Here is a 237,860-nt window from a genome sequence, read left to right as displayed (position 1 = left end):
TAAAAACTAAAAACCGAGGAGCAAAAAGAATTCTCTTTTCTTACCGGCGCGCAACGCCCCGCCCTGTGGCATACGAATAAACAGCAATAACCATGGGCACGAGGAGATATTCAACTGCGGGTCGCATGCGATCGGGTCCCCCGGAGCTGTTTCAAAGAGCGATCGCGGCCCCGGCGTCCCCGTATCTCATCCCCGGCAGCGTTTTCTTAACGAGCCGCTTCGTTCATCTCTCACGTACGAGTCGCTCGGGTATTCGCGAGGGCCGCAATCGGCTCGCCGCGAGTGCAAGCGCGTAGTACATCAATATGAGGATCGCGAGAGACGACGCGTTTGGGCGCGACCGCGTGCCGCGACCGAGCGTCCGCGCATGCGTCGCATTCCCGTTCCGTCCGTCCCGCTCTGTTGTGTCGCGTGCGCGCGCCCCTCTCCCTCTAGCCACGGGCCGCTCGCCGCTCGGCCGCCGCAGTAGTGGGGATAGACGCGACGGGTGAACATCTCAGTGAGACGCGGAGTGCGGTGCGCGTATCTGCCGCGGTGGGATCGAAAAGGGTCGAAGGGACGGTAGGGGAGACACGTTGGAACGCGTGGAAGGGGACGGCGAAGGGACGAGGGTCGGACGGCCGAAGGAGGGAGACGGGCGGCCGGTGTCGGGCAATGCCACTCAACTGAATCCCCGCTCTGTCCTCGCGGCAGTCTGACGCCGGTCGCGCAGTCAGCATGGCTGGATTTTCTCGCAGTTTTTCACCGGTTCTGACGTGATACGGGAACGGAGTCGGTCGCGGTTTTAGTGCGTGCTCCGAGCCTGTCAGTGTTGAACAGTCGGTACGTGGCTCGAAGCACGACGAGTTACGCGCGCTGATCGGGGCATGGGAACGATGCGAACGAAAGAGACGCCAGATCTACGAACCTAACCTCCAAAAGACAAAGATGAGCAGCCGTGGCATCGTTCCGGTTCAATCGCGGCCCCGGTGACGCTCGTCCGGCTCGTTCTCGGTACCGTTCGCGTCCCGCCGAATATAAACCGTCTCTCCGCACACACGCACCGTGCACCTTTCGCGAAATGTACCGTGGCTAGCCGCGTGTAAAGTGTACGTTTTCGTCGCGTGACAGCCGCAACTCGTGTGCATCCTCGCTGCGCCGAGAGACAAGGACGGGGAACGCGGAAAGAACAAAAGGGGGAACGGTGGAACACTACTGTGCGTCCCCCCGTGGTGAGACAGAGAACCAGCGACTGGCTCGTGTACCAGCTGGACGGAGACGCACTGGCGGAGGGAGAAAAGGGAAAAGGGAGGTTACAAAAGGGACTCGACAACAAATCTTGACCCGGGAACGAGGGAAAGATTTCTCGGAAGCTCACCGTGCAACGGGAGACCGACTGCTCCGGTGTTTTTGACCTGGACCAGCACTCTCGAGTTTCCCGGAATTGTTGCTCGGTCTTCAGCGTCTGGTGAGTCTTGCCTGCTATAACCTCGCGAACAGCCTGCGTCTGTACGGCGCACGGGAAATCCGTACGCGAGATTTTCGCGTTTCTCGCGCGCCGGATCTCGAACACTGTTATGTCTCTCTGCGCGCGGCGACGTCTGCTCGTCTGTGTAGTCCTCTCCCGGCTGGCAAAAAGAAAGAGCCATGTGTACGTCGGCCGGGGCAGAGTGTAAACAAGCGCGGTCCTTTTAAATGGCCCGCGTTCCGTTATCTGGCTGACGCAATTTCGCTCCGTATTCCTTCGCACGTCCCTACACTCACCCCCGCGTTGTTTTCAAATTCGTCGGAGGAAACGTCGAGTAGGTTAACACTAGGTTTGACCTAGAATGCGTCAGATTGACCTATTCCTAAATTCTTCTCTTCCAGTGATTAACGCTAGGACTACCAATTGAGTCGAAATGGCCCGTTCCTACATTCTGCAATTATTGTAAAGGAGCAGTTGCTTTTTAGGGAAGTAATGAGATTGATATGCAAACTAAATTATAAATCGATTGAAATCTCAACAGTCACAGTGTTGGAGTTTCTATAGAGAAATTAGGTAATCTACTTGAATTACTCGGTAGTATTCTTCTCTGCGAAATTACTAAAGAGATTGATTTAGTGATACGCTAATTGGATCGTAAGTCGATTGAAATCTCAACAGCTGCATCCTTGGAGACTCTATAGAAGAATCTGAAAATGCCAGTTTGGGTGGTCGGTAGTTCCAATGTTGATTAACGTTCGATGGTTCACTAGCGAATGTTCAAGGCAGCCTTGCAATTTTATCGACAATTTGTTTTCGAACGGTTTCCCTACTCTTATCGTAGTCCCATTGAAGCCGTTGTTATCGGCTGGCTACAACGTGAATGAAAAGAAAACGACTGGGGATTTACTGGGTCGAGCGGGGTTCAGATAATTTTGGTCCATACTGGACGAGGAGTATCGTCATTATTTATAATTAGATTCCTTATCGGTGTGGCAGGAATGCTTTCGTTCTTAGTCACTGGCGGAGGCTGCTCGATTGTGGTCGAGCGGTTACCTGCGAGATGATTTCACCTGATCGTACATAACTGATGAATAAAAATCAAAGGCGAATCGGAACCGTTTACGTTTCGTTACGTTTATTCAGTTTTGCAATGTTGTTTATCGGTCGTCCGCTTTCTTTGACAAAAAACGGTCTAGTCGGAGGGGCCAGGGATGAAGATTTAATTACGCCTTGAACGCGTTTGTGTCTTTTGAACTGAAAAACTGTTTGCGAGAGCTGCATTTGAATCGCGGCCTCGCCAGTCGTGGCTGCGGAACAGATAATTCCAGCTGATTTTTTATTCATACGCGGGAAGGAAAGAACACAAGGAAACAGCATCCATAACAGGACATTCGTATGCGGCAACGTTGCATCGGCGATGCGACGCGCTGGTTTCGCGTTAGCTGATGTCACGCTGTGACGAGGCAAACGGAAAGATTAATTGCACCGCGACGATCGGTCGTATCGAGGAAAAGACGCGCGCTCGAGGACAGACGGTTTTCAAATGAGGAATCCGAATCAGCGCAAAAACTGGCAACGTTATTCCTCCGTTTGCCGCGTGATTATCGTCGTGCCTCGGGTTACGCGGAGCTTATCGGTCGCATTACGACGTAACTCGCGGATCTTTTTCCTGCCCGCCGGAAAGTCGCTTAGCCGAGGTACCGCGAAGGAGCTCGGGCACCCATTGTTTGCATACAAATTTCCGATATTGTATTATTTTACCGTCGATTGCGGAACACGACCTCGGGTCGTGTTACTTCGGAACTCGCATTTGTGCAGTATAAAGTCCACTAGAAGGTAGACGGACCACGTTTGCGCGAGAAAAATTAAGTCGGAAATAAAATGAACTTGAAATTCCATACTTTCGTACGTAAGCTGCTCCGTTACAGAATCGTTGGGACGGCGAGGGAGGAATAAAAATGGAGAAGCTTTAATATCCTACAACTAAAGAAACTTCTCCCGGGGTAGCGTTGTTAATGAGCGAAGATTACAAAGGAGAAAATTGTTACAAATTGGTCAGTAATCTTCTTAAGGCCCTTTAAATATCTCTCCTGCTACGAAGCGAGCTACTTGTATTCAGCGAATACCTATTTACGTCGGAATGAAGCCTCCCTTTTCAATTTCGTCTTATTATTCCGCGATATTAAGCCCTCCGCTGGATGCACAACTTTCGTCTTCCGAACTGTGCCAACTCCAAAAAGATAGAACCTCAAGTCCAAACATTTTCCTCCTGATTCTACGGAAAATATTCTCCCAGGAATTTCACCTGCGAGCAAGCAACATATTTTCATATTTCCCAAACGCAACACGCTCGCAAGGGAAAACCACCTTCAACCCCCCGGTATTTCCGAGGTTAAACGTCCGGGTACTTACCCGAACAATCTCCGTCGCAGTTCCAAAGCTGAAGCACCCTCGTCCCGCGGAAAAAGCTCGGGGTGTCCATCGATAAGACGAACACGGCAAGTTGGAACGGCTTCTTAGTTCAGTTAGCGAAGAAGGCGCGCCGCGTTTTTCATCCCCTTCGCGGCGGGCAAGCTGCGTAACCTCGTTGCCTCGTTCCGGCGTTACGAGCGAGATAAATTATACATTGTAACAGACCCGGCCGATCGATCCGGGACTTATTAAATCCGGAAACGATCTTGCGCCGGGTCAGGCCGCCGGGCTATCGACCGCGAGCGAGTATAATGCAGCGTTTTTTCCCGCCGTTCGTTTGAACGTAATAATGTGATACTCGACGCATTAACCGTAGAACACGGATATTAATTTTGTTATTAGACGCCCCGCGGCACCCTTCGGCGGGGTCGCTGGATTGTCGGCCGAGTGTTTTAGGGTTGGTTTTTACTGGCCGGCTCGCTCTCTCTCTCGCTCGTCGAGGCGAACGGTTCCCGGCGCTGGACGTTTTCTGTTTTGCATAGAAGGGGTTCCCCGTGACCCGAGATTAAAGAGCTTCCGCTGCATCGCGGCCACCTCCCCCGTCGACGTCGCTGGCGCCGCAACCTTCTTTTTACGAGCGCAGCGAGACGCCGTTGTAACGCGAAAATGACAATCTGAATGCGGAATTAGGTACGCGACGCTTTAACGCCGGGCACACCGCGACCCGGTTCGACTATGAAAGATGCATCAGCGGGAGAGGCTTCGATTTTCCACAGGAAAAATCGTTGATACGGGGCGAACCTCTTCGGAGCGCCGGGAACCGAGTCCTCCCGGGCTTCTGCGGCTCGAGTGCCTCTCAGGAATAGACAATGTCAGGAATCGTCGACGAAGTTCGGCCTAGTGCCGACTATAGATCCCCGACGTCTCCGAGGTATTGGAGTTTCGGCGATCCATCGACAGACACCACCCCTTCCATGTATAAAATATTACCGTCTGACACAGTTATTTTCGAGATTATGCTAGGATTTCGCGGTACATGTTATCGGAAATCCTCCGGGCTCTTTCGGTTGCAGTGGGATTCAGTTGGTAACTGTATTTTAGGACAAAAACTTGTGTAAATGACAATTTATCAATCTTGGTTCATTACGAATGGGTAGCTGATCTCTGGAAATACGGATCTGCTGGGTGCACGTTATGTAAAAATATTATGTAAACTGTTTTCCTCGCAACTGGCGACACACCTTGTGTCGCCGGTCTTTTTCAGGATGAATATTTCTATTTCATTCTTCCAATAATCCTCGCGTATCAACGAGAAATAAATGAATCTAGAATTGACAAGATTCACCGCACGAATATATCGAGTTCTGCTGACCAGATCCGATATTGTATCAATAATTTCATTCACAGAGTGCTTCAGCTTCCATAGTTCTCGATTCGAATACAAAACGCCGGTGTAGGCAGCCAATATTCTAGTTATTCGATCGATAGCATGACAATGTTCCCCGGCTAGCCACCTAAAATAAACAAGCTCATTAGCGTATAGTGCTCTCGTTTAATATAAATGAAGTATCTCGTATAATATAAATGAGAACACACACGAAACTAGAAAGATAACAGGCAAGATAGAAATATCTATTCTTAAATGATCACCTTCTCCATCGTTTGATAATTAAATGGTTTAATTTACATACAGTTTTCTTAAAAACGAATGTAAGGAACGGAATAAGAAGGGTTAGAAATTCGTCCGATCGAAATAGGAAATCGGCGAAGTAAGATTTACGAAAGATATTTGAAAGCCCTGCGGCTCGTGGTTTGGCTGGTCGAACATCCCCGGCGAGGTCGGCTTTAAACATCGCTCGGCTTTAATACAGCCCCGCACGAACCCTCGTCAGGGATCTACACTGCGGAGATGTAGTAAAAATTCCACATCTGCGGGGTACTCCGTGGAGAGGGAGCAACAGAGAGACGAGCTCTGTCAGGAAAGAGAGAATGCTAATAGCGAAGGCGCGGGCGGAAACTTTAAGACACCGTTTGTAGTTCGGGGGAGACGGTATTAAATCTATTTCCCCTTGGTTTCTGGGTAACAGCGTACCACGGCTGCATGAAACATTCAGTGCGCCTTCCCCGCGAGGGGTAGATTGGAACGCACGCGAAAAATTAGACGCGGAATACTCGTGGAAAGCGAATTCCGCTGAAAACAGCGACTTTTATTAACGAGAACGATCATCGGCCCTGTTAAGCGCACGCATTTGTACCGTCTCCAAAAAGTGTTGGAGATCAATTTCGTTGCACGTGCTGTGTAATGCGTCAGTAATTACATGCTTTGTAAAATTAGCTGCGGAAAGGAATTTCGATTCAAACATCCTCCGAATAATGTATTGTACATCGATCTCTTTGAACCGTTCGCACGCGAGAGATGACTTTCTGTCGTCGCTTAATTTAATACTACAAAATTATGAAATTTAATATTTCGTATCAAACTTTGTATAATGCGTCACTGCGAGATATTCAAATATAATAGTTTGGTTCGTTAATTTATGTACGAATTAAAGTTAAATTTTCGATTCAAAACGCTTCGTATACATCTCATCAGAGATCGTTGAATATTACTAATAAAAAAACTTTCGATTGCGGAGGTCCAATATGCAAATTGTAAGCTCGACGCACAGACGCGGATTCACGGGTGGAAATATTCATGTATAATAACATAAATCAGTGAGAGATCGATTTCCTGGTGAAAAAGCCGCATAATGATAATAAGAACGTTTAAATCATTTAATTATCGCGCTACTGAAGTTCCGATTGCGTTCTGCGAGAGAAACGCGCATAAATAATTGCAGCGTTCGGTAATAACAAGCTTGCGGATTTTCTGTGATCGAACGCTGTGCGCGGTGCGATTTATTTTTATCTCGTCGGTCGGTCTAATAGAGATCACGCTGTTTTTTTGTGATTCCCGCTTCGGTGACCTAATCCCTGTTGCAAATGATAGAAAGAAGTGTTTGATAGGAAGTGGCGACAGCTTATTATCCAACGAGTTTTTTCTGAGGCCGCTTAACGCTCTTTGGTACACGCTCGGCCGTGATATCCGGACGATTTTACACTTCTCCGCGAACGTTTCGCGTCTCGCTTATTTACCGTACACGTTAATGAACCAACAAGCCCGCCTGCCTCGAAGATTTCCGCGCGACTGCGGGAATTACCGCTCGATTCACTGCGACCCGACCGTTTTCTCCGCGTATCGCCCGCATACACGCGACAAAATCGCGGAAAATTTCGCGCGGCACGCGTATCACGTTACACAGCCGGTAAAATTCAATTTTGATGGGAGCAACATTTCGCATGGAACGCGCGGGATTGCTTCATAAAATATCCCGAAAAAACGAACACAAAGGAAACAGTGAAAAACTCGGCATTATTCCAGTCGCGTGATACCGAATATTGCTATTAAAAATAATTACCGCTAGAAACGAGTACATTATTACGCAGGCATTTAGACCCGGAAATGTTGCGCAAACAAAAATTCAAGCGAAGAACGTTCCACGTATCGATTGCAGGTTTCACGCGATTGTTGCATTAATAAGAGCGAATTACCATACCGATTTGTAAAGCACCTTGCGTGTCTCGACGACGCTCCTGTATCAATTAAGAAGGAATATTCCCGACATGTTTGCTCGTCTACGTCCGCGTGGAGTACAGAATGTTACAGACGTTGTGACGGAATTATTAAGCTCGATCAGGCTGCTCCACTTTCCCCGGTAATAAATTTCGAACGCGATCTAATAATTAACCAAGTCAATAACTTGTTCGAACGGTGCTTTAGGCAATGGAAGTTCCGCGCGGCCAATTCCGATAAGTACGTTAGTTGCTTATTTCCATTTGTATCGGGAAATTGTTGGTGACCTATGACTCGAGGAAGTTTCCGTCGTCGCGATACCCGTAAGGATCGTTGCGAGCGATTTCTGGAACATATATTCGCCGGGCTAGAGCCACATTTCATTATCGAATACAGGAATCGCCGAGGAGGACGCCCCTCTGCGATGTCAAGTATCAAAATGGAGGCAGTTCACCCCGCAAGGGGCCGATCGTGGACAGAATGCAAATAACTTGGCCCGATACACGGCCGAGTTCCGCTTTCCAGAAAGCGAGGAACGTCGCGCAGCGGTTATTTCGTTGGCCTAGTGGCCAACAACTGCGTCTCAGATGGCGTCCCTAATTAATCATTCGGCTTGCGCATTTCTTTCGTAACAGTCTCGGTCAAAGCTGCTTTATCTTTAATAATTAGCGGCTGCGAGCAAAAGGAGTTTCCTGTGTCCCCTGCAAATCCTCGCCTGCTACGAACGTTAAATATTGACGACGGAAAAATAGTGTTTCTCTGTGATTTACCTTAGCCGGGAATGAAATGCTGTCTGTTTTAAACTTCCGGTCAATTGACTTCAAAGCTTCTCGAGTAATCCATTTTACTTAAACGCAGCTGCTTTCGTGTTTGGTGTTTTATTCGCGTTCGCGTTGGATTTATCCGATTAAATTGAAAAGATAGGGTTCGTAGGGATTAGTGGCACGTCGAATTCCAGGCTCCGTTGGATGAAAGGACACGCGAGAACGATCTCTTCCGATCGCGTGCATGATCACGCGAAGTTCGTCGGCCGGAAGCGGCGGGTCCTTCGAGGCGTACTCGTAATCGATTCCTAGTACTTCCCGCCCGGGGATCTTAATAATTGCATTCCCCGATCGCTAAGTGTCCCCGTGTTCGCCAATTCTCAGCCGTTATCGGGAAACTTGGTCGAATCCTGTTATCGATGCGTCGCACAAAAGACGCGAGCCTTTACGGCGGATTATCCCCATTACGGTGGACTTCGAGGCTCGTGTGCCATTTGCCTTCTCGCCGTTTCAAGTTCCTTGTTATTCGAGAAACACTGCGCTGCAGCTGCATCGCTGCATCTTGGAGAGTCTGTCTTTGAGGAACAAATCCGATTTTCAGAAGTATTTACTTTAATAGACATCTTCCGTTTTTTAAACGAATTGAACTTGAAATCTTTAGTAGGAGCTTAATGATGTTTAGTGGAATCTAGTGTTTGATTCGTGTTCTGCGTAGGTTTGATCTTGAAAGGAATTGTTCGGTCAGGTGTCTAGGCAACGTACATCTTGATGATTCGGCTGAATTATCTTCCTGCTGACGTGTTTAGCTAAGAGAACCATTGATGGACTGCGTCACTATAGTAATTGGCCATGCTAAAATGTTCACAATGCTCCCTGTCTCCTGCATTAGCGTACCGACGATTCCGCGAACGCTATTTCCGACCGTTCCGTGAGTCATTTCAGTTCTCTTGATAAGAGCACCACGTGTCCAAGTTTCGCGTTCGAGACAGCGGAACGGATTTATCGCAGGTACGTGACTTCTCCGCCGTTCTTGAAGTTACCAATCGATTTAAACAGTAACCCGCCCACGGCCCCGGTTGTTTAGAAAACTATGGAACCGATTGTTTACCAAATAGCTGTCGGAATCGCTGAATTTGCCAGAGACACCTGGGGCTATGAAATGAAACTTCGGAATTATAATCCTTTCGAGTGTCATAATTATTAATAGGCACTTCACTAGCTGTAACTTTATTATTAGGATCGTATTCATATCGCAAAGTTTTTATTTTAACTGATACCCTCTCGAACGAAAATCTCAACGATTTCTTCTCGCTTATAATAGAAGAGGGATGTCTGAAAAATCCCGTTCGCATTTTCAATTGCCACCGACGAATAACCCGTACATCCTTGTCCAAGAATAACTAGGTGCTCCAGAACTCACAGGGGCGATCTTCTTCAGATTTCCTCCGCGAGCAAAATTCGTTTCTCCCCCAGATTCCCTTGTTCCTCCATTTTTCGAGGGGCACGTGCTAGGCACCTACCTTTCACGGTCATCTTCGAACTCGAAACTTTCACGGCGGCGTGATGCGAAAAGTTTGAATGCTTCCCTTCTTCACCGGGTCTAGTTGACGACGTTTTATCCTCTACATGCAAATACCTTGCTTGCTCGCTTGCGAGCGAGCGTGCGCGCGGGCCTCCGCTTCCCTGGCTACTTTGACCCTCGGGCGCGTGATTTCGTCAGGGGTAATCGAGTCCCGTTCTATCTTGTTCAGCGATTCTCTGCTCTCTCTCGAGCTCTGGCCTGTTCCAAGGCGAATATTCTACTCTGTTTTCTAAACTAATTCCCATTAGCGAGTCGGCTTCACGATGATGGAGGAGACGGCAGGGAGTATTAACAATCCAGACGTGGTTTTGTTCTAAAGACGAACGTTTCTTACTCTTTCAGTAAATATTCAAAATAATAATATCGTATCTCTAGAATATAGATCCTCGTATCGCGGAAAATTTCAAGAAATCGATCCCGAGTTTCGAAACTTCCGAGATGTAAGGAAACGTCGAGAAATCGATATAGTTCAACTGGTATAGAGTCAAACATTTACATCACATATGTCCAGTCACAGAAGGTTAATCCCCCGTTCACCAGTTACACCAGACCATAAATCACGGTACAATGGAACGCCCAGCGTATAAAGAGGTTCGATCCCCCGAACGGAAGGTTAATCGCAAGAAAAAACCCGGGATTCGGTACAAAGATGGCGTGGAAACCGTGGAAAATATCGTGTGATAGGTAGTCGGATGGTTCTTCTGTGGAGGCTTAGTCAGCGGATTCTTCGATTCGGCGGTACGCAAAGAGGCAACGACCGAGGGCGACGAACACAACAGGGAACCACTCGGTTCTTCGTGGCAGCGGAGTTAACCCAGGGCAGGTAGTCGATGCACGCCAGGTATGCGTGTTGCCTTCGTGTTCCTCTCGCAGCTTCTTTCGTCGATCTCGCGCGTATACCTTCTCTCCCTTCCCCTTTGTCTCCTTCTGCCCCCCTCCACCCTTACCGATCGTCTTTCTCTTTCTCTGTCGAGGCATTCTCCCGTTCCTTGGCCTCCTTTCCCAGCCTTTTTTCCGTTTTACCGGACCGGGAACTCGTCCGCTTCCCGATCGAGGCTATCGGGAAGGCTAGACCCGCTCCCGATGGCTATTTCAAAGGGTCAAATCGAGCTGACGGGATACAAGCTCGATATTTCATCGGACGCCCTCGAATTAAGTGTCTTTTTCGTTTCTCGCGCGAACGAGCCCTTTGTCCGCAGGAAGAAAGACCGGCCGACGAACCGAAGATTATACAACCTGCCCGCGATACGGAATCCGCTGGTCATTCTTCGGGAAAAATGTCCGATCGTTTCGGTGGATCGGAGAGAGCTCTGTATGTAGGAAGCCTCTCTGATCGAATGAGGACGACGAGATGCGTGTGTCAAGGTTCATGCAATTAATGATTATCCAGTTAACTCTGCGAGGCCTTCTTGCGATTAGACAGTGGACGTTGGAGCAAAGCTTCTTACAGATTATGAGGAGGAAAACAAGAATCAGGTTGATGTTTGTTATCACTGGGATTTGTTTAATCTTGTATTTCAGTGAGATTTCATTAACAGGATTTATCGTAACTTTGAAAAGTAGAATATATCGAAATATGAATTGAGTACGTTAGATTTCGAAGGTGATTAAGTATTGAAAGAAAATTCGGTATCACTGCGATAACAATTGTCGCAACCGAACAATTACTCCGAACGATACTACCGGGGGTTTCACTTGGCTGACAAAGAAAGGCTCGCTACAAATCTATTCGTCGCGTCTCATTACGCCTTATTGGCCGCGATTAACACGTTGCGCGACTACCTAATTGGCGGCGTGCCGCGTCCGGGTTTCCCGCGTTTTGCATACAGCGTCGCGCTCAATCGCTCAATCATTGATTATAGCGACGAATGAATGGATCGCATTTGCCGTCGTACAACACAGTTTCATCGCGGAAAATCTCCGTTCGATTAACCGAGCCGAGAAGAAATGAATTTCTCCTGAATGAGAAATTCATTTTATGCGAACCTCATCGATTCAATTATCATACGAAGATTCACAACATCAAAAGGTACCTTATAATGCTTTTATGTATCTCATTTCACGAGAGCCCAGGGGATCATTGTTCGAAAACGCTCGGATACTCCCGTGCCGCTTTTCCGTTTCTCGAAAATCGCTCGGGGGTAAAGGAATTCTTTGCTCGGCTCGCGCAGTTGCAGTCTACGCTCGGTTGCGATTGCACCGCGGTTATTTATAGGTCCCGTCGAAGCCGGGAATCGGCGGGACGTTGATTTTCTTGAATTAAATAATCATAGATTCCGCCGGCCAAGCACGGTGTTCGGATTGTTGGCCGGCCGTGGATTCCACGCCGAAATTGCACGTTCCTCGCGTATTTTTAGACCCATCCTGTCTGCCGTGGAGCATTTCCCGCGAGCCTGGCCAAAGACGAAGGAATTTCCCGATCGTTTTCGCTGTGTTTTTTCCTTTTCCCCACTCCGACCGAACGGAAATCACGATTCATTTCCCCCGAATCCACCCGGAACACGGATCGCGAGCCGAAAACGCTCGATGCGCATTGCACTCCGTCCGATGCTGGAACACGCGCGTGCATCATCGGAGATGATCACAGTGCCGTCGTCGACGGAACGATTCAACTGTAGACACGGGAACAACGATCCGACACAGTCCATCGGACGAATTGGACCGTGGCGATCGCGCCGCGAGTCGCATTAATGGGCGCGTTAATGCGAACTTTATCAAATACGGCAATGCGGTCGGCAAACGGGGGCATTATATGCCTTACGCGCGGACCGCAACAGGCGATTAGGTTTGTAAATTACATTGCTCGCGGCGGGCAATCGATTCCAGCTGCCGATTACCGAAAACGTAATTTAATTTTACAATGGATGCGATTCGCTGCGCGGGACGCGCGTTGCCTCCTCGGATCCCCTCGCGCGACGCGTGCTTGATATGGTAATTGAAAGGAACACACGAACCGAAATATGATCTTCGCCGTGCAATTCGCTGTTTTATTAGCGCTGTTATTTGTCCTCAAAGAGAAGGGAGATCTGAAGCTTTCCTTTTTCGTTTGAAGTTAATATTTCATCCGGAAGACCGACGTCGAGAAAAAAGACAGGAAAATTTTGAAACGTTTAAACGTTCGTCGCGTCTATGCGCCGGATTAAAGTCGTCGCGGCAATTGCTATTCGTTCCGCGGACAAAGTGGACGGCACGGGGACGCGGCTTAATAAACTCACGAAACGACGAACTGATGGGTCCGAGTGTGCTCGCCGCGCCGGAAAACCTGCCCGGAATACCCGAGTCTCCCTAGTAATCGTTGTCCTTTTAATCGTGAGTCGATACAGCGTGCCGAAATTACCAATCCGCCAGTTCGGGGATCGATAACCGATCTCGTTGGAGAACAGCCAAAATCTATTAAACCGCTGCCGGTCCTAGGTAAATCGTTCTGACCGATCGGGCGTGGGTAATAGGGAACCGATGTAATCGTCTTAACTTCGATTTTCCAATTGGCTCTTTTCCCGTGGACAACAGAAGAAGGGACAGTCTCTAAACGAAATCATTACGCGTCTGTCGATCGACCGAAGAATACACTTCAGCTGCGCTTTTCGTGCGATTAGGAGATCTTGGAACAGTGTTTCACAGGAGACACTTCGAAAGAATAAAACACGAGTTAAGCGTCGATTAAATGTAGAGAGATCGGTAATTAACCCAATTGCACGATAAGGAGATATGAAAAAGGTGACAGTGACCTGGAAAATTCAGCGTATACATACGCTAACGATGCAAATGGGTTAATAAATGAAACTACGAGGAGCGTTCTATCAATTATGAATGAATTAGTCGAAGCCTTTTGTTCAAAGTACCATCCAGTTCTTATCCCATGGTAGCAAAGTTCGTCTGGCGCGTTATCAATCGTATCGTGCAGACACAAGTGACATTTAAACTCTAATTTACATAATCAATGTCGGGCTTATCTGCGACATAAGCCTGTCTGGAAAGTATTATTGAAAACGTCCGTCATTTTAATCTGGAACGAAGTGAATCACGAAGAAAACAGGAGCGTCGCGCTGCGCGAAGCGTCAACAGTCAATGAAAACGCTCTCGACGAGCGAATCACCGAACCAATTATCCACCTGATGGACCGAAATGGACGGACGGGGGACAAGTACGTTCGGGCCATAGATCAAGCAATCACTCAGGTGGTCGTGCGGCGACGGTTCCTCCATTTGGGTGGCCCAACACGATACAACCGCGCGCGGGAGTACGTCAGATGACCGGATAGTAATGTTTCTAGGTTTGCTGCGATCCTCGATCAGACGGTTCCGCTGGCGACCGCCGGTACAATATCCCCGGGTCACGTGTACACGTTGCGGTGGCGCAGCGCCGTGTACCCGCAGGATGACACTTGCAATTAAGACCACTCTCGCGGCGGCCACGAATGCATCACGCCCTCCGAGGTAGAGGAAGTAATAGAGTAAAATGTCTGGGCAGTTGGCACCGTGTCAATAACCGGTTGCCTTTTGAACTTGGCCAAACGCACGGTCAAGAATTCCTCTCTGGCTTTCGTATTGTTATTAATTCAATCGATCCACACTTCCGTCCGTGCTCTAACGTCGTTAGGCAAATGAACGCGATAATGAAGTTCCCGCGGGTAAATCTTTCTAAGTGCTCGCTGTGAATATTGGATGCGATTAGTTAGTGTTTCGCTGCAAGAACATGATTTACTGGTTCAATAAAATATCTTGCATCAATGGCGCATTATTATTGCAAGGTGAGGCGTAGCCAAAGGCTGTGTTAGATCTTGGAATGACGCCATTTGTGCGTAAACTGGTTTATCTTTTTACTTCCGTTTCGCAACGCTCGGAGCCAATAAAAAGACCTAACGAAGACAGATGTTACAGTTCAGTGAATTGCAGTTTACAGTAACTCCATGTTTACTTCGAATTTCTGTCCGCCGAGTGTTTCCATAGAACCGATCCGAACCCGAGATCAATAGAGATCCAAGCTCAGCTTAACAAACCAGTACGCATCAATCTTCTCCTTCTTGTGCACGGTGAAAGTGCCATCGTTCGAGAAGCTATTGCTAATCCCGATCCAATTGAACCGGACAGCTCTATCCCACGTCCGATCGCGAGGGAACGACCGCCCGTTCATGGTTCCTTGCGCAATCGTCGCGCAGGATACGTCGCGACAGAGTATGTAAACCTAGCGAGGAAAGTCGGCTAGACGTGCGTGCGCGTACACTTTCGCTCGCCGGTCAGCCGGGACCGGTAGAAGAGAAAAAAGCCGTCTCCCGTTTCAAGAAATCGAGAACCGCGGGGGCGTGCTGAGCCGGATACGCGGCTTCGAAGTATCCCCGTGAGTCAGCGCCGCAATGAACACGGTAGAGGGGAAAGTAGATACTTCCCGGCTGCGCGAGAGCTCGGGAAAAGGAACGCATCGCCGGTGTTCGAATACGGGACACAATGAGTAAAAGCACGATTCGGAGCGGACATGTGCAACACGCGATAAGCACCATTGCTTCGCAAAATTATATCAATCCCTCGCACTCGAGAGGCGACTGTCAGTTACCATTTAGTTCGATGCAACGAAACTATTATATTTAACGTTGAACTTCGTGTAATGTATATGAAATATGAAACAAAATACTTTCGTTCCCTAATTCACATGTGAATTATCGTTAAATTTCGAAAACTGTCGTCTATCGGAAAATGTCAAATGTTTCTAGCAGAGAACTTTATTAGTCATAGATTCGTTTGACAAAAGAAACTTTTGCGAACACGTATACCGAGACAATTTTATCTCCTCCCAGTGTGGCATAGCGAAGCTAAAAGGTTAGCCATCTACGATCCAGAGTAAAACTTCTCAACCATGATCTAGTGCACAGCCTCTAAGGAAAAAGGATTTCCGACCTAGCCCAGGTCTACCCGAAAGCGTCGCGTCGTCGCAACGGCGAGGTTCGGGCCAGCATTGTCGTCGCATGTCTACGGTTAAGTAACCGGTGATGTAACGTTGCAATTCAACTCCCTTTCCCCGTCCTCTTTGTTCCCGGGGTCGAGGAGAAAGACCGCGACCGTTCGCGGTGGCAGCGGGGGGAAGGCGGCGGCGGAGCCCATTGGACGAAACTACCGGGGGAGCTATTCCTAACGCATCGGTGACAGCGCGGAGGTGTAGCGGAGCACAGCTGCGACGACGACACGCGGCAATCCGCGCTTGCGATGTGAACCGTACGAAGACGGCCTCCCCCTCTCTCTCTCTCTCTCTCTCTTTGTGTGTGTTCGCCTCCTTTGTCCTATTCCGTCTCCCTTTATCTAGTTTTACGGATTCGATTTGCACGACCCACCTCATCGAAGTATACACGAGCCTCGATGTTAACCGACGCTCGACAACCGGACACTTAAGCGGCCGACAATGTCGCGAGCGATGCAAACGAAACTATCGATTTTCCACGGCGGTGCTCAGTTCCACGGAAATCCTGTCCACCTCTTCGCGGTTGATCCCTCGAAGCCGGGGGGCTTCCGAGCGGGTTTGTTGATGGATGTAATGGGAATTCGTGATTCGAGTCGGGGATGCTTGGAAGAAGGACTTAACAGAGTTAGGGGATAAGTAGATGAAAAAGGCTGAGCCTGATGAAGAAGTTTGCGTTGATAAAGTCGAATGTTGAGACGTTGGATAGTGGATTCTTAGTTCCCTCGCAAATCCTATGACTCGGGAAGAACTCTAAAAGCTAAATAAACAGCGCGCCGGGATCGAGCGCATTAAGATGTCTGCAGCAATGTGAAAGGTTCTAATGATCGCAGAGAATTTCATTCGCGGAGGGAGAGGATTCCTGAAGAGGCTCCCCACGGAAGCCCGGGGTTAGACGTCGTTAGATCGGCGTTCGGGATCGATCGAACGCACCCGGAAGGACTAATCGAATCACCGTGGCATCGGATTGGTTTCAATTACGGCCGGTGATCGCGGACGCGATCCGAAATTTTATCGGGAGCCGGCGGTCGGCGTCGATCCGGCGCACTTCGGGATCTGTTTTTCGTAACCTGTGGAAGATGGGGAATTCGGGCTTGGCCGGGTAACTTCAATCTACGCCGGGGAATCGTCGCAGAGAGGCAGACCGGTTTCAATTACCCACACTCGCGCCCACGTTTCGCCGTTTCGCGCGCGTCGGACGGGTCGGCGGGCCGCGTGATTAGGCGAGAATGCCGCGGCGGTTGTAAATATAGTCGTTAAAACGTTCGCGGCGCATTTAATTCGATCCGGACGAACGGCGACGCGACGAGACTGGGGGAAACCGATCGCGGGCACGGTTAAAACCATCGATCTTTCGTTATGCCTTCGCGGTTGATTGATTAACGGGACCTATTCACGCCGTTTTATGCTTCTATTTCTCGGCGCGCGTGGCCTGGCCTCCGCTATATGTGTGCGTGTGTGCGCCACGGACCAAGAACATCCATCAAAGCGGTTCATTTCAACTGGGATGCGCGGAGAGGAGCATTCATGAACTCCTTCCGCCACCGCTCGTCTTTGTGCGCCGTAAACGGGTATTATCTTTCGGTTATTGATTCCCCAGGGGAAAATTGAATTCTTTTTTTGATCGACTGCTGTGGGTCCCCCGTTAATTTAACGGACCTTCAAAGGATGGGACTGATTAAATGATTTATGTGTCTTCGGATCTTTTAAGTGTCTCACGAATCCGTTACACCTTGGTGTCCCCAGACTTTGTGTCTTTCTACGTTTACGTGATTTGTTAGTGATAAATCAGTAAGAGCTCACGTTTAGGAGTCTCTGGACCAACGCGAGGGTACTCTAAACTACCTTTTACCACCCTTTTTGCTCATTCCTACCTTCGCAGCCCTCGTGGTTCTTCAAAAACCTTTGGAGAACCTTTAGACCCCTCTGGTAGTCTCTTAAGGACTATTTACAGATCTCAGAGTCCTGGTAGTCCCTTAAGGACTACAAGAGGTCCTCTAGACCTTTTTGATAGTTCCTTGAGGACTACTGAAAGGTCTCCAAGTCCCGTTGAATCTTGGTAAGCTACCGGAGACTTTCCAGCTACTGGCATTCTCTTAAAAACAGCCAAGGGACGCCGTAGATCCTGTTAATCCCCTAAGATTCATTAAAAGGCTTCCACAAATATGATGGAAACATCCCTGAAAATTACGAAACTACTGCCATGAAGCCTGGCAATCCTCTCCGCCAAAAATTTCCGGCGGAATTAAAAAGATCCATACCCCTAATGGACAACGAAATATTACGTCGGCCCGGTATTCGCAGATTAGCCCCATAAATCCGGCGGGTCACTTCTGGGTCGTGCGTGCGTCGCCCGGAAAAATGTCCCTTAAGCGTTGCCCGTTTATTTATCGCCGACCCGCGCACGCCGAGCTAGTTATCCTAATACCGTCGTAAATTCCATCGCTGCGCGGCGCGTCTACGCTCCGCGAAACTTTTCGGTTGCGTAAATAACCCGTGAAGTATACCGCGGAAGAGATCGTTCCGCGTATAACAGAAATTACCGGGTCGATGACGGTAACGCGGGCCCTGCAACACTCGCGAGAGCAAGGAAACTCCGGCGCGGTGAAGCGCGGCGGAGGAGGAAGACGCAAACGAGGTTTGTCGTCGGGTATGTCGAAGCGGGTCGTCCCTCTCCCGAGGAAGTTCCGCCGTAGGAACACCGGCGGACAATAATTCCGCGGCACGAAATGCAAATAACCTGGCTGGTTTCGAGGCGGTTGTCGGCCGTGTCAGCTTCATAATTCGCCGGAACTTCGACTCGTCGAGGCGCCCTTTGACCGAGAATCTTGCCGCGGTTCCACGGCGACAGTCACGTAGCAAGGCTCCAGGGCAGCCCGTGTTCGCGGAGACAACACCTCCGCCGTCGGACAAATCTAATCCCGTCCGACCCGGGGAAGTTTTAATTACACCGCGTGCGAACGTTTGAATTCTTAGCCTGATCGCGATGGAAATTACCGCGGCGTTTCTCGAATATTCGTCTTCGGGATCCGGGAATCGATCGTCGAAGACGTCTCCTCGTTCTTTCGTTTTATCGATGTTACCTGTGCGACGAAGTAACTGGGTTATTAAATTCTTTGCCCGCGGACGTTGGGAACGAAGGGGAACGCGAGGTCTGGATATCGGATTACGCGACGTTCCATTTGTTCGAGCGCGAACTCTTCGCAGCGCGATTCTACGCGAGCAACGCGCAGCTAATATTGATCAACTGAAATCAAAATACATGGAGATACGCGTCCGACGTAATCAAACCCCGCGTATTATACGCTCCCTATACCAGTTTCAATCCCGATTGTCCTCATTGCGGGCCTCGCGTTACAAGTATCGATCCCCCTTCCTTTTACATGAAATTCTAGAAACTGGGAGGGGCTGTGTTACACGTAAGCCTTGCGAAACGGTCGACGTGGATATCGGTGAAGTAGCTTAGCAATGGATTATCTCCCTGTAAATACGAATTCCCATTTTTTCCCGTTCATTTCGTTAAAACGTCGGAACTTGTTTACGATTCCGCGCATCGATCCGGACCTTCGAACGAGGTTTCCCTTTTTCCACGACCAATTCCCTCAACCTTCGCTCATAAAAGAACCATACGCTGCCCCAGTTTCTAGAAACCACCCCGTGCGAGATCAATTTCTTCTCGAATGGGGTGTTTTAGAACAAGGGAGCTTCTATATTTAGCGTGGCATATTTAAACGCGGCAACCCTTGGACGATCGAGCTTGCGAACGGCTGCTCAGTCATTTCGTCGAGTGTTAAAATATTCAACGGGCAGTATTCTACACCACTCAAGGGTAGCGCTTTATTAAAGTATTATGGATTCAAAGCGACAACAAGTCGTGCACCGAATTATCCACTTCGTTTGCTTCCGCACTTAAACCTGCTAAATTTAAACTCACTCTATTCCAGGGAAGATCGCATTGAATACGAAACATTGAAACTTCAAGAAATTACCTTCGGTGTTTCAAATCTTCAAATTTCCAGACATTCCAATTCTCAAATATTCAAACATTCAGATATTCAACTGTTCGAACATTCGAAGATCCATACATTCAATACATCAAATTATCAAATCCCAATTGATGCAATCACGATCGATCCCATCGCCAAAGGGTGATCACTGTAAATCAAGTACCTGTTCAGGTACTCTCCTCCCTGGGGCGGCGAGGTTTGCGACGCACGAGGGTAGCGATCGGTGACTTACGCGTTAATCAAGCTGGACGCTCGCCAGGGAGTATCGCGAGCGATGACGCGTACGTTCCGGCCGGCGGGAAAAGGGGTCACGTGCCCGCCTCCGCCTCGCCGCGGGGATGAAGCGTGCAAGCAACACGGAAAACTGACCCAGTGACACGGTCCAGAAAGCGGCCGGCCGTAACGCGGAGAGCAGACGTGCTCCCGACTCCGTTTTCGACGTTTCTATCCCCGTCCCGGCGAAAGAAGCCGGGATAAGAATGCCTCGATGCGTCTGTCGCGAGGGAACGCCGCGATGCACACGGTTGCACGCTGCTTCTCGCCGTCGAGAAGTAGGTATCGCGCCTTTGCCGCACTCGAGGGTGGCCCGCTCTCTCGCCGAGCCCCTCGCGCTCTACAAAGGGCCGGATTCCGGTCGGATTTTCGTGCGACAAGGAAGCTATTCGATGCATTAATCCTCGCCAGTCTTTGAGCTTTACAGCGCCCGGAGATCTTGTAGAATAGTTCGGTCGCTGTGTGCAAATTCGATCTTCGCTAAGGGTTGATTCGTGCGAAGTCGCTTTAAGTGGTGTTTCCTGTAAACTAGTCCCGTGCGAGTTCCGCGGCGAAAGGATGCACGTAATTCGGTGCATTGTCTTCTCGTTCCTCGTGCCACTTATCCCAGTGTCTCTCGTCGTTCACCGTTTTAATCGAACAATAGTTTCAGCGACGCTTTGTATTCTATTCATAGCGACCGGGGAGTTTTATTTCGATACATCGATGGTAATGCGACTCCAGTGTACACAGTTTCGAATGAAATCGCGGGGTGCATCGAGACGCAGTCGTATCTTAGCTACACGCGGTGCTGCTATGATATTTATTGGTTCGCGCAGGGGTCATCCATTAAGTAGCGCGAAGATGACGAGATATTAGGTGCAGTCCCAGGCTTACGGGAGCATTTACGATGCATGGGGCGCGTGCAGCCGTGAGCCAAGACAGTGTTAGTTAATCGAGGCGTTGTCCGTGAGGTATATCGATGGTTAGATCAGCGTTGATTATTGATTCCGACGTCGGTGGAGCGGCGGAGATATTTATAGGCGCTGCGTGATGATTTAGGTGAACGTACGTGAACACGTATAGGCGGCGCGACAGATTCGATCGGAGGTTTGTAAGGATTTATATCCTTCCAGTGTGATCCTGCACGAAACTTATATTCTACTCTAAAAAATCGCCTGTCTGAATCTCTGTATAAAATCTGCAATTTCTTCTTTGAGTCTAATCACAAAACAGTACACAGTAGTAGAATCATTGTTTAAAACCCAAATAAATCAAACATTCTAATTATATCACTTCACAGCGCAACAGACACGCAATAAACACTTCCCACAGATCCAAAAGCCATCAACAATCGCCACCGAAAGCCACGTTCGACCGAATACCGCAGCGACTCGTTTATAAAAGCACGCAACAATTTTTAGAGACAATAGAAGTCGAGCCTCCATCTATCGCCTGAACGCAGCGTCCGTTTCCGTCCGCTATCTGCCCGAAAAATCTTGTTCCGCGTGTTCGATCCCTTTAATACCGGTCGGCCGACAACACTGGCTATTCACAGGCGCCGCTATTAGAGGATTCAAAACACGAGTGGCAATCAGCGCGCGATACGATCGCGTGTCCCGGTACGTAATAACGCGGCGATCGATCAGATTCGATACATAAGTCACCGAATTGGCCGGGACCGCCGTGTTGTAATCCTACGAGGATGGACCGGAATCGTGGGACGTGATTCACGCGGCGGGACGTGATCGGATTAAACCTAACGGCGCTTCCGGCGCGCCGTTGGTGCGGAACCGTTGGCCCGGAGCAGAAGTTACATATCCCGACGGCGCTCAAAGTGTTATCAGAGATGCTTTAGACGCGGCCGAATGTCTTCGGCCGAATGTCTTTGGCCGGCGCACACCGCAGCCACGCCGAGGGATTGGCCGCGTACCACCGCTAATCAGACCGAATCTCTCCCCAGTCGACGGAACAGAGCCGCGGATATCCCCGATTTCACGATTCGCTTAATGGCCATCGTGATCCGATCAATCATGATTCGCTGACGTCCTTAGTGGAACCGGATAGTCAATCGCTCGGGTCTTTGCTTGTTCGTAATGCGATTGAGCGCGCGTCGCTCACCGGGGAACTGAAAATCCTGGGTGCTTTTAAAAATATTGTCGTTTAACGCGCCAACTGCCGCGAGAATGTCAAGGTGCTGAGTTTTAGAATTCAAGACGTCTAAATTTGTGAATATGTACATTTGGACATTTTCGAATTTCCTAATTTGAATAGTTGAATAACTGAATATTTGAATATTTGAATATTTGAATATTTGTATGCTTGTGTATTTGTATATGTGAGTATTTGAATATTTTAATATTTTGAAATTTGAAATTTGAAATTTAAAATATGAACATTTGAATATTTGATCATTCTATAACTTGAAAATTTAAGAACTAGTTTTGAACTATTTTCTTCCATGAGTCTTATCGTACGTTACAATATTATCTAGTTACTTACGTTACTGAATATTTTTACTGAAAATTGAAGCAGTTCAAGAACTGCAGTTATCAGTGACTACCGCGATTGACAACGCAGTCAGCGTGTTACGTGGACGCGAAGTGTTTGACAACGTAGGTCGCGTCGCATCATGATAAAGCATACTGTACGCGCGCCGGAGACTAATGTACTTCATCGTACTCTTTCAGAAAGAGCGATGTTAATTAATTGACGAAGAGCATCCGCGTTCCCCGGGAACAATGTCCTGATTTTCAAAGCAAGGGATGATTGCAATTTCGAACTTTCATTAGCCTCCTTTAAGCGAACGACGCTGCGACGAATAGATCGCGGAATTTTATGCAAATTGATATTCTTATGGCCGAGTTCGGGGAAGCTGAAATTTAATGAAATTTCACCCCTTTCGCGGATATTTTCAGTGAAGAATGGAGACAATGAAACCGTATCACTGTAATTCCACCGCGGAACGATGGAACAGGATTTAAAGGCTTCGCGCGTCGAATCTAGTCATACATTGAAGATAACAACCAGTATACACATAATTAATTCTACGTCGCTTTGCCTTTCAAATGTATTTTTCTTATTACCCATAAAGTAACTCGTTATTCTTCCGTAACCTCAAGCTTACTAGTCCAAAAGGTGCATACATGAATAATCATAGTTACATAAACCGACCTCGTAATCCGCGATAGCCGTGCATTCCTAGGATTCCGTGTGAAATTAAGTAACCCAGATCCGCCTCTCGTTTAGGTACAATGAAAAGCTGCGCCGGTCGAATGTACAAACGAACGTCAAATTCCTGTTACGAGCACTCCGTTCCGCGGCGGTACGAATCAACGAACCATTCGAAAATTTTGATTGATCGCATTAGCCCGTCAAAACGCGGGCAAGAGTCGAGAGCGTCGGAGCAAATGTACCTAACGATCTACACGACCGCGTAGCCGATTAATCCGCGCGTCACGTGTCGCCGGCAAAACCATCGCGTTTCACGCGGGGGAATCAGATTAAATCCGTGGATTCGCGGCGAAGCGACGCACCGAGTCTCATCGCGAGGTGAAACGATCGATAACGTTATCCGCTCTCGTACCGAGTCGCGTCTAGATACCGTTTATAAATCGCGGAGATCCCCGAGATAAACGGCGACACGCGAATTCATGGATCTTAGAGGCGCGCGAAGAAATCGAATCCCATCGATCACCGGTCTCGCCCGTCGAGCGAGGACGCGGTAATTATTTGAAAACGTTCGCGGCAGCCGCACGTTCGCCGACGAGATTCATTACGCCTTCTATTCGCGTCGTCGTAATCAGGACTGCTTTCACTTGGGTCATTTTCCTTTCGTAATTAGTCGCCGCTGTTGACTAATCGATCGCGCCGCGCTCGATCCTCCTGTCGCTTGATTAAACTCTGTTCTCTTCGGCGAACTGTCGTAGACATCGCGATGATGAGCACACCACCGATCACCGTTACTTTCTCCTTTGCGATCTAAACATTTCTCGATACCGTCAATTATCGATTCTTATTCATTTTTATAGCGAAAATCTAATACTGGGAAAAGGAGAAATTTAATTCGTGCGTTAATGTGTCTTCGTTTCCTTTGTCAATTCACTTTGTTCTAGAGACGAGTATCACAATTTGAAATTAAATGGTATTAAATTGTGCCCCTATATCAAAGCCACAGAAGCGCAGAGGATTAAACACTTATATCTTCCACGGAAAAAGAGAAAAATAAAAAAATGATATATTCCGGTATCGCAATCAATCTCTCCCAACAAAACAGTGGCCATTGTTTTTTTGCTAGATTCCATCGCGTGTCCAAACGTTTGGGACCGACGGTGTACGCGAAATTCCGGGATTTTGTAACAGAAAACCAGCGGAAATCGATGCCCGTTGCGTGCAATCGAACCAGCGGCGGCGCGTCGGTGACGATACACACCGCGGAACGTTCGACGCGCGCCTCAGGCGGTGAACGGCGTCGCGTTAACGAGCGACCGATACGAAACGGCGAGCCGACAACCGTTAACGCGCAATTAAAACGACACCGGGACATCAACAGCTAAAATCCCAGACGTCGCGCCGATTCGGGGGTGGGGCGGGCGTGTATTGGCCCGATCGAAGCCTGCCCCGATCATCGCATCCTTGATGTCTCGCATGCGAGACACGCCGGATAATTACGATCGATTAAAGCGTCTGATTAGCGATACACGTGACACGTTCGTTCAAGGATGACGATCGGGCCTATTCGATGTTAATCGGCCTGCCCTAATCTTTCGCCATTCACGATGCCGGCTCGGCCACGACTCTCTCCGACTCAATGATCGCGATCGAGTTCAATAGATCTCAATTGTATCTTCAGGAATCATTTTGCGAATTAATTAAACCTTTGATAGTCCGCTGTAATTTCTATTTCCATCTGGTTTCGTGAATCTTGCCGTTACGTCGTTGTTCATTATGACAATTAAATCCACGAAACGAGAAGTAATTTCTTAACGAAGTTTTCTAAGCGAACGGGAATTGTATAAAAAGGTGATGTTGCGTGACAGAACCCGAAATTTTAAATGCCGAGACGCAACGCGCGTACAAACATTTTAATTCACGGGTCGCGACCGCAATTCCCGCTTGCCCGAAAATAGTTTTCAACTCGGCAGAAATTTCCCAGGTGTCGGAACGCACGTTTCCGCGTATTTCCTTTTTCGCCGATGTCGCGGAAAGAGGCGCGAATGCGGCGGCGTCGTTTTTTCGGGTTTGAAGCACGGACACTAGCCTTTCCCCGGTGTTTCCGATGAAAAACTCGCCCCTTCCGCCAGCCGACCGTACCCGAAGGAAATTTTTACCGGTGCCAATGTTGATAACGGCCATTCGCGCGGATGCCCGGCTAATTTGCATATGGTGCTCGGTGTAATCATTCAATTCTCCGATGCGTCGTCCTTGAAACAATCGGTCGCGTACGTGTCCGTTGTTCGCCGTAGCTGCAGACGCTTCTTCCCGATGCGACGTCGGATGATCCTCGGCTGCATCGCGATTGCTCGCGAACTTTGCTGCAAGCCGGGGTAGGGGTTGAAACGCTGTATAACCGGGACTTACGCTTCATTCCATTGTGTCTTGGTCAACAAAGAGTTACATAGGATATTCCGATACTTCAGCTATCAAATGTACGATAAGATTCTCTTTAATCGATGCTTGAAAAATAAGCTCTGTCTTTTTCCTTCACTCGCGTTGTCCTCTTCTACGTCCGTCCACTTAAAATCTCGGTTTCTTAGAGCAAATTCGATTCGGCATCATAATTAATCGTCCGATCCTCTAGAGCGTTGCGATCATCGAGTCTTCACTGTATTAACTTATCACCGAATTTACAAAAACAAAGATGATCCGTACACAGTATATCACTCCGATCGCCGAGCAATCACCAAGAATTCACGCGACCGCGTTCCCAACATTTCAAGCGACACATTTTCTCACTTTCCTCCCGGTCCGCCGTATCGGCGGGATAGCGGGATCGATACGACAGCCGACCTTGATAGGATCGATTCGCACGCGACCAGGGGGGCGAGGGAGCGACCGAGCCAGCCCACTCACCGGTTCTTCCAGCAGCTTTTCACCGTCATCGCCGGCAGTCATCCTGTCTGGCGCACCATCGGCGCTGATTTGAATGGCAATTGATGCGGGCAAAACCGCGAGCGCGGCCGGCTGACGTATCACCATAATGCGCCGCGGCGATAAAGTGCGCCTCACACGTCCCGGCTCGTGATAAAGTGCCGGCTGATCGATGCCGACCGGACCGCCGGGGAATATATATCGGCGAGGTCACGGTGGAACAAGGGCTGCGAGTACGCTCGACGGGAACGAGGGAAAAAAGGGGGTGGAAATGGGAAAGGGGTGAGCGCAGACGGAGAAAGCCCCGAGGAGAGAGATTGCGCGGCGGTACGGAGCCGGAGATCTCCGACCGATCGCGCGGAGGATCGACGATCGATCCCGAGCCAGCCCCGAGAGAAAATGACCGTCGGAAGCCGGCCGAATAGGTCGGGAACGATATCGTAATGATTTCGATGAGGCGGTAAACGCGGAACGAAGAAGTCGAGCGGTTCGATCAATCCTTCGGGCCACTTGCCGATGGAGACTCGTTGCTTCTTTGGAAATTCAGGCTGCGAGAGAACCGGTCAAAGGGCTCTTCTCGCTGTCTGGGGGATGATGAAACGGGACTGCCTTCTTTTTCCCGAGATTCTTTAATGGTGCTTGTTTTGTATGAAGGTAATCCATTAGAAATTGCACTTTCTAACGGACGCTTTGAGGCGGACTGTTTCGATGCGAGGATTAGACGCGGGCTCTTTGACGATCGATTCGATTCATCGACTTCTTAGGGGATTTCTGAGCGTAGTTGTCGACGGGTTGACGTCTATTCGAGTTCAACAGGAACAATTGCCGACGAAATTAGTCGGCATAAACTGAGAAACAGGACGAAGTTCCCCGAAACTCGAGTCAAAATAGATTCAGCCACCCCTATCTGAGGGTTAATACATTCGCTTCCGGCTGAAACTTTAGAATCATCCTGTAAATTGATGGAAATGGAGATATGCTTGTCGAGTCAACAGACTGAACTGCGAATAGTTGCGTCAATTCGGAGGGACAAGAACCGCAAAGTTCGCCAGTTATTCCTGAAACCGCAAGTTTCGCCGGGTATAATCGTAATTGCGTAAGAATTCGTTTAACGCCATGAATATGTATCCCCATTTCGGTGGGCTTGCGCGCGCGCGCGCGCGAAAATACCAGGTTCCCCAATTAAAACATCCATTAATTCGAGCCGAAAATCGAACGGAATCGTCGAAAGTTTTCATTTCGCCCCAATTAATTCAGTGCCAATTAATAAACCGCAAGTGTATCGAATTACACATTATCGCCGGGGTGGCGGGTAGGGGGGGGGGGGGGGCACAACGTCGAGCGTTCCCAGCGGCGATAAATTAAGCGACGCGCTCGCCGGCAAGAGGTGACACCCATCCAATAAACTCCGTTAATGTTAATGCGGGGCGTCGGTTGGCCGAAAAAATTCGTCGTATCATTAGCGCGCGCGCGGATAAAATACATTCCCTAGGTCGAGCTCCGGCGCGGCGCGGCGGTCGTGTTATTTTAACGCGATCGGCCGCGATAAAAAAGGCGCGAGGGGCCGTGACCGGGTGTTTCCAGTGTTCTATCGGCTCGGAACTAATTATCTTAATCGGAATTCGCCAGGCCGGATGATTCTCCACGCCGCGGGCGTGTTTAAAGTTTTATTTCGTATAAACGCGTTTATCGAACGGCTACATTGTCCGGGCCGCGGTCCCGGGGCTGGTTCGATTGTAATTACTGTCCGCCGAATGAATTCGCGCGATCCGCTCCCTAATAGGATTTTATTGAATCGAAATGTCCTGCCGCGTTCATTTCAATTTTTTCCCTCCCCTCAATGTCCATCGCTTTTTCGCTCTGTTTTTTTTTTAAGTCCCACCCACGATTTTCGTTATTCCCCGCTCATGCCCGTCGCACTCTTTTTTTTCGTCTGGGCTTCGGCTGGGAAACTCCTGTAAATATTTGCACGCGCCGGTGCATCGATGCGCTCGGACTGAGGTGACCGAAGTTTAATAATGCCGTGTGATACGCGTCGCCCTGAGGGGACGAGTACTCGGCTCGTCATCCCTGGCAGTAATTACATTTCGTATCTTGCTGCGGTGGCGCTTTGAATCGTTATTACTGGCCGGTGGACCTTCGAGAATGAACAGAGAACGAATGATATTTGGAGATCTCGGTTTTAAACGAATTTTCTTTTAACATTCTCCCCGCGTCGCGGGACGGTAATAACGTGTCCTTTAATGGCTCATTATTTCTGCCTGCGGTACGTAATGAATCGTTGATGTGTTTCGGTACTCGATTCTCGTTTTCGTTTGTACCGTTTCTAGCTTCCCAACAGGGGAATGTCCCTGTAATGGATCCTGTAAAAGGATTAGACAGCTGCGATTACACGTGGAAGCCTTTTAAAGTCAGTCGGCGAGTACAGTCCGCGATCTACTATTAACTCCGAGATATCGTTCGAACGTATAATTGGATCGTTAATGCCATGTTTGATCAACACGCTGTATTAATGTCTTAATCGGAACTCTCAACTCGGAGTTCCACCGGACATTAGCAGTCGTTACCCCACATCTTACGTTCCTCCTTCGATAACATTCCTATTAATTGAAAGCACGAGCTGCTCTTCGAGCCGCCTCGACGACCGTGTTTCCGATGCAAATTCGGTCGTAACGAAACGATCGGAAATAAAATCGCCGACGAACAAGGTGTTCCAGTGACGGATTCTGAAGCGGCCGGTCGGCGGTGGCCGCGGCCTCTAATCCCGTTACGCTTCCGCGGCGACTTGAAAGCGAAATTATTCAGGCCACGGCCCGATAATTGGGAATTTCTTCTGCGCCGCAAATTGTCCCGCGGCACTCCGGTCAAATAGAATTCCCGAATGGCGTCGGCCCCCTGTTTCGCTAAACCCCTTAATCGGCGCAAATCACACTGGTAATTACCACGCCCGGCCGCGCAGCCCCGATCAAAAATTAAAAGTACTCATTGGATCTTCGTCATTAGCCGGGTCGCGCGCGTCGATCGTTCGGCACACAGCGATCGCGATTATCGGGCGTGCAACGGAAACCAACGGTAACTATTTTTGCTCACGGCGATACACAGCGGACCCGCGTGGAATTGCCTCGTAAATCGTGATTAAATATTCATCGCGAAAATGGCGCCGGCCTCGTAATTATTTCGCCATATGGCCGTTGAATCACGATCCTCCTGAAAATAAGTGTACCACCGGTATTATTAATGGTCCGGGATTCAAGTTTATTACGGCCGGCACCGTCGCTATGTAAAAACAATAACGATCGCGGCCGACTTTGTAACGCGGTTTTTGCGTGTCATTAAAAAGCGTATTTTGCGCGGGACTTTTTTCTCCATCTCCCGCGCAACAGTTGCTGGAATCCGTGATGGGGATCTCGGTGGATCAAAGTGTATCGTTTTACATATCTCTGTATCGATGTATCCGCATCACGATCGATAGTCACCGTTGAAACCGTCACACACCGTTACACGCGACACTGTCTTTCCATCGTTTTCATCGCCGAAGGAGAAGCTTGTTTGGAATTTAATCGGCTGTCGCATCGAACGTCCGTGTACAGATCGCGCGCCGATGAATTTTATATCCATCCATTACTCGTTTCATTTCCTTCAACACGAATCGTCCATTGTTGCGACAACGCCGCGAGTCCCGCGCAATAAAATAGTATTTTACAAACAATAGAACGGTCGAATCGATTTAAGCCCGTAAATAGCGAGAGTCCGTTAATCGTTTCCATTCGCAGAGGAGCGGCGAGCGCGAGCGTCGCCGATCGGTTTACGCGCGCGCGCCCGTTTTAATAAGTACTACATTTACCTCCTCGATCGGCGAGAGCCGGTCAAGGAAAAGTTCGCGGCTGCGACCACGGCAGAAACTTGAATGGACTCGGATATATCGCCGGCTCGGCTCCCCAGATTTCTCCCGTGTCGGCGTTACTCTATATTTATTGCCTTTCGCTCTATATTTAGCCGGGGCGGCGTTACACACGTGACACGCCCGTCGTCGTATCGCCCGGCGAGTTATGAAAGCGTGTTTGCAGCGCGCTCGCGAAACTGCGAGACCGGGAATCCAAAAAATCCGACGCGTTCCGAATGAGAGAGAGAGGAAAAAAAATCACGGGGAAAAAGGCGACCGCGAGACGGATACGACGCGGCACGGAATTCCGACGTCGGCTCGGAATGAATTTTTAATTAATGCTTAACAATCGTCTATGATCAAACGATCGCTAATTAAATTTCGAAGTGTCGCGGGAACGTTCTAAAACGATGTTCAATGGAATTTTCCACGGGGAACAAACGTCACCGGGCGATTTTTAATTAAATTTCATAGGTCGTTGCGGGAGCTCGCGACGATGTATCGAAGCGATTTTTCATCCGTTTCCCGGCGACGGATCGCACAATGGTGGGGTTGATTAAACTTCGCCGGACGGTTAATTCAAGATTATCTTGTCGCGACGGACTTTCGATAACCGGCGAGCACCGGTGACAGTCAGCAAATTGCGCCCCTCCGTTCGACGGGTCGCTGTTCGCTTTCTCTGTACGCCGGAGAGGCTCTAATCTTTTCAATTAATCGACCATCAATCAGGCTTTCGCGGCCATCGTTCATTCAACGGAAGTGGGCACTTTCCGATTTTTGGTCATCGAAGTCGTCGGACTTTCGAAACGTTTTCACGTGTCTTTTCACTCGATTCTAGACCGTAACCTGTATTCAATCTCGTTATCACGGTGCCTCCGAATAGATAAACCAGCGAATAAGTCAAAGAAGAGCAGAGTTCCTGATTAATATTTCAATTCCAGTAACATTCATTCCGATAATTCATCCGGCAATCAGCTAACGCGTCTGACCATGACTAACAGTTTCCACTCTGGAATCAATTCGGACTCGAATTCGTGCAACTTCTAATCTGAATAGATAGTCGCCGGATGTTTACTCAATTTCCTGCGTTCAGTCGCGGACTGGCCGACTAATCGATACCGCGTAGGAACGCATTCTAGAAAAGAAACAGCAGAAATTACTGGAAATGTATAAACGCCCCGCAGTCCTTCGATGTAGGTATGTATAAATCATAATTTATCGGATGCCGGTCTCGAGCAATCAGTCTAATGATAACGGTACCGGTTATCGATCCTTGAATGAGATCTACGCGGAGGAACGGTCACGTATCGGGCATGATTATCCACGGACGTATACGTGTCCGGGATACTCTGACGTCTGCAGAACGAGAGGATACCCTTCGGTGCAGCCGGTCGTACGGCCAACCACTATAATAAACGAGCTTTACGATCGGCGTCCCGGTCGGTTCTCCACGGCGATCGAGTTCCGCGTTTTTCGCCGTCACAGATCGTGACTCGCCCCGAATGCGTATCGTTTCTAGATTAAAAATGTAATGGCTTCCCGCTTCGCAGCCAGAGGGCTCTCGAAAACTTGGGGCAGCGGCGCGACGCGACGCGACGCGACGCTTCCTCGCTCGTGACTCGGGGAAATTGCGGTCTCCCGATCGAATTTAATGGACGAGTAGAATGCTCGAACTATCTACGCTTTTTAATCTTATTCCTGTCCGCGGATCTTCCGCGTTACCGTAGCTGTCGTTACTTTGCACGCCTCGATCGATGGAGCGCCGTTCGTCCCGTTCCGCATGGTTCCCGTGAATGGTGCGCGTTTCGATGGGGAACGTAAAAGTTTCGTTTCCCTCGTGTTTGATTAATGTAACGAGAAGAGATTAATTTGGAATTAAGAGGAATTCGTACAGGTTTTTATAATTAATCGATCGATGAGGGATTCGAGGTTGGAACATCGCAACAGGGACGAGGATTTTGTAGCTCATTTTATTGCGATAGTTCTGGCAGTTATTGAAGAGATGTTAGCAACATTTACGTCCGGATTTAGCCTGTTAATAGCATTCACTCACTGTTAACTTACGGTCAGTGGTTTCCAAACCGATAAAGGATTTCCCTGGCAAATCCGGCTAAAACCGAATCAATTCCATTAGTATCAACGGGTGATAATGGACCCGCGAGAGCAAGCGAGACTTATTTCCTGCCATTCGAGCTCATTACTTGCGCGACAAGGCGTCGTCTCTTGTCCTCCGTGTTTCCGGGATAATTAATTTAATTAATTACTTAATCGCGCTTTGTGGTGCTTAATCAATTAATCTTCGCTTTCCCGGTCCCCGTGATTCGCCTCCTCCGTAGTGGCCGGATGAACAAAAAACCGGACGCCGCGTCAAACGAAACTTAATTCGTCACTGCAGGAAAACAACCTCCCGCTTGTCCCCCTTTGTCCGTGAATGAATTCAAAGTCCTGAAATTTTAACACTACGAGGAAGCCTGACGGCGCGCGGACAGGTCACGCGATCCTCGCGCGTAAAAAGAATCGATTTTCTTCCAGGCGGCCGCTACACGTGTCCGGGGTAATTAATTTCCTGCTCAAGAAGAGAACCCACGACCCTAGCAATTACCAGCCTGTCGATCCGAATTCTAACTCACGCGCTTTCGTTTATCCCCGGCTTTTGTTCGACCGCCGCCGCCTACGGTTAATCGACGACGATCGAATTAGTGTACGCTGGCAACTATGAATCGTTAGAAACACCGTTGAAGAACGTTGAACCTTTGTTCTTAGCTACTTTTTCGTTCGCGGTACCGTTAGCTCCATAATAATATCAATAACATTTATTAATTTCTACTGCAAATGTCACTAATATCAAGCGTTTAGATATTAAAATAATTAGGTCGATGGATAAACCGATATTTCGATATCGAGATGGTATATCATTGATATTTCTAAATTTCTACATTCCAACGTTCCTAAGTTTCCAAGTTTCCGAGCTTCTAAGCTGGCAAGCTTCTAAATTCTATATTGATAAAACCCAGGATTAGATATTAGATCGTTGCGCCAAGATGAAATGAAATTTTTCCAAGCTTCCGAAATTCGGTTTCCGTGCCAAGGAAGTTATCCGGCGAACCCCAAGGAACCGTAGCGTTCAGCCGCAATTGCGGCAATTCGCGCCAGACTATTCGTTTCGGCGGATCGGCGAGTTCATTGGTAATGCACCGAGTCGCTTAATCCGACGAAAGTGGAAAGCGCCGCGAACGAGAACGACACCGCGGACGAGGAGCGGTAAATCCACGTCGCGAAACTTCGGGAACGTGTGTCGTGCAACGACAAGTGCCTGAAACTACCGCCACCGATACGGCTGAACAGTGGGCGGGGAGACTGCGGAATAGAGGGGGTTGTTCCATCCGACGGTGCACCATGGCGGAAGGAACGCGGCGGGGGTTGAAAGGGGTTTGCCAAGTAAAGGGAGCTGGGGGATGGCAAACAGGGGAACTGTCCATCATCCGAGAATCGAACTTTGCTCTACGAGCTCGAATGGCTTCCAGGATCCCTTACAAGCCCGATCCTTTTTTACGAGCTGGATTTGGATCGTATTGCACGCTGTTCCGGAGGGATAGATGGCTATCGTCTTCGGGCTGGTCTTGATAGGACAAAGGACGATGGCGTCGTTCGCCATTTCCCCTTTTTCTCAAACGGTAGTTGTGTTCGTTGCTTAGACATTCGCGAGAAATCTATCTGCAGTTGCAATATTGACATCTGCAGCTGTAAATTTTGTGATTGCAATATTTGTGGTTGTGATGTCTAGAATTGCAGTATTCTCAGTATTTGCAATTGTGTTTCAGTTGCAATCCCTTGAGTTTCAATGTGTGTAATATTTACAGCTGTTATATTTGCAATTGTAATATCTGCAATTTAATAATCGTAAAATATATTACAAGAAATATTAAACGTAATCATACAGATAAGAAAAAGAACACTTGATTAATGCGCCTGAGTAATACTTTGAAATTCAGTTCATTTAGTAATCATCCGTTATTCATCGACTTCCAGTGCACTCGTTACGTCGAGTTGAAATACGGAATCGTGTTGATTCGCGAACCGCAATAATCGCCGAATGAGAATTTCCGCTTGCATTAATCGCAGGAGAAATTACGCGGACGAAAGTTTTTACGAACCGGGCGGACGAGCGTTCCGCGAGTAACGGACAGCAGACGAACGACAGAACGTCGGGCAACAGGACTCCTGCTAGTTTTGCGTTCGATGGATCGTTGTTCGCCGCGGCCCGGCATCCATCGCGAGTAATGGTCGGTAAAGTACGTTTTAGTGGAGACCAGTCAAGTGTGCCGGTGCACGGTGCGCGTTAATTATGGTTGTAAGCTGAAATTGCGATCATATCGACGCCCAGGCTACGTTGTTAACTCGCCTCGGCACTCCGAGCCGGCGCGTCGTACGTGTTAATTCAGTGTTAACATCTGTCGCGCTCGGAACTCGTACGAATTAACGCTTGTGACTGGTCGTTCGTAACGAGAACGACGTGCTTCTTCGCTCTCGAAACTGTCGTCGAACTCGTCGCCTTTCCATTCGACGAAACTTTCCAGTGTTCGAAAGATTCTCCCGTATCTTGATGTTAGCGTACAATAATCTGGAGCTCGTCTTCCTTCAAATTCAAATTCAATGTTCGCTGTTTAATACAATAACTCCCTATTTTGAATTTTTGTACCGATCGATTCAAAGTACAATAGATCTTTTACAAGAGTTTCCCAGAACTGTTGACCCAAGTTGACCCGAATAACATTTCGGCAACCCGCAGCCTCGATATTTGTATGATTTTATTTGAAGATATTCCTGTGAACTTGATCTGACACGGCCAGATTAGCCGCGATTCTGGATCGAGCATCGAGTGCTCGATTTCGAGTTTCCAGTGAGCACGTGGAAACGCTCCCCGATGTTGCAGCAACAAAAAACTGGGAAACCAAACGTTTACGCGATAGACACAGCGGAAAACGGTGGCGATTTTCCGAGCGCGTTCACGCGCAATCGAGCGATTAACGCCGGTCGGGAGGTGGGGGAGGTTGGAGCACGCGAGCCGGTAGTTAGGGCAGGCCGAGCACTCGACTTAATGATGACGTCAACCACGTGTTTGGAGATCCTCTCGCGCCGCGTAACCGCTTGTGAAAATTGCGGATTGCACTCGTGGAAAAACTGTCGAGGACCGTTTAAGGGAGCGCCGGTGTCCCGAGCTCCGCTTCGTTCCGACCGTCCTCGAGTGTTCTCCCGCAGTCGTCGAAGATCTCGGTCTTCCGGAAATTCGAGACACTCCGCTTTCCCTTTTCCAAACCTCGACGTTCAATTCTATTCAAATGAAACGCCGGATTAGGAACGAGTTTACCGGCGAGCGGAACCGAATGCTGAAAAGAGTATCGAATCGAACCGGAGCTTCGGAAGTTTTAATTAAAAATCGTCCTAGATTCCAATTCAAATCCTCGCGGCCGTATTCACAATATAACGAATTCTGCTAATACAAGTTAAACCGAGCAGCTTCGTCCGGAAGAAACAAGTACCGCTCGAGACTTACGAAATTCCACGGAACCGCGGCGAGATCTTCTATATTAAAACGTTCAAACATGAAAACCCTTTATCCTTTTATCCGAAAAAGTCAAGCGGATCTCGCGAGAAGCCAGGTTCGCCGTATCCGGATCGTGTGCAGTGTCGGACAGGATCGAAGGGCGGTTCGTTCCGGTGGCACCGAGGAAACCATTCGTTTCCGCGACAAGCTTATTCGTCCCGAATGTCTGTCTCCGTTTCGTTCGCGCACCGCGGTACGGTTATCACGGATGGATTTTCATATTATTACTTCCCCGGAGGGGTCTGGCAGCGGCTCCGGAGCCCGAGTTTATTTGCACGGGCGGCCGCGAAGATTTCGCTCGCCTCTCCGCCTGTTTTTTCCCTCGTTTTTCCGGCTTCCTCCCGGGAGCCAATTGAAACGCGAAGTATAGAAGCTAGGTGGGCCGCGACGATTCCTCCTTTCGGCAGGATTTCTCCTCGCCCTCTCGGAGAACCTTGGCTACCGTCTCCCTCCCCTGGCCCTCGCCGCTCGACTCCCATAAATCCAGTTCTTAAATCTGGACGACGCTTCGATGGAGAGGGAATCCTCCCGCCGAGGATATTTCGCGAGTTAATTCGATAAACCGGGGCTCGGGACGCTGTCTGCTATCGACTTCGCCTGCAGGTTTCGACCGAACCCCGTCCGCCTCGCTCGGCTTAATCAGAATGGACAAATAGGTCCGCCGGCAGATATTTTCATTAGCTGGATTAAGCCCGCGCACGCGTTACAAGCAGCACGCGACAGTCGGATTATCCGGGATAACTGCGGACATTATGAAATTTTGTATCGCACGCGCAATCGCAGGTTATTGCGCGGCGGGCTGAAGACGCGTTTAATCCGCGGGCTAGGGCGGCCGTTCGGGTTGTCGGAGGAACGCTCCTTGAATCATCGGGGTTGCAGTTCCTCGTGGTGGTTTAGCGGAGCTTTGGCTGCGGAAATACACATGGGCAGGATTGGGAATGTATTTAATTGTGCCTGGTTTCGTAAGCAGTCGAGATTTAGTGGTATATGAAGTTTTTCAGGAGGATTATTAGTTGACGAGAGTTTCCGGTCATTGATGATCGCTACTTACGTTTATACTTATCTTATTAGTGACACTTGAGTGAAGGACTCTCTCGGGTTTATCTAGAACACTGAGATTAGCGATCTAGAGCCAACCATCTTCAAGCTTATGAATGCACAGAAATGTCTATTACTTAATAATAGAGAGTAGGAAATGTGAGATGTAGCTTAACTCTCGGCCAAGTAGAATCAGCCAACAATACACAGGCGCATTTATCACTGAGTTTCCTTATAACTACAGTTCTCGTAAAACCGAAGCTTCCTCCGCATTTTCTCGAGGAATCAACCCCCATCGCGATGCACAGGTGCCCGAGGCTATAACTCTTCTCGGAGTCGCGCAATCGACTCGGTAACAAACGCTCTCGCCCCGAAGTCAAATAAAACTCTGTCCATTACCATTCTGACCCAGAATCCGGCGGGCACAGGTGTTATTAAAAATACCACGACTCGTTAACGGCGGCCGCATCGAGCAACCGGAAAAACCGTCGGCGAATTTTTCGCGCTGTTTTTTTTTTCATTTCCCTCCAGTCCCCCTTTTTTTTCAATATACTCGACGAACACGGATAGGGTAGAACGAGGGCGCGATGCTTTCATTATCTGCCGTTTGTCGCGCGGCGCGCGCCCTCCGATACGCCACGGTTTACAACACAATTTCGGGGGCGGCGTGTTTGCGGCCGGCTCGGAATTTCACCGCCATATTTTTGCCGGCCGCAACTGGACCTGATCTGTCAGCGAGGCCCGCCGCTGTCATTTCGACACCGTCGCGCGCCGATAGACGCCCACCGATGGACACGCCGCCGACAGACAGACGGGCGGACAGGCAGACGCTCGTTTTATTGGCGAGACGCCTCTTCGCGCCGCGATTTCCGGATTCGACGCGCTCCCGCTCGTCGAAACCGCTTTCGCCGCGCGGAGCTTTATGAGCCGGACAGTTAACATTTCACCTGCTGGAGACTCGCTGATTGATCCTTTAAACGTTTGAATCTGAAAGAAGCTTAATAGGTTCTCCTTTAGCGCGCTCCGCGCTGAGCCGTTTTTGAAAGTGCCATTTCCCGGTCTTTGAGCGGTAAGTTTATTCATTAGTAGAATATTAAAAATATGAAGCGCATCGTACGACAGAATAACTTCCTCCAGATTTGAATTATTCAGGAATAAAGATAAAGTGAGAGTAATGCAGAAGTATTCGTGTAAATATCACTTGGCCGGGAAATGAGGTCTAATTTGTTTCACGATTGCAATTGAAGAATTGCGAATGAAAGATTCAAACTAGGTTGCAAGTTGAAATGATTATTGTCAGTTTTTAACCCTTGACCCTTATTGGGCAATCATGGATGAGTTGACAGTTAACAGGTTTTCGAAAATTAGGATCAAATGGAAGTTCAGTTCCTCTAAATGATTGGTTTAAAAGAAGACGAAGAAAGAATAATGAAACTGTGGGTTGCTTCTGATAAGAATTGATAGTAAGATACCTTGCTCTTTATCTTCACGGTCCGAGAAACACGTAACCGCCCCGCGGAAGTCAGGATTTCAGTTCGGAAAATGTTCGGGTGGCACGAAACGCGGAGGATCCGTTCGATTTAACCGTGCACGGCTATCGTTACGCTCTTGAGTCCCTTGAAACGCAATATTTTTCGAATTTGTTTCGCGGCACGCAGCGGAATTCTCGCGGTCGGTTTAGCACAATCGAGCCCGCGCTTTAAAATCTAGCGTTTCATCTCGCGATTAAACCGCGGCGCCGCGTAACGCGACACCAATTTTCCTACGGATCGCGGATACTTTCAGACTCCTTTAGACCGCTTATCGACGAGTATCTATTACCACTTGATAAACAAACGGCAGTTTCATTCAATAACACAATTTTTATTTTATGTAAAATAACTAAAAAATTCTGAATCACATTTTATATAGATTATTAAGTGGACGTGTTACATAACGTACACGATCACATAAATAAGTCACTAAATAGACAAGTGTTTAAATACAACAACGGTTCACGTTGGCTGGAAATAAACCGATACTCGTAATCCGCGGGATAAACAAAGAATTTTAGTTTTTTCAGTAGCTTTAGAAGTTTTGTTAAAAGCTTTTTTTAACTTGTTTTTTGTTCGAAGAGGCGTCCATAGTTCACGCGGGAGTGTGCGTACACGGATAGAGCAACAAAAACCGATAGTTGACCAGGGGGAAAAAACATGCCGGCCCGTTTCGCCGAGCGCCGACTCGTCAGCCAGTTAATTGCTTTTTAAGTCGCGCTAATGCGCGAGAATCGCGGTTCATCCGTAGCTTTTAAACGGCGAGTGGGTTCTCGACACCTCCGCGAATCCGGGCAAACATCCGGTCTCGAACGTTAACGCGTCGTTCGCACGGTCTGTCCTCGGTCTAAACAGCTAGCGTTTCGCGTTCAACGATTCGAATTTTTTCCTTTCCTCTGTTCCCTTTTTCATTGGCCTCTGGACATTAATTGTCAATTTTTGTCGCGCGGCAGTTCGTTATAACGCTGAATCGCACGCTGCGGGATATTCGCGTTGCCGGGGCAGTTGTTAAAATCGGAAATAATTAAAACAAAAGAGTGCACGGTCGAACGGGTCGCGATACACGGTGATTTCGACGGATATCGAAATAAATATTATTTTATTGTTATTTTCAATAATTGCGATTGTTATGTCGCCACGGTTTCCTAGCTCGCAGCCCCCCCGTTTCAAACGTGCGCCGCGATATTTTATTTAAACGCGGAATCGCCAATATTTTATTTTTCAATTTACTCGTTCCTTCATCCGTTGCGATAATAAATAATCGGCGAAATGTACCGTCGCGCTCGTTTCGCCGGCGTGTAACGGCGTTAAGCAAGTATTATTCATTGCCCGCTCGGAGCGGCGCGTTCGATCGTCTCCCATTATCCGAAAATTTCTTTAATTCATGCGAGACGTGACGTTCATAAAATTCCCGGGCTCGTGTTCCCCGCGCGGCTTATCCAATTTCAAATTAATTTTTCTCGTTCGCGAGCCCGGCGGAACGATCAACGGGCCCGTACCAATTACGCGGGCTTTTACTATGAAAATTTCCTTTGAAAATTCGCGTCCGAAGCGGTTCGCGAGCGCTGTCCGGACAATTATCGCGATGGGCTTCCGCTATCCGTGCCGGTACAGGTTCCCTCCCGCCGCTTCTCGGACACTTGGCGCGCCGAATTATCGTAACGTATCGATCGCGCGTGTCTCGCCCGTAGTCGCATTTACTCCCGGAATAAAAATATTTCTCGATCGGCCGCTCTCGAGAGCGGCAAAGCGATCCCGGAGATCTTTGTCTCGCGGCGAGACAACCGGAAAACCCCGTCCTCGCGGCGAGAAATACCGGTGACAGCGGGAAATCGTTCGGAAATACTCTTTCATGGGACCCCTGTATCTTTGGGATCGGATGGGAAAAAGTTGTCACGGGCTTCAGACCGAAACAGAGATTTATTGCGGCGGGTGGAAACGTCCCGGCCGAATTGGGAGCTACGTAAATCGATAAAAATACTCCGGTGACTGGTGAAAGGGACAAATTTGTCGATTGGATTGTCCGACGGTCGTGATAAATGCAGTAAATATTCATCGGCACGTATAATCCTACGAACATTCTCTTTACTTTCCTTTCAGTCACGCGTTACGACTCGAATAATCAATTCCACGGTTCATAATTAAAACGCGACGTTCCTTGAATTGGAACGTCCAAAGAAACAATATAAATGCTACATTTTACAACGGTACACCAAACATTTATTTCTCCGTATTTCCCCTACGTACACGCACACTCGCGCACGTTAAAATATTCGCAAAAATCCCCGGTCTAGACAACTGGCGAGAAAAAGGTTAACACGAAGCAGTCGGTTGTCGCGAAAATAAGCAACCCCCGTCCCGCCCGCGGTCCTTTCAAGCTTAAAAAATTCCCGTTTCATCCCCCGGAACTCTGCCGAAAAAAATCCTATACATTCCGACGGTGTATCAGCACCGGCGGGAGAAAGTTTCGCCGTCGAAAGGGCGAGCGGGCGCGCGGCGGAACGCATTTGCCAGATTAAAACGCTATTCGGCCGCATCGAGGTGCCCGTAAATATGGCCGCGGAAGGACGAACAGCCCCGGGAAGAATGGCGGAGCTCCCCGGATGAAATTGGATACGCGCGCCAAGATTCCGCGCGGCTAGGCGGAACGCGGAAGAAGGATGGCTCCATTCGGGGGAATAATCAGGGCCGGCTGCTCGCGCGCGATCATTTCGCGGCGATCGAGTGCTACGGTCTCTCTCGCGACCCAACCCCGGCGCTCACCTACGTGGCCCCCGCCCTTTAAATCCGCGCACGTGATGCGTCCGACTAACGACCCACTCGGGGAGCCGAAACGTGTCTCTTGAATTAAGCACCGCCGCTCGCCCCGTACATTTCGAGGGGATCCGGAATTGCCCGGGCGCGATGAATAATTCAGATAACGAAATATATTTGTCCCTGGAATTTTTGCCGGGGACCGTTGGCTGCTGGATATGTCCATTCGACGAGCCGCGGACCGGTCGCTTCGCGCGATTTTCGATTATTTTGACTTCTTGGAACTGATGTTCCTTGATTTGAATCTTTCGCGGTGGGACGTCGCTGTGATTTGAACTTCGATATGCTAAAATTGAAGGTGGAGAACGAGTAATTTAATTATTCGGATGGTGATATGAGATTTTCTGATTTTCTAGGAGTAGTATCGGGCACTTTAGAATTTTCATAATTCGCGAGAGGTTAATTGTATGGTCGAACGTTTGAAACTTTTCCTCTTGTGGCTCACTGAATTCCTGTTCGATTTATTCACCATTGATCCGCGATGAATCCCGAGTAGATCTACGCCGCAACAATCGAAGTGTAAAGTTGACACAGCCAGAGTCGCTGAATAATGGAATATTTCGACGAGCGCGGTAAATAGATTAAGAAAATTCAAGAACACCCGTGAGTGATATTCCGCCCGTATCTCGTCGAGAATCGCGAGGCACAACGGATCATTATTCCGTCGGTTGTATCGGCATGCTAAGTCGATTGCGTAACTACATCGCCAACAGCGCATCGTTGTGACGCGTCGCATAATGCCTCGCTTCAGACGGTTTATCATACCACAGGAGTAGAAGTATATACACGGGTTCCTGTCTCCAGCTGCTCGGAATTCAAGTGTGCAACGCTTACCGTTCGCGATCCTTGCGCAATCGACGCGTGTTCGCGCAATTAGATCGCGGAATTCGATTTTCGGGTCGTCGGAATTTCAAACGGTTACCGAGCGAGCCAACGTTTTCTTCGTGCCGTCCGCTTGATTGAGAACTACCGTGTCCCGGCTCCTCGCGAGCGGTCGGAGGAACGGATTGAAACAGATTCGTCGAACCGTCCACGGTGAAACGCGCTCCGTATCAGCGGCGTTCATCGACAGGCTCCTCCGCGACGGGTCCGTAATTAAATTCCGCGATCTCCCGTCGCGAACGACTCTCTTCCAGCGATCGTTCGTTCCGTTCCTCCATTCCCCGTGATTGACTCGCGGAAAATATCGGTGTCCCCGTGAAGAAACTGTTGGGTCAGCTCCCCGGAGGCGCGAATAATCGAACGAGTTCTAGCACTCCTCCTCGGAGAGTCTCCTCGGCGTCGATTCTTCTTATCCGTCTCTTCCCCACGATCCCCTAAATCATTTTCAATTTATTTTCTCAATTTTCCCGCGACATCTTCTTCAACCGGAGGACTCTTTTCGGAAGCTGTACCGATAGAATACGGACAGAGTGAAAGGGACAAGGGTTCACGAAGCTGCGGGTTGATTAATGAACTCCTTGCTGCGAACGCTGTACTGTCGACATTGTGTAACAAAAAAAAAAAATGAGAAAGAAAAGGAAAATTCGAGATCGATGGAATTTCCCTATCCGCCCGGTGGAGGTAGCGATCGATTAATTGGAGTTGTCGAGGCCGGTGATCAGCCGCTTGTCGTTTCACCGTTGTTTAATCGTTTTTTGATGGCGGTCTCGCGATACTTCGCGTGCCCGGTCGATTCGTCAATTATGTCGAATCGCGGCTGAATTTGAATCCCTCTTCCACGATGGTTTATTAGAGTTTATGGAGAGGCGATTCCGCGTGGGACGCGTCGACGCAAACAGGTAGCTGTTCCGATGTGTCAAGAGATAGATACATTTTCTTCCCCTTTTGTACCTTATCTCTTGCGTTTCTCCTGGAACTCTTGGATGCTGTATCTCCTGTCGCTTCGATTTGTATCTCCGATTTTAAGATGTCTCTTCTCTTTCTCGTTTTGCTTCTCTTAGACCCTCGAATTTCCGTTCGATTCCGCTCTGATTTTCGAGTCGGCACTTGTCACTCTCGACCCTCGTATCTTCGTTGCTCGGCTCCGCTCGCTTTTCATTTCCCCGCCGTTCCCCGCTCTTTAACGGATCGCTCCCAGGTGGTTTCAAGGCTGACTGACGCATCGATATCCCTGTGTTCTTCGCTCATCGAACTTGAATAGCGAATCGAACAGTGAGTCCGACGAGCTGAGAAGCCGAGCTTGAAACGGTGTACGCCGATCGGATAGTTGTAATCGAATAAAGTATATATCGGGCACGGAGTCGCCGTCTCGTCGCGACGAGACAATAATCCATTGGGACCAGGTTCCTGCGGTCTGCGGTTCTGCGATCCGCGAATACGTCTGTCACAATCGTTAACAATCGCTTAGGAGCGATCGAGAGAAAGAAATCAGTGAAATCGAGGAACACAGCGATCAAATATTCAACGCGTTGCGGCTCGCAAGAAGTCTCGATTTAATGTCTCACTGGCTACATCGGTATTTACACGCCGACGGTTTGCCAAAGTTAAGATATCAGTGCACCGAGCTGATAATAAAAAAGGTAGACTCTCTCGGGAAGTAGAAATGAGCTGGGCTCGAGTCCAAAGTTCGCGATTGCATTGGAATAAGGGCGGAGAGCACTCCACTCGAACCTGCAAAACATTCTGTCCCGTGCACACCACGGTTATTTTAATCAGTCCGTGTGACAACTAAAAGCTAGGCGTCTACAAGCGAGAACCACTCGATACAACGATAATTCGCGCGGTAGAGGTTGAAATTCGTATTATCCCCGCAACACGATCCCCGAAATCCCCGACCGATCGAAACGGAACAAGCCGCGAAAAGAACACGATAGATCCCTCGACGGACGATCAGAAGGAGGCGATTAAGCCAAATATTGTGTCAGGAGCTTAGCCCCGGTGTGCGGTAGACACAGGGATCGGCGAGGGGGGCGTTTAATTCTGTGGAGGAGGCCAATCGATCACAGCAATCTCCACCCACAAACGACGATTGTCGCGTTCGGGCCTTGCACCCTTCGCTCAATTCGCATTCCCCGTTGACTGTTGCAGGCCCGTGAACCCGAGCACCCAGCCACGCAGCGGGGACACGAGATCGATACAGCCCGATACAGGGGATAACCGTTCGCGAAATCGTTCTGGAAGACAGGAAGCATCGTAGCTTTACATCGTCCCTAATTGACAGGTGGGAAAGGAGGGTTGGCGGCGGGACCGCGTGGCGCACGGCGAAAGGAGGGCCGACACGCGTATATCAACTGGAGCAGGATAGAGGATAGTGTCGCGACTGCGAAGAACGAAGAAGGAACGAGAAGGGAGAAAGCAGAAGAAAACGGGACAGAGAGGAACAGAAGAGGAATAGAGAAAAGAAGAAGAAGAAGAAGACAAGCCTCGAAAATTTACGAGTGTAGCAGGTTCGCTTCGCGCGTCCGGTAACTTGGGCCAGTCCGGAGCGTTACAAATGGTCCACCCGTAAAGCCAGCTTACCGTAGAAGACACCGGAAGTAGCCGCCGGATTTCCGTGGCGCTAGACCCGCGGACGTTCCCGGCCAGAATAGAAAATTCCAGTTTATCGACGCCCATTGCGAAAGGTTCCCCGGATCCTCTAGGTCCTGCGATTTTTGGATCCGAGCGATGATCCCGGTGTTCGAAGGAGGATCAATCGCGCCTGGCCGTCGCTGAGAGAATGTCGAGCACCCGAGCGGCCAGCTGCTGAGCGACCGGCGCCGGTGCAGTTCATCGATCAACAAAACTCGCTCAAATGGGTTAAAAACGATCGCGATGGACGGCGCGACCCCGTGCTGCTCGCAAAATGGTGATCGTGCTGCCCTCCTGGAAACGCAACAAGTGGCGAACCGCTCCTTATTCCTGAGCCGTCATCGTTGCTACCCGAGAGACGGGACAGGGGATTCGATCCAGGACCCGTCACCTTTGATCTGAGGATCCCGTAGTCACTTCAGAAGGATCGGGCGTCGTTTTTAGCTCCTGGTAAACTGTATCAAACGAGAGCTCGCGTTGTATATACCTGTATATGTATGTATATGTATCCTCTTCGGGCACGAGAGTTTCCGTGGACGAGGATTAAAGGACTGAACCAGTTGTCCGGCTGGGGAATAAGCTTCTTCCGGTAGATCGATCGATCCGAGGGACGGTTCTTTTAAGTTTCGCCGGAGTTTGAAGCTGAAGAGGACTGATTCTTCCCGAGGATCGAGGGATTCTTGACGATGAGAGGAGCCGATGCCCGGCGAAGGACGTCTTCTAGGGGAAAAGGAGGATCCTCGGCGTCGCTGCGACTGTGAACGCGGCCGCGCCGGCCCAGAGGAGTTTGGTGGATAATCTGCGAGGCATCGGTCGCCATCGGATGAGACGATGGTGATCAAGATCTCCGCGGTCGAGGCTGGCGTTCCTTTGTTAAGCGCCGTCGGTCCGCGCTGCGTCGTCAAGCAGGCCACGGTTAAGCGATGCGTCGCGGCCCTGCTGCTCGTCTCCGTCGCGAGTATATTCTACTACACGCATTACATCATCAGCAGCCCCTTGGCTAGGTGAGTGTTCATTTATTTTTCATAACTGTTTCTAATCATCTATTGGTATTCATTTCATTCGTTACCGTATAGGAATAATTCGATATTATTTCCACCAGATTTTCACTGTGCCTATTAGAAGCTTGTCAGCCTTCTCGATTACTGCACACAAAAGTAGCTTAATATTCCTCTTTCCACTCGGCTGTTATTGATTTTCCGGACTATTAAATAATCCGCTCGTTTATCACGATAAAATTCATTTCAAAATGCAAACAGTGGAAATTTACGATTAACAAATGTTTAAAAATCGAGTCGAGCCATTGAAGCCACCCGTGAATAAATATCACGAAAGTAAATTTGACCAACCTTTAACTTTCGTACAGCCGAGAAAATATTAAACTACCGTGTGGGCAATGGTATTAGTCACAGACAGAAATGTTATCTGATAAATTCATTCGTTGCCCCTGACCGACGCAATTTCTCGGCATATCCCGGAGCTGAATCTCCTTATTGGTCCAGACGCTCGATCACGCTAATAAATTCTCTCGGTGCAATTAACGAAAGTCTTTGTCCGGTACGTGTCCCGGCATCGATTACGCGTAACAGATCGCTCCGTGCGTGGCAAAGGTAATTTTATTACCCGCGGGCATGAAATTCCGCGGTCAGATTAACGAGCCCCGATATTCGTGACATTTTTTACCGAGCGGTGAAACTGCTCCCTTGAAGTTTCTCCCCCGTATATTTTCCTTTGCGCGCTCGGAAATACTGAAAAATTCGACGGCGGCTCCGGGGGAAGCAATTTTCCATTTTCCCCGTCCGATATCTCTACCCGATCTCTCTCCCTTGGTCGGTCCTTTCGCGCCGGTACGCGTGAAATCGTCTTTGATGCGTTCCGCGTCAGCGCGGAACCCAATTTCCGCGTTTCCACGGCCGGATTATCGAATATTGTTAATCCGAAACGATATGTACCGATAATGCCGGGAATTTTTTATCTGGATCGCCAGGAACCTGTAGCGATAACCGTGAATCTCTAGCGATTGATCCCGGAGAACGCTTTGAAAGGACGAAGTGCGACGAGGCGGAACCTAGAAGTGGCAATCGTTTCGCGAATCGGTAAAAGCGGTTTACAGATTCGCCGTTTGACCCCTCGATCCCGGTTGCCGAAGCTTTTTTCAGCTCGATTCTTCCCTGGGAATGAGTAGTTGTATTCCAGCCCTACGCCATATTACTCGCGCGGGCAAATTAATATCGACCCGAGCCCTTTCGACCGCGAAACTACACAATCAATCTCACCGTGCTATTACTCTGTACTCTTGCTTCGCGGATAGTTTACCTTTGTTGCCTTCATTCTCCTTTTTTTCGCCGTAACGTCGAAGTTTCAAGTTACCTAGACATTAGGTGTTACCTGTATTACCTCAAATTACCTGTATAATAGCTATTAGCTGTTCCAACTGCGAATTACCTACTTCACCGCTATTATACATATATTGTGCAACAGAACTTCAGTCGAGCGAGTTAAATCGCGTTCCCCGCGACGCGGTGTCTCGAATTCGTGTCCCTAAGGTATAACACTTTCAACGTGAAATAACACGTTGGCTGCTTACTGGCCTCGCGAAGTTAATAAATCTCCAATCTATATACATACCTTTTCATTCCCCGTCCTATTTCTCTAAAAAAACAAACTTCATACCGAACGTGAATAAACGAAACCTTCGAACCCATAAAACTCGTAACGCGCATTCTCGACGAGACATGATTCAATCTCTTCAATCATAGATCGTCATCAAAACGTCTGCAAACATAACATTGAAGTACATCTCTTTGTCACGTTTCTAATTTTCTGACATTAGTTGTTACCGAGAAGATAAACAATTTCATAAAGAATTCCCTTATTAACGTCGATTCATTTAAACGTCATAAATCACCTATGGTACATGCCGGTGTGAAACAAATTTATAAAATTTTCAATTCAATATCAAACCTCGTGCAATGTATCAACACATAAAACATCGAAGTAAAATAGTTGTCTCTTAATTTGTAGAAGATAATCAATTGTGTTGCGAAAAATATCGTTAATATTCAGTCAGAAAGGGTTAAAACCCTCGAAAATAAGCCCACACAGCCCGTAATTCCGAATTCTCGCACAGCGAACAAATCCCAACAGCAATTCCAAGTCACAGCTCGATATAAATCAGCGCAGTTCGCGTCGAAACGAGACCAACGTCTTATTAAGTCCCGCCGCTGACCGTCTCGTGAGATGCGCGAAACGTCTAGGAACACGGGGTGCAAACGGATGTAATATTTCGAGGGATGCAAACGGTCGGTCCAATTCCAATCTTCCCCGATCTTCGCCGGTGTTCGGTATCGCGCCGCTGTGCCCGGGCTGCGCTAGGTCTGTAGTTAATTAGAGAAGACGAATAACCCCACGGGCCGAACGGAGGCGTTCGTCTCGGCTCGATATGGACCCAATCTCGCCTGGTCTGGATAACCGGCGCTGGAGGGAGCGAGTCCGCGGGAAACGGCTTCCTCCCTGGTCGCCGATTGCGACTAACCCGTAGAGAGAGGCCGAAAGAGAAAGAGAAAGGGAGAGAGTCTGCGGACCGGCCTCGAAATCCGGCGTTATTTCGTGGCCGGAGTAATTACGTTGCGCCAAATTGTTGCTGGCAGTTGTTTGACTCGCGCGGCGGTTTCCTCGGGGACCTATATCTTAATTGCGCGATAATACTGCGATGCAGAATGCCTCGGCCAGATTTGAAGTTAATTACACGGCCGGACGTGTTCGTTAACGATCGAGGCGCGCGCCTTGTAGCTTCGATTAAGAATTCGAAGGGAAATCGGGAGACACTAGGATTCTAATCAGGAATTCGTGAAACTTTAATTCGATGCTGATAATTTGAAGTTCTACGATTCTTAGACGTTTGATTTATTCAAGTGCTAAAGGTTTCCTTTAGTCGAAATTCTAGTGTGAATGTGAGTTTCCTGTTTCCAATTGAGTCAGACCCCCAGTTGACCGAGTTGCACGCGATATCTAGTTAAAGGGAAAAGGTTTATCGATAACTGAACGTAACCAGCGACTCGGTTAAAAAACAGCGACCAGGATGTCCAGCTCGAAGCTCCTCGAGTTGAGAACAGCGAAAGGTCTATCTCGAAGCTACCTACCCCGCGGTCAATCGAGCCCTAGCAATTGATCACCGCCCTATAGCCGCGGCCACCTTTCTGTTAATTGATATAGCGGTTCGGTCCGGCTGATGGATCAATCTTAATAGATAACCTATGACCGTTCCGCGAGCAATTGTAGGTTCGGCGCAAACCGTCGTCAATCACGAAACCTAATACTCTCTGGCGCTAGAGGACATTGACATGTAATTTCACATCGACGTGGCCCGGCTGCGCGTATTGCCTCCGAGACCGCCACGATACTCTGAATCACACGCCGTGTGTCACCTACGAAATGGAACCGGCCATCCACAGTCCGGTGACTCAGGCTTCTTAATTGTCCCGCGCTGCGGTGTGTATTTATTAGCCCGGGTCGATAACAGATACCGATTGTCCGGACCGAGTCACTGCCTCCTGGGGGCCCGGGTAATTTATAGCCCCTTATCGCCGCCGGAGTACGTTCAACCGTGCAGGTCCCATTTTTCCCAGGTAATCCGAATGATATTCTTCGGACATTAGCTAGATACTCGGAGGAATCGTCGGATCCAGCTTAATGCGATCGATGGAAACGTCCGCCGGAATTAAAGTGTCCTAATCTCCGAAGAGCCTCGAAGCTCCGCTTTTAAGATGCTCACCTATGAACGAAACGAACCGCGAAATTGCCCGCAGTTTCCGAGGAATAAGCAGAAGCGGGGATTACGCGAAGGAATATTAAGGCAATTCGAAAAATTGATTTAAAACAGTATAACGGAGGATATATCAATGCACTCCGTAGGTCCCTTGGAAATTAGATCCCCTAGTTATAGCTTTATTAACCGATCGCCTATAAAGATCTCCAGAAACACCGAACGCTCGCTATTCGCGGCACGAGAACGTTAATCCGGCGAGATTGTGTTTTCATCGCAGTTAATCGCTCAACTTGACACGCCTTCGGCGGAGGTAGGGGTAGGATAATCTGACAAGAGGGATAATCTCTTACTCGTTAGCCGGCACGTGTTCCGCGCGTCGTTGTTCCCCGCCGTGGTCATCGGCGCGGTTCAGCGGCCGCGAAAGTGGATTTCCAGCTTTGCCCGTTAAACCGTCAACACCGCCGGCAGCGGCGGCGCGGGGAGGTGCAGGGGCAGGAAAGGGTGAATAATAATTCGCTCGGAGGTGAGAAGTTTGCGAACGGTCGGTTTTCTCCGCGCGCCGGACCAACGGGAAGCTTGAATTGGCGCTGATTGGGCGTGCGATTAACATCCGGCCGCGTTTCGCGTCCCACGATCGAGAATGCGCCTCCTCTCCGCACGGGCCGGAGGATCTCTTAGCGGCCGGCCCTATTCAGAGACTTTGCTCCCCTTTCGCGCCGGGACCCGGACGCGAAACTCGCATTCCGCCGGCGAGACATTTGCATTCCGCGGCGGGCACACCTCTCGCTCCCGTAATTGGGAGAATTTATTCGCCGCCGGTGACCGAGACCACGGTCACCCGTGTCCCGGACACGCCGTTTCAGGATCGGTGAATCATAAATTAGGATCGCGCGCGAGCACGCCGCTCGGGAGAAATTCGACTCACGCGGTATGACTTAACCTCCTCGCCGTTGGATCTCTGTTTAGAACGGGCCGAGCTGGTTTTAGCTCCTCTTTGATTGTGATTTATATCGCGCGAGTCGCATCAGGTTGAATAATACGAAGAGAGATGCTGGAGATTAAGTGGATTCTCTGTGCGGATCGAACGATCGGTTTGAATCTCGGTGCAGCCGAATTTTGTCGGATCTATGAAATACTGGAAGGTTAGGGGAATAATTACCGTGAGAAACCTTGAGATTTTAATTTCCGTTTGGTTAGAAAAGTTGTTGGAATGTTAGTAATGTGATGAGTAGATTTGGCAGTCTGGGAGGCTTAACGAAATTATAATAACGTCGGAATTAAGGGTATAATAACATTAAATTCGGTTTGAAATTCTTGCGGGTTTAATCGGATTCCGTAAGGGAAACTGATTAATTCGTTAGCCGGAATCGATAGCGGTTCTTAAATAGTATCATCTCGCCGGAAATTAGCGATCGTACAAAATATCAGCTCCAATAATTTCGTTAACTCGAACGATATTCGACTTCGCGGAAAGTTGGCCGCATTAGCTTCCGCCGTTCGAACACGGACTTTCGAGAACTGAACTTTCCGCGCTTGTCCGGGAACTATTTGCAATACCGGGACTCGTTCAACTTCGCGCCAGCCGGAGTACTCGCGGTTGCACGTGAACGTCGAAATGATTCTGCCGGTGGGGTCGTTACATTTTTCGCTTAAAGTGACCCTAGCAACTCTAATAAACCGATCCTAGTGATTCTATCCACCACGATTCGTACTTCGGGAACAGTGTAAAATCTGCTTCTTCATTTCTAAATTCGAATTCGACCGAATCACGCTTCGGTTTAATTCTGTTCTCACATTTCTCGCGTGCAGAAATGAATGATGCGCGAATTCAGCTTGTCTTTCGGTGTCCAGAAAAGGAATCGCATTCGTTCCGATTGATTCATCGGCCGAATCGAACGGTACCTGGTCGCTCGCCGTGATTCTCCGAATCTGACGCGAACTGGGAATTAATCCTGTAACCGGGATATAAATATCCCGCACGATATCGAAGACGTATTAGAAATATCGCGCGGCCGCGCGCACCGCGCCGCGATACATTATTCATCGCGCTCGTTCCCGGGACGCAAGTTTGATTATTCCGAACATCCGTCTTGTCGGGGTAATATCGAGTTGTGTAAACTTGGGGCATAAATGTCTGCGGGGGACCCGAAAATTTTCAACTTTCCGAAGTTTCGCACGGCACGCCGCGCCGCCGGGGCTCCCCGCACACGTACGCGACGTAAAGCGATCCCGCTGCCGCGGCGGCTGGTGTTGCTGTCGTGTCGACAGAAATTGAAACTCGTTTTCCTTCTACAAATTCCCGAGGAAAATTCGTTCTACGGAATACAGAGATACACGGAAGGAACAAAACAGTACATTCGTTTTCCCTTATTTCAGTCATATTCCACAGTATATTCCACATTATTAATCTCCATTCCTGTCGTTCCTTTCTTATCTAACCTCGATCGTCGAAAACACATCAAACGCAACGGTACAATTACATTCGACGAACAACGGCGATCTAAAAGACAACAGTTTCGATTGTTCTTGATTTATCATTTCCCTATACAACGGTCGCATTACTAATCTCTTTCGTTCCGTCCCTTATCGAAACGCTGCTATCGACAGAAGTATCTCGACGAACGCAAAACTGCATTTACGTATCAACGTTTCTATCATTCGCGAACCGCGAGGGATTCAAGATGCACGCTCGGCGGCCCTCGCGTCGCGATAATCCACCTTTGATAATCCCGGCGGCGGATTCTAGTCTGTTTCTCCGTTAAATGACAGCGAACCGGTCACGTAACCATAACAGCGGCGACGCGTCCCGGTTCGCCCCGTGAAACAATGTGGCGTGCGCCTCGTGGCCATTAACATTGTCCTGTTGCTTTGGGAGAGTGCGCACGGCGGAGGGTGGCGAGAGAGTGCGTGAGAAGCGACCCTAATTCTGTCAATCCTGAGCGGCGTCCTCGGCCCGGGTCGGCCCGGGTCGGGCTTCGACGGGCCTGGAGGAGGAACCGGGCGATGTTAACTCGTAACTCTCATCGATTCCGGTGTAAATATACCCGGGGCATGTATACGACCGTGCAGGATTTCCGTTACGCTAGATATACCGCGCGTAACACGAATCGCCGAGAAACGGCCGTACAAAGGGTTGGAGGCGGCGCGTATAGGCCGGCCGCGCGGCCCTCGAAACACGAAATGCAGTTTCACGGGAAGCAGATAACCCTCTCGAAGAATTAATAGCCCCCGTTATGAAAGCGGCCGGCGCCGATACAACCGGGGACGTTAATGCACGCCCTTCGCCCCTCTCTCCTCCCCTCGCTCCGCGCTGCGTGCCTCCTCCCTTCGCGAATAAAAATATTACTTACGCGATATTAAGTACGTCGCATGTGAGCTTTATCGCTGGGGCTCGACGGTCCTACGTCGGACGACTGCAAATAAAATCGCTGGGAATGAATGGAGCAGGTGGAATACTATTGGGAGATACTCGGTTTGCTTGGTGGATCTGGGAATGCAAGGGTTGTTAAGGGTTTTCAGTGCAGTCGAAAGTTGGAGACTCTGATGATCTTTATATAGAATATTAACTGGCATATTGATAACTTTCTATTTTAAAGCTTGAACACTGACTCGTTCAGAGGCGACTAGGTTCTAGTATCAATAGATACTTGATCCTTCTTGCCCACAGTATTGCACTTGACTCAAAGATCCCTCTATACCCGGCGCTTCTTGCCCCGGTCTCAGTCCCGTCTCCGCTTCTTCGACAGCCCCCCGCGCGAGCCAGCAACGCCGTCAATGCACTCTCGCTTATCGGGAGCCAGCCGAAGAATCTATCGGCACGTTGCAGTTCCCGTCGAGCGGCAGTTCACGAGCGGAGGAACTTAAACGGCGGTTACACCCGGGATTCCCCATCGCGCCGAGAATTAGAGAGGCACCGGGTACTCGCGCGGACGCCGGCATCTGCCGATGCATCGGCGCGTGGTGAATGTTTGTAGCCGGGACCCCGGGGGCCGGTATTCACCGGGAAATTTCCACCGTTCGGCCGGACGGTCTCCTAATTCCGCGATGATTTAGCGGGGCGCCGCTTTGACTCGGCCGCCGGCTAATTCATCAAAGTCCACGGGGGCGAAAGCGTTATCCGGCTCGGATACAAACGGGGCGCAAGACGGCGCTGTTTGAGATGCGACGCGCGTGTCGGCGAGCTTTTCAATGGGAGCTTTGACGATACGCGGGCGACGGCTGGGCGGAGGGAAGGGGGGGCGCGTTACAAGCCAGCGGCTGATTCATCGGACTTCGTCGCTGCTGGCGCCCCTGCTCCGTGCCGGATCGTATCGCGGCTCGACGAAGCTGCACCGAAAACCGAGGATTAGCTACCGGCAACTCGCCCGGCAATCGGAGCTCACTGTCCGCTCGATAATCTCGCGGCGATCGGCCGTGCTCGACGGATTTGCGAACTGCGGCTGTGGTCTCGCTAATCGATCCGACTTTTGCCGCGACTCGTTTCACAGCTGTGTTCCTTCGGCGTTTCTAGCCGCGGTTGTTTAGCTGTTTGCCAGCTGATCCGGATTTCTGCGTTTCGTTCAACATCTCGGTGATGTAATAGAGCTTGGTTAACTACCTTTTCAGTATTTACAGAACGTGTAGATTGAAGTCGAGATTTATATTTTGTTTGTAGCTCTAGCGCTCGGAGGTAGCTAAAGAATGATTCTTAGAGGTTTGAGGACGAAGAAGTTGTTCGTCGAGTTACGTGAGGAGATGTTTTTATAGGGATTTTGCATAGAACGGCTCGAGGTGAAGGAGGTTTAACGCAGCGTTACGCTGTCACCGATGAATATTAATAACCGAAAGGAAAATGCGATGCAGAGTTGTCTCCTCGTGGTGCACGCACGCGTGGAGCCACTCGAGCGACGGATACACCATCCAGTATCCACCCGCGCGTATCAGAATCGCTCGCTCGCATATATTACTGATTACCAGGGACGCGGAGCGTCGAAGATCCGGCGGATACGGCCGCTGCAGTTTCGGTATCAAGCCACGCATTAGTTTCATCGCGTCAGATAGCGCGCGGCCGCGTTAAATCTGCTCGGCGCGGGTTACAGTCTCAAGGATTCGAACCGGGTAACGAGCGACCGTGCGCGGCGCGACTATAAATCCGTGTCTGCGGCGAAGCTGGGAAACCCTGCGGATACTGAAGCTAGATGGATCTATTCGCGAAAGCTGCTTAGCCTTTCGCGGTGTGATCGATGGTGAGATATTGTCGCAATTGGGGAATTTTATTGGAAATATTACTCGCGGAAGTTTCGGTAGAAGAGAATCCTTATCGGACCGGAAGACTGCCCCATGCTCGACGGATCGTTTACGTCTTTCGACCTTCGATCGCGATTTTATACGCATCAACGTCATATACTCATCAAACTTCAATCTCACGTAGAAGTCGAAGATAGTTCATTCAAGAATCGACTTGAACCAGATCGTTTCACCTCTCCCACTCCCTCGATCTCGATTATTCAATCGCCGAGCCCGAGCAAACAAACCTTGTCACCTGTCGTTCCTCGTGCAAACAGGGGACTATTACTCATTCAACAAACTACCATTGCACATGTGATTCCAGGTAAACACCGCGTCTAAGTAATTAACGTAACATTTGCTCGGATAAGATCGCGACAGCAGTTTACTGTACGCTATCTGCGATCTTTCAAAAGTTCCGGTGTACACGCCTTATCGAATCGCACAAATAGTCCGGAAAGATGTTAGCTACTTATCTTCCACGCTCCGCGGCGAACACGTGCGCGAGTGCGCGGAAGGTGTCGGCCGTTCCAATAAGTGTAACGCGTCCGCCCTACTCCGCAATGACACACGTGAATTAGTGCACGCCCAGCGTTCTCCCGTGTGGCCGTTATCAGATAGCGGCGAGCGGCGGAAACTCTGCGGCGCGGTTCCGAAGATACACACCGCTGCGCCGGTCGTGGATGGCGAGGGGTTGTCGGTTTTCGTACGCGAGGGCGGACCGTCTAATCGCGTGTTTGATTATATCACGTCAAAGGGAGATAAAGCGGAACGAGGGAACGAAAACGCAGCGTAGACCGAAACCAGCCTCCAACGGATGCTGCGACGCGAAGATCGCGCCGCGAGATTGTCGTTGAATAATTCCGGCTTCCGACCGCTCGGGAAACGGGCGACGAAATTACCGCGAGTACTCCGAACCAGCCACCGCATAAAGAGTTCGGGGGACGTTCCGCCGAAGTCCTGCGAGGGGACGTAGATTTACAAGTAATTCGTTCCGCGGAATGTATTTAACATTGCGTGAATTCCTGCAAATTCCCGGCTTTGGAACCGGTCGTTGAAGTATTCATGAGAATTTGATTCAATCTTGTCCCGTGGAACTTAGAATGAAAAGCTTGGAGTTATTAGGTAACGCGAATGCGTCACGGCACGTTGAGCATCCTTCCACATTATTAGTTTCGTTCGGTGAAGTAAGAATGCGAATTGAAATTCACCGAGAATCTGATTAGAACTGCGACTGCGCTTGCAGAACGCAGTTACGTCGCTATGCGCAGTATGCTTTAAATTCGCTACGATGGGCAATTATAAGCCCTCGCCCTTTTACGTACTTTCTATGTCTCTCTGGACTTACGGTTTCGATATTCTACTTCCTCCCCATATCTCCTTAATCTTTAACTACGCGCTGGGGAAGCAGCGAATGAAGTGGATAATAATGTAAAATTCAATTTCGTCGGTTTCTCTTAGCTTATTGTCAATTATTATATCCATTTATGGTTGGATTCCTAATAAATAGCATAATTCATCAAGACGATGTATTTTCTTGTCCCAATACAATAATATATGTAATATTATATTACTATACATACAAGAATTCAGATATATTCTCATGTAATATATTTCCAATAGATAATCAATTTGAATGAAATTTAATATTTTTTTTAACACTATAGTAATTAGCGAAGTTAGCTAAGTGTCTTTATATAAAAACGAGATTTCTCGAAGAAGCATTCGTATGCTCCCAATAACTGAAAGAAGAAATCAGTCATTCCTCATTTCGACCCATCCGGTAGTTCCAGTGTCAAAGGTTAAAGATCAGAATAAAGCGACTTTGGTTATCGAGCGTAAACCCGGCGACTGTCCCAGCGCGCTGCGTGCACTTCCGGCGCGGCAAGAGGATCGTAGGGAAAGGGTTAAGAGCGAAGCAACAGAACAAGAGAGGAAAGTAAGAGAACGGCGAAGCTCACGGCCGTTTAAGAAAATTCGCAGCGAGGGCGGCCGTTGGAGCTGCCGGGCCGTTATCTCGTTAATTTATTTCTCTATTTGGTAATCCGTTGCGGGAGGGCGGGGGCTCGAAGATTACACGCGGGCGTCGCGGGGCCGCGCTTAAAAACCCGTGGCCGGCGTGCCAAGGCGTATAGAGATCGTCTGGCAGCGGTGCTGCGAGGTTTCACGGAGATCAGCCGGGTAATTCTTTCCGACGGTAATCCGGTCGCAGCGTCGCGGAAAAGAGGCTTACGGCAACATCTCGCGCATTGAGAACGGGGCCGGCCTTTAAACGCCGGATTAAGGGAGTCATCGCGATCCGAACAACTCGGCTTTGTCATTTCGATTACGATCATTACCGAGCCACGTGCGCACGTGCGGGAAACTCTATGACAAATTGCGCCCGGGTGATGCCGCCGACCTGGCGCCCGCCATTATTGCGCCTCGCGTGGATCAAGAAAAGGATGAAGAAGAATCGCGCGATATTGCGACACCGCCGCGCTGTTGTGCGAGCGTTTTAGTGCGACTTTTAATAGACGCTCGGTGCCAGCTTTGACAATAGGACAGTGAACTTTGTTGTCTCCTTTGTTCGCTCTGGGTGGTCTTTTCGTGCTTCGGTCGATAGTTTGATTATTTGTGTGCCGCTTGAAGTTGAAGTTTGGGAGGTCCGTTACGTGTTATTCAGATGGAGGTTCGAGATAGCATGTTAGAAGAATCTAGATTAGATTATTGAACTCTCCGAAGGTCGAAGTATAATCTATGAAGGTTTCGTTACAGATTAGATCTGTGCGTTAACGCGTCCACTGCCGTAGCATCGACGACCGTTCGAAGAGTCTTTGAGAACGGTTATAAGGAAATTGATGTCGAATGAATGTATTTGGTAATCTAAGTAGCTGGACGATGATATAATATAAATATAGTGATACCATTTGCCCTTGTTACGAAAGACGTATTACTCAGACCGCTCGAAATTCCCGTGACAGCGACGTGTTACTAAATAAATGCTGGCAGGAAATGGCGCGTAGACCGCAAGATAGCGAAACCAGATCGATCCGCGGCGCGCAAACGTCGCGTCAACGAGGCGAAAAACCGTTGAGCGACGCGGCCCAGTCCGGCGGATGTGAAATTACTGCATCGTGGCATAAGCGGCTGCTTGATAAGCGGGATTCCGCGAGGCAGTGGGGCGATAATGCAAAGTTGCGCTCGAAACGCGAAAGAGAACGGCTTATCGTTGGAAAGAGGCTCCTCGACGGCGCCGCATATCGGTCGCGTTTACATCGATAAGTGGTCGATCGCGGCGCGGTATTTGAATACCTGAAGCACGGAGCCATCGAGCGGGGGCCCGCGTCGCTCGCGTGTGCACTCGCTCGTCCTATCCGCCGCGCCGCGCTCGAAAGAAACTTCCTTTTCAATCGTGCTTCTTGCGCGGAAACCGGGAGCCTCGTGAAAGCGCGCGGAAAAAATCTCTCCGTATGAATACTGGCCGATCGTTCAACGTTCCGTGACATTTAATGACAGCTCCGACCGCCGAGAAGGCCGTCGCGCGGAAGGAGCATAAAAGGAACGCCGAGGAAATGTGTTCCAGAGGGATTTATTTTTTTAATTAAAGTACACGCGATTGTGGTTTATTGTACCAGCTTGAACAATGTATTATTCCCTTTGCGAGCGGAGCACTCTTCTCTATGGGATTGGAAGATTTTCTCTGGTATAACGTCGACCATCGTTTTTTCATGTCGTGTGTTACGGGACGATTGGAGGAAGATATTGAATTAGTTATTCTTCCAGTTAATGTTTCTCGTTGCGACGCTTGCTCAGTTTCTTCAACGCACCTATTCGCCGTAGAATATCGTCGAAAATTCGAATCCACCGAGTTGTCGATAAATGAAAAGCAAAAAGGTCTCGTTCTTTTTTCTAGGAAGGTAAAAAGGCCTCGATGGCTATCGAATTAAAAGGCCTCACGTTCGCAAGGGGTGGCGCAAATAAAAGCTCGCGGAGTCTCGTGGACCGAGGGTGGACGGAAATAAAAATAGCCCGGACAGAGCCAATAATTGGACTTCTAATCAATAGAACGTGATCGGTCAACCATGATGGACTGTTCAAAGGAAACGATGCAATTTATATAGATGCGCCCGCTATCTCGGGTCGCGCACGCTTATCCCGCTGGTTCATTCGCGCGACACACGCGCGTAGCCTCGGTCCACTTGGGCACAAAGAATTATTGGACTCCATTCCGCGTGCTGGTCACCGGCGGCATCTGTCCGTCTGTTTACTTCCATCCCCGCGCGTGACGCAACCCTTTACGCCGCTCGCCGTGTATCAATTCGACGATTCGCGTTGTTCGTGACATATCAAGATCATGGTCATTAGATGGAACCGCTTGCTCGTTTATCTGGGAATCGCTTGCGCTACACTGGTTGCGGTGAAAAATAGAAAATTGTGCTTCTACAATAGAAAATAGCGATAAAGATTAAAATCTAACTTTTATTTCCGTTTCATCTTCGAATTATTTATGGATCCGTTAGGCAGTAGTCATTACTATATTACAGATTACAATTACAAAAAGAAACTCTGCAATTACAAAAAGAGAGTTTCACGAGTACTCTATAATCGTCAGTGTCGAATTACTTAGCGTTCAATTATCAATTGTCGAATTATCAAGCGTCAGATTACCGAGGGTCGAATTACCAAACGTTAAATTATCATCCCGGAATTACCAGACGTTCAATTATCAAACGTCGTGTAATGAAGCGTTAAATTACCAAGCATCGAATTACCTTACGTTCAATTATCGAGCGCCAAATTACGTAGAACTATTCAAGGCTCTCCCTTACAACGCGAATCCGCGCGAAAGCACGAAAACCAACATTTTATCTCATGAACGTCCACGAGCTCCCATTAATTCCGAATCGAAGCGCGCCGATGGATGCCTTAAAATCTATATCGAAGTTCATCACTCCCTCGTCATAGATCGCCATAGATCGTTGCCAACCAGCGCAGCGAAAACTCCGGCCGATTCATCATCGGCGCTCCGGACGAAAAGCCAGTCGATCTGGGATTTTGAAAAGGGGCCCGGTCTCGGAAAATCCTCGCCATGGCGCCGCGCGCGGTATACATCGTTACCATTGTACGAAATATTTATGGCCGGCAGATACGCCGGCCCGTGGATTACGGCGTCGCGGATTTTCCGAGGCAAGAAGTCCGGCCGACCGCCTCCATTGTCGGGGATACGGCCGTGTTCCTCGTAAACGTCGCGCAATGGAAACGCGATGCATCCTTGATACCAAAGGGCCACTGACGCGGCAAGAATGCCGGGATACGACTCGCATTCAAGGGGGGATTTATGCAAAGGCATTACCCGGGCCCCGGAGACTTTTAATCTTGTCGCGATGAACGTTCCGCCGGGTCTGATTTATTTGTTGCCTCGCGCGCTTTAATGGCGACGGCGAATTCGCCCGATAACGAGGCATCGGTGAATGGTAAAATGGGAAACATTGATAGCATTAGGGATTCATTGGTAACTGCGTCATTGTTCTTCTGTAATTCAGCGTTGTTGTCTGTTGATCTTTGAGACGTTCGAATAAGGGGAACATTGTAGCATTGACTAGAGTTTAACGATTGTATCATTATTTTTTTGAAACTTAATATTGACAGTTAATACTAGGACTACCAAGCGTTTAAAAAATTGTAACAATAGATTATTTTCGGTTTCTTCAGGCATTCGTTATAGTACTCGAGTGAAACTATGTATTTTCAAGATCATTTCGAATGTTCAATGCTTAGAAGATATCAATAATAGCGAAACGAGAAAACCGAAACCAGCCATTTCGACTGTTACGTAGTTCTAGCGTTAGATTTGATGTATTTGACAACAGAAATTTTCACCTCTCATAACAGTCGAATTTCAGTATAAATAATTCTCGCTACACCTGACGAGACTCCCGACATAGAAAGCAACGTGATTCCTCATTACAATACCCAATCATTTCATTCTCCTTCCTCGCCGAACCGTGAATCCTGCAACAAACGATCGAAAACTGTGCCACGAGAGTAGAATTTCTTCGCCATTGCGCAATCGCCTTGATCCTCACCCGTATCAGTGTCTTAACAGACAGGCTCTACGAGCAACTGAATTAAAGAACAATTGAAATGCCATTCCTGTCAATACTCGCAACAACGAACAATTGGAACCGTCCGCGCTAGCCGTCCGCGTAGCGCGCTCTTATCGGAACGAACGCGTGGAAGCGCGTCGTCGCTTATTGCTAAAAGGGGCTCGAAGGTTACCAAGTTCTCAAATTGTCCTCATGAATATCCAGGTCGAAGCCCGCCGACAGTCCGCCGCGGTGCGGCGTGTTAGACACGGGTGAAGATTAAGGGGTAACACGCCGTGGAATTTTGCTAGCCGAATTTGAGCAGCTGCTACGTCATTAGAGGCGTTTCTGCCTAATTGTTTCAACGCCGTAACACTCGTACCCCCCCGCCACCTCCGGCCGTTTGACGCGGGTGCGCGCGGCGCACACATCCGCGCGTCCCCGTTTGAACAACGGTGGCACGTAAGGATCCCGCGTCTTGGTGGCCTCAGAAATTGCTGGCGTTCCGGGCCACCTCCGTCTCCCCTTTGATGACGTATTAATTGCTTCGACTTTGATACATCTCGCTCAACCGCGCCGTAATCACGTTTCTCTCATTGAATTTCGCCTCCGCGGAACCTGCCAAAGCCAGATTGAGCCGCGCGCACGGGTTTTGACGGGCTCCGATTGCGTTCCGACTCGCGCGCAATTTGACCCGAAAATTCCGACGGCTACCCCCCGGCTCACCTGTCTCCTCCCCCTCCCGCCGCGTTTTCGACAACGATTAATTTCCCCTCGTTCTTCTGGCGTCTTATTTTCACGATTGATGAACGATCGTTCGTACCGCTCCCGGAAGTTTTAGCGAACTGCTCCTGGCGATGCAGTTCCGTGTTTCTTCCGGTGTGTCTGGCATTCGAACACTTTCCCGGGCGATGGTAATCCTTTTCTCGTAGGATATCGTGTCAGACTTCTGAGAGTTTGGATGGAATCTGAGTAATATGGATGTTACTTATTCGAAATTGGAATTGTATGTTACTTTTCTGGGATTAATCATGCTTAAGAGATAACATGGGTATAGAATGAAATGTCGTTCTTTTTATGAATCACAGCGATTGATGTATTTTTATTTGTGGATATCAGAGTTCCACAGCAAAATTACTGTCGAGTATTATATAGTGTCTGGTATGTCCGAACGAGTCCGCGTGATTCGTCTTAATTGCCACGGTGTAATGTTAGATAGTCAGATGAAATGCGACGCTCTGCGTCATCGTAAACGTGGAAAGTATGAGTAAGCGTTTGACGGAATAATGTAATCAAATTAATAATCGCGCGTCAGTGCGTGGGAAAGAGTTTTCCTAGTTTCCAGCGTTTTCGAACTGCGTTATCTGAAAATCTTCGTCGTTATAGGATGCGCTGGATTCTTTTCGAAAGAATCACAGATCAACGGAAACTTCGCAAACTGTCTTTTCCGCTGACCAGTTTCCTTGTTTTTCCCGATCCGATCTTGATGCTCTGAACTTTACAAGACCCATAATCTGAAATCCGATGTGTTCACGCTCGAGCGGGCTTCCGAGTTCAACGATACACCTTATTCCGCCTCGATTGCGCAAGCAATTTCACGTTTCGGTCGTAGGCTCGATCGCCGGCGAGGGGACTCGAAGACTGACGCCAACCTCGCGGACCGTGACAGTATGAATAAACAGGAGGCGTGACGTAATGACACGGCCGTTCTGGGAGCATTACGCGCGACTTGTGCAATATCGTGGCCGCGCAACTCGCACTCCGCTGCGTTCTTATTACGCCTTCAAATTTAATGGCTGGGAAGAATGTTTCGGCGAGTGGGTAGGAATGACGCGAACCACCAAGAATCCTCCGGTTCGCCTATGGCTGCGTTTATCGCCGGGATTATCGAAAGGAAAATGAAGAATGCCGTCGTAAAACCTGACGCCCTTATATCGAATATTAAACCGCGAAATTTGCATTTATGAAATTCGACGTTCTCCGTTTCGCAAAGATTATTCCAAAGAAAATGAAGAACATCCTCGTGGAACCTTACACTTTTGTATCGAGTATTAACCCTTTGACTGTCACTCGAATTTCGGTGACACCATTATTTTACGTAAACTTCAACATTAATTTTCTTTGCACTCGGGAGGTGACTCTCAGTCACCACTTGATTTGACGCAGTAAAACTAGAAAATGTGATATTTAATGTTAAACTTTCTATAACGCCTCAATACGTGAAATATTGGAATAAAATAGCTTTGTTCCTTAATATACTTGTGTCTTCCCTTCGACTTAATTTCAAAGAATATCGTCTTCGCCTTGTCAAAAAATGTTAAATATTTCCAGTGAGAAATTTCCGAGTTATTAAGAAATCTGTTTCGACTACATAGGAGTTTCGATGAATACTTGCCAGTCAAATTGTCAAACTAACAAATTTACATTTACAGAATTTCACGTTTTATATTTAATATATTCTATGTAAATTAGATCAGAATAAACAATAAGGTCGAGCAAGAATGAATTCCATACATAAGAATAAGTATATTAACCGTTGAAGCGTCTGTTCACGACTCGCCGCATCCACTGCTCGTTCCCAATCGATGTCCACGCGCGACTCCTGATTCCTCGACATATCCCATAGATCAATAACCGCATAAACGGTCCGCCACAGCCGAAGCCTCAACTCATCCGTGTTAATAAAAATCCTCCAAGGTCCATTCGCTTTTCCACGTTCTCCCAGGCACAAAAGTTCATCAGTAACCGCGGAAAGTGCTTTCACCGAGGAAGAGGTCTCCGCCGGAGGCTTCGAATTTCGCGAGATGCAATTTTTGTCGCGGCCGCCGCACGCCGGCGAAGATTTACGAGCAAGAAACGCTTGAATAGCGTCGCGCGGACGGCGGACAGAAGAAGCTAGAAGCCATTGTTCCGAGTTTTCTAATAGATGACAGTCACCGCGGCGAAACACCTGGCCGCCGCTGAGAAGCGCAGCGGCGCCGGTAATCCGTTTCGCGGCGGCCACGCGATTGTCCGCGATAATTCGGCGAGTCTCGCGCGATTAAAGCGAGCCCGATGGGCGATCGATGCGCTCGCTCCTCCCCCCGCCGGTGGCTAGAAAAATTGGTATAAAACGGTCGGCGAAGAGGGTGAGAAACGCGGTGCAACGGTCGAACGGTGTAACGAAGCGAAAGCATTTTGCTGCAACGTTTATTTCGTCCAATTACATTTGGCAGCTGTACCGAAACTCAGCGGCGCGACCCGGCCGGATTCCGTCGGCTTGTTTATGGACTTCCATATATCAGCCTTACGAGCACTTAACAGAAAGAAATGGCCGCAATCTTTCGTCTCTAATTCAGTCACTTAACCGCCGGTTATATCCGCCCTGGCCGGCGACCGCGCGCGGCCCGTTTCCGCGTGGAGATTTCGCGCGGCGCGAGGCGGCGCGGCTGATAAAAGCGCCGGCCGATGGCCAAATTCATTTTCTGCAACGACCGCCTACACCGCCCGAATTCGCGCGAATTATTTTTAATCCCGTTGTCCCGCGGATTTTCGTTATTTCGGCCGGATTTCCCGTTCCTTTGGGAATTAATCATCTACGGCCGTTTTTCCGCCGGTGGCGTCGCGCGGAATTGGTTATCGGAGCGTTGCTCGATTTAATCTGTGACGCCTCCGATATCTACTGGCTTTTGTAACTAGTTCTTTGTTCTTCGTATCGCGCGTTTTCCACTTGCGTCTTTATTGTCGGCGCTGAATTAATCGAACGTTCGTATTGTTACGTGCTCCGTGAATTATTCATACGTGTAAATCCTGTTCTCAAAATATATCTAGTCACTTGTCAGCAATGGCAACGACACGTTTACGTAACTATTCTATTGTATAATGTAAATTATACAGTGGAACAATCGCTGATAATCGGACTGATCTAATTATAGTCAATCTGAATTTAAAGGACATGCGCGAGATAGCGTTTTATAATATTCATAGAAAGGAGCGGAAAGGTGAAATGAACAATAAAAGCGAAATGAAGGTACGCGACAGGCGACGGAGCCTTTCACAGTCGCTTCACGCCCGCGCGAAATCGATTCCGCGATCGTTCCGATCTCGCGCGCCCGCTCTCTTTTGTCCGGGGGTATTAACGCGGCTCCCCGACAAATTCTACAGGGTCATTACCGATTAAGCGTGCGCAAATAGTCAAGTAATTCGGCCGGCCGATCAAATGCCCTAATCCAATAACTCGAGCCAGTCGTGTATACGAAAATGCATCGGCCGTTGCGCGGACTTGTCAACCGAATTACCACCGAACGTTGCGCGTCCCGGAATTGCCGGCCCGGGAACGGGAGTGTTCGGCCGGCCCGACAAAAGATCGAATTAACGGGCGTGCCCGGCGCGAATTACCGTGTCGAGGGGATACGGCGCGAGGGTCGAATCATTTTCGGCCTGACCGACGTTATCACCGCAAGTCAAACTCTCCTCCGGCCGCCGATCGGCCGGCTTTCCGGTCCCCTGAGTCGAAAACAACCGGCAAGTGTCCTGCGATTGGGGAATTTCGCTGGGGACTGTTTAGCGCGTTGCTCGTGGCGCACGATCAGAGCGGGGGATGCTTTGTCGGGGCTGGAAGATGGGGTGAGACTCTTTTTGCTAGGTATTGTTCTGGGAAAGGTGGTCTGGGCATTGAAATCTGTTGCATTGTGCGTGAGCCAGACGTTGACGGGTTTGTGATTGAGCAGTGGGAGTGATAGTGAATGTTAACTAGTACTATCAGTAGTTTTAAGAAATTGTTAGTCGGGTTGAAATTAAAATTATGAATTGTAGAGATGCTGTAAGTAGTTCAGATTTAAGAGATTAAAGTTACGAATAGTTGAAGTTTTGAATTGTAGAGAGTAAAATCAAATGTTTGAAATTAGAAATGGTAAACGTTAAAGTTATAAATGCTAGTTTTAAAGCGCTGCTGTTAAAGAAGGATTCATTTACGATTAATTTTATGAAGACTCTAGTACAATACAGTTCTCGTTAAATTCTCTTCTCCTTACAAAGCGCGCCTATTCATATCGAAGACAACGGTTCCCCTCGGACTTTTCATTACTCCCGCGATCACTCGAGCCGCCCTTCGGCGAGAAGAACCAATTCCCCGTTCGCACCCTCTGTTTTCACGCACCAGTCACCGTTGACCAGGTTCAAAGGCGTCGAACGCCCCGCCGCTGTCGGCGCCGAGAACGCAATCCCCGAAAGCGAATTTAATATACTCCGAATCGAAACACGCAGCGTTTCCCTTTCTCGGTGGGGGATTGGAATATTCCATGAAAATCGGGAATATTTCAAGCGGCTGCAACTCTGAAAGGCTCTCAGCTCTGCCCCGGCAGCCAATAGCACGGGGCGGCTAGGCGAACACAGGAAACTTCGATTTCGGCGTCACCAAGATTCTCGCGGGTTCGTCGCCACGATATATCGAACTCGTAAATTAAACTTTTAAAGTGGAACCTAAACTTTTCAAAACCAGCGGCAATCAATATTGCTGAGCTGCAGACAGTAGCGGAGACGTCAATCGCAGCCCCTAGTCCTAAAGGCCGTCAATTCCCTTATCCTGCCACTTGAAACCTACTTCGACCTTAGAAGTACCGAACGAATCAAACTCAGCTACCTCTAAATTCATCTGCAATTATTCAAAACCCTCCAGACGCTCCTCCACTGAATTACAAAAGAAACCGACGCACTACTACACAAACTGAATGACAAATCAATTGAAATATCAATAAACACCGCGGAGTCTCCGCAGAAAAAGAAGAGAACCCGATGCGACTGTTCGTTGGTTCTAATAATATTAACACTCCATCGACCCCGCTACATCTTACCAACCCCTTAAAGAGGCGATTCGCAGGGAGCGTCGAAATAGGGGCGAGAGATCGAGAGAAATCGGCGGGGGCGAGAAAGCCGAACGGCGGCCGCGACTTCCTGAAGAAGTAATTTCTGTCGCCTCGAAAATCAGTTTCGCCGGACGTCCGTAAATTGCCGGATGCCGGCCGCCATCTCTGATGGGATTCCACCCTCGCCCCCGTCCTCCGCCCCCAACCCCCGCCTTGAACCCGCTGCCAAGGGCTTGATCTTTCCTAGACGCTTCTTCTGCTAGCTGTCCCTTCTACCCTCGAGCGGCTCGATTCTCACCCTCTCGATCCGCCCCTAAACGACGTGGCCTCGGGAGAAGAGGGTCGCCGCCGTGGAAAAACCCGTCCGAGCAATTTGAGCGTCCCCGGTCACGTTCCGGCGATCGGGAAACGACGCGGCGGCTCCACGCGGATCTCCGTCCGCGATTCCGCGGAACTGCGACCGGCGGCGACGGAGAAAAATGAAACGCGACGCGACTCCCGCCATCGATAACGCTGGATCACGTTAATCCGACGAACCCAAGCGAGAGAATCTATCAATTTGCTACGGCGACCGGTCGTCCGACGTGATTGATCGCGCAGCTGGCTTAGAGACGGCGCGACATTATTACCGGGGAAGTATTGACGGTCGCCGCGAAATTTTCGGAGGCTTCTGGGATCTATGGATATTTTTTTTGAGCTGATTTCTTTGGTTGCTGTTGCTGAGATATCTGGGGAAGTATTATATTGTGTGTTAGGTACCCTTTGCACTCGAAAGTGTTTTACTGGAAATATTCAGCACTCTTTGGTAAAATATAGACGATGCTTGTTGCGACTAATTTTACTTTGATATTTCACATAGCGACGCGTTATGCGAAGTTTATTAAACATTAAACTTTGTAATTTTAACGAAAATAAATATGCGAAAGGGAATATATAGGATAGTTAAACAGGCTGAGCAATATTTAGTGTATCATTGAGAAGAATTGAAGATACGGATGTCTGACAATTTAAATGAGATAGATCGGAATCGTCCTATGCTTTGGTTTCCATGTTTGTTAATACGTTGCGTTATCGTGTCGAATTGGTAATGAGGATTTTGGACAAGGTTTAGTAAACATGGATATTCAGTCCTTAATGAGTGTTAACCCTTTGCGGTCCGAAGTGCTCTTGGTTCACTTTGAGGTTCACGTCGATGTTCGTTCGTTCAATTACGGCTTAATACGACGCTCTATTTATTTATTCGAGAATAGTTGGGAGTCATTGAAATGTTACCTTTAAATGGTACAGTTGTGATACAAATAAATATAGAAAAAATTGTTAAAAGTTAAAGTTTAAAGAAAACCGTCGAGGAAGGTTGAATTTGTTTTTCCTTTGATCGGTTGTTATGCTTCAAGGTAAACGTATACGTAAATAAGAAGTATAGAAATCGTTTTATTTCTGTGTGTTTCTAGTGAATCATTATTAACAAAGTTTCGTTCTACCGAAACTCTAAAACAGTTTTCGTGCTCCGACGCGATGCCGAAACGTTTGCTTACAGCTCACGAACGCTTGTTAACACTATTTCTATAAAATCGGCAACAAACAGTTTCCGGATAAAACGTTGAATAATAGCGAGAGGAATTCGCGTGAATTTTAATAGCTCGGGAATTGACCGTTAGGCTTCATTGTAAATTTGCAACAACGTACCGCGCCGGGATTATCGATCGTTTGCGCGCGGCTCTGAATAAACTATGAACCTGTATATGCAAATTCATATTTTAACAGGTTAATTTAAACGGAGCAGACGCAGAGCAGAATTTCATTCCGAATGGTTTTATTAGATACGCAATGATTGATACGTAGTTTAATTACCGCGTACCATGCAAATATCATATCAACGTAAATCAAATCCGTCATTTTAGATTTTTTGATTATCCAATATACCGAATGGTCACCTGAATATTTCCGAGAAAGAATTTAGTTCGAACCGAGATACTCATTCTCCCAATTTCACTAATTCCCATAATAAATTTTCCATTCCTGTCGAGGTTTCCAAAAATTACTATCGTATTCTCCAAAAATTGCATTCTTCTATTAATTAACACGTTGAATGCCATGGGGTCACCGGTGACCCCAAGCAAATCGAATTACTATAATTCACTCAATTAAACGTTGATTATTCGCAAACATTTCTATATTATGTATAACGCTGCCCATTGTGACATTCAGTTTGATGAACGTGCAGTCCAATTTAGTCAAATGATTTAATATTGTATTTTTCCATTCTGTGTACTTCGCTCTATGAAATCGTGCAGCGTTCAACATGTTAAAACATATATTCTATCACCCACCGTTACGATCACACATATTTCTAATAGTATAAATAAATCACAAAGTAGGTAGCAATGCAACAACAGCAATGATTACTGAATCAAGATCACTCGAAATTCGTAGTTAAAAGGTGAAACGTACGGAAGTGGAAAAGTCCTGTCCTCTTTTTGCCACTCCGACAAAAGACTCGCGTGCGCCGAGTGGATTTTCCAGATTCTCGGGCGAAAAGCCCGCCAGTCGGCGTACGTTTCCCGGCGACTATCGACGAGAGATAAAAAGGCAAGAAGTAAAGGCGCGGTCGCACGAGCGACTCTAACGAGGAAAGGGCAGCTCCGCGCTGCTCCCGGGGATCGAAACGGGAACGGTGTTCGCGGTTCCTCCGGTAATTTGCCGGTCGGAACTTTTTTGCATCCGTCGGATTGGTTAAAGTTTCGCCGTTCGAACGGTTCCGGTGCCTGGCCGAGGTAGATGTAACGACACTTGGTAAACGTCGTTCGGGAAGCTGTCCGGACTCTCTGACCGAGCCCGCTTGTTCGTTAGATCGACTCGCAACCGTGTACTTTTCGAAACTCGTAATTTCTGCTTTGATATCTCTCGGAGCGTCATCGGATGGCTAAGTTCCCGGGAATTTGTAATTTCAGTCATTAATTCGCCGGCCAAATATTATTCCCCGGAAGTTTATTTCGCGGAGTGAATGTTTTATCGAGGTTATAATAACCTGTACGCAACATTGTACTTCATTAGCCCGTCTACCGAGCGTCGCATGCGTGCGACGCGTCGATTCTGTTCCCCGAGCCCGTTCGCGCACATGCGAAACTCGCTGGAAAATGTACTCTCGGCTCCCGTATCCTGTATTTCGCTTATAAAATGAAATTCTACGGTGAAAATTGAAAAATCAAACCATCATTCAAATATTTCCGCAGCGTTGTATCCGGCGTTTCAAAAGATTCTTTTTGTCCTATTTTCGTTCGGTTTCATTGTCTACGTGCACGGGTATCTGTATCAAGCGGAACGGTTCGTTTATTAAAACCGTTGAGAGTATAATATTCCAAAATGCTGCTGCCGTTGCTGCTCCTACTGCTGATGATGATGATGATGATGATAACGATGGCAATCTTTCGAGACTCGAAGAAAGGAGGAAGAAATTCCGCCAGGCTTTCCCAGTTACGAGCGAAGCGTCCACGGCCGGCTGGCTGGTTAGAGGCTGACGACATCTACTCACGTTACACAGGGCAAAACGTTCCGCGCGGAAAGTACCGATTAGGATCCATTAGCATCGCCGTCCCGGCCGAGAAATTCCCGCGGCTCTAGCGAGAAAGCATGCGCGCGGAAAATACGAGCGAGCCGCATGCGTCCAGATGACTCCGATGATTAATCGCCGCGTTCGATGCACTTTCTCTTGCCGACGATGAATTCGATCAATCGAGAACCCCGCGCTGAACACTTTGTTACTCTTATGGTTGTCGGAACTGTCTTCGGTTTAAACGAACATTCTCTCCATTTAATTTACAACTAGAATCATTATTGTGGTATTAATGGTAAATATGTTTTATTTAAAAAGTAACATAGGAATAGATTGAATAGAATACAAATAAATGGAAACGATATAGCTCGCAGTGTACGGGTCTTTTCTCTTCTCAGGTCAACGCAACTCTCTCCAAAATCTCTCGCCATTTCAGTGAAACTATAGAACTTAATATTTAATATTGAACTGTATATAATGCATCGGTGTGTGAAATATTGGGGTAAAATAGCTTTGCTTCACAATTTACTTGTGATTTCTCGTTGAGTTAGTTTCAAAAAATATCTTCTTTGTCTAGTTGGAAAATATTAAGTATTGCTGACGAAATACTTCCGATTGCAAAGAGTTAAAAACCATTCTCTCCATCACAAGCATTCTTCTTACTCGCACTTCCAACAAATTCTCAAACACACCCACTCTACCACCACGCACTCATCCTCGCTTACGCATCCTTCGGAAAAACTCACCAACCCTTGCGCCTGGTCTCCACGAGTCCCTTTCTCTTGTGGCCCTTAGAACACTCGCTGTCCCACTGTCTTAAAACTACGATACTACAATACTAACAACTAAAACAACCTAATCATTCCATCGAAATATCAAGCTCCCAGAATCCTCGTCCTAAATTCACTCAACCACCTTAATTCATTCAAATATAAAAATTCATCGAATAACGTCGATAAATAACATTGAAAAAAACAATTTTGTACGTATTTAAATCATAAATTTAATCAAATTTAGGAGGGTTTATTTTATTAAATAGAAATTTAAGTTGTACTATGCTTTAATTTCATTTAAATACATTAATAAATATAAAATTATATATAAATAAGCTAAATATAATAAGCTAATAGGTTCATACCCTAAAATAGAATTATTCTTTTATTAATTATTCTATATATTCTCTTATCCCAAGGATTCCTCGAAGATTCAAAAACTCGAGCCAGCTTTGTCCATATCATAAACTCGCTCGCGCCTAATATCCGGGACAGAGGAAGCCTCGTCGGTTTCCCCTCGCTTTACTACATTATTACTGTAATTATCATCGTAACTAGTATTTTTTAATATAAAACACAAGCAACGTCGATCTCCTAGTTCAACAGAATCAAACTCACACGTACAACTCTCCACATCCTACGCAGAGCGAAATATTCCACTCGCAAAGAGTCAACCCCATACACTTTCCCTCCACTCAATTTTTCCAGAAAGTTGCCCTCCATTGAAACTCCTCCAAACAGAAAACCCCGTGCACACGAAGAACCGGCAATAAACGAGTACCCTACAATCAAAAGCGACCGTACCGAAAGCTACAAAGCGCGAACATAAAATCCCCTCTCGAACAGCCACCCCTCGTCGCCTTATCATGCCTCGACTTCAAATTACACTGGAGGCAAGAACTCCGCGCGAAGCCAGTTCAACGAATAAAAATTGTTCCCGCGGGAACTTCCGCATTCCCGTGTGTCTATCAGCTGGGATATTCGCCTTTCGAGTTCCGCGAGGAATCTCGGCCTCTCACGAGCCGCAAACTCGACGAGACAGTAGTTTCGGGAACTCTCAGCCTCTTCATCGCGTTTTCCGCGCGTTTGGAGGCCGCGTCGAATCGACGGATCGCCGTTTCACGCGTCGGGGAGGGCTCCGTCGAGCCGGCAGCCGCGTTTCGTCGAAGGAACGAGGGAAAAGGCGAGGAAAGAGGGAACGCCTCGGGCGTAATTCGATTATCCGCACGAAAAGTACGAGGCCCTGTTATATGAGGCGGTAATTCGAGGCGATTCCCTTCGCCCTCTCTCTCGCTCTCCGGTTCTACGGCTGTCTTCCGTTCCGCCACGTTCGAGGCAATTCTCGGTGTAATTTAATCGGCTGTTGATAGGCGACAATGGCGGCCGTAATCTAAAATTGCTCCTCGAGGGGCTCGCGTCACCCTTCGCGGGCCTTTATTAGCGCCCCGCCGTTCCGGGGCTCCCTTTCGCGTGTCTTCCTCGCGTTCGCTCTCTGGATTAGAATATTCGATAAAAGATGGACGACTGCGGGTGACTCGCGTAGACTCGAAATCGGATTCGAGGGAGCCTTCTTCGGGAAATTGTGTTAGGTGTCTGGTTGCCTCGCCTTTGTGTCGTGAATCATAGGATTTTGTATCGCAGATTTTGTAGTCTGGAATATTCATGGCAGCTGTGATCGTAATAAAAGAATAATTCTAACTAATAATTACTGAATGATATTGTAATTTTCATTCTATTCGTAATAATCCTAGACCATCCGATAGTAGTTTGAAAGAAAGTAAGCATTGAAGTGTTCGAAGAAGTTCGCAAGTTTCCCCATTCTGTCGCTGGAGGCTCCGAAGACAGGAAGTGGGTTTCCATATCGCTCCGCCTGAATTTTAATCGGGCCGGGGCCCGACACAATCGGGAATACCTTCCCGCCGAGGAACACGTATCCTCGGCCGTGCGTTATTCACGAGATGCAGCGAAGTTAACGAGCGAGCTCGACGTAACCCGGCTGTAGAGGATCTCTTAGCAGGGATTTACAAGGATGTTGATGTAACCTGGGCGCAGGTACGGCTCGGGTATACCTTGCCTTAAATAATCATACGATCGAGGTCGACGCCGTTAGCCAAAGCGTCGAATCCCGCGAACTGCGCTCTGAATAATTCCATTCATCCATTAGACCTGCATAGACTCCTTAAGGTGACGCTCGAGCTTCGTCAAAACGCTTTAACGCTGCAGCTATCGCCGATTAAACCTCGTCCAATCGAGTTCCGGGTAGTTTCTGTTTGGTTTTGCGCTCTTCGGAGTTCGGTCGCAGTAGAATTCCGCTATTTTCCTGTCCTCTAACTTTCGTTTTACAATATTATTAGTCCTTTACTCGGCTGTACTCGTCTTCGAGCTTCCCGGGCTTCAAACGTCAATTACAACTCGCTACTTTGCTAGTCCTCGAACTTTTCCATCTTTTATTGTTAATCCTCCGTAAATTGCTCGTGCTTCCAAGATAAAACAGTATCATATCCATTCCCAAGGCTCACATATCAATCATAACTCTCGTAAAAATAGCTGTTCCCGATCCCCTAACCCTTGACTCCCAATTAACTCATCAAATCCGATCAGGAGCGTCAGTCCACTCTCGTTGAAGCAATTCTCCTCGGTTTCTTGGCTGTCGTCGGTAGTAAAGTTTCAGATGGAAGCGGTCGCGATGATGACGAAGTGTCGTCGGGTTCGTTGAGCGTTGCGGTGCGGTTCGGCCAGGTGAACGTGGCGCGTCTTGAACTCGATTAAAGGAACTGTCGCCGGGCTCGTAAAAGCTGCGCCCGCGTCGCCCGGAAAGATCCATGGCGCGTGTTCTCACATATAAGCTTTCGAGTACGCTGGTAATCTGGTCCGAGAGATACGGAACGTCATCCTATCGTGCATCACGGCATGGCTGCATGCCCGAAGTAAGCCTATTAGCGCGCGGGCTTATTAGAGGATGCCATCTGACCTAAATTCCGCGTTCCTATTGGCCAGAGGCGCAGCGACGCGCGGATAGACTTAATACGAATTTATGATAACGCTTCGGGGCTCGCAGCGCTCTGCTATGCCCGATAATCTTCCGCGGTAATGGCGAACGCGCTGCCTGAATGATTCTTGCCGCGAGCCCTTGTCTGCCTTGCGGCCTGATGGCCTGAAATCTGTCCCAGTCTTGCAACGTGGCCACGGAACGCTCGCTGGATGCTCGGCGAATTACCTGTGGTAGATATTTTCTGATACTGTATTTATTATAAATTTAAATACCAATGAATCTGCAGTGGCAAACGGAAGCTACTAATAAATGTATAGTAATACATCCGTAGCAACATATCCGTAACACTGATAAATCTGTAATCATAAATCTAAATAATGATTAGAGTCTAGTTCCCAAACTGAACGAATCCTAATTATTCATCAAAATTCAACTGTTTTCCCAATGCAACGCTGTAGTTTCCAATACTGTTATTCCCATGCACTTTTCAAAGTGACATTCACCCTTGAATTCTTCCCATCAGTCCCAAACATATCAATCGATCGATTCCTCCCTGATCCAACCACCAATCACAGCACTTAACCGTTTGGCTGCTGACGGACTTTTTCGGTCATATGCCAAAACTGCGGCACTAATTGCGTGTATGGGAAAAAATGGAAAACACTTTTCATACGACAAACTCACATTGCATTGCAACGACAAAAATTTTTAAAAATATCACATATTTACTTAAATTCGTTTTAATTCATTTTCTTGGCATAACGAAAGAGCGCTATCGCGCTCTTCGCAATTTCAGCAGGAATTTTGTCAGCAGTCAAACGGTTAAACACTTGCGTCTCAAATTAAACTCAACGCTTAAATCCAAAGAACAATCTCCCAGAAAATAAGCGTTTGCTACTATCCGCACGTCTACCCTCTTCATCCCGTGATTATCAGAAATGATTCTACATCGGAATTCCGCTCGTCCAGGAACGATTCCACGAGGAATTATCTTTCCTGGAAGTCGCACTTATTTTTACTTTAACCGTTTCCGCCGACTATTTACTCTGGCGCACGATATCAGACATGGAGTCCCAAGCCAACAATCTCCGCGCCGCGTATGTACGCGCCGACCTATCCTTTCCTAGCCGCCTGGATGTTTCGACACCGAGAGATATTTGAATCCCGTGCGCCGGCGATGCGATACGATACGATACGATACGATACGATACGATACGATACGATACGATACGATACGGCACGATACGAAGCGAACCGAGGAGAGCTCTGATCCCGTTAAATGGGACACGCGCGTGCACGCGGAGCGTTTCACCCCGGCGGAAGCTCTTTATTACCGTCGATGATCGATCGCTCGCTGCTTTCTACCTTAATTGATGTTACCTCGAGCCGCGTTCCGTTTGCTTTCTCCCTTTCGCCGTTTTCGGCATCAAAGTGACCCTTCGATCCGTCCGGCGCGGCGTTTAATGGACCGCCGTCTCTTGGCCCGTGATTCCGACCATTTCGGGGACTTCATCGTCGCGATCGGCCCTCCGATGACGTAATCTTCACCGTGACGGCCCCCTTCCCTCGTCGCGTAACTGTTACCGACGTTCGGAATTCGGTCAATGTGAACGCTATCATTGATGATTATGCGTTCGAGGAATCGGGGAAACTGGTGACGAAAGTATCGCGGCGAAGTGGGGTGTACGGTGGAAGGGATAGAATTGGTTAACCGTTTGCGCTCGAATAATGGCGACTCCGAGCTTTTATATTTGAATTCGAAAGATGCAAATGAATAATTTAATTGTTCAAATAACGAGAGGTAGATACGTGGTTTTCGTTTTTTCTTGTGTTTAAGACTTCGATACGTAATTCAATGTTTTCGTGGACAAGTTCTCATAAGTTTCGAAAAGTCCCGACCGCAAAGAGTTAAATGAGAAACATTGTAGAGAGGTATGGTAGTGGAAAGTAGCAAATGTAACAAAAGTGGAAGAAGGTTAATGTAGGAAAGTGTAGAGAAGTAGAGTAGTCGAGAAAAGTAAATCTAAACAAATATAACGAAGTAGAGGACGTCAAACGTATTAAATCCAAAGAAGTCTAACGAAGTGCAGTAGAATGCAACAGAAATTGCATTAACATAAGATACTTTCAGTTTCAACTTCGACGATCGATCTACAGAACAATCAAATTTAAATGATAGTAAATGAAAATTTATATTTAACCCTTTGCAGGCGGATGTCGGCATTTCTATAAGATGAAATATTCATATCTGGAAGACTAACTCGCGAACAAACGATTTAATTAAACAGGAAGAGGTCAGACCGTAGTTTCCTCTTCTATCAATTAATCAATTGATCTGTAATTTAGCTTTATATGTTGAAGGTTTTGCATGTTTCGAAGAATTTTCGTCCGCAAAGGGTTAAATCAGTTTCTCGCAGAAATAAGATTTGACGCAGAAAAATTTTGAGTATAATATTTAATGTTAAACTTCGAGTGATGCATTAATATGTGAAATATTTAAAAAAACAGCCTCTTTCTTCAATTTATGTACGATTTCTGAAGCCAGTTTCAAGAAGTGTTAACTACATTTCATCGGAAAGTGTTAGGTACTTTTGGCAGAAAACACTCGGAGTGCAAAGGGTTAATTGCCCCGCAAGTGAGTTTCCCTCGATAACATTAACGCAGACGGTCGTCGCGTTTCCTCGTTATTCCGCGATCGCGGGACCGTGGAATATTCGTCGCGGCATCGATCCGCTAGGTCAGTTTCCTCGGGACTCAGACGTGTTCCCAGCGTCAGCGCTGGGTCTGCAGGTACGGACGTTTTTTCGTATAATGAGGATCAACTCCTTGTAGACGACGAGATAGCGTCCCTTTCTCTCGGGTCGCACAAAGCGACGGATTGCTCCACTCGGCATAAATCTGACGGCATTTTTACGATTACCGATAATCCCGAGTGTCCCAAAGAACCGGGTAAAAGGGATCCGCTTTAAAAACGATGAAAAAGAATCCTGTTCCCGTGTCGCTGGGAGCTTCGCAGGAATGCGCCCTTTCAGCCGTCCTCCAAAGCGCTCCTTTCATCCTTAATCCCGTTGCGTAGGTGGAATTAACGTCTCTGATATACCTTCGAGATCACAGGCTTCAGCGGCAACTCCCGGAGGCCCTGGCCCGCGGATCGCACGGCTATCCGACGCTGCTCGGGCCCCTTGCAAAATCTAAATCACCTGCGCACGATTAATTACATGTTTCTTAATCGACTCTTTCAAGCTTTCAACTGTTACCTTCCACTCCGCTCTCCAAATGAAACGCAATTTAACTCTTTTCAAGGGTACACCGTTGCTTTCGCGAACTTAACACTTGGTCAAATTGGAAGTGTCCGAGACAGCTGCGGCTAAAGCGACTCGGGATCTCGTATCGATACGAACGAACCTTAAGCATACTCGAATTTACGGCTGTTTATCGTTGCAGATACTCCAGCGTTCGAAGTAAGATCAATCGAGCACCGAAGTAGATTCATTGCGTCAACAGTTTAAAATGTTGTAATGATTTGTATCGTGGAACTTCTTTTTGTACTTGATTCCCTAGCGAAACGTCAGTTAATTGGAAATACCGTGCACGGTTTATCGATTGGCCCACCGGAACTTCCGGAGGGTCGTTGGTCAATGGTTTACAGTGTAAAATCTCGTCGACGACGACGCGTTAATTGCTCGCGCATAATGCATCGACGTTGTTACACCTGCGCGAACGCACCTAGGAAACTGTAATCCCGTTCGTTAAGGTGGATCCGCAGTTGTTAGTGAACGTCGATCTTAAAACTTGTTACCGTGCTGTCCGGCGTAAGCCGATGGAGTTTCCGAACTTTCAGCGCCGCGCCTCCCTTAAGCCCCGCCGCCCTATTTACGGAATTCATGGTAATTCACACCTTTAGCGCGATAATGCTCGCTATCAGCCACTAATCGAAGATAAACGTTTCCATTAATTACCGACGCGACGAATAGCGGTATAATCATCCCTCTGCCATCTTGTACATTAGTAACCATATTCCCGTAATTATCTCCGACAAACTAACGATAATTAGAGACAAACCAAAAACGCGTCGATCACAAATTAACCCTCTGTAGGCTTATGTAACTTCGAAGTCACATATTAGTATATTGGCATCTCGTTGATTTATTTCGTTGTGCAGTCAAAGTGGTGAAATTGAGTAATCAGTTAACTTAGGCTTTTAAGTTTAATGTCGTTGTAATTTGAAAGTTAGAAGATATATTCGTTTGATGAAAGTATCGAAGCTATCGAATAATTAATAATAATTTTGTACTGCATAGGTTTTGTTATAAGTATGTACAAAAATTGTGCCCACAGAGGGTTAAATCATCTCCACTCTATAGTCGCATTTTCAAGTCAATATCAACCATACAGAAGCAATCAATACTCCATTTCACAATTCCACCCGAAACCTCCGTCGCTGTATCTTCATCAAAGTATCTTCAAGAATCCGAACACCGAAATTTCCCGTCCATCGCGATGAAAACCTGAAAATCTCCGCCGATCGAATCTCCTCGGAATCGCCAGAGATTCGATCTTCCAGCCGACATTCACGGCCGACTTCGCGTGCGCGTAGGTCGTTCGCGGCTCCGCCGAAACGTCGGCGGCGTTCCCGAGCCCGGAAACCGCGGGAGCCTCGAGCGGTTCCGGGCGGACGATCGGGAGTCGCCGTTCGAAATCTACATCCATAATCGCCGGTATGAAATTCAAATTGGACCTTTTGTGCCGGGTCTGGCGCGAACTTGCCGCGAACTTTTCCCCTGAAAGGGAACGCCGCGGAAAGTATGCGGCCGGCGGTACACTTCGCGGGCCGCATTCACCGCCGCGAACTCCGAATACTTGGGATACTTGAGCCACTTCTTGCGCATCCCCCCCGGGGGGATTATATAACGTCGGGCCGAACCGGGCCAGCGCGACGCGACGTCGATTTACAGTGCTTTTAGTCACGCTGCCAGCCGAACTCGGACAAAGGGATCAGTCCCGGCCGAAGATCGGGATGCGATCTTAATTGCATTAGTTGGAACGATTTTCGGCGCCGGGCTCTCTCCGCGGGATTTTCGCTTTTCGGCGTCTTCGTCCGACGAGTGGGTCGAAAACGCGGGGGATGGGTTATTGATCCCAGATCCGCGAGATTAACTTTGATTTAATCCTTTGTGAAAAGTTGGTTAGCGAGCAAGTGGATTCGCTCGGAGGAGGATCACGCTGGGTCCGGAATTTCTATTATTCTCCTCTAATGGCATTATCTTTCGCCGATTAGAGATAATGTTGTTGGAGTCACTGATAATGTGACATTCGCGAAGTTTCGTTTTATAGAATCGCGGAATTGTTATGGGTTTTTGCTGTTTCCTGGGGGAAATTGAGAGTTGGAGCTAACGTTTGAGTTTTTGAGAAGGAATTGTCGTTTAAATGTAATGTAAACGTTGAGAGATTACTAGATTGAAATGTTGATTTCTTCTAATGGCATTATTTACCGATTAGAAATAATACTGTTGGATTTATTGATAATATGAAATTAACGAAGTTTCGTTTTATGGAATATTGGAATTGTTGTAGATTTTTGTTGTTTACTGGGAGAAATTGAGAATTGGAGCTAACGTTTGAGTTTTTGAAAAGGAATTGTCAGTTAGATACAAGGCGATCGTTGAGAGGTTACTAGATCGAAATGTCAATTTCTTCTAATGGCATTATTTTTACTGATTAGAGATACTATTGTTGGATTCATTCATGATACGAAATTAACGAAGTTTCGTTTCATGGAATTTTGGAATTGTTACAGATTTTTGTTTACTGTAAGAAATTGAGAATTGTAGCTGACGTTTGAGTTCTTGAAAATGAATTGTCATTTAGATATAAGGCAAACGTTGATCACTAAAGTTGAAGTGTTTACCCTTTGCACTCCATAGGCTCGATTTCGCACAGAAAAATTTAGTATAATATTTAATGTTAAGTTTCGTGTGATGTTCATTAATATGTGAAGTATTAAAATAAAACAGCCTCTTCAATTTATATACGATTCGTGAAGCCAGTTTCAAGAAATGTTAATTACATCCCATCGGAAAGTGTCGGGTATTTCCGGTAGAAAACTCTCGGAGTGCAAAGGGTTAACTCCGACACAGTTGAATTCCTTCAATTCTTTGCTTCGCGCGACAGTTTATCAACGATCTTAATTTGATTACAGCCTGATTCACCGGGACACTAGGCCGGAGCCACTGATAAGGTGTTCGACGTTAAGGGAAGCAACGAGGCTGCCGTCCGCTCCGGACCACCGGAGCGAGGCGCGTCTGAGAACCGACCCGAAGGTGTTGGTGTTCGTGGAAACGCTGTACTCGATGCTCGGCAAAAACATCGCGGAACTGCTCGTCTCTAATCGAATCAAGTGAGTACAGACAAGCCGCAGATACCGTGCATTCAGGCTGCGGGCATTTCCGCGGCCGCGATAAGAGTTATCGTTTGTGGCACGCCTTCGCGCGGAAATTCGTAGATCACAGGAATTTCGTAATGATAAATATTTTGCTGTAACGTAAACAAGTTCAACTGCGCTCTGTATATTTCGCTATTAGTTTCTTGAAACAGAGAAAAAGGATTTCAACTGAAGAACCTTTGAAGTCGAATCTACCTAGAATCGACAGTTATAATCGAGACATTTAATTATGTGAACAGTAATGATGCATAGTTACTATTTAAAACGTTGACAATTAATGTAACATCCTATTGAAAAGAATTATTTTTAATAGCTAGGATTTCTATAAGTTCTTCAGAAAAGGTTAATCGATTACAATTGAATTTTCTGAATCACAGTGTATTTATTTAGAGAAGCTTGCTTACGTTACGACCTAATAATTTTACACATCGACGGTACGATTGCTGCGGGAACTCTTTGTTTTCCAATCGGCGACGCGATCGTCGACGTTCCCCGGCGCAGGAAAAAAGATACATTCATTTTTTCAGCGTTCCGCGGAAACACCGAGACCGGCGCGCTTCCTTTTTGCTCCTGTTTTTCGTATATTCCGCGGCGTTACCGCGATTACTCGTATCGCGGCGCGCGTTCCGACGCGAGACGCGAATTATTCCGTTGGGTTTTTTCTACCGCGATAGCTAGTCTGTTTTCCGATAGCTTGTTCCCGTGCTCGCGCGATACGCTGCTCCGGATCGAAGTTATTTTTTCGGGGATGATATTGTTGCACTTCAATCTTCTCTTATCGGAAACGATAAAATATATTATGATCAGAAAATAATGCTAGGAGAGACGATGAGAAAATAATACTGCCAATGCAAGAGATTAGATATTAGTCGCTTGTTTGATTTTAATACGAGAAATGGAACTGTCTGATTATTGGAGTGTTTCAAGTTTCTCTGGTAGATTATAATTAAGAAATAGAGTTAGAAATGACGTTAATACGAGAGATTAAGTCTACCTCTGTTCAACTTTAGCTCTTTTATACAGTAAAATTATAAACTTTTGTGTTTACCATTAACCTTTGTATACTGCGTGAATACGTGAAATATTGAAAGAAAGTAGCTTTGTTCCCTAATTTACGTGATTTCTTGATAAATTAATTTCGAAGGATCTTGTCTACGTCTACTTGGAAAGTATTGAATATTTCAAGTGAGAAACTTTCGAGTGCAAATGGTTAATACGCGAAATTCTGGAGCCTATTGAAATCTTTCAAAATCAATTATGAAATTGGTTCTATACTGTAACCATAAAACAAAGTTAAGAAAGATGATACGAACGCAGGAGGTTCGGTCTAGCCGCGTTTCTCTTTGATTTCCATGGAAGTGGAGCTGCCGGGAAATTGAAACATAAGAGGATATGTGGGACGCGAAAAGAGGCGACCGGTTTCCATCTCTAAAGATAGAAAATCAGACGGGCCGCTGATTACCTGGGAAAATCAAAGGCGGAAAGGAACCTTCAAAGTTCCTTCTAGAAATAGACACGTCTGTTTTATGATGGCGTCGCTAAACTAGGCCGCCGGGAGCAAAGTAGTCGGCGATTAACGGCAAAAGGGGCGGGCAATAAATCATAATCGTCTCTGCGCGATTATTATCGCGACGCGTTCTCAAAGGAGCCGGCCGATCGATCGTTAATAGAACGCAAACAGCCCGAGCCGATCGTCGCGGAGAAGAACGAGAAGACGTCCGCCATTATTCTAGTAATTCAAACGACCGGCCCGTTCTCCGTCACTTCCGCAAACTTTGCGCCTTCGTTTCGCCGAAAAAAAAGGAACTAAAAGAAAGAAAGAAAGAGAGAAAGAGAAGAAAAGGAAAGTGGAAGGAAGAATTATTCCTTCGAACGAAACGGCCGGGCCGGTGGCAACGGTTTCACGAAAACTGGGTCATTCGCGTTTAACTGGCAACGAGTCTACTTGAAGTCGTTTCACTTAATTGCGGCGAAATTGACGCGTGAATAGCTGCGCGTCTGGGTACGCTTGATTTTAATTCTGCTTGATTCTGATGATTATTGTGCAGATTCTGCTTTGCCTCGGATACGAGAGGTTTCTTCAGAAATCTGTCTCCGGTTCGCGTGCCGAGAATATCGTTACTTGTTGATCGTGTTTGATATCGTACGGATAAAAACAGATTAACCCTTTGAACTCTGTAGCCTCCAATATTGCATCAGTTATAATACTAAACATTTTAATGAATCTTAACACTAGAACTACCGTACCAGTCACAATGACTGGTTTCAGATTTCCTGTTTCATAGTCATTGATATCTTCAAAGCACTGAACATTCGAAATGATTTTGAAAGTAAATAGTTTCGCTTGAATACTATAATGAATGTCTTAAACCGAAAATAATCTATTACTATAATATTCATAGCGATTACATTTCAATCGTATCAAATGCTCGTAAAATTATTAGATCTTCCACATATCCAAATTTTGTACTAAGAAGGAAAATAAATGATCGAAGGAATATAGCATTCCTCATTTTCGCTAGGAATACTATAAGAATTAGTTGCAGTTGCTGATAGATTACGAAACAGTCTGGAGTGCTAAGGGTTAATGGTGATCGACGAAGGGATCGAAGATGGAAGTACGAGGCTCGGTTGACGTTTCGAAGTGGAATGTCTTCGGTTTTCGAAAGTCGCCAACGATAGATAATTAACGGAGGAAACGAAGGCGTGAATGAAGAGATTATACGGCTCCGGCCGGCTCGAAAGCGGCGGGAACGAAATTAATAACGCAAAAGTGACGGCAATAACAGTAACGCGAACGCTCGAGCGGGTTTCATTAAAATTACCCCCGCGGCGAGCCGGGAATTTCTTTTCTCGTTACGGCACACTTCGTTCTCATCTCGGAGCGCCGTGTCGAACAAACATTTTTATACTCCGCGGATGGAATACTAAAAGGAACCTCCTGCCCTTACGTTAATTAGAACGAAGGAGGGCGTATTCAGCTCTCCTGCGGCGTCTCAGGTACCTCGTTCCTGCGCGATTTCCGACATTTTTTCGTTGGAATAGCGATTCACCGGCGCGAACGCGGAGCAAAGCCGTTTCTCCTTGTTGTAACCATATAACCGAACCCATTGTTGACCCGTCAGGATCAATTTAAATAATTAATAAAATACAAGACCGTGGAAACTGATCACGCGTCGCATAACGTTCCTTGATTTATCTGCATCAACTCGACTTCACCTGCGATTTAGTCATTAAAATTTGAACATCGCATAACGTAATGATAGAATTAACCAGTAACAAGATTATTTAGCTAGTGAATGATCTGTCGATCATCCAGCGATCACTTATTCACCGGTAGATCGATCCATTCGCGACGTCCGCATTCGTTAGAAAGGTGAAAAATCAACGGAAAATGCTAATCGCGCGTAATATAACGGTTCAGTGGACACCAGATCGCACGCGGTATTTCCCGGGGAACCAGATTCTTGGATAATCACGCAATAATGACCGACTAATACGATACGATGGCCAAACTGCAGGGAATTAGTCGGATCAACGTCGGAGAACACGCAGTAGAACGGATAGAGACGGATAGGGGATACGATAACCAGCCCCCGTGAACCGGATGAGGCTTCATAGGTAGATAAAGTGACAGTCGGAGTATGACGCGGTGTCATGGAAAATGCACCTGTGTGCGTGTAACCGGAGAGGGTAAGCGAGCGTCGATTTGCGGAGCGGCTGCAACGCCGGACACGTTAACAACGATCCCCGTTAGAGGCTGCGCTGTATGTTTATGTAAATTCACAGTTTATTAACTGGGTCCCGCGGAAATGAGAATTAAATAGGTGTTTATAGGCACACCCCGTACAGCACGGCAGGTTAGGTTTCAATGGAGTCGCGTTTACGCGGCCGGCGCGATAAAGAACAATGGCGAGTGCGCCCCGTGCCAATTGTTTCTGAAGGGCACGCGATCCCGGCGTTCGAATCATTGTCGCGCGCTCAGTTTTCATTCGGAGTTATGATATTTTGTTACCGTTAATTAAACGACGCGGCAAAATTCCCCGTGAAATAGAATTATCCCCGATGTCTGACCATACGCGGGATCGTTCCACTTGCTCGTGCCCTTCGCGCGTTCACAGCGGTCCCGATTGTCCCGCCGGTACCCGTTGGTGATATTTTTGCGTTCAGCGTTTCCGTCTGATCGAATACAGGCTGATTCCACTTGCGTTCCAGCGAGGCGGAATTCACTGTACGTTCCATTTTGTTGTTACGATATTAGCTCGTGTTTCTGCCGCCGTTCTTGAATTTTAATCACCCCCCCGCGACACGAACGCGCACCAACTTCACACTGTAATTTAATATTTATCACCCACTGAACGTGTTCAGTATTTCGAGTTTAGTACCGCCGTCGTGAAACATTGGATTTATGAAACCGTATCGCTTCTCCATCCGAATAGAAAAAGGACGCCGAAATGTGTCGTTATACGAGTGTTACTCCACCTAATTCCGCAATATAGATCTCATATTCAAATGCTCCCAGTACTCTAGCAACAAGTCCCGCACTAAAGCCGCTAACCAGTGCGAATACAATTATTCGAAACGTGCACAGCGACACATTAAAACCTGCGATACTACCACTCTTAGACTCCTCGAAATTATTCTCTAAAAAACATTTATCACGATATTCTAACGTCATAGAGCATCGCAGCGCGATACAGAACATTTGTATATTTAAGCCCCGGAACTGGAAAGAACAACAAGTCGCAATTGCCGCGAAAACAGCTTCCATCTATTCCGATCCATGGATAGCGCGTCCATTGTGTTTTCCCCAAACTTCCCCGGCGCGGTGCTAGAGCCTCGCAGCCTATCGACAACACAACGCTCGTCGGAAAAAAAAACCGTTTCGTCGCCACGGGAGCGACAGAAACCGGCGGTCCGCGTGTTCGACGCTCGCGAGCGCGCCCCTGTGTCTGTCATCCGATAATCGGAAAGCCAACCGGCGCACCTGTCCGCCGGCGCGAGCGTGAAACCCGGGGTTCGCGACGGGAGCCGCCGTTGCCTCTCGTTTGCTTTATCCGGTGCAATTTCATAATCGATAATCGAGGCCACCGGAGGGAGGAGGCGTCGCTGGCCACTCGCCGGACCATCGTCCAGCTGTGTGTCGCGGCCAGCGCCGGGGGAATTTTGTTTTCGACGATCCCGAGCCGCGTTTCCGCGTGGAACGGGCGTGTTTGATTAAGTGACACTCGGCCTGGAAGATCTGGCCCGCTTTCGCGCGAATCTGTTTGCTAATGTCGATGACCGAGGCTGTTTGTCGAAGGGTTGCTTTTTGTTCCCTGTTTTCGCCGCTTTTCGAACGGTTTCCCCAGGACGGTGGGATACCTTTTGTCTGAATTTCGGCTGAAGCCTGGAAATCTCGAGTTTGCTTCTTCCGTTGTGGATTGATCGTTGACAGAGCGATCTAACGTAGATCTGTACATTGTATTGGAGACTAAGTGATGCGACTCTGAATATAGGCAGACGTACCTCGAAACTTAGTGTTTACTATAATAAATACTGTAATAAATAAAATTATATTATATATAACTTAGTATATTCCTTAGTATCGAACACTTATATCTATCATCGAATTAACCCTTTGCACTCGGGGGCGCCTTACAGTCACCTGATTCAACATAGCAAGCTTATGTGGGATTGGAACGATCTAAAAACAAGGCTTAAAATAATTTTGATTTAACTTTAACTTATAATTAATACTCGCAATACTCTCTCGATAACTTTCCAACTCGCAATTCTCAAAAAAGACTCCTTTCCTCGTGCATCCTTCCTAACTATAATCACTCACTCTCTCGGTCATTCACCTGTCGCTTATTCTTTGGATGACCGACAGCTGGTCGGCAGCCCTAACAACAGCTAGTGTTTCTTTATTCGTTCCTAACTGCCGACCTTAACTTCCTACATTTATAAAATTTTCAATTCAATAAACCTTGTGTAACGTATCAACACATGAAACGTCGAAGTAAAATAGCTCTCTCTTAATTTATAGATCAAATGTGTTGCGAAAGATATCGTTAACATTCAGTCAGAAAGTAACGAATATTTTCAGTGAAAAATATCGTCGAGCGCGAGGGGTTAATTACATACATTTATAGTTTCACATAACGAGATCCAACGGATTAAATGCATAAACGGCCCGGGCGTTGAGAATCTATCTCCGGAAAATCTGCGGGAACAGTTTTATCGGGAATAAAATTACCGCGGCGGCGAGCACCGCGTGCTCCATCGGATCCGCTCGGGTACCAGCTCCTTAATCCTCGCTCAGGTGGTAGCTAGTTTCAGTTGGTAAATATTATCCGAGGAAGCACAGTGGCGGCATTATTCCGGGATCCGTTGGCCGGATTCCAGAGCGCGGCGATATTTCTCCGCGGCCCGCGGGATCGTTCATAATTTCCCCCGTTCCCGGCGGAGTAACGTTATCCCCGCGACACGTGAATGGAATATAAATAAAAAAAAAAAAAAGAAAAAAACGCCCACCCGTCGGCCCGGTGGAAAATAAAAACGCGTGACGTATGCGTGTTCGGGCGTGGATCCCTCGTCGCGTCGGAAGCCGCGCCGGCGGATACATATTTATTTCGAACGGAAATCCGCGAAGTCCGGCCGCTGTCGGTCGTACGTCATGTCGCGCGGCGCGCAACGAACAACCGTCACCGACGGCAGACAGTTCGCGTGAAACGCGGACCCTCCCCGCTCCTGTATTTATGAAGCTACGCTCGGCGTCGCCGTCGGGCGATGGGAAGGGGTTGACGCGTGCCCGACACCCTTAATGACTTTCCGCCCTCCCGCAGGGACGCGGCTCGCCGTCGAAATCGCTGATCGGACGCGGAACCGGTTCCGACGGACGACGCTCTCGGTTCCGCGACGCCGCCCGCGCTGCGATCCTTTTACAGCCCTCCCTGAACTCTGTTGGGCAGTGACGCGGACGCATTTGAATGTTCATTGCTTGCGCTGGGGGATGGATTGAGATATAAGGAAATGGGGATAGATCTTTGTAGTTCGCAGTTTTGGTAACTTTGGACGATTAACCGGCAAGGCTGAAACAACGGATTCTAAAGCGACTCCTCCAGTAAAATTGATTACACGATATCTGTTGAGCCGTCGCGGCTCAATTCGTTCATATTTGCAAAACTAAGTCGCGGGCAGATGATTTAGTTACTCGGGCAGCAAGAGATTAATATATATTTTCTGTTATCGCTATTATTTAGGCAGTTAATATATTATTCACTTCATCTGTTGAAGATCTTGTACATTTCAAAGAATCTTCGTCCGCAAAGGGTTAAAACAGCGCTCCCTTCAATGAATTGAATATATAGCATAACGCCGAGTAATCTCTAAGCCTATCAAGCTTCCTCTTCATCGCTCGATCCCGCATAATGCAATAATACAGTAATTACAGTATTGTCAAATAGCAAATTACTGATCAAACATATCAAGAATCAGAAAATGAAACGATCATAAAACGGAAGAAACGAAAACTGAAAATAAATACGTTCCGATTCCTAGGATTAAAATATCACTCGCAAATCTACCCACGCGAATCACCTAAATGAAACTAAATACTCCCAGAACAAATTCACCGCAAAAATTCCAGCAGCCCTGGTCCCAAGAAATTAATGCTCCCCGCAATCAGTTGGACGGCGGGAAGTAAGTCCATCGCGCCGCGGGCGTCGCCAGACAGGTTGGATCACGATGATCGTTGTTCATTTGTTTCCCCCGGAGGCCGTGGGGCACGCGAGAATATCGCGAGCCGGAGGGTGGCGACGGCGAGGGATGGAAAAGGCGGAAAGGAGCGCGAAACACGGAGAGAGCTCGGATGAAACTTGTGCGTGCGTGGGTGCGCGGGTGCGTGCGGCGAGAGAAAAAGGAATAAAAGCGCGCGGAAAGGAGGGTCGATCGACGTTTCCACCCCCGGCGAGGCGGCGCGGAACGTTTACCCTCTGCCCGAGCCGCCCCGCGCCGTGTCGATGTCACCGGTAACGAGTGTCGTGGTGCGGCTGGCAGCATTAGTACCGGGGGATGCTAAAAAATAACGACGAAACGCTCGGCTGGGGGAGGCAGCGGACCGGAGGGGTGGTTTTCGCGCTCTCCGATCGATACCAGCTGATACATTGTTTCCGGATAAGAAGCCGGCGCGCGGTCCTCGCCTCCCCCGCGCCGATGCAACGCTGCGCTCCGCCCTGTCCGCGACACTTTTGATGCATCGCTGGGCGAACGTTTTGAAAAAAAGGGGTGCGCGCTTGATCGATGGCCCGTTGATGGAACGAATTATGCGCACGGTTTTCGGGGTTTTTAAGCGAACGGATTTCGAAGCCCTCGTTTTTGCTTGAGTTGTTGTTTGTCGTTTGGTTCTTGAGATTTGGGTTTATAGTGTAAGATCGGTAATTATCGAGTTGCATTAGTGATCTTAGGTATTGGAGTGTTTTATTGTTTTAGTGTTGTTTCAAGGGTTGGAATTGGTATTTTACAGGATTCGTTTAAATATCGAGGGTTCTGTTTGATCGGAAAGTTGTAGGGTTCGACGTAAATATACGATGCTTCTTTAATTGGCGGCGTTTGATCTTCCTAATCCATTAGCCGACGCCGGAATCACGCATTCATCCCACCACCGCGGTCGATTAAATCGTCGGGCAGCAACGAATCCGCTAATAGGTCAATCAGGATCGAAACAAATTACCGGCGAATGTCGAACAGATTAGGGCCCGCCCTCGCCAATTAGAGATCGTATTTTAAACTAATTCGGGGAAGGGTAACACGTGTCGGCTGGTGTACCGTCTGGTTTTCGCTTAATTATCCAGATAATCTATCCATCAGAAGTTCTGTTAATCGTACTTCCTATGTTCTCTCTCGAAATCTTCGAAATTTTACGATCAACGTATAAGTTGTCCATCGTTGAAGCATGTAAAATAAAGAAATAAATAATATCAACGACAAGCATTTAAATTCAAGCTGTCCAGACACAAAGTTTCGCTCGGATAAATTTCGCCGATGGTACCATGCAGCTGGAAGTTGTTAATTTGTTTCTGAAGCGGAACAATCCGTACGATACTGCCAGCAACGGACCATCCCGTAGACAAGAGACGCGGCGAACTATTAATAACCCGTAGAAAGGATGGAAGTCGTCTCGAACGCGGGAAACAATTACGACGCGAGAAACAGCCGGGAAATTCATCTCCTTCCGACGCTTGGAACCGAAATTGATGGAATCTGCTCGGCCAGTCCGAGCGCCGTAATAATTATCAGCATGCTCAATTACGCCGTTGCCGGGCCGCTCGCTCGTGAAATCTTTCGCTGGCTGACTCCCGCGATCGGCCTGTACTCCAGTTTTCCGCCGACGATCTTCCGCAACGAGATATATAATCTAATAACCGTTTTCCTCCCGAGAAACGCTGACACGATTAACCGGCAAGGCTGAAACAACGGATTCGCTTCATTCGATCGAGGTTGATCGTGCTCGTTTCGACGATCTCGGCTAAAGCGAGTCCTCGGTACCCAGTGAAATTTATTACACGATATCCTATTATATTTCATACCAGAGTATCAATAATTTCCTTACTGGAAGCCTCGTATTACTAAAAATCAATGGATAATCTAAATAGAATCGTAGATCGAATCTTTGAAAATTACTTTAAGCTTCGAAACTACTTCGAAAGTCATTTTGAATTATCACTTGTTGATGTTTCGACCTACTATAATTATTAGTGTAACAAAATATCAAATTATACAATATCCTATTATATTTCATACCAGTGTATCAATAATTTCCTTACTGGAAGCCTCGTATTACTAAAAATCAATGGATAATCTAAATAAAATCGTAGATCGAATCTTTGAAAATTATTTTAAGCTTCGAAACTACTTCGAAACATTTTGAATTGCTACTTGTTGATGTTTTGACCTCCTATAATTATTAGTGTAACAAAGTATCAAATTTAAATTACAGTAATATCGAGTATCATCTAAATTAATCCTCTGTCCTACAAATATCTAAATTTCAATTGGTTCGCGCAGTCTCCGAAAGATAACGATAGTTTCGATTGACTCTCGCGTCGAACCCGTCTTCCGTTTTCCCTTTCGGCGGCGGAGCATCCATCCTCCGCGATATTTCGCGACGCGAGGGTCCTCGTTGTGTCTCGCTGCGCGAGACGGCTTAATTGTGTGCGTGTTTCCGCGAAATTCACTCGCGGTTACGCGCTCCTCGCGCGACGGCGACGATCCCGCGCGGGGAAATCGCGTAATTAATACGCCTCCGAATCCCCGCTTCGCGAGGATCCTCGAGGAATGCGGTAGACAGATAATTCCGAAGTTCCATTGTCTCGTCGCCTTACAAAGAGGTCCGCTAATGGCGTCCACTTAATGGAGACGCCGCGAGATTTCTCCGGGAAAACAATAACTTTCCCGATACCGCTGGAGAAGAATTTCGGAAGACGTGCCGCTCGGATGAACTTCTTTTTTCACGAGGAAAGAACGCGCTTCTTCGGACAACTCGTTTTATTTTACGACGTACGTCACTTCGTGGAATGTACGAAGTGACTTATGTGGTTCGAATATATTAACGTTCGCAGATTTTACGTATGATCTTACGAATACGTGATTTTAACGAGAAGAAAGCGCACTTGTCGAGATAATTTATTTCACTCTAAGGTGAACGTTACTCTCGGAACGAGAAAGCTGGGATATCCGGTTTTAACCGAGGAAAATTATTCCTTGCGACGAATTTATTTTACTCGCGGTATATTCCGATTTTGAAGGTTCCGCGTATAAAAGTTGGGGAATATGCATGCGACGACGGAGGAATTCACGGAAGTTCGCGAAAAATCCAGCGGATTTCCTGCGCAAAAGGATCCTCCAATTTATACAGGATTCCCCGGAATCATAGGAATACAATTCAGCATAATCGGATCCCGGGGCGGTTAACAAGCGCGCGTAAAATCGATCCGGAAGCATCCTCCGATGGAAAAGTTCGTAACAATAAAAAAGGGTAAGATGTAGAGGGAACACGGTTATTCCGGACTGTAAAGCGGACAGTAAAAACGGGATGCAAATAAAACGTCGGGCAGTAAAAGCCGAACAAGCGGTGCGGAATTTTGAAGCGTCTCACGCGTGCGCGGGCGCTGACATGCTCGAGAATAATTGTCGAAGCACGAGGCGGGCCGTTTTGACGGATTTCTCGCTCGTAAACCGGCGTGAACGCCGGCCGATATCGTTAAACCCGAGACCGGCGCGAAAGTAGCTGGGGAATCACACTTTCCCGCGTCTCGGTCGGTGTATCAGTGTCCATTTTCATCGCGAGCGCGGTTGAGAGGAACACGAGATCGTCGGAAATCACGATAACCGGGCGAACGATCGGTGTCTTCGCTTAGCGAGAGGTCGAAGAGCAATGTGCCGAGTGTCTTCCAAAAACTACGGTATGGTTCGCGATGATTCTACAGAAAACACAGCTCGAAAGCGTAGAACGAAATTCTCTCGTCGGAATCTTCCTTTCGGCGATAACCAACTTGGAAAGTTGCGCGCGGAATGGCGTCTACCAGAAACGGCGAGCCACGAACGGACAAGTTAGCCAGTTTCTATCTGGCGGCGGGTGCAATCTTCAATCGCGATTATCTCGGAAACGAATTGTCGTAGGGGAAAACTTTCCGACTTGTTTTAACGCGCACGGCCGTTTCCTTTCCAGTAGAAGCACTTTGTATACACTCTCCGCTCGTTGCTGCTCCTTGTTCGACACGTTGCTCGAACAAATCGCTTGACTATAAGATTAACCCTTCGCCGCGCCGTTTCTTCTACACTCCTGCTCTCCGCAACTATTTTACTCGAATAATTCAATGGAAGAGACTTCTACGTGTACATCAAACAATAACAAAAGTGGCGCACTGTGCGACTCGTTACAGTGAATCGAAGGTACACTTTGTGTTCCTTGAGATCCGGCTCGAAGGATCTCTTGTTGTGGTGCACGAGGAATGTTAAATAAATAATCCGCGTGCACTATACGATGTATCAATATAATTGAAAGTATAACAAACTTAATAGCTGTACAAGGATAACAATGATTCGACGTATCGAAAGTTTCTCGTCCAGAATGCAAGAATGCAAGTGACCACGTAATATACAAGATTCTCGTCAATATTACAACGGTCACCGTGAGAAATCTCTGTCGTTCGTTCGTACGACGTTCGAGTGATCGAATCACGAATCGAGTGATCGTTTCTAATCGGTCGATTCTGATTTTTCGTCATCGGCAAGGTCGTTAGATGAAACGCCTCCAACGTAAAGGTCATCTTCAGTCGTGGCGTGGCGTATTCGGGAATTCCAAAAAATCCTGGTTTTGGAGCTGTTTTAAAAAGCAGGGCAATAAACTAGACTCTATTGTCCTATACCCGTTTGCATGTTCAGGCTTACAGTTTGAGCGGTTGTATCTATTACAGCGATTTACCTGTCACACTCCGACAGTAGACCCCTAAATAAAGTCTAAACACAAAAGTAACATTCACCTTAAACTCGAAAGAATAGAACTTAACTATTGATCTCCCAATTATAGTGATCCCGGACGAGCCCTCAAGTTTATAGTGGGGATATTATTATAGATATTGAAAAGGTGGATCTTCAGTAATCGAGAACTAGGAATAAATATATTGTTGCGCTGGGCGGGTCCTGGGGTGCTCGCCAGCAACATATTTATTTACAATGTTCTTTATACACTTATATTTACAATTTCATAGAAATATCACACAGTGTAGTCTATAGTTCGACACGTCTTTTCTCGTCAACGTTCGCTCGAAGACTACTTGTCTTCGTTTACTCTGACCAACTCCTTAGCGACCAGTTTATTTCATCCCCCTTCAGATCCTAAGGGTTGGTTCAGCCGTGCGTGCTGGAGGGACGAGTTCGATGTATCGCAACAATATGTATTTAATGAAATAAGGAAACAATACGGACAACACGTGAAAAGTACAACTCAATGCCACGAAGGCCAACACACAACTTCCCTCACAATCGTTTTTCTCACTCGCACTCATCGCAAGCACTCAGACGCACCCCTGAAAAGCTGGCCCCGCAGTCTTGGGTCCGTGACGTTGTGCAGGCCGCTTTTCCTCGTTTTACAGCCTTCACTCACACTCATTCTCACATTCACTCTTAAAAATACTTCAACCTACGCTAAAAATTCTAGATACCACACAATTGCATCCTCATTCCCCCAACGTTCCGATCCCATTATCGCCAACAGGTACTACCGATAAGCCTCGCGCGAAACAGTCAGCGAACTACCGCGTCGAAGTGTTAAAATCCGCGATCAGCCCGCGCCCCCCGCCGCGCAGCCCCGCCGATCGACCTCAAAGCCCCATTTGCAACGAAGAGGAAATCGAGAAGGCTCGGGGGCGCGCGAATCGAAAGACGGCCGCGTAAAGGGGATCAAGGCGATGGGGAAGCACGAGAAATTCATAAAGCCGTTCTTAAGCCGGCGCGGAACGTCAGTCAGTGACCTTTTCGCGTTTCAACGATCCGCCTTGGCCTCAAGAGGATTCCGGCCGGGAGTTCGTTCGTCGTGGCGGACGATGCCGCGGCCGAGAGTTCAAAGCTCCCACCCGGCAACCCCCTGGCCGCCCACGCTCCCCTCGAGCTCGAACCCTATCCACGCTCATCCACGTCGAATATTATACTCTTTTTGCCCGGCCACCCGGCCCTGGGACCTCCCACGACCCCTCCGCTTCCGAGTAGCCCTCTTATCGACCTCCATTCGACGCCCCGTCCCTTCGGTTCGACCTGGCGCGCCTATGGTGGACGAGCAACCGCGGACCTTTTTGTCTTTGACGGAAGATCCGGCTCCCCGGAGACTGGCTAACGGGATTTGTCAGTAACAACGATCGGGAATATAAACGGGAGCGTGGATCGAGCGACTTTGCTCGGGGAGAGACAACACCCGCAGCTGTTTGGACAGGGCTGCCGGTTGGCAGCCTTTTTTAGCAGCGCCATTTTCTTGTGGAATCGTTTGCGAGGCTCTGTGCAGAGCTGCGAGGGTGAACATTTGAATGTGAATTGTCGAATTGCAATTGTTTAAGGCTAACCTCGAGTATTTTGGAAGTTGGGATAGTTGGTGAAATGGACGGGGGAAATGATTTTCTAAGTTCTGGGTAGTTACATGTGTAATCTAGGTATTAGTTCGAATACATGGGGGAGTTGAGTAGTTACGTTGAATGCCGTGGGGTCACGAGTGACCCCCAACTAAATCGAATTATGATTCACTCGATTAAACGGTGACTGTTTGAATCAGTTCTATATTATTAGTAATGTTACCTCGTGCAGCGACGTTCAGCGACGTAAGCGTGCAATAACGATAGCACGATTCAATTCAATAATTCAATATCTTTCAACATTTCGCGTACTTTGATCAGTGAAATCGCGCGGCGTTCAACGTGTCAACACGTTGTGTTAATCAACCGAATTGAATTACTATAATTCATTCCATTAACGATGATTATTTGAAAACTTTTCTATGTTATAAGCAGTACAACTTAATGCGCTGACATTCAACGATTCAAACCTGTAATAATAACAACGTAATTCATAAGTTGATGTTACATTATCTTCATCTTCCATATTTGTCTCGACAAAATCGTGTCAACGTGTTAATGGTTTCGTCTATCTCGAATGTTTCATACTTAATATCATTTCCCCGAACGAGAAAGACGAAAACTTCGATAGTATCGACGAAGGAGAAATCTTTGAATATCGCAGGCGAAAGTGAAATTCTCGCAAATGGTATCGAACCATTCACGGTCCTCTTTGTCTTCGGCTAAAGATCATCTCCCCAGAATCCGGATAACGGGATTTGTCCCCGCCGTCGATCGAGAATATAAATTGAACCGCGACGCTCATTGGTTTACTTTGGCGGAGCTGTTTGACTTGGTCCGAGCTACTTTGGGTCCACGGATAGGGGATGGTCGAAATGTTATGCGGTGTGTAAGTTAATCCTCCGGGATAGCGTCGAGTCTTCCGGATGTTGTACTTCTCCCAGAGTCCGGAACACGATCGGACCATGATCAATATTTTCTTTCAATCGAATATTTCCGGGATTCGAAACTCTTCGACAGAACTCAAAGGAAACTTTATCCCGCAAATTACAACGTATCGCCGGGAATCGAATAAAATTCCGATCAGCGGTTTCGTGGTTCCTTCGAGCCGGGAAAGTGCTCGGCGAAAGTGTCTCTTCCCGAAAACGTAGCCCAAAGCGGAACCGTTCCAGCGCACCGCATTCCGCGAAGCACCGAGACCTCTCAAAGTATTAATACGCGACTACGAGTACACACGGAGAGTAGGACTCCGGCACTCCGCGTCCCGGCATTCAATGCTAATTCCCTCCATCCAGCAAGTTTCCCCGGAAATTTATTCCAACTGTATCAGCTTCAAGCTCCATTTGCAAGGTCAATTGGTACCCATTAAGACGTCAAGCAGCCCTTCCTCCGAGCGTTTACGATCGAAGTTCGCGAGGCTGCCTGGAAGCTACCATCGAGATTTTTGGGCTCGTACGTTCGCCGTACCGTTCCAACAAAAGACTTCGAAGTCGCAATATTAATCTTTTTCTCATAAGGATTCTTAAAAGCGCCGAAAACCATTTCCATAGAAAACCTAATCATCGACCTAAGTTCCAGGTAATAAGGAAACTGTTACATAATTGAATACTCCGCACAGCAACTTTCAATTCCAAAGTTGCCCAACTTTCTGCGTGTTCCATTTGTACTCGGCAAGACATGAATTTACCATATTTCAAAGCGAAGCCGTATCAACAAAGTTTCCCCGCCGTACGAAGTACGTATATTCCCAGTTGGCCCAAAAAGCGGCGAATAATTCACGGTCGAAGTAGCGGAATTATGCAACAAACATCCACCAACTCGTCTACGTCCGCGCAAAAATGTCCAGCGGCGAGTGTTTACAATCTAGAATCCGAAACTCCGGCCAATCGCGGCGAGTCCCGGCGGCGCGGCGGCGAGGCTCGCGTAGGGAAACGCGGAGATTTCCTCGGGAATGGGAACATAAAATTCCCGGTGTCCCGGTTCCATATTTTCCCGGGAGCTCGTATACCAGGCGCGGCGGGCAGAAATTTTTCCCGGGCACGTGGCGTCGCGGTTTCCTTCGTTTACGAGGCGCGCGAACCGTCGGAACTTCCCCGGGCCGAATTATTCGAGCCGGGAAACCGGGAAAAACGAGCGGGTCGCGGGGGTAAACACTGATTTAAGGATGGCACTTCGGAATTACTGGGTCGCCGTGCCGCTTAAGTGGGGGCTAACTTTTCCGATTTCGACCGGCTTAGGGAACTCGCTTCGGAAGAAGCTCGCCGGGTGTCGCGAGATTTTGTTTAATCGTGCTCCCCCGACGAGCAGTCCCGTCCGGGGCCGGTAATAAGTTGAACAGTTATGGCGGTCCGGGGGGAAAATTGTTAAGCTTTAGCGTTTATGGCTCTTTGAAGGATTTAGCGGCCATCTTGACGCCGTTAAGGCGGACTTCGCGACGGAGAGAAAGACGCGCCGGAGATACGGGAATAATTGAAACTAAAGGGACGAGCGCAGTGAACGTTACGGAGGAAGTTTTTAGAAGCGTTGCTAAACGAAATGAGGAATTTGATTCGATTGCTTGGAGATGGCTTTTGTATGATTCGATTATGTTCTTGATTGTGTAGGGTTAAAATTGAGGATGTAAAAATCTAGTTTTAACACTGTTCCTACCGCGAGCAAATCGCATCAGTAACAATGTTCAGATAGCATCTTGGTAACAAACGTCATATTTCCAACACTCATTTCGCATCTAACATACAGAAAATTAAATCTTTACGTTTACCATTCAAAATCGTAATGCATGTTTAATATAGGTGAAGCTGGCGAGATTCTTTTCTTGAATGCTATTTGTATCTTTCAGAGACAAATCGTATCATTTAACCAAGACCTAACCAAGACCTACTAACACTCCACGTATATTTATTCCTACCGCGACCAGTCAAATGACTGGTCTTTAGAGCAACTTATATTTTTTAATATAGAATGAAGATAACAGCTATTTTGACAGTATACTAATATAGTTTCTTTTATTTAGAAGTATATAATTTACATTTTATTCGTTTTCACCGCATTTTTTACAAATAGGTTTGTCGATGGTACGTTTCCCGCACACGTACTTTTTACATTTTAGACAGATTTTGTCTTATTGTTTCTGCAATATCTTATTTGGCATGGTTTCCGTTCGCGTGAACCTGTACTTGTATTTGTGACGGGTGTTGCATTTATCCCGGCTAAATCTAGGATATGGACAAATACCTGTAAAGGCCATCTCCGACATTTAGATTTTACCGATTTTACCGAGGCCGATAGGCGAGCGAGAACTGTAAACACCCTGAAAGGCACTTTTTGGCTAAAATCATTCCACAACTGCATTACCTTTCGTTTGTAACGACTTTATAGTTTCGGAATTGAATCTTTGACAGAATACTATTACAAAAAGATATAAATCGTTCTACAAATTGTTCTCAGAAGATAAACAATAAAAAAAGGAGTGAATATTGAAAAATGTTTTATATATTTTAGGAAAAGTCGTGAAGTATAAAGGCGATTCAATTACGTTGTCCATAGGAAATTCTAATCGAAATTTTAAAAACTCATTTGACTGGTCGCGGTAGTAATAGTGTTAATAACTATGGGAAAAGCGAGGAGCGATGATTTCTTTGATGACTTGCATGAAGATTTCTAGGATTCCTCTTTCGGTCGGCGAGTCGCTAATTAGAGAATGAAGTTCCGGGGATCGCGAAGTCTGGCCCGCGAAGCGCGACGTCAACCATAATTCGGGCTAACACTAATTTAAGCGCGATATTTCAATTCTAAGGTGACACGGAGAAATTACCTCGCCGGAGAAGCTGGTTAGATGGAAATTAAGTTCCACGCGAGTAGAACGTAGACCGCCGCGTCGTAAACGCGAATGAATTCGCCCGTGCTCGTGGTTCCACTTTTTTCTGCTTAAACCCCACCTACCGCCACTTCTTCATCGCCATCTTGATTTTCTTCCTCTCCGCCTTATACCCCGTATATATAAGAAACGGGCAACGTTTACGCAAAATCAACGCTGGCATTATTGCTACCTCCCTCAGCACTTTTTGAACGGTCTCCGGGAGAGAGAGAACTGGATATTAACTAATATCCTCGTTCCAGAGCCATCCTCGGAATTTTATTCTTCCGAGCGCAACGTTCTCAAATGACCTCGTTCCTCTGTCGAATATACTTCTAGAATTATTTCGAACTCTCTGATCATCAACTTTCGAAGATAATCTTATCGCGTATGAATTCTGAATGAGTGATCTAATATAAAACTCGGAAATTGGTAATACAATTTCCTAATTCTTAACGTGATCCTCTTAACAAACTTCTAAAGTAGAATTATTCAAATCTGAAAAGTATTAAATACAGTTACGTATCTGTACGATACAAAGATACGGAAGTATCTCAAATGATTTTGAAAATAGTTTCACTGAGATAATGACTGAGAAACCGGAGAATCTGTTACAATTTTCATAAGAATTACGTATTAATCGTATCGAACTCTTGGCAGATCCATCGTCGAAGGTTCGAAATAGAAGGAAATATTTAGAGGCCGCGAGATACTTAAAAATCGATGCTCCACGGGTGCCGCGGCGAAGATTTAGTAATGGTATCGACGTAAAACAAAATATTGCCGAAGAAACGTGGGGTCGGAACGAGCTCGGACGACAGTGAGTTACGATATTATGGGGCTCGCGTCTGCCATTTTGAGAAATGGGCCAATTTTTTAGCCCCGGGGACAATTTCCGAAAGTCGCCGATCCCCTTTCTATCGCCACCTTTTCGAAGATTTTCGCTCGGCCCTCTGCCGTCGACATTTATTCAGTCACGAATGAGCGACCCAGCCCGCTAACCCCGGAGAGCCAGTGCTCTTCAAAGGGTCGGACGGGAAGGGAAACGGGATAATAAGGTCCCGCCACGATCACATTCCGGAACAAGAGGATAGTTTCAACCCTGACCATTCACCGGCGCCGTTCGCCACCTCCGAAAGTAATTATCTTCCGTATCCGAGCACGCGTGGAACACTCGTCCCCGGTCGCTCCGCTCTCTCCTCCATTTCCGGGCCGAATGGGAAAAGAGAGCGCGGAGAAATAAAAGCAGGGGAACACGAAAAATGTTATTCAGCGCGTTCGAAGACTCGTCGCTGGCTCCCTGAAACCAGCGCGGCACTCGAAGTTGTTCATCGCGGCTCCGCAAATAAATACATCGAAAAGCAGAATGTAGTATTCATGCAATCTTGCCTGCAGCCTCCGAGTTTATGGACATGTGAAATTCATTCGCCGCGGTGAAATGTAATTTTACAAGTTCCCTGCTAAATTATACAACATCTTACTACTATATTTCCTTAACAACGACAGAATAATACATAAACCGGATCACTAAACGGCAAAACCTAATCCGATCAAATTAACACGTCGCGCGACTTCGTAGTGCAAAATCTACAAAATGGAGGAAATATTAAATCATCTGATTGAACTGCATTGTTATAACTGCACGTTCATCTAGCCGAATATCACCGCATTAGGCATTATTGATAATATAGAAATCTTCAAATAATCGTAGTATAACTGAGTGAACTATAGTAATTCGATTTGGGGGTCACCGGTGAAATTTCAACGTTAACTATTATCCAAACAATCCTATTATCAAGAACACTCAAAATCTAGCATACAACTAAAACAACCTACTCGTTCCATCCAGATACCAAGCTCCCAGAATCCTCGTCCCAAATTCAATCAATCGCCGTCCATTCTCTCATCCCAAGGATTCCTCGAGGATTCAAAAACTCGAGCCGGCTCTGTCCATATCATAAACTCGCCCGCGCCGAATGTCCGGGACAGAGGAAGCCTCGGCGAAGTTTCCCCTCGCCGAACTTTAACCGGAAGAAGTACGAGGGGCGGCCGGGGCTGACGGGAACTGTCGGAACCCCGCGGCCTGGCTGGCCCGCCGCTCCTCCAGGACTCTTCTTTTAGCCCGGAATCCCGGCTGTCCGATCCCGCGAGCTTTCCCCTCGCGATTGCCGCGCTCTCTTCCCTCCAAACTTTCCTCCCGCGATCGCGTTAGCCCGACGTTCGGCCGATAAGCATGCCGGGAGAGCGCGGAACTCTCGCCGGCCGGCCGGCCGACATGATTTATTCAGAAGCGCCGGCGACCGCGACGCGAGCATCGGAGCTATCGACAATAACGCTTCGCCGGGGACGAGTCCCGGCCTAGATTCCGCGCGGCCGGCCATTCTACGCGCGCGTTTTTTATGCATTGCCGGGGAATCCTTGAAAGTTAGCCGGCCCGCAACGGGGATTACCAAGAACAGATTAGTTTCCCGGCGACTCGCCGGTGAATCGTTGTTCGAGATTACTTTTTTCCCTGTTTTATTCGGAAGCTGGATGGCGGAGCTGTTTACCGAGGATCCGCGGGACGTCCTATTTAACGTTGGTCCCCGGGAACTTCCCGGGATTTCTGCTTCCGCGGGGAGGACGGACGATTCAGTGGAATAATGGTGTTTTCTATCGGACGCCGGTGAATCCGAGGATTATTCCCCGCTGGGACGGATGTGTGAGAGTTCGAGGCATTCGCGGTCGGGGAATCGACTGTCGGTCACTTGATTCGATGCAGGAATGTTATGAAGGGTTGTGTATAATATTAAGCTGTATATAATGCATCATGGAACATTCAGTTTCATCGTCAGTTTTAAAGAGTACCGTGGGTTTCATCGAAAAATGTTGAATATTTCTACTGGAGAACTTTCGAATACAAAGATTTAGTACGTTCACGGGTAGCTAAGGATCATCTTCTGGAAGCCTGAGTACTGATAGTTGTATTCTATATTTTTAAACATCCAGCAGTACGGAAGTTTCTGATTTATCAAGTAACAGCGATATAGTAGAGAAATCCTGGAATAATGCGAGACGTTCCATGCGAGACGCCCGGCGAGCGTCTGAATTCGTGAAAACATTCGAGAACAACTTGCAGGGATACCCGACACGGTGCACGCATCCCTGTAAATAAAATAGCAACGGTATCGTGGAATATTCAGCGACACCGTTGGAGGGACCAGACCCTTCTCGCAAATTTGCTCATCGAGAAAATGGGAGTCCCTAAATATTGCAGGTACACAAATGTCTCTGGTGGATAGGCTGTGTAGGCGCTCGCGAATAGGAGAAGGGCTGTCTAAGGGGCGAGTGTCTGTCCCATGGGGGCCCGGAATTTTCCTTCATGAATAATTCCCGGTGTCCCTTCGCGCGTTCGTTCTCATGAACGGCCGGAATGCGTTTCAGAAATCCAGAAGCCGACGTCTGGGTGTAAGAATAGCCCTAGCGTTCGATGTGTTTTCCTGGCTCGATTTCGTAAGGCTCTAGAGCTCCATTTTCTTCTCGGCAGGAATGAAATCGATAGAATATTCATTAATAGAAATCGTGAAATAAAAGACAAGTTCCTTTTTCAAAATATTTTTATCTAAATATTAAATTTTCGTTATATCTGAAGGTTATCTAATTTGGTGATTAATAAAAATGTTCCAGCTATCTTAGCTACTACAAAGGAGCACTGAAATCAATAGAATATCCATTAATAGAAATATTGTAGTAAAAGACAAGTTCCTTTTTCATAATATTTTTACCTAAATATTAAATTTTCATTATATCTGAAGATTTATCCAATTTGATTGATAAATAAAAGTCTTGAAAGTTCTAGTTATCTTAGCTACTACAAAGGAGCACTGAAATCAATAGAATATCCATTAATAGAAATATTGAAGTAAAAGACAAGTTCCTTTTTCAAAATATTTTTCCCTAAACATTAAATTTTCATTATATCTGAAGGTTTATCCAATTTGATTGATTAATAAAAATGTTGAAAGTTCCAGTTATCTTAGCTACTACAAAGGAATACTGAACTCGTCGACGCCTTCATTCATTTTACTTTTTCTGCATTTCCAACGTTCACCACTGTCAGCCACTTCACCGCTTCTTTCAACTATTCCTCAAAGCAATTAGGAACAAATTATGCATTCCCTTTGCCTCCAGACACTTCGCTGATCATCCTACTACAGATTATTCTACATGACTTCTTCACTCAGCTGTAAGTTGAGAAAAGACCTTCGTAATTAGTCTTGAATTTCCCGGGCAGAAAGTCAATCTAGCTTGTACCACGAAATCCCATAAAGTGCTTCGTCTATTCTTATATTTCCCCAGTAGTACTCTACATCATTCGGCCAGGTAGACTGTAGCGAAGCGTCGATCATGCTGCGTCGTTCCTGCGCGCAGTCTCATCGAAATTCGCTCGACGTACCGGTCCCCCCGGGGCCACGGGGGTGCAAATGGGCTTTAAGAGGGTTTATACACCTCCTCGCGCTAAAACATTGACGCGTTCCCGGTTCTTCTAGCTCGGCGGGCCATAGAGCCGCACAAATTTGTTTTTCGTTCTTTTCCACTGAACTTTCATACCCGGATACCCTTTTCTCGCCCGTGCTCTCCCTGCAACCAATCACACCTAAGAGCAAGCGTTCGCAAACTATAGATCACGAGTTCATTTTTGATGAGTGACGAAACAGTTCAGGATAAAAAAATCAAGAAGGTAAATTCAATCAATTCTACTTCGAGCCATATTTGCATCGATTTTAAAAATCAGTAGACCGAAGGATCCTTTTACTTTGTTAGATATCTAACCAGTTAACTGTGGAATTTAGTTAGAAAACCCTCTCGTTCAGCGCGCAATAAAATCGAAAAATGGAGCGTGTACTCGTCGAAGGACGAATGCACGTAGAGTATATTTTAATGAAAGATCAAAGTGAAACAAAGAATTACATGTTCATGTGAAGAAATAAAGAATTCATCGCTGAAAGAATTATCGTGTGAAGCTTTACAATGGCGTGTATACTCGTCAAACACAGAGCACAAAAACTAACGCAGTGAAACTATAAAATCTGATATCTAATGTTGAACTTTGCATAGCGACTCGATACGCGAGTTAATCGAATAAAATAGCTTCCTCGATGTTCAAAGAATATCGTCTCGAAAAATTTCTAGTGAGGAACTTCCGAGGGCAAACGGTTAATCACAGCGAATCTTATAAGCTCGCAAAGTATTATTAAGTTCATATGAAAGTAGATTTCAAAGGTATTCTACAAAAAAGTTCAGCAACGATTGCTATAGAATATATCTTACTTCCATTTCCGACGGATTTCTTTCTGCACGAGATATTCCGAGCATCCATTCGACCGTACACAAGGTGTTGTTCGTTAGCATCGCGCGTCACGCGTCGACTCGAATTTCCATGTTCGCCGAGAGCTGAATCTTCGCTAACAAGGACCACTGTGTTCGTTAACGAGTCGCCCACCGGGATCCACGGTTATTATTAATCCATCAAGACACACCGCCAGCTATCGATCAATCGCGTTGCCTGATCAACGGCCGATGCAAATCGTGCGTAGACGCGGAAACAGGAGTCGGAGCGGCCCAAAGCGTTCGCTAATCGATTCGACGTACCCGGGCGTAACGAAGGAAAGCTCGTCGACGTCGGTGTCGACGACGGTGCCGCGGGTACCAACGGGATAACGGGGTCGTCGTTTCGGGGGACGATTCTGAATCGATTCGGCGCCACGCCGCGCGACAATACCATTAATTCCACGTTCGTCCAAGACCCTTTCATCCGCGCCCGAATTTCATTAACTCCGCGCCGCGGCTGCGGACAACGCTGCGGGTGCTAATTCGTTGCCTCGCCGGCGGGGAATTTCGGAAGGGTTTTATCTTCGCACCTTTGTCGTTCGATTCACCGTCTCGTCGGGGAAGGAAATTCGAAAGAATTCGGGCTTGTTGACTGTGTAACACTGTTTCAACGGCAAACTGCTTGCAATTCGAGACGAACGTTTGAAATTTGAGTTTCGCTCGATGCGAGCTGAATATTTGTAATTTGGATTTTATTCGGTGTCAGCGGAATATTTGGAATTTGGATTTTATTCGATATCGGCTGAATATTTGACAGTTGGATTTTATTCGATATAAGCTGAATATTCGGAATTTCTGTTTCACTCGATATAGACTAAATGTTTGAAATTTGGATTTTCTTTCGGTACGAGTCAAGTGTTTGAAATTTGAAGTTTGTTTGATGCAATTTAAGGGTTGTTTGGATAATGCACGAAGATAGCAACTGGTTCATATTTCAATCGATATAGACTAAATATTTGAAATTTTGATTTTCCTTCGATACGAGCCAAGTATTTGAAATTTGAAGTTTATTTGGTTTTAATTTAAGGGTTCTTTGGATAATGCACGAAGATAGCAACTGGTTCATAGTGTTTCACTCGATATAAACTAAATGTTTGAAATTTGGATTTTCTTTCGATACGAGTCAAGTATTTGAAATTTGAATTTTATTCGATGGCAATTTAAGGGTTGCTTGGATAATGCACGAAGATAGCAACTGGTTCATAGTGTTTCACTCGATATAAACTAAATGTTTGAAATTTTGATTTTCTTTCGATACGAGTCAAATATTTGAAATTTGAATTTTATTCGATGCAATTTAAAGGTTGCTTGGATAATGCACGAAGACAGCAACCTACAAGAAAAAAGAAGGGAATCGACTTCTCATTAAAAGGGTTTTCCCTTATTACAAGCCGGGGGATCCTCCGACAACAGAGGGAACAAAATGGATCGCATTATTGGCGCAATTACCGTGACAATGCACCGCGCATTGCCGATGCAACGTTGCATAACGAAGCCCGTTCTATTTAGCATTCAATGAAGAGTATTACATCAAGGAGCCGCGACTCGAAAAGGTTTCGGTCGACGTACGTTTCCCGCTACCGTGGAACAATGGGCTTATTAGAATTATGTTGTTACACTGGTTCAGACTAGGCCAATCGGTCGTTCCCGTTTCTACACCTGAGAACCGCGGAGCTAATTCCGCGAACAATGAATCAAAATGTCGAGCGATCGCTGTTACGCAAAATATACTCGTACACGATCAATCTTCGCGGACTACGAGAAAACCATGGAAGGATTTAATTTCCTTGAAATTTCACAACCGGTGTACCATATACTAAAGTAAAAAAATGATTTCAGTAGATAACAAAATAATCAGAATGAAATAATAGGAACCTGAACCTATGTCGTCATAGAAGCTTCTAACGAATATAATTTAAAGTAATTTAATTCAAATTACAAGATATCTCTAAATACATTTTGCTATTAGAGATTTAATGGAAATTATTGGAACCTTGAAATATCTGGAAAATACCGATAGAAAACCATGGAAGGCTTTAATTTCCTTGAAATTTCATAACTAGTGTACCATATACTAAAGTAAAAAAATGATTTCAGTAGATAATACAAAATAATCAGAATGAAATAATAGAAACCTGAACCTATGTCGTCATAGAATCTTTTAACGAATATAATTTAAAGTAATTTAATTGAAATTACAAGATATCTCTAAATACATTGCCAGTGACAGAGATTTAATGGAAATTATTGGAACCTCGAAATATCTGGAAAACACCGATAGAAAATTTCGAATAAATTTTTCATCAAGCACCGTGAAGAATTTATTCGAAAGCGTACAGTTCGTTCCTCAGGAATCTCGCAGTGTTCCTCGCTGAACAGAGTTCGAGTCGGGCATTTGTCAACGTTGCAAAGCCCGCGCCCCTGCGTGGGCGAGCGCGCGATAAATTTGAAAAGCGCGCTCGCAATAAAGCATAAAGCGAACGGCCGCGCTGCCTTAATAAATAACGGACACACAATCGGACGACAAATCGAATGTTCATCCTTATGCACAACAAATTCATATGTCACGGCCGATGTATCCGAGCAATTAGTTTATCGCGTAAATAAAACAATGTGCCCGGCCGCGGACGAGAAATTACAGGCGCGCCGCGGCGCGCCGCGAACATTACAATATATGAATTTTACATAATTATAATATATTCGCATGAATTTCACCGGCCGCCGGGGAATATTCGTCGCAGGCTGCGCTTCCGCCCCCGGCGCGGCCGGGAAATGGAAAAATAAAGGAACCTATAGAAATTGGACGTAAATCAGCGCATCCGATGGGAAGATTAAAAAGCGGCGGTTGCAAAGAAGCAACTTTTAGCGTACCGCGTCCACGCTACTGAAGCAAAAATTCGAAAAAAAGCCCCGACGCACGGACGCGAACAGAAATTACGTCCAGCGGATTTTTTCGAAAATACTCGGACATTTAATATGGAAAATGGAAATAAGTTCCGTATAAAAATTTACATAATTCCAGCCTCTTGTGCACAACGCGGATCATTCAAAGTTGATGCATCGAAACATTTCCAAAGAAATAACCGAAAATCACGAATGGGATAATTCCAAATGAAGAGTCACGGCTGCGTGTAATTTTAGTTTTTAATTTCTCTTTATAATTAATGTCGCGTGTAATTATAGATGCCGCCGTCACGGGGTGACGTTCGATGCATCTCCATCGTCGAGGAAATATTGCCTTCATTTGCCGGTCCGGCGCGAAACGGGACGCGGGCACAAAATTTCGCCGGCACGAAAAATTAAAAAAAAAAAGAGAGGGAGGGGGGAAAAAATACACGAGAGCCGCTCGTAAATCTGCTTTTCCTCCCGGTTACGCTTCGGAATACGGGTATCGATTAGCTGTCCCCGGTCATCGGTACGAGCTATTCCTCATAACGGCCCTCGCGGCGGCGTTACGTGATTTGCATCATCGCCGATAAACGGGCGCCGGTGTGCGCGTCGATGGGGCCGATAACGTTTCAACGTGGCCCGAGACATCGCCGGACCCTTGGCCGATAATGGCTCGACAAACCGTAGATTTGGCAAACTTCGACGACAATGAATATCCGCGCGTTCCGATGTTTATCGCTCCGATCGGCCGGAACTGCGATGCAATTCTCGAAAAAAGGAGTTTCGAGTGAACGTCCGTGCACGTTGAAGGCTCAGTAAACTACAAGCGCAACGAAGATTTGAGGAAAGAGATGTCCAGATGATTTATCAATGTTTCTCGCTTCGGTGAACCGCGGATATAGAATTTTAGAAAATCGGTTCACGAAATGAGATTCGATAAAAAGCTCGGAGATTTCGCGACTCTTTTATTTCCCGGAGTTTTTCGTGCGTTCCTCTATCTTCGATTCGAGGCAGAAGTTAGATAATATTCTTTCATGAGTAGCAGCAGCGGACGCAGTTCTCACAGAGAGAGAGAAAAGGAATTTGGATAATAGATACCCGAGGTAGCGGAGAAATTCCAGGGAAAAACGAGATAAAGGAAGATTGGGAGATGTTTGTTGAACCACACGTGATTTATGGATCTGTTTGAGTTGCATTTAAGACGTTGGATGCCCACCCCGGTTTTTAAGATGGAATTCGACCAGAGACTCGGATAGTGGATTCCTGGGGGCATTGCGGAACTCAAACTCGGCCGGGGAAGTGGAAAGAAAAAGAAAGTGCTCGGATAGAACCTACGGTCGGAAGATGTTTGCCAGGCCACACGTGATTCATGGTTCTGTTTAAGTTGCGTTTAACGCGTTTGATATCCTCCTCCGTTCCTGAAAGGAAGATCGCCGCGGAATCGGTGTAGTTTGATTCGAACACGTTCCTCGAACCGCACGAAATTCTCACATCCCGTTTAACTTCGAACTCGTCCGCCACGACAGAAGAATACCCGAATCACGGCGAACGCAGAAATCATCTCCGGCCGCTCGTATTTATTACAGAAGCCCCTAAATTAGCGGTCGTTGATCACGGTCGCTTCCGGTATTTACGAGCGCCACAAATATCACCGCGAAGGAACAAGCAGAAAAATAGGGAAGAGGAATTCCCCCGAAATTCGGAATCCTCGCCGCGAACTTCTCTTCTTTGTGCCTCGTTGTTTTATGATCCCGATCCCCTTTTAATCTTCCGTAACCCACCCCTCCGGCGCGTCGCGTGGAACTCGCCATTTTTGTGTCTCGGGGAGGAGCGGGGAAACATCTTGGAGAACGGGGGTTGGAAGGAAAAGAAAAATAAGGGGAGAAAAGGGAACGGAGGAAAATCCGAGAGCATAAGGGAGTGGGTTTTATCGGCTCGCAGCTTTTTCCGCGGCGAGGAAAAACACACGCGAGGATTTTTACCGGCCGAGTCCGGCGCGACGGGGAACGGACGTTCCCCGGACAGCTTTTTCGTCGCGGGTGCTCCGGAAAATTACGGTCCCGCCGGAATAATTAAAGATTATTATCTGCTCGGGATTCTTTCAGCGTGCCCGGAAAGTATTCCCGGGAAGTTCCCCGTTCTTCACGCCAATTAATTTCCGCGGGATTGAACTGCACAGTTTTGTTATACCTTGCTGCGGAATTCGCCGGCGCACGGAGCGGAATTCTGTAACCCGGGTCGAATATTAAAACAGATAATCGCGATGGGCCGAGGCAATTGCAGCTTTCATTTCGCGAGTGGGATTTCTTTATTGTTTAGACTTTGATTTGGGAATGTCTGATGTGAAATTATCTGAATTATATTTTTTCGTCTTTGGCTCTTTGAAGATTCTTTGGAATGTACAGAACCTTCGATAGATCGAGCTAAATTATATATCAATTGCTCAATCAATAGAAAAAGAGGAAACTACGTGCTGATCTCTTGCTGTTCGATTAATTGAATCGTTTGCTCGCGACTTAGTGTTCCAAATAAACGTTTTATCTTGCCAAAATGGCAAGAAAAATAAATTTCTATTATCCTTTTTCGTCTTTAACTCTTTGAAGATTTTTTTAAATATACAAAACCTTCGATAGATCGAGCTAAATTATATATCAATTGCTTAATTAATAGAAAAAGAGGAAACTACGTGCTGATCTCTTGTTGTTTCACTAATTGAATCGTTTGTTCGTGACTCAGTGTTCCAAATAAACGTTCCATCTCTCCAAAATCGCAAGAAAAATTAATTTCTATTACTGAAAATCGAGAAGTAATCAAAGAGATGATTTAAACGATTTATCCGATTGAATCTTAAGATTGAAGGTTTTCATGTTTAGAAACAGATCATGAACAATCTCGTTCGCTTTCATGACTCTCAGATCACTGCGAATACTTTCATTTCCAACTAGTTCATCCTTTCTCCCGCAACAATGGAATAAATACGAATCGCGCGACAATGGACATACACGAATGGTCCTTCTGTGATCACAAAGGGCCGACTGCTACGGATCTTTTCGAATTAGATCCCGGTATCCCTTCCGACGATGTGCGGGACGTTTCGCATATAATTCGCGGCGGTCTCTCGGTCTTATCGGTGACCAACAGACGCTGCGCGACTCAATTCTCACGCAAATCTCCCGATTCTACGGGCAGGTCGGTTTCCAGTTGAAACATGGAGGTCAAACCTTCTGCAAACCTAAGATTATGGCTACTGTCTACAAGATACGCTGGTAACGATAACACGAGCGCTTCATTGATAAAATATTCAACATTCTACGCTAACCCTAAACCTGTTCTACTACAAACGATCTTCTGTCGTTGTCCCAAATCATTTTTCCAACATATATCCCCCTATCTTTCCAAAATTTCCAAACTTCCTCACGTTACGTAATCCTTTTACCCTTAGCAGTCGAGTCAGGCTCGACATTCTATTTTATTGCAACCTCTACCTGTTTCAACAATTTTTTCTATATTTGTATCACAATTGTACCATTTAAAGGTAATATTTCAATGACTCCCAAATATTCTTGAATAAATAAATAGAGCGTCATATTTGTAGTGATCCCGGACGAGCCCCCAAGTTTATAGGGCTACTATTATTATAGATACTGAAAATGTGGATCTTCAGTAAAAAGAGAATTAGGAATAAATATATATGTATTTAATGAGATAAAGAAACAATATGGACAACACGTAAAAATACAACTTAATACCACGAAGGCCAACACAGGACTCTATCACGCACAAAAATGTTCTCCGCTGTCTCTCACCAAAATGTCCTTCTCGCACGCATTCCCACTCGCTTTTAACACACACCCCCATTCGCTCTCTTTCTCACCCTTGCACCCTTCTCACTCGCATCTTTCGTCCACAGTCAAAATTCACGCAGTCGCGTACACGCTTTTCTCGCGGTCCAGTCGCTCGGTTCCAGACACTCTTCCTCGCATTCTTTCAGCCACTCGAGATTTTCTAAACGCAGTCACACTATTTTCCAATCATCCCGGCGCCGGTCCGTGGCAATACGACCTGGTCGCCCTTACGCACAACAAACCATTCATCCTACAATACTTCAACCTACGCTAAATAATTCTAGATACTACATACTAATCTGTAATTGAATGAACTAACGACGTGAACCTCAAAGTGAGAAACCCAGAGCACTCCGGACCGCAAAGTAACACAGCAAGATTCCACACAGCAGAACACATCTGTAAACAATCTAATATTAAATCATTCGATCGAATCGCTATTATTATCGCGCAATCATTCAGCTGAATATCCCCAATATTAGATAGCATTACGCGCAGTACAGAAATGTGCGCGAATGGTCGTTTAATTGAGTGAACTGCAATTCGATTTCGGGCAACCCCAAAACTTCACCGATACACACCGCACTCGCTCACACCTTGCCACCCCGTTACCAGTCTATATAATTGCCGCAAAGCGTCCAGACGCGTCATTAAAAACGAACAAAAGCCGAAGTTCAATGTCGACGGGTCCGCAGAGCGGAATATCGGCCGCGGATCCGTCAAAGGCGAATCGACCGGCGTCATTTGCCTCCGGACAAAGTGAATCCCCGGGTGGCGGCCGGATAGAGTCAGGGGAAAGAGGCCAGACTTCCAGGCGGCGTTAAATGACATTGACGAAATGATCTGGCCGAGGAGTGGCAGATCAATTCCCCTCGATGGCTCGGTTTCAGACGGAATTTCCCGGGCAACGGCTCGCGGCCGGCCGACTCGGCCCGCTCGCTCGCTCGCTCGCTCGCCCCGGATTTTATACGTCGGAGTTTTAAAAGGGTCGGGGGCTTTTTAGTCTCGCAAGCTTGCCGGCCGAGTCCGACCGTATTTTCTTATTCCCCTGCTCATCCCGCGCCATCCTTCTTCATTCCGGCGGGATACCTACTCCTGGAAATCCTCTTGACGAAGACTTTGCTCGTTTGCCCCGTCTAGCTCGGAGGCGAGCGAGCCGGCGAGCCTCCGCCGCCGCTCGAAGGACACTGCCAGCTAGGATGATAAGTCCTTTTCCGAGTGTTGGGAGTAAATCGTGTTTGCCCAGCTCGTCTACAACACTCCGCTGCCCGGAGGCCAGTCTTCCTCTTCGGTTCTTCTTATTTCTTGGTTCTTCTCCGCCTCGGGAACCGCTGGTTTTCTTAGATCTTTCTTCTTTGTTCCTTACCCATTTTCCTGGCATATTTGATCCATCTTCACTTTAGTTCCCGAATGATTCAGTGCTCTGTTGTAGGAGTTTCGGTGTTGTTCTTTGGCAAATTTTTCGAAGATGGGAGGGGATCGCTGTTTCCACTGCGGTGCTGGTTCAAGCTGTGTTTAAGTCTAGTCTGGAAATAATTCTTAAAGAATCTAGAATTTAACCATTTAGATGCTAAACAACTTTTGTGGATACCAGAAATGCGGAAGCGATTATGTGTATGCAAAAAGATTAATAAGAGTAATTATCTAATGAGATCACAAATATTGTATTACAAGAAAATATAAAAAAATAACATTTATTCAAATAAATTTACTTGCATAGTAAGAAAATTGTAATTGATAGTGATGAACAGAAGCACCTCCGCGTTCTCCGCAATTTTGGCGCAACGCAAGAAGAGCGCTACAGCGCTCCTCAGCGCTCAAACGGTTAAGCTAGTTAACAGTTACTAGATAGTACATCCGTTTACAATTAACCTGTAAATTAATAGTTACTAGATGCATCGGTTTACCATTAACCTGCTCTTACAAGATTCAGTTATTCAAGATCGAACTGTTTTCACGGAAAGCGTCTGAAATTCTGAGTTGATGCGATAACGCCTAAATTTCGAGAAGACGGCTCGGCAAAGTGGCAGGGAAGGAATCGGCTTGTTCCCGGATAATCCGATTCGCGAGGCGATTCACGCTGAACGATTCACGCACGCCGCTTGAATTTAAACGGGTCCGCCGAGTCGCGGGATCCGGCGCCTTCCTCCACGGAATTTTTGAACGTCGCGTTGCGCCGGCCGGGCTTCACGTGTTGTTTCTGTCGGGTATTATGACGGGACGCTGTTGTTCCTTTCAGCCTTTTTCGGGGAAAAGTTTCCCTTGAAAACAGAGCCTCGGACCGTGGGCCGGCCTTAAGCCCGTCCACGCGTTCCCCGAGTTTTCGTTGAAGATTCGAACGGACCCCGTTTCGCATCGAATACTGAATTAGCTTAAGAGTCGTTGAATCTTTCAGTGGACGTTGACTATTTGTTCCCGTTCTTATGGAAACGAACTTCGAAAACAATTTCTAAAGCTGTTGGTGCTTCATTCGCTGGGCGTCTGTTAACCCTTTGCGGACGAATGTCGACATTTCGGCGAGAAACTTTATATTCGTAACGCTAAGTCGCGAGAAAATTGAACTAGTCGAACAGCAGATCAGCACGTAGTTTCCTTTGTTCTATTAATTAAGCAATTGATATATAATTTAGCTCGATCTGTTGAAGGTTTTGTATATTCCAAAGAATCTTCAAAGAGTTAAAGACGAAAAAGGATAATAGAAATTTATTTTTCTTGCCATTTTGGTGAGATGAAGAGTTTGTTTGGAACACTAAGTCACGAGCAAACGATTCAATTAATCGAACAGCAAGAGATCAGCACGTAGTGTCCTTTTTTCTATTAATTAAGCAATTGATTTATAATTTAGCTCGATCTGCCGAAGGTTTTATATTTCAAAGAATCTTCGTCCGCAAAGGGTTAACTTGCCTCGTGTACTAATATTAAATGAATCGAATCAATCCATTGAATCAATTCAATTCACTTCCATTGATTCTATAATTCAGTTTGTATTACTGGAAAAGCGATGTAATAGATTTCTCTGAATAATAAACCTCAAGTAAGAATCAGGTTACAGTCAATACGATTCGCTGATCCAAGATTGCAGTTGATACTGCTGTTGACAGTTTGATTAAGCTCTTAGCTGTCGATTATTATACGATAGACGTCGCGATAGCTGGTAGATAACGCGTTATCGTTGGAAACGGGGCTTTACATTTAATTAGAGTGAAGATTCAAAGGTAAACTTCGGGCTTCAAATTTCCGGGAGTGCGTCTGTTTGGGGTGGGTCTAAATAATACGGAAGGAAATCGTAGAACCCGCTGTGGAACGAAGAAACAACGGTGAAACAGAGACACTCCGGGTAGAATGAAATTATTATTACGGTTCGGAACTGTTCCCGTTAGCGGCGCATATTTACCATGCTTTGGCATTAATAACTAGCTGCAGGTGAAAGTAGAGAAGTTCGAGGGAACTCCGGCGTGGCGTCGGCTAACGAAGTTCCGTGCTTCCCGATCTCCACGTCGCGTCGCGTCGTCTGCCGAAAGTTGCCGGAAAAGGAAAGGGAAACAAGTCCCGCCCGCCAGGAGGTACTAATTTCACTCGGATGTTTTTAATGAGTCGCTTTCGTGGATTTTCCGACGAATCGATTGTCCTCCAACCGGTAATACGAGTCGAATCGGAAACGAGAAGTATATATTCCACGATCGAACTTTTTAATTACTTCCATGTCATCGCGATAATTGAACTTTAAACGAAATCAAAAATTAAAGAATATAGATTTTTCAATTGAAGATCGGAAAATCAGAAATTAATCTTGATTTCTAACACCTAGTCGATAACGATTTAATTATATAGTATATCAATCTTTCATGCTACACGATTATAGCAGAAAATTCTACATTTCACAAGAATAATAACATACGAATCTCCACCCTCTTCCAATCGTGAATCGAAGCGATATCGCCCACCCCGAAATAACAAGAAACAAAGTGACAGAAATTGCGCCGTATTTCCCGCGGTATTATAAAAACATCGGTGCTCCGGTAATTTCAGTCGAATCCTCGGCCTCCTTTTAGACCGTCGAAGAGGGTGGGACACCATAAACGAGGAAAATCTGACCGCACGTAACTCGAGGATGCCAAATCAAGGGGAGCCCCGAAAATTATGAACTTGTTTTCTCGTCGCGGACCAATGGAGCTGGGGCTAGGGCGGCACACGTCGCGGACGAATTTACGATGCGAGTGCGATTCCTTTGGAACACGCCCCGCCGTTAAATTATTCCTCGTCCTGCTCGCCATCGTCTGATCGCAGGGACCCGAGTGTCTTGCCCGGAATGTTCCCCATGTTGTTTTCCAACGGCGGATCGATGTCGCTCGATCGTTTCGACCCGATTAAAAGAGGAACGACGGAGGAATTAAAAAGAGCTCGAGCCCGGCGGAAGATTAATCCGACGAGGACGTCGGCGCGTTAATTGTTCCGTAATGTCGCGCAGCCTCGAAGTGCGCCCGGGAACAATGGGACCTCTCCTTTGTGTTTTGCGTACGATCGGTCCGAAGATTTATTTGTCGCCGGCCGAGGGAGCGTCGAGAGGGATCCGCGACAGTTGTTTCTTTTTAGAGGCCGCGCGTGCTTCGAACACCTGGGGGGCGATTATTTCTCGCGTGTTTGCAGATGACGCGTCTGCAGTTGTTCCCGCTTTCCTTTTTCGTCCCTCCTTTCCGTCGCGTGCTTGACTGTTGTTACAGCGCGGAGCTTGATACAGTTGAATCGATCACCGAGACATCGGAAACTGAGACACCGAGGGAGCTGAGAGTTTTCGAAAATTCTAAGGGGACTCGATCGGACGATAAGAGTTTGAGATTGGTTAGCGAAGGAAAGGAAACCGGGATGAGATATAAAGGTAAAAAGATATTGAGATATTGAGACGTGGAGATATAGGAATACAGAAGCGTAGAAATAAAGAAACGGAGGATAGAGATACAGGGGTGGAAAACTAATAGAACAATTCCAATTCTCCGTGTTAGATCGCTTCCCTTCCCTTCCTTCCTTCGATTATACCTCGCGCTTTACTACCCGCGAACAGCGCAAGGATTCGGATGCAATTTAAAACAGCCCGCGTGTTTGTTTTCACCTACTAGACGCGTACGCGAGGCAGCGGGGAGGAAGGTGAATATAAAACGGCGAACGGAACTTTCCAATATCGCCGGCGAAACTGCGGAGGCCCCTAACACAGGAGAAGAATCGAGTTCCGAGGCGAAACGCGGAACTCCCGGGCGCTTTTCTAATATTAAGAGCCCCGGGAGCCGGCGACCCGCGAAACTCGGAATCGAAAAATCATTTTCCGGGCTTCCGTTACACAGTCCCGGGGCGTAAAGTTGTTCTACAATGCTAACAACGCGATGAAATATAAACGACCGCGCCGTACGCTGATCGCGCCGCCACTTCCGGCGTATATTATTCATCATCGCGCCGCCCGGTAATTGAATAAATTATCAATTAAACCCGGCGAAATTGGGAACGAGACTTCGGCCGGGCGGAGCAATTAAAAAGGCAAGCCCCCGAGACGATTTCAATTAAAAAGTACAGGTCAATCGGAACGATACGCGCCGCGACCCGGCGCGAAATTCCTCGGGCCGCGTCGGCACGGCGGCCGCCGTGTCCGTTGCCTGAGGAAATTGCGCCCGTTATTGTATGTAAATGTTTAATCGGCCGAATTAACGCGGTCGGCACTAATTAAAAGTCCGCTTTCCCGGCACGGCCATTAATATTTTCCGTTTCCCGGCCGGGACACGCTAACGCGTTCCACCGGCCGCCGGTGACTTGCGTGGAATCGATTACGCCGGCGCCCCGTTAAAATTACACGGCCCTTCCTCGTTAACGGCCTCTCTTTCACTCTCGGTTAATTGTTACTTGATCAACACCTCTCGCTTTCGGTGGCCCTCGGTTTACGATCGATCGCAGCTGAAATTCTCGATAACACGGCGAGCTTCTGAACCTTGCGTCTTTATTCGACGTTCCTTAAGTAAAAGTGAACATTAGAGACATCGAACTCTTCGTCGAAACGTTCATTAGCTCAACTACTTTCTTAGCGACTCACTGAGCGCAACAACATTATAAAATGAAAATACAATATAAAATGTTGAATAAGGTACTAACACATGAAACAGAAATAAAACAACTCTGTCCCATAATCGATGCAAGATGTTTCTTTATGTAAGTTGCAAATATCGTTAACATTTCGTCAGAAAATGAATTTTTGCAATAAAAAATATTGTCGAGCGCAAAGCGTTAAATTCTCTTCCATCTTCCTCGAACTCGAAGCAAAAACTCTGGACCCCTCATCGGAGCAGCCATCGCGTCTAGATCCGCGAAAAAACACGTCAACCGTGATTCAATTCTACAAATCACTCGAATCACTGAAACATCCGTTCCTAAAATTCTCAGGACAGACTCGCGATCGATTTTCCCGCGTTCACCCCATCGCGATCCCTACTTCCCTCGGAAATATTTCATCCACACCCGGCAACGCGTAGACCGGCGGCGCTAGTTAAAATCTTCCAGCAGCCCGCGCCGAGGTCGAGCGGCCGTTGCGCGCCACCCTTTCCGCGGCCGTCAATCGAAGCGTGAAGGGATGGAAGTGGCCACTCCAATCGAAGGATATAATCCGCGGGAAGGACGCTCGACCGGCGAACGCTGAATGCTAAACAGTCCTAATTGCGGTCAGGAGGTTTTCAATGGCTGCCGGCCGGGGGGCGGCGAAGAGGGGGGGATCCCGGCGCCTTTGAATCTCGCCGTGAAGGGGGCCAGGGGAGGGTGGATCCTCCGCGAGGATCGGAGCACACGCGGCCAATTGGCTCGCTGGGTCCGATCGCCGGCCAAGAACAAAAGAGCCATGCCCGGAGTTCGTTATGACAGTTCGTTAGCTCCGTAAATTGCCGGGCGGCCGTTAATGGGCGGTTGCCAATTATCGGACCGATTACTCCGCTGAATTAACCGGGCATTTCGTTCATTAGTTAACTACAATTTTCTGCCGTGACACGCGGCCGTCGCTGTACGGTGAACTGTTGATGGACTCGGGTCCTCGAGGAGGATTGAAAGAGCTTACAGGTGAACCGTTGATTTTAGAGGACGTCGCTTGCAGGTGTCCTCTGGTTTGCGTTCCCTAAGTCTCCGATTGGTTCCTATGATTTAGTGGAGTTGAGTTCCATGGGAGAGTTTGCTTTTGACAGGGTGGTCGAATGGAGTGGAGTTTTAGTCGATGTTTTGGGGTGTGTGTGGATATTGTCTGAAGTAGTTTTCATTATAATGTGGATCGTAGGTAGCAGAATCTAAGAGTAGCAGATGGAACGGTTAACCAACTGTGTTTGATGAGTATACACATCTTAAAATTCTTAACGGTACTTTTTCAACGATGGATTATTTATTTTTTGAGACGAACATGTAATTCTTCTTTGTCGCTTTTCGTTAGGATATATTTTAAGTGCATTTTCCCTGCATTTAAGGAGTATACGCTTCTTTAATTCTAAATTCTTCTAAATTCTTTATTTTTTCATATAAAGAAGAATTACATGTTTCGCTCTGATCTTTCATTAAAATATACTCTACGTGCATTCTTCCTTCGACGAGTGCACGCTGCATTTTTTTATTTTATTGCGCGCGGAGCGAGAGATTTTTCGAACTAAATTCCACAGTTAACAGGTGAAGGGCAGTTAACCCCTTGCCCTATGATTTATTTCTCAACTATGATGGATGCAACTACTTTATTATTAATTATTCATTAAGAAAAAGAACAAATTTAGGCATATTCTATATCAATGTTCGCTCCAAAGTATAATAATTGGTAATAGAATAATATTAACCAGTTAACTGTGTTTGACGAGTATACACGTCATCGTAAAGCTTGACATGGTACTAATTCTTTCAGCGATGAATTCTTTTTTTCACATAAACATTCTTTGTTTCGCTTTGATCTTTCATTAAAATACGTGCATTCGTCCTTCGACGAGTACACGCTCCATTTTTCATTTCATTGCGCGCGGAGCGAGAGGGTTTTCCAACTAAATTCCACAGTTAACCGGTTAAATATCTGACAAAGTAAAAGGATCCTTCAGTCTACTGATTTTTAAAATCGATGCAAATATGGCTCGAAGTAGAATTGATTGTAACACGAACGCTAGAGCACGGAGCCTAGAAGAGGAACGGCTGGACCGGGATTAAAGAGTTGACAAAGGCCGGCCTCATCAGCAAGACAACTGGTCGCCGGAGAAGATTACATCCCCGTTCGATAAAGACATCCAATTAGAAAATAAAATCACCTCCTTTTCCGAGCGAATAAACGCACCGTCGAGTCCGGTTTCCGTCGATACAGTGATTTCATCAGGCAGGGCGCCGAGTGAAAAGCGCGACGGAATAAAAGAGCCGTTGCACCGTTGCGGGGGGAACGGTCGCGGAGGTCCGAGCTGTTATTAAAACGAAAGTACTCGGCCAAGGGACGAAGCCCGCCGCGCGAAACGCGAGAGGTGCATTATACGTGTAATTGCTTTATTATTCTCGAAACAGTTTCAGATGCGGCACAAATGGGATTTCGATACGAAAGTGTCCTTGTTTTATCGTTCGAACAATAACGAACCCTCCCTCCTCCTCGCTCCGCTGTCGCTTCTCTTATCGATATTCCGTTTTTCCGCCTCCCCTTGTATTTATTACCGTTCCCGTTTTAAATATCGGATCGGGCGGGGTCGGAGGGGGCGCATTGAAATTGTCGCGACGTCCGTCGACGCCGCCGTCCGCGAGCTCGTCGAAATATTCGCGGGAACGCTGCGCGAGGGACGAACAGAGGCAAAGCGACGGAAGGGAACGCTGGTTCCAGTGATGCATAACCTTTTAAGTACAAAGGGTCGAGCGCGAGTCCGATTTCGGCTGCGGGTCGTACGAAAAAATTCTGCGGTAATCCTTTTACCATGGGAATTTGTTAAAGGTATTTATTTCAATGGAAAGGGACGAGGCAGTACGTTGGAAATAGTTTGCACAATTTGCGGAAGCTTTGCGAGGAAGTAGTAAAAAGTAACGTTTATTATTGGTAATAATTAGTTTATTTATTCTGTTCGTCTAACCTGCCTACGTCTGGTTTAAGTTTGTTAAAGGTGTTTGTTTTAATGAAAAATGTAATACGTGAGAAATAATTCGTAGAATTTGCGGAAATGTATTTTTGATAGAGGAGCAACTAAAACAATGTAGAATGCACGAGGAAGTATTAAAAAGTAACGTTTATTATTGGTAATAATTAGTTTATTTATTCTGTTCGTCTAACCTGCCTACGTCTGGTTTAAGTTTGTTAAAGGTGTTTGTTTTAATGAAAAATGTAATACGTGAGAAATTCGTAGAATTTGCGGAAGTGTATTTTTGATGGAAGAGCGTAAAGCAATGTGGAGTGCGCAAGGAAGTATTAAAAAGTAACGTTTATTACTGCTAATAATTAGTTGTTTTATTCTGTTCTAACCTTCTTACGTCTCGTTTAAATTTCGTTTAATTCACTCGCGAGACGGCATCAGGAGTTTCATTCGAGAGACAGTCTCTACAAACTGAACCGTTTACTTTCGTCGAAGAAGAAAGAGGCAAACTTTATATATTTATTACACAGTATTCGCAGCGACTAGCTCGCAGGTTGCCACTGGTTTATTCCGTTCCATCGGAACGCGTTCGCTGCGAGCGATGCTTGCTTTATTGCATAATCTCGCGAGCTGGGTAAAAACCGTCCGGAGGGGCAAGTTCGAGGAAAGTTTGTTGTCTCCTCTCGCGCCCTGTAATCCGCCTGCGACGTAACCCGGTTCGGGGGGCGGTAGCTCGTTGACACAGTGATACTGCTCGTAAATGTTTGAAGAATTCCTCCCCGTTGTGCCCGATTCCGGCCGAAGATTCCCGGATTACGAAATTTCATCCGTTTTATTGCGGATATTCGCGGAAACTATGTTCCCGCTCGATGGCGGAGACTATACGAACGGTCGATTAAACGGGTCTTAGAACATGGAAACTTGGCATTATAGACAATGGGATTGCTCTATGATTTAGACGATCGTTTCGACGTCTGCCGGGCTCGATTTCATCGGAACGATTGCGGATTGTAATTAACACGAGAGGATATAATGCATTTCGGAATATCGGGGAAATTGGAATTGAGCACGGATGTCGCGTTTGATTGATAAGACTGTTCCGCGCGCGAAACTTTCGGTCGTATCGAGTTTCGGGCGGAAGGTTATGGGACGTTAGGGTCGGGAGTTTTATCTAGCAAGTAAAATTAGGGAACTTATGGTACTTGCCGAGCGAGGAGCGCTCCTCCCATGGGAACACGTAGTTTTAGATCGTATCGTGACTAATAGCCCCCCGATCCCATCACACGAGACGCCTTAACGCGTTTTACGAGATACCTGAGTACACCAGATAACTTCGCAACTTTACAAGGAATTATGAAACATCGGGGATCGATACTTCGCCGTCGGTTTTTAAGGATCGCGGCTTAATGTTTCGTAGGGTGGCTGCGAAACATTCTTTAACGCGATTACCGGTTTCCCTTTCGAGGCTGGTGCACCAGCGAAGTGGCCCGGTGTAAAATGAATTTGAAACGTCGCTCGCGGTAATTCTAATCGAATCCGTCGAATTTCTTTCAGATACAAGCTGGAGGTCGCCGGCAAGTCGCTGCCGGTGCTGACGAACCTGGACAAAGGTCGGTACGGCGTGCTGATCTTCGAGAACCTAAACAAGTATCTGCAGATGGACAAATGGAACCGCGAGCTGCTGGATAAATACTGCAGGGAGTACTCCGTCGGCATCGTGGGCTTCGCGCCGTCCGGCGAGGAGAGTCTTGTCGGCGCGCAGCTGAAGGGCTTTCCTCTGTTCGTGCACACTAATCTTAGATTAAAGGTCAGTTCAGCAGGCATTGTCTAGACCCGAGATACCTCGTATATCTGCGAAACCATTTACACGGAGACCGCAACGCATTCCTCCATCTTTCCCACATAAATTAACAACTTTCCTATCGAGGATTCAGATCGACGAGCCTGTTCGGTATTAACTTCTAGCACTTGATCCCTGTCAGTTCTAATTATATATTATTCTTCATGTAATAATTGCTCCCTTCTTTCAGTTAATTACGAACGATACATCGCTTCTTTCGAGTGCAGTCACGAAAGAGATAGAGCAAAGTATACTGTTACTATAATTCTACATTTTTAACCGGTTAACTGCGTTTGACGAGTATACGCGTCGTCTTAAAGCTCGAAACGATACTAATTCTTTAAGCTATGAATTATTTATTTCTAATAAACGTGTAATTCTTTGTTTTAATTTTTCGTTAGTATATTACAGATTTGACCTACGTTTGACAAGTATATATTTGATTGATTTTATTGCGCGCAATGTAAAACTTCTGAAACTAAGTTCCACAGTTAGCAGGTTAATTGTAACAACTATAATCAGTTTAGTCCTAGAATATACTAGAAATACAACTAAACTGATTATAGTCGCTACAATTAACCTGTTAACTGTGGAATTTAGTTTCAGAAGTTTTACATTGCGCGCAATAAAATCAATCAAATATATACTTGTCAAACGTAGGTCAAATGCATCTGTAATATACTAACGAAAAATTAGAACAATTAGAATATACTAGAAATGCAAGCGACGCATTCGTCGCGTCCGCCGGTCCCTTTGTTCTCCCAAGACAACAGTCACCGAGCGTTAGAACCTCCGTCAGTTGTCGGAAAATAAATTTCGATAACGTCGGAATTTATACGACACCGGTAGACCCGCGCATTGGCAATCTCCGTTTCCGTGACGAAGCCGCCGGGCAGCCTTTATTTCACGAACGGATCGCTCGCGAAACCAACGACCCCGCGGCATTTTCGCCGCACCGCAATACGACAAATGCCTCTTAGGCGGGAAAGGCCGGCACGCCGAATCAATTTGCATATCGCGTGAGATCGCGCGTGCCCCCGCGCTCTGTGATTACCGCGGCATTACGCCCGGGATCTTTGTTCCGTTCGTTTCCTTTCGGGCGATCGTGCAAACGGTTTTTTCCCCCCGTTCCGAACGATTCACGTGAATCCCGCGACCCGCTCCGCCGCGGGGATGAAATATTTGTTTAACGACCGGCCCGCTGATAAACAGATCGCACGGATTTCATGCATTCTCCGGCGGACGCCGCGTGTATGGAACACGATGAAAGGAACGGCTTAACGAAGATTAATTGCTCGCCCCTGGCGTGTTTTTATTCTAACAACCCCTTCGGACCGGGGAAATAAATTTCTGTTTGGCCGGCGCCTTTCCGCGCGTACGGAGCATTTAAAGCTCCGTTTTCACGGCCGCTGATAGCGTTCGTTTAGCGGAGTTCTTAGAAGAATCCGTTTGGACCACTGAGAATTAACTCGACCCGGAACTACCGAGTAGCTTCATTAACCCCTTGGCGTATTCACTTTCGTTACTGAGTAATATTTTACTATCGACAATTTGTAAGAGATACAATGAAATTTTCCATTCTACTCGAGGTGGAAATTTCATTTGAAGATACATTGATAATAGCAAAATAGCTGTTTTTTTTAATGAATTTAATTTTTTAAATGAACAACAGTGATTCTTGTTAAATTAGTATAGAAATCTTCGTCGCGAGTCTCACTCGTCATTGCACGGCAAGGGGTTAACTTTCTCTGCGGGAACTCTGGGAACGTATGCGTTCAAATTCCGATAGATTTATATATTGAGCTTCCATATTGAATTAACTTCATTAGTAATTTGTCAAGCTATCTACACCTTTTGAATGATGAAATCCAGTAGTATGACGTTATCATTAGCAAAATATCATGAATATTTTAACTCAAAGAATTTTCGGCTCCAATATAAATATTTCCGTCGGCTCTGTTCTTTGTCTTTCCAAAAACAAACTGTGGAGGTTCGCGGTTTGTTTATTAAATATCGAATATTAAAATCCCATCCGACGCTCGGGCGTGCGACGCGGAAACGCTGCGCCGTTCACCGGTTCCCGGCTCTTTCCGACAACAGGCGTAATAGAATCGGAACAAGGGAACTAATTTCCGACTTTTGTCGGCTCGTTTCACTCGTCGCGTGTAAACCGACGGCCAGCGGAAAAAAATAGAGGGGCGGCGGGATCGAATAAACGGCGGGCATAGGAGAGCGGAGTCGACAATGTCCGAGAAAGTTCTCCAACGGCCGGCTAAATGAGATCGCGTCTTTCTCTGCCGCAGGATGCTCAGCTGAACGCGGCCTCCCCTATTCTCCGATTAACCAGATCCGGGGAAACAGCCTGGGGACCGCTTCCTGGCGGTGACTGGACCATTTTTCAGGCCAATCACAGCACCTACGAGCCGCTCGCGTGGGCGCACCGGGACAGCCTCGACTATCCGGCCAACAAGAGTCCTCTGGCGACCGTCATTCAGGTGAGAGTGGACTTACCGAGCTTTATGCCTTTAACCAACGGGTAACTAGAAAAATTCCATGGAATACAATCGAGGTGCCATAAGAGAGAAGAGAATGTTTTATTATGAATTAGAAGTGATATTCTCAATGGGTAATTAGACAAATTCCATGGAATATAATCAGAGTGCCATAACAGTAGTTTGGTAAAATATTTGAAATAGACATTGTATGAAAGAAATTAATCTCCAAAGAGGAGGAAATGCTTTATTATGAATTATAACTGATATTCTCAATGGGTAATTAGACAAATTGCGTGGAATATAATCAGGGTGCCATAAGAGAAGTTTGTAAAATATTTGAAATAGAGACATCATAATGAAAGAAATTAATCTCCAAAGAGGAGGAAATGTTTTATTATGAATTATAACTGATATTCTCAACGGGTAATTAGACAAATTCCATGGAATATAATCAGGGTGCCATAAGAGAAGTTGGGTGAAATATTTGAAATAGACATTGTATAAAAGAAATTAATCTCCAATGAGGAGGAGATGTTTTATTATGAATTATAACTGATACTCTCAAACTGTCAGTAGTAGAATGAAAATATAAGATAAATTTAGAAAGGTTTGAAGCATCAAGGTACAGTATGACGGAATATATTAGATTCCGGTGGTTGGAAGATAGGTACTTCGTTGTGAATAGAAAACGATCGTCCAAGTGTCACGCAGCGTGTCTAATAACTAAACGCCCCGACGATACTCATATTTCACTGATGCATCGGACATCAGTATTGTAACCTTATACAGTTTCGTTGCTTCGTTGCAGCAGGGAGACAAAGTTCTTTGACGATACCTGTCGATATAGGAATATTAATTACACGCTAGACGAGGGACGCGAGTATCGTTTCGCAAAGAAGAGCCACGCGTCAAGACTTCGCCGGCAGGTTTTCGACGCGACGACGCTTTGTTCGGAGCGACTGCGTAGTCGTTTCCCCCTGTTACTCGGATTATTAATTAATACCCTCGTTGTTAACGGACAAAGTGGCGGCGCGCGGTTCGTTTGATTAAACGCGCGATGCGTTCGTCGGGCGCGTTACGCTCGCGAAAATTTCGTTAACGAGCGACCCTTTTCGAACTTTCGCTCGCCAAAGGGCTTCGATCCCGGGGACTTGGACCCGTTAATTAACGGCCTTTTGTCTTCCAGCGGCGTGACAGTCAGCCGATTTTCCAGGCCTCGTTTGACACTGAATCGGCGGCGGCGGCGGAGCGGAATGGTATCCGCAACCGCGCGGCCGCGGTACGGCCTGCGGAGACGCGGACACGATGCCAAAACGCATCGCCGCTGTCGCCCCGTCGGTCGATTCGTTGACCGCCGTGCGGTGCTGCGTAGTGTCCGTGTATCCGGTTAATGGCAGTCTTGATTCCTAAATCGCGATGCGCTTAACGGGACAGCGGCGACCGGGGTTTACCGACTGGATTTTGTTTTTAATGTTTCGTTGCTTGGAATTTGAATATTTAAGAGTTTGCATATTCGGCAATTCTGAATATTTGAATAATTGAAATTTGAATAGCGAAACGTTTGCAATTTAGAGAATTTTGAACGTTTGAATAATTGAACGATTGAGTGATTGAATATTTGAATATTTGCAGTTTGACGATTGGAAATTCGAAATGTTCATTTATAAATGTTTACTCTTTGAAATCTTTCGTTTGCGAAAATTAATCAAACGATTGAATGATTGAATATTTGAATATTTGGAGTTTGACGATTGGAAATTCGAAATGTTAATTTAAAAATGTTTACTCTTTCAAATCTTTCTTTCGCAAAAATCAGTCAAACGATTGAATGATTGAATACTTGAATATTTGGAGTTTGACGATTCGAAATTCGAAATGTTAATTTAAAAATGTTTACTCTTCGAAATCTTTCTTTCGCGAAAATTAGCCAAACAAGTTCAGAAACAAAGAAAATTATCTTGCAGCAGTCGTCGACTGATTTTCAAAGCTTTTAAATCCGTGGATCGCAGAGGAACGCACAAGTATTGTAATCAATTCGGTGCAGCGGCAATAATTTCATATAATCGAAACTTCAGGGGATGGTGGTATCTCCTCGAGGCAGCTCGACTCGCGTGTTTCTTATTTTATCCTGCGAACTCCGGGGTTCCGGGAAACGAAAACAAATGTGAAGTTTCCGCGCGCGTACTCGGTTCTATCCTCATCCTGCGCGGCTAGAGTGCGTCTTGAATCTCCTGCGAAGAAATGAAGATGGAGGAGGGGAGATACGAGTACGTAGAAACTGCAGGCTGGTAACATATAGAGTAAACAAAGAGTACGAGAGGCTGAGGAATGGAACTAATGTAGAACAAATACTTAAGGATTCTTTGTATCTTCTCCGTGCGTCGGAGAGAACGAAAATAAACGCCGGCAGCGCGGAGGAATGAAGTTCCATCTCGAATTTCAAGTGGAAAACAGCGCGAGGTGATGGTAACAATAATATTGTAAATTTGCTGAAACACACGAAGCGGCATCATTCAATTTCTTCGAGAGGGAACGGATATGAAAATTCATGCTCTTATATTCTTCGCGTTCTTTCCTGCTCTATATTCTTCCCGGGGAATTCTACTCGAAGAAAAATGCAAAGAAGTTGATATTACATTTCGTGAATTTCCCTGCTAGATTGCTGGGAAAATATTGACTGTTCATGAGGCGCGTTAAACTCCGATATCTATTCTACTCGAATATATTCCTGGACACAAACAACGAGGGAATTTCTCGGAGATATTCCCGGTAATTTCTGTATATTCCCCGTTCTCCTTCAAATAATCATCACTTCCACATCCCCTGTTCGCTCAATCATAAATTCCTGAACCAATACCCTAACCTCCACCGGCGAACCCGGCGTACACAGTTATTCCCTTGGAATCGCGAGTCCTCGTAGAGTCAAGTGCCGCGAGGAATCGCATAATAAAGTCCCCGGTCGAATATGAAATCCGAATAAACGCGGGGGAGTACGTATCAGCGAGCAAGAATACCATTAAGAAGAAAAATGGTGGCGCTGCTGGCCGACTGCACGGTGGCGTCGGACTTAAAGCAACCGTATAAACAACACCGGCGGAGGGACAGGCGCGAACTAATGCAAATTAGGCAAGGGCGAGGGCGCAATAAAAAGGGGAAAGAATGGAGACAGCGAGAGATTGCGCGGGGAATATTAAGAAGAAGAAAAATGGACGGCGTAAACAGAGGTGGCTCGCGGCGGGGGGGATGAAGGGGAGGGCTGCGGAGTCTCGGGCCTGCTGCCGCGTCGGACTGGCCCGGAAAACTGAGGAGCCGACTGAAACAATCCGTAAAGCTGTTCCGCCCGGGCGTTTACATTCACGGAGGAATTCGCGATTGCGAGATTCCACGGCACTAAAGGCCCGGCCGGAAGCGAGCGCTCGCCGGATGGAGGAGCACGGACCGTGATCTATAGAACGCGAGAATGCGAACGCCTAGGCAGACAGCAGACAACCCGGGGCGGACACATCCGAATCCTTCGCGACGAAGGAGCGTCAGGCGGAGCGAACAGGAAATACACCCTTAATATAACAAACAGCTCAGACGTGATATCATCTGCCTGCGTTACCCGCGAGCGTTACCCGCGATGGATCCTCCATCTTTGCGACTGCCGGCACGCCGCAGCGAAATTTTTTATTAGATCCTCCCTCTGTTCGCTTCGAACGGTGGTTCGCGGCAATTTGACGGTGGCTTTTCGTGATTTGTTTCCAGGATTGTTACAGTTTATTTGGACTTCGTTGTACTTTGTATTTAAAATACGTAGAAATATCGAGACGAACGCTATATTAATTACATCATTGGAATTCATCGATATTCCAATCGAATTTCTACTAAGAGAATCTAAGTTCAGTACCACCAAACCATGTCAAAAGCGAGATATTAACCGTTTGGATGATGAACAACTTTTGTGGACATTTACCAAAAATGCGGAAGTGAATAAGTGTAGTTATCTAATGAGATCACATATATTGTGTTATTAAAAAAAAATATCAAAAAATACCATTTACTCGAATAAATTTAGTTTGATTTAATTCTTGAAAAACATAGTAATTACTCCGCAATTTTGGCTCAGCACTCAAACGGTTAATGTTGGTTTTGAAATCGTTTTTGTGATATGATCGCATTCGTTAGAGTTCGGTGATAGGACGTGGAGAGGATCTGTTGGCGTTTTGAAACTGAGTTTAAGGTTGTTGTTTTCTTTTAAGACAAAGTTTGTTGAACGTTGCGAACTTCTATTTTATTTAGAGTCTTCGATGTTCTGTTTAACGATTAGTAATAACGTAGGTTTAAGGAGCAGAAACCTTGTTCGAGACAATAAAAGATTTCCCCCGAAAAGAAGGTTCGCTCGAGACCGAGAACGAAGGGCGCCGAAAATTCCCATAACTCTCCCCTCCTCGGCGATCCAACGGTTTTCCCCGTTATTACACGGCCGACAAAGACGTAACGCGCGGAGCATGCGCATACTTCCGGCGAACAATCCAGACACGGTACTAGCGAAACGTACGGTTTAAACTCCCGCCACCGTCGGCCTTGATGAAATATTTTCAAACTACCGCGAGGGTAGGTCACCCGCTCTGTAACCGGCCCGGCCGCGTGACAAATTCTGGAAACTTGGGGCGCGGCGAATATTGCTACTTGGGAGACACTTGGGTACTTAAATTTAGGGTTCCCGGGTCCCCGGCAGCGGTCTGGCGGAAATAAATTCCGAAACTGTACAATCAGGATGGCGGTCAGGTAGGGGTTGCTTCAGCAGCTTCTGGCGGTGTCACGTAGGAAGCGAGACCGACCCGAAGTTCCGACAGTATCAAACTATAAGTTTCATCTGTAATCTCCCTACGCTCTCCGCGGAACGCTCGCGTGTCCGTGATATTCGTATCCCCTAAAAAACTAGTCCTTCGGCTAACTTTAGATCCCCCGTGCACGGATGAACGCGACAGAGCGGCGGCGAAGACGGTACAGCGAACGCGCGTACGTTTTTTCCCCCTGTAACTCGACTATTACTCAGCCATCAGATCGGTGAACCTCATCAGAACATGTCCGCCCACGGGCAGAGTCCCGCTTGATCCGCTCCACCGTTCCTTAGCCGAGCCGCCGTTCATCAAGGATGCGTTTCGCAGGCGCGAGGCGTGTCCTGGAAACAAAATAAATTGCCGGCTAGAATGGCGGCAAATGAAGCAGCTCGCACCGATGCCCATTAATCGAATGAACGAACGGCTGATTGGCTCCTGATTTAATTAACCGACTACCTGCGCGATCCGTGGATCCTCCGCGCGTGAGCTAGTCGGACGCCGCTCCGCGTAATGGGGTTATCAGCGAGATTATTATTGTTGTTTACTGCTAACAAGCTCCGTTCGTACCGGCCGGTTCAAAAGCTCGCCCCGATAGCCCCCGCCAATGACAATACAATTAACAAATTCACCGGAGTAACCGGGAGCCGCACGGGGTCGGGTCGATGCGTTCGATGCATTCGATGCGAGCGATAAGCTCCCGATAGTCGGTCAGCGTTCATTCGGCCCGCGACTTCGATCCAATCGAAGTTTTTCCGTCGGGCTCTCAAAGGACCACGGGAAACGACTCTTCCAGTTCCGATTTCGAACGACTTTCGGAGATTGCCACGCTGCTACCAGATCCCGTAGATACCAACTTTTAGATTGACTTTGCCCATTAACTTCGCTCCGCGGGCAACCTCTTTTTTTTCAGTTCACGTCTTTATTGCGGATCCGTGTATGTGTAATACAGGGTAAGTGCACAGAGAAGCAGGTAAGCTGGCATATATATATAGAGACCCTGTTTGCTGATTCCGAATTGTCCCCGCTGTTTCGAGAATTTTCAGAAGCAACTGGAAAAAGTAACTCCAGTTTGGAAGGCGCTCTTTGAGGCACTGGGTCAAGAGTCACTTTGTTATTATTCTTCTCGTTGATAAACTGCGGGTTTCGAGCCACTTTTTATAATGCTTTGCTCGGCATTGTTGCCTCTGAGGAAAGAGTACTGCAACGTTCAGAGTGGCTGCCGGTATCCGCGATATCTAAAAGATTGAAATTAACGAGTATCTCGCAATTCAGAGCTTCCTTCCGTTTCTCGGTGAATTCTCCGATGTTCTCTATTTACTTAATAACGACCGACGTACTCCTGTATCGCAACAGAATGAAATTACGCCAACGCTGGAACTACCGAACGAAGCAGATTGACCTATTCCTAAATCCTTTCTCAATTATCAACACGTTGAACGCCGCACGATTTCACGGAGCAAAATACACAAAATGGGAAAAGTATAATATCAAACCATTTCATTGAATTGCATTATTACATGTTCATCCAGCCGAATATCACTGCATTACGTAGTATTATTTATAATATAGAAATGTTTTCAAATAATCAACGTTTAATTGAATGAATTATAGCAGTTCGATTTGGTTTTTAACGTGTTAAAAAGATAACAGTCTTCGAGAAATTACAGTAATACCTAAAAGAATCATAATCCGACTGGAACATCAATCGCTGCGCTTTTAGACTTCCCATAGAGTCATTCGAAGCTGTCAATTCGTTAATATCGTCCTCTACGAAAGAGGAAAATAGGAACAAGAAGAATCGTCGATGGAAATTGTCGATGAAACCTTTTCCTCCGTATCGAGCAGCGTTGTCCCCGTTCGAGGGGGGACGTGTACGATTCCCGGTCGCGCTCTCGAATCGCAACGAGTTCAAGAGCGCCGCCGATCGCGCGAAAATTGAAGCCGACGTTCGAGCACCCTCGCCGAAGAAAATAGAGCTATTAGACGGCGCTATCGCGTATCGTCGGCCGCGTTAATGTAAAACGTCTTTGAAATTAACGCCGCGCTTACACACGGTGATCGATAAGCATCGGCGCGACGAGCCCGCGCTAGCCCATTAACGTTCGCGTGAGCCCGTTCGACGCGCCAGACGGGTGGAAAAGTAAAACGGGCTCGTCGCAATTCCACCTCGGCCAATAAACAATTCCCGTTTCACGTGACGACCGATCGACCCGTGATCGATGGTCTATTTACGTTTTACCCGCTCGTTTCTTTTTTCTTTTATTTTTGCCCGTGTTCCATAAAAATGACGTTAACGAGCTACGCGGGGAAGAAACATGCTCGCGCGCGCGGCAACGAACCGGTTGCTCGGCCGGCAGCCTTCTATAAAATTGTTTTTCGCGGGCGGTTTTGCGGCGGCTTGACGCGATATCGAATCTAAAATGAATTGCAATAATGCCGGCGAGGGAAAAGGTTTCATCTGCGGGGAAACTTGATTGAGAGCTTAACGAACCTAGTTCGAACCGCGACCGATCGTGAAATTACTATTTTTGCGATGTACCATTGAGAAGGAGGATTTGATTTCGACGGAAATTGACATTTCGGATCTTGTTTGATACGTGAGCTTTTATAAAATTGTTTTTGTTGATCGGGTTTGGAATAGCTTGAAGTGACGCTGAATCGATGGTGGATTGAATTAATATTCAGAATAAAGGAGGCTTAATTGGAGGTGAAATTAATTGAGACATTGACGGACGCAGATTGAACTGTGTCCTTTTATAAAATTGTTTTCGCCGGTCGTTCTTGCGGTGGCTCGCCGACATCGATTTTCGAATGTATTCCAATTATGTTGATAGAAGAAGGTTTGACTAGAGGTATAAATTGCTTGACACCGACGACGAGCATCGAAATGTGTCCGTTTAATACGGCGGTCGGTTTCCTCTGCCTCGACGGAAAATATCTGCTGAATCGCGTACAATCGGTTTCGGTTCGGTTCAGAATACCAATTAAACCACGGTTCCAGTGTTGGTACGATCAAACATAACTGTTCTCTGATCAGAGAGAAGCAGATTAGTGCACGCATTCCGGCAGCAACGCTTCAAACAATGGAATCCACCGCTAGAGTCGGTCCTCGACTTCTTTCGCAAATAAAGGGTGTTCCCGGGCTGTGCGATCCGGCTCGACGAGGAAATTCCGTGCACGATGAAAAAGGAATAGTTGAGCCACTCGGCGTTATAAAGAATTAGAACGAACGCATTGCCGAGTGGCCGTATTAAAATGTACGACTATTAACGGGAACAGCGGTATGTATAATTTATCCATTGTTTGCGTGTAGCCTTCTAATAAATCACTCCTCGGTCCTAATAACGGCTACGCAAAGTTCGTAATTCAATGAGACGAACGCCGCAATGTTCCTGCGCCGCTTTACAACCGGTGGATAATACTTTATCGAGAACAACTTTGGAAAATTGCAATCATAAATATTCCCCGGTAGAAAAAATCTTTAAGAAACCTGAAGTGTACTTCAAACTTTCGAAATTATCGCCTCGCTGCATATCTCTGCGTTCGCATTATTCAACCGCTCGCATGATATTTTATATCGAAACTTGCATCGACGCTTGACTCCATTATAGTTCGATAAATCATTCGAACGACCCGTTTAAGGATATTTGCGAATCATTAAAATTCTAATTACGCGTGATATAACGGTGATTCCGCGAAAAATCCCCCGGATACGAATATGTTGGGATAAAATTGAATCTTTTGACGCAGGGCAAAGGGTTAAAGCCCAATCATCCCCGATAATATTCGCCGGGATTATCCGCGAAATTTGCCCGGGTGTATTAAAACGGCGTTGCGTTATCGGTTCCTGATGGCCGGAACGGTCCGATCGGCGGTCGCTTTAATCCCGGAATCGAAAAAAAAGAGGGAAATAACGCCGGGGGAAGGCGGCGGCGGCGGCAATTCGAGCCAGATAAACCTAACGTCCTATCGGATTTGCATTACGCAGGATCACGGCAGATACGACGGGATCCAGAGGGTGTTCTTCGGCGGGGGGCTGCGTTTCTGGCTGCACAACCTGCTGCTGCTCGACTCCCTGTCCTACCTATCGCACGGCCAATTGAGCCTCAGCCTGAATCGCATGATCCTGGTGGACGTGGACGATATATTCGTCGGCGAGAAGGGCACCAGGCTGAGGAAGGACGACGTGATGGCGCTGCTGGCCACCCAGCAGAGGATCCAGGCGCTGGTGCCCGGCTTCAAGTTCAATCTGGGGTTTTCCGGGAAGTACTTCCATCATGGGACGGCGGAGGAGAATTTGGGGGACGACATGCTGCTGGAGAACGTCGACAGGTGCGTGTCATACAGATGTTACAGATTCAGGCAAAACGTCATTTGATGGTTCACCGTTAGCAACCTGGATACAGTTTTGTATCCAGAGCAGGGAGAATTTAGATCGGGAATTTCGAGGGATTGATCGAGAATTCAGTAACTTGGGGAATGCGATCGATGACTTCGCAAATGTGATTTTAAACTTTGGAATTTGGGGAATGCATAACTCAGTAAATCTGACCCGTTGCACTCGGGAGGTGACTCTCACCACTTGATTCGACGCAGGAAGATTATAAAATATGACATTTAACACTAGGTTTATGGAACGCGTCAAATTGACGCATACTGGATTTTAGAAATATTATTTTGTAAATGTTTACGCTGATTGATTGATGCGATCACATTGACATGTACCAGAATTACCTACTATCAAATCTCTAGTTTCCACAATCTAAATAAACGAGCATCAATTCTTTTAGGTATAATAGAATGAAGTGTACAATGAATGCCCGTGAACCTAGTGTTAATGTTGAACTTTGTGTAATGCCTCGATACGTGAAACATTGGAATGAATAGCTTTGTCCCTCAATACACTTCTAATTTCCCTTCGAGTTAATTTCAAAGAATATCGTCTTCGTCTCGTCAGAAAGTGTTAAATATTTCTAGTGAGAAACTTCCGAGTACAAAGGGTTAAACTTCTGTACTAGTTTGTGTTCTCGCGAGGATTCCATAAAACTGGGTTGGATCTTAACACATATACATAGAAAAACTCAGGTCTCATATTGTTATGTAATATATTTTAAATAAATAATCGATTCGAATTAAATTTTATACTTCTTTCAATGCTGCGGTAATTAGCGAAGTTGCATAGTGTCTTTATATAAAAACGAGATTCCTCATTACCGGTGCGCAATGTGTTAATTGTAATTGCTGTCGATCTGTAGGTTGATAACGAAGAGAAGGTTAAGTGAAAGGTAGTCTTAGAGAAATATTTATGAATATTGATATGTTGAAATAGTACGATTGTGAAATTTCAACATGTTCGTTTATTGTGTACTCTGTTATACGCGAATAATATTTGCATTGTTCGAATACGATGGAGATTACTGATGATCGTTCAGACGTGATAATTGGTTCAACGGTTGTTACTAATCTACAATTGAGATTCAGCTGATTATTATGAATTCTGATTAATAATTATAGAGATTAATTTGCTATCGTAGCAACGGTTGCGGTTTAGTCGTTAGTCTTAATGCGTAATCAGATTACGTTTCGCCGAATTCCGGCCCGTTCACGTGGAGCCGATAAAAGGTAACCGTGAAGTTCGGTTTCGAGGAGCTACGAGCCGCTCTCTCGACGATAAATAATCCTCTCGGCAGCCTCGCGAGCGGAGTAACCTGTTACGCGACTTTATCTTTCAATTAATTCACGTATTTCGCGTTGAACCGTGCCGCGGTATCCGAGTCCATATAAACTGTATTACCCGCGCGTTCATCGTGTAAGGGGCCCCTCATTGGTCGATCTCGTTCATTCAATCGTGATTATATGCGCCACAGCTCGAAAAAGGCTTCATAATATTCACGATCCCGAGGAGGACGGGAAATAAAAAACACCGCGATCTCTTCTCCTGTAATTGCTACTTCAGCTGTAATTAATACGAAAGCCGGAGCATCCGTTCCTATTTGTTTCAGCGGATCGGGAAAGCTTAACCCCTTGCGCTCCGAACTTCCTTCGCGTTTTTTCCTCGTTAACTCTGTATCACTGTGATGTTCGATTTGAAATGTATTTTAGAAAATAGTCGGTTCGCAGGAAGCTGTGTGAACAATCCTTTTCACTAATAATATTGAAAGTAACGTAGTAATATAATGTGTTTCAACGCTATTCCTACCGCGACCAGTCAAATGACTGGTCTTTAGCACAACTTATATTTTTTAATATAGAATGAAGATAATAAAGAATAAAAAAGGTGTGAATATTGAAAAATGTTTTATACGCATATTTTAGGAAAAGTCGTGAAGTGTAAAGACGATTCAATTGCGTTGTCTATGGGAAATTCCAATCGAAATTTTAAAAAGTCATTCGACTGGTCGCGATAGGAATAGTGTTAAAAATATCTCGACAAAGAAGCACGCCTGTGAATAAAACTGGTGTCGAGTCGCATTCGATATAGGTGCGCGAAGGGTGAATACTCGATCGTATCTTGAATTCCGAATGTCACAGATTGATTCGCGAGAAACGAAGTTGAAAACGAGGCTGCGCCGTTTTATCGGAATTTTGTAATACAAGTTTCGCGTAGCGTCGGGAATTAGCAGTTTTAGATGAACGCGCGTTCGAATGGGGGCGAACAATCGAGAAGTTCGAGGGGATTTTAAATATGCAACGAGGCCTCGCCTCTGAATTGCAGATTTACGTGGTTTTCGCACATGTGGAACCATCAGCAGCCCCACCTCTACGAGAATGTAACGCATCTGCAGCTGGACATGGCGTTGAACAAACAATTCGCGAAGGATCACGGGATCCCGACGGGAAGCGGGTACAGCGTAAGTCCACATCACTCCGGCGTTTATCCGGTCCACGAGGGGCTGTACGAGGCCTGGAAAAGAGTATGGAACATCAAAGTCACCAGCACAGAGGAGTATCCCCATCTGAGGCCCGCTCGTTTAAGACGCGGCTTCATTCATCGTAACATAATGGTAAGTGTGTCTATTAACGACCTACAGTCGTTCGTAATTTATCATTTCTTTCTGGAATATTTTAAATGGTTAATGTTACAGTTTTTAAAATTACTAACGCTGCAATATTTGGAGTTACCAATATCTAGGATGTCTAAAAATATCAATATTATAATATTTAGAGTTATCAATATCTACGATATCTAAAAATATCGTTATTACAATATTTAGAGTTAGCAATATCTACGATATCTAAAAATATCAATATTACAATATTTAAAATTACTAATGCTGCAGTATTTAAAGTTACCGATATTTACAATATCTAAAAATATCAATGTTACAATACTTAGAGTTACCAATATCTACGATATCTAAAAATATCAATATTAGAATATTTAAAGTTACCAATACTTGTAATATTTTAAATTACTAATGCTGCAATATTTAAAGTTACCAATACTTGCAGTATTTAACATTACCAATATCTACGACATCTAAGAATACCAATATTACAATATTTAAAATTACGAATGCTACAATATTCAAAATTACCAATATCTACGATATCTAAAAATATAAATATTAGAATATTTAAAGTTACCAATACTTGCAATATTTAAAATGACTAATGCTGCAATATTCAAAGTTACCAATACTCGCAGTATTGAACATTACCAATATCTACATCTAAGAATACCAACATCACAATATTTAAAATTACCAATGCTACAATATTCAAAATTACCAATACTCGTACTATTTAAAATTTCCAATATCTACGACATCTTACTCTAGAACACATAGTCGTAACAATCTTCAAATTACATTCCACGAAGACTTCCGAATTCATTCCGTCCAACGCTCTCCGATTAATCATCGATCGCCAACAGCTCTCCCATTTCCCCCGCAAAAAGAATCGCTCACTCCAGTTTCCCCTTTCATTCGAAAATTACCCCGTAACTAATAAAAGTCTGGATCTAATATTAATCCACGAAAAACCGATGAAACTTCGGAAAAATCCCGCTGCAGACGCGTCCGCGTCGCACCGGGAATACCGTGTTTCTTCCATCGAGTTTCGAGGACGGAAATCAATGTCCGACTGGAAAGAAGGGACGCTTAAACACTCGTCGAGCCGATAAGAACCATAAAACATTGATTTCCCCGGGGTGCGACAGAGCCCGCTTTCTTGTTTACCCGGGAAAATTAAATGATGAAACGGATACGTGACAATTTCCTTTCGTTCTCTGCGCGAAGGTACTACCGAGGCAGACCTGCGGCCTTTTCACACACACGATCTTCATCGATAAATACCCGGGCGGCCGGGACAAGCTGGACAAATTGATACAGGGCGGCGAGCTGTTCCAGACCATCGTTCACAATCCTGTAAGTAGACCGATCCCTTTGAACCGTTCCCATTCGTTTCGCTCGCCGGACATTCGGTACCTTGTCACGATCCTCCTTTACAGATCAATATTTTTATGACGCACATGTCGAATTACGGGAACGATCGTCTGGCGTTGTACACCTTCGAGTCGGTGATCAAGTTCATTCAATGCTGGACGAACTTGAGGCTGTCCAGCGCGCCGCCCCTCCAACTGGCTGAACGTTACTTTCAACTTTACCCGGAGGAGTCTGATCCTGTGTGGGGCGTAAGTTCTTCGATCGTTTTTTACTATTTCTGTATCACCTGCTGGAAGTATTTCAGAAAAGAGATGGACGAATTTGGGACTCGTTTCTGGGATAGTTTAGATTGCTAAGTATATCGCTGTTTGTTAATGCTAGTGGAATTGTAACGAAGCGAATATTAATGAATTTTAATTCATCAGATTGTCTAGATCAAGTGTAGAAAATAGTGTATTATCTATAGAGATATGATTTAGAAAATAATCTATGTAATCTAGAGAAATATCGTTTAAAATTGATAAACGATGCAACTCGTAGAAAGATTCAATCTCATAGGGAGAAGGCTTAGCCTCCATTCTCAAAGTTCCGCTTCGTTTTCCACGTCAGAATCCCTGTGACGATCAAAGGCACCAGAAGATCTGGTCGAGGAACAAAACCTGCGATCAGCTGCCGAGGTTCCTGGTAATCGGCCCCCAAAAAACCGGCACCACCGCTCTCTACACTTTCCTGTCCATTCACCCAGCAATAAGCAGCAACTTGCCGAGTCCGGACACGTTCGAAGAGATCCAGTTCTTTAATGGGAAAAATTATTACAAGGGCCTAGACTGGTAAGCGCGCCAACTGGAATCTTGAGCCATGTGCATCGAGTTGGTCGATTAATTTACTTGTCGCATGAAATATTAATATCGTTAAGTATATCTGATCGTACTCTCCGAAGATGAAACACTCTCATACTGTAATTTAACCCTTTGCACACGGATGGCGACTCAGTCGCCATTTTGAAACTATAAAATCTGATATTTAATGTTGAACTTGAAATATTCTAATAAAATAGCTTTCCTCAATGCACTTGTGATTTCCCTTCGAGTTAATTTCAAGGAATATCGTCTTCGCCCGGTGAGAAAATTTTAAAAATTAAACACTAGAGACTTCCGAGTGCAAAGGGTTGAAACTGTTAGCAACTTCGCGTGGGATCTCTGTATCGAATCGTTGCATCATTTTGTCCAGGTACATGAGCTTCTTTCCAGCGTCGAAGAACGAGAGTTCGCGGTACCTTTTCGAGAAGTCCGCTACGTATTTCGACGGAGAACTGGTGCCGCGGAGGGCTCACGCGCTGTTGCCCAAAGCGAAATTAATTACTATACTCCTATCGCCGGCGAGGCGAGCTTATTCTTGGTACCAGCATACGAGGGTCCACGGCGACGCGGTGGCCAACAATTACTCCTTTCACTCGGTGATCACCGCGAGCGATACTGCTCCGAAGCCTTTGCGTGACCTCAGGAATAGGTGAGTTCATTAAATGTCTACATTTCCTCTTCAATGAAGCTACCGCGTCCCATAAATGTTTCATCCGATGAATTCGTTTCCAAAAGAGGTTTGGATCAGACACCTATAGGACTGATTTCAATTCTTCGAACTTCTCGTTTCGTTGAACATTATTGTCATTCCCTTTCTTAAATTCGTAACATTCTAACGATTAAGAATTACGCAGCATCAGCTTTAATACTCGAAACAGCTGCACTCGACGAGTATCCTCGATACTTAACGCATTAAAGCCCAGCCGGAGTTACGAGCCACCGGCAGCTAATAAGTTAACGCGAGCAATGATATTGCCCAGCCGCGAAACGACCACAAAGGATAGAACTGAAATCTGAATTGCTAATGTAGATCGTAGACGCGATTTCGTAAGAGAGCGGGGTAGCGTAGATTACACCCTCTAAAATGTTAATTCGCCGGTACGGACGGATGTTAATGATCGCTCTTCTTGAATTGCAGATGTTTAAATCCTGGAAAATACGCTCAGCATCTAGAGCGATGGCTCTCCTATTACCCGCCTCAGCAGTTGCACATCATAGACGGCGAGCAACTGCGACAGAATCCCGTGGAGACGCTGCACGAGCTGCAAAGGTTCCTAAAGATCACGCCGGCGTTTAATTATTCGTCCCATCTGAGGTACGACCCGAAGAAGGGATTCTTTTGCCAGGTGACCAACGAGGATCGAACGAAATGCCTCGGGAAGAGCAAAGGCCGCCAGTACCCGCCGATGGAGGATAAGTCGTATAAATTGTTGCAGGCAAGTTGAGCCATTAACGGTGATACGTTCATTGTCCCGACCTGTTTCAATGAATCCATTCACTCCGGAAAGGTAAGTCCTTCGACCTGTCCTTGATACATGATTCATCCTCTGGATTCCTTGATCGTCCGGTACAATGTTTGCTTTCTCGTTTTATTATCTGTGTTTTCTGAAACTGGTGTTGATTAATCGATATTCAACGACGGTCTCTTTGGAAAATATAATTATAATCGTGTCACTAATAAAAGATAATTTCTTGAAATCTTCAATTTGGATCGTAACGATAAGAGTGGTTCAAAAGATTCAGTTCTGGGTAGCTAACTTCAATATCTCGATTGAAGCTAAAGAAAGATGGCTATCGTGACCTAAGGACGGTTGAGAAGAAATTCTAGATTTGAGTCGCTCAGAAGCCAATGCGTCTAGAAAATTGAGAAAATTAATGTTTTTCTGAAATTATTATACATATTCAGAATCTACAAAAAAGGGCCTCCTGACCTAGAAAACACGAAAAAACGATTGAATCCTTTAATAACTGAAAAGAGTACTATTTACTCCATTAAAATTTACAAAAATTAGAAAATATTAAAAGATGAATATAACCGCATTCACTTCTGAGCGTCTCATTTAATAAAGCGGACTATTCATGGTATAGCCATTTTAAGAAGACATTATCCAAGAAGAACTTCCATCAAACTCCAAGATACCCAAGTCTACCTATCCCAGCCTCCCTAAGAACCGTGAACGTATCGAAGTGATGACAAAGAAAAAAGAGTGTTTCTTTACGAGCTGCTCTATTTGCAGAGGTATTATCTGTCCCACAACACGGCCCTAGTTAAATTATTGAAGAGACTCGGACTTCGGACGATCCCGCAATGGCTGAAGGAGGACCTGACCGACACGGTGATGACCTAGCAAACGTCGATCATGTGAAACGACACCGTTTCGGCACTCCTCATCTCGACGGTGAACGAGATCCATCGTTTGCTAGCGGAAGATCTGTAAAATACATTTTGTAAAGTATATTGATCGCTCCACTGGACTCGAGATCCTCGACGGAAGGACCATTACAGGCCTAGATCCCAGTGGGCGGTTGGCCTAAAACCGATGGGGGAGCCTGCGAAACTAGTCACTAACAGAGAACGGTATCACGGTGACACGGCCGTGGCTGTCGATCGTTGTTAATAGCGCTATTATTAACGTTATATATTATTATCGTCATCGTTGCTCCCTCGGAGCAAATGATCGTTGAAAAGGAACAGGGACCGTCGACGGCCATCCTCGTCTTAGAAACTCAACTCGATCGCTCTAATCTTTACTACCACGGCGAAGAACAAAGGATTCCTAACTTCCGCCCGGAAATTGAATCCTCTATGGTGGCGCGTTTTATTTGATAAAATCAATATTTTGGTAACAAACGCAAACGAATAGAATTCAAGGGCTCGGAGACTTCGCTTATTCTGCGGCTCGAGTAGTAAAGAATAGACGACGGTGGACGAACTTCTGGACGATATTAAGGGGGCGAAGGTCCTGTGGGAAGTAACGATGACACACTGCGAGACGAGATCTGTCCAAATCGTGTTACAATGTTTGAAGAGATTTATTTCCTCACGAAAGTGATCCGCGAGATAGACGGAGCGTCGATGTTTGTTGGATCGACGCGATCCGCCAGTCCTTCACTCCTGGCACTAATCGCAGGATCGTTTCGCCGCGAGTAAGAGACCTCCGGGATTTCTTCGAGCTTCACTCCCGCCCACTTACCTCTCGGAGACACCGATGTACATTAATTCTAGCCGCGTAAGCGTATTTAAGGAAACGATAATGATGATTCTATGTATATTTTGACAATACTATTCTTGGTACCGGCGATGGGGGAGGACCGATGGAGAACTGTATGCAAATGGCCGAGTGAATGAGTGAGAGAAAGAATAGAGAGACACGTTTGTACATTCATGTATCGTACCATTTCGATGTGATCGTAGGTGTACCATAATGAAAAATTGACTTAACACGATGAAATTCGATGGGGCGATCTTACCGTTGGATCGTCAACCGCTGATCTTCACCATGCCGAGGTGGTAACTGCCTATTCGCAATTGTCGCCGTTGTCGCGTGCGAGGCGCGCGGACTACGGTTTCTAACGATACACCCTTGAGTTCCGTGGTAGGTGAATATATTCGTTGTTGATGGGGATCGATCGATTTTTCGAAACTTTAATACCTGATGTATTATATAGGGAGTCCCGTAGAGTCGCGAGTTTGCGAGGTAAATATCGTTGTACACGAGATAGTTTAATCGTGACGATCGTTTGTTGAATGCATATCAGTTACTATTGTCTTTGTTGAACCTTGTATACGATATATTAGCTACTTACGTATCTTTCCAGTCGATCGATGCCGGCCCGTCGAATTCGATCGATCAGTCCGCGCCGGTGTGTCGTCCTCGACGACCGATTTCCTTCGTGTCCTTCAAATCGAACGCGTCTCGGCTCGTTCGCGGGGCTAAGTTCAAAACCTGTCATATCAGAGAGTCGTTTCGAGCAAAGGAATCGCTGCACAAATCGTCTAGAACGGGAGCAGTAACGAACTTTCGAGAATCCGTCAATTTTGGGCCAAAGCTAGAGGCGAGTCGCTGAAGTTCTTCTCGATCGTTGTCTCGCCGACGATCGGAACCGTTTTTACACTTTTAAACGTCGTCGCGCGAACCGTTTCTCCTTCTCTTTTTTTTCCCCCTTTTTTTCTCGTTTTTCTCCTTCGTTACCCCTTTGTATATTTTATTTTCATTTTTATACTGCCGTTAAACTGTGTCACGTGACGGTTAACGAAATCATGTACAAAGTTCATTGTTAATATAATAAATAGTTAACGAGTAACAACGGATATCCACGTAAACTGAAGCGATTGATCTGTTTCGTCGAATCGTGCCATTTTACCAGTGTTGTATATACAGTTGTACTATTGTAATCGCGACGTCGGATCTCTAGAGTCAATATTCACGATTTTCGTTCGGTATGGCGGCGGCAACGACTGTCCGGTTTGCCGCCAGCTGACAATAATAATATTTGACAAAACGGAATCAGAAACGTCGGCCGAAGATTCTTCGTGGTCGCTGATCGATTGTATCGGCGATACTTTATCGTTGGCTCGTCGACACGATTCTCTTCGGACCCTATCCATTTTAATTCTGAACGGAAACTGCCTTGGAACATATGGAAATTGCAATTGATTTTCTATTCGATAAGATCAATTCGAACTTCTCGATTCTAACCGAGCTTATCGCGTGTGCTCGCAATCGTATGCGTTTCGTAAATGGAAATCTCTCTCGAAATCGTGACTCAATTCATCGATCGCACTCGTTATCAGTTGAAACGCGAGCCAACGATAAGGTGCTGCCAATACTCTGCGCGCGTATTAACGATTTTCAGTTTGACCGAGAATCGCGCAGAGTAGGAACTTTTTTTGGCTGTCCCCGGAGGCTGTCGTACAGGCAGAGAAATGAAAAGGGGACGGAGAAAGCTATCATTGTGCAAATAAGCGGGGGACACGTGTAAAATATGTGTACGACACTTTAATAGGACTTTTGATTATTTAACTTAAAAATTATTCTATTGTAAAATACTGTAATAACTGTATGAATAGTCGGTAAGTTCTAATAAAAGAAATGTTTAAAATCTTGAACCCATTACCATCCTTTCTCTATTCTTTCGTTGCGCCATCGTTTACAGTGGAACGTTACAACGAGGATATCAAAATTCCATTCAATTTTTCGCACTCGCTACGATTATCATCATCTCCATATTTATCATTTGAATATTTCAAAATACGAGCTACGCGGGCTGTTTCGTTTCCACCACTCTGCCCTTCTCGACGGCAGCGTCCTCGCCTTGGTACTTCATCGCGTGGATACCAACGCTCGGTCGCCTGGCAGAGTCCGACGTCGATCCCGGCTGGATATAAACGGGATCCTCGTCGGCGCGAAAAAGCCTCCGAAAGAAATTCCTCCGAGGAACCTCGAGAGTCTCCATCGCTCTGTTCGCCCTCGAATGATTCAAGTGTTCCGACCGGTTTCTAAGCAGACCCAAGCTTTCCAGCGAAATGAAGAAAGCATACATGACAATCGCGACAGTCGAGGCTACAGTGAGAAGGCAGATCGTCTGCCAGAAGAATTGCATCAAATTCGCCGTAACCTCTGCATTCCGGTCGATATCGAACAGAGGAGCCAAGAAGCTGCCCAAAAACGCGCAGGCGACGTGGGTAGCGGCGACGTTGCAATAATCCTCCAACGCGCTCTGGAACACCATTTTCGAGACCAAGAAGAAGACGATGCTCCCTATCGCGCCCAACGCTAGCGCTATCTCGGGCGAGTAGAAATCCGTTCCGGCCGATACCATCGCCAGACCAGCTACCGTGGCTTGGACGCATCTCATTACCGTCCAATGATTGAACTCCTCCCCGGTGAACACGAAATGGAAAGCTACGACCAGCACGCTGCACGAAGACGCGGCTAGCAAGTTGTTCAGATAGATGTGGCCGTCGGTTTTGCTTCCGAACCGGAGTTTCTCGTTCGACATGCTCAGACTCTAAACATTAGAACATCATTGGTTTCATTTAATCCCGTTACCATTATCATAAACAGATATAGGATCCATTCAGATTTTTAGAGAGCACGCTATTAACACGTTCGGATAATAAAAATTGTAATGAGCTGCAGAAATAAACTAGAATGCAGTGCTCCGAGCGTTAAAGTGCATAATAATTTCAAAAGATTAAAGCTGCATAGAATTAACCCTTAGCACTCCAGATGGTTTTGTAATTTATCAGCAACTGCAACTAATTTTTATGGTAAAATGCTATAACATTTCTTAAATCTTTCATTTTCCTTCTCAGCAAAATTTCGATGCGTGGAAAATCGAATTATTGTAGGGTAGTTTCTTTGATTCATTAAAATATTTGATATAACTGGTGCAGTATTGAAGCTTACAGAGTGCAAAGGGTTAAATGCATGATAATGTGACTTATTCTGAATGTTGCATTCGTGTCACTTCGCATCACAACGAAAATGAATGCTATAGCATTCACGTCCGCGAATGAATCATATTTTCTCCTTTCGCTAAGATATTTGGATTCACGCGGATTCACCTGGAGTCCAACGAATACCATCAGCTCACCAGCGAACACAGTGCCGGAGGTACCAGTGGCGATGCTAGCGTCATCTATAGCGCTCAACCGGAGGATCCTTCTTCCCAGCGCGACGCAGCCCATGAGCCCCGACAGCCCGCCGACCAGGTGAACGACTGTAGCTCCAGCGTAGTCCCTGAACCTGACCGCACTTCCGTTCAACAGGTTCTTCTTTATCCACCCTCCGGGCGTCCAGATCCAGTGGATCAAGAAGGGCTGCACCAAGCCAGCCAGCAGGAATCCCATCAGAAGATAACCGACGGTGTGCATCCTCCCGACGACGCCGGAGGTGCAAATGGCTGCCGCGATAACAACGAGCGACCAGCCAATTAAAGCTTCGTCCTTATCGACAGCCGCGTCGCCTATCCAATATCCTTCCCCTATCAATCCATTCCCGTCGCCATTGTAGGCGATCAGGTAACCGACCATGGCGTACGCCATCGTCGCCCAGCAAACGTCCACCACGTTCTGCAGCAGTATCAGGTTGACATTGTTCACCGGCACGCTACCGACGTGTATCAGCACGAAACCGACGCGCAGCAGGATCACCAGGACGACGCGGACGGAAGTCGCCGACGGTACGTGGAAAGTTAGACTGCCATTATGGTGCTCCGCTCGATCGTCGTCGTAGTAGGTATACTCGAACTCGTCTGGATGAGAGTTAACCATCCCCTTATCGGGCTATGAATCCACCCTGTTCAGGTTACTGTAGGTTAGAACAGATATCAAGGTTCCAGCATCGTAGCTGAACTTGGCTTTGAAGATAATTATCGACGATCGTCATCTTAACTGAATCCCATAGAAGAAACTTCATTCACACCTTCAGTTTACATACCAGTTACAAACAAATTTAACCCTACAGACGAATGCCGACATTACGAGACGAGATCATATTTATACCAAGTCGCAGACATGATTCAATTACTAGCGGCAGTAGTTCCCATTTTTCCTATTAATTAACCAACTGACAATTCAGCTTCCTCTGAATGTCTACATTTCAGTCTTCGCGAATGGTCGAAGCGACAAATTCTGAACATCCACTCTAAGTGTCATTCACCTCTGCCTCGAGTCCGGCTAAACCTCGACCGTCCACGGTGACAGCAACATCCGTTATCTCGGGTCGATCTACGAAACCGTGGACATCCGCAGTGTAACGATCGGCGAAATGCTGGTGCGTGATGCGCGCAGCGGCGATTCAAATATTGAATATGTGCGCGGGACTCGCCGGTCAGCGAGCCGATTGGCCGCGGCGCGGCGAACCAATGGCGGCGAACGAACCGCGGTTCGCGCATGTCACGCCATTGGTCGTCGCAAGGTCTGGGTCTCGAGCCGCAGGGACGAGCCGGCAAGTGATGCCGCCCGTCGTCGACGTAGGTAGTCGCTCGAAGACGGCCGTTGGTCCCCCAGTGTCAGGTGTCAGTGACTGGTGAGAGAGGCGAAACGTTTTCGCTGAGTGTCCGTTCGTTCTGTGCTTCCCGTGCCTGACAGAGGAGACGTGCCCGAAGAGGATGGCCGCGGTATCCTGCCGAGCGCTGTGCATCGTCCGATGGTACGAGGTGTCCCGCGTGCTGAGCGTTTCCTCCACCCTAGCCACAACAAAGAACTACCGAAACGTGAGTACTCCATCACCCATACAGCCTTACGTACAATTCGAAATTGCACCAACGGCGTTCCTCGCCTGTCAGAGTCGCCGCTTCCACGCTCCGTTTCACGGTACTGCTTGATACTGTGATACCGTTGCCTTTTTGATCGGATAATTTTCGCAACATACAGCGGATGATCTCTCGAATATCATCCGTACGAACAGGGGAATGGGTTCTCGTTTGGAGTACGTGAAAACAGGCACATCTCGACGCGTTCAGTCGTTATTGTGCTCGTGCCCCCTGGCTAGTCCCCCACTGTTCAGCATCTTCGACTGGGTTCCCCTCCTTTGTATCGCATTATCCCTTTCCCCCTATCATCTACATCTGGCTTCCAGTGGGGACCTTTTCGTAGGAGCACACAAGCAACAGGCACCCAAAAATACATCGGCGATCAGACGGAATTCTGCCCGCGGCTTTATCATTACCGCTGACTCGAATTCCATCGCTGCCCACGGTGCATGCGTAAACATGTATCTCCGACTGCAAACACGGTTACGCACCGTGGAACGAAACACCTCCATGTCCTCTAATTACACCCAGCTCCGTCTTCGTGCGAACTCGCGAGGCGTTTTCGTTTCGAATACGATCAACACTCGAAGGAAACACATTTTGCTAATTCAATTTGTACGGAATCGTTCCTTCGATTTCTTCGTTCTCGCCGATCTTTTCACCGTTCATCTTTCGCGATGAGTCGCCAATCGAATAACAGAACTGGGTGTGTTTCCCGACGTCGCCTCAGGCACGCGCTCCGGTTTTTCGGCCACGAACCGCGTGTGTCATAGTCGCGGTGCCGTTGCGAGAACTGTGAAGCGGCTCACGTGTAAATGTGCCTTGTCGCTGATTAAGTATCCGATTACCGGGAAGCCGTGCCCCGACCTTGGGAACGGGACTTAAATCGAAAGTGAGATTTATCGTATCGCTCTCCGAAATGAATTCGGCCTCAGCTAGACTGCGGCGAACAAATTATCGCTGCCGCGTGATAAGAGTTTATTATTTACCCAGCCCCTGTCCACGCGCCACGCTCTCGCGCATACCGCGTCCGCAGTACGCCCGTAATAATTACCATGACGAATTCTAATTGCGGAGCGTATGACGGGCGTATTTACATTGGGCCAGACGTCCGCCGGATGCGGCTAATACCTGGCCAACAGGTGAATTCCGATGCTTTTGGGTTATTGACTTCGGTTACGTGTGATTCAGGCATTTTTATTTCGGCGTACACTACAGTAAATATAGTGAATATAGTTACTTTAGTCGAAAGGCGAGTTAATCAGTATGAAAGGTCGAATTAAAAAACGCCTTCGAGTAGGAACATCGAATTTCACGCGGCAACTTTAAATGAACAACAAACTTTCGGAGCGGAATTATACGCTCTCAAGGGAATTTCAATGCCGGAAATTGTTATTTGACTGACGTCTGGCGGATTGTATCCCGGAACTCGGCGTTCCGAAGTTTCCGCGGCGCCTTAGAATTCCGCTAAATAGTTCGTTAGAGCTAAACGCGGATCGTGACTCGATTACTCGTTGCTATCGCCGTCAAAACGGAAAATGAACTTCCTTCCGACGTCGGCGGTGCGCGGTGGAATTATAGACCGAGGTTTATCGACGGGTCGCGTCGAAATCAGCAGCGAAACGGGCAATAGTTGCCCGACGACGGCTGTAACGTGAAGTCTGAGGAGGTCGACTTGATATCGCGTATCAAAGATACGCCGCCGAAATAATTGGGCGAGTCTTTCGCGGAAAATTGCGGTATCTCTCGATGGAGCCGAAACGTCGAAGTAATAAATGAGTCGCTTTCGCGTTCGGCGAACCGTAGATGATCCTTCGATCGAATCCCAGCGAGGAAGGCTCGCGAGCGAAGCTGCCGGAGATACTGGAAGAATTCATGGAATATTTTTGACGCCACGCGGCACAGATCGCGAAGGGAAATTGTATTTGAATATTGGATGAACAGTAAAATACGCGGAGAGGTTTACTCGAGCGAGGCATCGACGCGAATTACATTTTCATTTTCGAACGGTAAACAGCGGTATTGACCGAGGCCGAGCAAATAGAGGAGTTCCATTATTAAGTTGCCGCTCCTCTTCTAAAGGCGCGTCCAGATTTTCCTGCGGAGCCGGAATCACCGAACTTATCAGCTACGTACCGTCGAGGGGTTCCGCCGAATGGGCGACGACAGTTCGGGAGAAACTTTAGACCGACATCCGACACGAAATGGGCTCGCGTCCTTTTGGCCGCCTACCAAATCACACGAACAGCCAACGGTAATATCACATTCGTGGATCTCTTCACTTGCTAATAGAAATTGATTCCTCGTTTCACGGCTAGCAGGGAACACTGCGTTCTAACGTTACTTACTTGTAACTGGATTTACGACGGCATAGGATTCTCTGTGTTAACGCGACGTTATTAGATGACGATAATCCCGCGTTAATCGTCCGTGAAAGAGAAACTAATGGAGACTAATGTTCTTCCTTGGAAATTCAATTTAATTGGAATTAATGAGTTTAGCTCGTTCTGCATGTTCGATTGTGTAATAAAGGAGAATTCTTTGTGCAGTTCTTAAGGTGCCATTCAATAGGGACGTCGTTATAAGGATGAGGTTACTCTTCTTGTTTTATTCTGCGGTTGAACCCTTCTGTTACCTGAGCCCAGCAGGTAAAAAGTACTTCAGCAGAATTTTTAGCTTTGCAGTCGATATGAACGCAGCTCCGTGATATTGACCAGTCAATAGTAGTCGATGAAATTTATTATACCACACTTAGCGAAATTATTCTTTTACTTCTTGAAATTGCTAATGAGAATGCAAGGAATATGAAAATTACGAAAAAGAGAAAATTCAGCTTCATATTTGTTGGGCCTCTGGTGTTCTAGATACAGCACTATCCCATCGCGAGTGAAAAGATTGATAAATCCATCCTCTAGAGCCTCGGAGCATAGTCATAATGGCCGTCCGTCGACCATCTTGTTTCTCCGGGTCGACGTACAAATTAGGGTATCTGGCATGGAACGGATTAGATAGGATATTCGATAATCGTCCATCCGAGGGCCGGGAGTTCGAAGGCTGATACGAAAATTGGTCCACGGAGTGACCAATAAAGTAATACGTCCCGCTTCATGGGCGAGGATAAAAATATTATGGCACCATTTATCACGAGCGCCGTAATAGAAAAACGTCCCCGCTGCGTGTCTTCGCGGGTCCCTGGCGGCTCGTTCTTTTTACGAGGAATTACGCCATTTTTCTAAGGGCCGGTAGTTACATTGGTTTGCTTAATATTAAGTTGACGGTAGAAAAACGTACGCGAGGGCGCTGCGTTGAATATCTCCGAGCAGCTTCGAAGCGGACGAAATTTTTCAATTAAACTCGAACAAATCCGTGCACACACAACTTACTTTTCCCCCGAGTTTATCATACGAACCGTGCTCGATTGGATTAATTCTCGCGATCCTCGAGCTGTGAAGGAACTTTATTTCAAAGGAGTTAAACTTCCTCGGGTATTCATCGGAATCTAGGCCAGCGGTGCATTCTATCCGCGACGCTTGTTCAAAAATATCGACAGCATATTAACCAGCATCACACTGAAGGCTTCAATACCAAAGTTTCCTCTCGTTTCGGTAATTTCGTGTACAATTCGAGTGAATTAGCTGTTACACGGAGTAACAGGGTATTCGATATTATGCATTCACCGACTCGCGTTCAATCGTGTGATTAGTCATCCCTGTCCAATGATTAATCGCGTGCATGGCAAACAGTCTCAAGAGGTTCCCGATTAATGCAATTCGCCGGTGATAACAGAACACGTTCCGAATAATCGCGGCTCGATAATAGAAAACACATTCGATGTTAAATAACATCCTCCGACGCCGTCGACTAAACAGATTTATCATGTTTCCTTCTTCTCGCGATCTTATCGAAACCGCCATTCGTTGAACCGTCGCGACAGTTAATCGAACAGTATTTCCGATCGATCCGAGCCTCGTAGACGCAGCGAAACTAATGACACGTAATGCACTTCGGCGCTCTCCAGTTCCTCGCGTCGTTGCGTAATGGAACGATACGTCACGACCACGTGAATCGCATTCGTCATACCGATTGACTGCTGTAAGCGGCCGGGACATGTAAGTGTCTCGTACGTCGAGATCCCGGAATTCGCGCGGAATGATGCATGAGACGTCGCGCGTCGTATGATCGACGACAGACGTTACATCGCGAGCATCTAATACCGTCGTGCATCGCGTCCATCGCTGGGAATCGACGGAGCTTCGTCGGATCTTCAACCTACAGCGCGTTTCCACCTTCGTACCCTTCCGAACTGATTTGAATTACCACTGGCCCACTTTCCGCCGACTTCGATATCGAATTTGAATTGTAAAACACACTTTTAGAATTTACCCCGCCTCCCGGGCGGAAGTTGTACAACCACCGCGAAGAATGTTCATTAAATTCTGAGTTCCATTCGGATTCTCCGCGGCGCGCTAAGAGTCGCCGGGAAATGTATGTATGCAACGTCCGCACTGCAAAGTGCATCGCGCGTACACGTGACGAGGCGCTCGTACATTCGCGCCCGTATCCCCGTCACAAATCTACGGGTCGCGACACGGGGCAACCTATTCTGATCCGTCCGCGTTGGAACTTATTTCCCCGAGCCGCGACGCTGCGATTCATCGGTATCTAGGGCTCCGTCGCGTCCGTACCATTCGAGATGATTCATTCCGATCGAGCGAGTATCCTCTCGGCGATCCCCGGATATTACTCTCCCTCGCGCGGCTTTGTCTTCCGATCGAACGATACTGCATCGATCGCCGCTGGGTATAAATTATCCGACGCTGCACAGAAGCCTGCAGGTTCTGCGGGATGAACAGACTCGTCGGAATAGCGTCGTTAAACCTTGACTCGATTTCCGTTGAATTCTTCGAGTGATATCGGTCGCTATTTCAGTCGAGCGCCTGTATCATCGAGGAGCTAATTAATCTTGCGAGGCGAACGATGTTTTAAGCTAGACAGGTGAACCTTGATCTTTATTAAATTGTTATTGAAGCTTCGAGTTATTGATCTCTCTTGCGTTATTATTGAGTCGATTAATAATTTGTGGAATTTTCTGTATTACCGACGCGGGAGTAGGGATACTGCAGGAGGAATTAATTATTGCGCTGTTTAAAGATTCAGTGGCGAGTTTGAAATGGAATTGGATTCAGTCCAGATGAAGAGCAAGCTTGGTCCAGAACTTTTTATTCTTTCTTAAGTCTCGTTATAGTCTGCCTTGCTTCTCCGCTTCATTGAATTCACAATGATTCTCTATCGGTTCAGTTGCGCAGCGTTAGTCACAGTTAAGAATAGCGGTTTTTTCTTCAATTGAGATTAAATCTGTGGGGATTAATTGCTGAAGATTCTGTATCTACCGCTGGAATGGTTCTTCCACTGTGTCATCACTTCAGATTTTTGTTGAATCTATCGAGATGTATTACTTCTGTATCGGCGAAGTGAATTTTTCATGGTCCCCGAATGTCGTCGCTTTCCTTCGGTTCCTGGATTCATTACTCTCATGGTAAACTCGTTGGAACGTAATCGCATCGAAGTTCAAGCATTTCGTTCCAGCGGGATACCTTTCCATTTGTTAACCGGAACTTTTGGCGACTGTACAATCCAATAAATCGACTCCACTTCGTTCGGATTGCTGTTTCATAAGCCAGAAACCAGACGCGTCGAGCTATTCGTAGATATTCCATTTACTTGGAGAGCTCTCATTTCCTCGAGCACAGTAATGCTTCTTTACCGGTCGTTCCACTAAATCTAGTCTCAGTCCACTGATCTTTAAAAATCAAACATTCCCAAGAGACCTTAGAACAATTTGAAAAATCACCTTTTAGCACTACAGGTCTTGAATCATTAACTCGAAGATCATTGTTACTTCGAGACCACGAGAACCCAATGAATTCCATCTTATCCCACTTTCATGGACAGTTAAATGCGCATTAAACACGATTTATATTAGAGGCGAGAAGTTTTACGAGCCTAAGTTAAGGAGCTGATTAAACCCCAGTGAAACAAGAACAAAATAAACAAGACCGTCCTATCAGTGATCCGACGAGCCGGTACAACTGTTGCTATCATCGGTATGTCGAAATGTTGACAGTGTTAATTGCCGCGATAATCGAGGACCCGAGTGTACGAAATTCCCGGACCGATCGAGGCCAAGCACACGAGAAGCGACTCCGTCCGCATCGACCCCTGAAATTCGGTTAGTTAGCTCTGGTCTTTCAGGTGTGATAATGCCGCTCGTAGAACGAGGAACGACGTCGAGTGCGCGTTTTGTGACCCGGGAGTAGAATTAAAGGCGAGTGGCCCTCGGAGCTCCTCCGAACCCGCTTGAAAGATCTAGCACAAAACGTGCCTCGGCCGAGGGCAATTCTAACTCGTCTACCCCTGCGTCAACAAAGCGTTCCTTCGAAAAACACCATTTCGCTCCCTTATTTCTTTCCACTCGCACACGCCTTTTCCGGCAAATTTCGCAGCATCTACGATTCACTGAGTTTTAATGAGATTTCCTTGTTTCCCTGTTTTAACTCAATCCCAAGACTCTTCATCCTTTCAATTCGAATTTACTCAATTAAACTTTTTCCTTATAATACAGTATCAGATTCAAGATAAGATATCCCAAGAAGGATTAATTAAAGTGTCATTAAACAGAGTATTATCTCTGTCAACACTCCGGTTAATATACTTGGAATGACAGGATTCTTCGTAGAAACTTAAGAATCTCTATGATATATTCTCTAAAGGAAAACTTCTTACGCGCAAGACGAGACATTACGAATCCTGATTTTCCAGTTTCCATTTCATCAAGCTAATTTGTCCCCGCTGTGTGTAACGTCGACGAGTGGCGCTTCAGCGTGAAGTATGTTAATTCCAGACGTACAGCATGAAATTCTTCCTTCTTCCGCTAAATTTCCAACGATGAAGTGGTCCCGACGAGTGCGCCGGCGAAAGAAATCGCGCGTCAAGAGGTCAGAAATGCACTTTTCATTCGGACGAGCCGTCCGTTTACATACTCGCGTGCAATTACGCGGCCTAGTTCCGACTTTTCTACCGAGTTTGCGGACGCAAAGTGCGCCACCGGCGGCTGCGTCGCGGCGAAATCGGCTCGCCGTTCATCGGGCATTTTCACGAGTCCGCTCCCTCGACAGCGAAGCCTCCCCCTTCTCGGTCCCAGCCGTGTAATTAGGAAATTGAGCGGTGATTCAGCGGCTTAAGGGCTTCCGTGGAACGCGGCCGTCCAAGAAAAAGCGAACGTCGCCGATAAAGCGGGCGGGACCTTATCAAAGTTACTTCGTCATTCGAAAGAATGTTCCTCGGGGTTGAATATTATCCTCGTAAAGAAGCCGGCCGTAACGAGTGGCGGAATAAATTTCTTTCCAAAGTAGAGGGCTGTGTTATTTCCGTCATTTTATCGTGAACTTCTCCAGCGTACCCAGCGATAGCATAATTCCACGTCGATCGATGAAATGACCCAAATAATTACCGTGATAAGGACGGTTTACGATATCGCCGGGATCCGGCGACTGCGACGCGAACCGCGATCGACGGAACGGAAGACGATCCTGATCTGTTTGGCAATAGTTTCATTGAAAAAGTTTGCCAACTGGGTCTGCGCTGTTCGATGTTGATTTACGGGGATTTGCTCGGTGACCGCGTCTTCGGCTTCCAAGTGTTTCGTGGATCTTGGATACCGATACCTGGTATTATTATAGTACGTGTACTAACATTCGCTAGATATTACCATTAATAACTCGCAATCTATGGCGGAGCCATCGCTGGTGCCAAAATTCAGATTATCTCGCGACGGTTTGCCAAAAATATTCATTCGTTTAATAATCGTGAAGTTTTGCGTCGACTTTTTATCGATTCCGGATATAAATCGTGCGAGTCCGTCCAACGGAAGTGGATGTTGAAGGCGGACTGGAAACTGGGTCACGATAATTCAGCGGGATAATCGCGAGCGTCTGTTTTCTTTTCATTCCGGGGTAATCATAAGCAAACGCTCACCGCTTGTTAATATTTGGAATTATGTGAAATAACCGGATACGTCGGGGCTGAACGCGTTGATCGATCGTTCCATTTCTATGGGATTGATTAGCCCGTTCTCGGCAAACACATTCATTAATCTAGACCGGGATCGTAGTGCGTCCAACTCAATCATTCCAGCAAACACCGCCCATCCTTCTTCAAACATTCGCTCGCGGGCCAAGCACTAATCCGGGAACAGAGTTTTTCTTGTTGCCGTGTTGGCGCAGCCTGCGAAAAGATGTTCTTTCCTATTAAACCTCTCTCGGGCCAGCAAAGAACGAACGTAACGCGATTATTGCTCGAGTTTCTTCGTAACGAAACAAGCGTTTTTAGTGTTGCATTGTAATCTATTCAACATACTCTTCTACAACGACTTGACTCTTGTAATGTTGGAAACATAATGATAAATTCTCATCTGAATGAAGTATTTCAGTCGATATTCTAACAGAATGCAGAGAAGTGTTAAAGCTCTAGGTAAACATATAAATCATACAACTATTATCATCGCTATTAGCCCTGTAGACGAATTTTTTCAACTTTTAAACACTCCTGTAAAACTAAACTCTTAGGTACTAGGAAAACAAGGAAAATATATATTAACCCTTTGCACTCGAGAGGTGACTCTCAGTCACCACTTGATTTGATACAGCAAAACTACAAAATTGAATATTTAGTATTTTAAATGAAACTCTGTATTGCTATAGGAAATATTCAAATAAAATTACTTTGTAAAAAACTAATAAATTAGTAAACATAGCAGAACTATAAAATTGAATATTTAGTATTTTAAATGAAACTCTGTATTGCTTTAGGAAATATTTAAATAAAATTTCTTTGTAAAAAACTAATAAATTAGTAAACATAGCAGAACTATAAAATTGAATATTTAGTATTTTAAATGAAACTCTGTATTGCTATAGGAAATATTTAAATAAAATTTCTTTGTAAAAAACTAATAAATTAGTAAACATAGCAGAACTATAAAATTGAATATTTAGTATTTTAAATGAAACTCTGTATTGCTATAGGAAATATTCAAATAAAATTACTTTGTCGCTTAATTTATCTCTGAATTATCGTTAAATTAGTTTCAGTGTCGTCTCTATTTCATCAAAAAATGTTAAATATTTCCAGTGAAAAGCTTTCGCGTGCAAAGGGTTAATCCCTTGAATCGAGTAATCCAATTATTCGTTCGCATCTTCCGATCGCAACCGCCGAAGTCGCCATTGCGGTGTCCCGCGAAGCGCTAATAATAACAAGCTTCCGTATTATTATTACAGCTAGCCGACGAAAAAAGAGAACCGATTCTATATTTAACTCGGAGCTTAAAGTTGAAGGATCCTCCTACAGCTTCCTGGTACAATGTTCTGGTGACTTTCCCTCGGCTTCCAGGCGCCATTAGTCAGCGATACGCGACGAACGTTGCCAGCCAACGTTCCCCCGACAAATTAATTGCTCAGAAGAATCGGATGTCTGCTGTAGCAGCCTCTCGCAGCCGTCTGTTATCCGAGAATTAGTGCACACGCATGTCTGGCCCGCGCGTTGTTAGTGTTGTTACGGGGGTTGTCGGAGGGATACAGACTGCGGAGGCTGCGGTGGCGCCATGGGCATCGATCTGCTCCGCTGCGCGTCCCCTCGACCCCGAGACGCTCGCCCTGGAAGCACGGATAATTCTTATCTCGATGGAACTCGGGGCGGAACGATTTTTATTCTTATTCCAAACCCGCCTACGGCTAGCTTTTACACGCGAACGATTCGCCTCCCGCCGTGGTTTCGTCGCGTTTCCCTCTGAAGACGAAAACACGCGCGACAAATATTTGCCTCGCGACTCCACTGTATCGAACCGTTGTGCGCTTTGAAAAAATTTACGGTTCAAATGGATTTCGCGTGACGGCGAATTTGGGAGATAGTTGCGCTGCTGTGTTTTTAGACCTCTTTTATCGTTATTGTTCGCGATGCATTTCGTGGTAGATTTTATTCTTATTATGTTCGCTCCGTAAAAAATTTGGAAATTTCACGTTGATTTTCCAGCTTTTCTTTATTCGCTTCATAGATAATTCGAGACATGTTTCACGTTTTCTATGCTCCGTTCGCTCCGTATGAATGTTCATTTTAATGATAAATTTCTGTACGGTTGGATCATTTCGAAATATCGGTTGCTTTAATTATACTCGTTTGCTTATCGTTACCTCGCCATTAATACTAAGCAAATATTCTCCCAGGACTCCTGACCGCAGAGTTGGCGTCTGTTGTATCCACGTTACGCTCCTAATTAGGACAAGCAGGTGAAGCGTGTCCGATCGATATTCTTAAAATTATAGCCCATTTAAACCGACCGTTCCATTATCCACACCCCGCAACTCTGTCAGTGACGCGATCATGAATCCTCGGCTTGTCTCTACCCGATAATAACGACACGAGGCCGCAGCGCGCGCATTAAACTTCTCGCATGTCTTTGCGCGAAGTTTACCGCACGTGCTGCTCCAGATGATGGCGGATAACGAGTCCCGAAGTATACGTGCGGTTTTAACAATGCCGTGGCAGCGGCATACGCGATTCCTGATACTCCACACACGACCCGGTAAAATTTCAAAGAATCACCGGGGAAATCTGAAAATAAGGGTAGTGCAGCCGTTCGGAAGTCTTTTCGAATATTTTAAGACGCCCCGAAATGTTCCTCAATTTTCCTCAATTTTCCCTCGCTCTCATGCATCCGTATTTTCTCGTTTCGCTTTGATACCGTAATTTATAAAACACAATATCCGATAAATGATGCGGTTTCGTAAAAGGCTTTATTCGATGAAATCGCTTTAGCGGAGTATTGATTCCAATTTATAAACCCTGCGCCAGTAATTCATGCGCCGTGTATTATGTATTTTTCATAAGCATAACGAGTTCGCGTATCAATTCACCAAGGAAATAAAAATTTACTTTTATCGGCGGGCTTCGAGTAGCACTTTCCCGGCAACAGTGTTCCATTAAGCAACTTTTTTAATGCGAAACCGACGGCCTCGATCGGAGCGGACCGTAAAAGTTCAATTATATTACCGTTCTGTTGAATTAGCATGAAGAGGACCCGTCGCTAACGCGGAACCACCAAGTCGGTTTAACAGTTATTTTATTGCGTGGCTTGTCGGCGTGTAAAGGGATCCGGGTTTCAAAGGAACGTCGTGAATTGACTGAATCCACAAACGTTCCGCTCTGCAAATGTTGTTTCGAGGCTCAAACGTAATTTTCGCGAAAGTATGTAATTATTTTCGATCTCTACTCCCTGGAGATCCCGTTTGAAATTACAGTTATTGTAATTAAATTGAGCGAACTCCCTTTCGGTGTACAGAGAATAATCGCGGAATTGTAACGTTCGTTAGTGAAATTGAATATAATTTCCAATGTATCGTTTTCGCAAATTCACGTTGGAAATGCGATCTTATATTTCTATGAATACTCTGTATTCAGTATCTCGATGGCACTTCAGCTCGAAACATATTTAGCGAAGTTATTTTAAACTTCTGAAAAGAAATATCTACCGGGGTCTTTTCAGTCTACCTCGGGTTACATTTTAAACAAACATTCATCCTGCTCGGCGGAACTGCTCGATACAGAACGAGAGGTAAGGTATCGAACAATTTTTCCTCGCAAGAGTTTCCCCGTCTTTAAAACGTAATGCCTGAACACACTGAATCTCCGGTAGCTCGTTGGCCGGGATAGAGTTACGATTTACTTAAAAGTAGATTTCCTCGGGTAAATCTTCTGCTCGAAAGGTAATTTCCTTTTTACTCAGCCGGCGTATTGTTCACACTGTCGGAAGATCGGAAAACGATCACTCCGTAGGGATCGACGGATCCATCGTTACTAAGCTTGTCCACTTCTTTTTATGGTCGACCATTCTGTTCGATTCTGGTGAAACTTATGTCAGACATAGTTTTCAGGAAAATGTTTCACACGTGTTTTTTCTTATGGGCCAACATCCGGTTTCAACGAGTGAAAACACACCTCGAAGTAGAGGGTTGAAAGAATATTTTTAAATTATCTCTGAAGCTAGAGGACGTAGAAAAGAAATTTTCTTTAATTGTTCGCCTTAAAATGAACAATCTAGATTTCTTTTCTATGACCCATGGTTTCAGAGGAATTGTAGAAAATATACTTTCTACCCTCGATGTAAGGGAATGTTTTCACTCGTTCAAAATGGCTGTTGGCCGATAAGAAATATGCGTGACATGTTTTTCTGAGCACTATGTCTCGCATAAGTTTCATAAAATCGGCATGTGGCGGTTGAAAAGGTTCCCCGGTAGGATCGATGCTTCCCCACCCATTTAATCGATGACTCGAGGAAAGAATTCGCTAGGAAATTGAACAGTGATTCGAGGGAGGGGCCAATCATTTCCAGGCGTCGACGGAGTTCCCGAACTTCCGTGGAACACTTTGACCGGAGTTTTGAAAGCGTTTTAATATAGTTATTATCGCAGTGCTTTCCATCAGGTCTTCGGGGAACATCTCATTATTTTGTATTTGTTAAAGGGGAAAGATGTCTGAGCGAAGTTTCGGGGAACAATGAGAGTTAATGAGTATCTAAATAATTTCTGCAACGACGGCATTAACGAGTTGATCATTTCCCGTGCGAGAGTTGCATTTCGCGGAAGCGCATCGAGGAAAAAGGAGGTTGTTTATGAAAAGAAGATCATCGCGGGCATTTGATGTGCTCGTTAATGAGGGCGCCTCCCCAGGAGATCTATCGAGAGATTTGCGGAGGCGGAGGCGTCGAGAGCTGACTCAATAATTCATGGAGGACACTCGGTGCCGTGTCCAAACTGGGATCTCAATCATCTTCATAATGGAATTTGCTTCACACCTGAACGGGGCACTGGTAATTCCCTCGAAATTGCTAAAAATATCGATACTCGATATCTTCGATGCAATCAGTGCACACTGTCGTTCGCTTCTTCGCTCCGGATATTGCAGAATCTGATAGCTAGCATCCGAATGTTCTCTTACTTTTTAATCTGCGCCAGCTTGATACTTTAATACCTTCTCTGCGTTAAATAGCGGCAGAATTTCATTTAATTAACATGACGGACTGCAGCGTCGGACAACTTGTTTCAAATGTGCTTGCAACCGAACACGAGTATTTTACCGCCGTCATTGCTAATTGGGTATGATAAGTTTAACGAACCGAATGAAGTGAGAATTGAATGAATTTAAACTGGAACTGAACTAACAAGCAACCGCGAGTAGCGGGCGAAGCTAGACAACTCCGCGAAATGCACGACCGAACGACAGGTTGGCCGGCGATCTAATGAAATTACGATTGAAACGTGGACAGGGATGAAGTCTCGCAGGATGGGGGAAATTTATTCAGTCGCTGGTAAATGAAAGAAACCAATGGAACCATTTATTCGAGAAGGGAAAGAGAAAAATAAGGATTTTTATGGTGTCGAGGAAATTATTTCACAAGGCAATTTACCGTTTAATATCGCGGCCCGCGGAGCTGTTCTCGCTGGCTTCCGGTGCAGATATAATAAACCGTGAACGCGAAATTGCAAATAGGTTCTCGTTTTTGTTCGCCGCCTCCCCCCCCCCCCCGTTCCATTTTCATATTCTCCGTGAATGTTTCAAACGAATTCCGCGTGTTTAACGTCTGTCGCCTCTCCTGCCCGCTTTTACGTTGAATTAACGGCAGCTCGAAAGCCCGTTATCGACATTAAAAATGCAGCGACAGTGCGTGCTCGGTAATAAGAATTTGCAATGCTAGTTGACAATGCATTTATTAACACTTTATCCCGAGAATCCTTTGAATCGAGTATTTCCACTCTTCTTCTTGTCCCGAATCGTAATATCCCCATAAAAAGTCCAATCTACGGTAAAAAGATGCAAAGAAAGGCGACGATGATTGAAATTCAATGGAAATTCGTATCATTTACATGTATTATTGATTCCTAAATTAGTCTGTCGTAATTTACATCGATAAACAGAAGGAAACTCAAATTCACGTCAAAACTCGTACGTACGCGGTTCGACGCGGCAGAGGACACGCCATCATGTCGCTAGCGCTCGCCCGACAAAATGGCCGCGTCCCGCCCGAAGTTAGCGCGCGAGAAGCCTCCGGAAAATTATCAGCGACACGTCGGATCTTCTCGCGTATCTTCGCTCGATATTCCGAACCCACTAAAGAAACTACCGAGGCGGGTTTCAATTTAATCGCGTCACGATCTCCCGCGAGTGTCCTCCTTCTCGAGAAACGTGGTTGGGGGACTGCTGAAAAACCCCGGATACTTGGTAATGGTCTTGACAAGGGGAAGACGAGAGAAACTCTGGAGTCGCTGAATATCGAAGCCGATCCTACGGGGTGATTTTCGCGGGGAACTTTTATCGCCGGCTCCTTTTATAAACGGAAATAGTGATTCGTCTTCGGCGACGTGTTTCCGATAAAAGAGGGATCCGCGAACGATCACCGCGCGCAGCCGTGGGGCAACTTTGAGTCGTGTTACGAACAGAGTTAGGCAACATTCCTTTGTCCCGGGTTCAAACATCGGCCAGAAGACCTAATTTCCATAACAGCGTCCTCCGGGGCTGAGTGTTCCCTGAAATACGCTGAATACCCGGCGTTCCCGGCGAGTTTTACTACGGGCAGCTGACTCCTTTAATGTCCTCCGTTAGTTCGTTATTCCACACTGCCATTGCTATAATTCAGTGTCATTTGTTCGGTAATTGAATTTCATGAGGGGGAATTCATCGCTGACAGGGGATATTTTTGGAATACATTATTACCGTACTTCTTTAACAGAGAATTTTACAGTTTCATATGGATTTGTATATTTTATGTGTCGCGCTGTGCAGTTTCATTATTTCAGCGTCCAATGTCTCGAGTAATTTCGACGTGATTGCATGAAATTTCCACTATCTCTGGGGGATGCTGGTTTCGTTAATGTTGCTCGCTATAATTATGTCAGCGTCATTTATGCAGTGATCCAATTTCCCGAGGAAGAATTCACGGCAGAGGCATTGTATTCGAGATTTTTACCACTTAACGTATCACTTTATATAATTTAATGTGTCTTCCAGGGCATCCAATATCTCGAGTAATATTGCAAATGATTCCTGGAAATTTCCCCTAGCTCCGGGGGAAGAGTATTCCTCGATGGAAAAAATTGTCTACTTAGACTCATTTCCCGACCCTTCCGTATTGCATTACGTTCCTCGTTTGAATCCCAGATCCTCGCGGCAGATTGCAGTCGGCATTTAATCAGACCACTACGCCGCCGTGACTTCGCGACTGAAAATCACTCGCGTAACAACCCGTAGTGGTAGAGACACCGTGAAAATAGATGCAATTATTTCTACGGTTTAACGAGTCTCGCCGATGTCTAGACCCATCTAAATTCTCGCTGACTAAACTATATAAATATTTCTACGAAATACCTCGATCTCATTAAATTCAATATAATCGACTATTACCTAAAACATGAAAAGATGAGAAGTTAAGCACGATCTTCGAAAATCTGAATTAAATCCGCAACCGAAATGTTTCATCAAATTCCAGTGTCACGGTATTCCCGCATAAATTCTACACTTTCAAAGCACAAATTCCCCCGCGAGTGTTCGAGAAATATGGATCCGCTGCGATTGTATCAAATATCCGTGAGAGCACAGCAAAGCGCGGAGTTAAAAATATAATAACTGGTAGCCGCGTATCCGGTAGCTAGCGCAAGGGTCAAAGAGCGTCATAAGTTTCGCCGGCGCTTTGTGAGGCGGCCAAAAATCACGAGATAGAGCTCGCCTCGTCGAGAACTCTGCCCCGAAATTCTTCGGAGCGCCGGGAGCCGAGTCGTAAATCGCGCTTTACGATTCCGACGAATAATTCGCAGGCCGCGCGCGTTGTTATGATCGACGGACGACGGTGACCCACTTCGGTTTCGAAAACTTGGTCAACTTGGGACAAAAAAGGTACAGAGTTTTCCGCGTTGTATTCTATCGATCGACCCCGATCGCTGGGAAATCCATTGGAACCGGGCACAGTTTATAGCAGTTCGCCCGGCGCATTTGAAATTTCCCCGTATCTCTCGAAGCTCGGCCGTTCGACGGCGATAAGGAACACCGGACGCCCCGTCGAATCATTAAACGATGCAAGTTCGCCGTTTTGTAAAACCGCGGGCGAGGGAAAGTTACGATAACCAACGTACTTTTTCGCAACTTTTCGTTCTTTCGACATCGTCGCCAGCGACCGGATGTCCCAGTTGATTTTCCGAGTGTTCCGCTTTATGATTTCATTCGCAACCGGTCTCTCCAGTGTTCTTTTCCACAATATACCTATCTCCAAATTTACACCATAGGTTTTAAAACAACAGTTTGAAAAGAAAACGTTAAAAATAACCATTTTTGTCGCGCGCATTTAATTTGGAATCAGGTCGAATGATTTTACGGACCTCGCTTCGATTTCGAGCGTGCTGTCCGGTGAATTATTTAGTAAGGTTAATGCATACGGTTTTCCGTCGTGCACTGCGAAAAGCGGCTGCAGCGTATTAAATAGAGATTAACGTTGACGGGCGATAGACTGCGCGCATAACTCATGAAATTTCTGGTGTAAAGTTCTGTTGGTACAGCATTGGTCACCTCGTTTTGCTTGAAATATTATCTATTTGTTTGCTGTAAATGTCATATTAACGTGTTCAATTTAATAACGCTTTCTGTCTTATAAATTACTCGTTTTTAATTTAATAAAATGTGAAATACTATACAAGAAGTTACATCTTTCACCAATTTCTAATACAGGAAGTCTTCATTTTCTCGTTCACTCGTCTAAGCTTCCATCAAACCCTACTACACAAAATTATCTCCGTTTCTCGTGTCCATCTGTCTAAATCAAAGCGCGACAGAAATTCTTAATGCGACGAGCAAACAACGAGACGTGTTTGTCACTCCATAGAAGGTAGGAAAATCTGTTTATTCATGCTTGAATCGGGTCATTGTCAGTGATCAACGATCCACCACCGGACAGCTGTTAATCCGGCCTGTTGTTCCCCGGTGAAATTGGAAAAAGCTTTTACCGCAGCTCACTGAAACACGCGTTCCCTTACCGATGTTTACGCCAGACAGAATCGATTTCCTATCTGTAGCGCGGTAAACGAACCACTGAACGCGGTTCTGTTTCTTTTTACATTGTCACTGATCCACAAAGATCTTATTCGCTGGAAAAAATAGCAACGGTCCGCCCGTCGGGACGAGCGGGCCGGATATCTGTATTCGAACGACCGAGTACTGCGGAAATATTTTTGCTCGTCGGGGAAACTCCTTTGCGACCGGTCAAATACCGTTTCCGAGCGAATACGTTCACGGTAAGGAGAGCGCAAACGCTATTGACTTCGTCGGAAATTCGAGCAAACATCGCGCGGGCCTCGTGAAAGGGTGGAAATGAAGATTCATGAATCCTTTAATAAAACATTGGACTGAAAGTCACCGCTGGTTAATGAATATGTATGCTCTTGAGAGTATTAGGTCTCAGCCTCGTGGTAAGTACGCCTGCTAATTAAAGGACAAAAGTTTCGAGGTTTCTATGCATCCGAGATAAATATATTATGTATACGCAGTTCTATTTGCAGACGAGTTTTCCCTTCGCTCAATCGGAGTTCCAATGAAACCTTGATATGCTTTATCGATTTAACCTGTTAACCGTGGAATTTAATTTCAAAAATTTCCGACAATGCAGTGAAATCAGATAATAAAGTGTACACCCTTTCTAACGAGAAACTAATGCGAAACGAAGAATAATTGTATGTTTATCTGAAAAAATAAATAATTTAGCATTGAAAGAAGCAGTATTATTTTGATTTTACGTGTATACTCGTCGAGCACAGTTAACTGGTTGAAAAGTGGAAAATTCGTTGATCTCAGAGAACACGTTCCTGCGTTCGCGATATACCTATGATGACAGGAATAAATTGTTTAGATTAGAAAACGTGAAATTAGTTTTTCGTTTAGTTTATTAGTTAACTTCCACTGAAACTTTAATAAATGTTGAGCATTTAAAATGCGGGAGATTGATTAATCTCCGGAGATTAAGAACATTCCCACTCGAGTGGTACATTTAATTACTTGATTTCCACGAGATACGGTAAATCGTCTGATAACGCATTTTAATTATCCCGACAGCCCGCTCGCTGTCCTTGGAACCCTCCATTTTTCGGCGATAGCGTGGTCGCGAGCCTCACGACAGATCGTTGAACCGCGACGAGACCATTAGCCTCAGAATTATTTATTCCGCGACAGTTGCTCACGTGAGCGCCATTTCGGAGGGCCGAGAACCGTCTTGGCCGTCGACCAAGCGTCGAGTCATTCCTAACACGTGGACGACCGTCGTAAAATATGATACAAGATTTCCAATTGTGGTCACCGGCGACATCCTTCGGAATTTTCGTCGCGAGTCTATTCTTACCAGAGTCGGGAACAATGAATTATAAGAAAACCGCCCCACAGTCGAGCGAGTTTTGCTTCTGAAACGAGAAACGCCTTTGAAACCGCGTTCCTCGGTTTCCTCTGTTTTCCTCCATTTCCAACGCAGCTCGCGCACAATACTGTCAAACGAGGGACATTATCGTTGCGCGAGATTTCTTTTGACTAATTCTCGTTAGCCCCGGCATTTTAATTGCGAAACGTCGTTCCGCGTTGAGGGCGTTCATTTTACGCGATTTCGAACGAAGAATCGCTGACATTATTCAACGTCTGTTGTCGTATTCGTCTGACAATTGGGAACCGTCAACGGGACTGAAACAGATAAATGCAGCAGATTCGCGAATTTCTCGAAATCCTCTAACCGCTCATTTCAACGATCCCCCAGATATTTTCCCTGTAATTACCCGAGGGGATCTGTTTGCGGAGCGCACACCTACGCGCCGGTAAATATATATTTTATACGTATCGCGCGATAAATCGAGCGTGCAGCGTATTTCTGGCGGTGTTTAATTCTTCGAGGAAACTTCATTTCAAACGTCGCCCGAATTATTCCCCGAATGATACAATCGTCGCGTTGATATTGTTATTTACGTTCAACGCCGTGGCGAACAGTTTAATTGGATTCGGTAAATCACACTCGGATTCTGTGCCGACCGCGTCGAATTCCTCGTAAACCAATTTAGACGAGAAAACAGGGAGCGGCATGGAATCCCGTCGATAATCCGCTGTAACTGTTTTCTGGTCGACGGAATAATCCCAATTTCTGCGTGCAAACTTCGCGTAATCGAGTTCGAGAATGGATTCCCGGAGTTGACGCAACGTACGGAGGCTGCAGCTTGCAGTTCCCTATGCATTCTTGAGCGGTGTTTTAAAAAAAACAACGGCAAAAAAATCCTCGGGAAATTCGAACGCAAGCAGAGGAGCGCTGTGTAAAAATAACTTTGGTAAACGGAAAAAACGCCGAACGGAAATCGATTGAGCGGCGAGGGAAAGCCAAAGCAAGGAACCTGTCAAAGGCGAACGGCGGGAAAACTGAGGGAAATCATCGAGAGAACAGAAACTGCATTTTTCGATAACGGCTTTCACGGTGAACACACGTTGGCGTTGGTGTTGGACCTTTTGGTCGTTTACGAAGCTGTTCACTTACTTTGTGATTTAGTTGACGGTCCTTGAAAGATGCTCGCGTTATCAGTTAGAAATTGACTGGAACTGTAGAAATAATATTTTCCCAAGTGACAAAAAGTGATACATTTCTGATCAGAAATATTATTAGAAAATTACTTTTTGTCACTCGGGTATTGACACGTTTCTGGTAAGAAATATTATTGGAAAATGACCTTGTCACTTGGGTATCGATACGTTTCTGATCAGAAATATTATTGGAAAATGACTTCTTGTCACTTGGGTATTGATACGTTTCTGATCAGAAATATTATTAGAAAATTAATCTATCTATCTTTCGTAACTAGAGACTTCAAAGTACTGTCTCCTGAATTATTCTGAAGATAATCTCATGAATACGCTTTTAGTGATGATCTCTATTCAATCACTTGAAACAAGATCCTCAGTAATCGACACTGAATCCGAGCCTCTTGTCGCCTCCTCCATTATCCGTTCACTAAAACTTGAACATGGATCGCCTCCGAAGAATCTAAAATTCGAAATGAAGGCGCTCAATCAAGCTAATGGACCTCGTCCGCAATTTGATTCCTGCCATTACACCGAGGCGGAGCTCGAAATTACAACGCGGGCCGCAAAGTGAGTCAACGTCGAGGACGCTGAAACCAAGAACAATTAAATTTTCACGCCGGCTTCGCTATCCGTCCCGAGATTGTGATCCTGAATCCTTTAATCGCGTTACAGAGCCGCGGCGAAGTCGATAAGTTAAAAATGACACCGTTCAGCGAAACACTCCGCAAAGGATCCAGCAATCTTGTCTGAAGGGAAGCTGATCCTCTCGGAGACGATCCTCGGGGACATGTTCACTGAACTTCTCGGCTAAGACAGGAGTGCGCACTCTTGTTTAACCCAATTCTGGAGGCTCTTTCGCCGTTGCTGCGATAAGAGGACGTAATTCAAACACTTGTTACGCGTTTCCGAGGCCGCAAACGTCACCAGGCGACGCGGACAAAGGCTTGCATTAACTGTTCAAGCGCGAGGACCATCTCTGCGCTTGCGTAGGCGGACGAATGTCTGATTGTCAGCGGCTCTTGGTATCGCAGCCGACGTCGAACCACTTGAAACGTCATGATTTCGTTTAAATCGCACTCAGGAGTAAATCTCTGACTGAGAAGGCTGGGTTTGATTTATGATCCCAGTTGAAACATGGATTCCTACTTTTACGCGAATTCTGCTTCCCGATGGGGAGATTGGAAGTTTCTCGCGGCATACGGCAGTGGAAAAGCAGAAATCCATTAAGAATTTCATTTCGATATCTTTCTCCTGCAGATATTATCTATTAAATATTATTGTTATACTACATACTTCTAAGCTTTACTAAAATTCTATCGAAATTCTATGAAAATTAATATTGCATCCTTTGTCGAAGACCTTTGATAGTTACGAATATATAAATATTCATGGCTCTCCGGGAGGTCTTCGTTTGCCCGTCGTTCGATTCCTCGCTAGGACACGAATAACGCTGCAAGAGCTTTATGGCGTTCACGTACGGATTGATTTGCATATTTCTATAAACCCGATGTTTCTGGGACACGCTTCTCCATTCGATTCAGGCGTCGGTTTACGATGTCCGCCGAAACGCCCGACATCAAAACGGATACGCAGTGCGGTATCATTTCCGAGGGGCGGTTTCCAGTAAATAACGACACCTCGCGGCTTACATTTCGTGTAAAATTTTCACGCGACTCGATTCACGGTGTCGTTCGACTCGTCGGCCACCCCGATTCCCGGGCAATTAAGGGGTGTTAAAGATTGAGAAGAGAGAACTGGGCCGCCGACAGCGACACAAAGGCGGAATTCGGAGTATCCTGTGATTAATGAATCGCCTTTGAGTCGGGGATCTTTATTCCTGTAAACGTGAACGCACAATGGTGTCGCGACCCTGGCCGAACTCCAGTTTCAACGTGACCCTACGGTGACCCCGTATCCTGGATCCTCGCCAGACTCCCGACGTCTACATACGTTGCCTGTGAAGAGTTTATCCGCCCGAAAGTAATACTTTTCTTTCGCGATGCATTCCGAGGAACTGGTCTCGCCATTCCGTTGGTAAATTCACATTGTGCCGTTGAGGGGAAATTCGTATCGTCGTGTACGATCCTTGCTCGCAGTCGGAAAAAGAACAGTGAAAGCTATTGTCTGGAAGGATGTTGGAATTTATGAGGTAAATTAGAGGGTGATCGAAGAATTTAAGGATGAAATTAATTGTTGGTTGATTTAAGAATTTGAAAGTTAGGAATAATTTAAGAATGAATTCGTAGCAAAGGGTAATTTAAGAATGAACAAATTTATAACGAAGGAGAGATCAATAGTTCGAAGATTTTTCGGAGACAATTGGAATACACCGGCGGAATTCTCAATTTCGAGGGCGAATCTCCATCCCGTGGTTCGATTCTAAGTAAATTGAACATCGTGATTACATCTTCCGCTTTGACGTGAAACTTCGAAACCGAACGCGGGTGAATGTAATTGCGTCGTCTAAAATTTCGTTGCAGAAATTGCGATTCCCTTCGTGGTTTGTGTCGCGGCGGAATGCCGTAGCCGATGTTTGCTGTCCGCAGCGGTTCGCGTTAATTGAACGTAAATAGCAGGCGGAACGAGTAGCCAAGAAAAACAGCGAAGACTTTGGTATACTAGTATACTCGTGTCGTTTCGTTGTACCCCGTTTATGTAACTGTGTAAATATCGTGTAACCGTGTTTCGAATAATCCTCGCGCCCGTACACACACATATTTCAAGCGGGCACTGCCATGGAGGAATCTAGTAGACATTCGGCAAACAAAGGAGCAGATTGAAGATAACCTTTCGCGATACTCTGACACTTATTAATTCGTCTGCATTAGTATTATTCTTCTCCTGGAAAAAGATAGAACTTTCCGCTACTGCGCATTTTCCCCAACACTAACAAACTCCTTTTTACCTCGAATTAATGCCCGAAAAATCAACCGTAGAATGAAATAAATAAAGGAATGACATAAAAAAGGAAGCTGTGACAATCGAGAGACAATAAGTTACATTTCTAAATAAATTTCATTAAAATCCGTCCACTAGTTTCCGAGACTACCTTAAAACAGACGAGCAAACTCTCTTTCACAAAATTTTAGCGTAGACTATAAAAGGAAAATCCATCGACCTTACAGAATGAAAAGGCATGCTCCGTTGGATCAACAATACGTTCAATGCCTCGCTTTCCCATGTTTCAGGAAACATGGTGCAAAAGATGGTGGCACATCTCCCAGAGGAGTATTTCTGTTTCGACGAGCTCCTTCGCTCCGAGCTTAAGCCCGATTTTAGCGAAGGGGATGCAGGCTTCAGGAAGCTCGTCAAAGGAAACGAAGACATCGAGGCTATCGAAGGATAAGACGAACGAGAAGAGCCTGGTTCCTCAGGATCCTGGTGAGTAACACGGTAGAATAAGAAGATCCACGAGGCGACGTAGCGGCTGCGCAAACATCGTAAAGAATTCCCGTGGAATCGAATTTTCTTCGTTTAACGCGACGCCCGCGAATAGCTGGGGCCCTTTCGCATCTCAAAGAATGATAACGTATTCCGATAAATCGAGAAAACACCGGAATCATTTTAATTCTAATAGCACAGGTGCTGATTTGGTGTTTGCTCTATGAACAGCGTCGACTCGATTTGTTGCATGTTATATCGCTGTTATAGGCCGACTCTACAAGACCCATGAATAAATCAGCGAACGTGTTTCACGCTTTAACTCGAGTCGGTCGCAACTGTCTATAGATAGATCGTTATATTTAGGTTTACGTTACTCCGGTGTTATTGAAAAGTTCGCCGTGAGACGTGGACCAGCGCGCGCGTTAAAGTTTGCTGAGTTTTTAAGTAGCGTGAAACGTAGCTACGCGGAGCGTATTAATGGCGGCTCGTTTGCCGTTACAGCGGAAACTTGCGTCGTACAGTTTTCGTCGACCCGCTATCGTTCGGACGAAACGAAGTAGCTCAGGATTCTAATCACACCAAGTTTTCTTAATGAATATTTATTTTGTAGCCAGATAAGGACGACTTAAGTAACAACATGAGAACATACAATTGTCGAATGATCTTTCCTATTTTATGTACACTCCCCCCTCACACCTGCAAGATAGACCATCGTAAATTTTAATGTTTAAACTGCGGACGTTCGTGCGAACGCAACGATTCTTTTCAAATGAAATCGATAATCGAGGAAACAGATGCTACAGTCAAAGACTTGTTCAAATGGAAGATGCTTCGTGTTCATCGAGCTCTAAAACTTTCAAATTTCAAGCGATCGCGTCCACAGCGCACACATCGAATCCGCAGTCTATTAATCGACGAATCTACGATTAAAATATCCAAGTCGTTGCTGGGAAACCTCGATTGATAACTGTACAACTCTCCATCGGAACAACGACGGAACGGCATTCCCGAGTGGATCTCCCGGAAACAGAAAAGAAAACACCGGGGACCCTCGCTCGAGGATACGGAAAGCACTAGAAACTACCGACTCTCCTTTGGCAATCTCTCCCGATATCGTAACCGACTATATATTACAAGTTAGCCCGCTCAGGATGTCTCGGAACGCTGATTCTCCGCGGCGTTCAGGCTGTCCTCGAGCACCTCGAACTCCTCGAACTCCATTTTGCCGAAGTCGTCCGGCGTCCTCCAGTTGTTCTCGTTCACCTGCCACCTGGTCAGCGCGCTGCCTATGAATCTGCTCGGATAGGTGGACTTGGCGTCGTCTAATGGGCCAAGTTTGAAGTCCGCCTTGAACGCTGTCTTCCCGTCCTTGCTGTCCTCCTTTTTCGGCTCCAATCCGATCACGACGGGCGGCTCCCTCTTCGCTTCAACCTGGCCGGTCCTTTTTTCTTCTTGGGCCTCGTTCTCCTTCTCCTGCTTCTCGATCGTGGTGATCTCGATACTCGGCGTCTCCGCGATAGTGTACCTGCTCAGGTCGAGCGCTTTCTCTCTGTTCCGACATCTGAGATGATTCTCGACCAGTCTTCCGGTGAGCTCGAGCCTGCTGTCGCAAGAGTTGCTCTTCACCAGCCGGAACTTGACGTAGTCGTTCGATCTGTCGATGCACTTGAACCTGTTCTCGACGACCGGCGAGATTAGGGGTCCGTTGCTGGAGTTGACCACCTTGCCTCCGTAGTAGGTCACCGAGGTGCCGCATTCTCGGATCTTCTTGAGGACATCTTGCGAGACGTAATGGCTAGAACTGTGAGCCTCGTTGCTTTCATCCTCGTGGCAATCCACCTCTTCGTCCTCCGATGAGATGCACTGCACACCGCTGCCAGGATCAGTGTCAGGATAATCACTGGACACCCCGGAGCTCACGCTGCCGGAGTCCCAATTATGATGATGATGGTGATGGTGGTACCGATTCACTTTGTTCTTGGAGGACGATGAATCGCTTGGAGACGTGTGGCCGCTTCTAGCTTCGAAAGACTGAGCTAGGATCCTCGTCTTCGACTCGGAACGAGGACTATCTAGCTCGTCTTTGCCGCCTACTACCGAAGCGTTGGAGGATGTCGACTTCTCTAGGTTCTCGAAGAGTCTGGTGAGGTCCTTCGCTCTGCTGGAACATCTGAACCTAAAAGAAAGTTGCAGATCAATGTCTATCATTAGGATTCGCCAGGTGCTAGGTTATACCGATAGCTTCTCACCTGGATCCTTCGTGAATCTTTTCAGACATCTCGTCAAACCGATCGTCGATGCTGGTTAAGTCTTTCATACTGACGCTTTTCCTGTTCTTGCACTCCCTCGACAGCTCCGAATTATTCTTCATCTTCAATGTGTTCTCGAACATCCTTCTGACGTTCCGCACGGTATCCGGGTCAGGCAGTTCTTCGTCGATGAGCTCGCGGTTCACTCTGATCGGATGATAGAAGAAGTGCTTCTTGATAGTGGACTGTTTGGGGCTCTTCGGGTTGCCATCGGCGCTTTCGCAGTTCCTCTCGCGTCCCTCTGCGTCCGATTTCTTCTGGATCGCGCCCGCTATCTTGCACGTAGGCTCGGACCTTGCCTTCCCCATTGCGGTCGGCTTGCGCTCGATAGTCTCGGCACGTACGGGTTCAATGATAACAACGTTATTGTCCAGCAACAGCTCCTGAAACGAATATTCTCGCAGGTACTGCATCAGACCCTCGTACGTGACGTCTCCGCGACCGGCGTTATATATGTTCTTGCTGAACATGTTGGACTTCACGATCTTGTAGCGCACGTGGTCGAATTCTTGGCCGTCGTCCTGGTGGCACTCGATCGAGTCCACGCAGCTCCTCGATCTGGTCAGACTGCTGTGCCCCTTCTTAGAGTCGTTGCTTTCATTGGCCGAGGATTTGCCCGAGCACGTTTGATCCTCGTCGATGCCGTCGTCCACTGATCTCCTCCTCGTGTCGCTGCCCGATTCAGAGCCCAATCCTAAATCCGAGCTCTCGGATCTAGCCTCGAATCCCAGGCTGCCTTTCACAACACTGCAAGCCTTCCCCAGAATGCTGGAAGTCCCCTTGACGATCCTCTCGAACCTCCCCTCGTTCGGTTTGCTTTTGGAGCTCTCCTTGGACGTGGTCTTCTGCTCGAAGAAGTTCTTCGCGTTCTCCATGGCAGCGTTCGCGCCGTCCTTCTCCCGATTAATCGCCTGAAATCAATAATCCTCTGTAAGAACGAGCACGAGCCACCCGCATCTACGCGAATACCCCATTAAAACACGAAAGTCCAATTCCTCGTAGGAGCAACCGATCAACAACCCCCTACTTCGGTTTCACTAATCCTCGCACGAAGCAACTGAAGCGATCACGAGACTCACCTCCTCGTTCCCAGGATCATCAGCCCCGTCAGCCTTGCCATCCAATTTCACGTCCAAGCGATCCACGTCTCCTGCATCCTTCCGTTTCGCCTCCTCCATATCAATCTCCGTCGTTGATCGTCGGTGCCGCCGCTTCGTCACGTCGCTGTCGACGACTTTGAGCACCTGCGGCCTCCTCGACATGTCCTCTTGCTCTTCGGTGTCCGAGATCCAAATCGACTTGTAATCCTCTGCCTCCTCCACCTTGCGATCGTGTTGTCCCCCAGAGACGATCAGCGCGTTGGTTCCGCGGTTGTCCTCATCAGTCTCCGGCGATGTGGATCGTCGATCAGCGGCCGCGTCCCGGAAGCGATTTATCGGGCTGCCCTCGTCCTCCGAGCGTTGCTGCTGCTCCTGGTCCCGACCTGCTTCCGTTCTCGCGCGTTCCGCGTGCTCCTCTTCGTATTCCGACCGCTGCTCCGCGTCCTTGTCGTCTCTCCGGCGCCACTGTTCAAGCTCCGCCGCGTCTTCTTTACTCTCTCTGCTCCCTGTACATTTCTCCTCGTCGGTCGCGTTGCTCCTGGCCCGCTGCTCCTCGATTCCTCGCGCGCCGAGGTACTCGAGGGCTTTCAGCTTCTGGCTGCCGCTTCCCGGGCTGTCGCTCCCCTCGGCGAAATTGTTATTCCGCGCGTCCTCCTCGTCGAACTCGAGGCGCACGTTCGACAGGGGTAACAGATTCAGCACGTCGAAGTACTCTAGCTCGCCGTCGTCCTCGAACAGTATGCTGTCCAGGCTCCTGTGCTCCTTCCGCTTCCGTTTGACCTGGGGCAACGGTTTCCGGGTCAATGTGGCGGTCGCTGGTGGTTTAATTGGGGCTGTAGCCAGGGGATGAATCGGTGTTTAACGCAGCCGACCGTTTACTGCGGGGCGGGGTAATTTCACCCGGAACGAGGCAGTCGGGAGGAATGTGGACTTCGTTTAGCCTAATGGGTGGTTGCGGAGCGTGCCGGATGGGGTTGAACGAGAGTGACTCTTAGGGAAATGTCGTTTAACTTTCGCGTGTTTCGGGTTTCTTATGTGCACAGGCTGAGCACCGTGGAATCTGCGTCGCGTCTTTCATTTCGGAGAGTGGTTTAGATCGTGAATCGAAATATCGAAATAATCAGAAGGAACCGGGGCTGTAGAATTATGCTTCAATTCAATGGCTTTTCGAGCGGTAGAATTGTACCATTAGTTCACTGGGTCGATCTAATTCTGCAGATTCCAGGTAAATAGACACGGACATAGAGACTCTGATCAGTTACCATGGGGACTTCAGTCCACCATTATCCGCCAAATTTATAGCTATGAATAGCACTCGGTCAACGACGGTCGGCCCAATTACATTCCGAACGGGCGCTGTTTACCTGGGTATAGATGCAATCGATGCTCCGATTTCCCTCGATCGGCCAATTATCCTCGACGATGTCTACCAAGCCGCTGACCGTGTCCAGATCGTGGACGCTGTGATAACGCCTCGGCGACTCGGGCCAGTCGAGGATGTTCAAACGGTCGGGATCGCCTCGGCTGGGCCTCCCGTACGGCAACGGATCCGGGAAAGTCGCGAGTCCCGACGGGATCGAGTGCAGGCCGCAAGCGGATCGCGAGTATTGCGATTTCGCTTCGTTGAATCTCTCGTAGGAGTCCGAGAGGTGTTGCTGACTCTTCGAGAGCCTGGAAGAAGAGTCTGATCGATCAGAACGAGAAGAGTGCGTCGGTTTCGATCGATCTTCTAGTGATCAGTGGACAGCAGATTTTACGCGTTTATGAGTGTAGCATTCAGAATAGAGAAAGGCTTGTAGAAATGGAAAAATTGGGATCTCGAGGAACTCGGAGATTGTGAGATAGAAACGTTGGAAACTGGGAAAATTGTGATACTGAAGCATTGAGCAATCGGAAAAATGGAGAACTAAAATATTGGGTAATCGGGAAATTGGAAAACCGAAGCACTGAAAAATTCGAAAACCAGGGAACTGAAATATTGAAAGACCGGGCAACTGGAAAATTAAAGCCCGATACTTCGTTCTGGATTATTAAAATCAGAAGAAAAGAGAATTAGTTTCCGTCTACCTTGCGTTTCGTTAAACATTGAACATTTCATGACGCACAGCAAACGAAGTATTGTGAATACAGATTTTCGCGGCCATTTTCACGAGGAAGCAGCCTCTGAAATTTTTATTCGCTAAATATCCCCGGGCTCCGGGCGGAATTCGAATTCGCCGTCGCGGGAGGCGCGGCTGCATTATTAAAGCGGGTTTAACGTATCGAACTAGCTGCAACGAGCCGTGCAAAGAGCAACATGGATGCAAGAAACTTCCGCGGGCAACGGAAAATCTCTGACGGAGCCCGGGGTAACGAGTTTCCGCGAGTTTTCGAGAATTGCTCGATCAAGTTCGCGAGGATCCCCGTGACTTCCGTTCCGTCGGGACCGATTAAACCGAGCACAACGGCGTTTTAATGCATAGACAAATGGAGACCGTGCGGATCAAATTTCCCAAACAACGATCAAGCTAATTGCCGTTAGGCGGTATCGGATGGCGATATTTGTTCGCGCGGTAATTAAATTGCCAGCTTGTAACCCGGCCGATTGGGCTCGTAATTGTCGAACTTTACATCGGCGATCGCGTATAAAAATCCCCTCGTTACTCGGGAACCGCGTGGATCAAGCTATCGCGCGGGAATTGAGAAGCTTCGAGGGTCCTCATTACAATTTGCGGTTTCCGCGGGTGGTTCCGTGTCCCTGGAGGAACATTTCTTCCATTGAACGCGTACCTTTCGATAAACCATTCGATTTGATTCGATGTTTTAGCCATTCACCGGGCAAAGTGATTTAATCGACAAAATGGAAAATAAAATTTGAATTGGAAATCCGATGAAGTGTATTGGTAATGTTCGGAGATATTCGAAGAGTGGGGTTAATCGCATCGATTAACGAATGATTTATCCGCCGCGTTTATTCGCGGCACGTGTAACGTAATATTCTCCGATTTCGGTTACACGGCTCGAATAGAAATTATAAGGACAGGATTTTCGATTGACATTATTCGAACAGAGGGTTCCGGCTAATGGAAATGCGCGGAATGTATCGGAAATGAAATTGGTTTCACGTGGAAAAGTGGATCGAGGATATGGAACGTTGCTTGTTTTAATTCAATGCTCCGTCCCCCGCGCACGGATTCTACTAATTCGAATATGGCTAACGTCTGCCCGTTGTTTCGCGTTCCTATTTAAACCGCGGATATTACAGGGCTGTGTGTTTTTGAAAAATTGCTCGGTTCCAATCAATTTGCGTCGCGCCGTGAAAAATAAATAAATATGGAACCGCGGTGTCGCTTATATTTTGTAGCCAGCGGAAACAGTGAGTAATGGACAGACCGTGAGATAGCAGGTCCAACGAACGTGTGTAATTAATTGCGCCAAAAACAAAGCTTCGTGTATAAAATTCTATTGTTCATTGATGAATTTCGGTATAAAAATGATTATCCTCGTTTCTCGTGTCGCTGTTACGAATTATACTTTAACGACTAACATTCATTTTTATCGAATCAACAGACTATTTACGCAAGATATTTAAATTGCCTTTCCATGATGTCACGGTGTTTGTCCTTTTTCTATCTGTTTGATCGAAGACTAACGCAATCCTATGAGCTCATGGCAGCTCCTCGAGCTTCGTCGGAACTCACCTGTCCTTCAGCGAGTTTCTATCGATCAGCTTGGCCCTTGGTATCAACTGATGCCTCCTGGGCAAATCGAACGTCGATTGCCCGAGTCGGAAGTGGTGGGACTCTCGATCTTGTCGAGATTCGTCCTCGGATATCACCGCAAGGCTCCTCGTTCGCTTTAAGAGCTTCCTGCGGTCCTGCGTGGACTGCGCCGAATGGGCCTCGTGTCGTCCCCCTTCTCTGTAATTTCAGGAATTAACGGTTACAATCCTCGGATCCTCCAATTGAAATTGTTTCTATTGTAACTGACACAAATTTTAGACTCTTATCTGATACGACTATAAATAAATTAGAGAAATAAATTAAATAAATGTTCCATTTAATGGTACGTGGATATCTATTCGTTTATAACCGATTTCAATTTTTTGTATGTTTAAGTCGTTGTGGAGATTTTAGAATAGGAATGTTCATGAGACTTGCACTTGTATCAATAGTAGCTCGACAGTTAATGGTGTCGAGTTAGTTTTTATTGATAACAGCATCATAAACGTATGTTATTCCCAGGAATAACCTGAAAGTCAGCTGTCACTCTTGCGTCAATGAACTCGCTGGTCGCCCCAATTTGTCTAACAAGCAACAGGATTCCGAGGTCTAGTTAGCTGTCGCAGTCGGAAGAACAAATTCCTCGCGAAACCATTGAACTATTTCGTTGACCGTCATGCGCAAATGGAAACAGTTGATCGAACGACTAATCTGCGCACGGTAATTCACAGGAGAAAATAGAACCCCGCTGCACAATCACAGTTTCGGTCGCAGGAACGAAGGATCCAATAGCATCCAAAAAACACCGATGCAGTTTGTTACCTAGAAAAATAACTACTCCAATTCCCCACCCTCTAATTAATCTAGAGGGAATTCTGCGTGGAGTTCGTATTCGTTATCGAGAAACTCGATACATAGCTGTCGGTTCGTCAATGAAAAATTTTCGAACGCGAGATTTGAAAAGTTTGATATCTCTCGATTATAAAATTCCACAAATTCGACGTTTCTCAACGAGTAACTTCTGAAATTCGAATGTTCCCAACAAGAAATGTCTAAAATACGAATCTTCCTAATGAGAAACTTTTAATATTACACATTTCCAAGTTTCAACGTTCCCTAATAAGAAATCTGTAAAATGAATTATTTGAAATGACTTCTTCTGAGTTTCCTATTTATTTTAAACGCCGTGTTCTTTCATCTCCTCGGCGAAAGCTGGAAGTTTAACAAAAAACCTTATCTGACGTCGACGCCGGCAATCTCCTCGATCCGCCGACAAATTGAAACCGCTCCCGTGTAATCCTGCACGAGCGTTGAATTCGATTTGCTTTCGCCGCATCCACGACAACAGATTTACACGGGCGACCTTGCGCATTCCCCTTCGTGCATCGTATTCCTGCATGCGCCGTGATTTCCGCGACAGGATTATGAAATCCCCGCGCGGATTCACGGATCAGGCCTTCGTGCCGACGTCTCGTGCACGTCGGCGACACGGTAGCATTCATTATTGAAACACGATACTTCGAACAGTGCACCGTGGCAGCAGCGAGGTCCTTGGAATGCAACGCTAATGGCGCTCGGTGCTTCCGGCAATAACGAAACAATCGGAGATCTGTTTTATGCAGAGGAATTTTAAATATTACTCATCGATTTCGATCTACTTCTCGTTTCAAAGTCTCTTAACGAGGCTCTAAAATTAAATATCGTGTATCTCTTTTAACTACGGCCGAGTTTCCTGATTCTCTTGTCGACGAGAATCCTTTGCTCGATGTTGCTTGATTCTAGACTTCCTTTAAGATTGATCTTAACACATTGCGTACCGGTAACGAGAAATCTCGTTTTTATATAGACACTTAGCAACTTCGCTAATTACCACAGCATTGAAATAATATAAAATTTAATTCGAAATGATTGTCTATTTAAAATATATTACATAACAATGTGGTGTCTGAAAATTGCCATCCACACAATTCAGTTTTCTGAAAATTAGCCGGTACGCAGTGTTAAGGATAATGAATAACGATGGTCAACATGGAAAGGAATTTTCCTTTGGCATTTCGAGTAAAGTGTGTCTTTGAGTTTTGACATTGAAGAATTGTTAAGCATCAAATTTTGTAGTTATATATTATTTAATACAAGGAAGTATTATTAATGATATAGAAAGAATTTCGAACGACAAGACGTCTAAATTCTAAGTCTTTAAAAATTTGTTACAAAATTTTAGAAGACTGTTCCTTAAAAAGCTAGTAATTTGAAATGTTTTTTCATTGATTCTCGACGTCCCTTTCTTCCGTTCGAAGGCACCCATTACACGGTTGATGCTCTTAAATCCGCGCGAGGATCGCTCGTTCTTCCGTGGCTTTTATTCCGCGCACGATTCGCGTCGCGGCCGCGATCTGCATGAAAAATCGGCTCGCAGCACCGGTCCCGCATTTTCGCTGCGCGTAATTCGTCGACGAAGCAGTCAGACTTTTACAATATCTAATGGAGGGGAATATATATTCGCGCGGAATCCGCGAATAAATCGGGAATCGTTTGTCACGCGTTACGCGGATCATTTAACGGACGTGTACACCGACGATGACTACAGCGCGCCTCTCGTATTAACATCGGCACCGAACAAACGAGATCATTAGCTATTTTTTATACATCGAACGGTATTAATTCCTTTTTCCGTTCGACGAGATAGGAAATCGATCTCCTGGAACTGTGGCAAGCTTTATTTTAACCTCTGCTTTGGAAACGTTGGGCCGATTTATCGTGCCTCACGATTTTAAAAAAGTATTTTCAAATTATTGAGTTAGTTTCTGAGTTTCTAAGTTTCTAAATTTCTAAACGATAAATTTTAAAATTTTAAAATTAAATTTAATTTTAAATTAAATTTTAAAATTAAAATTAAACTACTAGGTTTAAAATTAGCTTTGCACTCAGAAGTTTCTCACTAGAAATATTTAACATTTTTTGCCGAGGCGAAGACGATATTCTTTGAAATTAACTCGAAGGGAAATCACAAGTATATTGAGGGACGCTGTTTTATTCCAATATTTCACGTACTGAGGCACTATACAAAGTTCAACATTAAATATCAGATTTTATAGTTTCACTGCGTCAAATCAAGTGGTGACTTAGAGTCACCTCTCGAGTGCAGAGGGTTAGATTCACTAAGTTATGAATTACATTTCCCAAATCCCAAAGTTTAAAATCACATTTGCCAAGGCATCGATCGCATTCCCCAAGTTAGTGAATTCTCGATCGATCCCTCGATGTTCTCGATCTAAATTCTCCCTAATTACATTCTTAATCGAGGGAAAAAGGTTTTCCGGCGAGGAGAAATCGAATATTCCGCGGAGCGGCAATCAATTCCGCATAATATCAGATTAACTGAATCTCATGTCGTGCATCCTCGTTTAATGCATCCTGTTTCCGCGGCGGCCGGCTCGTTTATGCTTTGGTGGCGTGCATCTAACAAGCCGGCTGTCTAATGACGACAGTTCGTAACCGTTTCTTGCGGGCATCGATAATTGATACATTATCGTACTTTTGCGGTAATAATGACGCGGCGAACCGCCGTCCGTACCGTGGTACCGGTCCTTAATCAACGAAGTGGTCACGCAACCGTCGCGCATTCGAGAAACCACGCCTTCGCGGATCTACTTCTACGCATGAACAAGTCGATTAGAATTAACGGGCATTCCTGTAATTTACACGACGAAAATAGACCGCGGAACGCTCGCGCAGGATGCGTTCTGTTAATTGTTTCCGTCGCCGTGGACGGCGAGGAGGAATAACCGATTGATACGTCAGATAGGCCGCGACACCTTTGCAAGCGACTTAAGTACCGTTTAATGCGGATTCTTAGGAGAACACCCGCTCCTCCGCTTTCTTCGTCGTTTTGTTAAATATTCATGATACAGAAATGAACCGCGTATCGCGTACGCGGTAGTTACACTCCGAAGATAAGCACCGCGAAGCATGCTAACGGCAATAAAATAAAAGCTTCACTGACATTTAATGAAACTCTTGTTTCGTCGGATCGCCGATTAACATCTTTATGCATAGATCGAATGTCCGATTAATTCTGTTTTACGCGGATGCATAATTAGGCGCTGGGCTTGACACGAACGTACTTACGCGACTAAGTGCAACGAATGGGAAAAAAGACATGGAGATTAGGGCAGAAATCGTAATAGATACGCGGAGAGTGCACGATTACACGAACTTCAGGTTTGGATGTGGTTTCTGTTTAGGAGACCAAATCGATGAATCAGAGATACGATTGAGTGGATGGAAAGAGGAGCGATTGCGATGATTCTTCGGTAATAAACTTCGATAATAATAAATAAACGGTGAAAACTTGATCCACTTTCCAGGTTAATTAGGCGAATAAGCTGCGTGACACCGGGACGGCTATCACATAATTCGTGTCGAGCCTGTTCCGTGACGAAATACGCAAACACAGGCGCTTGCCATTCGCATGCTAATGAGAATGGGTATTGGCTGCCGCAGGAAATATAAATGCTTATACCCGAAAGAAAAATATATTACATTTTTCCTTTTAATAACATTACTCGTAACTTCGCGACAGTTGAAGGTTTCATAGGTCAATATGACTTTCAGTTTCTCAAATTTTTCCACCGGCGAGCTTCCGAACTTCACAAAAGCATTCGATCACTCTGCTCCGCCTGCAACTCTAACTTTGCATCGCCCTCTGTGCATTTAATCTCCTTGACATACAAATAGCTTAATTATGCTTCTCAGTTTCTCGAATTTTTCAACTATCAAGCTTCCAAACTTCGCAAAAGTATTCCATCACTCCGCTTCACCTGCGATTCCAACTTTACATTTCCTTCTGTGCATTTGATCCCCTTGACATACAAATAGCCTAATTACCGAGGCGAAATCAACAACAGACTAATTCATTTGTTCCGTTTGAACGGGAGTTTACAGTAATGTATTCTGAAAGAAAACGAAATCGACTTCGCGTCCAGTTTTTCAGGTAATTAAGACAATTATTCGACGATGTCGATCTCTCGGCACGATTTTCCTTCGAATCGATAAGTATCCTTGACGGGGCGGGGCCGCAAAAAGAAATCAACCTCTCGGGCACGGCGGAACCGCGAATTTTTCCGCTCGAACGGCGCGCGACCGCACGTAAACGCGTCCTTTCGACCGGCTACGCGGATCCTCGAGGCCGGGATGCAAATCCTCGTCTCATTGTGTTCAGCTGAGCACGGCGAGTCGTTACGTAAGATTTTCGTCGAGCTATCCCGGCCACTTTAACGAGCCTTTTTCCGTGCCACGTGAACCGACCTCCGGTGTCGCTTTATTTTTTACTCGTCCCGCGGAAAACTTTTCCACTTTTGCCCGGCGTGCTGCTTCTCCGAGACGCAGGCCTTCGCAACTACCGAATACTCCGATCTCTCATTTCCTATTAAAACTTCGGGGTCCAAACAGCTGCCGACGCCATTTTGGAGGCAAGAGCTGGGAACGATGAATTCAGGGGAAATCCATATTTCTACCTTATTTTCCATTCCCCCTGGAACATTATTTTCCCTTTCATCTCGAGCTACCTCCAGGTATTGCAAGACTCCTGGCCTTTCGTTTTCTAATGAAACTTCTAGATTCTAGCAGCCGCTGACGCCATATTGGCAGCAAGAACCGATAATGAATTTTGGATGAACCTTACCTCATTTTCACCTCTGCAAAACCTTTTCGCTTTCGTCTCAAGCTAGTTTTTGGCACTCGAAAGAGAAGATTCTTCTTTTTCATAAAACTTTGAGACTCGAATGGTTGCCGCCATATTGGAAGCATGAAAATAGTGAACTCAGGATGAATCCTGATTTTGCATCATTGGTACTAGGGAATTATTTCTGCCCTCATATCGAGAAGAACGACAAGAAGACATCCTCTAATGCGGATTTCCCGGGGAATTAAATTTTCACGTGATAAACTTCGCACTGGAACTTTGGGAGCTGAAAGTTCGCGTCGTATTGGAGACTCGGCAGCTTCAGCGTTAATAAATTCATGATAAATCGTTGTCACCGTTCTTCGCATACAGAAGAGTGAATTAGAAGTTACCTCGTAGGCCTGAACTTGGCTGGCGCGATAAAAAGTTGTTTTCCTGGGCGGCGAATTACCCAAGAGAACCGATTTCTCCTTCCTTATCTTCCATCGATTATGCGGCTCGGTTCTGCATTAATAAATGATTTCCCAGATTTTCGTGATTACGATTACACGTGAAATTTCAGGAGTTTCCATTCCCTTCGTTCGCGAGGTGTTTCCGTTGCCGTCGAGCGAGGAGAAACGAAAAGTGAAACAGCCTGGGCAAATGGCGGCGTTCGGCGAAGGATGCAAATAGACATTTATTCGCCTTGTCTCTTCGAGGAAAAATGATTCACCGCGAGTTTGCCGGCGGTGACATTTCATTCGGACGGTGCTCGATCGTTGGTGACCGCTGCGAATCGATCAGCCGTGCAACCTCAAGTGGGAAAATTACAGCTGACGGTCTTATCCTATTTTTCGCGGTGCAGCGTTTAAAATCGACCGTGCTCGTACCACGTGGACCGTGAAAAACGCAGGGAACGTCTCGCCCCGTAATTCGAATCGCCTAATCGTTCACGCGCGATCAACGCGACCCAATTCCTCTCGGAAACATTGGCGCGCGAATCGATCTTATCGAGTGCATCGCTCGTGCGAGCGAGTTCCACTCACCTGATGGCCTTTTAATATTAAAAAACTTCTGTTACATATTACTAACGTAGAATCATTATCGCGATACTTCCTTCGATTCTTCGTTTCGTCGATAGAATTAATATTTCTCTACCAGACATTCGATTACTCCGTTAACTCCTGTCCAGTCGCGATTATCAATGATATTAACAATACCTTCCATCGGATGTTATATCAAATTAGATTAGGTCTCGCAGTATTAGACCTTATAATAGATTCCCAGTACCTGCAGCCAAGAGAAACGCAAATAGACCAATGTTTTCCAACTATCGAGCATGACTCGTTAAAGATGATCTCCACGGTCCATTCGTTCCATGGTCACTGATAAAATAACTGAGAAGTCTTTAATACCCAGGATCAAGCATGAAGACTTCCCTTCTCCCTCGCCTTTGTCCAGCTAATCCATGCGGAACTTCGGCCCGAAGTTTAAGCGATCCCCATAGGACCGAAACGAAGGAAAACGCAGCTGGTAAATGATGCATCGGCCCGATGAAATCTCGCGAGAGAAATTGAATACTCGAGTACCGCGTGTTCCGGCGCATGCAAATTATATGCACTAGGGCCTGCACTGCTTCGAACGAGTGTTTAACAGGTTCAACATCTGTCGCTCGACATTATAGGATTCCACTGATCTATAAATTATTCATCGATTGACTGCACAAAACGAAAATTAGGAAAACTTCATAAGCGAGAATTCCAATAAAATTAGACACTCGAGAAGTCAGTAACTTCGGCTTGTAAATATCTCGTATCACAGAACCTCCATCATCCGACATAATAGACAAATCCGTTTCGATGATCGATTCTTCAAATTACCGAGCAAGGAGAATCAAACGTACGATAATCGTCCCTTAAGATGACTGATATTCGCATAATCAACGTGCGTTCTAATCGCGCGATTTCACAACGCGAAATACACAAAATGAAGAGATTATAATATCCGACTATTCGATTGAATTGCGTTATCGTTACCTTGTCGAATGTCAGTCCGTTCGGTAACAGTACTTACAATTCAGAAGCGTATTCACGTGATCGCTCGATCGAGTGAATTGTAGTAATTCATCGGTGACCCCCGCGGCATTCTGCCCGTTAATAATCTCATGTACATGCAATCGAACGCGTCGCCGTTCTTCCTGCGACCGGCGGGCCCGTTAAAGCGTAGATACGAGCTTCCGGTCGATCGGTCGTCGATCATTGCACTCTCCCGTGTGCAGCCACAAAGGGGAAGGCCTGACCACCGTGCGCGGAGAAACGCGACGGGAATATCCTATGACACGAGCCGGAAGAAGTTCCGCGGTCTAAACAGTCTCTGTGCTCTCGTCGCTGGAAACTCGCCTCGTTCACGGGTCGAGGGAGTTCGAGCACGATGGTAGGTGTTCGACGACGCCTACTATTGCTTCGGAGGATGTAGGACTGGTTTCGACACTGCGGACGATAATTAGGGGGCCGCGGCGGGGAAGAAGCACTTTGTTCCCGGTGTTTGAGGACGACGGGAGGATCGCGCTGATGAAATCCCCTTGATACGTTTGATGAGCTATTGGAACCACTGAACAGTTCAATTAACTGAGTAGTTTGTGCCTTTTCGTATAAGTTAGAACGGTGATTGAAATTCTGATTGATCTATGCTTTGGTCCTTTGCGCTCGACAGGTGATTTGATCACTGGATTCGATGTAGCAAAATTCTAGTCTGAATTCTAGTCTTCAAATAAAGTAGCTTTGTTTCTTAACCTGTTAACTGTGGAATTTAGTTTGAAAAACCTCTCATTCTCCGTGCAATAAAATAAAAAAAGGAGCCGGTACTAGAGTATATTTTAACCCTTTGCACTCGAGAGGTGACTCAGTCACCATTTGATTTGATACAACAAAATTACAAAGTGTTATATATAATATTAGGTTTTGTACAATGCATCAATATGTGAAGTATTTATAAAATAGCTTCGCTTCTTAATTTACGTATGTTTTCTCACTAGTTCGTTTCAAATAATGTTTCATCGGAAAGTGTCGAATGTTTCTAGCGAAAAGCAAAACAAAGAATTACATGTGTATCTGAAAGAGTAAAGAATTCATCGTTGAAAGAATCAGTATCATTCCAAGCTTTAAGATGACGCGTGTACTCGTCAAACACAGTTGACTGGTTAATTTACTAGTTTCAAAGAATGTAGTTTACGTGTCATTGAGGATGAATATTTCTAGTGGAAAACTATCGGTTGCAAAAGGTTAGAGTATTCATTGGAAGACGAACCTGTTCAGCGATTTCTTAAGGAAGTATATCTCTTAGATAATACACTGGAAGGGGATATTCTTTTAACTGTGGCAATTTCGGTGTCAAAGTACGTTATGAATATTGTTTCTTTATATTCTTTTTGTGTGGTTACGAAATCCTTCGTGACATTATTATGTGGCAGAAATGGTACATGCAACCTGGATGTTACATCACATATCGCTAATCGCAGAGTGCGACTCGTTTACCTGTCGCGACACTTTCTATTCGGTCGATTGCCCTACGTAATTCCGTTCTGTAAGTGTGGGAAATTATCCAAAAGCGAGGTAACAAGCGAAATACCGAGAGCGATCGGTTTCCACCGGTTCCCTTCGTTTCCGCGTTAAAACACTTTTACCTCGCCGCACACCTTCCCTTTAATAGTCATTTATGCTGCCGGCGGTATGAATCGTAAAACATCCAATTATTCCGAACGGCGTGGCTCTCAAACGGCCGTCCGCGCGAGGAACAATTTCAATCTCGCAGTAATTAAGTTCCCATTCAATTATCCTCGGAACAAAATTTACCTGTTACCTGGCAGTTCAAAACAAATTTCAATACCGTGGCGCGTCGGTAGTTGATCGAATCCTGCAGCTGCCGGTAGCCGTGTCTAATTGAACCGATTCGTAATGTTCGCCGGATAAATGCCCCTTTAACAGAACCAGCTGACACACGAGAATCCTACGGGGCAATCAAGAGATTCCTCGAACCCTAAAAAGTAGTTAGGACATTGCTAGAATCCTAGAAAGTAGCCGAGAAATTATCAGAATCCTAGAAAGCAGTCAAGAAACTATTAGAATCCTAGAAAGTGGACAAGAAATCACTAGAAAATCCTACGAAGAAATCGGGGAATTACCAGAGTCCACGAAAGAAGCCAAGGAACTATTAGAATCCTATGAAAAAAAGGTGAAGAACTTAGAATCCTAAAAAGTAATTACTAGAATCCTGCAAAGTAATCGAGGAATTACCTCTAGAAAGTAGTCAAAAACTTATTAGAGTCCTAGTAATTATGAAATAACTGTAATTCCACGAAGAAACCAAGAAATTACCAGAGTCCCGCAGAGAAATCAAAGAAACAAGTCTCATGGTAAACCCAAAAGCTTTTCAGAGGAAACCAAGAAATTCGAAACTGTCCCAGGCTCCAAAGACCTTAATGAAAAAAGTGTTTCAAAAGGATGCTCCCTCGGTGGCTAAACTGAAAGCGAGTCCGAGTAATTTCTCGTCCTTGAATGAGCCGGTATACGGCGGACTGACGTCCGAGCGGCTTAATGGCGGTCGTTAACGCGAGTTACCAAGAAAGTGTGAATCAATGGTAATTGATTGTCGACTGGGAGATTTCAACAGGATAGATCTGCGCTGGTAGACGCCGTTGACGTCAATTCACCCGATTCTTTTCGCTCGGAGTCTCGGCCGACCTTCGCGCGGCCAGATTCGGATCGCTTACACTTTCAGCGGCAAAAACGGTGATTATATAATATTAAGAAAAAAAGAGAGGAAACGGTGACTAACGATAAGCGCAATCGAGTAGGAACAGCGTCGATTCATTCCGCGATATTAATAAACGCGGTGGAACAGCTTTTTGCATATAAGTTATATAATTCGCCCGATGAAGAGATCTCGAAGTGCGTGCAGCAACGTATTACTTTCCACTTTTGACGGAGATTTAGGGTAATTGGGGATCCGCAGATTAGCCGAACGCGTTGCAACAGGCCGTTTCGAACGGCCGTCGCCGTAGATCATCGGATAACGGGGCAATCTACCTCGAAAGAATCACAAACGCCGCACGGTTCGAATAAGCGAGCAACACCGCGAATTTTAAAACGTTCCCCGGGACAATCAAAACGTCACAGTGCGCATTATCGACGCTCGGATCAGCTGACAGCTAGAAATAACGCAGTGGGAAACGTTTAACCCAGTTTTCCTGTTCGAGATTATTATTCCTCGGTATGAAGAACTATCGGAAGGATTGAATCTTAAACGAACCGAATGCAAATTGAATCTTTTAGCTAATCCTGGTATATTATCAAGTTGATCCAAATATTCTCCCTCGGGTAATTCCAGAAATGAGACTTTCTTTAAACCCACCGTTTCTTCCTCAAGTTATAATGACCTAAAAAATTAATGAACCGTCTCTTACCCAAGTTCTCGTTGGACCTCCCCAGGGAGTAAAAGCTGCGGGATGGATGATCCGGGAGAAAAATCGTTCCGGCGATTTCTACGGAAACACTCGTGGTATCGGGCACTCACGTGAGCGCAAAAAGTACGATCGATCACTCTTCGAGCGGTCGACAAGTCCGGCCGAGATGAAGATTATCGGGAACCCCGTGGACCGTTCTTAATCCAGAAACGGCGCCGCGCCGGCTTTTCACTTTCTCGTTCGCGCATCGACTGGCGGATATCGCTTGTACCTGGCCGGCCGATCGCCACTGTGCACCTGTTCCCTCGACAGGACAACGTGTACCGTGTCTCCGCTCGATTGTCCATCTAGTAGTGGGAGTAGTACACCTTAGCCAGTCAGTGACGTCACCGATCTCCGGACTCGGAAGCACGGGAAGTTAAGGTTGCGGCTGTAGCGAACGCGTATTTGCTTTCTTGGCGAACTTCACGCAGGGATTAAAGTATCCCAAAGTGAATTCTCATTTTTCATTAATTGTTGGTTTCATTGCGATTGCTAAGGAATTGCTGTTTCCAGAGTATTAACCCTTTGCACTCGAGGAGCGCCTTACAGTCACCTAATTCGTCGCAGCAAATATAAAATTTTCAATTCGATGTTAAACCTTGTGTAATCAACACATGAAACATAAAAGTAAAATAGTTCTGTCTCTTAATTTATAGAAGATAGTCAATTGTGTTAGTTGCGAAAAATGTCGTTGATATTTAGTCAGAAAGTAATGAATACTTTTAATGAGAAATATCGTCGAATGCAAAGGGTTAATGTTGTTGCTAAGATGTCAGTGTAGTCTGCAAAGTAATACTGTAGGTACCAAGAAGATACCCTAGTTTCGAAAGCAATAGTGCAGTTTCCGAAGCAATCCCGCAGTTACCAAAACAATATTCCAGGTACCGAGGCAATACTGTAGCTCAAAGGGACCGAACCTATTAATCAGTCACAGTGATCAAACACGATTTGTTCCAAGCTTTCATCACAGTGAACTTCGACTTACACTATCCTTGTAGCATCAACTTTCTTTCAACAGTGGCAACCCCTCGATTTCTGAAATTTCTCCTGGGAATCGCGAATTAACGGGCGCGCAGCGCGCGCTGCGCCACGTTTCACCGGTTCCGAAATCCAATTTGCCGCGGATGGAAGTTCGTAATGAAGTTTCCGTGGGAATTCGCGGGGCTGCGATATCTGACGCTTATGTTTTATGGCAGCTCGGAGTTTCAGGACATTTCATGCGAAACATTTTTTCCATGATACGATAAACGTTTTGGGAATACCGATGCACGTTTAGAGTCTTCACTTTGGAAACGGTGAATTTTGTTAACGATACGCTAAGCAATTTACTAATCCGCTAATAGAGCTTCTTTAAATATTCTTAACCCCTTGACCTATGATTTCTTTCGCAACTATGATAAGACTACTTTGTCGTTAATAATTTAGTGGAAAAATGAGAAAAATTCTCGGTGTATCGTATGTATTTACTTGCTCTAAACTATAATAATTAATAAAAGAAAAGTAATATTTAATTCAAAAGAATTGAGTTATATTTATGTTTGTTATATTATCTCTGAAATCTTCAAGTCTGATACAATATTATAAGGCAAGAGGTTAATTTAACTCTCTATTACCTGGAATCGCTTTAAACCCACCAATTTTATAGTAATTCAAAAGTCTCCAGCATTCTATCGTCAAACTGGACATACGACTCTAGGATCCTCTGTGCTAGACCCATCTATTCAGCTCGTCAGCGTTAAATCTTGATTCGGAGTCCTCTTTTTCTTCCTCCTGCGAGCGTCACGATTTCCTTCCGTAATTGCTGAAAAATAAACGCGCTCCCCCGCGGAACAATGGCGTCGGGGGGACGTTATTATTCCGAGCAGCGAGGATGACGTGTCAGGGGCGTCCGGACAATGCTCAATGTCGAAGACCAGCGATGAGACTCGAAGGACTTAGATGAGTATCGGCCGGCGCGCGCTGGTGAAAAGCCGAGGGTCAAGTGGCAACGACCGTGTGCCATATTCGCCAGGATTTAACAAGGACCGGCTGACTTGGGGACAGTGACGAGCGATGAATGATCAAACGGACGATACAATGGACCCGTCCCCGACGGGAAATCCTATCGGACGCCTGCCGTTTTGCAGATATTAATCGACGGATTGTCTGGACGAAGGCCAATCATCGGCGATTACCAGTATCGACAGCGATGTTTATTCGTTGCGCAACTTTTACCGATGAGCAAAGATGTTTGATCGTTTCGACGCTTCAGGCCTTCGCGAAGATCATAGTTTCAGCTGGAAAGGCAGTCAGCGTAGTCTTCTCTGATTATAGAAATGTATACTGTAATTGTATAATATGAATTGAGAAATGCGAAGCAATACGATCGTTGCTTCTGTATGTCTAAACTGGGAATCAATGAAAATGAATGAAATTGGTTCTACAATAGAGAATTGGCCTTTTTGGTAATTACGAACAGTATCAAGCAATTGATTCGATTTTATTTCTCTATAACCGTGGAAGCAAATTTATTGAGATTTTAATTGATCTATGTTTTATTTTGCGTGTCGCAGCTCTATCTTTCGATAATCATGAAAGAGATCAGTTCTAGTGTCAAATATGAGAGGTGCCGTTCTACTCGCAAACCACTAGTTTCCCGGTAATCGGAAATATTGTTGAAGTATAAGTTGGTAATTGTATTTGACGACTGAGATCTCGGAAGAACGAAGAAAATAGACGCTGTTTGTTGATTCAGCGGACTCCGACGTCGATAACTGATTGGACAAATGAGCGATTAGAACGTACTCTGAAAGATGAGGAAATGTATGCGACCGGCTGAAGTTCATTTATGCTAATAACGGTCGCGGACGAGTGTTAATAAGTGTCGCATGGAAATCCCGCGCATGTCCGTGATCTTCTTAGAAAGCGCGGAAAATAATCTCCGAGATGTCACAGTCATCGACCATAAAAGTCACGCTTCGGTTTTATGCAAATTCAGACCTTCCGAGTGTTTTTATAACGATCGTCGATAATCGCTGATTTATTATATGTTTGTTATTTGCGAACCTCGATCTGAATTACGATGAATAAACGTCAACAACATCGCGATCCGATGCGCGCGAGATCTCGGCTGAAAGTCACAGAGCCATCCAATTTCCCAGTATTCGATGAGAAAGGAATTACCATTGTTCCCGGCTGCATTGTCCGTCGGCGACAGAACTACTTTTCATCCCCATTCGTTATTCATCAATCGAATCCTCTCGACGTCGCGAATTGTCGCTGCGGGAAACGTAACTTCTGCGCCGCGCACAGCTCGGAAACGATCTAATTCAGTGTCTCTCAACCTTTTTTGGATCAAGCACCACCTCGACGTATAAAAAACCTCAATATCCTTCCTCCAGCATCATAATAAATTCAAATCAAAAGGAGTTTAACATTAATACATGCAGCTATATCGCTGGTATCTTCTCGGTACATAGAAGTTGTCAATAATTTATTCCCACTAAATATAAATATTTTCTCCATTGCTCAGTAAAATATTCGAATTCCACTTTGGGAAACAGAATAATACGGTAGAACCTTGATTGTTTAAATTCTCGATTATTTAAATCGATTAGTGATGCTTTTGTTCGTCTGTCTAATTATCCAACGAATACAATGGTTATTGGAACCATTCCATTGGTACCATTAATTTGGATAGCTGAAGATCTACCATACTGTATTCCCAACAGCTGAGTGAGTATAGAAAATGAAAGAGACGTTGAGAGTAATAAACGAATATTAATATTAATATTGTTATGTACATTCTTAGAGGCACGCGACCACTTTTCCTTTCTCGCGAGGAACTGTTTGTCCCGGCGGCAACAGAATTAGCGGCGCGACGTGTTCGTGTCAAGGACGGCGCACACGGACCAGAACCAGTCCGCTTCTATATCCGTCACGTGCAGATTAATTCTTTCCCCGAACGGGTTGCCATTCCTGAAAAATCCATCGTTCGTTTTATCCGAGCACGCCGACCGTGACACGGTCCAGCCTGTCTAAAACCAACGGTCCGCTTAATTATTCAACCTTTTCCGGCTGCGCCTTGCGACACACGGCAGAAAAACTACGGAACACGGATAAATGAGACGCATTCAGTGATCGAACGGAATGCGTTGGATCAATTGGAAAGTTTTTTTCTCCCTCTTCCCTTTTATACGAGTCAGCGGAATGAAATTCTCTCGAATCAATTGTTTTCCATTCAGTTTTAAACGCTCCGGATCGGAGCAGCTTCTTTCCCGACATGGAAAATCACTGACGAATAATTTAACGATAATAACAATCTCATTAATGAAGACGTCAAATGGAAGCTGACAAACATGAGCATCAATTCTTTCGACTTCGAATTACGTACTCTCTCTTTATTGTCAATGATTCTGACTTAAAGTAAACATGGATATAGATGAAACGTACAATTCTCCTTTATTCCTATTAAATTACTAACAACAAACAGAATCGCTAATTCTATGGAGTACAGTTATAAAGTAAATCGCAGTACAGAGGTTCAGTAACGTCAGTCCAAGTGCATTTGCAAACGAAAACGGTCCATTTAAGCCAGAAATTCGACGCTGTTCACCAGCGCAAACGGGAAAATTCCATTTCCGTTGTGAAATCCACTTACGGGAGATTGCCGTAGCACCCTTAACCGAGCGAAAGAGCTCTAGGAGACTTCTCGCGGCGTCAAAGGTAGCCCCGTTCAATAATCAGAAGAACAAGAAGCCAGGCTAGCCCGACACCAGGAATTTCATTTTTCGTTTCACTCGCGCAGAAGGCGGCTGTCACGTGAGACCGCGAAGAAGAAAGTGACCGTGCTACCTTGGCCTAGGTACCACTTACACCGGAGTCACCTGGACACACGACGGCGCCGATACTTTCCTATCGAATCGGCCAGCCTTTTGTTTCGCTTGTTTCCCTTTGGGTCTCGCATTTCCTTTTCGCTTCGACGAGCATTTTTCCAGGGGGATCGGCGACGGAAAGGGAAACCGCGCCGATCCCGGTCTCCATGGCAATTTTTATTGAAAGAGAATCCCCCTACAAACGCGACGTATCCCCGGCATTTGTATTCGACGCGAGCCGGCCAGCCATTTTGTCGGCGCCCGGCGACGCGGCGGTAAAACCTTCTCCGGCCGATAACTGTTTTCGCATTGACGCGGTCGTAATGGCAGCCCCGGAACGACGTACGAGTAGAAACCGTCACTTTCATATCACGTGGAAGACCGTCGATTTTTATCTAGAAATTCAGTTCAATAGAAACAGAAATTTCGCTGAAAACGATCTGTTCGCTTCGAAAAGCGAATTTTATCAAGCTTCTATCCTGAAGGTGTTTAGTTTCAAGCTATGGATCTCGAAGAATGCTTTTCTCCAAATATTCAATAAACTGGTTAAAGGAACTGTTCGATTTCGCAGCCGTGGATTTTCCAGATGAGAATGGCCACTTTTCCAGAGAAACTCGATCGAAAGAGACAAGAAAACGGCGTTCACGTGTCTCGGAACGATTCACCCGGCGTTCCAGCTTGTATCGCACGCTTTCTCCGACGACTTAATGCGCGGCCCGACTTTTTTTCAATTTTCTCGGTCAAAGACGAGTCGGAAGGGAAACGGTAATCAAGCTTGTGACGTCGCTTTGACGTCCCTCGCGCGGAAAAACTCTTCCGGAGGACGACCGCCTCCCGCGGCGTCTAACTTCTTGCGCTGAACGGGAAACGGCGTCCGCAGCGAATTACCTTTTTCGTCGAGCTTCTTGCAAATCGTGAAGACGCCAGCGGGGATTACGTATAAAAATGAGCGACGCGACGAGAAAATGAAAACAGCGGTTGATAGGAAGACACTGATTAATTCTGTGCACGAGTCACGGTTGCAAATGTCTGTCGCGCGACTGAGGAACGAACGAAAAAAAGATCCCCGAACAACTTTATCCCCTCTTCGGTCCGCTTCCGATGAATCACGTTGCTGAGGGAACCGCCCCGTCCCCCGTTGGACAAACACGCGTGCGATTGAAACAACGAGCAACCCTCGTTCGCCGGGAAACTTGCTCGATTCACCTGGAATCCAGGTGAAATGATTCACAACTCCGGCCGGCACGGTTCCGCGCGGTGCAATTATACCGAACGCCGCGTTCCTGGTTAAACAATGCCCCCCCTGGCATGAAGTAGCGCCAATTATCTCTACTCCAGTGTTTCAATCATCCTGGAACACCGGTTAACGCGCTGTACGTCAGATTTCGCGGAGCGAAGCGGGCGTGACGCGGAAGATAACGATACCGGAAGGTCTCGCCGTTTTTTTATTGGGAAACTTCGCATCGGGACGGCAACAGAAGGCGAGCATGTTCGAAAGTTCGGCGCGCGCGATAACGAAATGTTGTTAAGTAACTCGGAATCCGACTTAATTCGAGATTAAGACAGAACTGGCACCGTAACAACGGAAATCGAAGGGTTTACGCCGCGGAAGAAGTTTGCAGCTTCTTTAATAGAACATCGGACTGTGCAATGGAACTGCGTTCGACATTCTTCGCGCGTTTGGCTCGCTGGATCTTAAGCGGGTCGTGTTACGTTCTTCATCGTGCAGACAAGTTTTCGCATAATTATCCTTTAATTGAATGAATCGCGGCAATTCGATTTGATGGAACAAAGGGAAGAGTTCGTCGCCGGGAAGTTCGGCGGAAAAACTTTTACGCATCCGCCAGGCGGACGGTATTAATTTAATGATTTTGTTATTCAGGTACAGGTAATTTTATCGATCTATCCGTAAACGGGTTTTCGTTTGGAACCTCCCAGGTTCGATCGCCGGAAGGAGCTTCCTCGTGTGCGTGCGTGCGTACGGCCGACGATCTATTCGAGCTTTATCATCGGAGAAATTAATTTCGTGAAAGTGATAAGTAACCCGAGCAGCACGTGTAACGTGACCCTGGGTCGTTGACGCCCGCTGCGCGTCGAGACCGATTGAAATCACTTTCGATTGGAGACCTCGAGCACCGGAAGAGATCGAGGAAGCTGCGGTGAGCAGACCGCGGACTGGAAAATTTTACCCGCGGATTGCCGATCGTTCGTCGCTACACGCGAATCGTCCGCAGTTTCGTCACTCGGACTGCGTTTTATTTATTTCTCGTTTACTTTCTTTTTTATCTGTGTTCTCTCTCCCTTCATCTTTTCTATTCGTATTATTCCTTCTTTAGTTTCTTTTTTATTTAATCGTGTATCGAGTTATCCGAAGAAACAGAGAAATTAGTCTTTTAATTTAATAAATTCTTAATTATTAATTGAAATATGCATCAGTTGCTTGTATGCATTTTTGCGTAGAATACAATGCAACATATAACTAATCACTCGAACGATTGATGTGCGATTGATAATAGATCCACTTCGTATTGAACTACCTAATAACTTTCACACTTTTCTATTACCTTCAAAGTCTGTCTACTTTCCTCTGAATTATTCATACGGCAGAAGGATTGTATTTATACAAATAAATCAAGCTCCTCGTCTGCAAGTTTCCTTTATAAATTCGGCCATTCGTACAGAAAATATTCGCCGGATTCCCCGCGCACGAACGTATTCCCCCGAAGCTTCGCGTCTGATCCCGCGAACGCGACAGGAAACAAAGAAATATTCGAGGAAACTTCGCGTGAGATTTATGTAACGAAACGAGCGCGGAAGGAAACTTCGTGCGCCGCTTCAAAATTGTGTTATCCTTTCCACAAAGGAAAAGAAAGACGAGATACGAAGGTAATCGTAACGTATGAACGACGGGACCGTTCTCGAGACGTCCCCGGGAATAGTGAAACGTCTACAATCGGACGACGGAGAATGATAAAAGGAACACACGGTAAAAATGAGGCGCGATCTCGATCTTCCAGAAAGCAGGATAATGAAACTGTTTTTCGATCGCACGCTCGAGCGGCGTCGCATCAAGGTAAAAGTAGAAAATGGAGACACGCGGGCACGAGCGAGCGCGATTCGTCGCGGATTGCCTGGGTCCCGGATTCCCGTATTCGATCGAGAAACTCGGACTCTTACCCAATGTGGTCATCAATTCTAATATTTCCACGCTTCGCGGATCCTCCTTTACGTAACGCGGCGGCCGCGGAACACGGGGAAAACGAGGGAAACACGGGGGGCACGAGCAAATACGCGAAAATGCGTTAGACGGCCGTAACGAGGGCTCATTATTACGTAAATGGAAATCTTCGGCCGACCGCAAATTGGTTCCGAAGGTAGTAAACGTTCCGCGGACGATCGATCCCGGCGGTTTTGTTTCGCCGCGGTCTCGTTCGAACGTCCATCCTTCGCGGGCCGAGGGTGAACACAATGGCGGCCGGTGGAAAGTTGTCTCGAGGAAACGAAAAATCGCGTGACGTCGGTTTTTTGCGAGTTTCCTGGGCAAAAAACGTGGAAAGCGGACGCCGGTTTGTTCCGCGCTTGGTTCGGGAAGGTCAGGAAAGAGGGACACGGGATGTTGCACAATGGCGCCGCGGTTCCTGTTCTCACAGGAGGCATTCCATGTAAACGGATGACGAGTCGAGCATCTGGGCTTTGCTCGGATTTTCCGAAGTTTCCCGTCGTTGATGGAGTAGTCGTGTTGGGTTTAAAGGTGGAATTGAAATAGCAACCCTTGCGCACTGTTCGATCCCTTACATCGCGATTTCTTTGACTATCCTGCTTGAAGCTTTGGTACGCTGAATAATTAACCGGAATGTAATAACTGATAATTAACTGAATATTCAAAAGAGAAAAATAGTATTTAATCTCGATTCAAATGGAGAAAACATATTTTGTTAATTTCCATTTCTAACCAAGAAAGTGAAATATACTAGTAATGCTGAGATTTATGTAATTATTATGCGCAATTATTATCTCTAACCAATTACGAAATTGGCCTAATCGAAGGCACAGAACTTCGCGTTCTATCGAAATTACAAATCGCATTACAAGCAGTAAAAGCAGAAAAATTGAGTAGAAAGTCTCGCGGATACTTTCAGCGCGCAAGAGAGACACCGGTGAAAAACGGCGCGCGGGCAGTTTCGTTTAACAATAATAATAACAACAACAATAATCATAACTTGTAAGAAACATACATGCGCGCGATGTGCCTCCGTAATTTGCCCGCGCTGATTATTTTCATTGTCAGTGGAACGATCTAAAGTTTCTTCATCCCGAATAACTCTTCTCCGGATTATGATAGCCGTCATGTTTCTTTTTCCATCTGTTTCGTTCTATCCTCCGTGTTTCTCTCTTTTGTTCTTTAACGGGCACGAAGAATTTAACGAGCGTGCAGAGATGCCTCGGAATTCGAATTTAAATTGATTCAATGAATATTTTATGAACGGTTGCGCGCCGAAGGAAAGAAATTCCTGGATTTAGACGCGGCGAAATCCAGATTCGTCTTTCGATCAGAAAAATCCGCCTCGTTTCCTGCTGGGAATAATCGTTTAACGGCCAACATGTCCGCCGATATCCGGCGCGAGGTTCCATCGATGGAAAAACTTCTGCCCTAAAAACCAATATACAATTTCCCCCCTACTTTCCCCGGCGAATCGGACCGTTCGATTGTTCGAAATTGTTCGCCAACTTTCGTTCGGCGCGGCTTTCGACGGTTCGAGGATCGTTTAAAAATAAGTATTACGGCGGTGTCGACTCGGGAACAGAATCATTCGAACGGAAAGCGATCGTAGTTTGCGAACGAAATCAGATAAGGAAACTGTTTCGTTTTCATTAGCTTTTTTCGTGCGATGAATTATCGCTCGAAGAAAAACTAATGTATTCCCCGTGTTGCTTAATCATATTGAAATGCATGCAAAATGATTCGAGCGAGGTGCTATTAGCGTGTCTTTTTTACAGACTCAATGACACCACTTTGTGTGCTCGCTGTTTTATTGTTTCCTTCGGGAACACGGTGTTTTAAGGTGCAAGCGTAAACACTGGAAAATTGAATGTCGAGTGCTCAGCCTTAAGTGTCCTCCAACTTAACGTGTTTCTGGAGCAAGGATGCTGATAACGCGACGAGCGAGAGTTTGGAGTTCTACTTGAGCACGTAATTTAGCGACAAGAAGCTTACGATGGTCGCAGAATTGCTGATGGATCGTTTGCCTAATATATCATCGCGTTATCCTAACGCGTCTCTATGGTTGCCGATGTCGCCGCGCCTGTTCGATAATTCCAGCGCCAATTGATCAAAGTGGATTTGTCGTTAATAAAATTATTAATCGAAATTCACAGGCTTAACGCGACAGGAATAACCTGTCAATAATTCAGTACATCATCTCTAATCAAATGCATCAATTACCCTAGTCCCCCATGCAAACTATAAAACCGCAATTAATGGATTCATATCTTAGTTCACTAATCAATGTATCATCCCCCAGTAAACCATCATTGTTCGTGAAAGAAGAAGCTCTCAGTGGTTCTAGCGTGAAAAAATATCCCTAAGGCCAGTCGAGAAATTCTCGAGAAAGTATTTCGACGATTAAATCCGTGTAATTAAAAAATACCTGGCGTTCTCGGCGAACTCCATTGTCACCTGGCAATAAACGATCTTCACCGCGAACATCTCGCACTGGCATCGTAACACGCGAACTTTCCGCGCTGCTTCAAACGCGGCTCGCACCAGAACAGAAACCGACTGTCCGACCCGAGCGAATTTCGATGCGACGCGACGCGACGCGACGTAGTGTCGTGGCCCTTTGTCCTGCACGCAGCTGCGTGTGTGCACATCAGGTAAAACGAACGGAGAGACGAGTTCCCGTCGAAACGGATATCCGGTGTTCCGCTGTGCCGGCCTCCGCCCCCTGCCCGTTCGTCCCTTCCGATTGTTACCGCGCAGCTCGCCGCGAATTCGCTTCGTTAATAACCATAGGCGTTCATTAATTCAGTCATTCATTGGATCTTTGTTCACCGATCTACGGGAAAGTGAACGTCGATGTCGCGTTCTGTGACATCATGGATTCGTTCGGTTGAGAATCGTTTCACGCGTACGTTCGATGGAAATGTTTTACTGTTCGGAATTTACCAGAAAAAGAAAGAAATTCTGTAGTATTGTGCACTAATTCAGATAAGGATCATTTTAACCCTTTCCTCGTCATTTTTTTCACGTGTACATTGGATAGAAATGTCTTACTGTTCGGAATTTACTAGAAAAAAAAAAGAAATTCTGTGATGTTATGGATTAATTCGGATGAGAACCGTTTCAACCCCTTGCCTCGCCGTTTCTTTCACGCGTACATTGGATGAAATGTTTTACTGCTCGGAATATACTAGAAAAAGAAGGAAATTCTTTGGTATTGTGCACTAATTCTGATAAGAATCATTTTAACCCTTTCCTCGTCGTTTCTTTCACGCGTACATTGGATAGAAATGTCTTACTGTTCGGAATTTACTAGAAAAAGAAAGAAATTCTGTGATATTATGGATTAATTCGGATGATAACCGTTTCGACTCCTTGCCTCGAGGTTTCTTTCACACCTACACTCGATAGAATTCATTTATTATTTATAATTCACTACAAAAAGCACAGTCCCCTATGGAATGACGAATTAATTCACCTAATCATTTTACGCTTTCCCTTATGACTTCTCTCGAATCTGTTCTCAACAAAATTATCTTATCCATAATTCACTAACCAAAGAAAAGTACTCCGCATGTACCCTAACACTCAACAATTAATAACAAAAAAATAATACTCAATTCGCACTGAAAAGAATGAAATGTATTCGTTTTATTCCGTTCGCAATCACTGCCGGTTTGATGCAATATCGCGAACCGACGGGTTAGTATCGTTATCCGCGCTCGACACGCGCGATCGAACAACACTAAATAACAGTCCGAAATTCAGTTCCATCGGGAATATGAAAACTAGGGGAATCGCGGCAAAGGCGCGACGCGCATCATTAATACGCGCGCAAGCAACTAGGCGAATTAAGCCTTCGAAAAATCAATTGCCCGCACGGCATCGAGACTGCACGGGAATTGTTCCGGCGGGGTTCGACGGGAAGTTAATGAACGTTTATCCGGCACACGCGCGACGTGGCGTAAAGTAGTTCGAGAGCTTTTTGTTTGCCGGCAATTAAAACGATAAATAAACGAAAAACCGTTCGCGCTTTTGCGCCGCGAGTTTTTATCCCAGCGAACGCGAACTATTCGACGCCGAAGGAAGTTGTTGCACCCGCTGTCCGGAACGACGGTCTGCTTTTCATTAAGCCGTGATTGCCTTAATTAATGCTCTCCCCATTACAGATACCTCATTCCGCAAATGACTTGTCACTCGACTACGGGTAGGCATACGATAAATCCGACGAAAAATACCGACGAACGCGTCTCGCCGGGAAGATCGTATTTCGAATCCGACGGGATGGTCGGCGAGATAGCCATCGGCAGCCGAGAACGAACAGTAGGATTTTAGTAAACACTTGGCGAACTCGTTAGCGGTATCGCGAATATGGAGATAGAAAATTTCTCGAGTTTCTAGGAGCGCCTAATTAGCGGAACTACGACACGCGCGCAATTTATGGAGATATCACGCCGACGGCTCGCGCGAACGATATCGAAAATCCTCGCGCGGAATCTGCCACGTTAGCGGGTTTACAATTCAAAATTCAAATCGACCCCCGTTCAGCGGGCTTTATCAATTAAGAAGAAAGTATTATTATCGTCTCCTTTAAACGGTGGCCGCGATTGGAATTTCGATTAGCCGGATTAACGTTTCTTTTTAAAACAGGATTCGTGATCTTTTTCATTTCGATTCGCCGCGGTTTCGGCCACCTTCGAATTTCGCGTCGGACTGAGCCGCATCGTTGACGCGCATGCGCTGGAAAATTATTTCAAATCGTATAGAACTTTCTTGGCAATTGTTCTTTTCCTGATGAAAGTTTCCTACCGATTTTCTCCTGAATGGAGGAAGAAAATTGGAAGAAACCCGTGTGTTCCGTACCAGCTTTAATTTCGTAACTCGATTCGACGTCGAGCATCGCAACTGCGCACGCGTTGTGGGTCGCCGACGCGCAAGTGTATAATCGCTTCCTTGATAAGTTAGTGTTCGAATGATTCTTGCCGTTGTTCGACTGGCTGTACACTGCTCAGACGGTAAGACTCATTTAAGCCCTGTGTACATATCGAATCTAAAAGCGAGACGCGCAAGGTCCCGACGATGATCGCGTAATTAGACCACAACCGCGTTAATAAGCGCAGCCTGACCGTAGCGATATCCCCCTAATTAACAATTAATCGTCTACTAATCACAAGGCATTATTTTGTTCGAACGGGACCGAATGGTTGCAATCCGAAGCCCCGTACGGTTTCCATAGCGGCAAAGAATTTATTAATTGCAAACGGAGGAATGCGAGTCGAGCGTCGAATCGATGCGCGTAGACTTGCTGGAGAATCGTTGTTAAACGTCTGAGCTCAAAACTCTCGAGTATCATCTTCGTTTCTAGCTAATCAGCGTTAAATGTCCTAGCTTCTAACTGTATTCTGAATAATCGAATTATACGATAGATCGAAAATATTAGAGAATCATTCCCGTTTCAGCTAATAAAATTCCATATCTTTCAAAGTATCTTTTATCAATAATTTATTAATAAATCCATAATCTCCAATAACCATCTTCTTTTCGTCCAATAAAACGTCTCATTAAACTCTTTTCGCTAATCCTTCAATGATTGATTTGACGAAGAAATTCGCATGTTAATTTCATCGCGAAGCCATTACTAATTTGTTGCCACCGATACACTCCGAACTTTTCGGCTAACGTCGTATAACACACGCTGCACGGCGAGCGTGTGGAATTATTTAGTGCGAAGCCTCGTAATTCTGCTCTCCCGGTAACTCTCGCACCCCCGCGCATTGTCCCGGCGGCGATAGTCGTGAAAATTCCTAGCGACGCGATAGGTTCCACCGAATAATAGAGGCATATGCCCGGGAATGGATGAACGTAATAATATCATCGCGAACGGGCATCATTGTATAGTTTTCTGCTCTAATATTTATGCACGCCGGTAGTTCCAGGCAATTTTTCGAGTTCATTAAAAATCTGGGCCACCACGAGGCCTCCTCCATTATCCCGCGATATAATTAACTTACGGCGCAGCTAATTTCTCTCGTGCCACGCGCCTCTTAATCGCCGGATCGAGCCGAACCTTTTTTCGAACGAGAACCCTCCTTTGTTTCCCAGACTACAACGGACACACACAGCGAATTATTCCTTTAGCGGAGAATTAATCGTCCGTGTTCGGAAGTCGAAACAATTAACTCTGTTTCCATAGATTTCTGTGGCAGAAATTGATCGGCGCTCGTATCGCGTTCAGTCGCGCAATGAATATTAATCGAATTAAGGGAGATTATCGTTGAATAAGATGATGGAGACTATATAATTAATCGATGGAAATTGTTAAATATTCCCGGCGGAGTATGGTCGAGTGTAAATCGAATAAAGAGCCTAGTGTTTAATAGAGAAGCCAGTGCGATTTGAATAAATATTATCTCATCTTCGTCTCATAAATTTCGATCTCATTTGAATTCTCAGGTGGAACATTGAAAGATTCCTGTTAATTGATTCACTGCAACTGGATCGTTTCCTTCATTAAGGAAACGCACCGAGGATATCATTCGCGACGAAACGAGCGTTTCAGTAAATTCCATCGAGGCACCGAGTTTAATGCGTGTTCCGCGCATTCGTTTGCAACAGATGTGCATAAATATTCACGACCTGCTTATGACCGAATCCTGCAGGCTTCCACGACACGACTCACCGATGGCATTTCTGTCGTTGCCTCTCGTGCACCCATAATGCGTCTCCAAGGGTATGGGTTCCGCTCTGTACTCCACCCATGATCGGTGACCCCTGAACGACGAGGCCTGTTGGAAATTTAAAGTGCGTAAGTCACCACTCGAGCGTCATCCGATCAATTGAAACTACAGTTTCAAAAGATTTCGAAGTCATTCCGTATTCAACACACTGGAACTATCGATTGCATAGAAATCTTAATTGGAAGTTATTGAAAGTATACAGATAATCTTTGAAATTATAGAATAGGGTTAATGATATGTAAACTAAAATACGAGTCAAACGTTGCATTGCACAATCTTATTTTTATAAAAGGTATACCGTACGATCAATTTTACTGCTCGGTGGTTCCGGTGTTTAATTAAAGAACATGGGGCGAAATGAATAATTAAAGAGTCTATCAATCTATTTAAATCGAGGAGCCAGGGAAACAATGTTCCTTTATTAAAATATAGTCGAGTGAAACGTAACGTGTACGCTCTTCCGGGTCGTAAAAAAGATTTATCGCCGGTGGTGTGCATGGGACAAGGATGAAAGAACGTTTGCGGTGAGTAAAGTGTAAGCAGAAGAAAAAAGTAGCGCGTGATAAATGATTTGTACATGCAGTCGTGGTGTAGCGTGCTTGGCACGGCGCAATGTCGCTTTATTTAGTGACGAAGCTTGTGCACAGGTGGCGCTGCGAGACGCCGCTTTCTCGCTAGTGGAAGTTGTCCGCTCAAGATATAAGACGCTGAGAGACATTCGACCTTATAGTTGAACTGGGAGTTGTTTCTACGTTAATTTTCTCTAGAAAGGGTCTTAGCCTTCGGTTTTGACCCACGTGAACTTTATATACAAACACAAATCATTACCACGTAATACAAACATCATATTAATCATAAGGATTATAGGAAATCAAAGATATTTTACCTTGTAAAATATTGTACTAAATTTTCTATTAATGATATTTCTCTAATAATACGTTTGATAATTAAATCTCACTCCAATGAACATAAATGAATATCCCCACGGAATTCGATATAATTGATGACACGATATAGCATCTACTCATTACCAGAAATCCCCCGACTATATCCGTCGAACACATTAATTATTATAGTCGGACATCACATGAATATTAATCAGAAATCAAAACGTCGAGAGCAATGCCATCAATCTCGAAATCCCACGGAATTAACACTAGGACTACCGTACCAATAAAAGTGACTGGTTTCAGTTTTGCTGTTTCGCAATTATTGATATCTTCGAAGCATTGAATATTCGAAATGATTGAAAATAGTTTCACTTGAATACTATAACGAGTGTCCGAAGAAACTGGAGATAATCTATTGTTACAATTTTTATAGGAATTACACATTAATCCATCAAAATCTGTATCGAAATTGAAATCTGTTGTATCGTGAAATTAGGAAAACCCCTCGTTTCTTCAATATCATTGTATTATTTGCTCCTTTAAATAAAGCTTCGACTAAAAGTTCCACTAGCAAGAGGAACAGAATCTGTAAAATAGCGTACTATTAAAATACCATTATATAATTATATTATTGAAACAAGAATCTATAGCAAACCTAAAATATCGGTAGTCCTAGTGTTAATCTCTACTAAAGCAAACGAAAGCGATATGTTAGAGAAACCTCTCAAGACTCCCAGCACCCCCGAAAAAAACCCTCTTAGCTCACTCGGCGTCTTCGCCCATAAACCCACATCCTCCCCGAATACACGAGAACCATCCCCCGTCCATCTGGATATTAAATTCATCCTCCACTCCAGGCACCACGTGTCACCGTGAAGCATCCTCCACCATTTCACCGAGGGCAGAAAATCCAATGTAGCCAGGAGGAACGCTCGCGCGCGCGTTAGATCGGCTAAATTATTCACCTACCCGTGGGGAGATCCCCGATCACTGGTCGTGCATCCTTGAATAGGTCGCGTCACGCGAACGATCGGTTTACCGGTGTCACCGAGCCCGACCGATGGCACGCGACTTCTCGCCAAGGAGGATCCCGCGGAACGTTTTCGGCTGGTAAGAGTTGATGACCCCGGCGAACACGGTTTACAACGCGCGCGCACAGCTCACTTATCGGTTGGCCAGGATCCAAAGGCAGACTGCCCGCCGGCCGGGAAAACTTCACCACCGCGAAACTTTTCACCGCCGGCTGGAAGAAGGGAGGACGACACCGCTGGCAAGGTGGTGGGCAGCTTCTTTGCCACTACCAGGCTCCGGCGCTTCCTCGCTCAAGCGGTCGGGAGCCGACGTGGGGGCGAGCTGTGAGAGCTACGCGCCGAAGACGGTTCCGCGCGACGGAAGGTTTTTTTCGACTTCTGCAACGAGATATTTGTGCTGTTCCCTTTTCATGTTTATAGTAATTTACGTTATTGAGTAGGAATTTCTGGATTTTAACCCTTACCGCTCCAGGTTGTTTTGTAATCTATCAGCAACTGTAACTGATTTTTATAGTAAAATGAGAAATGCTATGACATTTCTTCGATCTTTTATTTTCCTTCTCAATGCTAAATTTGGATGCGTGGAAAATATAATTTTATTAATTATTAAAATATTTAATATTACAACTGGTGCAATATCGGAGCCTACAGAGTTCAAAGGGTTAACCCTTTCACTCGGAAGTTTCTCGGTAGAAGTGTTTAATAGTTTTTGATGAGACGAAGAGGATTTCTTTGAAACTTGGAGGGAAATCGCGAGTAGACTGAGGAATAAAGATGTTTTATTCTAATGTTTTATGTATCGAGGCATTATACGAAGTTGAACGGTAAATATGAGTGTCAAGTGGTGGATGAGGGTGAAAGGGTTAATTCTATAAGTTTTGGAACGTTTTTGTTTGATGAAGACATTTTTAACGTTTCGTAGGTGTAGTACATTGATTTAGAACGATTGGATGTTTGTTGTTGAGATTCATTGTCGATGGTCTATTGTTTTGGAGAGTAATTGAAGATGTTAGTAATTTAAGGTAGTGATGACAGAATGATAACTGTTTGATATAGGGATAATGTAGGTAATAGAGATTGTTTAGTGTTTCAATGATACAATAGTGTTTGATATAACAGCGCTGTGATAGCTACTATTTGCTTTTGGTCTGTAGATTTCCGATCTTTCCATTGCAGTAATTAGTTTAGTTTGGAGGAACGTTATACATTAATTATGGAGAGTTAATGTGCCTGGTGTGCCGAGGAAACGATTGGAACCCACTAAGATCCCAACAAATAGCCAATAAAGCGACTTTCTCCGGATTATGCTGTGTCGGTCGAAATTCTGCCGACGACGCGTCGGTGCAATAACAATTCTTCATGGTTAAGCGCCCGAAATGTTCGCTGCGTTCGATTATTTATCAACGCGCCGGTGAACTTCTGCTATCTCTGTTCAACATTTGAGAACATTTGGGAGTGCGAAATTGAAGATGCGCAGGATACGGAAAAATATATGAAGTACTCCAGACGTACTACTTTTTTTATAATGTTTATTAGGAAAAATTCTATCGCAACTCTATTTTTTTATATATGTTCTTAGAAATCTGAACAAACCGTTGTTGACAGAATTAACAGTAGAACTACACAATTTCAGAATTTCATATTTTACAAGTACTTAAGTTATGAGTAATCCTAACCTAATTTTTTGTAATTTTATTCAAATATATGTGTTATCGTCGATTGCAAAATGAATTCGCGTGCTTGTACAGTTGCAGGAACAACAGATGCACCGAACAGCAATAAACATTGTTCGAATTTTTGATAGAAACGCTAATTGCTGGTAGTTCTAGCGTTAAATTCGTCGGAATCGCGCGACGAAGCGTCGATTGTGCAACCGTCGATCGCCGGGCCGGTTGTTGCTCGATCGCCAACCGGCATAACTCCTTCCGGCGTTCGTTTCACGGTATCGCGCGCTTTTCAAAAGCTGCCCGGTTTACACAAGCCCGGCATTCCTCTGATGAAAATCCGTTATTGCGGACGCCGACAGGAAAACCGTAATGGAAATCCCCATCCTTCTTCGCGTGAAGAAATATTGTAAAAAATACGCCGAACTAGGTTGTGAGGCGTGGATTGATTTCGCGAATCATTCCAGAGGCAGCTTCATGGAACGATACGTAGACTTTCCACGGCGTTCTCATAAAAATTTCCCTGCGTTCGACGTTTCGAATCGCAGTCGATGCAAAATGGCGGCGTTCCCGCGGAACTGGAATCGGGTGTAAAAGTATTCGCAAAAATTGCAATTATCTCGATACAACTGCTTGCAGAAATATCCCTGATGCTTTAACTACACCATTCGTTTCTCTTTTAGTCGTTTCATTGTTTACACTAATCGAGGATCGTCGACTAGCGATAAACCGTGAAATTCACGCGAGCCTCAAAGCATTTAACGACGAATCGTTGCGACAGGCGGTCGCTGGAGTAGCTTTTAGCGTAAACAACTTGAGAACATGTCAAAAATTAGGTAGCAGGGTCTACTAGACAGTAAGTAGCAGCTGATGCCACAGCTTCCGACCCATAATACCCGATGCTTCAGCCGAGAAAGGCTTCCGAGCGCCTCGAATTCTAGCGAGCGTCTCGTGAGCACCGGTACCGCTAACATAACTTTGATCCTTAGTACCTTTTCAGCCGGATCAAGTGAATCGCTTACGAGAGAGTCTATTAGCAGACTCATCCCCTAACATTCTACCCAGCTCTCATTGGACTCGTTCCTCGCATTTAAAATCTTCGCGGCAACTTCAACTTTCTAAGATCCACTCGAGATCAAAGTGGAAATTACGAACTGGATTCACCAGTCTAGACCGTTACAGATAAGATCTCTTTAAACTATTCAAAATCTTCAGCAGAGGTTGCTAATTTATATGGACACGACTCTTTTGCATACTAAAAAAGAAACTACCTGCTAATCTCCTGTTTTTCTACAGTTAAATGGTTTCCCTGCAACTTCCTGTTCTAGATCTTGAAATCTAGTGTCGCTGCTATGGCTACATTCGTGGTTACAGAGCGAAATAGTGTCACTATCGATCTCTCGTGCAATGTACCGAGCATTGGTTCAATTCTAGATGCACATACATGCGTGTATATGTACACGTATCTTCTTACGTGCATCCACATTTCGGCTGAGACCGAAGTTAATAACGAAGTACCTAACTTCGGTCGGTGAATCTACGGAAACGGGGAATTAGAGAAACGCGTATTGTACTTTAGTTAATCCCTTCCCCGAGAAAGGGAAGGGTCGAGTCGGCCGTTAACGAAATGAAATTCCGTTTCCGCGAATTCCGTGCGCGCGATGGTCGCACGATCGAGAGCTGGATCGCGTTAACCTGGTTAGCAGCCGTTTGATACGAGGAAGGTATTAGAGTGTGGAGACCGGAATGGGACGGCTGCGAGCATCTTTCCGTTGTAAGCAGAACGGAACCGAGCGCCGATCCGGCTGCGCGATCTCTCAAAATGCATCCGCGGGCATGTGAGCCGCGAACGCCGCTGTTTTTCAGCGTTAGCAGATAGACGAAATGATTACTACGTTGGAAGCAAATGCTATCGACGGGAAACAAATTATTGCTTTGGAAAGAAATATTATCGTACTAATTACATCTTAGCAACTAACTTTTATAGGATTCCTAGCGAAAATAAGAAATGCTATAATTTCTTCGATATTTTATTTTCCTCAGTGCAAAATTTAGATGTGTGAATCTAATAATCTTACGATAGTTTTTTTAAAGATTCATTGAAATATTTAATATTATAACTGGTGCAATATTGCGAAAATAAGAAATGCTATAATTTCTTCGATATTTTATTTTCCTTAGTGCAAAATTTGGATGTGTGAATCTAATAATCTTACGATAATTTTTTTAAAGATTCATTGAAATATTTAATATTGTAACTGGTGCAATATTGGAGAGTTCAAAGGGTTAATACGTTGGATGCCATCGGTGACTACCAAATGATTATGATTCGCTCGATGAAACATTTGAAAAGATTTATATATTATCAATAATATTACCTAGTGCAGTGGCATTTAATATAAACGTGTAATGACGATAATGTCGTTCAAATCAATAATTCAATATTATGTATTTTTCATTTCCTGTATTTGCTCCTGAAATCGTGCGGTATTCAACACGTCAATATTACTAGGTGACATGATTAAACTTCCTTCGGGATTAACTAGTTTAGCCACTAAACTGTAGTGGCATGTAATAGCTACCCTTCACGTGGAAACACCCCAAATTCAACGTCGCTAATTTCAGCTGCACGACTGCTGCAAGACGTACAATCTTCCTATCTCATCCTACGCGAGAGTAAACAGTAAATCAAGTAAAATACAAGATACGTTTACCTTGAAAGTGGCTTAAGTCCATTCTTCGAAAAAATCAATTTAACCGTTACAATGGTTAAAATTCTGAATAATCATCTCATTTCTTAATGGTCTCTTAATCTGTTTTAACACTATTACTACCGAAGGTGTCAGACACCTTTCGAAATTTCAACTAAAAATTACTCTCTCAGTTCAATCATTCCCTTCAATAGAATTTTGTACATTTCCTATACTTCATTTTATAATCCTCATTGGAAACGTGAGAAGTCAATGCAGAATATACGACCAAACTTGGAAAATAATTTCAAGTTAAAATTTCAGTGTCTGTCGACACCTCCGGTGGAAGCAGTGTTAAGCGAACTCGAGCCGCTTTCAAAATAAACGGTTCATTTAACATATTTTTCAACCTATGCTCCTTGAAACGTTGCCGCGAGCAACGGAATTTTTCAGGGAACTCGTTTACTTTCCATTGTTGCGGCAAGAACAACGAACGCAGTCTAATTGCTACTCGATACGCCCTCGTACAGAATTCCAGCTCGGTGCTTCGGCGAAGAGTCCGTTGACACAAAAGTTCGTTAAATCCCGTTCAGTGGCCGGGCCGCGGTAAAGCAAAGAAACCGGCGTGTCGCAGCGTTCTCGTCGTTGAAAATGTCCGACGCGGAGTTACCCGCTCCCATTCAGCCTTTACGGGTGTAGTAAAAGTCAGCGGCGATGGGAGGACGAGCGATCGTTCAGCGTCCGCCTCATCTCGGCAGTCTCGTTCCACGAGGCTACATAAAGAAGTCGCTGTTCCGGCTTTACGGCGCGGCTGGCAGTTGCCGTTGTTTGAAGAAGCGCGGAAATCCGACGTCACGGAATTGGGGAAGAGAAAAGGCCGGGCCAGGGGAATTGAATCGAGTTGACGGGAACGGAGACCAGCTTTTCCGCGGCATCCGGAAAAGAGGGAAGCCTCCGGCTGCCTCCGGCAAGGCGGACAGGCGAAAAGGCAATGTTACTTGTTGTCCGTTAACCTCTTGCGCTGGAGATTCGTTCAGAGGCTTGCCAGTTTTACGGGGGGAACTTCGTTTTTTAGCTGTTTCGTGTAGATGTGTAGATTAATCTTGTTCATTAATACGTTCCGTGCCGGGAACCATTGGGTATTGTCATTGCAAAATGAAGAATTTATTAAAAATGTATTATGCAGTCGATTATGGGCATCTTAATACTGTCTTAATAATTTATCTTAATAATTCTTTTTACTGCGATTTGTTTTAACGTTAAATTCGGTTCCCAATCGGCGAGAAACTGTACTGTGAAAGTTGCAATATTCTGTAATAGTTGTGTGGATAAACGATATTTATGTTTGCCATGGTTTAACAAAGTTCACCATAACATCCGTTCCTGATTATATACAAACGTCACATAAATATAATATTGAATATTTCAACTAAAATGTTTTATTTTAAACTAATATAGACATCATAAAAGAATTTTATGTGCGAGGATGCGACTCGCTCGATAGAGTAATGTTCAGCCAGGTATTTGTTAAATTAATTCCTAGAAAAATAAATTTATTGCTTTGCTGTGTTATGCATCTTAAATTATACACCCTTTCCTTGATAGTTATGATTTTTTGCATTATTTTAATCATTGTAAGACATACTCCATCTTGACATGAAAGTCTTTAAAAACGGTTTGGCACGGAACGTGTCAATTGTTGATTTGACGTGTCAATCAAAAGAAACAAAGCTATTTTATATGAGTATTTCACGTATCGATGCATTATAAAAAATTGAATGTATTACAATATTATATACAATTTGTAATTTTGTTATATCAAATCAAATGGCGACTCAGAGTCATCTCTCGAATGCAAGGGGTTAATAGTTCTGTATAGAATCAACAAGATTATCTGTATGCATCAGATGTCATTGGGAATTTTGGAAGAAACATTTTTCGATGTGCTGTCTTTCCAACGCAAGAGGTTAAATACGTTGACTGGCACGAAAATGTTGAAGATTTGTAATAGAATTGTAATGATTTGAATGATTTTAACACGTTGACGTAAATGGTTATCCAGTTCTCGAGTAGGTGCAAATGACAGTAATAGTTGTATATTCTTAGTATTATAAATAAAGATGGAATTCTCCGAGAATCAACTAATTAAAAAAAGTTGCTGTCGTCATCGACGATGTCGAAGTATCAACGTGTTAAGGTTGATAGTATTTATTCCCTTGTGGTAGAGATAAATGGCAGTAGAAGTAAGTATTGACGCCAGAACTATCAACTATCAGAATAATTAATTCTGTCATTCTTCGTTTACAATTATTGAGAAGACGACAGACGATTATCTGAGAAATTACTAATAATTTCAATACATGTACTTTTAAAGTTTACGAAAATTTAAAGAAGTGAACTCGATTGGTAGTTCTAGTGTCAGTGGTTTGATATAGTACATTAGACCGTTATCTAGTTGGTTTTCAATATTACAATTTTCTTATAATTATTTTCGAACAATTTGTATACCCTGATCGTTTATGATCACCGTGACGACCAATGTATCAATTAGCAACTTAAAATTCGTGTCGTCCGGAGAACGCTTTTTCTAGATGCTTCGAACGCGTTCGGTTCTCGGACGAAAGGATGATGAAAGGAGTTTACACTCTAGGCTACAAGAGCGTTGCAAGGAACACTCGAGTTAAAAAAGAGAAACTGCATCCGATTAGTCTGACCTGCTCGTTTCGATATCGAAAAGTAGCCCGACGCCAGCGTAGCGCCCGATTTGATGAATGGCTGTAGTGTTCGAGCAAGTCGCTGCTCCTCCGCGATCGACTTAAATTATCTCTTTAGTGCAAGAACCAATAGAAACATTCCACTCGCAAATAGTCTATTCAGTGATGCCTCAACCTTTTCATTCAACTTTCATTAAAACATCAATCCAGCTGACAAATAGATAGATCTCTGTTCCACTGTCTCCAAATCAAGAGCAAATATCATAGATCTATAAATTCACATCGAACGCGCAATATTTCGAATATTTCCTAATCCCGGTTCCCTTATTTACTTAATAAGCAAGCGAACCTTCAGAGAAATCCTTCTAGCAATCAATTTAGACATAGCACTAGCTCCATTCCCGGCGAACCGGTCGAATTGATAAATAGCTAGCGCCATAAATCTCTGTTCCGGAGTTGAAAAGAAGCACTCAGGCCTTATATCTTTCGCGAGGAAAGAACTGGCGGTCCGTTTTTCAACAGTCCTCGATGCCAATCTCAGTTTCAGAAGTCACAGTGACGTATAGACGGGGATTACCGAAGATCACGGTGCCGCTGCCGTCCAGGAACGAGCAGTGCGTGTTTACGCTGAAGCCAATAACCCACACGGTCGGCGACTTCGTCAAGATGCTGAGAAAGGAGGACCGCGGCATCGATCGTGCGATCGTGAGGACACTCGGTAAGCGTGCTCGTTACCATCGATAATAGAAATTACATCCAGCGGCGGGACGCCGGGCGACTTTTAACGCGATCACACGCCGCATTCGGGATTAATGGTTTCAGACGGCGTTAGAATAGGCTCCAGCAACACGATAGAAACGTTAATGGAGGAGGACTTCCAGCTGATTATAAACGACAAGGAGTACCTCGTTACGCCCCCTTTGCACCAGAGGCACACCTTGGTGAGTTCTTCAGGCGTGTATTAATCTGCCTGACCTGGTTTAATATTTAGAGCACGTGTACGGACGGGTTCGGTATTCCCGAGCGCGCATTTGCATCGCTGTTGCGTCGTTATCGCGTGCCCCGTCTACGCGCCGCTTTAACATTAAAACCATCGAATCACTGAATTTATAATCGCTTTTACACGAGTCTCCACTGTGCAGTTTTTAATGGTTTGCCTGTTTACGAAATTATTCTATGGTAAAGACCTTTTAGCTTTAGCTTAGTTCCTCTTTGTCCGCGAGTTTAGATGGGAAATCGAGTATAGAATTTTCGTTTCACCGAGTATTACTCCATTTCATCGAATGATTAAAATTATATTCGTTATTATTTTCTTATGAGAATCTCTAATTTGTACTTTTTAATAATTTGAATTTTTATAATATAATTTTATGGTAAAGATCTTTTAGCTTTAGCTTAGTTCCTCTTTGTCCGCGAGTTTAGATCAGAAATCGAGTGTAGAATTTTCGTTTCACCGAGTATTACTCCATTTCATCGCTTGATTAAAATTATATTCGTTATTATTTTCTTATGAGAATCTCTAATTTGTACTTTTTAATAATCTGCCTTTTTATAATATGATTCTACGATAAAGATCTTTTAGTTTTAGCTTATTTTCTTCGTTGTCCGCGAGTTTAGATCAGAAATCGAGCGTATACTTATTAACTTACTAACTTATTATAGAGCCGGGGAAGATGTTCTGTTAAATAAAGCACTTTTTATCAGTATTCTCGTTTGACCTTGCTCCGTCGCATTTTAGGAGAGCGTAGAGAAGCTGTCAGACGTGCAGATATTGGTCGGAGAACTGTACGAGGTGTTCCACGTTCGAGAACATTACGCGAGCATGGAGAAACAGGTGTTGGCCGAGTTGGAGGCTGTCAGACTGGAGTTAGAGCCGCTGGAACAGGTAAAGTCACTCGGTCGGGCGACAGAAATCTAATCCCTGCTGTTTCAACCCCGTCGCCGATCCACGGGGAAAGATTCGCCGTATATTCTGAAACCCGAGAATCTGTTGCTACAATTATCCGTGTAACGAAATATGCGGAGTCATTATAATTCCGCCTCTGCCGGAGCACACAAGAATGTTCATTAGCGCACTGAAAATTTTAGTATTTCAAACCCTTGCCCTAGAATTCACCATAAATTTCTGTGGCTATTGATAATTCGCTGGAAAAAGAATTTTCTGGTTGTTTGAAGTGTACAATTACCTTGAAGATAAATAGTAATTGTCAATATTAATAACTAATGGGAAAATAGTATTGCAATATTAATTATTGGTTTTTTTTATTGGAATAACGAATCAGTGTTCATTTAACTAAGACAATGAGTAAACACGTCTATTCGAAAATTAACAATGTCATAACATTTCTTAGATCTTTTATTTTCCTTCCCAGTAAAAAATTTGGATGTTTAAATCTAATAATCTTATGATAGGTTTTTTTAATGATTCATTAACACGTTGAATGCCATGGTCACCGGTGCGAGCAAATCGAATTACTATAATTCACTCCATTAAACGATGATTATTCGCAAACATTTCTATGTTATAAATAATGCTATCCATTACGGTGACATTCAGCTTGATGAACGTGCAATGATAATAATCCAATTTAGTCGAATGATTTAATATTGTATTATTTCCATTTTGTGTATTTTGCTCTATGAAACCGTGCGACGTTCAACGTGTTAAAATATTTAATATTATAACTGGTGCAATGTTGGAGCCTACGAAGTTCAAAGGGTTAATAATTGAAAAACACTATTTCACTTCCACATGTAATTCATTGCGTACTGGCAACGAGAAATCTCGTTTTTTATAAAGACACTTAGCTATGCAACTTTGCTATTTACCACAGTATTTAAAAAAATATTAAATTCGATTCGAATTGATTATCTGTTTAAAATATATTACATAACAACATATCTGAATTTTTGTATGTATATTCATATAAGTTGATCTCACTCAAAATTGCCATCGGCACAATTCAGTTTTCTGAATATCAGTACGCAATGTGGTAACAAACAACATTAACCTCCACTAAATCAATCCAAAAATCTGTATCACGTGTTCCAATCGTTATGTTCCAAAAGTTTTTTCAGATAAACATGTAATTCTTCTTTGTCTTGCTTTAGTCTTTCATTAAAATATACTCTAGCTGCATTTGTCCTGCGTTCGGCGAGTGCAGGCTCCATTTTTTTATTTCACTGCGCGCAGAACGAGAGGTTTTTCAAACTAAATTCCACAGTTAACAGATTAAAATTCTGCGTTTCCTTTTGTTCATTTAACCACTTGCGCTGGAAATTCAGAGATTTGGCAATGCGCGACGAATTTTGCTTATCTTACGCTGATATGTTGCTTTGGTCTTTCATTCGGCGAGTACACACTTCATTTTTTTATTTCACTGCACGCAGAACGAGAGGTTTTTCAAACTGAATTCCACAGTTAACAGGTTAATTGTAGAGGTTCTATTTTACTTCGACATCGAACCAGTTACAATCAAGTGCCCTCGCTGGAACAAGTGACAAAGAAGCCGTCGAACGTTTCCCAATAGGAAGAACAAGCGGCCGGTCGGCGACAGCGAACGTAAATCGATAGAAACATTCCCGATGGTATCTAAATTAAACGGAAGCTTAAGGAACCACGTTATTAGCATTCCGTAGCGTTAGAACGCGGCACGCGCGCGCATTATTCACCAAACAACGCGTACAGCGCCGCTGTTTTATCGCTCGTTTTCTCCTCGCCGGACGAATTAATTTTCCACGGAGTTCGCTTAATCATCGCGTTCGCCGCCGTTCGAACGCGGAGCAATTAACGCCGCCGCCCGACTCGCGATCACCGAAAACCGATTCACGCGTGTAATTATACAATACACAACGGCTCGTTTCTTTTTCGCTCGCATTCTCTTCTTCCATCCTTTCCCATCGCACGATCGATAATAACCGGACGGTTAATGGACGCGAAACGGCGGTGCTTAAGCGGCGTATCGCGGAATCGCCGATGCGTTTACAACCCTCGCGGAGTGAACGAACGACGCGATAAAGGCGGATAACGCTCGGGTTTTGTTTGTTATCGCGGCAGACTTTATCTCCCTTAACTTGACAGCTACCAGGTTCTTACCACGCTCAATGATGCACTGTATCGTAGAGCAGAATACAGGAAACGGGAAAAATTTGATGTTAACCCTTTGCACTCTGTAGGCTCCAATATGACACTGTTTATAGTATTAACCCTTTGCACTCGGAAGTATTTCGTTAGAAATATTTAACATTTTCTAACTAGACGCAGACGATATTCTTTCAAATTAACTCGAAGAAAAATTGCAGGTGAATTGAGAAACAAAGCTTTTTATCCCAATATTTCACACACTGATGCATTATGTACAGTTGAATATTGAATATCCAATTTTATAGTTTTAGAGTCACCTGTCGAGTGCAAAGGGTTAAATATTTTAATGAATAATCTTAGAACTATCCTAAGATTACTGGATCTTCTATACATCCAAATTTTGAATTAAGAAGGAAAATAAAGAAACCTAAGAGATCTTAGAATATAATATTTTCCATTCTTAAAAACGGCTTGCAGTTGGTAGATTACGAAATCGTCTAGAGTGCTAAGGTTTAAATTATTTAATTGAATTGTATTATTAAGAAAATCGTTTAATTGAAGGAACTATAGTAATTCCATTTGCCACTTTTCAATTTCGTTTTTACTAGTTTTTTAACGTTTCCTTGTAGAAACTATAAATCGATTTATGTTTCAGTCTCTGAATAATTTAGCAAACTGTAAAGAAAGAAATCAAAATGGGAAATTCGTTGAGCCACGAAGTAGTCCCAGTGGTAATAAGTCTGAAACATTCCTCTTCACTTTCTTTTTCTGCTTTCTCGTGATGATTTACCGTAGCAGTCGTGTACGATGCAACGAAAAAGTAACTCATTTCGTATTGGTGCATTCCTCTTGTGCTGCAAGCTCAGATGAAATAGTGAGGCAGTCTAAACTGGCGCGGCTGCGTTCGTAAAATGTAATTTTCCATGATGCTGATTTTCGTCGTCAACGATAACTTTCCGATGGCGACGCCGGTGCTGAGGGAAAGGGTACTTATTTCAAAGGATAATTAAGGGAAGAGCGCAGCGGCCAGCGAAATGAAACTGGAGTAATGGAAATTCATAACCAAGGGAACTTTCCAGGAAATGATAATCATAACGATAGTGGAAACATTGTAGACGTCCCCTTTTATTGTACCATAGAGTTCGAAATGGATAACGGTATAAAACCTTCCAATAACAATTAAGGAAACCCGAGTCAACGTTACCAAAGCTCTCCCGATAACTCCGAAAGGGTGAATTTTTGACCCTTTGCACTTCGAATGTGCATCAAAATTGTGAAATTTCGTATTCAACACGTTGAATGCCATGCCAAACCAAATCGAATTACTGTAATTCAATTAAATGACGATTATTTGAAAACATTTGTATATTATAAATATTGTTACCTAATGCGGTGACATTCAGCTAGATGAACGCGTAATAATAATTCAATTCAATCGAATGATTTAATATCATACCTTTTCCGTTTTGTGTAGTTCGTGAATTTTGTTTCGTGATTATAATAATATTTATGCAGTATGAAATTAATAAATATCAACATACGAACACAAATCAACGATGTATTCGATAGTTTCAATAATTTTATTGAAACGAATATATTTTGTAATTTTGAAATTATAATGACGTCGAACGTAAACGCCTGTGTGTACAGAAGTTTAAGTTGGTTAATTATTTAATGTCGTTTGTCATTTTGCAATTAAAAATTGAATACATCAATTTAACTCGGTATATTGATGCGTGAATTCAAAGTCAATAAAATACCAAGTTGGAAATAAAATACCATTGTTCCCCTTATTTTGCGAACAGATCCCTCGTTAAGTTAGTTTAACAGAAAATTAATCTATATCTCAAAAAAATAAGTTGAATATTTCTAGTGACAAATTTTCGGAGTGCAAAGGGTTAATTGTCGAACAACCGACGATCATAAGCGCAAAGCCCTGTTCCATGTTCTGTTACAGAAGCTACAGGAATTGGAAATCACAGCCGCCAGAAGGTCGAACATATTCACCTGGGTGTGCCTGGCCCTGATGTCGGTGCAATTCAGCGGTTTAGCCAGGCTAACTTGGTGGGAATACTCGTGGGACATAATGGAACCCGTCACCTACTTCGTAACTTATGGCACCACGATGGCTTGGTTCATCTACTTCGTTTTAACAAAACAAGTGAGTGTTTATTTGCAAATATTTACAGTGTTTCGTCTAACTTCGTCTCCAACAAAATCGGCAGAAAATGGTTGAATAGTGAAAGCAGAAACATTTCGGACAATAAAGTTAGACGAAACACTCTGTACCGCACGTTGCATGGAACCTGGCGCTCGTAAGCTTGTAGAAACAGTCGTTGGGTTCAGTGAATTATATATCACAACTGAGAAACTGTGTCAGCTAGGTTGCTGATTGTGTATTATTAGAGTATTTACAGTGTGACAAAGTATATTTAACGAAACGAGATTACACATTATACATACGATCGACCACGCGACTACGAGAAGGAACGCGTCTATAGTACCTGTAGTATTGATGGAATTCAAATATGTTTTATTTAAAAAAACATAGGAATAGATAATTGAATAAAATACAAATAAATAGAAACGATATAGCTCGCAGTGTACAGGTCTTTTCTCTTCTCAACGCAACTCTCTCCAAAATCTCTCGCCATCCGCACTTAACCTTTGCACTCGAGAGGTGACTCTCAGTCACCACTTGATTTGAGTGAAACTATAGAACTTAATATTTAATATTGAACTGTATATAATGCATCGGTGTGTGAAATATTGAGATGACATATATACGAATGGTTTTTGCCGGAGTTTTCTGGAGTAACCGTTTCAGTGAAATAATAAATTAACATTGCTGCGCAGGAATACATGCTGCCCGACGTGCTGAACAGACGACAGCTGATCGCCCTCCACAAAAAGGCCAGGCAGGTTGGTCTGGACATCAACCTCTACAACACCCTGAAGAACAGAGCCTACGAGTTAGAGAGCACCCTCAGAGTCATCCGCGGACCTCTGTACGAGCACCAGTCCCGCTTGGAGAAGTTGAGAAGGGAAAGATCAAGCTCGAGCAGTTCCAGATCACCGAGCTCTTCGCCTAGTCCTAGTCCTAGTCCTAGTCCGGAAAGGAGTCTTCCTAAGAGAGGGATCTTCCCGCGGAAGGACGCGCCCGATAAAGAAAATTCCACGGGGCCAGGGGTCAATCCGGCCTCGCCGCATAAAGGAACCAGGGATTAATCATCGAAGACGTCAATGGACCGGTTCTTTTGTTTCGTTCCTTTGTTTCTCGAAGAAGGCACGCACCAGGGTGTGTCCGCCTGTTGACACTTATCGTTGAAAGGGGATGCACGGTGACGAAAGGCGAGCGGAGTATTAAAAAGGGAACGATCGCTTTCACTCGCATGGAACAACCCAGCGGAATCGTCGACGGAGTCTTCCAAGTCGTACGACGACACTCCTAATCAACGACTACATGTATAATATGTATCTGCCCAATGCTCAATGTTGTTGACCTCTGTGCGTTTGGAAGATGACGAATGGGGATGTGTATATACCGCAGTTTTCTACATACTATGATTCACTACACGAGAATTGAGGGAATCGTCTTAGGCGACATTGGGGGACGACGATCCTCGGCAATGTCGACGGTGTGTGGTTGATCAGACATCGAATTTTTCATTGTTTTCATTTGCTAGGAGTTATCGACTATTCGAACGTGGTAGGTGAAATTGTAATCTAGGCGAGGTATCTTCAGGGTAACGATGGCTACCGATGTTTAGTTTAAGAGCTATTCCGAAATGTTCTCTCCCGTTAGTCTCGGACGACGCTTCGTAATAGTTAATCGAACGAGACGTAGGAAATTCCATTTCTGATGAACCACTCGGTAGATATACATACGTTTATGATTCATGCTGGTTGTACTTGTGATAAGTTCTTTTTTTTAGTTGTAATTTAATAATCACCCTTCTCACGAATCTCTCGCGAGCACGTACTTACGCGCGTTTCACCGACGATCGACGATCGATCCTCGGTGGATTTTCCTTTTACGACTTTGACCGCTTTACTCGTCGCGTGTATTATCGTGATATGTTTCCTGCGAATCGACACCCGATAGGCCGCATGTAAATATATCGTTTCCACGTCCGCGCGATCGACGAACCATTTTATTCGTTCAACTGACAAGGTGCGCTGTACTTAACGCGTTCCTCGACGAGCTGTCGCTTTTACTTATCGTTTCAGGGAAGTACAGATGTACTTAGCGAACAGCCATGAATATTTGTTGTTTTTTTTAGTGAATTTCTCTGACGAAGGTTACTCTGATTTAAACGTTGCTCTTCGCCGTTCACGGATACACGGATGTATTTAACCGTATCGTTCGTACACCCTGCCGGACGTTTTTACAATGTTACTATTAACGCTTGATTAACGCTGATAGAGAACGTCTCTCACACAGTCTAGATATTTATAACGATACTCGCTCCACTAACATCTTTTATCCCTATTGGTGGCGCACGATTTTAACGATTCGCGGTACGCCGTGCACCCAATAACGAATTTTCGACTTTAACACCCTTAACACTTAGGAATAAAAAACTATCGTTAACTACTTACTGCAACCTAGAGTATCATTCACGAAAGTATCTTAGGAGTAACATAGGAATATTTCTAGCCTGTTTAAGAACTTTCTCTCGCTTTCGGAAAAATCCCTTATCCGTCCGCTCGAATAGCTCCCATTGTACTCTACGACCTCGGGGAACCGACGTTTCACTTCCGAAAACCGTTTTACTCTTATCAAGATACCCGGTAATTTCGCGTAGCTGCTCGTTGCGTCGCAACGGCGGGATACACGTTTAACAAACGGATCATCGTTAGACCAGAAATTTCATGCATTTATATTACGCGAGACTGCACGAGTGAAAATGAATAACGTCGGTCGAATTCGGCGAAGCTTTCAGTTTGACTTTAACCGGATAAGTTCGTTTGTTCCGAACGGTCATCGACAGAAATGTAAATTTCCGATTGGCGGTCGGTTGTCATGGACATTGTCATTAATTTCTTTCATAAATAGATCACTCCGCTCAAACGATTTGGGAGAACGGCATTTCACGAGACACCGATGTACCGTACACTTAGAATCGTATTCGAAGAACAACTTCTGCTAGTCGGCTATGAAATAGGTAAACAGTCACGATTTCGTATGGATAGCGCGTTAGTGTCACCGGAGAATAGGCGAATCATTGTATACGAGGCTAAAGCACAATTTCAAGGGACTTTTTTTCGAGCACAGACATTTAATGCATGCCGCTTGATGTTGCATTCGGCGATCCAACCCCTTTCCGACAATCGCTTTTCCCGAGCTTCATTTGCGACCGAAGCAATCTAGTGCCAACGTTCACGTCGCAAAACAAAAGGAGAAGAGAGAAGGGAACGATCCTCGAAATTGTCGCGAATCAGTTCGAAGCTAATTGGGAAGAAGCAACGAGCGATGCAACGGGTGTCTCGACGATGAGTATTTTGTAAAATCGTCACTGAACAGTATAAAAGACAGGAAGCGACGAATGGTCTCAGGTTTCGAAACACTCGAACGACCTCAGCGAAGGATCAGTTGTATGGAATTTTTGAAAGTTTTCATTGATTTATTTTGAGACAGGCCAGAGAGATGTACGAAAATCGCGAAACAGTCGTTACTGTTCAGTGAACATTTAATTGGGACGTCTTTTAAAGAGACACCCGGTGTATGACGAGCAGAACACACGTGTATTGCTTCCTGGAGACGAATTTTCCTGTACTCGCAAACAACTGTTCTTTCCGACATATTTTTTATGATCTTTAAGAAAAAGATTTCGTATACACAAGTTTTTGTATATATACAAAGGATATATATATATATATATATATATATATATATATATATATATATATATATATATAGACATATTATATATATATATATATATATAGACATATTATATATCATATATATATATAAACGTATGGTTATTTTGTAAATGTTCTTGTTGCGCCGTTTCCTCGGAGCTTACGAACGAAACGCCTAAACTGCTCGTTGAGCAACGGACGACTTTCAAAACGTCTTTTATTCTTGGTTGGAAGGCATCGCTTTACTTGAAATCTCACGTGACGTCGCAGTTCAAATCGAACATCGTTGTTTCAACCGCACTGTTGTGTCTTTTTAATTGACAACGATCAACGACGACCCGACGTTCAACTGATATCCGACGAAATTAGAATGTGACTTATATCGATCAGGCATGTCGTTGAACAACGTGCGGACCCTGTTTAGTTAGGTGACGTTTCGAATTCAGAATGTTATCGCGCAAGGTTCGAAGTGTATGTATGCGTTTCCACTGCTCTTGAATTTGGAAAAAACGAACGAACGGACGATTCGGAGTGTAATTAAAACGGAAATTGTTTCGAATCTCAGTCGCCTGTACCGCGTACTCGCCACATGTACATATTACTCCCAACAAATGCATAAATGTTTATACAACCTTGAGTTGTGCTGTGATTTACGTCCATGTATCTAGTTATGCATACAAAAACGGTTGGAAAATAAAGTAAAACATATGAAACAAGTGACTCGTGATTTTTTCGATTGAATCCCAAAAGTTTCATTTTTATTCATTGTCACTTTTCAACCTCCTGACCTGCAATATCGTGTCCGGCTCGTGGTGAAAATTTTCAACTGAGTTTGACAGATCCGAGTGTTATTTATTGATGTTTTAATTTAAAGTAAATATTAATTTTTATCGCCAGTCGTTAAGCTTTTGAGTAAACGTAGATATATGACAGGTATCAACATTGTTTCCTTTTATAATAAATGGTTAGTGACTGAGCAGATTTAACAAAGGGTTAAAACTATTAACCCTTTGAACTCTGTAGGCTACAATATTTCACCAGTAACGATATTAAATATTTTAATGAATTTTAAGGAAACCACCTTAAGATTATTAGATCTTCCAAATATACAGTTTGTACTGAGAAGGGAATTCAAGGTCTAAGAAATGTTATAACATTGTTAATTTTCAGTAGGACTATCAAAATTGGTAGGAGTTGCTGACATATCACAAAACTATGTGCAGTGCTAAGGGTTAAAATAAAAAATAAATAAAACTATTAAAGGACGTTACTACAAAGGACTCTTTGTTCTATATTAATTAAGGGAAACATTCTTCAATATTCCCTTATGGTTTCTATAACAAAAACATTGTATACTTTTTCAATTTCTTCTTCCTTCTTCGACACAATTTTCCATGCTTATCTCCCTGTTACGATCCTGCAAGAATTATAAATTAATTGTTCCCTATGAATCAGTTCCTCAAAGCATAATCTCAGTGATATTCATAAATTTATAACATATTTGACAAAATGGACATTGACAGGATTATTTTAACGCTACGACATAATCGAAACTTTCGTCATAATGATAAAGATAATTGCGATATTCATTGATTCGCGCCGATGAAATCGGTACGTTTCCTGGAGCGCAGAAATGACGCGCCATCTAGCGGTGAAAGTTTTGGAGTGTTTCTCCCTATACCCGCAATGTGTAAGACAAGGACAGAGCTACTGTGCGACAAGGACAGAGAGAGGAATCTCTATGCCACCTCCTTCGAAAAAGCATCTCATTGGTCCCTGGTACCTACGCGCGAAGCATGACGAGTAAGGAGGTACCCGACAAGGACAGACACACATTTGCGCGGGAAAGAGAGAGACACACAATGGCGCCCGAAACAGATAGCGAACTCGATGCAAAATTCATTAATATCTGCGTTTGTACTAACGACTCGTCAACATTTCTGACTACAAAATGGAGAATGGACCTTTAGGTACAGTTCTACATCATTTTTCGTAGGATTTTCTTTCGTGTTAATTGTTTATTAATGGTTCTTTAAGACAATGTTCGGAGATCAGTTGAAAATATTTGACAGGGGCTCGGTGAATCATGAAATTGCTGACTTAATAGGCATAATTTCTGAACTTTGATTATTATAGACATTAGAGTGGAGTTATAGGAATGTTACAAAAATGACTATTGTTAACTTTTGGTTAGAATTGACGAGTTATTAATGATTTTTGCGAGAACAGAAGCAAAAGTGATCCCGCCATCTGTTATAGAAAAGCTCAAACTATTGGCTAATTAGTATAACAGGCGCCTTGCTAGATGGCGTCACTGATAATCCGCATGAACTCCCACATCGGTAATGTTTGTCTACCAGTTTCATCATTTTCCCACGGATGGCGCCACTGATATTCCGCATAAACACCCACATCGGTAACATTTGTTAAAGAGTTTCAGCGTTTTATCACGGATGGCGCCACAGTCGACCGCGTGAACTCCCATATCGGTAACATTTGTCTACCAGTTTGAGCGTTTTGCCACGGATGGCGCCACCTGTCAAAAGTACAGATTTTCGTAAGCAGATAATTCGTGCCGCTTTATGAGTTATATAGTATACCAAAAACGGAAAGAATTATTTGTCGTAGTGCGAAGCTTATACTGAAATGATTATCGAACACAATACTGAAATGAGAAGAAGATATTTCCACGGCTAATGATAGATGTCTTCTTTATCAAGTTTAAGGCTAACTTAAAAAAGACTTTTTTCTATCTTAACCCTTTATACTCGAGATGCGACTCAGTCGCCATTTGTCTTGATACATCAAAGTTACAAAGTTTGATGTACAATATTAAAGTTCATTTAATGTAATTATCCTTGAAACGTTAAAATAGAATAGTTGTATCCCTTGATTTCTATGTTATTTATATTAATGTTAGTTATGATGTTAGTTAGTTTATTGATATTTCATTAGAAAATTTATTGACAAAGAAGCAAAGGAGGTGAATCAAGAAAGAAATCCTTGATTCTTAAGAACTATGTTCCATATAAGTTTCATTAAAATCACTGTGTACTGATTGAAGAGGTTCCCTTGTGAGATTGAAAGAGAGTGTGATTGAATTTGAAAAATTTGGAATTTAGGTTATCGAATTTTAAAATGAAAAATATGAAATTAGATTGATTAAAGGGAAGAATGTGACAAAATCGAGATTGACTTGGAAACTGTCACAAGTCTCAATGATCAAATATTAATAAAAACATAACTTTTGAGCGATAACAATAGATTATTGGGTTATTAGTTCAACTATCAACAGTGGTGACATCGTCAGAAAACAATGCACGTAAGCACCCTCAAACTTTGATCTAATTCTAATAATGGCAATTTAAAGATGAACTTTCCAGAGTAATGTAAGTGGAAATACTACGCATTGGTCAGACAGAGGAACACACTCCTTCAGCAGCCTTAACCTACGATAAGAATTCTAGATATTACACTATACTTTTGATCTTTCTCATTCGTCGAAAGCTTCCAGCCTAAAACGTTCTTTAGTCATTTCGAAAATCGATTCTCTCAAAACAACGAATTGCAAGCTAAACATTCTTCGGCATCCTGAAACGGTTGCTCAGCGAACTTCACAGTTGTCACTATCTCTTCCGTTTAATGTCGCTGGGTAATCTTGCGTGTCACGTGTTCACCGGGTACACCCCATATATACTTGCACTCGCGTAGGCGAAGAGGAATCGTTCGCCTACGCGACTTTCCGCGTGTGTCGGAACACTGCTGGCTGAACCGTCGGTGTGACAGCGACTAGCACCTGGACGGAGAGCAGATACAAGGAACGTTTCTTCCCTATTTTCCCAATTTCAACAAAATTGTGCACCGAACAGTGACTATGTGCGAGAGTCGGCGTTCGGTAAGTTATTATGGGAACGGTTAGCGAAGTGGCTACCGGAAAGGGGAAATTCCCGAGGAATCATGAAGGAGTGAGTAGAAACTAACTTTCTGTTAACACTTTGACTGTAACCCGAATTTAGGCGACAGAATTTGTTACGTACACTTAACCCTTTGCGCTTCTATGTCGAATATGGGTCGACAGTAGATTTATTAAAAAATGTGACGTTTCTTAATTGTATTATGTTGATATATTTTAATGGTATTGGTACAAAGAATCTGTCACGCTGTTTGCTATTAACTAACTGTCTTTCGAAATATATTTCGATCCAATGTCTGTCTAATCGGGAAATGTTGAATATTTCTAGAGAAACTTTCGATTGCAAAGGGTTAAAAGTAGAGTATATACTCACCTCAGTACTTCGATACTATAGAAAAATTCGTACATCTTTTCTAAAACATATGGAAAGTATTGCGAGACATTTTAACCCTTTGAACTCTGTAGGCAATATAGCACCAGTTATATTGAATATTTGAATGAATCAAAGAAACTACCCTACAATTAGATTTTCCACACATCCAAATTTTGTACTGAGAAGGAAAATAAAAGATCGAAGGAATGTTATCGCATTTCTCATTTTCACTAGAGATACAATAAAAATTAGTTGCATACAATACTATCTAGAGTGCTAAGGGTTGAAAGTAAAACTCGTAATCAAAGAATGCCTGACTTTCAGCGAAGCTCAATATTTCTCTAATGTTCCAGAGACAAACAAGTTTGTAGGACATTGTTCCTCAAATATTCAGTTATTTTAACTGAAATTTTTAAAATCTCTAGATGATAGTCATAAAAACTCAATTTTCTTATTGTTGGTATGTTTATTTTGTTTTTCTATACTTTACAGATACTATTAATTCAAAAAATGTCTTATCTCGACGACTACTTTACTCGGAATAATTGATAAATGCTCGTTATTATTATTGCACACACGGTGTGCAACCGGTCTCGAACAGGTTAAGCAGCAACAATTTTTCAGTTAAGATAAAAGTTTTAAAATAGACCTTTGGCCGTTCAGGACAGTCGGATAGCACACTGCGTTGGATAATTCGAGTGCAGGCGATGTGTCTTCCATTTTCGCTCATCCACGCGTGTCTCCGTCCGGAAGCGTGGAACTTCTTCGCCGCCTATTGTGCGCAGCTCGGCCGAAGTTGGTCCGAAGTCTGGTGACTTCGGTAACTCGGATAGCTTCTAATGGCATCACCGGAACATCCTATTTACTTTGAGATTCCGGGACACTCGTTTGTTTAATCAACCGTGCTGCTGGAATATTCAATAACCCTACGTCTTCTCGAGAAGTGTTTACTTCGATCGAATTACCACCGTTTATCTTTTGCTCTTCTTCTCTGTTTCGAAGATCGACGTTGGGTACGTTCCATCGAGTCGTATAGAATCATAGAGGAAAGTATAGAAAGTATAGAAAGTATAGATCTCTCGATGATTTTGTGAATCTTTTGATTTTAATCAACTTACGATCAAAAATGTTTACTAGGAACGTTCGACACTTTCCGATGAAACAGACGACATTCGATACTAATGGGAAAACATACGTAAAAGAAATTATTTTATATAAATATTCTATATATTGATGCATTATACAAAACTCAGTATTACATATAACACTTTGTAACTTATATCATATCGAATGGTGACAGTCACCTCTCGAGTGCAATGGGTTAACTCCTAATCATGTGATAACCAACGAACACAAGACTTCTAACTCAACATAACACAAACCAATATAATTCATGGCACTAGTTCGAAATAGAAGACTAACCTATTATTCCAAAATAAACGTGCATTTACAATAAATACAGTAAAACTTCCTTTCTCGCGAATGATTAATGGCGAGACGAACGGGATAAGCGCACTCGCGAAGACAGTCGTGCAGCAGGGGGTTAATAAATCGAGTAAAGTGTCGCGTTTTCGAGATCCTCGGTTCCTCTCGAACTCGATTAAGACGCCGGTCCGAGATATAATTGCGGCGATTAAGAAAAACGCGAGGAAAACGCGCCACGCGCCAGAGGGATTCATCTTCCCTCGGTCCTCTTATCGTTAGCTTCCGTTTCCCGCGGGATGTTTGCCGACCCAGCTCTCAGTCTCGATTGAACAGCCACTACGGCGGTGTCCTTTTTTCTGTTTATTCAGGGAAAAAATTCTTCGGATCCCCGTAAAAGTTGTAGGTCGAATATTTTACAGTGAATCTGGGCTGGCGGCGAGGCAGCCTGGCACCCTCGCCCATAAATTCGGGATCTTTTTACGGCGGGGGTGGAAGCGAGAGGCACACAAGCCCCGCGAGTCTGCTTTGAATAAGGATAACCAGTGATCGATGGAGGAAAATTCTTGAAGCTTCCCTCTTATCGCTTTTCCGAGCTGCCGGCAGCGTTTTAAAAGCGTTCTATAGAATCTACACTTTGAAAAAATCGTCCGTCCACCACTGTACACGGTTCTCCATGCTATTGAGAGGTTCTCTGTGGGGAATGGTACCGTTGGAGGAAGACTTAAGGTCTAGTGGACCACCACGGAGGCGAGGAAGGTCTTCTGTGTGTTTGCTTATAGTTTCAATTGGTTACGTCTAAGTGTATAGCAGATTAGCACTATAAATGAATTGATTAATTAGGCCCGGATTTTTCTGACTAGACATTAGATAGTCTTCTAATACTCTTTAATTAATTTTTCTATCTAGACATTAGATAATCTTCTAATATTTTTTAATTCATTTTTCTGCCTAGACATTAGATAATCTTTTAATATTTTTTAATTCATTTTTCTGCCTAGACATTAGATAATCTTTTAATATTTTTTAATTAATTTTTCTGCCTAGACATTAGATAATTTTCTGATATTCTTTAATTAACTTTCTTCCTAGACATTAGATAATCTTCTGATATTCTTTATTTAACTTTCTGCCTAGACATTAGATAATCTTCTAACATTCTTTAATGAATTTTTCTGCCTAGACATTAGATAATCTTCTAATATCTTTTAATTAATTTTTCAGCATAGACATTAGATAATCTTCTAATATTCTTGGCAGCGCATAACACTCTGCCAAAGACAAGTATACTCGTCCTACTTTCAACATGTTACAACATACAGGCTTTTGAATTTTTCAAATTTCGAGTCGGGTCTTGCCTTCCCATTGCCAACGACGAGTATACTCGTCTTTGATTTTATGCATGTAAATGATCATGTATGCTAATATATGTGCTTTTACCAAGAAATAACAGAACTTTGCTAAACAATACCACTCAAAAAGACGAGTATACTCGTCCTTGGCAGCGAATGCGTTAACTATATAATGAACATCGTCAGTCTTACTCGCGTCTCGCTTGGTTTCCGTGTCGCCCGCGTTTTTCATTCGCAGTTCGGTCAATAATGCGATCCCAGCATCGGTAATGCTCGTTTCTCCTCGCTCCTGCGCAGTTTTAGTTTATAGCTGATCGGCTAAGACGCGAGGGGCTCGCTGCTGCATGTCGAAAGGATTTAGAAGTCGAGTCGTTTCCCAGTGGTCCTCGCGATCGTCCGCGGGAAGCGAATCTCCGAGGAGGAGCACGAACGGAGAAGAATTTCGGGCAAATAGCTCGCGAGGGATTACATCGGGGGGGCATCGAGAAATCTGGAACAACGTAAAGCCGGTTATAATGCGCGAGAGTACACGCGCGTCGATCCGGGGCCGGCCCGTAATTGAATTTCTGGCCGTACAATGGCCCACGGTTGTAATTCCCCGGGAAAAAGCTTCAAAGGATCATAATTTATAGCCTCGCCGCGGGACAGGCAAATTTTCGGGATATTCCCGGCGTCTCGTTAAATATGGCCGCGTTAAATTCGTTTTTCGCAGGCGTCCGTGTTTCGGCGGTCTGACCTCTAAATGTTATATTAATCTGTATACAAATCGGCGTGCAGCACTACTAATCCCGATAAATCCATTCCTTGATCGGTTCTGTCGGAATTGTACTTTGAATTATTTCATTATCGTTATAGATGAGAAATATTCAACCATTAGTGCAAATATTGAATATTTAATGATTTACTTACTATCTGATCGTATCCGAGTCAACCGATGACTGATGTTCCTGAATCGATCGATAACAATTATAAGACGTAGAATGGAAATATTTAACAGTCCGATTGAAACATTTACCAAATAACGTTTATAAAATTCAATCTGCGTCAAATTGACGCGTTCCGTAAACCTAGTGTTAAACCACTGCCCTATGAAACAACCAAGACCCTCTTAACACATTCTGGATCTCCATTTCCGGATATGACGAATATGCAATTAAAATGTACCATTTTACGGAAATACATAGTGTTTCGAATATATTTTTCGGCTACTCATTGATTAGACAAGCGAATGCAGCGGACGTTTGCGCTAAGTGGCCGATCGCCCATGCTTTAAATGTCTCTTAAGTCGCCGGCGCTCAACGTGTTAACACCCGCGTTAATTACAATCGACGACGAAACTTTCCAATTAATTCCCCGTTAAATTCGCGGTTCTGTTGTGTCAGGGACGGCTGAAATTCGCCGTTGGCCCGAGACGAAGCCGGCACGTGCACTTTAAGGATTATCGCTTGCACCGTGCTCCCCGAGAAATCTGCGTCGTACGTTCTCCCTTCCCTCCCTCTTCGTCTCCGTCGTTCTCCTCTTCTCCGGCCGTGTTTCATCCCCCGGGGACCGGCCATTAAAACATTTGTCACGCGTAACGAGACGCGAATAAAACGGTTCCGTTTCGCGTTCGACTGGGACCCGGTACCCGTGTTCCGCGCGCGCCGCGAGCAACTTTTCCTGAAATTATTAATAGGAGCCGCCGCCGCGGAAACTGGGCCACGAGCGGAGTTCCCCGGTTCCGCGCGATCCATTCACGTCGTTTTATTGCCAGACGTCGGCCAAGTTACGGACGGAATCGGCGAAACTCGTGATAAATATCCCGAGCGAGAATTTTAATCTTTCCTGCTCCGCGTTGAACACGTGGCCCGCGACGCGACGCGACGAGACGCGACGCGACGAGCCGCCTGAACGCTTCATTGACCGAGGAGAACGAGTGCCGCCGGAGGAATCGCGACGGGTAAGGGAGTTTATGAAACTTCCCGTTCGACGCTCGTGAAACCGTTTTAATGGCGAGACGGTTTAATCTCTGCTAATTGCGGGTTTATTCTTTCGCAAGTATCGGGAGCATGGGAGTTCCTTTGCTTCCGAGACAATTCGCTCGTTTGACGCGTCGGTCGCGGTGGTTTCTGGTAGTATGACGTTTGAGGAAATATTTTGTGAATTATATAATGGTAGTACTAGATTTGGAAGTTGATTTTTGTATCGCGGCATAGGATCGTGGTGGTTTCTGGTACTATGGAATTTGAGGAAATATTTTGTGAATTATATAATGGTAGTACCAGATGTAAAAAAGTCGATTTTTGTATCGCGGCATAGGGAAGGACGTTGAAACTGAATGGTCTATATTTTAGTACTAGGTTTATGGACAGTAGTTTAGCATTTTATTGCTCTAAATATTTTGTGAATTATATAATGGTAGTACCAGATGTAAAAAAGTTGATTTTTGTATCGCGGCATAGGGAAGAAGGTTGAAACTGAATGGTCTATATTTTAGTACTAGGTTTATGGACAGTAGTTTAGCATTTTATTGCTCTAAATATTTTGTGAATTATATAATGGTAGTGCTAGATTTGGAATTTGATTTTTGTATCGCGGCATAGGGAAGAAGGTTGAAACTGAATGGTCTATATTTTAGTACTAGGTTTATGGACAGTAGTTTAGCATTTTATTGCTCTAAATATTTTGTGAATTATATAATGGTAGTGCTAGATTTGGAATTTGATTTTTGTATCGCGGCATAGGGAAGAACGTTGAAACTGAATAGTCTATATTTTAGTACTAGGTTCATGGACAGTTTAGCATTTTATTTTTCTATGGAAAATTGATGTTTCTTTAGATTGTAGAAGTTTGAAAATAGACAATTAAATAAATAATTTCATTAAAGCATTGTAGGCAAAAGAGAATATCCCTTTTACGTCTGTTGCTTGGAAAACACAATTTCCTCGTCTCATTTCAATATAATAGTAAAATAGATACATTGTTATGTAATACAATAATAAAATTATTTTACAGAGATATATTGTTATGTAATATAGTAATAAAGTTGAGTTTTTTAATAGATATACAGTGATATAAGTTGATATCTCTGAAAATTGCCATCCGGACGATTTAGTTTTCCGAAAATTAGCCGCTTCGCGATGTGTTAATTATCGGTTCGGCTTGAACCGGCGAACGAAAAACGTGAGCGAACAATGATCGAGCGGTAAGGGAGGCACTCGATTAATCGGCACGTGGCATTATACCCGTAAATCGTAATGCGGCTATTAAACGTGCAAAATGCGTCCGTTAACGTCGATATCGGCGCGGAACACGCTCAGCGTGCGCCACGCGGCTCGTGTAAGCTGATTATACGAAATGTACGCGGGCTTGAACAGCATGCTTCATGGTTTTGAAGAGTCTATCGTTCCATTAGCTCCTCTCTCTCCGGTTACAGTGCTAATTGCGGGATTGCTGTCTCAACGTTTTAATTGGAGCATCTTTTACATGCGTTCCGCTGAAAAATCCGTGATTTGCGAGCTTGGCTGGGATTCATTCGTTATTTATAGACCGATCTTGCATCGTTGATTGTCATTTTTCATTTCTGCGTTCACATTATAAGGTTTGCTATATTTTATACATTCTGTTCCTCTTTCTAGTGTAACTTTTAGTCGAACGAAGCTTTATTTAAAGTAGGCAGATAATACAATGATATTGAAGAAACGAAGGATTTTCTTAATTTCACGACACAACGGATTTCAATTTAGATAGAAATTTTGATGGATTAACACTAGAACTACCGAGCGTTTAAAATGATTAATGTGTAATTCCTATAAAAATTGGAACAGTAGATTATTTCCAGTTTCTTGAGATATTCATTGTAGCATCTAAGTGAAACTGTTTATTCTCAAGATCAAATCGATTCAATGCTTTTAGAATATCAGTAATTGCGGAATAATTATATTTAATTCTTACCTTCTTAACACTAGAACTACCAGTCAAATTGCCTGGTTTCAATTTTTTGTTTCGTAATTAATGATCACTAGAACATCGAGGATTTGACAGGTTTAACATTATAATCCTACAGAAATTGTAGCAATAGATTTATTTTCTGTTTCTTCAATGCTGGTTATAGTATCAAAGTGAAACTACTTATTTTCTAAATGCTTTCGAATATTTAACTCTTTGCACTCGAGAGGTGACTCGCAGTCACCACTTGATTTGATACAGTAAAACTATGAAGTGGAATATTTGGTATTTTAAATGAAACTTTGTATCGCTATGTGAAATATTTAAATAAAATGGCTTTGTAGCTGAATTTATCTGTGAATTATCGTTAGATTGGTTTCAAACAATGTCGTCTATATCCCGTCGGAAAATATTGAATATTTCTAGTGAAAATCTTTCGAGCGCGAAGGGTTAATAGGCGTAGGACATCAATAATTGCGAAATAAACTGAAACGCGCCACTTTGACGACTGCGGTTCCAGTGTTTAAAAGGAATTCGTTCGGAATTTGACAAATGTCAGTTCGTTCGACGAATACCCGCACCACGAGGAAACTACAGTTTATTTCCGCGCGCACCTCGAAGTTGCCGAGCACTCGGTTTCCGAGGCAGCAGCCGTAGAACCAACATTTCTCTTTCTCCGCAGGAATCCGGCGTTCGATACGCAAGGCGATCGATGCTCGACGAGATGCGGATCGCGTGTAACTCGTCCCCGCGAATTCGTTCGAATCGACGTGTCGTTGAATTTTGATCGTTTTTATCGCGCGTCCGCCTGCGTCGTGCTCGATACGCCGTGGAATCGCGTATAAGCACGTGAACGCATAAAACGCGGCCCGATCGTATGCACCGCGAGTAAACGAAGCCCGCGCGTGTGCGACATAAGCGAAACGTACAGAACCTACACGTAAGCGTGAGAAATTCTTCCTGTAACATTTCCGCTTCATGTAACGGATAGAAAAGAGAATATACGTTTTCATTTCCAAAATTCTGCGCTTAACGCTCGAAGTGTTAACCGTTTGAGTGCTACAGGTCTTTACAACAAATCGAAAAAATTGTAAATAATGGGATCGTTCCGTTTTTCATGCCTAAGCACGCAATAAGAAAAATAAAAATAAATAGAAGGAAAATAAATAAATAAACTTCATTTGATTCTACGAACCGATAGTTAACCGTCTCAGGAATCTTTGCAAAAACACAAAAAAGTGATAAATAACGCGATCGTTCCATTTTCCATGCCTAAGCACGCAATAACAAAAGTAAAAATAAATAATTAGAAGGAAAACGAACGAATGAGCTTCATTTGATTCTACGAACCGATAGTTAACCGTCTCAGTGCCACGAATCTTTGCAAAAACCCTAAAAAATTGTAAATAACGCGATCGTTCCATTTTCCATGTCTAAGCACGCAATAACAAAAATGAAAATAAATGGTTAGAAGGAAAATAAATAAATAAGCTTCATTTGATTCCACGAACACAGATTGGCACTTTTAAGCAGTAACAGAGAAGCATGAAACGGTTAATCAAATTTTTTCATTTATCTTGATGTATAATTGATGAAAATTAAGCGTATGACATGTTCTTCATGTCAGTTATATGACGTATAATTAATTTTTATTCATGTTATCCCTGCTTAGAAACGGAAAAATAGAACGGTCGCAATATTTAGAATTTATTTATCCGAAAATAGAGAAGTCATGCAGTTTCTGAGTTGGAACAAGCGCGATCAAGCTTGACACTTTTCGACCGGGTTTTCTGAAAGATACGCGGCACACAAACGGTTAACGCGTTCCTGTGTTCGTGCGTATTCCAGCCGCGGCGACCAAGGCGCGGATTTTCTCGTCGCGGATAAGCGGGACGTGACTGCCGGCCTCCGTTTCGTCTCGTTCTATTTTTCTGGCAGTGTGTTCCGGCAGACTCGGCCGGAACGGTGCCGCGTACGACATCATCCCGTAACACGAAACGAGTTCCCGTCGCCGAGAGCTCGACAAACACCGATGCCACCGGCATATTGCGGCCCGATGCATCCGTCCGCGAACGCTGCGGCCAGAAACACGACACTGCGCGACTTCTCGGTGAAAATCTCGTTAAAATTGCACGCGCCCCGTCGCAAACGACGTCCGCGTGAAACGTGGCTGAGCAATTCCCGCGGAAACCGTTGTCTCGCGTTTAACCCTTAAAATATTAAATTACTAACTGTAACATTGGTATTGTCGACGCGAGATATTGGATATCAGAAAGAATACGAGGAAGTTGGATTTATTAAAATTTCACGCGTCCCAGAAGCGACGTCGCGTGAAACGTAGTTGAATAATCGTCGAGAAAATCGTTGTCCCTCGTTTAATCCTTAAAATATGAAATTATTAACTGGAACATTGATATTTAATACTCTAAGTTAATATTGCGAACGTGAGAATATTAGATATGAGCAAAAATACGATGAAATTGAATTTATTAAAATTTCACGCGTCCCAGAAGCGACGTCGCGTGAGACATACTTGAATAATTGTCGAGAAAACCGTTGTCTCGCGTTTGACCCTTAAAAAATCTCATTGAAAGCACCTTCGTTACATTCACAGTGGAACTCGAGTAAGTCTTGACTTGTCTTTCAACAGCACTGTCATGAGCAACGCTCTGACTGAGTCCCGAAAAGTTTCAAGTTACCAATTGTTGCATATTTTAGTAACATTCACGATAAATTACATTAATAAAATTTTCAGTTTTGTAAACGGTGCGAATAAAATACCAAACATAGATGCAGCGTTCAAAGTATAATCGGAAGCGTTTGTCTTGTTACGCGTCGCCCATAAAATCGAGAACGCTGGGAATTATCCTCGAAAAACGTAGTTTCGAATAATCTGCGTAAAGTCTGTTCCCCGTAATCCGCTTGGGAATAATTATTTGAATGATCGTAGAGTAGAATTCGACGCGTTTCTCTCGAAAACGTTTACACCAAAACGTTCAATGAGATTTCCTCGACATAGGCACCTCGAAATAATTGAAACTCAGTCTATCTGTCGAGTGATCCACTTAAAAATGACGAATTGCATTTAGAATGCTTCCTCGCAACGAAACTTCCTTGCGAGACGCTGAACAAGAAAAGCTTGAAATAATGGGATCGGTTTAACGACGATAATTGGAACGATCGTTGAAATTTCAGCTTCTGCTCGACGCGAGATTCGACGATTAAAAAGAGAAATGTTGTTTTTCACGAGAAAATCCAGCGTTGCTTTCTTCATTTCTGTTCCGTGTTGAAGTACAGATGCGCTGATAAGAAACTTACAACATATTTCTACGATAAAAATTCTTATATCACGTGCAAATGAATCTTATATCTGCCAGCGACAGATTTCATTCGTTCGCGATAGCAATGGAACAACATTAAAAAATCAGTGCAAATGATTCCATGGTAGATCACTTTCCAGTGTATCCGCAGCTTTACGAACGTACCGCGGACCCGATATTTCCTTGTTTTTGAAGATCCCGGGATTACAAACGCGCGGAGGGATCAGCGCGCGGTAATAGAGTGGTCGCGCGAGGATTTTTATCCTCCGTCCCATCGAAACGAACGCAGCTGCCGTGTAGTAACAAGAGAAACGGCGAGTCCGGTGGGAAGTAACGTACGATACGCGTGTGTAACGAGCGACGAAACGCCGAGCGAAAGTTATTATCCTGGCGAAGTGAATTTTCAAGGGAAAACGAACAGCGAAACGCGAGTGCGAGAATCGCTTAGGATTCCGTTGACGGTAGAATAACTGGATCAGAATGATCCATTTTAATCTGTTTGCTTCGTAATTATTCAGATCGTGGAAGTTTGCTCGTATAAAAGGATCGAGTAATTATATTTACTGATGCGTTGACTGCTGCGAGAAACATCAGCGTTTTATGTGTCACTAATCCTATAGCAAAGATAGAAAACCAAGAATTATTATTTTATATGAAAATTCTTATATTATCTAGTTACTTACGTTACGGAAAATTTGTATTAGAAATTAATTATCTTCCAAGTCATAATTACTTTCTTGTAATTTGAAAGCTGTGGTCAAAGTGTTAATATATAGTTTACAATAGAAATAAGATCTGAACGATTGTGTTCGGGTAAATGAAAAACAATTTATTCCGACTGCTGAGTACCTCTGATATTAAAAATACAATTGAAACAGCGTCTCCGCGAACGAATCGCGCATACGATTGTCCCGAATGCGTCGTTTGCCCTAATGCCCGTAAGACCGGGAATTTATCGGCGGCCATTAGTACGGGGCTCTCCGTTCGGCCTCTGCGCGACGCTAAATCAAGAAAGTAATTCCCCTAAAAACAATATACACCGGTTTACGCGGCTGGGATAATCGAGACGGGGCAGCAGGAGGTTCGATAACATTGTTTTCAGTTTGGAGAAAAACTCGTGAGAATCGTCTTTGGTATAGATTATTGGAGTTAATTAACTGTTCGCCGATTAGACGAGCTTCTTTCGTTACACTGTCGTTTCTGTTGGCGAGTCTGAGTTGACAGTTATTGTTATTAAGAATTCATTTGAATCAAATCTTTGCTATCTTTATTACATTTATTAAATATCTGGAAGAAGATTCTTAGGATCTTCTAGCAGAGAATTTTCTATTTGCTTTAGAGGAAGCAATGCAGTTATTAAAGAAATTGAAGGTGTTAGAGGATTTCCTTAACTATCATTGTAGTTCACCGATGATCAGAGCTTCCAAATTACTTGAAAAGATTTACGAGAAGACTGGTGTTCTGTTAACACATTTAGTAATACGAGTAATTAAAAATCGTAACTTAAATATCCGACTTTGGACAAAGATTAACTTAAGATATCAAGCCATAGATAATTCCAATAGCGTTTGCCTTCGTTATGAAGGAATAAGTAATATTATAGAAAATTATGGGAAACTCTCGTGGCGGTCAACGTGTTGATCATGCCTTCTCGTTTCCTTTTCTCCGCGATCGATCTCCCCGGCCAGTTTCCCCGTTTGATTTATCCAGCGTGGCCCATCGATCGCTCGTCGAACGAGGTCACGAAAGCAATCGGTTCCCGTCAGTCGCTTCCAGCTTCAACGCCCCGTCCGAAGTGTTTCTTTCCTCCTCGGTAAACAGACTGTTCATCACGATCGCTCATTTTTGCGTGTCTTTCCTTCCACGCGTATGTTTCTTACTGGAGCGCAGATGGTACGCGGAACAACCGGTCCAGGACTTTTTCGGCCGTGTCGAAGAAGTTCTCCGGAACGTCCTCGCAAGATGGTGGTCCGAGGAATGTATTTCGAAACGAGCGTCTCGGTAAAGTTGGAGTAAACAGTTTAGAATAAATTCCTTCGTTTGGTGTTGGTAACGTGAACACGGCGCGGAGTTGAATAATAACGTTTACAAAGGAAAGTTTCCATAGAGAATTTATATAGAAGAATTGAACTGATTATCTTAAATAAATAATTGAATAGTAATGACCGATTTATTTTAAACAAGTAACAATTCAGTAGAATTGAATTGGTTATTCTAAACAAATAATAAATGAATAGTAATGACCGATTTATTTTGAACAAATTTAGTAGAATTCTATTGATTATTCTAAATAATAATTTAACAGATTTTGATTTATTTCATAGAGATTTCCAAAGATCCCTTCGTTTGATCAGTGATACAATTTTGACATTGTTTGAACTAGATTTATTCGCGTGATCTTCGGATCGAAATATTTCCACGGTACAACCGTCAAAGA

The 237,860-nt window shown here is 45.3% G+C and overlaps 4 protein-coding genes across 8 annotated transcripts; 2 read left to right on the top strand and 2 right to left on the bottom strand.

The window, feature by feature from the left end:
- Positions 1–452: 452 nt before the first annotated feature.
- Positions 453–142,865, top strand: sfl (N-deacetylase and N-sulfotransferase sfl). Its single transcript, XM_031988045.2, has 13 exons — positions 453–1,447; positions 44,016–45,502; positions 79,960–80,157; positions 120,902–121,154; positions 123,491–123,682; positions 132,497–132,840; positions 135,224–135,512; positions 136,749–136,877; positions 136,961–137,143; positions 137,505–137,725; positions 138,126–138,404; positions 138,894–139,191; positions 139,993–142,865. Exons 2-13 carry the CDS (start codon positions 45,330–45,332, stop codon positions 140,101–140,103), a joined length of 2,670 nt encoding a protein of 889 aa, XP_031843905.1. The 5' UTR covers positions 453–1,447; positions 44,016–45,329; the 3' UTR covers positions 140,104–142,865.
- On the bottom strand, positions 142,764–145,700 carry Amt2l (Amt-2-like protein). Of its 2 annotated transcripts, none has more exons than XM_031987983.2 (2): positions 144,327–145,700; positions 142,764–143,767 (listed from the first exon to the last, which is right to left on the bottom strand). In XM_031987983.2, the coding sequence occupies exons 1-2, from the start codon at positions 145,032–145,034 to the stop codon at positions 143,015–143,017; spliced, it is 1,461 nt and encodes a 486-aa protein (XP_031843843.2). In that variant the 5' UTR covers positions 145,035–145,700; the 3' UTR covers positions 142,764–143,014. The 2 variants fall into 2 exon arrangements, with proteins under 2 accessions (XP_031843843.2, XP_076228848.1); XM_076372733.1 differs by having other exon boundaries at positions 143,163–143,767; positions 144,356–145,700.
- A 134-nt stretch (positions 145,701–145,834) lies between these two features.
- MCU (mitochondrial calcium uniporter) lies at positions 145,835–221,836 on the top strand. 2 transcript variants are annotated; one of them, XM_031987932.2, is made up of 7 exons: positions 145,835–145,978; positions 168,895–169,087; positions 211,706–211,882; positions 211,987–212,105; positions 212,903–213,049; positions 217,206–217,409; positions 218,105–221,836. In XM_031987932.2, the coding sequence occupies exons 1-7, from the start codon at positions 145,874–145,876 to the stop codon at positions 218,474–218,476; spliced, it is 1,317 nt and encodes a 438-aa protein (XP_031843792.2). In that variant the 5' UTR covers positions 145,835–145,873; the 3' UTR covers positions 218,477–221,836. The 2 variants fall into 2 exon arrangements, with proteins under 2 accessions (XP_031843792.2, XP_031843793.2); XM_031987933.2 differs by lacking the exon at positions 168,895–169,087 and having other exon boundaries at positions 145,840–145,978.
- jv (javelin) lies at positions 169,664–198,009 on the bottom strand. Of its 3 annotated transcripts, none has more exons than XM_076372730.1 (6): positions 197,867–198,007; positions 176,180–176,398; positions 173,864–174,170; positions 172,479–173,279; positions 171,340–172,310; positions 169,666–171,266 (listed from the first exon to the last, which is right to left on the bottom strand). In XM_076372730.1, exons 1-6 carry the CDS (start codon positions 197,923–197,925, stop codon positions 170,237–170,239), a joined length of 3,387 nt encoding a protein of 1,128 aa, XP_076228845.1. In that variant the 5' UTR covers positions 197,926–198,007; the 3' UTR covers positions 169,666–170,236. The 3 variants fall into 3 exon arrangements, with proteins under 3 accessions (XP_076228847.1, XP_076228845.1, XP_076228846.1); XM_076372731.1 differs by having other exon boundaries at positions 169,667–171,260; XM_076372732.1 differs by lacking the exon at positions 172,479–173,279 and having other exon boundaries at positions 169,664–171,266; positions 197,867–198,009.
- Positions 221,837–237,860: the final 16,024 nt, after the last annotated feature.

This window comes from Nomia melanderi, chromosome 12 (genome assembly GCF_051020985.1).
Source record: "Nomia melanderi isolate GNS246 chromosome 12, iyNomMela1, whole genome shotgun sequence".
NCBI lineage: Eukaryota > Metazoa > Arthropoda > Insecta > Hymenoptera > Halictidae > Nomia > Nomia melanderi.
The sequence above is the reverse complement of the archived record's forward strand: the minus strand, read 5'-3'. Positions and strand labels throughout refer to the sequence as shown.

Bases quoted from the DNA above. Each gene is read 5' to 3' on its own strand.
- sfl (XM_031988045.2), top strand. From the start codon at position 45,330: ATGGTGATCAAGATCTCCGCGGTCGAGGCTGGCGTTCCTTTGTTAAGC. The intron at 121,155-123,490 runs GTCAGTTCAGCA...TCTCTGCCGCAG, and splicing joins ACACTAATCTTAGATTAAAG to GATGCTCAGCTGAACGCGGC. The intron at 137,144-137,504 runs GTAAGTTCTTCG...TTTCCACGTCAG, and splicing joins AGTCTGATCCTGTGTGGGGC to AATCCCTGTGACGATCAAAG.
- Amt2l (XM_031987983.2), bottom strand. From the start codon at position 145,034: ATGGTTAACTCTCATCCAGACGAGTTCGAGTATACCTACTACGACGAC. The intron at 143,768-144,326 runs GTGAATCCGCGT...TCTAATGTTTAG, and splicing joins TGGTATTCGTTGGACTCCAG to AGTCTGAGCATGTCGAACGA.
- MCU (XM_031987932.2), top strand. From the start codon at position 145,874: ATGGCCGCGGTATCCTGCCGAGCGCTGTGCATCGTCCGATGGTACGAG. The intron at 145,979-168,894 runs GTGAGTACTCCA...CCCATGTTTCAG, and splicing joins CAACAAAGAACTACCGAAAC to GAAACATGGTGCAAAAGATG. The intron at 211,883-211,986 runs GTAAGCGTGCTC...TAATGGTTTCAG, and splicing joins TGCGATCGTGAGGACACTCG to ACGGCGTTAGAATAGGCTCC.
- jv (XM_076372730.1), bottom strand. From the start codon at position 197,925: ATGTTCGCGGTGAAGATCGTTTATTGCCAGGTGACAATGGAGTTCGCC. The intron at 176,399-197,866 runs GTATTTTTTAAT...CTGAAATTACAG, and splicing joins GAGTTCGCCGAGAACGCCAG to AGAAGGGGGACGACACGAGG. The intron at 174,171-176,179 runs GTGAGTTCCGAC...CTCTTCTTCCAG, and splicing joins AGAAACTCGCTGAAGGACAG to GCTCTCGAAGAGTCAGCAAC.